Source organism: Ischnura elegans, chromosome 6 (assembly GCF_921293095.1).
Source record: "Ischnura elegans chromosome 6, ioIscEleg1.1, whole genome shotgun sequence".
In the NCBI taxonomy this organism is placed as follows: Eukaryota; Metazoa; Arthropoda; class Insecta; order Odonata; family Coenagrionidae; genus Ischnura; species Ischnura elegans.
In genome coordinates, this window is record NC_060251.1 from 57,411,609 (window position 1) to 57,699,966 (window position 288,358).

Sequence of the window (288,358 nt, forward strand, 5' to 3'; positions counted from 1 at the left end):
AGGTGATTGCATTTAACGTTTTTTACCCTGAATTAGCCTAAAAAGTGTCTCGCTACCGTAAGATACGAACTTTTTCAAGAACCGGAGACTTTATTTTCTCACATATTTGAACGTACTTAGGCGTATGTGTGGTAATCTTGTCTTTTCGTCAATTCTAATAAGAGGCTCTTAATTGTAGAAAAGTTGCTCTTGATGAATTAAGCCTTTAAATTCTTTAAGGTGCCCTTAGGACAACTAGTCATTGTAAATCAAGTATTCTATAAGTTGTAGTGATTTGACAGGAAGGACATGACATTATAAACTGAGCCATGCTGTCATAGAATAAAGATTTACGTATTCTTATTCTATGATACTGTCTCGCAGAAAAATGGAGAAAATGTCACGTTTTTATTGAAGTGTTAAACTGTTTACCGCTAGTATTGTTTGTCAAGATACTGTTTTATGACGCAATTTTTTATGTTAAAATATAAATGCATTACAGGTTTTGTCTTAAGATATCATCAGTGTCCCTCAGTATTTGTTGAAGTGTAGCAGTAGAAAATTGAAAGAAATGTTGAAATCAAAATCGGAACATGATGTGAGAGGGTATTAGTATTTCACCTATAAACTTCTTGCCAACATTATACATTTTCTATCTGTGAGTGTGAAATTATTCAAGTGTTGGAATTCATTTAAACTGCCACTCCTAATTTGTTTGTAATATTGCAAACTCTTCCTTAGGGAGTGTGTTACTTGCTTTAAACGTTTTCCCACCGTTTGGCCATTTAACTTTCCTTGAATATGGTAGGGAACGATGCAACTTTTAGAATCTCTATGGGAATTCATTCATGTCTTTCTCTTGTGTACCCTTGATGAGCCCTGTTTTATCATTTTGCCTGAGAGAGGGCACATGGGAAAGAACGTCTTCGTTTGTTAATGTCTGCTTTAAAGTATTACATTGAATGTCATTTGTCATCAACTGTCACGTATTTCACTGCGATAAAAGCAAAATTGTAAGACAGTAGAATATCCATTGTCAAATTTTGTTTTTGTAAATCAATGCTGAATAAATCCTTAATTATTTTCTGAATTGTTTTGCGTTTTATCTTGTCCTCCTTAACGATCCAATCCTTTTCCTCTATCATTGGTGTATAGCGTTTGCCGGCCTCGGTGGCGGCGGGCTCAAATCCTCGCCTGCGAACAGGAGGTCGCGGGTTCGAGTCCCGCCAGGGTAAGTTACCCCTAACCAAAGTATCGTTGTTTTTGCACGTTAAATTGTTAACATGTTAATAACGCCGTTGCAAAAGGCCGTATAGATATGTTTTAGGTGGTATGAAAATAAATAAATGTATCAATTCAGTGCGGAGGATAGGGATACTGGAAAGAAGAGCAGATGAAGGGAAGATTACTGGGAAGAATAAGAAGAAGACAATAGTGTATCGGTGGGCCCATTCTTGATTCATTATGTTATAGCAAATTATGTGCCTGCGATATGAGATGGTTGCATTAATTTCTTTGGCCTCATATCTAGCTCGATTCACGCTATTGAATCCACAGATTAGTTAGTTATCGTTAGTTATCTTGGTAAGGGTGATAGGTGCCAAAATTATGCTGGCTCCACACTGTATCTTCACTCTTTGTTAATGATTTTGTTGGGAAGGACATGGAATCTGCTACTGCTATCAGAGGCACTTAAAGTTCCAGAATCTTTATGGGAATTCATTCATGTAAAGCTTATAAAGCTTATAAGCTTATAAAGCTTATAAGCTTATAAGTCCATGTGAATAGACCTAAGCTGATTTTAGTCTTCATTTCTGCAAACCTTCGTTTTCCTCCTGACGTGAGCTCAATCATTCATCTCAGCATACAACCCACCAGATAGGCGTATAATACTTACTTATTGTTCAAAAAACTCATGATTTTTCCGATGATGAAAAACATAAGAATCACAATAAATAAAGCTAGTGAATCGAGAACACCAGACATGACTTGAATAAAAAATATCCAGCTTTAAAACATTTTCGTCGGTTAATAAATCTTTGTCTTCTTTTGAACAATATTTAAAACAATGCCTTTTAATTCTATACCTCTTCACATCCAACAACAATTGACAATCGAAAACAGAATTAAAGCCAACTGACAGCTGGAGGCTAACTGTCCCGCACATCCTCACCTATACCCTCATAAATCTCAAAAGGGTTAGGTCTATAGGTATATTTGAGTAGGGCAAGATCAATGTAAGGTTTCGCTAACCCGTATTAAAGAGACCTCTCCATGTTATTTTATGATTAAATATACACAAATATTGATACATATGACAGAGCACCACTGCATTCCGCAGCCATGACCTCGCGGAGAATTCGTTTATCTAATGTAGACCACCAATGTTAAACATTTTTTTCTTTATTATTCGCATTTCGTGGAGGGGTACTGCGCCTCCTGTCCCCACCTCATACACGTTTTTAAAACATTCGAATTTAAGACACACTTCATCCCGTTATAATAAACAAAAATATTTTTGTTGTGAATCCCCGTAATCTAGTCCACGTACGTTTTGCAAGTATAGTGAGCCCAAATCAAGACTATGGACTTTTCTTTAAAAAAATTACTCCCATCATTACCAAGTGAAAAGTGAACTTCAGAAAGTTTGGGGGTGACCGTCTCCCCTCCATCTCCGTAATAACCACAACTGATAATAAGAAATATTCTGAGTTGGAATAAGAGTTTGAAACAATCCCAAGAGGTAAAAATATTAGAAGTAATAATCATAAATGTGATAAATCAAATCCGCGAGCTGAAAGACATCGATCAAAGTTGGAAGAACTAATCAGGCTAACAAACCACGTTCGCATCAACGCGTGATGACACATTAAAGGTTAGTAATGAGGATTATCCTTAATTTGATGCTTCTATAATGGCAAAACATAATATATCCAACCATCACGCTGCACTAATTTATTCAGCCATGAGTTTGAGTCCATGAGTCTTTCTTGAGTATTCAAATTTTTGCAAGTTAACTTTATGGAACTTGCTCATCGCGAAAGAAATATATTGATAACTTAGTCATTTCCGCTCTGCTTCATATGGCACAATCTCGACCGGTTTCAACACTCCTGGGTCGAGTGGTGTAGCTAATTGATGCAATTATTATGAATGTGAAAAATGAATGCCACCGCATAACGAAGAAATATTGTAAGTTGAAAGAGACTTCGAGTGGACAAGACCCTTTGTAAATTATGGGAACTAGACAAGACCCTGTAAAACCTTAAGTAGTCGCGTCAGGTTTATATGATCAAAGAGGTGTTTTTTTTATGAATAGAACATACGTTCAGTTAAATATTTATGCAATTTGCGTCGGAAGTAATCTAATAACGTATTTTTTCTTATAATGTAATTTTTTGTCCGGATATATGTATTCATTATATAGTATAGGTACCATAATTTACCGTTTTGATCTTATGCACGTGTTTGCGTCTTAAAAAATGCCGCTCAGCGACTCGTCGCGAGTTTGTGATACAATGTAATAGTTGCGAAGATTTTTCCGATCCTACCCCCCTCTTAATCAAAGGTAGGTATAAATTATAATAATGACTCGCAGGGTGGAAAAAAGTTGTGCTGCCCCTTGATAATGGCACGGGAGTGTTGATACCGGCCGAGGTTGTATCGAATTAAGATGTGCGGAATTGAAAAAATTCCAAGCACATTATTTGGGAGTAAGAGGAGATGGGCGCCCTCTGTACGTCTAGAATACGAAAAATAAAGTAGATAGTAATAATTTAAATGGCTCTCTAATGCGAGCTGTTATTTCCCCAGCTAAACATACATTGTTTAAAGATAATTGGAGAATATCAAAAGGCCACTTGTCTAAGCACACACATAATTGCAATGATGTATTGCATCCCACCACCAATGTGCAGCTGAAAGAAGTGAACCCCTTTTCGGGGAGCGGTCAGGCAAGGTCAGTTGGCCGGCGATCGCCAAGGGCCCCGAGCTTATGAGTCCCCCACAACGCCCGTGTCTATTGTGAAGCGTATATAAAAGGCGTAATAAATAAAACCTGATGCTTTTTTTCGATAGGGTTATTCGAAAAGGTTAATTTGGAGTTTTTTGTGTTTTTCATTGTTTTTTCAAGTGTAGTTTCAATGAATTAATCCACTAAATAGAAAATAGGCCCATAATACATAAATGAATTTTGTCAGCCGAGAAATTCTCACCTTTTTACAATATAATATATTACGAAATTGCAATTTTTTATCCATTTTCATCTAGTTTAAGTAAGAGCCAGAATAGCGTCAAAATCAGTTTCCGGGTACCCAATTTCCAATTTCGGGGTAGAACCCCCGAATAAGGCCCCCGGTAAGGAGGATCCCATCATGAGCCCCTGCCAATGGCTCCAATCACTCCAGACCGCCCCTGCCCCCTCTCTCCTAAAAATACCTTGTTAGCCCCTGTCTGTAGCGTCTCACTGTTTTGAAGCCTCCGCGTGCAACCTCACTTTGAGAGCAACCCCACTACACCATAAAACCTTCTAGTGACAAATAGCATACATTTTCTCAGTGTGCGTTATTATTCATATTCCCTAGGGACTATTAAGACTTCACGAACAATCCATCGTTACTATCTCAAATATGACGCCCAAAGCCATGCTTCACCAACGGACAGCAAGAAAGGCGACAATTCTTTATCGAAACGATTTCAGCCAGATATGTACGTATTTCTTCATGATAAAATGAAAAACTCATGTTTGCACATTCTTTAGCGTTAATTTATTCCGTATCAGGTGTGAAAATGCGTGCGGACAGTTTGTTCACAGTTGCTTACGGATGGAGAGACGAGGTACCTGGCTTCTACGGTCACCTTCAGTATCTGCAGATGACTGCTGTAAGTTATACCATAACTTATTTATTTGCGATTCGACATGGTTTGATCCCTTATAGCTACCATCTACCTACAGACACAACTATTAATTAATCAGCTGAAATCATCATTTAGCAATGTAGGAAGTGGTTCAAGTAGATTTAAACAGAGCATTTTAGTAATCACCCCAGATTTTAATCCCTTCCACACTTGATTTCTCTCATCGTTTCAGCCAAAGGGCTATTATTCTTCACACCATTCATGAAGCCTGTTCTTTCCCTCTAGGTACCTTCCCTTTTCCAGCATAGCTTTCAGCATCCCATCTACCCTTAGCAATCGCTCCATCCACACCCTCTGCCTTCCCCTTTGGGTCTCCACATTCTGAGAGCTGTTGAATCTTTAAATGAATCGTTCATCAAGTCATCCAAGGTAACAACAATGATATACAGTACACAAATAACTTATATAGATACAAGATAGAGATACTTTTTGCTCTCTCATGGCAGCAAAGTACATATATCTGTTTTTAATTCATTTCACCCAAAGTCAGCTAGTCACAGTCAAACGCGGCAAAATAAGCTAGATAGCTAAGTACATACCAAATAGGTCGGTTTAAAGCACCGTAATCAATTTTTTTAAATTCATAGGCATAGTGGTGCAGCGAGGGGGGTTTTTGGGGAATAAAATCCTCCCCTCCACCACCCCCCCCCCCCCCCCCCAGAGCTAAGAAAAAATTTATAAGTTTAATCCATTTTACTTAATTGGATTGATATTACTAATAGAATAGGGTAAGGATTAATAAAATACCCCTCAGAATGCCGTAAAAATCACCATTTTGAACCATTTATCTTAAAATTCGGCAATTGATTAATCTCGCACCTATCGCTTATCCTGGTGGGTATTCCATACCCCCACACACCCCGGTATTAGTTGCACCTAAACCCCCAGCCTTAATTCCTAACTGCCCCCCTGCATAGGTATGATATCAGAAATGGGCCATTCTTGTGAAGGTGAGCCCTTCAATGCTCCTGCGAGATGAGGTGGCCAGGCCATGAAGCTAAGCAACACAACTAGCTACCGAACCCAGTGGCCATTTGAGTTTGTTGATTAAGAAATAAATACTAGGATCAGTAGCCCACCAATGGCCTAACATAAGTCTGTTTACATAGCTGGCTACCCTAGTGAAATAACCTCTATAAAAAAACCTATGCCTAATGACTAGCTAAATGGTCAGCTGTGTTGCTGGGGATCTGCACCATAGGCATTCACTGGTTGAACTTCCAAACTGCTCACATTAGGCATAATCTGTGACACACCCAAATTTGAGCCAAAATTCGGAAATATAAAATAATCCCTTACATCCTCTAAGCTTTGCCCCCAAACTTATTGTGTTTAGAATTGCTTCATTCCTTTTTCTCTCTAGTCATCTCCAGTCTAATCTAACTTTTGTTTATTTGCATTCAGGTAATAACCATACTCACATCCATCCAGTTTGAGATTAATGAGGCTGTCAAAGGAAATTTTTAAATTAATCCCACAACCTCAGGAACTGTGGAAGCCAGGGGAGCAGCTAGGAATTAAGGCTAGGGGGGTTTCAGGTGCAACTAATACTGGGGGGCTTGAGGGTATTGCATACCCGCCAGGGTGAGTGGTAGGTATGGAGGCCTTCCGCCCGAAAAAAATTAAGATAAATGGTTCAAAATGGTGATTTTTACGGTCTTCTGAGGGATATTTAATTAATCCTCACACTGCTATATAAGCAATATTAATCCAATTAAGTAAAATAGATTTAACTTAAAAATTTCTGTGAGTTCTGGGGGGGGGGTTATATCCCCCAAAACCCCCCCTCGCTGCGCCACTGGTGGAAGCAATGTATAACTGCACTGAAAATAGGCGATTCCCACTAGCAAAACGTTTAATAGGACTGGTTTCATTGGTGGATTAGAGGAGGGGAACAGGGGGCACATGCCCCCCCCCCCCTCCAGCACTTAAACGATGGACAAGATTTTTAATATAGCTATCATTACTTTCATTTTGTTTAGTGTATTACGGAGCCTCAATTATTTAATTTCATAGTAATAACTTTCATATTAAAATAAAGAGAATATTTCATAGAGTAATTGTTGTATGTTGTTTTTAATCTGAGGTATTAGAAGACTGTTTACCTGTTAGACCCTTGTGACCCCCCTTTACCCCCCAGAAAAATCCTGGATCCACCCTTGACTGGTTTTGTTTGTCACAGCATCATCAGTTTCTAAGTCAGTGGCATACATAGATCCTCATTTTGTGGTGGAGGAGCCTTGGCCCTCACCTTCCTCCAATTCACTCGGAAAAGAGCTACCAACCTTAAGGAATTGTAAACTTTAGTTTGGCACCAATGAAGAGTGTTACCTTGGTGATGATACCTATCAGGACACTTCAGAATTACCAGGGTGTACCCAGGATCAAAACTAGAGGGGGGCAAGCCGTGGTCATTCAATTGAACTTAAGTTGTAACACAGAAAAGATTAAGGAAACCAATATTTCAAGAAAATTATAACAGCGTTATTCAAATTTTTTAAATTATTTGCTGAAAAAAAATATTTTAATGAAATGTTTTATGCTTTCTTGGATTTAAAGAAAATTTGCTCAAAACTTTCGTTTTGACCTAAATTTACTTGTGCTTGTAGGGGGGGCAGCTGTGACCTGCTTGTTACACTCATGCGTTATACCTACACATCGAATTCAATTAGGTCATTTCAGCACTCCAGCTTTGCCTCTATCTCTCACGGGTGCTTGGGGTATCAGTGAGGAGTTATCAGTAAATCAAGGTAATGAATCCATAATAGGGTAGTTTCCTTCGTCAAAGAAAACGAAAGACATTGATTGCGATTCGTTACCCACCATTAGTGTATTCATAATACACTAATTATTTGGATTTAGAAATCCCATTTTAGATGAATATTAATGGTCAATTTTAACCTCATTTGAAAATGGCCAGATTGGCACCCATGCAATGCCACTCCACGTGACGTCACAGGGACCTACATGCTATACGAGTAATCAGGATTTTTACATCATCTGAGATTACCAATGCATGCATGAGCCACAGAGCTCAGGGAAATAGGTTCAGCTATTAAAATTGCCTATGGTCGGAAAGTTTCCTAGCAGCCTGCATCGTAGCAGCACTCATATCCTCACACCAAGGTGGCCTCACCGGCGGCAGCAGGGACCAGAATGACGTCACATGGGCTTTTCCCAGCATTCACACTTAGCTGACGTGTTTTCGTGCACTTGAAATTTTTTACTTTTCATTTAATCGCGAAAAATAGATATCGTCATTTAAAAATCTAGAAGCGTGAATTACGTACTCCAGGAGTAATAATCTTTCGATTTAGGCAATAAAAAAAATAGGAAACCACCCTGTTGTAAGGGAGCCAAAATTAAAGAGAGTTTACGTTATCTCATTTTAGATAAAAACACATTATGATATTTTATACTTAAACATCAATGAATAATTAGGAGTGTACACAGTATCTCTGTATGCATCTCCCAGGGACTCACACATTATACATTCAAATGTGTAATTCAGGGTACAGCACTCTTTCTTTACATTCCTCATCTTTGGGGGTTCGGAGTTTGGAGGCCTGGAATACATATGACCCTGTCTCATGTCAAATGTGTTTCTGAAGGGAGGCAGGGAAGAGGGGTCACGTCTGTGCCAGTTATAGACATTTTTCTAAGTTAAGCCAACAACATTCCTACACCCCCTCTTAAAATAACATGAGAGGTAGAAGGGATTCTCTTAGGATACATTTTAAAAGAAATACAAATGCTTTAGGAATAAGGGCCAATACTTAAAGATCAGCGTGAACTTATAATGTCCTTGCCCTTATTTATTGAATGTGATATTTATCAGCTTAAAAACCAAGTATATATAAAAATTCAGAGTACTGTTACGAATGATTCTGTAGGTGACGGAAGACTAGAGGAGTCCATTTGGGAATAACAATTACCCGAGTAGCAGGGATATGGGTATCCACTTCACTATATATACTTACTTATATAATAATATTGAAAAGTAAATTAACTGTCAACATTTAATCTCCTTGTTTGATTAGTATTGAACATTGGACTGAGCACTTAGGCATCCCTTTTGCTTGGCGTCCTACTCAACCGCTTACTTTTTACTTACTTAACAATTAAGCCGGCCCTGGGTCAGGTTGAGGGGATAGCTAGAGGAGGGGGTATATTAGATGTCAGGCATAGGTGGATTTAGGGGGGGTGGGCACAGGGTATTTGATGCATAAAAACTAATATAAAGACGCTTAAAAAATAGACAAAATTTTTTATATGGTTATCATTACGTTTGTTTTGTTTTGTGTACTATGGGGCCTCAATCATTTAATTTCATATTAATAACTTTCACATTAAAATAAAGAAAATGTTTCATATATGTTTCATCTATTTTTTAATCTCAAGTATGAAAAGATCGTTTGCCTGTCAGACCCTTGGGCCCCCCCCCCCCGGAAAAAAATCCTGGATCTGCCCAAGGTGTCAGGTTAGCAGGGGGAAGGAAGAAGGGACATTCATCAGTATGTACATATCTTAAAATGCCTATCTGTACACTTCTTCAGCCAACTCCTTATTGCTTGCCTATGTAAACCTGTGCACAGGCACACAGCGAGATATTTGCCTCAGAGGGGGCTTTGTCAATTCACACAAATTGGAAAAAAATATTTTTCATTTAAATAAGCCATAAATTTTGTTTGCATACAGCTGAAATTTATAGTCTTCATTGATTTTCATCAAAATAGCTGTAGTGATACTGGCTTGGTCTCCATAGCCTTTTGTTTCCAAAATCCACCTTGTAGGAGGGGGAGTTCAATAAGTATGTAATGCAACACTTTTTTTCACGGCCAATTTTGGTTCAAAAAACTTGGCATATCTTTTGGAACATTTTCAAACATCACCGCTTCGTCCCATGTAGTTGCATGGGCTTCTTATTGGTGACCATGCTATGCGGAACTGTTAAAATGTTGTCTGTAACAAAGGTGCGTTCCAAACTATGGACAGTGATTGAATTTCTTTTGGCGGAAAACCAGGGTATCTCACAAATTCATATGTGCTTGCCAGTAGTGTAGCGTGGGGGGGGGGGGGTTTGAAGGGGTCCCCCCCCCCAAAATATAAAAACATAGTTAAGTACTTTGCTTCATAATGGAAAACAAATTATGAAAAATAATGAAATTACAAAGGACTTCTTTGACAAATGAAGTTTTTTCGATCATTAAAATTATGTAGTTTAAAACCCTCTACTTAGTACTCTGTTATTCAAAAATTTTCCCCTCTGGTTTTGGACCCTCCTTAATGAAATTCCTAGCTGGCGCTTGCAGTACGTCTTCAGTGATCTGGCATTGCATGAAAGCACAGCGAGTCATTGGGCAATGCGTGTTTCATCATTTCCGCTACGGGTTTGATGACGAAGTTGTAGATGCAATACGACGTTGGCTCCGACATTGACCAGTGGAATGGTACCGTGCAAGCACACAGGCCCTCGCTGCAAAGTGGTGTCAAGTCGTACAATTGAATGGCGATTATGATGAAAAATAGTGTTGTGTAGCAAGGGTGTACCCAGGAACAAAAAAAAGGGGGGGGCAAGGCATGATTGTTGAAGTTGTAACATGGAAAAGGTGAATGAAACCAACATTTTACAAAAATTATAACAGCGCTTTATTAATTTTTTAAATTATTTGCTTGAAAAAAATTATTTTTATTTTAGTTACGTCTTATGCTAATATCATATTTCATGCGTTTAAAAAAAATTTGTTCAAAACTTTCTTGTCAATCCAGTCCTGATTTTTCTGAAAGAATTTTGCTTCTAGATAGGGGGCAGGTGCACCCTGGTCATGAATAACATGGTGTATTTGAATGCAGAATAAAACAATGCCTGTTTCAGAAAAAATGTGTTGCATTACTAATTGAACTGCCCTCATATTTCTTTAGTTTTAAACTTTAGGGCTCTGGTGCCAGTAGCTGATATGATTTCATTTTGAGCTAATTTAAGGTCTGAGACCCTGACTTCAGTCTTCAACTTTAAATAGTTGTGAGGAAGTTAAAAGATAAGTGCCCCAAATCAAATAGGATGAAAGGCAGGCAGTTGCCGCAAGGTAAAAATTTTAGGGAGGCTGAAGCCCCCAAAGCCTGGCTAAATGACTGCCTTTGCACATTTGATGACATCTGATTATGCTCTAACTAGGATAAAAGTTCATATTATGATCTTTTTATATCTTTGAAAATTTAACCCACAGAATAATCTTGTACAGCTGTCTTGATAAATAACTAGTATGCCAAACTCTGACCACATGAATGCAGCAGTATCAGCAAGCCTTTCATCAACTTACCTTGTAATAAAAAAAAATCAAGCCAACTTGAAGATAATTCTGCCCACTTAAACTTCAAAATTTAACTCCTCCCTTACCATCTCTTTGCTATGTAAGTTAAATAGCAAATGCAACAGAAGACTTGGCCTCACCCAAAGGCATTACAACCCCAAAAGAGCACATGCTTTCTCAATCATGCCTCTCCTGGTCTCTCCCTCAAAATTAAGAGGACACCCATTTGCTGCAGCTAAGCCATACAACTTCTTCATCATCTAGTCATCTTTTGCACAGTCACCCTCTGCTAGAATGTCCTCTCTACTACCTTATTTACAGGCATTCTTTCTGAATGACCAAGCTACCTTAGTCTGACACAATTGCCTTCACATACCAACCAAGGTTTATTCAAGTCTATATAGCTCAGCATTGGTACAGACATGCAAAACATTATTTCCATTAAAATATTCCTTGCAGGATTTTAGTGAACAAAAACTACCTGAGAAGCAACAGTGAGTGAATATCAATCTTTTCGTTATGTACTGAAGCTTTGAATTTCAAAAATGACCACTTCCTACTTGACCATTGCATAACCATTTGAGGCCATGACATCACTACAATCTCATGGTATTCAGCATACCCACTCGTGCTCATGTACTTTGCTACACTCTCCTCTGAAAGAGATAGATAAATTCACCAAGGAAACCTAGATTCTAGGGCTATACAATAAATACTTAATCTGACTATTTGGAAATCACTTTTTATTGCTTGCATTGATGGCTTACCAATGGCTTCATACAAATTTTAATTATGAGCAAAATGGCAATAATTAGAACTTTTGGTCTCACCAATAACCGGTAAATCATGTAATGCACACTGGATCATCAAATAAATTTAGCTTACCGCCGCATCTCAATATATATTCAACAATAAAAACACATATAAAATTTTTTTACAATATGTTACCATTTAGAATCTATGTCAGATGAGTGGTTAAAAAAATCTGTACAATACGGTTATATTCTGCAAAAAATGACAGAGCCAAGAAAGAAAACACATTATTACACCATTGTTACTAAACAGCACCACTCCTTAAAATATGAAAATTTTCAAAATAATAAAGATTTATACACAACAATCATCCAAATTTCACATATTCACCAAGGACTATAACTTTTATAAATATATTACAAAGCTCTCAAAAAGGCCACGATGGTGAGAATATAAAATATTCATCACAGCAGCCCACATTCATAATTATGAGAATTCTTGGAATGAAAGATGACGTCAATACAAGTAAGCCTTACTTAAAAAAAAAAGGCTCGAAGCTCACCACCAGCGTTTCATTTATGCTATGATGAGGGCTCAGGCGTTACCACAGCCTCAACACCGGATGAGCCAGGAAATCCAAGTTTACTCGACACCACAACCAGAAAATTGAAAGACAATAGAAGTGGAAATTTTAACTTGTAGTCCAACTGAACCACCTTGAACTGAAAATTAAAGAGAAAAGAAGCAAATAAATGAGAGGACCAAATGTGCAAGGCATAATAAAAAATTTTAGCTGACAAATTGAGCATAATATTTGAAATTTATATTATATCATACATTCTATGTATGTATTAATATTAAGTTGAAACCTTTGGGGGATTTTAGAGTTATCTGTCATTAAGTTAGTGAATTTTATCAGCCATTGCCTTCACAGCATCTGATACCAATCTAAAGCCCTGGTTCCCAAGAACCACATATGGCTGAATGATGCACAATGCATGGGGGCGTGATCATGGATTCAAGACAATGGTTTGCAAGGATCTGTCACACCACTGAGCAAGGTAAGAAGCTACACTGATACATAGACAATGCCCCACACAGTCGTGTTGGGCACAAGCTCCCCAGAGACAACTGTTCCATGATCACTCAGTGCATTTGAACCATACTGCTCTGCCAATGATTCTTGGGAACCAATAGTATAGACCTTTCTTAAACACAAATGGCAATGCAATCATGCCATTAAGTATCATGCAGCCACTGATGTGAAGTTTTAGGAAACCAGGGCTTTAGAGTGCAACTGCAAATGGGCCAATGTCATTCTGCCATCGGTAAATATTTTTGTATTGCTGGAATGAATATTTTAAAAAGGGATAGAGATGAAATCCATTATGTTCTGAGGCTATTTTTATCATTCCAATATCTTATTACTAAAGCACATCTAATTTATACATTAGCATGTTATCATCAGGAAAAAACTGATGCCTAGCACTCAGGCTTGAATAATTATAAATATGAAAGAGAAAAAGATACGTATGTACTATGTATAATGTATTTTATGCAATTGAGTTACTGTCAGGAAAGAATAAAACTTAGCTAGTTCCACAATAATTATTATGTATTTATTCTTTCCTGACAGTCATGAAATCAAGTAATGTCTCAAGCTATTGCAATTAAATCCATTAAACCACCCAAGTGTTGACATTACCATCACCGTTAGGCAAGGCTTAACAGATTTCCATCAAAATATCATATACATATAGACTATGTAAGTAGAGACTTCGGGCAAGATGGTGTGGAAAAGATGCACTTCAAAAAGTGTAGGTAACTTCCAAAAATAAAAATATTTACTTTGATATTACATATTACTATTTATAGCATCATCAAAACCATATATTCTCATGTATCATATGGCCTCGTATAAGACCATTTTAGGGTAGTGGATTAAAGAGAGAAATATTAATGAAAAATACTAATATGAAAATAAATACTAATCATGGAAAAATCTGCAAAAGGAAACATAAATTATTAAATGGAAAAATGACAGTGTTTATACTATTACAGCAGACTCCCGATTATCCGGCTGCGGTTTATTCGGGTTGCGGATTATCAATGCTTGATTTTCCCTCTTGCTCAATTTTTTCCGCGATCTTTATTTAAAAAATCATATGCAAAATCATCGGAATTACTGCGTTAATGCTAGGATATACTGGCCTTATTATTTCCGTTAGAATCCCCTTTGTAAAACGGAAGCGATCGCGTGATATCTACAGTGCAACCTCGATACAACGACACCCCACGGTGCACTAATAAACACTCGCTATAGCGAATTGTCGCTTTACCAGGGGTGGAGCAAATAATAGCCAATATACCTGTTGCGAACAGATATACAGGAACAGGAGTGGTGCGGCGACAGATAAACATCTATCCGATAAACGTAAGCATAAATCCAGGCGAAAGGAGATGTTTTTTTGCATCACTAAATTTCCTTACTCAAATAACGACTAACTATTCAAACAATTTATAAGCGCCGCACTGAATAAAAGTCATGCAAAGCATTGTTTCGTCAATCATTATATTTATCGAACGACAGTTTACCACATAAATTTGAGACTGAGCACTCCATTAACTTCATTTCTAACAGATCGCTAGCAATTACAGAGGTTAAGGAGTCTTGATGAAAGTCTTCCGGCGGTGAAACCCTCGCTATGGCGAGAGCCAACACTGAAAGGGTCTCGTAAAAACGAATTTTTTAACACGCTTATTATAGGGTCAATTGACGGTGCATCGGCTATCTCTCGTAATAACGGGGGTCTCGCTATAGCCCATACTCGCTTTAACGAGGTTCCACTGTACATAATAAAATATGCTATTCATTAAAGTGCAAAATATCACACATTTTAGATTGGTAAAAGGGGTGAAGTGGAAGGGTGAGACAGGTAGAGGGAGGCTTCCTAGTAAATAGGTGGATAGTTCAGGAAATGATGAATGATAAAAGATCATAAAGACTTTCCATTACCTAATATATGCCACATCTTCGTGGATTCAGTCAATTCAAAATTGCACTGGGTGGTTTTTGAATTGCCTCCATAACCAACCTATTTTATTGAGTAACAGTCTCCACATTTGACAAAAATGGTTGCCAAGTGTCAATTAAGCTTTTTCTCATACAGACTTTACTCAAGTACTTCTGTCATTAACCAATCTCAGTTGGCATATGGCAGAAGATTTTGGTGTTGTTAAAATTGATTGAGAGCGCAATATCAAGACTGGTAATTAGACATTGTTGTCATGAGCATTGACAGACAAGCCATTACAGTACATACATAAACACTATATGCCACAGTTACACTATATGAGGCTTATATATGTCACATAAACACTATATGAGGCTTAATTATATGTATCCTCACCTCTTCTCCTTGACCCAAGGAAAGGGATATCACATCCGTTTTTTGAGAACTAACCACTTGAAGCTGCCCATCCAAGGATGCTATCGTTACCCTAAAGGTAGAATAAATTAAAAGAGAATATTATTCCATAGAACAAAAAAAAAACAATATTTTACAGCAGACAAATCTTAAAAATATATGGTACATAGATGTTTCAACGCAGCAAAATTTAGTAGATATGAGAGAGGGATCGTTTACACTGTTAAACAGTAGTAAATTTTGATGGTACATCACCAGAATAGATAGAAATTGAATCCAACACCTTATAACCATAACATTAACATCTGAATGAAAATTATAATAGGATTGCAAGGAATCATTTTAAATCCCTACATATCTAATAATATGCCATATATGGTTAGCAAATCATCACAGTCAAACATTAAAATTAGTTATTGTGTACATGAATACATTAAAACAGTAAAATAGAACAATTTCCTTTAAAGTCACATCAACATAAAAATGACAATTGAAAATTAAGAATCTTACTCCCCTCTTGCAATAAGACAACTACTACGACAAAAGAAAAGGAAACCAAATATAATATTTATAGTATACATAAATTGAAAGTATTAAATGGCTATTAACTGAAAACTGCTCTTGCTAATGAATCGATGACTGTTCAATGAATACTTTTGTGCTATTATGAAATACCATTCCTATTTAATTTTTGGTGTAGATGTTAAATAATTCAACCTATCAACCAGCTCAGCAAGAAAATGATGCTAAAAAGAAATACGTTACCCACCGATGAAGTCAATAGGTCAAGCATTTAAAATTTGGGACGACAGAAGAATTGAAGATTAATCGGATCAACTATGTAAGTAATGAGACAGCATTAATAAGAGTGGGGAAAATAGGTCTTCCAAAAACCCTAAGAAGAAGAAGGAACAACTTAATCAGCAATCATACAGATACACATCATAAAGCAAGATGGATTCATGAAGACAACCTGTGTAGGGTAACAAGATACAGTGCAACCTCGATATAACGACACCCCACGGTGCACTAATAAACACTCGCTATAGCGAATTGTCGCTTTACCGGAGGTGGAGCATTTAATAGCCAATATACCTGTTGCGAACTGATATACAGGAACAGGAGTGGTGCGGCGACAGATAAACATCTATCCGATAAACGTAAGCATAAATCCAGACGAAAGGCGATGTTTTTTTGCATCACTAAATTTCCTTACTCAAACAACGACTAACTATTCAAACAATTTATAAGCGCCGCACTGAATAAAAATCATGGAATGCATTGTTTCGTCAATCATTATGCCAATGCACAACCGACGAAGCCATTTTTCTATGCACTTAATTAGTTCATTTACGTGATCATTCTATTATTTTGGTATTTTCCACTGAAAATTCAAAAATTAACTGATAAAACAGTATCGCGGTTATTTAATGCCTCAAATGTTTCCATTGGTGTATGTTTATTGTTTCTGTACGTTAAGCGGCAGTGAAGTGAAATAACGCATTACATTTGTTTCTACAGGCGAAAACGGTGGAAGGTTGTATAAAGTTCCCGCCTTGGAAGACTTTTTCTATCAAATAATGTAATATTTACATCATCTATGGTAAAAAGTTTGCTAAGCTTGAAAAATGATGTGATTAAAATTGCCGTTGTTGAAAAAAGTTTCTTTTTGGGTGTTACGCTTGCGACGTATTTGAAATAATACGCCGAGTTTACCACTACACTGCAAACGAGAGTTAGCTCTTCTGTGAGTTCTTCCAGCGGCCACCAGGGGATGCTCGGCTACCCGCGTGACAAAAGAGAGCGCCAGTACGACTCCAACCACTGACGCGAATAGTTCACCCTTGTAAATCCGCAACGGAGAATAAATGCATACATCCGGACAATTCACGCTGAGTATCTTTGCTTCGTACATCCTACATCATCGCTAAGGCGCACTACCTACCTTTAGAGGCATCATTGCAAGAAATACCTCATACTGCAAGGGTTTTGTCGGGGAGTTGTATGTAAAAAAGTTCCGTTTCGTCTATGTTATATGACGCGGGGAATACTTCTAAAGATACTTATGATCGGAGTCCTTTCTTCCACGACTTCGGGTTTACACCGGAGGCATCACCAGCAATTATGAGGGGAGATAACGCTTTGGTGCTTCGCATTAGTATAATCAACCTTCTGCACTCTTAAAATTCTCGATTCGTAATCTATCCCTGAAATATTCCGCTTTAGGCTTGGGGGTAGCCCCTTTCTCAGAAGTTCCCGCAGATTTGAATGGGCAAAACCACCCGAACAAAGCACCTTATAACTATTCATCGTCTGCATTCCTTGGGCGCTTGTTTCTTTTAATTTTGCAGAGCGAATAGGAAGATAAATTAATTTCGACACTCTCATATTACTCCTTTATTTTTATTTTCCCGCTTAGACGTGTTTGGTGTTTTTTTGGTCATGATGACTGCCATCAAATGCTTTCTATTCACGCAACTCACGGACGTGCGGGTATGCTGCCGACTGCTTTCTGCCGCCCGAGGAACAAAAGAAGATGAAGCATTCGCTAATGCTAATGCCACAATATTTTCACCAAAATTAACTACTTATTTATCGAACGACATTTTACCACATAAATTTGAGACTGAGCTCTCCATTAACTTCATTTCTAACAGATCGCTAGCAATTACAGAGGTTAAGGAGTCTTGATGAAAGTCTTCCGGCCATGAAACCCTCGCTATGGCGAGAGCCAGCACCAAAAGGGTCTCGTAAAAACGAAGTTTTTAACACGCTTATTATAGGGTCAATTGACGGTGCATCGACTATGTCTCGTTATAGCGGGAGTGTCGCTATAGCCCGTACTCGCTTTAACGAGGTTCCACTGTAGGAGGAAAAGCAAAAGACTGCCCCGAATGACTTAAATGGGACAAGTTGTTCAGGATGTAAAAGAGAACAAACAAATAAAATTTCTTAGCAGATTTGGGGGATCAGTGGACAGCTGCATCAAACCAATCTACCACCATCTCCAAACCAAACTAACATTCTACGGAAGACAACAGTACCAATCAATTTTCAATTGACTCACTGGTTTCGAAGTTAGCAGAGGTTTGCGTTGTTTACAACAACTCCGTTAATTTTTGTAGTATAAACAATTTGTTTTCGGCAAACTACTAGCAATAGATGTGGCTTCTTTATATCAAAATTGCAAGTTATAGGAACGAAAACTACGGGAATGCCAAGCGCTCAAAGTTGGGCACCTTGATTTTACGCGCAAAAAACGGGTACTTTTTCGAGAAAAAATTAAGTACAGGAAATACTATTGAGCCGAAGAATTTTTAAAGTACATGATATAACGTAGAACTAAATTCTCTTTCGTATGCTTTTTATTGCATTGAAATCGATTGCTTCATTTAGACGCTAGAGCTCCTCAAACTCGAGTATCTTGCTTTTTTTTTACAGACAGTAGGCATTTTTGACTAAAGATGATGATAGACTTCACATATATAACACAACAGTTGTTCTTATGGAAGAATCATGAAGATCAAATTTGAATGTGATCCTGGGCATACCCAGCAAGGGATAGGAGGGGGCAGCTGCCCCAGAACCAAAAATCGCAAATGCCTATAAGGAAAATAATATTTTTTCAAGCAAATAATTTTAAAAACTAATACAGAGAGCTGTTACAGTTTCCTTAAAATGTTTATTTCATTCACCTTTTCTATGCTTAAATCTTACCTACAACTTGAAAGACCATGGCTTGCCCCCCTCCCCACCCCCCCCCTAGTTTTGATCCTGGGTACGCCCTTGTGTGTGATGCCAATAGGGTGGTTTCCTATTATTCTTTATTGCCTGAATTGAAAGATTATTACTCCTGGAGTATGCATTTCATGCTTTTAGATTTTTAAATGACGATATGTATTTTTCGCGATCAAATGAAAAGTTAAAATTTTCAAGTGCGTGAAAACACGACGGCTAAGTATGAATGCTGGGAAAAGCCCTATCTAAACTAAAGAGTGCGGTGGCCTTGGGGCAAAGATATGTGCGCTGCTGCGATGCAGGTTGCTAGCAGGTAGCAGAGTACCCTGCTAGCAGGTATTTCTTGGCTTAAATAAGGATTATTAATAACTTATCAAACGAAGGAAACTTTCCGACCATAGGCAATTTAAATAGGTGATTATTAAGAGATGTTTCCCTGAGCTCTGTGCCTCATGCATGCATTGGTAATCTCAGACAATGTAAAACTCCTATCTACTCATATAGAATCTAGGTCCCTGTGACTGCCACGTGGAGTGGAATCGCATAGGCGCCAATCTGGCCTTTTTCAAATGAGGTTAAAATTGACCGTTAACATTTGTCTTAACTGAAATTTCTAAAACCAAATAATTTGTAAATTATAAATTCATTAATGTTGGGTAACGAATCGCAATTAATGCCTTTCATTTTCTTCGATGAAGGAAACTACCCTATTGTGTGAGTGATGCCGAAGTTCTAAGAAGAGTCATTTGAAAATCTTGGGTGAAAAACTGAACAATTTCATCCGCCACATCATGACAGACAATAGTCTAATGAAAATTACTGTTGAAGGACAGGAGGAGAGGAAAAACATCAGGGTATGGCCACAGATAAGATACATAGAGCAGGTAATGAAAGATGTAAAGCAGAATAATTATGTAGGTGTTGAATTATTTGACGATACAACAATTTAATGGAGAGCTGCATCAAACCTATCTAAGAATTGACTTACGATAGATAACAGGGGAATGAGCTCTACAGCTTCTGTAGATAGGTGAATCAAACAGGGTTCTCAAATGGCCGTAAAATTTGACACCACTCATCAAAAACAAAAAAACACTTAACCAGAATGCCCTCCTGTGGCATTTGATCTTAGGTTTTCCCGGCGTATCAGCTGCAGAAAAGTTTCTTGGGTTTTCCACCAGTTGATGTCTTCCATGTCTCCCGAACGTTTTGAGCAGCGACTTGCTGTCCATCCTCAGGGGATCTTCCGAATGCTGTTCTTCAAAATTTAACAAACATATATACACCCCATCCATGGTCAGTTGTAACCTGATTGGTTCATGCGTGTTGGGCTTTTCCCGCCATTTCTGTTGTATATAAGGGAGTTTACGAAATCACATGCCAGTGCGGGAAGACATATAGGAGAGAACAGTCAGACCATTGAAACTAGGATGAAGGAACATCAGAGGTTCTTATGATTGGCCCAACCAGAGAAGTCTGCAGTGGCGGAGCATAGCATCAGTTAGGACCATGCCATAAAATGGAAGGAGACGAAACTGCTCGGCTGGTCACATGGCTACTGGGACCGCCTTGTCAAGGAAGCCATTCAGATCCACATCAACCGCTACAACATCAACAGAGACACTGAGTTCCAAAACCAGCAATGCTTGGAGACCAATAATGAAATCTCTTATATACAACAAAAATGGCGGGAAAAACACAACACGTGTGAACCAATCAGGTTACACCTGACCATGGATGTATGGAGCAAGTATATATGCTTGTCAAATTTTGAAGAACGGCATTCGGAAGATCCCCTCAGGATGAACAGCAAGTTGCTGCTCAAAATGTCGGGAGACATGGAAGACATCAACCAGTGGAAAACCCAAGAAACTTTTCTGCACCCTCCTGTGGCAGTGTACCGGAATTACTGTATTTCTCCGAATATAGTCCCCCTCTGAATATAGTCTCCCCCCCCCCTAATTTTGAGGCTTCAGTTTTGGGAAAAGTTTAAAAAATGCATTTGAATATAGTCCCCCCCTTTACTTTTACCTTGGGCATTTTGGGAAAAAAAGAGGGGATTATATTCAGACATATACGGTACTTTCACGCCACGGACTACCACAGACACAAGCACACCCCGGAATGGACACCTTCGCAAGTCGCTAAGGTGACCCTGGGTTGTAACCTTGACTTATGATGATGATAGTATTCACATCTGCAACAGTAGCAAACAACCATCTTGCAAACCTGAGCCGATACAAACCAAAACCCTACAACTCACCTGATGAGAAGGTGCCGGCTTGGCTGGTGACTAAGTAAAGCTGTACAGTCTGCTCGGTGATTCCTTCTGATCTTCAGCTTCCGGTTAGTGAGGTTCATAATAACATCAAGGCCAAAGTTGAAGCCAGTCCACCTCCAGCAATGATGCCCTTCAGTCAAAATGGTGCGACCACAACGCAAGCTCTCCTCCAGGAATTCAGCTGAGCTCACCTCCTTGGGTCTTCGTGAAAAAGGGAATGGAAGCTTAAGACCAGCAACAACTTGAAGTATTGAATAAAATTCATCTTTTTGGTGCCTGAATGGAAAGTTTAAATCATTTCACTCCATAGAGCAGAGATAATTAGAAATGAGTCAAAGAAAATAAGGTTGCAATGAAAGGTGATTGTTGAGACCTAAAAATTGTACATAATTTAATCAAGACCAGGTAACACAACACTAAGGAGTTTCAAAGTTTCAGACACTTTGTTAAAATTTCACACATTTGTATTTTCCAAAAAGTTAAACAAATATGCTTTCATTCATTTGAGAATTGATTAATGCCCAAACACATTTATAACCTGTGGCACATAACAAAATATTTAATCCACGTATTTATACTAATGTGCATTATTTTATTACGTCAAATCCATTTTAAAAATGAGAAAAATTCTTTTCCTCAGATGCAATAAGCATTTGCTTGGACTTCATTTTCCAGTGGAAAACTTGTAAGCATTAAGCAATATATGAAGTGATCAAAATAAGGATTTCTAAGAAAGCTTGCCTGACATACCATCAAATGCATTTGGTTGGTAAGAAATAATTGTAGGTTTATAAATTATGAAGGCTATGTCATTAAGTGCTCTCGATTTTTAATCGCTGCCTGTAGGTTTATGGCTGATGAAGGGAACATATTGAATTTGAATTGAAGTATATATACAAATACATAACTTGAAAGGCCTCATTATATGAGATGCATGTTCCTTTGGAAACCGAGGTATGTCTTCAGTGAAAAACGGAGCATTTAAACCTACCACAGTAATCATGAGTACCCAAATGAGCCAAAACAATGGGTTGACAGATTTGAACAATCAATAATGGATGTAGATATTATGCCATTTAAGTATTTATATACACATTAGATACCATGCAAGCAAAGTGCAATGAGTTAAAAGGAATATGTAATGACTAATGAAGTTTCACAGAAGAAAAAAACAAGCATGTATCCTCATCACTGGAATTAATACTTAGGAATATGTATAGTCATACGGTAGTGTCGATTTACCTCATTTTGGTCAACATAAATTGAAATGAATAACTCCCCTGAAAAATAACACAAATACATTGCACTTGCATGAAGTGGTATGTTCCATTGAATTTTATTTTATTTAAAAAATTGGAGCTAAGTAATTCTTTAGATATACATACCCTTTATCCACACCCTGATCAATACGTAGCATTTGATACCACTGCTGCTCTATAACTGGTCCCAGCCATCGAGAAGGTATTATGTTGTCCGAATGTATCACCTCAAGGTCAATATGGTGATTGACTAAGTGAGGTAGTCTCAACTTTCCAAATGCTTTTCTATATAGTTCACCAGCACTGCTATCCAAAAATGCCTCTTGTCCTGTAATCAAAAAATCATTGATGAAAACCGAAATATAGTCTAGACTTACTTAGGTCTTATAATATGAGAGATTCCACACATAGGCATACCCGGGATCAAAACTAGGGGGAGGGGGGGGGCAGGTCAAGGTCATTCAGGTTGTAATAATTTAGCATGAAAAGGCTAATGACACCAGCCTTTTAAGAAAGTAATACATAACAGGGCTTAATTGGTTTTAAAAATTATTTGCTCGAAAAATATTATTTTTATTTTACTTACACATATTACACATCTTTTTTGGGGGGGGGGGGGGGGGGGTATAAAGAAAATGTGTCAAAAACTTTCTTTTCAATTCAGTCCTGATTTTCCAAAAAGAATTTTATGATTTTTGCTTTTGGGGGAGGGGGGAGCAGCTGCCCCTTCTGCCTCCCGCTGGGTATGTCCACGACTCCACATCAATTGAACCACAGGTAATTGCTTTCCTCACCACTGCACATTCCGTGGGGCAAAGTAGAAAAATCATTTGCCTTGACTGATATTTGAACTTGGATCTTCAGTATACATGCCTTGAGTTCCACCACTTGAACTGTCAAGACATCTTTTTCCTCTACAAATTTTTGCAAGCTTTAGAGGAAAATTGTTTAAAGGGCCTAGTGGCATTGTATCTCTGACAGCATAAACAAGCATGTCCTGAGAATGAATAATTTAATTTTGCCATTTCACAAATGAAATTTATTACCAACCAGTTTTAATGTTCCCTTAGTCATCATGTCCATTGAAACTGATCGTTAATAAATTTTAATAGAAAAATCACCAATCAAATTACTCATTTTCATGATGAATCAATTTCAATGAAGTTACACCAGATACCATCAGTTCCATCTTGTCCTCTAAACTCAACAAAGATCCCAACACTCATTTCACGAGAGATTCTTTATAATTGAAGGGATGATATGAATTTGGCACCCATGATTTCATAATGACTAAAGGTATACCTCGCCTAACACAAGAGTTATTTTCATAAAATATATCGTGTCTACATAAATTTCATGTATCGTGAGAGGTGTATCACAGATGGTATGCATACTTTACATGTTGTGCACCACTGGTTTACTTCTTTGGGCTATTTTGATGTGACTAAATGCTGCCTGTAGCCCACGATCAGTTTTTCATCTCTTTTCTAAGATTGATAAAATTATCGCCGACAAAAGCCATCAACCAATATCTATTGCCTACCTCTATCAAGTAAAAAAACTCAATACTAAAAATTGAAACAATTTTCATTAAGATAGAAATTTTGAATTATTTTAAATTATCATAAACCCATATGCTTCAATGCCATAAGTATCCAAATAGGTGATCAAAAATACCAGTGATATCACATTTTATAAAATCAATAATGTATGAATATTACGGCAAATGATGTTTCTTCCTTCTTTGCTTTTATCTTGATTATAAAGAAGTGATATGAGAGTTTTAATAGGTCTATAATTGAGTCCAAGGAGGTAGATGTTTGAATTAAATGGCTGCAATCTTACAATTGCGATTTACAGAGGTTTATAGTGCACTCACTCAAATCAAACCTCCCAACACTCAGGATCAATAGCACAGGGTTCAACAGCTATAGAAAGTGATCTCAAGAAAATAGTTGGACTGTAGGTCCTTTCAGATCAATAAACTACCAACTCACCATTCTGATAATTTTGGGGTAACTACAGGCCTGGTTACACAGCAAAATAACCAGTGACTGTCCAAATGTATGAACATGTGAATGAACACAAAAATGAACTTTTTAACCACCGAACTTGTATGAATGTATGAACATAAAATAGAACATGCTCTAATTTGGTTCATGCATCTTGACATGCATTGTTCCACTAAAGCCATTCATACATTTACACATTAGCCCATAGGTGTTAATGTACTGTGTGCTAGACCTTATGACCATGGCAGTGTCAGACAATCCACTTCACCCATTTACTCAAGGTAATGGAAGTACTTTTGGGGGACAGTCCATTATTTTTGGGGGTGCCTTAATGGTGTGCAATGCCTCTCAGCGACAATGAGCCTGAGGTCTGATATGCGTCTAGATATTCATCAATTATCGTTAAATATTGTTTGCAGAGCTGGTAAAATAAAAAATTTCATTTAGGAGCCTCCTTAAAAGTAACAATCTTTTGAATTTAGCAAGAATTGACATGGGGGTGTCGGTTGCCATTTAATGCCCACCAAGTCTTTTTCACTCTCAGAAGTCACTCTATGGACAAAGCCTAGCTAGTTAAGGCTAGATGTGATCCAATAATGATTCAAGAATAGATGGTACACTCTTTGTGATTTTTTTAGAGATACTGCATAATGAAATCAAAAGAAATGTAGAATTTATCCACGAAAATTCAAAGTTTTCCCAAGAAAGCCATATAGCAAAATATATAATAACCATATTACAAAGACAAAATAATTTTAAAAGATTTTTCAATGTGATTCCATTCCTCTACCATAATATATTTTACAGGTCGAAGAACAACAAAGGACTTACCCTTACGACTCTGAAAATACTTCTGGGCCTCTGGCAATCCATCACTAAAATTGCCTTCCCATGTAGGATGTAACTGCAGGAATAGCCAAAATTTTAACATGATGTAAACCGAGAACTCGGTCTGCATCACAAACAAATCAGGACTGCCGACCAAAAGGCTCATTAAACTCGGACTAAAAGAAAAGAGATAAATAATGAACTAACAAAATCATCATCAAAATAGCACCAATTTTCTCCACAAAAAATGTTTCTAACTCACCTGATATCACGAAGTTTCTTGGGGAAATCCATCATGTTGCTCAGTAAATTAACCTTCAGCCAATTAAGGCAAGCCTCTTTCACCAATGGAACACCATACTGACACGATGTATTGTAGTAACTAACTACCGTCTGAAAACAAGGGTACAAATGTGCATTTAATGCTTGCCCTATAATACGATGACTCACGAAATATGTAAATAGAGATACCTGAACATTGGTGGAATCCTTCATTATTTCGATACATTCAGTAATTATTCCATCCAACTGAAATAAGGTGGCGGCAGCAAGTACAGGAACAACTTCGGCAGGCTTCAACACGAACTCATCTCGATAGAGTGACCCCAATACCACGAACAAAGCTAAAATCACAGAATATGATAACTTCATCAAGAATTCGCAACTACTAGCAAATACAATTATAAACGTCAACGTTTCCTTACCGTCTAAATTGATATTTGGGTCCTCTATTTGGATGTTTACATGACTCTCCATTGACTCTTTCCAAGAGCCAGAAAACATACTATTGAAATACGGACTCTAGATAGGAAAAATTGGCAATTAGTGCAGAGTACTACCAACCAATACATCACAAAATATTTTATTTATCTAATCAATATGTTCCTTCAGACAAGCTATATGTTTTTCGGGCTTAGAAAAGGACTTACGATAACCATAATATTATCATTGAGGTTAAATGCCAGAGGAACAAATAAAAAATTCACATTAACACTCGGAGGTAGTTTGCATGATACAAGTTTTCATCCATTAGGCTAGGGAGAACAAAGTAAAACGGATTAGTATTTGCTAAGACTCACCTGAGCCAAGTAAACTTTATGCAGTTTCCATTCCTTGCCTAATGCTACTACTGTAACATCGCTGTTGATACCTTCTTTGAATAACGTCTGGTAAATATAATGAGCCGTTGTGACTAGCATCTTTCTGCAGCAGAAACGACATTTATGCATGGATTTACTTATTGAAAATTTCGTCGCCATACCAATTACAAATACGTCTAATGCTCTCAGGAAAGTACCGCAAGTAAATAATTAGTTTGCTTACCGTTTTGGCGTGTGCATTGCTTCATTTATCATTGGATCTACTTCATCGTCCGATTCCTCATCTCTCTTTCTTTTCCTACCAATAGTGCCTAAAATGCTTTTGGATAATCGTATTGGATACTCGATAGCCGGGCTGCTCCAATTACTTCCCATTGTAAAAATTTTGCATTAAGTTACCTAACTCTTATCTATGCCGCCGGGAATGCAACGTTAACATTACTCTGGAAACACACTTTGTTTGTAAACATAACCTTTGCTCGATATGCGCAGGCGCCACTGTTCCACCAATTAAAATATTCGACTTTCTACTGAATTCTTTGAAGGGGTTTGAAGGGATTTCAAACATTTGAGGTGTGCCTCCGTCATTCCTATATTTAGAACCGACCTTCAATAGATTCCTACCACATTATCCATGTTTTTAATGCCATTTATAAATACTTGATTAATAATATGCCCTTTATCTTCAGTAGGTAGGTGTTGCATGTTTTAAAAATTGAAAAAATCAAATAGCACAATGACAATTTCCTTTGCCGTAGCACGTTGACCTTTTGGCTTATACTAATAGAAGTCAATTCTTGAGTTAAAAGGGCAACTAAATTGAATCTCAACGTAAACACAGAACATATTTTATGCATGGGAAAAATGGGAAGAAAATAAAAGATACAGTAGCTTATAGGTCATATATTTACACTTATTTTGCATATTTATGAGATAAAATAATTTTTTTAAACATATACCATATTTACTTAAAATGATGAGACAGAAGTAATGAGTTGGAAGTTAAAAATATCACTTGTTCCAAGTTTGGTTATCATTTCTTTTGGATTTCCTACAACAATGCTACAAATAAAACGGAATGTTTAAAAAATATATTTTTCAAAGACACAACTTCCACTATTAATGAGAAAAATGTATTAACGAAGAGCTTTAAATCATATTATTTGGAAATTTATGTTCGCCGTTTTCAAAATTCAAGCCAAAGGAGCGGAAGGAATGCTTGCGCTTCCCCAACTTCACAAACAACTGAAGTAAATATTGCAATTTCAAAATGGCCGGCGGTATTTGCGGGAATTTTGTGTCTAAGAAAGTTAACAAAGTCCGTTGGAAACCTCGCTCAGATCTTGATGTTTCTGGTGCCGATACATTTATTTCCGGAAGCTGGGATGATTCGGTTGGTATTTAGCTTATTTTGAAAATTTTGGTATTTTCTCAATGTTGAGGAGAGACTGTTCAGTACTTGTGAATCACTACATTTTTATTCGTACTCACTTTCTGTTCGCAATCAGATTTGTTACTATTTGGCCTATAAACATAGTATTTCAGATATCGCATATAATCATGTATTATCCACAGTCATTGCTATTAAGTAATAGTCGCACATTGCCTCACAGGTGACCCGGCATTCTTTACAATTTGATGAAAGAAATCACTGTGATGCCTTTCCATTAATTTACGAAACTAGGAGAGTAATTTTCTCGCGGATTCTAATGTAGTAACTGCAGTTATAAGTACTATCGGCTATTGGAATGGTATTTAAGTGTATGCACGTTCGCAATGGAAGGTAATGACGTTATAGTGTAGGTTGACATGGAGAAGGGAGCTTGAGTTTAGCTTGGGTGCATGGTATAAATATCTATTTCTGAAGTGAGATCAGAATGTCACCTCCGGTGAAACATACTCATTTTAGGTAAGGAGGCGCGTGCCACGCATGATGTTTCTCTCTGCATCAAATGGATTAATGAAATTATGTGGCCTTGACAGATATCTCAGAGTTGAAGGAAGAAACTTCTATCCATATTAAATGGTGGCAGAAAGGAGTAAACTGGGGAAATAAATTTATGAATAACAATGTGCTAATTCTAAAAATTGACTGTATTGATGAATATGTGCATTGCTTGATGGGTCATATTGGGAGAGGGTGACTCACACTTAAGAGCTCCTTTTTGAGCTCTTAAGCCCGACTTCATCTAATATTGTGCTTTTTCTCACATTGCTATGTAATAGTGTTACCTATGCAGCCATGAAAATGCGATACTCCTTGAACTCAGAATATTTAATCATGAACTCTATTTAATGTTATCTGAAGAAGTGGTTGGGTCAAGATCAAAAATTTTTTTTTGTCTCCAGGGTCTTTATAAAAGTTAGACTTTAGATAAGCGATTGGGTGTTAAGTGTGTGCTAGTTCTTGGGCTTGGCTTCATCATTTGTATAATTTACTAGTACATATTGCAAATCCAATGAATGTGGAAAATGTTCTAGGAAACTAGCACACCTCTTCACTGCTCTGGAGAATTTTTCTCTTAATAATGGACCAGGTAGCAGCCTGCAGGAGTATGTATGGTGTAATGGTATACCTTTCTCTTTCATGTTCAGGAGAATGAATTGGCATTGTGGCAATTTTCTGCATCCAGCGATCAAGATGGGGACCTCATTAAGCTTACCTCATTGCCACATTATGGGGATGTCACAGAGCTGAAGGTATTGTTTTCACTAGTCACCCATTCGTGTTTAAATATTGCCTTAATTCTGCAAAATCAAAACTAGGTTTCCATTACTATTTTTTTTAGATTAAAGGAAATACTGTAAAAAATGACTGGCACTCATTGAAAACTTTTTATATTAATCTCTACAAGCAGTATTAGTATCCAGAGATTTTATGTAAACATTGGGAATTTTTTTGTCGCTTAATAAGTAATATATTTTAAAATTTGCATAGCCATTGGGCAACCGTCGGCAACTGGATTACCAAATTTTTAAGGGGATTGCTACCTAATCTTTTTTTAAGGAAGCTACAAATTTTTTAACATTTTATATTTTCTTTGGTGCTGTAATCTCATGCTTATTACATCATAAGCCAAATAAAACCAAATTCCGTGAATTCTCATTCTCCCTCAACACATTCAGTGCTATAGACATAAATGTAAGCATTGTTAAGGTCTGTTCACTTTATCTTTGCGGGTGAGCTGGTGTGGCTTAACCGAGTTAGGGTGAGAGGAGGGAAAGTTTATCTACACGTGACTTTCCCTCTTCCAATCAGCAGACAGTAGGCGTGGCCTAGCACTTCGGAATCTCAGTCGCTCTTAGACCTCCGTCGTGTCAACTTCATGAATCTGCTAGCTGTGTTGCCAAATTTCGCGCGTTCTCTTGGTGCTCTTCGATTCTTCCATTTAAATCCAACTTATAACTTACTGTTCCTTATTCTTCCACTTCTATCCTTTTCCATCACCTTTCCAGAAAATTTTTATTCACCTTCTGCATTCCCATTAGCACCGACTCCCTCCCTCCACCTATACCCTCTCAGTACTTTTCCGATCCCTTTATTACCAAACCTTAACCCTTTTCCTCAACTCCGTATTTACTTTTGGGTATTACAACCTATACAGTTTTGTATACCTCTGATTTAAAAGAGTAACATCCGAGTGTGTTTATTGAAGGCTCCGAAAGTGACTCCGAAAATTAAGACACTGACAGGAGGGAAGACGAGGAGGTTGATTTATTAGCAACACCACTCCAGCAATAAGTTACAAAATAAATTATTTAATAAAATACCCGTCGTGCTACTTTTCTCCATTCTTTTCGCATCCTCATCCTCACGAATTCCCTTGCAATCCCCGTTTATCAGAATGTTACGCTTATGTATGCCTTTCACCAGCGGTCTCGCATTTAGCGGACAATATCCTGGCTTCTGAGATGGGAATATCCTCACTCCCCTCTAAATAAGTAGCTATACATTGTATGCATTGTTTCGCCGCCAGGCCCAAAATATCTGTGGCCACGTATGAGTCACACCTTTTCAGTGGGACACTAGGGCGCCTGTGTACATTTGGCAACGTTAAGGTCACTCCTGCTCTCTCTCTCGGTAGTACCCCTTCCCCTTCAGCGAGGCCCCTCCCCCTTCAGCGAGGCCCTCCGATAGTGTCCGGGATCTCACGAAAGCTGACCCGCAGAGATAAAATGAACAGATAATAGGGTGCTGGAATATGTGCATTTGTCTGTTTCTAATGGCAAAATATGTATAGGAGAATCTTAATTACCCATTGTTCCATTGACCATTTATTGGTTAACGTATTACTTTCCTAACCACTTCGATAAACTCTCCCCATATCTCCCTTTCCTACTATCCTGTATATATTCAGTGCTGCCGTTGGAAAAAATAATTAGGCGATACCAAAAATTCCAACAGCTGAACATGTATGATACACCTGGCCGCGAAGGTATTTTAACTGGTGTGCTTATAACGAGTTTGGATTTTAGGGGGTACGCCGTACCGGCCCAACTACAGCACTGTATATATTACTATATTTATGGGAGAACTCCTACCTTTCCCCACCTCTGATCATGTATTGTATCAATTGAATGGGGGCGATGCGTAAAATGAGAAGATGATTCAGAAACCAAAGTAAAAATGGCTGAGAAGTCAAGTAATCACTTCAGGCTCCATTTTGTGGAAGTTGCTAACTTTCATAATGAAACTAACTTCAAACCCACTCGTTTTAATTTTCCCAAACTGACTCGGGTATCAACATAGCTGTGCCATTATCTGGATTCAATCATCCCGATCCAGGATCATGTTAGATATACACTCTTAATTTTTATTATTTCGAAATATTTGTACAGTTCATGTATTATTTCTTTTGACAAGTGAAATAGACTTTTTGATTTATGTTTTGCCTAGTACTGCAAGTATGTAGAAAATTTTGTAGTTTATGCAAGTTTCCCTTCAACCTACATTGGTATGTATTTTTTTAAGAGAAATTTCAACAGATCTGACATGACCCAGATGTTAGCACTACTGTATAGATACCTGTGTTGCTTAAGAGTGAATTTTAGACAAAGTTGGTTTCTTTATAAATGCTAATAAAATCATTGCTAATGTATTTTCTGTCTCTTATGATTACCTGTTGAGGCTTTTCTCCCACTCGGATGGATAGTAGTAGCGCTGCTGCTATGCCATCCGTATTAATGACATATTGCTCTGAAATAGTAATAATAATAATAATAATAATAAATTTATTGGTGCCAAAAGATATGCAAAAACATATATAGGACCCGTCAAAAAGGATAAACACTTACACAAGAGATTCTGAATGAACAATACATAAAAGAATGTTACACAGTTACAACAAAACAGTCTCGGTGGAATGTGTTAACAATTTACCAGGATGCATAAGAATATTTAATAATGTATTAATGACAGTGTATACTTGTTTTACTTTTGTAGTTCATCAATTCAGAAAATTTTGTGAGCTCATCATCATTTGGCAATGTGAAACTTTTCCGTTTGGCCAAAAGTGGAATGAAAACTGCATGGTCTATAATAGAAGAATTATCCTGGGATAAACTTCACCATTTTGAGTAAGTTGATTTAATCTTAGCATTTTTATAAGAAGGTTTTAACATGGTATTTTTTTTTATTGCCATTATGTACCTCCCCATGTAAATGTGCCCATTCATTAGTGCCAAAGTCTCTTCTGGCTGAGTACTTGGCTAATGAAGGTTTTTTATGGTACTTAAAGATTTTTTTTTAATAAATTATCACTATCTGCATTTAGAAGCAGCTAGTGCTGGAAGTTGTGCAAACCGCTTGCATGTCCATATAATTCCCATGGAAAACCTCGATTATTACAGTGCTTTCTTTGATATCAGGTTGAAACTTTTGGGCTTGCCCAAAATGTGCTGAAGATGGTCCTCTGATTTAGATTCTACTTAATTATTTTATGTTTATCTTTTATAACCCTATGAAGATGTATATAATTAGTATTTTGTACTTCTAACTAGCTGTTGAAACTTCCATGTCTAACAATAAGATATATCTTAATTTACTTACAAATGCACACTCAAGTGAAGGAAATGATTGTGGAGTATCTCATATCTTCAATAAGTTGTAAATGCATTAATTGAACAAAATTCTGCCTAGGATGAATAATTCCTTGTTAGTAATAGTGGTTGAACTCCTTGCTTGAATTCTGGAGGCTTGTTCAAATCCCAGTCAAGGCAAATAGATGTTTCCTCTGTAGAACTTTCATGCCTGAATGTATAGGTGATTCCATAGAGGTACACATCTTGCTTGTCCCTGGTTATTCCCTTTATTGATGCATTACATTTTTTCTATGTCCTCTATGGCAAGGTTATGCCTTCCAGAATTTTACCAACCACAGATCAAGAGGAAGTCCTGAACCATTCCTTTACTATTTTATTTGTAGATTTTATTTTTAACATTTTAATTTTTCAGTCATGCTAGTCCATGGGAAAAATGCTCATGCACAGCATTTGCATCATATGATGAAGATATTGTCACTGTTGGAGAAGATGGCAGGATGGTTCTCCTTACAGCTCATCAAAGAAAACCTGTTAGGATTATGGGTAAGCTTATGTTGATAATACATATATAAACACTAATGTGTAATTTTTGGTCTTAGTTTGGCAGTTTTCTCTTGGGAAAATTTTTAAGGAATAATAAAAATAATCAGTATTGGTGTTTAAGTTTTTTTATTTTAATAGATATGCAATACAGCATGCATATGACGTGTTAAGTAAACCATTTCCCTCTTCTTTTATTCTTTTTGTACAGAATTGACAAGTTATAGCCATGTCTTTGCATTGCCAAAGGTGATGAGTAGCCGTTTGTTGTCAGAGATGTCTGAGACTTTGAATTCTATTCTGAAAGTGGACTAATCACAAGTTTTGCATACTTTTTCCTAAAATCACTCAGACACACATGCTTTTTCTCTATTTAATTTGCTATATATGCCTTAAGAGATACATTATGTGCTTATATGTGCTGTTCAGGTGCAATATTTATCGCTAGTTCTTTTCAGGGTCTTGATAGATCATTTTTCTACTTTCAGATGGTGCTGATAGTTGTTCCTTACATTGCGTATGTTTTTTAAAGTACAACCAAGTGATCACTGGTAACTTAAGAGGACAGCTTAAAGTGTGGGATTTTGGAGTACCAAACAGTCACAAACCAGTGTCAACATTTATGCTTTCAGGTGACCAAGTAAGTATGTAATGCCATTTTGTATGTTACAACTTATGTGCATTAATTAAATTCACCTACTGAGGTTATATGTATAAGGAAACCATGCTAAGTGATGGTTTTTAGATATACATGATATTTTTGTATGGAGACAATGGAGGTTAATTTGCATTCATGAATGAAGGTTTCCATTGATTTTAGAAAAATTTTCCATGGCCTTGGCAACATACACCTCATTCTCAGCCTGTCTTTTTTGGTGATGGAGTACTGATGTAATACTCAAACTGTATCTCCAAATTTTTTGAGCTAGTCTATTAGACCTCCTTTATATTTGCCTGTTCTCAAGGATAAAATATTTTTTATCAATGGTCAGCTTTACTAAAATTTCAAGACGTTAACATAAATTTTAAGCAAGTAATCTGTCACCCAAAAAGACTGATCGAGGGAGATGTATGCGTCCTCTTAGAAATTAAAGTTTCTACTATCTTGCAAGCAATGGGGAAACCTTTCCAAATCAAATTCAAGTGGGCAAACCATCTTGGGCTGGTGGAAAGAGTGCTTCAAATTAATTCGTGAGCTAAGAAGACATTTTATGTTTGCAGGCAAATTTCTATTTTCGAAAGTGAGACAATTATCACATGTGATTTTACTGCTGAAAATTAAAAGTTTTACATCAATTTTGGATTCCTTATGCATTTCAAAATTAAATCTAACTAACTTTGAAAGCTCCTATCTCAGTTAAAAATGTTTGGCCAATGACTAAGTATGTGTCCACAAAAACTTAGTTTTATTTTTCACTAGCAGGCCACCAGGTGTTTATCAGGAAGGATAAAAACCAGAGGAGTGGGGAACTTTGATCGTGGATTTTGTGATCACATGGGAGAAAGGGTCCCATTTTTTTACTTTTTGATGCTCGTTGTAAATTTGGTGTCATACAACTTCAAAATATTGAATGCAAGAAAATATCCTCTTCAATTTATAGTGGTTTCTAATTTCAAAATAAACGTTTTAATTCTTTGTTAAATATCAAAGTTATCTGTGAAACTGCTGCATTCATCAAGGTAGGGAAAAAATCTTTTGGTGAGAGTGAAATTATTTTAGTCTTACGTACTGTTTTCAAATATTCACCTTCTGTGATTACTAAGAATGATCAAACCTAGATTTTTTAAATTTATACTGCAACCAGCCAAAGCTAAGGTTTGCCTACAGAGGCTCTATGGGCCAGCTGAACCCCGTTTACTCCTTTAAATACAACTAAGGTGGTGTGAAGTATCTCTGTGGAATTTTTCAGGAACAAAGTTCAACAGCACAATATGTATTCCTGTTCGTCCTCTGCAATTCGTATGTTACCATTTCCATTGTATTTTAATGGTCTGTATGATATTCTAATGGTCAATGATATAATTGAGTTTCCAAGATAATTGCCCCTTTTCATTGGGTCAATTTATTTTCACCATTGGCTAAATCAATTATAACTTGCATCATCAACCTCACTTCGTGCCTTCATCTTACATGTGTGCTATCATTTCAGGTAACAGCCATGTGTATCACTCAGCATCCAACTCAGAGGCATGTGGTGTTAGTTGGAGGTGAGGATGGATCTCTTACAGCCTGGGACCTAAGGCAATCCAGATTTCCGGTGACACTGCTGAATGCTCATCCTGATGCAGGTAAGGTGAGAGGGGGTAGGTGAATTAGTACCATAGATTCCTGTCACTTGGGCCTCACGATAACAGGTGCATCTCAGTGGCAAAGCACGAACGTCCAAGCTTAGTCATCTCGTGATTGGCGGGTGGCACGTTTCCATGGTCCCGTTTATGTAATTAAACCTGCATAGATGGAACAGCTCTAATCACGTTTTGGTTCATATTTCATTTGATGGTTTTTTTTTTAATCAGTTGTGCATCATTGGTTAACAGCATGTGGAAATATCATTGCTAGTGAATCAATAGTGAATTTTACTCTGTTTTGAAGTGCTGTGATCATAATGACGACTTATCACAATCCATCTCTTAACAATCGTTCTCCATCACCCAAGATATGACATGATTCCACTACGATTCAGTCACCCTGTGGCCAGTCATTGTGACCGGCATGGTGGTCAACATGTTAAAAACAATTAGGTCACTAGAGTTGAATGCCTTGGAACAGCCTCGGATATTTTAAGAGTAACAAGATTTTTTAAAGTACTTTCTCATTCCCAGCTCTTTAACTATTGTCTGTTCCAGCTATTGTAACTTTCATACGTACATAGTCATTTATTCTGATTTCAATGGAAAATGTGACAAAAAAATTTCTGAATTTCAGTGAATGAGGTTAAATTTCACCCCATGCAGCCAGAACATCTTTTTACCTGTTCAGCAAGTGGAGAGTTGTGGCATTGGAACACATCTGCCATGTCAACAGCTAGCAGTACCACACATATGGGTAGAAGTGGAACCGGTACGTTAGCAAATTATGAAAAGTTGCTTGCAGAAATAAATCTGCAAGAATTTATTTACTCTCCAGGTATTAGTTTTTTGCGCTAATCTAGTTAAAATAATGAACACATAATAAACTCTTGATGATATGAAGTCATCTGGAATGAAAAATCTGCATTTCACACTGTCAAATCGCGTTATTTCCAAGAATTTCTAATGAATCTTGCTACATATACGTGTACTTTTTTACTATCATTTGTCTTTACGGAATCATTTGAAGTATTATTGGATGTTTTCTGTATGAGTATTTCAATATTTGCTTTTTCTGTGAATTTTAATGCATAAGTTATAGGAATATATGTATCCTAGCTAATATTAAGTAATTTAATATCTCTGCATTGTTTTAATTACTGCATCATTTTGATATGCAAACCTTGCTTAGCAGATTGCTTAATTCATTTACATTTTCACATTTAAATGAATGATAAACAAAGATATCGTATTGTCCAAAAATTTTATTATAACAGCTTACTACACCTGTCTCGGTTGTAGGCAATATGATATCTTCGTTTATCATTCAATATGTTGTTCTTTTCTGATAACCCAGGCATCTTTCAGACGGCATTTTTTCGGTAGGTTTCTGTAGTTTGTAGGGCTCAATTGCATGTAATTTGATGTATTTTATCTTTCAGGTGGCTCCATTTCCGAGATAGATGGTGCTGGATGGTTGGGCGGTGAAGCATCAAAGCATCGTTTGGAGGTTTTCTCCCTAATCCCTGCAATGCACAAGCCCATCAACTCCCTTGATGTGGACCGGGACAGTTTAGTTTATGGATGTGATAATGAAGGGATTTACTTACTTACAAATATCACTTTATAGGGTCAGAATGCAAGGTGTGGATGTTAATGGTTTTCAATCTTTGTGTGTATGCTCGTGGCAATGGACATTTTTAACTTAGATTGAATATTCCTGCATTCGTCCTTTTTCATTGAAAAATAATAATGGAAAAAATGTAAGTGGGAATTCAGTCTTGTGGACTAGCATAAATAATTGGTTGAATTTTGTGATTATCTTTGTGTGCATTGAATGCATAAATTCTAGTTCAACTTTGTGAGGATCTGTAAGATATGTGTACCCCTTTGTTTTTTTTAATCCTCATCCCCATTTTCATTTTTATTATATTTTTACTGAAATATTTATATTTATTATTTGTTTGAAATACCTGCAGTCAGGGGTGCAGCTAAGAATTAAGGCTAGGGGGGGTTTTTAGGCACAACAAATACTTAGGTGTGTGGGGTATTGCATACCTGCCAGGGTAAGCGGCCGTTACTGGGGCTATCCTTCAGAAAAATTTTAAGATTAATGGTTCAATGGCAAGTTTTTCGGCTTTCTGAGGGATATTTGATTAATCCTGACACTAATACATTATCAATACTAATCCAATTAAATAAAATGGATATTTCTCTGAGCTCTGGGAGGGTTTTATCCTCCAAAAAACCCCTCCTCGCTGCGCCACTGCCTGCAGTTAGCCATTATATCTCTATATCCCTCATTAATAGAAATGCAACACCCCTTAGTTGTGCTTTGTAAATTCATCAACAAACCTTAACTGCCAGTCTTCATTGTTGACCTTGCAACCCTAAACCATAGAAAGTAAGGAATCTTTGCGTGAAAAGGAAGAAATGTTTTCAGGATGTCAGTTTTAGGTGAAGTTTTATTGCTTGGGTAATGTAAGAATTTGAGCTAAATCAGCCAAAATTTATTTTTTACTCGAGGAACTCCATTGTTTCAGGAGTGATTGGCTGTGGGAGTTAGGACAGTTAAACTCATAAATCCTGTCAATATAAGACTTAATAACAATGAATGATAGGTAAGGTATTTGATAGTATACAAGATTCCCCTTTGTTTGATCAATTGATGAATGCTGTTATTCTTATTATTAAACTCGTAGCTATTGTGTGACGTTTGTTGTGTATGTATCATTCATTTATGATATTATTATCGTTTTGCTTGCTTCTGCGATATTGAATGAGTTGGGAGCGAGATATCGAACGTAGAATATTTTGCTTTCATTCATATGAGCCAGGTCTGGGGAGCCTGAATCCCCCCCAAAATAGAAAAACAATTACTTTGCTTCATAAAATAAAACAAAATATTTAAAAATCATGAATTAACAAAAGATTTCTTTCACAAATGAAGATTTTTTTATTATTAAAAGTTTGAAAATTAGTTAAAAACCCTCTACTTAATACCCTGTTTTTCAAAAATTTTCCTCCTAATTTTGGACCCCCTCTGAACGAAATTTCTGGCTACCCCTCTGATATGAGCGTATAAGATCTAAAAGGGATTCAGTTACTGGGTTGTTGTGCCTTTGCGCGTATTTTTTTTTCTTGTGGTTGCCATACTGAAATGAGGATGCGTCTTATATGGTGTTAAATACGGTAAATGTATTCTGCCAAGCACCAGGAAGATCAAGTGATCGCCAATGTAGGTACTGATTTATGAGGATAATTTTAAATGCCTTATTTGGGAAACACCATTGATACTGAAAACATACTTATGATTTGAAAACATGAAGTGCTCTTAAAAGTTTTTATTTGGAAGGCAAAACTAAACATTTTCCAAAAAAAGGCCTACTAATATTTAGCATGCGGAATTTGGGTGGGATGTGAATTAATGAAACTATAATTTATGGTCAAAGCCTGATTTCCATAGTTTACCTATTAGAAAATAGCTTGTTATGGTGCAAGTGGATGAAATATTGAAGGAAAAATCTTTTCCTATGACCCTGAACAGCTTCTGCACTAAAGAATCATATTTGTCAACCTTAACTACCCTTAGCATTTTCCTCATTTACATTAAAAAAGGGTGTCTACCAGCAGTGCCAAATTTAGAGCCTTGAGGCCCCTCCTAGCAAACCATTAGCCCCTCCATCCTACCAAACTTCCCCCTTCCGCCCCATCATCCTGTGTTCCCAGATTACTTAGAGTGAACTTTTTAAATCTGACCCTGTAAAATGTGCATATATCATTGTGATATTTTTTACGTTTAAAAGGAAAGGTGAAAAAAAATCCCAGTAAGAACGTAAACAAGCAATTTGTCTTGAGCTGGCGAGGCCGAAAAGCGGCCGCTTTCCTTGCCTAGTCTAAATCCGGAACTGGCTACCAGTCTCTATGGTGGTTGCATGACCTGTGTGGTCAAAGAGTGGACACTTACCAGAATAGTTTCGCCATTCGACCTTGTCTTCAAAACCTGCTCCTCAAAAATAGTTAAATACCTCTTATTCTGTTCAAGTGACTGCTACTCATTCCCCAACTCCGAGTCGTCAGACCTTCGCGGTAGAATTCTTTTTTTTGAATTCAGCCCATGAGTTGTTTGGGAGCTTGAATTCTTGTATAGCGTTTTTATTTATCAGGATTTCAAGTATGTTGCATTGCACAACAGGTACTCGGTAAGCAGATACATTGCATTCAAATCTATAGAATTTTGTGTTGTCAAAATAAATTCTGTATCCAGTTTCGACACTGAATAAATTTCTTAAGAAATTTAAGCTAAAAACATGAACTTTTCCGTTAGTCTTAGACCGACATACATCGAGTAGTTTAAGTTAGCGCTCATCGGCACTTAACATTCGTCAAATGTTCCTCACTTGTTTAGTTTTCCGAAGTTCGACTGTGTTCGGCCGTTGGATAGTGATAAAGGACATGGAAATGCAGTATTTTTTAGCGATTTCTGCGGTAGTGCTTCTTTTACTAATGCCAATGGAGTTAATTATTATCTCATCATGGGAGGACGTGAAGCGCATTCTGAAGCTTTCGAATGGAATTGCACTCACCAATCCTGAGAGATCTTCCTCGGCTGTGTTGAGGTTAGTATTTACTTAAAAGCTTTTTTTCTTAAGTTTCCGTGTTTATCTTGCGTCTAAAGGTTCACAGTAACTTTAATTAGCATATGGATTTCTACTCTTCATCTTAAACTAGGCATTATTTCGCCATTTTCATGTATTTTTCCTTGGTTCTTCGGCCATCCGTAGCCATTGCATATCTGTTTCTGCTCCTCGGTTGGGTTAACGTGCACGAAATAAGCGGAAGGATTTTCAAACCTTACATTTTTTATGAACGTGTCCCAAGGAGGAATGAAAAGTCATTATGACATCATCTTGATGTCATTTTCAAGTCATGGCTTGGTAGTCACGGTGACCTCAAAATGGTCCCTTGAAATGACATCCTTCGTGACTCATGATGATGTCAATATGACCTAAAATGACTACCTATCATTTTGACCTCACTTTGACTATTTGTGACCAAATCTATTTGTTCTTCTAATGACAATTCATACTATAATTTCTGTATTTAGATTGTCATTTAGGGATAATTAAACACTTCAGATATGAAACTCAACCTTTATTAGAGTTTATTGCAACAAAAAACAGATAGATTTTACAAGAAGAAATTCCTCAGGATTTGTTTTTAATTTTCATTTTAATGTTCCTTTTCTCCCTCTTCAAATACAAATCGAGAAAAATCATCTACATTGGCCATTTCAGTTGATTCTGTTGCATTTCCTTTCCCTTCAGTTGCCTCTAGTTGCTTAAGCAATTGTCTTGAACCACCGCTAAATCTTTGCCTTCGTTTTCATTACTTTATCCTCAGGGAAATTCTTCCATCGTGGGACTGCAAACAAAGGAAAAAATAACATCAAGAAGCTGAAAGTTTCTAATTTCGATGATACATTAAATAGAAAAATTGATACTAACTGCATATAGCCTTAAGGTATTGATGTAGGGGTTGTTGAACATAATTTTTCCAAGCTCTCCATCCCAATTGATGCAGCGAGCAAATTCATTTGTACACATATATCTGGTCGCATGGGCTGAAAACTCCATCAGTATGATCAACTGCAATTTGTCTAAGATGTTAAACCTGTGAGAAAGGAAACCAAAATAAATTTTAACTTTTTCATATGGCTCAAGAAGGGAAAATAGAAGGGTTAATTTGATGGATGATGTAGAGCAGATAACAGTCAATTTACTCACAAATGATTTGAAGAGAGATGAGGTTTTCAGGAGCTCTTCAAAGTTTTTTAAATCCTTCTCGTCATCCAGAGAACTTTTGGCGTATTTGCTGCTTCAAACATCCCATCTTCTGGATTAATATAAAGCAAATTTTCATTTCCTTTTCCTCTCCTGTATGATTGCAATCTCTTGTCTCGTTTGTAAAAACAAACGTAAATAAATCAAGAAATGGCAGATAACGAACGCTTCATTGTTGATTTGAAATGAAGACGGATATTTATTATTGGCTATTGTTCACGTAGTGACGTACGCACGGGCTCTCACCGAAAATATTATTGAAAACGAGGAGAAGCTTAATTATTTCTTACGCAAATGCAGCAATCAGCGACGATGAGTTATTTAAAAAAACCGCGGCGCATTCTAGTTTAGAAATGGCGCGTCACGGACTTCCTTTGAAATATTTTGGCGAACTAGGTTCGTTCCCGGGGACTTTCTTGCGGTAAAAGCGAATAATAGACCATTTTTAAGGAACAATTATCATATATCGTCATTAAATCTCGGACGAAAATCGATAAAAATATCGAGAACAAAAAAATCATCACAAATATCATCCGATATCCATTAAAACATGACGATATCCTAAACCAATATTTGTATCGGACGATACAAATATCGCCCATAAAAATCGCCTACCGATAAAATACCACGATGTATCATTTCATAAAAAAATCTCCAGCCCGATAAAAATTTACCTTCAGATAAAATATATCACGTTATATAATTCGATGAAAAAATACCTCCTATTAAATATCGCGATATACCATACATTAGTAAGTTTTTAACGCACCGATTTATGGTCTAGCATAAACGAAGGCCAACCCTATACATATTCCAGCCATAAACATTTTCCCAAACTATAATTTCCCGATGCCAAAACATGATAATTTATCGCGCGCGACGACGCGATCGGGTGATAAATCACGATGTTTTATCGCGGCTGCGGCTTTTATAAGACAATAAATCGTAATATTTTATTCGAGCAGCAATTTTTATTGGATGATATTTCGCGATATTTTAGCAGTGGCGATTTTTTATCGGATTATCAAGCGTAGTATTTTATCAAATGGCGATTTTTATCAGGCCCGATATTTTTTATCGGATGATATATCTTTATATTTTATCGAAAGGATATTTCTACCTTATAATAGTAGTTCCGTAGTATTTTATTGGAAGACTATTTTTAACGATTCCGATATTTTTAATGGCTCAGTTAATTTATTGCACCCGATATTTTTATTGGACGATATATCGTGATATTTTATCGGTTCCGATATTCTATCAGTCCCAATACTTTTATTGGGCCCTTTTTATCGGACAATGATTTTTCGATAATGTACGAAACTCGAATTCGTATTCCTGATATAATTAATTATCGCGATATTTCACGATACATATCGCCCTGGGCAAGTGGCGCAATCACGTCTTGGGGTATCAATAGGGGAAAGGAAGGAGGGGAGAATTTTAAGGCTTTTAAATTTAGACCTAAAACCTGGCTATGCCACTGTGTTAGTGGCCTATTGGATCTAGCCATTGGCTATTGGGAGATGGGTCCCAGGAGTTCAAACCTGGGACTGAGCTTTGGGCTCCCCAAAATTAATAATTATCTGTAGAACTATCCCATGGAAAGGAACTGGCCCCCCTCCTTATCGCATGCGCGGTTGTGTGATTAAGTGTCAGGGGTGAGCTCTACCCTCACCTTTCCGAACCAACCTTCAGGTTGGAATGCAGGGAGAGCCAGTATCGTAGACAATATTTGATAATTTTTTTATATGCTCTCACTTTTAATGAAAACATCTTCAAATGAATTCAAAGTCAAAATGACGTCACTTTGACATCAGAATGACCCGCAAAAAGTCACCTTCACGGTTATGACTGAATAGTGACTTTTCGTGGGTCATTTTGAGGTCAAAGTGATGTCATTTTGACTTTTCTTCCTCCTTGGGGTGTGGTGGAAAATGGGAGAGTCTCAAGTTTTGGCGGAACCCTTGAACGCAAGAATTTTTGTTTCTGGAGTTCAACTTATCGGTACTTAAGTACATGAGGCCTTTTCACTGGATAAATTTAATTATACAGGATAAATTAAATTCACTCTTATTACCTCTTTTACGATTTTACTGTCGAATTTGTCACTTTCTTAGGTGGTTGTATATCAGGCTCTCAAACGAGTTGCTTTTTTGCCCGGTGAATTTTTATGGTCAGTGTTTTTAAACGTGAGTTCTCTAAGAATTGGCTGTGTACTCTGATGAATGAATAGGAACGACGCCGAAAATGGGGTGAGGCATGAGAAACTGCCGAGAGCCCACATAAGTTTTTAGCCATTTTCAATGGTAGCGTTCAGTCGAGACTTACCGCCAATCACGACCGAAACCAGAGAACGTTTTCCGAGGGTTGGGGAAGGTTATCATTTGGCGGAGGTAATGCATTTCGGAAGGTATTTATTTGAAGGCAGTACCCCTAAGACAGAATCTCTGAAAAACTTTTTGGGGTTCGGATAACTCCACTCGCTACGGCCACAGAATGTAATCTTAGCTGCGGCCATGCCGACCGGCCGCTCACCAAAAACACCGATATCGGCCCCTTATAATTCCTGTATCCCTGTAAGAAAATCAAATCTGGAATCGCCGATGCGTAACCACAGGGTGTTCGGAAGGAAATGTGTAAGTTCAGTGTAACCATTAACTTTTTTTTCGTAGTTTTTCGGAATAGTTTCCAATTTCCTGCATCTCTAGGCAGCCTTTGAGGGAAAGGTAAGTCAAAGTATTTTCTTATTTTGTTCCCTCGTCCTCGAATAAGAGCCCTTTATTCATGCGTAGGTATGTAAGGTGGAACAATTCCGCGCTGATGGAATTAGGGCCAGATTATACGATACCTTATCAGTTACGAGATAAAGTATTAATGAATTACATATGGCATTTGCGTAAAATGCACCATGTAACCACCCGGGATGAACAGTGTTTTCACCGGCCGTTGATCTCACCGCCCTCCCGTAGGTAACACTCGCTTTACTCAGGAGGAGAGGACGGTAAAAAAAGTACACAACGCCCTTTGATATTGGTGGAGAGCTAGCAGCCCCCCACTCCCAGAAATCTGAGGTTCACTTTTAATGGGTACTGCTGTATTTGCGATATTATTTGCGCTTTCATCCCTGGCAGCTCCGCTCTTATTTAGATTGCTGATCAAAATTTTATATGGAGAAGATGAAATTCCCACCCTCCATCTTCTTATATGGGACTAAATAGAATTTGCCGGCCTCGGTGGCGGTAGGGTAAAGTCCTCGCCTGTCAAACCGTAGGTCACGGGTTTGAATCCCGCCTGGGAAGGTGGTCCCTATCCAGGGCATGGATGTTTGTGTCGTGCTTTGTTAATTCCTCTGTTGTAAAGGCCGCTATGTTCTGTTTACGGGGAAGTTGGAAATAAATAAATTCAAATGGGAGAGGGCGGAAGGTGGCATTGCTCCCTAGCACAAGTGTTATTCTCTCCCTCACGTTTCGGGGGGTTGTTGCACCCGCGTCCTAAAGTATAATAGTACAATGAGAAATAAAGGAGTTAATGATCAGGTCATTTATTTGATTTCGTAATCACTCTTAACAATTGGGAATGGTGCATTCATCCTTGAAAAGACACCAGGTTTATTTAATGCGAAATTACCCCTGTTTTGTGCTTTCCACGTTGCGTACAACTTTTTACCTGACTGCTGTCAGTCATAAAAAGAAACTTACCTGTTGTCTCCCCTTAGTGGATATTAGTACCCGTTTCTTGCATGAAGCTGCGTTAGTCACAATTTTGAGGTTGGTTATGGTTAGTTTACACAATGCACTTTAAATGAATTCCTCCTGGTCATGAAGCACTATTCCATGTGACAAAATACATAGGTAAGTTACTCGGTGGTATGTATTTTATTCTGTCCGCGGTGGCATATTTGGCTCACCCTTCTAGCTTGAATGGTCACTTTCGAATGGGAGTGATCTTTGGACCACTTGATTGATCTTCTTCATTCGGAGATTGGTACAAGAGAGAATATAGAACATTTGCGCTGATGAAGAATTGCTATATTCTCCCTTTTTTATTTGTAAATGATGATATACTGTCCACTCAGATTGCGAGGCTTTCGAATTGCGATTCTGCAAAACGCACTGTCGATTCTTTTCATTCCCTTGCCGTCGTGATCTCTAAATTCATTTTTCGGGAATGAAAAAAAACATGACGCCATCACTGTGGGGAAAATTAATAAGTCTTATGCGTTTAGAAGTGTTGAGTAATATGCTTTTTTGAGCACCCAAAACGTTGAACGTTAATTGAGAATGGATAAACCTTCAAGAGCCATCGAGACTCTTTCTGCTTGTTCTTGCTAATCTAGGATGGGCATTTGTCTCTTTCATTATTTTATGCCCTCTTTGGGGCAGAACGATTGGGAATTCAGTCATTGCGTACACTTTCATTTTCTCACACTTACTACTTTGTTTGAACACTTTCGTCACTTCTCATTCAGTTTGTCCCGGATCTCTTCGGGCATCTTCGACAAAGTCACACACGCCGAATATATCTCGTGTCCTTCATATAGTCTTGTTTTGCAAGGACGCTAAGTTAATGCCCATGTTAATCATCACCTACAGTTTTATAGGTTTCGTGTTCGTATTAGTCGTCGAAGTTAGTGGGATGTCTTCAATTCATCACAGATCCAACCATGATTCACACGATTTAATTCGCTCACGTTGTTAGCCGTTTTAACTATGCGTCGCACAAATGAATTTTTTTCCTCAGAGGAACTATTCTCCACGCTATATTCACAACAGCATGTTTTTTTTCATCACTGCATCACGTGGCTAACTCACCGCCACTGTCACCCTTCAGGGGCTCTGTCTGCTCCGACGCGGTACATTGCCTGTTTATAGTCCTGAACGCCTTAATCCGACGGCTGGAACTAGTCACCAATGGTCCCACAGTGGATCCAACCTTCATGACCACAACCATCAACAGAATTGCCAGAGAAACAATTCCAGCGATGCGCCACGTATTAACCTCGGGTCTATCAGCACCCTGAAGCATCTCCGCTGGCCAGCGTAGTATTAATGGTTTCACGACTGCATTCGGATATTCCACCGGGTATTTGGCTTCATTGGAGCGTTTTGATCTCGTTCTGGAAGGTCCAATTGAGTACAGAACCTGTGAGAGAGGATTTATGTTAATTGATGGGATGATTTTTAGAATTAACGAAGTTCATTGATTGATGATCTATGTGCATATTTATTATTTCAAAACAGATATACATTACTCTGTTTATCAGATCTATTTCATTAATTAACGGCAAAGGAAATTATAATTTTTCATTTCCATCTGACTTGAACTTTATTAAACTAGCCCCTCATTTTTGATTTTTTAGATAATTAACTAAGATTCAAAATTAATTAATTTTTATTACTTTCAAATTCAATGTATCTTTCAGTGTATTTTTGCTTATCTTCCACTACTTTTTTATGACATTACTTTAAATACTTTATCTAAAAGTATCTCATGTTGATATTAATTAATTTTTGTTAGTTTAAGCAAAATGATTCATTAAATGCCCTCACGATATCGAATAGCGGCGAAAAGCGTGCGAAAAATGAAACAACCTGGCGGAGGACTACATAATCCATTCTAAAATGATGCCTACGAATTGATTTAAAAGTTTTTTATTTAGTTTATTTTAAAAATTGTAGATAAAATTAATGGTTGTATGGCTCTTTCATTTATTTGGAAAAGTAAGACCTCCGTAAAACAATAATAGGTAAAGGTGCAAAAGTTCACTCACCATCAAGGGGACTGCTTATTGGAAGCCCAATTCCATCCCTACGGGCTTCCTGATTGAATGAATGGTATTAAGATAAAGGCAACAGACGAAGTGAGGTACCTAGGAGTTACGATAACCTCGAACCTATTGTGGGGAACCCGTATAAGAAATATTTTGGGCATAGCTCTGAAGAAATTAGGATTCGTCAAGCGTATTGCGGGAAGATTTTCGGATGAGAAAATAAAATAAAGGTGCTATTTCACTCTCGTCCGACCGCACCTTGAATATGCAGCGAGCGTATGGGATCCGGTGCGGAAGGACTTAATCCACGAACTGAACAAAATACCAAGGAAGGCTGCGCGGTTCGTCAAAAACCGCCATGGGCGTACAGACAGCGCTACCCAGATGTTGAGCGAATTAGACTGGGAGACGCTGGAGACTCGGAGGCTGCGCGATAGGCTTAGATTACTTGAAAAATTGAGAATGGATATGTTTAAGAGCGACACGGAAAACATAACATTAGAGCAGCACTTTATTTCCAGGTCCGACAGAAGCGATAAATTATGAGAGTTTTGCCGAACGGATAGGAATTGGAATTCATTTAATCCCAGAGCAATAAAGGACTTTAATAAATGCTTGACGTAATTTAGTTAGAGTACTTCCTTTTACTTTGAAAAAGGCTACTGTACTAACCCCTGTACTAACCTGAGGCGGCTTGAGGAGTAGTATGTAGATATGGGAATTCGTTTTTCCCCCGAATCATAAAGGATTTCACAACACAGTTAGAGGCCGACTTGTGAATACACTTTTGTAATATTCGTGATTAATATGTTTTTTGTCGTTTGAAGGTGGAACTCTTTTAAATTAGCAACTTCTGTTACAGCCAGTGACATCATTACTTAAGCCGATTATCGCGAGAGGGGCACTGCAGTCAAGTATGTTCCGCATTATTTTTAAACAAATCTGAAACCCAATTACTATCAGTAAAATTAAAGGTGCAAAATTCGCTCGTTCAAAGTTCCAGTTCTCGCTATGCGGGACCATTTAAAAAATTAGTTTTTATAATTTGGGCCCCATACTCAATTCGCGGAGATTGTCACGAAATGAAACTAAATAAATACTTGCCTGTATGTACCATTGATTTCCAGATTTTATCCTGTACAGAGGATCAACCTTCATTGCGAAGCCATCCACTCCAGTGTGATTAAGAATACTTTGTAGCCCAGTAATTTCACTTGCGGGATGAACTTCCAAAGGTATTCCGTGGTAGTTTCTGTTGATATTTTGACTTCCAAATTTATCCTTAAAAAAAAAGAATATTTCTCTGTCAGCATGTTATTTATAACCAAGGCGGGTAGATTCCTAAAGTGGGTAGGAATGATAAAAAGTCATAAAAGTCATTTTTCCACTATATATAATGAAATTATATCTGCCAGTTTGAATATGAATGTAAAATATGACCATTCTGACGCGTAGCAACATGTTGTAATTATTTTAGTCACAATAAATTCAACCGATCCAGGAGTGATATAATGGAAGTTCGACTTATTGAAATGTTACAATTTCATTCTATTACTTTTATTTATTTATTTCCATACCACCGAAAACAGCTCTATAAGACCTTTTACAAATCGGGGTTATTACCATGTTAACAATTCAACGTACACAAACAACCATGCCCTGGATAGGGGTAACTTACCCAGGCGGGACTGGAATCCGCGACCTTCTGTTTGGCAGGCGAGGATTTTACCCCGCCGCAACCGAGGCCGGCCATTTAATAGTAATTTAATACTTCAATAGTTTCTACACGCTTACCATCAGTAAAAATCGATGCTCCAAATTCCTCGACGGTTGAATGCAGCCGTATTGTGGCCCTTTTCCGTATATTTCTCCGGTCGGATCGTAAACGGGGACGTAGCCATCTTTCCCGCTGCACAAGTACAGCCTCTGTATGGAAAGCTTGTAGGCACTGGACAGATCTTGGGAAGGGTGCCACATGACTACGCCGTACACTTCGTCCCCAGGAGAATACATTTCGTCAGCCGGTTGCGTGCTCTGAAAGAGGTGGTAAATCCGTGAAGTGTATACATATTTTATTATTATGTTAATAGGTAACCCTTGCCAATATTTCGCCCGTCAATTACCGTTGATTTAATTCTTGGATATTTTCAATAAATGAATTTGATAGATCACGTCATCACGAATATAAATGTCAATTAGCCATTTGTATTACATTACTATTATTATTATTTCTGATGATGTGATTTATCAAATTCGGTACTTCACGATGCTATTTCTTGCAATTTTAAATGTTATTGCTTAATTCTCCGTGAGATTTGGATCGCCGTGCTTAGTAGTGACACGAGTACTGACTTATGTACGAGAAAAAATAAAGGAAATGGACTGTAAAGCAGAGAGATTAAAATTGTCATTCTTTCCTCGTACTATTAAGGATGGCAACGGTGTCTTGATTGATAAAAAATTAAGGTCGTCAAATGCTCTATCCTGTCTAAAGCAATGGAACGCTTTAATCGCATAATGACCTCCGCTTTACTCCTAAAAGGTTTACTACTGGCTCTTCCGTTGTTATTCTCATAAAAATATTAGCTTTGCAGCAAATGAGCGAGAACAGTGCCCTATCTATTTTATCATCAAATTTATTATTTACGGTAAAATGTTCGTCAATACCTGGTAAGTGATTGACTTGCGAATTTTTAGCGGAGGTTTACATTTTGCGTGAGAGAGTGGAGAAAAATTGTCTCACGAAATTTTAACTCCGAATAGTTCATGCCAGTAGGAACCAAAATTACTAATTATGTTTAGCTCGAAAACACGCGACTCTTTAACTACATATTCATGCTCTGGACCAGTGGCGCAACGAGGGGGATAAAACCCCCCCAGAGCCCAAAGAATTTTTTAAGTTTAATCCATTTTACTTAATGGACTAGTAATACTAATGGAATAGTGTTAGGATTAATCAAACATCTCTCATAAAGCGGTAAAACTAGTCATTTTGAACCATTGATCTTAAATTTTTTCTGGAGGAGGGCCCCCACAACTCTCACTTACCCTGGTGGGTATGCAATACCCCCGCACCCCAAAGTATTAGTTGCGCCTAAAATCCCCCCTAGCCTTAATTCTTGGCTGCGCCCCTGCTCTGGACAACTCATGACTTGGAATGCTTCGCCTGCCGGAGATCACTATGTCGCTATCTAAGGCATCCGGCAACACGACAAACTCGCAACCAATGTGTACGTTTCGTTCATAGTTTCTGTAGTTTAAAAAAGTTTCGTTTTCGACCTAAACATCATCAGTAATTTTGGTTCCGGCTGACATCAGCTATCCAGGGTTAAAATTTCGTGACATAATTTTTCTCCACCCTGTAAAAGATAGATATTAAATTCAATGGGGAGGGGGTGACAGGCCGAGGTGATTCATAAATTTTTCCAACCTGCCTTAGTAAAAATAGTAATAATAACGTTAATGAAATTTTAAACTTACCTGCACGTCCATTCCGTGATCGTTTTCCCCAAAGTGCAACTCGGGCGGTCTTTTCGAGAGTAAAAATTCCGTTTCCAGGGAATACGTGATGGGTTCAGGTTTTCCTATCTGCCTGAAGTTCACGGTCATGGGGATATCCACGTGCGGTCCCACCGTGCACGAAGGCCGAGGTCCGCTCCGCGGTGCGGCCGCTGTGTCCAGGGAGCAGGGGAGCAGGCGTGCCAGATACTCTCCCGAGTAGTCCTCGAGGGCCATGTCGCTGGTCGCCCTCCAACTCTGCTCCGTGCCCTCCGCAGCTCCCCTGTCGTCCGTGTTCAGCAGCTCCAGCGTGAGGTTGATGCTGGGTCGGAGGTGTGGCGGAGGCAGCACCGTCGAGCGACGACTGGGTCTCGACTCGAGGTCCAGCAGGGCGAATCTTCCCCGGAAGAGGGTGGCGGTGGTGAAGTCTAAGGTCAGCCTCCCCGCGTCGTCCACGGCGATTCTCTTCAGCTGGAGCGTAGAGAGCCATATGGAAAAGATGACGCATTACTACTACGATAGGGACTATGATATTCAAGAGGAATTCCTTTCGCTCGATGGGGGGATTCTTCCCCCCCCCCCCCCCCCCCCCCCCCGTAGACTCTCCAACACTCTGCCAGTTCTTATAATTTTTATGGAAATTGAAAGAATAAACTTACTAAGTTTCACTGATATGTTTGAAAAAGCACGACCCGGGTCTCTTAACATAGTTGCATCGTCAGATCGACCCGGATTTCATATCATGTTTACATTGTCATATCTGACGATTTAACTATACAATGAAACCCGGGTCGTTCTTTTTCAAATAAATTATTGTACCCAACTAAGTTTTCCATAATGGAAAGGTTTCACACAGTTAAGCCTAACGTCATCAGTTATACTCACAATTTTTGTTGAACCCTATGACACAACACCGTATCTCCCCCATTGTTAAGAAGTGAAATTCGCGAAATTATGAAATTGCACGATTTGGCCAAAAATTAAAAGTGCTCCTATTGGAGTGAAATTTGGTTTCTGGACAAATCACGTGGTGTAGACTCGAAAAATGGCATTTAAAAAATATATGTATTTACCCTCAAATGCCCCAAAAAGTAGAGGCAGTTGGCAACACTATAATGGATGAAAGATTTAGTGTTTCGACAATTTTTATAAGGCTTTCAGACGATTTCAGAGGGGATCAGTTCTATGACTTTTTATCGTATCACGTCACGTCACCCCAAATATTTGTATGAATCAGTCAGTGGTTGAAAGTGAGTTGTATATTATATAGCTGCGGGAATTGCCTAGAAAAAGGAAATCAAATAAATTTATTTCAAGTTCACATTCCATTACGTGTATAGCTGATTTGAGGATGGTATTTCCCCAAACTTCTCACATTTACGTTTTTTAAACTTTGCAATTTATGCAACAGCTCACGTTGTAAATTCGCTGAAGAAGAATTTATGGTTTTAGCCCACCGAAACTCCCTACTTCATTGAAGTTTATGAATTAGCTGCCCGGAGAGGGCCATGATTTCTGGAATAAATTTGGCGAAGGATCGTGATGGAATTTCATTTACATTTCAGCGCTGTTCTTCCATTTTTGTATCCAAGAAGTCAACCTGTGATACTACGTCCGCTTTTATTATCAAAAAAAGTTTTGTAAAAAACAGAACGTACCTGTAGTCTGGCAGACATCCTTGGTTTTGTGTGTATTCCCTGCTTCCAGAGTAGAGGTGAATATTCCATCGAAAACTCCATATCTGTCTCGTGCTCTGCTGTGGTCCATTTAGATGGAGAGCTCGTAAGAACGTAGGATACGTAGAGCGGAACTTTGAACTTAATATGTCGCTTGCCTTCTTTGCTCCCCTAAAGCAAAAAAAGTAAAATGGAAAAATTTATTGGTGAAAAAATACTAACCTACACTATCAGATTCATGTGTACGTGAAATGTTTATAAATTGTATTTCTAATTTAAATTTGTTTTGAAATTCCTATTGTCAATCATTATACACTTCGACATTAATGAGCTAAATTTTGGCGTATCATAGACTAAGGCAATGCATATATTTTCCATTTTACCAATTTTTGAGCCTTTTTGGCCGTATTTTGCGATCTTTACGTCAAGTAAAGTGCACTTTGATTTTTATTACATCATTAAAATCTCAAATTTAACCAATGAAAGGTCGCAGTAAATTATTTTCTTGGGACATTTCCCTTTGTTTAACAGCTATTAAAAATTATGTTTGAAATTGCGTGCTTCACTAATTCGAGGATTCTATATTTCGCAATACTCCTTGCTTCACCATTTTTAAAACTTAGGAATATATGAATTAAAACAAATCTGGACAGAAACCCCTGATGGGAGATGACCTTCAAGACGACCAAAATAAAAGATAAAGGATGAGGTAACCATTGATATGGGGAGAATGAGAATCTGCTAGGAGGGTGCAGAAGATCTGAAGAATTGGAGGCAGACAGTTGGCGAGGTCCATTACCATCTAGTGCAAGGGTCTTCAACCCCCGGCCCTCGGGCCGCATGCGACTCGCCGTCTAGTTTCTTGCGGCTAATAGAGGCTAAAGAAAATTTTGTATCTTGAACCAAATATCAAAGAAGGCTATTCGGGCTTCCAGTTGGGTAGTCTCTCTCTATTCTGCCGACGCGAGGTCGCTACGTTCCGGAACTCGAGTCGCATCCCATCCTCAGCGCGAATAGCCTTCTTTGACTATATTCGCCGGCAAAGCATCAGATCTTACTTCATCGACACATTCGTTAAAAATAAACAATGTCAAAAATTGCATCGATTGATTTGAATTTTTAACCTATAGAGATTAATTTACTTTGAAATCATGTTTTTTATATTTTATTGATGTGGTGGTAAAGTGACGAAGAGTATTGTGGCCCTCAGGACGATGTTGAATCGATTTTTGACCCTTGCATACAAAATGCTTGAAGACCCCTCATTAAGTACATAAGTGGTCATGGTAGTAAGTAAGTAAGAGAGTATCTAGGATGGACAAGTTATTGACTCACCCTCAAGTCGGAAATCATCTTCCCACCGCACTCCTCCAGTAGTTCCGCCACCGTGAACCAAGCCTCGAAGTGCCACGTGCACGCATCCAGGTCCAGATATTCGTAAATCCGAATGGCGGGCTCATCCTGTTCCTTCAGGTCGTCGTACATCCTCCACCTACCAGACCTTGACCCTCTGTTCGCCAGGAAACTCCTGCCGGGGATCAGGTTCGAGCAAAGGTGGTGAGCCCTGTACATCGGGTCCGTCAGGAGGAGGTCGGGGTCGCTCAGGGGATGGGTCGATACGAGAGGAACCATCCCGTCCGAATGGGGAATGGACAGTTCCACTTTGAGCGTGTTCCCGTGTCCATCTCTGGAGGAGGCGTCGACGTAGCTCAGTTTGGCCGAGAAGCCGCGACCACCCCGGGTTTCGTCACCAGGATCGCAGATGTTGGGGCCGTCCACGGTCACGTACTCGCTCTTGACCGGGGTACCTCCGGGCAGCCTCGCGATGCAGAGTACCCTCGACCTTTTGGGAACGTAGAGAGGGTCCAAGAGGTTGGCCTTGGTGCTGGCGAAGGCCGTGGACTCCTCCAAAGATTCGAACGGTAGGTAGGTGTCCCTGAGTGAATCGACTGGTACGGACACCTCCCATCCGTAACGGACCTTTTCGGGGTCCAGTCCCTTGCAGAGCCCGCGAGTCGCTGCGTATGCGGGATGTCGTGGGTGGCACGGCGGGACGCAGAGCAGGGGTCGTCCTGGTCCAGGGCCCGGTCTGTCCCTCTGTGCACCGCCGTGGTGGGACCAAGACTGGGACGTGAACAGGATGACCGGACGAGTCGGGAGAACTTTGGCGTGGGCTGTCGTTGGTTGTTCCGTGGCTTCTTTTGATCGGGACCCTCGAACGCTGGTCGGCGATGGCGATGTGTGCTTTGGCGTGGTTCTGACTGCTGTTGTCACTACTTCAGTGGGTTGTCTTAGCTCTGATGGCTGGGCGTACAGTTCCGTGTTCGTGTTGGTGATTTCGATCACTATTTTTCCTCTGTCGTGAAATGTTCCATCTGTGACCTGCATGATAGACAATTATTAAATTTAAATTTACGTAGATAGTCGGGCTATCAAAATCAAAACAGACGATACAAATATACAAACTGCAACTATGATCAAATATAAAACACCAGTAGTAACTTGCTCAATTTAATTCATAATACCCCTATCGACCATGGTTTCGACAGTTTTAGGTCTTTCTCGAGGTGATGAAACAGAAAATATTACATATATGTTTCATCACCTTGAGAATTTCCAAAAGTGTCGGGACCGTGGTAGGTATTCTAGTTGTATACTAAAGTGGGGAAATTGCCATTGTTGTTTTATATTTTGTTATGTATATATCGTATTTCTACCACGTCAAACTTAAAACGATTTCATGCATGAAAAATGCAAGTACAGCCTTATGTCAACTAACATATTCAGTAAAATATCCGAAATCAGAATTTTTTTCTGTAGAAGTGTAGAAGACTTAAAGCGTTCTTTCTCTTTTCCCCTCTTGGAAAAAAATAAGTGTCAACGAAGAATTGTTCGTCGTTTTCGCCCCAAATAAATGATAGGGAAATATGGAATACTGAGTAATGATAAACAAACCGTAAGAGCCACAATGTCATCCTTGTCCTTGATCCCGCCAACTGCCGAGTAGCTCACCAATCCTTGCAGTATGTCCTTGTAAACCAGTGTATCATTCGTGGACAGTTGTTGCCCGCTACCGAGAGGTCTCCATTGAAAATCCCTTTTGCGTAACACTCCTGCAACAATATCATGAAGGGGAAATTCTTTGAATAATAATTTCATTATAAATTTCTCTTTAAGTGACAACATTTTGCGCTGGTATAGTTTCTAAATATTTTCACATTTTCCCTGTTTTTACGCGCTAGGGCCAGGGTTTAACCCTATTTCAATTTTTAAAGCTGTTTTCTAATGCTAATTACATGCTTAATTTAATCATCCCACTGCTAAACTGGAGTTTTGACCTGGCCGAGGATAAATAAAGTAGGTACCTTGAGTCGGTGGTTGCGTTATGGTGACCAAAAGACTCGCTGGATCCGTGTCTGCATCCTCGATGTGCACGATTTCCTTTCCGATTAACTTAGTTCGCCCACTTTCCACGTGCAAGGTGTTGGTGATTATTCTCGGAGGCTCGTCATTTTGTAGCTGGCGTGAAAGGGAAGAAAATTGTAAAGACGTCAGTACTTATAGACACTCATTGTAAACTATAGTTTTCCCGACGAACCACCACGTACATTCTTGCCGGCCCCTTGTGAAAGATACAGCCGTAGTTGTATCGTTCCAAATGACCTCCCCCGAAATGTTCCATTGCGCCCGTAAATTTTTCTACCTTAAGCCTCACAGGGATCTTACAATGTACGAACCATTTACGATGAATAAAAAATATTAAACCCATAACTGCAAGAATCACGCTTCTAAGGACATGCAAAAAACACTATATACATATTAACCTGTTAGTATTGATGGGAACGGTATCAGGTAATTATCGAGTATCGAGGAAATCAACTAAATATACTCTGCGTAACAAAAGATGAGATGCAAGTGGTCCTTACGTCAATGGAGATGTTGAGGCGGCTCAGTGAGGAGGACTGAACTCCGTCGGTGACTCGAAACAGAAGAACGTCCTCAATTGGTTCCACTTGCTTCGAATACGACTGCTCGTAGCTCACTTTGCCCTTTAGAAACTCTTCAACGCTGAAACTCTCCACGGGAATGTTGTGTGGGCCACCTGGAAAGTAATCATTGAAACTATCAGTAATGATCGAAATTTCATGGTTTCCCAGAGAAAGATTTAGCCTATTTCTTTAGCATAGTCAGTATCAATTAACTTAACGGTAGATGGCAGTATTTGGTGGAACTGCGTAACAAGAAATATAATCACAGATTCAATTATATTATATGGTACAAAAATGTTTCAATGGTCTTACAGATATTTAGATACTATACACTATGTCACTTTCAAAGGTTTAGAGAATGACGTAGTGCATAGTGTCGAAACCCTGTCAGACTATAAAAAAGTGGAACATATAATATTAGTACATCTAAGATTATGCTTCTCAGTCAATATATCCTCCAAAAGGGTCTCATTGGTAAATCTTTGTAATAGTTTTAATTTCTTCCCCTATTCTCTCTCTCCTGTCTTATTCTCTTTGGGGCGCTGAAATCTGAACCTGAGGTGTTTTAAGCAGAATTCCATGACGCGGTATTGGTGGCATTGCTAAAACATTATTGTCTATTTATTATTATTTATGAAAATTTTTAGCTCTTTAGTAGAAAGGTTGAATCCAATTTTCAATTCAATAAGCTATTGGCGTCTTAATTCCACACACTAAGAGTTGGGGAGCGCGTTCTTTCTCCTGGCCAGCTCTTTTTTCCAGGATTGTGTTCCGAATGCTACACCGTGGAGTCGAAACTGAGACACCTTGATCAGCAATCATTTTATCGTCAAAACGTTCTTATTAATTTGAAATATTTGACAAATGCCATCTTCATTTCAAAATTGAGTACGTTCATAGATTTTCCTAAAAATAAGATTAGAAATGGAAAGAGTCATCGACGAGACCCTTTTGAGGCAGTAATAACGTCATGCTCGAAGGAAAAAAGTAAATCAAGTGATATGATCTTGTTCTTTCCTGGCGTATGATGCTGGTGAAGTCTTCTCGGGTTTTCCACCGGGTGTGTTGAATGTAGGCCCACGTTTCAATGGCTTCCTCTGCTATCGTGTTAAGGGCACCCTGAAGACGATTGCAGAAGCAGCCATTGAAACGTCGGCCTACAATCAACACACCCGGTGGAAAACCCGAGAAGACATCACCTAAATCAAGTGAGTTCCAAGTTACCCCTGTCAACAGTAATCCGTCCGAAATATGGTTGCTTGGAGATCTCCACCATGAGGTTCTGCATGGGCGTGTCCACGTCCGTGACTGTGATCAGGGATGGGGGCAGTGTCTCCAAAGACCCCTCCCCCACCACCACCTCCCCGTTGACGGCCACGTTGGGCGGCTGGTCATCCACCGGCAGCACGGATATCTCCAGCCGCACCTTCTGCTCCCTCTCGCTGCCCCCCGTGTCGAAGTTGAAGGTCAGGCGCTCCGTGCGAGATTCTAGACCTATCTCGTCCGCCGCCCTGTACAACAGCTTGCCGTCTTCCACGTCCTGGCTGGAGAAGGCGAAGTGGGCGCCCAGAGGGAACTCGCCTTCTTCCGCGTCCGCCAGGATCATTTTGCCGTATGAGGGCATGGATGTCAGCGTGTAGAAGCCTCGGGGAATCCTGCCGTCTGCGGTGGGGGCTGGTGTCAGGAAGGAGCTCTGGATGCGGACTTGCTCCCCTGTCGAAACGGATGATGAAAAGAGACGAAATACTTCGTTAAAACTTTCGCGAGTACCGGTACTCGTCATGTTGAATAAAAATTTTGGGCTACGCATCACGCCTTGAGGAGCACGAGAGAGCGATTCGACTGGGGCAGTCAACAAAGTCCGCGGGAGCCGAAAACGCAGCTCTGGGCCACACAATCGACCTTAACGAAGCAAAAATCGTTGCCAAAGTAAAAGGTTTTAAACAGAGACTCGTCAGAGAAGCCATTGAAGTATCTAAAGAAGAGAAGAACAATTTCAACAGAGACACCGACATTAAAATTAGCCGTACTTGGCAACCCGTAATCAGGAAAAACAATCAACAACCCACTCCTCCAACCTCCCGCTTCCCTCCCCCCACCACCTGACACAGATACCTATGTATATGAATTTAAAATCCCAACTCTTCAGAATCCGTTGAGGAAGCGTTGGGGCCACCCAAGAATTATCGCGGCGACATAGCCCAAAAGTTTTCATTCAACTTCAAAGACGAAATATGTCATTTTTATACTCTACCCAGGGCCGGAATTTCCAATAGGCTAACTAAGCTTCAACCTGGGGCCTGAAGATCAAGAGCAGCTTACATTTAAATTGTTTGCAAAAATTAAAAATACGCCATTCTAAAGAAAATATCTTCCACTAAACGTATTGATATATTTCACAGTAATGGTATATTTTATTATCTCTCTCGTAATTCAAAAACTTGAAAATGGAAGATGAATAGGCCTCATAAGTGGAATAGTCTAGGACCTCTTTTCACACAAATCCGGCCCTGATTCTTCCGTAATTCAACACGGAAGTTGGTTTAACGCAGATATCACAGTAATCTTTCTGCCTTTTTGCAAAGTAAGCCCAGAATACTTGTAGCAGACTTTCTGTAAGTCTGTAAGCTTCATTCAAAAAGTCAGCCTCAGACTTATTAGCGAGTGGCTCAGCTCCACACATGACTAGCTTAACTGCTGTATTTACATAAAGTGGTAGTAATCACGAATTACACGGTGAAGATAACCATACTAACATTGCAATTTAAAAAAATCTTTTAAAATATTCTCTTATGCCATGGTTTATAAGCTAGATTGGTAAGAATTAAGAAATGAAACTCACCCTCCAAAATCACCAGTGGCTGCGGCTGCCGAGAAATAGTATTGTCAGAGGTGCTGGCGGATTGCACGTTGATAATGTAGAGGTTGGTTGCTTCTCCCCATCCATCAGTAGCCAGTATTTCGATAGCATCTGTCGAGTTGTTCAATCCATCATGTGCGTACAGCATTGAACTATCTGCCAACTCGGAAACGCCAAATTCGAACCCTGAATTAAAAATCAATTATGAATTGCTTGTGGTGGAAGTTCATCATGCTAACAATATTTCATAATTTTGCACATTTCATACAAAATGTTAAATTTTCCGGTTTCGATCTTAATCATAGAGAATGTTGGGAGCGGCGTGATAGGTTTCGAAATTGGTCGTCATATCAACGAGTTTAAAAGCGTTTAAAAACTTACTGCGATGGAATTTTGGAAATGTTCAGACTTTTCAACGAATTTTAATTTGGATTTTCCCAAATTAATTTCCATTTTCCATAATGGGTATTTCTTAATCTACACTTCTCTATAACCAATGGTATTGATGCTTTAAATTATGTATTTCTCATGTTTTTCGTGCCAATGTTCCTTCCTCGATCTCACTCGTAATAACACAAATGTTTTTATCTTCCTCACCCTTTGAATGCCATTAGGAATCATAGCGCACAGTGCCAGATACAGGGGGGAACATAAGTTGCCCAAATTTAGAAAATACATTAAAAAATGAAATTCCGTAATCTGATTTATTTTCGTAAATCATCAGGGCCACTCAACACTCCCATTCGACTGGTCTTTTTTGGTTCTCGATTTACTGAAAAACTTTTAAAAAATAGGCTATCGCTTAGATATTTTCAAGGTTTAGAAAGGAGACCCTTTTCATCATTTACGTGTGTATCAAATTTGAACGTTTCCGCTCAATATTATCCTGAGTGAATATTTTTTTCAATTTGAGATACGACAGAATGTTGGTATAAGGTCCTTTATAAATATAACCTGAAATTTTTTAAGATGATGAATTAGATTTTTATCGAGTAATATGTCACCAAAGCATTCCCTTAAAATAAACCTTCCATCGTCTTTTCCACTCCCTAACAATAGGATATACTCCTAATCTACAGTGTCGTCATAAATGAATGGTGCGGCTTTAAACATGGTTTAAATGAAAACAGAACTGTTTTCAGTTTATGTTTTTTGAATCTGTCGTCTCAAACACCTTTTTACATAATTAATAAATTTCAACATGTGCGCCCTTAGTCGCTCGACAAATGCCCAAACGATACTCAACTTCTGTCCAAACATTAGTTAACATTACATTCTGAATGACTGACATTGCTTCATTAACCTTGTTCATTAAGTGGCTAAGGTCGTGGATTTTTTTTTTGTATTTAATCGACGCTTTTGATGTACCCCCACAAGAAAAAATCCCATGGTGTGAGACATGGTGTCTTTCTATGAATTTCTGGAACCCCACCTATCTTTTATTTTATTTATTATGATAACCCTATACATTCGACAGTGGTCGAAACCGTGATGTTTTTTATACTGCGTGGAATCGAACCCAGTTTGCTTTTGTGGTGAATGAGATCATTATTTTCCAGTGGGTGATGCCGGAAACTTAGTTTTGTGCACTTACCCATGGTGATGTCTTTGGATGAGCTGCTCCCGGACCGGAACTTGAGCGAGCCGTGCATCGGAGGGTCGATGATGATGTATCTCAAATGCTTTCCCGCGCTCTCCACCTCCAGCTGCCTCTTCGTGATCTCCAGGGATCCACCCTAAATGTTTAATCTTTTGATGCATCAATTTCCAGCTTTGACGATCGAAGGAACATGCATTATTTTATCTAAAAGGTTAAACTCCAGCACATCGTACTACTAATTGATATAGATCATTCCAGTACCTTAAATGAACTCTTCCTCGTCAGGAACGAATTTAAGGGATACCAAGAGAAATTTTACCCGAAAATTTCGGGTAAAATTACTACTACCCGAAATTGTCGAAAATTTAGTAAAGCTTCTTTCTACTAAAAAGGAATTTACTTGCACCTAAAAATGCAAGTATAGAATTGTTGAAACAACTAATCAGATGCTACCTGTGGAGCATATTTCTCTATGGATCTAGAGAGTAAATAATGTTGGAGTGCTAAGAAGAGTGGGAGAAAAGAGAAGTCTTTTAAAAACCTTAAGCAGAAGACGGGACAACTTAGTTATGAGATATGATGGCCTGATGAAGACTATCGTTGAAGGACATGTGGAAGGGAGGAAGGGCAAGGGACGGCCCCGAAGGAGTTACATAGGACAGGTTGTAGAGGATATAAAAGAGAAGAAATGCGTCACTATAAAAAGGTTAGTGGATAGGAGAGAGAAATGTAGAGCTGCGTCAAACCAATCTTAGGATCGTTGATTTATTGCGGAGATGATGAAGTAAAACTTAAATGCAATGAACTGATTTTTTTTCAATAAATAATGCTCGAGTGGAACCGACTTACCAGCGAGACGTTGAACTGTGGGTTCTTCATCGAGAAGGACATTTCGCTCTCCGGCTTCGGCAGTACTTTGACGCAGAACGAATGCTCCCGTGTCAGCCTGCTCCTCTCTGGGTACTTCCAGACGGAGAAAGGGAAGCAGAAGACCGATTCGGATGGAACATCTTCGGGGTGCGGTGGGACGTAGACGAGTTTCTTGTCCACCAAATCTTCCTGGGTGAACGAGGTCACCTTGTAAAAGAGAGAGGGAGAAGAGTGAAGTTCAATCGAAAATCGATTGTATCGCTCCAACTTTCGATTTAATCGAAGTCTACTTACTTTTTTCTGTGATAAATATAAAATACAAATGGTAATTTCCCCACTTTAATGTATAACTCCACTGCCGACCATGGTTTTGTCACTCTATGTCATTTTCAAGGTATATGATCGAATGACATAAAAAAATGACACAGAGAGAAATGACTTAGGGTGATCTTGACATGACCGTGAACAAGGCACAGTGTTGAAACCATGGTTGGCAGTGGAGTTAAATATTAAAGCGTTAAAATTGCCATTTGTTGTTTATATTTTATCATGGATATATCCCATTTCCACCACGTCAAATTTTTTTTTATGCTGTTATCATTACGTTCGTTTTGTTTTGTGTATTACGGAGCCTCAATAATTTAATGTCATACTAATAACTTATATATAAAAATAAAGAGAATATTCCGTATCGTAATTGTTGTATATTGACTTTAATCTCAAGTATGATAAAATCGTTTGCCCTCGTGCCCCTTCCCCCTCCCCCCCCCCCCCAGGAAAAAATCCTGGATCCGCCCCTGGAGTGTAATGTTTATAGGGCCTCAATCATTTTATTTCATATTAATAACTTTCATGTTAAAGTGAAGAGGATATTTCGTACCGTAATTGTTGTATCTTGTTTTTAATCTCAAGTATGAGAAGATCGTTTGCCTGGTGCCCCCCAGAAAAAATCCTAGATCCGCCCCTGTCCGTTGCGTAATTTATTTGTTTTACCTGCATGACGCCAGTCGGCCTTTTCTCTGCCGAGCTTACTATCGAGTGACACGAACACTGCGTGCCACTGCGGTTTAAAATCGGTCAAATTATATCCTGTATCGATAAATTTAACTGTATTCCGCTGTATACTGCTTTCATTAACATATGTTTCTCATTATGTTACTACAGCTCATCTGTATTTGAGGGACAAAAAATCGATGGTAATGAGGAATCTGAACGTCGCGAAGCTTGTTAACGGTACCACAGTCATTGTGTTAGCCATTATTCCTCATCTTGTAAAAGTGAGAAAGCTTTGAAGGCAAGAATTGTTTTAATATTCCAAGGATTCAATCAGTAGGTCATATCACCGAAATAAAAAAACTACCCTTAAGGAACAAACGACAGACAAAAATTGCAAGAACTGACACAGTAACCAGAAAAGGTCCTACCCTTTTCTTGGGGACAGAGCCCTCCAACGAGCAAAAGCGAGTAACAATTACGGAGATATTTTTTATTATTAAAGTATTCCACCGATTAAGGTAGGCTTCCATGGAGTACTTGAGAAGCATTAAGAAGCCTTCCTTCAAGCATGTCCCTCTTCAACTCACAAGAAGGCCTTCTCCCTTTCATTCTATCGAAAAATCCTATTCTTTTCCTTCCCCTCCCTCGTTTACCCAACATTCTACCCTCTAACACAGTTTTTATCACGCCATCCCCGCTAAGTACTCCATTACGGAGATATTGCGCAAAAAAATTCGCTCAGAGATTAAATGTATGGTCACTGTGGTTAAAATTTCGCGACCAATCGGACCTTGACAAAAAAGAACTCACGTATGTACAATTCTTTTTGTGAGAGAATAGAGAAATTCAGTTGGTTTTACCTCAGCATGGTGCATCCCTACGATGATCAGCCGTCCTTCCTGAGGTGCCCTCAACTTCCGTGCGATCATGAAGACAATTTGTCTGGCCTCGGCCTCTGCCATGTTGAATGATAGGTGGTGGGTGGATATAGTTTCTGGCTGACCCGCTATGACCTTGAGAAGAAATAGTTTTTGGTGGAGATAGCCATGTAAAAATCGAAAAACTAAGATTGTCAGCATAAATCATCTTCTATTTATAATATTAAGCAATCAATTTTTTTTAATATTTAAACCAGTTTCGGAGTTTTAATATTTTAAGGTAGCCCCAGAGGCAATTACCTGTTGGTGGGATCACCTTCAGCAAAAGATTCTTAGTACTTGGAATATTTTTGAATAACAAAAAATGTCTCCCAGATGAAATTTTAATACACGAGTAATATAAAGTAAAGGTATACTATAGAATAAACATCGGAATTGAAATAAAATTATCAAGATGAAAAAAAGGAATGTGTTATGAAAATTCGTTTATGAGATATACCCTATAATATTTTTTTTCGTCGCATGCTTCATGAAGGTACCTTTATGTAATTACTTTGTTTGATTATTTTTGGCAAACAGTCGTAAATTTTTGGCCCGAAGAAAAAAAACTTCGTTTAAACAAATTGATATTAAGTTTGGATAATGCATATGAAGTATTTGTCCGTATTTTCATTTTTAGTAGGGCAACGGATCTCAAAAACGAAAATTGTAAATGGTCTTAGTGAGGGAAATGGCGCGAATAACAAGAATACATGTGTATGTCTTTTTCATGGAAATTTCAAAAATATATTCTCGTTTTTCTTAAGTGACTGACGGTCAAAAATTTAGACTTGCAATGCAATATTTCTGAAATTTTTATTTGAAAATGCGCTTTTTAAATAAGGCCTTATGGCAATACTTTTAAAAGGCCTGGTCACGCGTGACGTCAAAGCAAACGAGTTAATCTGTCAATACATGAACGATTTTGGTTGACGGGAGCAGAATATGCATGAACCAAATTGGAACAGCTTCTATTTCTGATACTGCATTGAATTAAGGTACAAGATGGTGCATTTTCGCGTTCATTAATTTATGTGTTAAGTAGTACGTGTTAATATATTGTGTTATCAGAGCGTTTGAAATATGTTGATTTATACTAGAACATCTGTGTTGCCGTAGCAAAAGGCTTGATATAATATGCGTGATAGCTTAGAAAACATGGTCAAAATAACGGGGATGCCGACTTACAAAAACTATTGGGGGGGCCCAAACCGGGGAACTTGCCCCGGGAAATTTTATAAGTAGTGAATTTTACGTAAGTTTGTAAAGCATTTTAGAAGAGTCACATGATCAGCATTACAACCCTGATAACTCGAATCTCGATATCTGGAAAATCGAAAAGCCTGACGCATTTTTTCCTCACACTCATTACGAATTTTTGTGGGGGCTTGGGCCCCTCGTTATGGGTGCTTAGGCCCCATGGAGTCGGCGCCACTGCAAAATAATAATTAAGGCTCGTCGTTCGAATAATTTTTGGGTAATAAGCAAATACCTACATGCTGTATGGTATACATGAAATCACGTTTGGGAGATGAAAATAGCGATGAGGTAGGCACCGATATCTGGGAATGGTATGACTTCAGACACATAAATAATGAATTACAACACATTCTGCAGACCATGGTTTCGCCTTTTTAGTCTCGTTGGATATCGTTTGTGACGAGAAATTTTTCGTTATTACCATATGCGAGAGTATTTCGTTTTGGATCCCATTTTGTCGCGAATCTCCTTTAACTCACTCACCGTGAGCAGGAATCCAGCTTCCGAAGTGAGCGACGAATCCTGGGGCTCGTCCGCAAGCACATCATTAGGATCCGAGAACTTGTTGCGCTCGTCCTCGGCAGTCGCGCATGTTGTCGTCCCGTTCTCGCAAGTGCACTTCTCGTTGGAACGCATCGGCGTCCACGAGCTGCCACTCTCGTGGAGTTTACCTCCGTGTTTGCACGTGCCTATTAGGAAGCAGAGGAAAAAAATCACTGTGATTAATCAGGTGGCTAGGTGGCGGCGGGGTAAAGTCCTCACCGACCAGCCAAGAGGTCGCGGGGTCGAGTCCCGCCTGGGTAGATTTCCCCTATCCAGGGCACGGTTGTTTGTGTACGTGCAATTGCTAAACTTGTTAAATACACCGATATAAAATGCCGGTATGAGCTGTACTCGGTGGTTTGGGAATAAAATAAATAATTGAAATAAATAAATTTCATAATATCTTGCGAGCCACCTCAAAGGTATTTGACTTAGAGTGATTATCATGGGCGGAGTTTTGTGCTGTGGTACCAGCAATCCTGCTAGGGGTTAAGGGGCTATGGAATACTACCCAGTGAAACGTGGAGGTTCTTTGGAAAATTGTTTAAATCAGCCTCTTAAAGCTGTATTTCTGTTTAGTACTATTTAGGACTAAAATTTATATAAAGTTTTGATGCTTCTTATTTGTACTTGAATGCTAGGGTTACGTACTTTTTTCGGATAAATTACCATGCAAGTAGGGGGGGGGGGGCAGGCTACCCCTGGACCTCCCTAAAACTCCAGTTATGGTGAGTATACACCAACATGCAACATGCTATACGATACTTTTTTCTTCGTCGTAAAAAAAGATCCAAACACATGCTAACAGGCGGCGTGAGCTCTCACCGACCTTGCATTGTTCCATGCATGCTCGCTACAACCATGCGATGACTTTGGTGTCATTAGCACAATTCTCCGCGATGTGAAAGTTCTTCATTACCATCGATTCATACCACCCCCAAATGCCCCATAAAAGGAGAGGCAGTTAACAACACCGTCATAGATAGAAAATTTATAGTTGTGGACAATTTTTCTTAGGGGTTCAGGCGATTTTAGAGGGCGTCGATTTCATGAATTTTTGTCGTATCTTGTCTTTTCTTTCACGTCATGACCCCGCCAAAGGCGCGAATTTTTACGCTGTACCGGTGAGCTTAGGCTTACCCCAACCAGCCAGTTTACAATAAACAATTAAGAATTGCGCAAACGTATCGTTGTTGGTGTATAGTGTTGTTTGTGTGAAGTAAAAACTTAAAACTAGACTTTTTTACATAATTCAATAAACCTCACTCATCAGTTTGAATAACCATTCCGGTAGTAAGTAAAATTTTTTAAAAATATTTTTTGTCGGTCAATTAAATATTTATCAACAGTTTGAACAATATTATTTTTTCTTTTTTTATTATTTCATTTTCGTATTATTTTTCTTTTTATAATAATTTTTTTATGATTTTTTTGGTATTATTTAAAGAATGAACCATAAAAACCTGATTTGAAGGAGGTAAAGAAATAGAAAATACTCATAGTAGAGTAACTTGGTGAGAAAGTGTATGTGTAGTTGGGATACTTTGGTCATGTCCCAGATATCTGTAATGAGAGTATTATTAGTGCCCTTCAGCCTGGACTTAAAGTTGAGGACTTGCTGGTCGTATCTCGTCTTGTTCACCCCAGAAATTTGTATGAATCAGTGGTCGGAAGTGGGTCTTGTAGTCTATAGACTACAAACGCTGTTGTGAATGTGATCATCTGTCACTTACCTTCCTTGGGCACGCATGTTGAGCAGCACTCTGTTAGCTTCCGGTCCAGTCTCTCTCCATGGGCGCATTTCTTTGTGGGTGAGCACTTGATGGACAAGCATCCAATTTTTCCTTGCCTGCAAACACAGCGCACGCAAGGATCTCTTTGCCAAACCCAGCCGTTCTGTGGACAAATCACGGATTTTAACTTTAATGCTGCATATTACATTGAATATTTTAGTTCGTCTCTTATACGAAAACTGTATATAAAGCCCTGAATCACACGATCATTTTCTTTTTCATTCCTTCTGAGGGACAGCTCTTTCACGGTGATCATTTTCCGCGATGGGTCCAGGGTTAGAAATCACATCCCTTTTTCCATCACTCGGCACGTCCCTTTTTCGGTCTCTGAAGCCATCGCTGGCATCGTCCTTCAGACAATCACAACGCACGGTCACTAACAGCGATTGAAACACCACGCTTGGTTATTAATTGAAATGTAGTTGTAAATACGGAAAGTGACGGAATAAGAGATGGAAAACGGCACGGTTGTGTGCTGTAACTGTGTGATTCAAAAAATTATGGGTCGAGCGATTATTCTTTTCGTCCCTGAAAACCTATCGCTGGAGCTATCATTTGAGGGACAAAAAATGATCGTGTGATTCAGGCTTAACCCTGGAAACGAGGGCTGCTACGATTTATAAATGTCTTTGGGTTCTAGTTTGGAGGTTCGTACCTTTTTGCTCGTGTATTTTTCTCGTGCCTTTTTGGAGTTTTCAGAAGTTTAAATTATTGTGACCCGTTAATGGTTTTGGCCATCGACAGACAGTACGATAGTGATTTTTTTTAAATTTCGATTGTGAACACATTATATTTTTTAGAAAGTTCGATAACGTCGATCATCACTTACATTAATATTATTAGTAGTCAATCAAATAACTGAATTTACTGTCCAATGAGGGGGTAAATGACTGAGAATGAGGAAGATTAGCAGAGGAAAGGAAAGGATTAAAGAAATCTCAACCATTTGGCTTCCACCAATATTCGGTTTCAATGCCCAAGATCGAAATAGTAGTCAATCCATTTCATTATCGAAGTTAAGTTAATTACTTTAAACTGCCAACTAGAAAAGCTTGCTGTCTGCTAATGCTTCAGTTGTAATTCCTGTACATTCGTTGTTTCAAAATTATTTTTGAATGGAAGTAAAAATTACGTAGCCGTTCCATGACAAATTTTACTTGCTGAGCATATCCTGATTCTTGATTGCATGTTACTCCTCACACTCAGTAGTTCGATAACTTACGGAATGCTACTGGTAAAAACACCCCAACCGGTATTTAAAAAAATTGGACTGGCACGCTTTGATAGTGTAAAAAAACGTGTATTTACCCGGAAAATATATTGAAAGTATACCTAATTCGTCGCTTCCCCGAAAACCGGGAGGACGAGGCGTCTAAAAGGCGAGTTTTTGTACAAACAAAGTACGGATGAGAAGCGGCAGGGGGATACACTTTTTTTAGACACTTCGTGGGTAAATAAAAATACTTGGAGGCGCGGAAGAAGGGATGATGATAAGAATTTTCTCTGCAGAGACGAAACTAAAACGACTCGCCCACCTCCTCCTCTCTAGTCCCCTCTCGCGCTTCCCCCCCCCGCCCCCCGATTTTTATCACCTTCTGAAGGAGGAGCCAGTTCTGTGTACGGCAGTAAATGCTCTTTATCTTCCCCCTTCCCGGTTTATTTCCGAGACGGCGCGCCACTCGTAAAATCTCTCCCCGAGGGCGACACGGTGCGCGTGCTGTCCTTCCTGCTCCGAAGACCCTCCTTACTGATCACTTCGCGGGGAACGGCTATCGCTCTTTTATTATGTTGGTTATTTACGCATGCAATATTCTCAGACACTCAACATCATCTCCACTCAGGTGATTTTTATGCGAAAAACCAATGGAACCGGTGTATGTACTTCATGCGCGTATGTGGCATTTTTTCATTCTGGTGTGAGAGTGCTTCCCTTCCTATTAAATTTAGCGCCGGTATTATAATGCCTGGCTCACGCTAACCATAGGATGATATAGCCCCGATCCTATTTTTGAATAAGGAATGAACTGCACCATTTCTTAAGGGAATCGGGTTGGTGTGGTGGCTAGATATGATTAGCTTACGTGTGATATTTCTAATTCTGCCGCGTGAACGGAGGAGAAATGCACAAGAATTGGCGTTAGAAAAAAAATCCCCTGGACCAGGAATCCAAACACGGACCTTTGGCTTTCCCGGCCTACCAAGGATTAGTCTACCCCGTGAGCTCGAGTTCAAATCTCGGCGGTGGCGGAAAATTTTCAGAGATTGCCCGATCCCTGCTTGAATTTTGTGTGGAGGACATTTCCAGCGCAACACTCCGTCCGTCGGATGAGACGTTAAGCCGTGGTCCCCTTGGCGCCTTTCGTTAAGAGCAGGCTAATGTCGACGCTGGGTTTCTCTCCACCCTTCCTTACCTACCCTCCTCTTACCTACTTTCCCATTACCTACCCTCCCCTCATAACGCAAATGACCTAAGCTGTCGGTCGCCTCCTCCAAATACCATACCATTATACAGCCTTCCAGTTTGCCTGGCGGTGGCTGAATGTTCTGGTTAGCTTCTGAATAAGATAACCAGGACTTTCAGCCACCTTAGTGGAATGCTGTATCAATGAGCGGGTGCTGGTTGGTTTTAGGTATTCATATTGCGTGCCAATACATACTCACTTATTAGGCTCTTCTACACAGGGGTGCAGGTAAGAATCAAGGCTAGGGAAGGTTTCGGGAGCAACTAATACCGGGGGGTCTGGGGGTATGGCATACCTGCCAGGGTAAGCGGAAGGTGTGAGGGCCCTCCGTCAGAAAAAAAAATTTAAGATAAATGGTTCAAAATGGTGAGTTTTACGGCCTTCTGAGGGATATTTTATTAATCCTTACACTATTCTATAAGTAATACTAATCCAATTAAATAAAATAGATTAAACTTAAAAAGTTGTCTGAGCTCTAGGGGACGGGGGTTATCCCCCAAACCCCCCTCATCGCTGCTCCACTGCTTCTACATTCATTCCTTATAGACCTAATCAAAATCCACGCTTTATTTTTCGAGTGATGAAAGGCTTATTTTTTTACTTTTTATTTCATTATATTCTGTTTTTGGAAAAAGTTTTTATTTTTATTTTATTTTAATTATTTTAAAGACTTATTCGTATGTAAATTTCTATGCATGTATAATTTTTCCATTTTAAGTGCGCTTTAATTCCTTGCCATTAATAAGATGCCGTTTCCCAAAATCTCGCCTGATACAATGGAGCGGGCCCATTTGGTCCACCCAGTCCCTCTTGCGTAGCCATTCGGGGAATGCCTGGAGACGAACGATTTGCACGCCCACGCAGGAACTCAAGAGGTGGCAGTGAAACGCTAACCTCAGTGATTTCCTCCATTCCAATTTCAGCCCGACCCATCCCTCACCCTCGTTTGTCGAAGCAGTGGCAGGTTTGTTAAGGCGCAAGACGTGACTACCAGACTTTAGAGGGATAAAGATGGGATTTTGAACAGGGACAGAGAAACGGAGGATAGAGGACTGGGTATTGAACGAGAAACACGATGAAGAGTAGTATTTATGCTTTCGAGTTCGTCCTGGCTACGAGGTTCCTAACCGGTCACCGTATTTTATTTTTGGCTATGTTACGGGTGAGCGGTATTTTTTAGGAACGGGGACGTTTTCCGAACAACGCAGTGCGATATTGAAAACTTGGTATCAAAATTACATTACGTATGTGATATTTCTTAGTAATTAGGAAGCAAAGTTAACTACGACTTTCTTTTGGAAAAGGTGGTAAACAATAGCCTGTTGATTTTAAAGCATTATATCAACATGTATAGAAACACACACATGAGTATGCAAAACACCTACTCCTTCAGATTTAATCACAAACACTAGAAAATTTAACAACACTTTTTTAAGTACACAATAACATAAAAATTCGTTTCTTTGTTTGTTGCTAAGATATTTTAAAATAAACAAGGTTGTTCGCTAAGCTTCTAAAAGAAAGTCGCAAAAAATGCCTTCAGGGAACCATCACTCTCGCTCGACCATTTTAGTTTCGATACGAATTACTTGTTTTAAACTTACACTATTGTATTGAGTTCTTCAAATGTAAAGCAGACCCTTGTTAACGTTGTCAGTACTTCAAGTTTGAAGATTTGATCCCAGCATTTTCTTAAATGTAAAATTTTTATTTTTGATGTACAGGCGAATGTTGACAGATCTCTATTTAACATGCCATGAAAACTACGATGCAATAACTGTAGTTGAGGACGAGTTATTATTCGAGAAAAAAGACAAAATACGACCGGTTAAGGCAGAGTGATGCGAATGCTTCTCTTGGCTTAGACAAAACAATGCGGCATTAGCGAAAATCTATTTTATGCTATGCTATCTTTAAGCCCACGAGTGGAGAAGTGCGTTTGTATTTATTCGTGTGGTTTGTCTCCTTGTGAGGCGTTGTTTTGTTTTGAACTCGCTAGTTCATAGCGTTTCTTCTCTCATCATACTTCAGGGACATGTATAACCGATACTTTAAAAAAATTTACCATCGGACTCTCCAAACTTGCAAAAAAATTTAAAAATTAGTTCCCGTTTCGTACCTTTCACGTACCTTTCACATGGACTTGTACATTATTTTCGTTCGGAGTAAACCCTTCGTGTTTCTGATGAGTTTAATCGTCACTGCTGCAGTAAAACAAGTGGCCACTATGCGACTGTTATGAGAGACATTTGTGCTACTGGCCAGACTACTCCTCCCTTCTTGAAGTTGGCGTTTCGGGCTGATAAAGATAGATGTAAAGTCACACAACCCTGTTCCTTTATTTTTTCCTCCTACCCTAAAATTAACTATGGAGGTTCTTTGGTGTGTAATTAGAAACGAATTTGGCCGATGGGGAAGCGGTCTTTCTATGAGAAAGGCCTAGATAGCATTGAAGGATGAGGCTCATTTCATTTTACTCGATCTCTTACCTGAGGCGGGGTCGTTCTACTACACAGAGATCAAGCGGCTACCGATTGGGGGAGGACCGGGTTTTTTAATTAGGTTGGATCTGCATCTACTGTCCGTTTAAAAATTTTAGTGACACGAGTTGCTGAGGTTTTGTCCTGGAAAAACGGTGAATGCACAAGGAAAAAATTATTTCAGTAGATCCAGGCATGATATATTGGAAGCTGGACTTATTGGTATAAAAGGCAGTTGCACTTTACGAAAATTATTTAATGCGAACAGCATCCTTCGACTCACAGAGCCATCATCCCCGTCAAGGGTGGAATCTAATCCGTGTTCATAGATCAAAATTGGTTTTCGTGTAGTGAGTTTTTTTTTCTTTCTAATGTATCATGGATTGTAAGTTCTAAGGCAAGTGCTGTGCCAAATGATGGCTCTGCGATCCGAAACTCGTCGTACGCATTAAATAATTGTGGAAAACAGTAAATACCTTGATTTAAAAAAATATTCATCAGAATGATTGTTCATATTACTTATTTTATATGGTTGGGTCGAATATTTTTTCGAAATTTGACCTTTTCCAGTCAAGATTGAAAAATGAGTACCGTACTGCCGTTGTGGAAGGTGTAATTTTGGTGGCGTGAAACTTCATTTTCGTCTCGTATAAGACAACGTCCTTTCGATTAGAAGGAATTATATTATTTCTTGTGTAATGACATTTTTTCGAAATAAAATGACCATTAATTTCTTAGTTATTAAACTGTAAATAGCAAAGAAGTTAATCCGGCCTCAATGTAAAACTCGGAAGAAGACCCTCCCGACCCCCAGTCTATGCCTTCTTCCCTGGGGAATCGCTGCCTCGGCATCTCACAGTTTAGTTTTTAATTATAAAAAACCAGATTGATCATCCTCTGTCTTCTGAGTTATTTTCACGTATTGTCATTACAATCCTTCTACTCTTGCTGATAGTTTTTTTCGTGACTGATCGATGTCGGAGATGAGCTTAAAAACTGGAGTGTTTAGGAGTTGAATTTTCATCCCACTTGCGCTCTTTTCCCCACTAAATTCTAGTGCTAAGCATCACTCATGCACACGTACAGTTAGCCTCGAAAGTAAGAGTGCACCTCCAGTGAGTTGTTAGAGGAACATTTAATTTAAAATTCACATATTTAATTAGGAGTATGATTTTTACAATGTCCACTATTTTAAGATTTCAAGTAATGATACTTTGCGCTTTTCCACCTGAATTTATTCCATATGTGTTTACATGTTTCACTGTCCTGCAGAATCGTCAGGACTGAGTCATGATGATGATGCTGAGTACCCATTGATGATGAATCTTGAGTCCCAATGATTCTGCAGTGCAGTGAAACATGTTAACTCCTTTGATATAAATAATAATGTGGAAGAGAGAAATTAATCTTACAATGAATTTCCTCAATATTTCAATCTCTTCCATTCATCTCAACTTCCCCTTTTTTATTGAAATAGGAATTATGTCTGACAAAATTAATACCTAATATTTTGGTATTTATATTGAAATTTTCATGGCATAGGGCGCTGTAAGCTTTTAAATTTTTTTTTTTAAACTTGTATCGATTATTCGAGTTCTAGGATAGATCGAATTTTGTATCCAGTTTCTTCAGTTTTGAATTTTGCTAGATCCCCATAATTTAATTCTTGTACGGCGGATCTTTCTAGAAAATCACAAGAAGCGGAACTGTCCATCCAACTGAACATGTTGAGTGAATTTCAAGCTCCATCAAGCGTGGAATTTAATCCGTGGTCACAGATCAAAAGCGGTTTTCGTGTTGTGAGATTTTCTTTCCAATGAATCATGGATTGAAAGAGCTAAGCCTAAAGGAATGTTAAGAGATGGGTAGAGGGTCTTACTAGATACAATCAATGAGTGTCATACGGAGGGATAGGGGAAATAAAAAAGTGTCAGCACCCATGAACAGAAAAAGATAGCTCTAAAGAGGTTTTCGGGGTTCCACGTCAACAAGTATACGCTATTTCGTAACCAGCATCTAGTAATCGACATCTGTTAAACGGACAGTTCGTAACCACGACATCTCGGAATCACAACAAATGGTAACCAGACAATTCGTCACTGACCATTTCGTAAACGCGACTGTTCGTATAACGTCGTGATGAAATCAACTCTTGAAAAATATGAGAAATATTAGTACTCAAACAACAAAGTGTGCAAAAGTAACTTAAGCTTGCGAATATCAGAATGTTTTCCATCCTCTGAACACGTTTTTGGTAATGTTTTTGACTTTATCATTGTCCTAAACGTTTATTAATTTTTTTATTTGATCCACTGAAGCCGAATTTCTGTTATTTTTACTTAATATTTGCCAGATTATTTTATACTATCAAAGTTTTTAAACAGTGGAATGTTTATTAAAATAAATTTTATTGAATGAGCTGTTAATGAATGACTTCGAGCCGCTAAAGCCGAATTTGATATTAATTTTACCATACAGTCAGTTACGTATTGTCTGGTTACCAATTGTCGCGGTGGCGAGATGTCGGTTACGAAATAGCCGTTTACGGATTGACGTGACACCGTTATGGGGCAGTAGACACAGTTGGTTAGTGATGGTAATATTTTTTATGAAAGAAGTTGTAACAAATCAGCAATTTACCATAAGGGCTATACGCAAATGAAATGACAGTTGATATTAATGTGATATTTACATAGTTGACCTCCTGAAAAGACTTGGACTTTCATTGATTCTAGAAAACCGTGAAATGCTTTGGAAAATAGTCGATCTTGAAAAATCATATTACTTTTGATTTTCAATAAGTCAAATTATAATACATGAGTTTTCACTTCTATGAGATAGCTTTACTGAATTCAATTTTTTCACAAGTTAAAAAGTAATACAACTTTGAACGTTTCTTCATTGGAGTGGTATTGATAAGCAGGAAGATCGGGTCACTGTACCATCACGACATTTCCGCTTTACTCACCGGCATGATTTTTCCGGTTATATCGTGGCAGCCACCTGAAATGAAATAAAAGAGCGATTACCCGAGATGTCCATGAGAAAGTGATGAATCATGTTTCATGTGAAAAGAAATGCATTCAGTGGAACAATCGCGATGCTCAACAACAATGGAAAGTTACTCTGACGCGACCGTTTCGAATGCTCTTTAACCGCTGACTACTAATGTCTTCCTATTTCCCCGAGTCTATTAGAAAATCGTCCCGATAGAAATGAGTAAATTGCGTAGCCTCAATCACTGTGGGAACCTTTCCAATTACTGTACCATCATGATGTGTTTTCCCGTAATAATGTCGACTTAGCGTCACGTCTTCTTGGTTCCATGCATTTCCCAAGTTGTCTGGAACCAAATGCGTGACAGCGTCCGTCGCTCCATTCAAATCTCGTTTAGATTTGCCCGGGTTGGACTTGGGTTGTTTCTTAAATACCCCTTCTTATCCAGCAAGGGCGTGGTTTCTGTCAACTTTGCCCTCATTTTGATCATCTGGACTGACAACAGCTCCCGTACCTTCAACTCGTGGCTGAGTTATGTAAATGAAAAAGCATTTTATTTAGTTATTTCTTCCCGGGGGGAAGGATTGAAGTAGCTTTAGCGGGAAAACAAGTGACGAGCAATTGCGTGGGTGGCAGGCCCATATTTCTCAAACCTTGATTATGGGGTATATCTTCGCTCGCTGCTTGTGTTGTTGTTACCAGAACTGTAATTACGATGCACGATATTTTCCTAGGAAATAAACACTCCCAGCCGATAGCTTACCACTGTTTGTAATAAGTGAATATTTAACGTTAAATGTTTGACGAGGTGTTAAATGGAACGTGGGTCTTTCAAAAATCTAGCAATTAATCTCGTCTCAAGAAAGAGGGGTTATTATTTTCATCTTTTTCATTAAATTTTTATTCAGTTTTGACAGGGGTTTTTAGTAAAAAGCACGGGTTCTCTCCAAAGTAACTCTTTGCTGTTGTTGAGCGGAGAATTTTTCTGGTGATGTGGCTGGTTGAGAATATTATGGCTTTTTGCAGTTTGATGCACGTACTTGGATTGAGGTTGAGTATTGTAAAACCATTTTTCATTTGTTTTGGCTTGATATCGGTAGCAGGTATGACAGTAGGCGCTCTATAAACTTGTTCCAATATCCAAATTCTTTTTATTTATATTGCCAACTTATTAAATTTGCTCAATTAAACTTGTTGCTAAGAAGCTTAATAGCCTCTGCTCCCCGTGCTGCATCCTTACTACAAAGCTCGCCAAGTATTTAATGCAGTTATTTTTACCCACATTTGTTAATTTCTGCGGTGGTATATCAGCATAGGGATCATAGTAGCCTAGTGAGTTGAGCCCTGGGCTACCGACAGAAGGGCCTCTGGTTTAAGTCTCAAGTGAAGCATTCGGACTCTCCCGAAGGTGTGTTGACCTAGAGAAAGGAAATGCCCCTCCTATCTTGAATGTGTGAAAAGTCACACACATGTGACTTAGTCTGGGTGAGGTCTACCCTCACCTATCCAAACAACCGTCCGTTGAATCAATGAGAGAGTGAAATTAGAGTGGATCCGCTGCATCTCATCCAATGCATCATTTCAGAGTGATGTGAGTTTTTGTGACATGTCTCTGAGTACCACCTTAAACTCTGGTCCACACGTCAGAACTGTTGCGGTAGTAGTTTTCATCAAATATTTTTTTCTCGGAAAAGAAAGGGTTGCTGCTCAGATGATGCAAACTGAAAGATGAATTCCATTGTTTGTTTTCATTAACACTGCCACCGTGGTGCAACATCTTCAATCTCTCCTCGAATACTCCCATGCACAATCCCTTCACAGTAAACGTTTTTTCAAATCTCAATAACAAAGCAAATGATAGGGAACTCTCAGCCGATGCTCGGGAAACATATATTCTCAGGTGCATCCCCATCGTGCCGTATAAGGAGACAGAGGGACCCTTCAACAACATCCCCCCGGGCTACAAATTGAGCGCGTACCCGCGTCCAAAGGGAATTGAAGGGACGTGATCCTAACTAAACTCCCTCCGGGCATTCCATTCCATATAAGGAACAGACGCTTCTCATCTCGATCTAGCCCTAGCGCTAATGGATAGCATCTCCAAAGGATGAGGGCGCAGAGTCAACTTTCCCCTTTCCAGAGACCACCTTGAAATCTCCGAGGCACAGGGTTGTTGTTGACACTGATGCAAGGACTTTTGTAGGGTCCACGGTGGTAAACACAGGTCTGGGCGCCCTATAGGATGGGATGGCTAGCGTTTTAAGCTGCGGAAATACCGAGTCTTTCGAAAGAATAGTGGGGTTTTAACGCTTTCAATTTTTTATTACACTAAAGTTACAGCCATAAATCATGCATCGAATGAAAGATCAACTCTAAATTTTTACATATAAGCCTAGAATAGCGTAGCCAGGATAATGTGGGGAAGACCTGTAGTCAGCGGGGTGGAACCCCCCTCCGGGGAAAAGTGAGCATTTTTATATCTACAAATCACATTTTATGCTATTTTGGCACTCGAAAATACACAATTTATGGGCTTTAGGGTAGCTGTTTTGCTAATTATTGGTGAAGTAGAATAAATTTGTTTTTTAGGTTAATATTTTTCGGCTAAATTAATTGTTTCGGAGGAGGAACGTGCCCCCTTGGTCCCACCTCTGGCGAAAATTGTTCAGTGTGCGCACCATTCGTCACACGACACACGTCAAGACGATATGCTAGTTCTCTCTAATCGTTGGTTAGTGTCTCTGGAGTAATGTTTGCAACAGTTATTTCAATCATGTTTCTTAATTCGGAGATGTCAGGTGGTAGTGGAGGCGCTGATGTTACTTGATCACCTATATTAAGGTGGGACGCACGTTTCACATTAACTATAGATTCCATCTTTGCAAACTGTAAAACGCAAAAAGCTTTCCGTTCATTAGTCGCCATCTTTGTTACTTGCGCTCTCTAATGGATGGCGGCGGAAATATTGGGTGCTCACTGCTCATGCACATTGTTGCCAAAAAATAAAACTGTTGGAGTTGCTCTTTCATTTTATTCATCATTTAATTTCTGTATTCTATGTTTAATAATTATTATGAAGATTTAAAATTCCGCTATTCATTTTGAAACGCCCGCTAGTTTCGAGAAGTGACTTTATCATCGGGTCCCATTAATTGAAAAGTCACATTCAAGGGGAATCTATGGAGGAGGCCCAAATCCATCCCGTTGAAGCTTATTTTGTGCTGCCATTCAAATAGGGCAATTTGATTTGAGTGTCCGATCGGAGCGATCTTTTTTTTATATTTGCAAAGGAATATTAGAGCTCGACAGGAGTAGCAATGAAAAGTTAGGTTTTTGATAGGTGACGGCATAACCAATATAAATTTTTGTTATGAATCCTAATCTTCGCTTATTTCTCCGTAAATTGCGGATAGCTCTGCCAAGGAAGGCCGAGGGGACTCGTCTCCCCCGCCCCTAAAATGAGGGTAGTAATTAAACTTTTAAGTACCTTAGTCAGAATCATGTTCATGAAAGTTGCGCGTGGACATCGCCGAGGCAAACAGTGATACCATGTCATATGTATCGTATAAGTTTAAGTGTGAAAGTGTCCATATTTAAAATTATCTAAGCTACAACCTTACATTCGGTCGCCAGATTCCTGATGAGTTTCTGCGATAGAAATTGCAGCGTTTACAATGTCGGGCGAGTTAGGATGGGAATATTTGCAGAAGCATAGAGCAAAGTGTAGGCTAAATTTATTTAGTAAATGCGGAGAAGATTTTTTCTCATGCGACGTGAACAATGTCCTTGGTTTACCGTCGTACTATGGTTGACTTGATCACGGGAAGAAAATAAATGTAATAGACTGCAAAACAGAAATATTTAAAATGACATTCTTTCCTCGTACTGTTTAGAATAGCAGCGGTGTCTCGATTAATAAAATTGATGGCGACACTCGCTAGGACGGCACATTTCTTATTTTATATTATCATTTCCATTGTTCTAGCCTTGCATGGACTTAGTGCAGGAATTACTATCCAAAGGCAAGTTTTGCTTTTGTACGAATTGTACGTTTTTTTTTGTTACCATGAGTAATAATTTTATGCCCGTTTGGTGCACATGTTGGGGTACCCTTACATGCCGCATGCCGGTGATTGATCACCCTCTGCCAACCACCATAGACTTGGCTCGCAGGGTAATATGTAGATCATACTGTACAGGGGCGCAGCTAGGAATTAAAGCTAGGAGGGATTTTAGACGCATCTAATACTGGGGTTTTTGGGGGTATGGAATACCCTCCAGGGTAAGCGAGAGGCGCGGGGGCCCTCCCCAGAAAAATTTTAGGATACATAGTGAGTTTTAAGGCTTTCTGGGGGATATTTTATAAATCCTTACTCTATTCTATAAGTAATATTAATGCAATTAAGTAAAATGGATTTAACTTAAAAATTTCTCTGAGCTCTGGGGGTGGGTTTATTTCCCAAAACCCCCCCTCGCTACGCCACTGATACTGATTGCTATTCCTGCACACTAACCGTTCGTCTGATGAGGGTGAAATGCCTCGATTTATGCTGTAACCTAACCTATCGGACGATTCGACATCACCAGCGCCGTGTGGTTCCACATTTCCCGTCCTTGCCAAACAAAAGACCCGAGCGTCACTGGTGTGGGAGGGTCCTTAAAAGGAGGACGCGAGGGTGCAGGGCAACGCGTGGATATTTCCTTAGCGAGTCGAAAACGGGGTTCGGTGTGGACCAGCAGGGAAGAATCTAAGCTACCCCAGAGAGAGAAGCACCGCATCGTCTTGCACGTCTGTAAACAGAGGGAACTCGGTCGGATGTCCTACAGCCTTTTTCTACCCATCTACGTATCGAGGTTCCGAGAAAGAGCGCTTTCACTTTTTGTATGTACTATGCAATCAAAACATGAGTAGGACAGAGGTTTGGGTTGGAAAGGGCCGGGTTGAGTTCTTCATTTTTTTCCTTTTGTCCTAGGATGCGTTCGTTGAGGGACCAGGTGCTTCCAGGCTAAATGTCTCCTTGGAGTAGAATTCGAGATTAAAATTTATAGGCATGATTTTGTTTCAAGGATATGTTGATACCAGAAAACACTTCCTGTGCGCATCACAACTAATCAATTTTCACCTCATTGAAAATAGAATATTTGCCGTATGGTTTGCGGTGTGACTTATATACGTAAATTTCTTTACAATTTAAAAAGTAAGATTTATTTGATTCGCATGGAATCAAACAATGTACAATTTCTTAAGGAAAAATAAAAGTTTCGCATAATATGAACTTTTTCGTCGCTGGGTTAGTTTTAAGATTGAACCGACATTCACACGATGGTAACCTTCGTAATTGTTGCAGTATATTCACTATGGTTGAATATCTTATCAGTGTTATGTATCTCATTTTTATCAGTTTCTACTTTTCATTAATATACAATACTATATAACGTGTCTGCTATGTGTAACATCTTATGTACCTTAATGCATGTTACTAAATTTTCCTAGTATTTCTAACTGCATGGTTTGCATGTTCTAGTTTCATGTGCCAATTTCCTTCATAATAGGGTGGTTTCCTATTATTTTTTTATTGCCTAAATCGAAAGATTATTACTCCTGGAGTACGTATTTCACGCTTTTAGATTTTTAAATGACGATATCTATTTTTCGCGATTAAATGAAAAGTGAAAATTTTCAAGCGCGCGAAAACGCGACGCTTAAGTATGAATGTCGGGAAGTCTCTCCGCGTGACGTATTTCTGGTTCCCGTTGCCGCCCTGCGAGGTGACCTTGAGGCGAGGCTTAGCGCTGATACGTCGCAGGCTGCTAGCGGGTAGCCTAGTACCCTGCTGGCTGGTAGCGCTTGGCTTAAATAAGGATTATTAATAACTTATCAAACGAGGAAAACTTTCCGACCTTAGCCAGTTTTAATAAGTGATTGTTAATACATGTTTCCCTGAGCTCTGCGCCTCATGCATGCATTGGTAACCTCAGACGATGTATAACTCCTATCTTCTCCTATAGAAACTAGGTCCATGTGACGTCACGTGGAGTGGCATCGCATGGGCGCCAATCTGGCCCTTTTCAAATGAGGATAAAAATGGACCATTGCCATTCGTCTAACCCGGTATTTCTAAAACAAAATAATTTGTATATTATGAATACACTAATGGTGGGTAACGAATCGCAATCAATGCCTTTCGTTTTCTTTGATGAAGGAAACCACCCTATTAGGATATACTAGATTATGTAGCGTACATGACGCGCATTGCATGTTAGTAGAGGTAAATTTTAATTCTCTGGTGCATGTTGGTGATGGTTCAGCCTCTGCCAAACACCTTCCTAGGGGGCTTGCACGGTAATATGCAGATGTAGATATGTAACTGATTCTACATCAGTCGCTTGAATTCAAATAATTTTCCTGAGATATTGTTTATTTCGTTCCTTCAATTCGTTGTCAGGGCAACCTGCGCGTATTTTTGAAACTTTAAGCATAGCCTATTGTTTCTTGGACTCAAAAGGTACCATTTTCCTTTTGTGTCAAAACATCAACATTCCTGAAATATTTGCCTATTACTCTCAGTTTTATATGGGTCTTTCGGAGTCTCCCTTCCTACTTCGAACGTGTGACGGCCCATCACAGGACCACCTGCAGAAAAAAGTCATCCCTTTTCTCTGAGCTCCAACTTCGGTGAGGGAACGGCCCTCATCTCGCTCATGAGAATTTGGAGAATTCCACAGCCGCCTTAAATGCGATCCTTTTTAAACACAGGTGCACATTACTTTTTGTTTCGTCAATGTGGAGCTTAATTGGCTAGTAGACCTAAATTCCTGGAATATCAGGGTTCGCTTACTATGAATTGCTCGTCATTGTCTATTCCTCTTTAAACTCAGGATGCATCACGATCTAAGGTTCGAAGCTTAGTGTCGATTGTAGCCACGGTCTTCAATTATATCCACCGGCATTAACTGTCTATGAGGTCACTTCTTGTTTATACCTACATCTACATTTTTACCTTGTAAGTCACCTATAGAGGTGCTTAGCAGGAGGTGAACCATGACCAGCATGCACCAGGATTAAAGTTTATTTTCGCTCACATCCACTACCAGTTGTAATATAGTAGAGCTCTAAATTTTCAAATTCATAATTTTTATCGTACTTTCAAATTGTTCCCCTTTTTGATTTGCACACCGATCTGAGTTTTGACAAAAATGTACTACCCTGTACTGGAATGTACTGGGTATGTTGTCACAACTGGGTAACTTTATGGAATGATGTCAAAAATCGTTGAAACCCATATCAATCCATCATATAATGTGGAATAAAACCTTGTAAGTTTCACTGTAAAGTTTTTTATTTATTCCTTACCTTTGTCTTTTTTTAAATCCATTACTTTATCTACTTTTTAATCGATTTTTTCCTTAGGGTGAGTGGCTCATTGCTGTCTAAATGTCGGAATTGTAGGTTTTAGCTAGTTGCTAACCAGTGCCGATGCCTTCTACTCTTCTTCGCCCATATTTTCAAAATTAAAATTCTCTTAACCCGGGAGTGGTCGCCGCGGGTCGCTCCGACCCGCACGCAACTATTTATATCTGTCCTGTATGTGCAAAGTAACGAACGGTCTTCACTTTCCGTGTAGCTGCTTCTCTAAAACCCTCCTACCATACCCTGTTGAGTTTCTTCAGTTTCCGCTCGTTTGTTGACCTAGTCGTGCATGTGCGGGTCACCCTGACCCGCAGCGACCATTAGCGTTGTCAAAAATTGTGGTTTGGACCTTAGGGTTGGGGTGAGTGGAGGTCGCGATGATGGATGTATGAGTTGAGGACTGGGTTAGGGGCCTTCGGTGGGGTCGGGGGGGAAGGCCCTGGTGTGACATGACTTAGTGCAAGGGCTGCACCTTCAGAGACAGAGACAAGGGGGCAGTGTTTGGCGTGACATCAACCGAGAAGCATCTATTCTGTAATGTGAACCATTTCTATTGTTAATACAGTCTACTAAGTATCTTTACGCGTCTTTCATTTCATTAAAGTTACCACCAAATATGGCCGAGATCGTGACTGTAAAAACACTACAGTTGAAGAAACTAAAGCCCTGTTGGGTTTATTGTATTACGCAGGTGTGTTGAAGGCTTCACATCTGAACGCAGAAGAGTTGTGGGAAGAAATGCGTCTATTCAAGTGTGTAATGTCTTTGAATCGATTTAGATTTTTGCTTCGAATGCTAAGATTCGATGATAAAAGAACCCGAGTGCAGAGGATGGAAGTGGACAAGTTAGCACCTTTCAGGGATGTTTTTGAATTTGTTGTAAAGGAATGTAAATCAAACTTTTCTGTTGGTGAGTACACAACAATTGACGAAATGTTGTGGGCCTTCCGTGGAAGGTGCGGTTTCAGGCAGTATATGCGGAATAAGCCTGCGAAATATGGTTTGAAGGTGTTTTCATTGGTTGACTCACGAACATTTTATGCACTCAACATGGAAGTATACCTTGGAAAACAACGCCCGGGACCTCATGAACACATAAGTCAAACACCATCTCCAGTAGAAGTCAGGCTTGTCGAACCGATAAGTGGAAGCAACAGAAACTTCACTTATGATAACTGGTTTTCTAGTACTGCCCTTTCTAATGATCTCTTGCAAAATCAAAAACTCACCACAGTTGGGACAATCAGGAAAAACAAAAAAGAGATACCTCCAGAGTTTTTGAGAACTAAGAATCGAGAAGTACACTCGTCAATTTTTGGTTTTGCCATAAACTTGACAACACTCGTATCTTATGTCCCGAATAAGAACAAGGTTGTTCTATTGACCTCCACCATGCATCACAGTAAAAGTATTGACAATGCCACAGGAGAACAAAAGAAACCAGAGATAATAACATTTTACAACGCCACAAAAGGAGGAGTTGATGTGGTTGATAAAATGTGTGGCAATTACTCTGTCGCCAGAAAGACAAATTGTTGGCCCCTCACAGCATTTTACCATATTTTAGACATCATAGGACTAAACTCTCTCATCATTTGCTCCTGAAATAACAAAGAAAGAAAACTTGTACGAAGGAAATGGCTCAAAGAGTTGGCTACGGAACTAGTGACACCTCACCTTAGAACTCGTCTTCAAGGATCTCTGTCAAAGTCAACCCGTATCAATATTTTGGACATACTAAAAGAAGACATTGTTCGCCCTCCAGTAGAAGTCCTGAACAAGAGAAAGCGGTGTGGACTTTGCGACCGTCAAGGCAACAAGTCGGCTCACAACTGTGCGTCATGCAACATCCCTGTCTGTGGCTAACACTCCAAGCCCACTTGTCTCAACTGTATCGACATGGAATAAATGGGGATTTTTTTATATTATACACATAGGAACTACACAATATTTTTACAGCTGAAAGTTTTGATGTGCTTTTATAAAAAATAAATTTGTGTATCTAATCAAGTTGTGGGTTTTGTAGGTTCACGCGTGGCCAAGATACCTCAACTATACTGACTTTGGGATGCAACTAAACCAATAACTTGACATTTGTAGTGACATAAAGTTGAGGAAGTATATATTAGTTCTTATTGGAAAAATATTATGAAGTAATAGTGGAAGTTTTCTTTTAATCTATGTGATAAACCATGGCTCATTGATATTTCGTTTTTTTTTGAAGAAAATATGTACAACATTTTCATGCTTCAATAACTTGAAAACTTTTTCTTATAACAATAAGCCATATATTAATCTTTTATTTCTTTATAACCTATGTTCAATATTAAAGAGTGAAAAATTATTGTAAGTAAGCTAGTTAGCCGTAAAATTACTAAAAAACTTGTACTATGACAAAAATCTCATTTTTTGTGATACTTTTTCTTTAATTCCGAAAAAAATATAAAAGCAATAAAATGTCTTTTTTAAACACATGGTTTGGGTTTATATACCTTGGAACTGAAATGTATAAAGCTATAAAAAAAACAAAAATGTAAATTAAGCTTTAAAACAATTTCTTTTAGTGCGGGTCAGAGTGACCCGCAGCGACCACGTAAGGCTACATGTTAGGCGCGACTACTCCCGGGTTAATGCTGAATGAAGATGTGTAGACTGCAGCGGTGGTGGCGGGGTTAAGTTCTTGCTTGTCTAACCGAAGGTCGTGGATTTGAGTCCCGCCTGGGTAGATTGCCGATATCTCGGACATGGGTGTTTGTGATTGTTCTTGGTTAATTGTTGAGTTTTCCTTGACGTAAAAGACCAAAATTGTGCTGTATTTCGAGGCAGTTGGATGATCAATGAATAAAATATATAACTAAACATCTTTATATGTTCACAGATTTTTATAAAGTTTGGATTCCGACGATAATGCGTCCTTTTCTTAATCTTTGAATACTACCCTACTTAATAAAAATCAAAAAATGTGAAAATTTTCATAGGAGCTTCATGATTTCATCATGATTCAGCATTCAGCACAAACTCCTCACTTAGTGAAATCAGAATCGATAGTTTACTTCCCGTGTGCAATAAGTCTTTTTCATAATTACGATTTATATAGCTAAAATAATTTTATTTTCGGCATTGGGGTGAAGAATGATTGAATAAATAGTCCCTAGCCCATAGAATGCGCAGACCCAGATGCCCTCCCGAAATCCTCCTCTCTAAATAACCCCCAAATGAGACGCCCTTCCCCTGGGGCCCTGGAGTCCCACAAAAACCCTCGAAATGGTCCTCCCCACCTGGGAACAGCGTGACGCTCCCTTTGCTAACCGAGTGGGCGGCAGGTGACTTACGAGAAAAGGACGCGTTTATTGCTCTCCTCCCCACCCGACAACCGAACGCATTTGGTCACGAACTGGATGGGTGGCGGAACTCTTTCGTCGGGCCGAAGGATCACGAGTGTTGTATAAACACTAGGTCTTTCTCGGAAGAGGGGTTCACGAGTGATCCACAACTTAAAATCCTCCATGATAAAATGTAAACTACGAATGGCAATTTCTACAGTTCAATATAAAACTCCAATTCCAACCATGGTTTCAACATTAGAGGGGTCATTAAAGGGGTGAAAAAATGAAAATATTGAAAACCGGCATTGTATTTCACTTTAATTGAATTTTTAATTTTTCAATTTTTTTTAATTTTCAATCACCGGGTGGGGAAAATTGTGTCATGAAATTTTAACCCTGGAAAAAAGGAATAGAAAAATTGAAAATCGACATTTTGTGTCATTTTTCTAGAAAATGACATTGAACATCGAAATTATTGTCGGTAGTGGAGTTTCGTATTAAGGTGTGGATATATCCACTTGTAGTTCATAATTTATCATGGAGATGTCGCATTTCAAAGTGAAGCCTGAAACGATTTCATACGTTTAAACCCTCTCGCATATTTCTGAATATTCCTGGAATTTCTAACAGCAGGTTTTGCATTTTCAAGCTTCATGAGCAGATTGCCTTCATAAATAGGTTAATCCCGTAGGTTACGTGCCATATGTAGCGTACGTGTACGTGGAAGTAAATTTTAATCCTCTGGTGCATGTTGGTGTTGGTTTACCCTCTGCCAAACACCCTAGTTGGCTTGCTGAGTATCATTTAGATGTAGATATGTTGAAGTTATTCATGTAGATGTAGTATTAGAGTTTTTAAGTTGATTGTGAATAAGTTAAAGTGAGAGCTGTTGATGAATTGTTTGAAAATGTCTTTGAAATAACACATATTGATGTCAATTAAATAATTGATGATGAAAGCTGACGAAATAAACATGTCCGAGTTATAGCTCTTGATAGTAGATGAATAGTAAAGATGAATGTCAAGATATTGTAAAGAATTAAAGAATAATACAAAGTAATAAAAGATACCGAGTTGAAGATAAATAAAGAGATATACATCGGTTTATGAGTAGGCGCCCATTATTTCTCCATCTTTTTCCAGCTTTCGCACGAGAAAAATTGAAACTATTTTTCCTCATGGAAATTTAGTTAACTCATTAGAGTAGGATGGAAAAATTCAAATGTCCGATTATTGTATAGTCATGAGGAGCAAGCAAGCTAGCAAAATTTCAAGTCAATCCGACAATAGATTAAAAATCAATTAAAATAATCCATCGATGAAAAAGACAGACGAAGCAATTTAGGAAAAAAGCGTGTGAATAATGTGGATATTGTATGGAATTGAGAATTAAATTCCGGAAAATACCCTGGATCAGTTAAGAAACCTCTAAACTCAATTTCAATACCGTGTGTACGGAGGTCAATGGTTAATTCTTCAGAAGAGGGCGTCCAGTTGAGCGCAGTTAACGTATCCATTACTTGAAAGTAGGAATCGACAACGAGCTCCAGAATCAGCACGCAGTACGCGTTAATTTTATTATTTACGCCCTATAAACGTTACGCTAAATTTTCTGTGGGTGCTGAATTTTATTTTTTGCTATTTGTTTCTACGAACCAGCATTCGATAGATTCATTATACAGATTTATAATTATCGCTGGGGGAATCAAATATCATGTGATATATTACGACAGTATTGCTCTATTTAGGCATGAAATATATTTTCATGGGTATGTTTCGCAATAGAGATATATCTATATGCAGTTATATTGATTAATTTCATTTTCTCCTATTCTTTTCATCGCTAATGTCCGAAATTTTCTGGATATTACAAGGCTGTAAATATGAGTTTTTATGAATCTTTATGCCTCCGTATCAAGCTTAGTTTTCGTTATATATTGGTATCTTACTTCCATGTAAAGTAAATGAAAATAACTCTTCTTTCCTTTTTCGTAGATTGTAATTCACATTTTGGGAGTGGTTTCTAACGCGCGCCGATTCAATTGTTAATTGCCGGTTAAACAGTTACATATCGATGGCTAAGTTCTAACAACACGTATCTCAAAATTTGGCCGGTCTGAATTAATGCTGTTAATAAAAAATATAATTGAAGCAAAAAACAACTCTTTGTTTAAAAATATATGCTTCTTTTTCAGTTTTATGTATTTTTGGTTTTTAATTTAAATTAAAATTATATACAATTAAAGAAAATCGTTTTTTTGCTCGTCTGAAAATTGCTTTTTTGAGATATTTGTTGCTAGAACTTAGTCATCTATGTGCACTTTAACGGAATTTCTTCAGTAACATTATTTTTACGATAGATTTCTTTTGTATATTCGAAGACGTACGCGTGTGTTGCACCAAATAATGTTGATTAGTCATACTGCTGCATTTATTATATTGAATTCCTTTTGTACAGTTTTAGCATACATTTTACAATTCGCCATCATCCTCACTGGAGAACACGTGGTGGCGTGATTAAAATCGAATAAATAATACAAATTTAATCCTGTATAACAAATTGTCAACACAACTACATTGGACCATGACTATCACAGATTCGACAAGTATCGATGCCGTCCACGTACTCTCAGTTTTTCGAATGGCAATCAAAAGACTTAAAATGAAATACAGAAGACAACGCATTCCAAGGCCTCAGAAATGAAGAGAGCTCCACTAGTAAATTAAGAAGTGATTGATAATGTTCCGAAATGCAATGAGGAAATAGCAATATTCGATTAGCAGTATTGAAATTTATTCTAAGATTGGGATAGAAGAGTTTAAGGGAAAAATGGAGTAAATTCGTGGGTGGAATGGGAAGGAGTGGGAGATGTAAATAGGCCTGGATGGGGTGAAGTTTCAAGAATAGGTGGAAGTGTTTGCCAGGTTTACCGTGGAGAGAGAGAGCGCGCATAAGAAAGGGGGCGAAGAGGGTGCGTTCGGTGAAGAGAAGTGGGTGGATGAGTACAAAGGGAACGAGTGGGCTGGATATCCGGTGGCGAGGTTAAATAAAGGAAGAAAAGGGTGGAAATTACTGCTTCAAGTGTATGAGACTGGCCGTGCTTCGAGCATTAGCATTTGTCGGAATGCAATCCACTGCCGAAAAATGAGGGGGTAGGCCACTGTCACGGGCGTGGCACATGGACAACCTGGTGGGCTATCCTGTAAAAAGAAGTCGTGATCAAGTCCATCTTTATATAATTTACTTGGCCATTCAATGTCGTGCAGAGGAGACAATGGGTTTGGATGGAGCAAGTACTGAGAGGATAGAGGATGTTAAAAACAGTGTTATAGGGAAGAATGTCAGGGAAGCGAGGGAGGGGAAGGAATAGAATAGGATTTATGTATAGAATGATACGGAGTACGCCTCCCTGTGGATTGAACTAACTTGGAATTCCTTCTTCAATCATTGAAGGGGGAAGACAAAGGCTTAATGATAACCTACCTTAAATGAGAACCTACCAATAATAATTCGCTATCTACTGTGGAACATCGGATTTTACGCACGTGACACTTGAAGGACCTTATTTTGAATGCTTGGAGATGGTGTATAATTCTGGGAGTCCCTATAGTGCCTTTTTTCAGGAATTCCTGAGTTTTGATGTTTAGCCAGTTCATAATTTACAGTCATTATATTTGGCCTCAAACATATCCCTTTGTCTCTAAGTGAGACCACGTTCCTTGGCTTTGACGAGGACGCCTGCTGATTTCTTTTTACAGTTGATCACCTAACGATCACATCCCTGCACCAAGGTATATGCTTTTAAGACCCTTCGTAGACTTAAGTTGAACTTTTCATTTCTGATTTACATGCATTAAAATTTCCAGCTGTAAGTACACTCCTCTTTATGAAGCAAAACCTCAGAGAAGAAAGACCAAACTTTAAACCAATTTTGGTTCTTATAACCAACGATGCTATAAATCCGTCTGATCTGGATAGGCGAGCCGGAAACATTCTTACTATTCTCTACGGGTTGATCCATGAATGAAAAATAAATTAAATAAAAATCCTTAATGTTTGAACTTAGAAAAGCTCTCAGTTTATGGCACTGTGAACAGAAAATGATGTCTCCTCGTGATCGCGATCCAGAAAAGTAACCCGAAACGCTGAGATCCCCTAGAATAGGGGAATTTTTTAAAGCATTGTCTGACAAGAGGGTAATTTATCGATGTTGTAAATCAAAAATTAAAAAAAAAACATTTCACCGTCGAATCACACCGCCTAGTTCAGATGTGAAAATTCGCGCAAATTTCGAACGTTAACATCGGTATTTACGACTCTTTCGAAAGAAGTCACAAATCTCGCGCTAGGATGGGCATCGCTCAACGTCGCAACGGACGCTTTTACGACTGAAGTCATTTCCGCCTCACCTATGCCAAACTGGAGCCGAGGAATTAAAACCGCATCGTTTTCAGGCTAAGAGGTAAACCGTTGTACTGGTTGCCTCTCTAGATCTTGAAGATATTCTCTGATCCTGAAATCTCGACATTCACCATCTCATTCGATCCTTTATGCCGAATTGTGCTCTCCAATCGTAATTTCTGCTTGTCGGCAGTCTTTATTGGAAAGGTGATTCGTTTTATAATTTGATTTGTGACTCTGCCATAACAACGGCGGGCATTGTACCCGTCTCGAGGAACCTAAAGCTTGCTCAGATTACATCCGTAGTTGCGTAAATCACTGACTCTCCCTTTAGACCTCGCCGTATATCAACCACCAACGTTTTGTCGCGTGACCAATTGATTTCGTTTATCGTATTCGATCTTGCTCGGTTATTTGTGGGAGCGACTGAGGTGGACGAACCGTACCGTTTGCGACGCTATGAACGCCTGCACAATATGGTTATAAAATGTGGTTAAAGAAATAAGGAAGGGGGAGGAAGTTTTATAATAATTTGGAATCAGTGTGGGAAAGCTAGTGCAAGAGAAAAATTGTTGTGGTTGGAATGTAAAAATACCTTGCATTGGAGGTAGGACATTTTATGACTTTGGCTGAGGAAGTTGCCGTAAATATATGTATACATACTACTCCACCAGCTGCTTCAATGGGCGGGTGGCGGGAGGTGTGAGGACGTCAGCCGTAAACGCGTACCAGAATAGTAAAAAAAAATGGTTGTGGGTTGGGAGAGATTTGACTAAGTTCAATCTAGCATATATTAATACCTTCTATTGTTGGGTGGTGAAAAAGTTCCCCTATACCTATCCGTTCGGCAATATATCTCTTTTCTACACGCCTTTTCTTAACTCGCTTCATCTGTTTAATCGACAAAATCTAGTAATTGATTTTTGACCCACTTCCCATTCTCGGATCGGCTTGAAATTTTGCTCACTTGATTGCTTCTGATGACAATTTAATATTCAATTATCAGGGATTTGAAATTTTGTTTCATTTTGATGTAATTAATGATCTAAATTAATGCTCTCGTTTCCACCTTTTCTGCAATTGTTCGCTTCTCTGCTCTTGCACAAAACATTAAATCCTTTCAATGAAAATTATCTCCGGTGCTTGAAATGAATGGTTTTTGGAATAAAATAATTTTAATACACCAGTTGACATAAATATCTGAAGTTCATGCATACTAGTCTCGGGTGAATGAGGCTAATAACACAACTTAGTCCCTAGAATGCATTAAAACGTTTCCAAACCAAACATTTTGTTCGCTACGGGGTAAAAACACGGCCGCTGTAAAATCTTATTTTTCTTCGAGGGATCCGCCCATTCCACGGACAAAAACGGGAGTGAGAGATTCACACATAGGCGATAGCGGTGACTATGCTCGGTCTGCAAGGCCACAACAATGCCTATTGCGAAGAATGGGACCAAAATTTACCCTCGAACGAAGACAGGAAAATCAAATCGACTACGCATTGCAGCTCGGAGTAAATCAGTAAAAAATCAATTTTAGACTTCCGCGTATGAGGCCAAGATCAAAATGGCAAAATCTAGGATCGATTGATAACTCTAATTGGCTGACTGCGACGATTAGGTTCGTTTACGCACAATATATTTTCATTTTTAATTTATGTTTTAACTAAATTTAGTACAATGGGGGAATCTTACCAAATCTACAAATATACAAATTATAATGAGCGGCCTTCACGCCAACTTTTACCCAATACGATTATGTCGATTGACTAGACTAAGCGCTATAAAAGATTCGGAAACGAATTGCCACCTAAACTGTATTTCTAAGGAGAGATACACCTAACGAAATTTATTCAAAATGAGATCGCTTAGCTTCGAGTGAATATTCCACTTTTTGCACACAGTTGCTATGTCCAGATCTGATACATGGAAGAGCACTCGAATGGATAATGGGTAACTAAAATCCAAGGTCAGCAATGAAACTCAAATATGGTATTACTATGGGATATGTGAACATTCAAACAAGGTTTCCTTACCAATATACAGGGTTTACCAGAAAAGAATGGTTCGGTTTTGAGCATGGCTTAAATGAAAACAGAATTACTTTCAGTTTATGTTTTTTTATTTATCGAATTTGTCGTCTCAAAAAGTTTTTTTTTGCATAAATTATGAATTTCAATACGTTCGCCTTTAATAATTCGCTTTCAATACGGTCGATATTACACTCCTAACGAAAGGCGCTTAGGGAGACCACGTGAGTGGGTAAGCCTGTATACAATATTTATGGTAGTCTCTCTCTCTCAGTTTCCCGCGCCCGGAACACTATGCTAGGAAAGTTTCCATTTCTCTTTTGTTTCGACTCGCTCTCTCTAGAGGAAGTGCAACCCCCAATTAGCGGTGATGCCTCGCATTTAGGTCTGCGTCTAGGAATCCCCTCTCGACCACGGTAATTTAATAAATGGATCCATTCATCATCGATCTGTGTATGCCGCGCTCCGTAATCCCCCGTGTGGTCCGGCCTATCGGTCGAACCCTGTAAATGCCCACTAATGCACGACCACCATGGCAGCGGTGACCTCCCCCTTCGAGGTCGTTTGTGGCGATAATTGTGAGTGCAGCGGTGAGCCATCCAAAGAAGGGGATGAGGGTATTACTATAGAGGTTGGATGATTCACGAGGAATTCAGGAGGAAATTCAGCGTTCGAGTTCTCTTACTCGCGATCCAGAACTCCATGTTTTGAAAATGTCACTATAGGCAATGGTAGCCAAGCTTTCGAGTAGTAGTGGCTCCTGAGTTTTAGACCCTTTTGAGTCTTTAAAAGAGACGCCAAAAACGAATAAGATGGCCTCAATTAATAACTTTTAATAAATACTCGTACAGAATACTGTTTTTCAGTCCCAAAAATCACGTTTTCAACATCAAAAATCTCAAAATTTTCCCCTTTTCCTCTGGGGCGTTTTCCATACACCCCGGAAGAGCCCCGAAATCTCCGGCAAATCCCCCCCCCTCCGATTTCAAAATTCTGGCTTCGCCTCTGCCTGAAGCTGGTGCCTATGCATTGTAATGGAATTTTTTTATCAATAAGAATTTTTTTGTTGCTATGAAGACCGTCTTAAGGCCGTCTTACGCGGGACACGTAGGTAAATGCAAAATCTGGCGTGTGCACGAAGGCGCAGTTAACGTTACGTCGTGTAGAGCGATGAATTGCTAGAACTCCTGCGAGAATGCATGGACGTGAGATGGCAAAAGAGCCTCTTTTCTAATTTCGTCAGTGTATTCGTGCAATTCCACGGCATGAAGAGATATTAATGCAATTCTATCCCGTGCTATTCTGAGTCCCGTGTAAAACTGCCGTGTAAAACTGCTCGCGCTACATGGTGCTGTATGTTTATTCTGCTCATCTACCGATTCGATCGATAGATTTTTCTTCCTCATAGGAAAATCTACTAGAATTGGTAGAATATCAATAGCGTATTGCTTGGTTTCGCTGATGGTAGGACCTGCCCGCCTTTGTGACGGTGCAGGATTCCTCGTCCCTTCCTTCCTTCCCCGTCCTTTCCCTGGAGGCGTCGTCGGGCTCTCATCGCGGCGATGCCTCCAATCCTTTGTTCCTATCTGTCCTCCCCCTCTCGAGAGGCACGGGCGTATAAGTCTCAGACTTGGTTCCCGGTCCTCGAGTTGTATCCCCGCGGGGCCCGCCCTGGGACCCCCGATCCCACTGTCTATTCTGCTCCTTCTATCCCAGGTAAAAGGTGTACCCGTGGTAGTTGAATGATCACACGTTTTCCAATTTCTCTCCTTTGAGGCGAATCTCAGCCACCGTATTCTCTCTACTGCATACCTTATTACGTTGGTTTCCTTCTTATTAATTTTTATGTTGTAATCCTAAAAAAAAACACTTTAATTACATTCAGTAAGTTCTGTAGAAAAGTAACTGAGACAGGTGAGTTGTAGTGGAATGATATCCTTATTTAATGAAAAAGAGCGATGGCAATTTTTCCGCAAATTTATTTAATAATGTACGACGAGTTTCCTTTCGCGAAATTAGTTCTGTAGAGTTTGCCCTCACGAATGTTTTCGAGTAGTTTTGAATGATATCGGAATTTGCCTCGATTTATGCGAGGTACTAATTTGAATAGTTCTGGTATGCTTTTCGGAGAAATTGCGCGTGGAGTGCCGGGTTTGTGTCGAGGAACCTGTGATGTTTAACACGTTTATTTCTTTATTTGCTTCGCCTGCTTGTCTGCTTCATCAATGGAATTTTGCGATTGATTTTTAACCCTCGTCCTGAATTTTGTTTCATAGGGCTCTAATTAATTAACCCTTTGACTGCGGGAAATATTTTTATACGTTTTGTTTTTCTGGGATGGTCAGGGAGAGTTAAGCTGCATTAGCGATCCCTACAGTGAAGGGAAGTGCACTTTGCCTCTTCCCGTGTAGCAATAAAATTTGGGGAAACTGAAGAAGGTAGTCAAGCAGTGGTATAACGTTTAAAAAGATTTTTCCGCAGTCGGCGTACAAAACATATAAAAACGTTTCCGCAGCCTATGAGGTAAAGACCTAAAGGTCATCATGGAAAATATTTTTTAAATTTATAAATAGATGGTGTTAGTTGTAAATATTTATTAAAAGTTTCTCTAGCAACTCTGGCTTAATCTATAACATGATTCACTACTATAAGAATAGATTTTATAAAATATTATCTAATATTGCTGGCTAGTCCTCACTCTTCTATCGCGCTCTTCTGCACTCTTTTATAATAAACCTAATCAGTGCCCACGCTTTCTTCTCCGAGTGATGGATAGCTTATTTTTTACCTTTTTAGTGAATATCATATTGCTTTTGGAAATAGCGTATTTTTACATTCTTTTTTATTTCATATTTTACTACTTTTTAGTGGTGAATCATGTTTACGAACGATTATGATCTATTGTTTACAGAATGTCTGCCAATAACTTCAAACTGTTTATGATAAAATATAAAAAACAACAAATAGTAATATACGCTTTTTAATTTATTACTCCACTACCCAGTGGCGTGGCCAAGAATATGCTTTGGGGGGGATGGGATGGCTTGGGGTGACGACCGCCCCCCACAATGCAATGGGATCCGTTATTGAAAAATGACCTGCCTGGATATACATTTTACATCATTCTGACACTACAAATTTAACTTTAAGCAGATGCTGTTATTAAATGCCAAAACTAAACAATAGTTTTAAATATTTTTTTTAATTTTTCCAAGGTTTTTGAGGGCATCTATCCCGTCATCCACCCCCCCCACATAGTTACGCCATTGCCACTACCAACCATGGTTTCGCCACTATGTCAGTTTTAAGGCATTATTTTTCGCATTTCCACCACGTCAAGTCTGAAACTGTTTCAAATTTTAAATTTTTTCCTCATAGAAATTTGTAAAATTAATTACAGTATAATGGAATGTAATTTCAAAAGTCTGATTATTGGATGTTGTATTGTAATTAGACCCGAGATAGGGTGAGAAATTTGAACTACATTTAATACTGTATTTTACAATTTTTTTAAAGATCGTTTTTTTATCTTTTTTATTTTTTTTACTTACGGCGGGAGGTGGGCGTGGATTCTCGGAGGCTGAGGGAAAGATTCCTCCCCCTCCTTTCACCCCTGTACCGCCGTTTTTAGAGAGTCCTTTTGTGCTCACTGGGTGGTGACCCAGGACGAGGAGAATGAGACACCGCTCCGAGGAAGAGGGTTGCTTTTAAAGTTATGGACGCCAAGAAAAGAGAGAATGGACCTCGAATGTTTTTTTTTCATTTTCGAGGGGCGGGTCTTAAGGCCGCCGTAGCTTGTGGCTCGAGTTTGCCTTCATAGGTGTGTTTGCGCACGAGATATTTGTATGTGTAGAGAGTGCATTCATGTTCCAACGTGCCCGGGGTTGAATCTACTATTGCATAAATATTTATTTTTCAATTATTCCGGCATGCGTATTCAATTCTCAGGGAGCTTGGTGGACTTGTGGGCTGGAAGTTAGATTACAAACTGGAGGGTCCTGGATCGTATCCGTCTGAAGTAGATTTTGAAGTAGGATGCGATTTATTTATTTTATTTTTTAAAGTATTCTACCGATTTAGGTAGGTTTCAAGGAAGTACTTTAGAAGCATTCTGGCAGCCTCCCCTTCTTTCATGTACTTTCCTCTTCAATGCACGATAAGGCCTACTCCCTTTCATTCTATAAAAAAAATCCTATTCTTTTCCTTCCTCTCCCTCTTTTACCTAACATTCTACCCTATTACACTGTTTTAAACATCCCCTCCACGCTTAGGGGGCCCTCACAGCTCGGCGTTGCGTTTACGCCGCGGATCGCGAGCCAATCAGATCCCGTCTTTGAAAATTGATAACGTCATGTCGTTGGCTGACGCTTCTCGCCTTTCATTTTTTTCGCTGTGGAGGGCAAAATTTGCCGGCGGGGCGGGAGCTCTCGTGGCGTCCTCGCAACGCAGAGTTGTCAAGACAACCTAAGTACTCCCTCCATCCATACACACTATCTACTTCGTATCTCACCTAGAAGCTACCTCTCCTCACCCACCATGTCCAGCACTTCGTAGTTCCTCCTCCTCTACGTCCACTTCACAATCTCAATTCTTCTTCACTAGCAGGCGATAACTCGTGTAAATGTGGGATGTTAATTGTAATCAGATGGACATTCCTTAACTTTCCGTAATAACTACCGTTATAGGTTTCGACAAATGCATTGCGATTATCGAAGCGGCTTGTGGCCGTAGCGATTATTGCTGGGATAGGTTTGGGTGGGGGAATGTAGATATTAGATGGAGTGAGGAGGTTAGATTAAATGCGACTGAATTTGGAAAAAGAAATCGTACTGCATCACGAGTAGTTGATGACGGTTAGGGCATGAACATTGAGTTTAATTTTCAGAAAGCAGTTTAAATATTGGGTGTTGCGCTCGCAGGGACATATTATGGTCGTTGTTTTGGGGAGGGGGATGATCTGTTTATTAATTTCCGTCTTGTCTAGGCAGTATGCAATACTTTGCGGCGAGCATACGTCAAATGGTGGTTTGATGAACTGGCTTATGGATAATCAGCAATTATTTTTAAAACATTGTTTGTTCAGCTGTAGGAATAAAAAGTCTTGGTGGTATTTAATACTTCTCGGCGGTCATACGTCTGAAGCCTGATATGGTGGCTTGATGATGTTGCTTTCAGATAATAAGCATATTTTTAAAAATTGTTTCTTAAACTGAGGGTGTGAAAACTTTCATTCTATAAGTTCCGGTGAAGCGGCCGCCCGTACCCCCTTGATCCGCCGCTGTGCGTCAGTAACTGGGAAAGTGAAGGATTCAAATAGCAGACAAGAAAGATGGAGAGCAAAAGGGAATGTTAAGAGTTGCAATTAATCATTCACGAGAATCAGTTTTTTATGTAAAAATATTCCTGATCGTTCCAAAAAATCGCAGATTCTATACTTTGCGTTCTGCATGGGGAACAAGAATATCAAAGCCATTCTGATTTTTTTAGGCCACAATATGTTTTGCGAAATCTTTTTTGACTCGGAATCACATTCAAGCCAACAGTGAATTGCCCTTTTTGCATGTCCGGTTTCGTCGATATATTGCAATAAAAGTAAGTCACCCTTTTCCAAAAATATTTTAATGTGGACGGCACGTTTCGGCTCACAAAGCCATCGTCTGATAAAAGGCATTGAGACACTACTGGCATTACTACTGGAACTAATGGAACTACTGGAACTGGAGCTACTATTGGAATTCTACTATACATATTACGCCAGTATCGGCTGAATCAATAAATTATGTTGTGACACGCCTGATAGTGATGCCATTTATATCGGGGATACCGGACATGCAAAAGGGCCCATGGAGACTGTCTCTGAGACATAGTCTTGTACGAGATGATGGCCCTGAGAGCCGAAACGCGTCGTAGATGTTAAAATAATGGAGAAAAAGTTCAACTAACATTTATTTCCAAACATTATTTATATTCACCGTTCTAGTTTCTATTGTCAAATTTTATTAGAGTAGTTTTCCAGCTGCAACTAGTCTTCAAAAAAAAATTATTCTCTCTTTAGAAAAAATATTTAGTTACACCATGTGACAGGGGGCCAAGAATCTTACGCCATCATATGGCTTTCCCGTCAATGCTCGAAACCAATCGTGATAGTTTCTCTTAATGGAAACGCGGGAATATTCCTAAGATATACTATCATATGAGATTGAAGAAATATATTCCAAATATACTTTTATGAGCGAGATATGAACATTAAAAATGATTATTAGCTTACAAAATCGTGGTTTATTAATTACAGGAATGCCAAAATACTGCCAAATTTGGTTATAAATTAACAAGTTATGTGGCTAATTGATACGTGGTGAAATTTATGTAATCATTTTGACCTACAAAATTAGATGTAACGTAAATTATTTGATTATAATAAGTGTAAGTTACAACCAAAAACTTTTAAATAATGAGAAGGATTGAATCAGTGAGGTCGACGTTCAAGTCTCTATTCCCCATTGCCCTGCCGCCAAGCCTCTCCTCCAACTCACAATCAGCTCTCATCACCTTTGTCCTTCTGGGAATGCTTCGAGTGGCCTCAGCCGAGCACTTAATGAAAAGGAGGAGAAGAGGGCGGTCTGTCCTCTAAGAGTGATGTTTCTAAAGGAATCCGTGCTGGGATGCCATTTTGTGATGCGAGGATGCAGGGAAGGGTGGAAGGGTGGTTTACGGGAAACGAGCCCTCTGGTGACCAACCTCGAAGGGGTTCGGGTGGGCATGATGGCTATTCGCAGTTCCAGCCAACTACACGCCAACTACCGGGCGAAAGTAGAATCACTGGTCCGGGTATACTTTTGCGCACGGCTCATTCAGAAAAGGTTCTTCTGAGAAGAAGTCGTGTCGTTTGCTTGCAATGGAGAATATTCCAATGACTTTTTCTCCAAGAAAAGGGAAATCTAACAAGAATTGCTTTGTGCCACAGTGTTCTTCCAAGGCCTGTAGGGACACCATAGTTCGATTTCACGAATTTCCAAAGCCAGGCGATGTTTTCTATCTCAGGAATGAATGGGGTGACATGGAGAAGGTCGATCGACGGAATTTGTGGACCCACCGACTGAAAATCGGGAAAAAGGTGACGAAGAGCATGCGTACGTATTCCATGCAGGGACAATGGGCATACATTAAATATATGTATTTCTTTTTATCTGCACATATTTTCTGAGAAACAGATGCAATTATGGAAAAGCATTGGTCTAACCTTAGGGGGTATAATTGGTCTTAGCTAAAGGGGCTGCTGGTATCGGGGGCAATAAGTTGTGCTTTACCCTTAGGTAAGTCTAAATCTTAAATTAGATCACTTAGGTCCTCGTATTATGGGATAAGGTGCTCTTTTTGACTAGTCTGGGGTTCTTCTACATCAGGGCTGTAATATTCATCTCGATGGCTAGGACCTGCTTCCACTACCGGTGTAGCTTCGTTCACTAAGGCATTAGAATCATCGAGGGTGCTAGTAGCTTGAGCTTTAGGGATAGGATTAGTACCAGCATGCTTCACCGGGTGAATTGTTTTTTTTAAACCCATAGTGTCGGTTTCGCAAAAATAGCAATACGTTAAATGGCAAGTGGGTTCAACTCAAACCATAGGCACTCCGAAATTTTGGGAACGATTTCCCCAGTTTAGAAAGAAAAATGAAAGAAAGAAAGATGAAAAGAAGTTTAGATAAGGGGTTGTTTTCCCCAATTTTGGGGTTACGTAAAAATGGAGGGCGATAGAAAAAAACGGAGGTCATTTTCAGATTCAGCGACCCAAAATTAGCCAGAAACACCCTAAATTGTAGCCGGGCATTTTTTTAACTATTTTTTGCAGAACAGTGTATGTAATTGTATGGTACTCTTGCCACTGACTTGATGAACACTGCCACATCCATAAACTAGTAGTAAATGATTGGCATTTTTTTGCATTATTATTTATGAATACTAAAGGTTAAATTAATGTAGCATAAAATTATTAACCACTAACAGCTACTAATGCACTAATAATGCACTTATGAATCCATTGTTTGTAATCGATTAATGAATTTTACGTTTATGCTTATTTACTATTGCCTACTATCACTCAGCATCTTTGCTATTATGCAAAAGATCTAAAGGCTGTGCTTGAGGAGGTTCTCGGGTATTGCTGCGTAGGTAACATTTTCAATCAACGTTTCACTCCTCCTACTGGGAGCTTTACTTTCATAAAAAGAGCGATGAAAGAAAGACACCCTCCTCAAGATGACGACCACAAGGGGAAGAAGCCACTTATATACGATATATGTTCCATACATCTCCGGGGTCACCGATAGAATCGCCAGAATCCTTCAAAAAGGCAATATTAAGACTCGCTTCTGCACCGTGAAGAAGATTCAAAATATCCTACCTTCACCGAAGGATAGCCATCCTCCCCTTCAATCTATGGAAGTGCATGAGGTTCCCTGCTGCTGCGGCAGAAGCTATGTGGGACAGAGCAAGCGTTCAATCTCCCAAAGGCTTAAAGAGCACGAAAGAGAGTTAAAATTACATCAGTGGGATGCATCAGCTGTCGCTGAACATTTTGCCTCCAGCCCTGGGCATAAATTAATGTTTGACTCTACACGGGTATTGGCGAAGACGGATGAATATCATCCGCGTCTTATACGTGAATCCATCGAGATAGCCAAAAGGCCTAACAACTTTAATAGGGAGGATGGATATAACCTCAGCCGTATATGGAGAGGGTTTCTGGCCCAATATAATGACCAACGGCTATCGCCCTCCGCTAAAATTCAAAATCGGGTCAACAATGGGTAACGAAACATATATATGAGCTCGGGACGAGAACGGTTTCCTCCCATTCTCTTGATAACGCTCCTTGTAGGAGGAGTGAAAATATTACCTACGCAGCAATACCCGAGAACCTCCTCAAGCATAGATAAAAGAAGCTGCGAAAATCTTCATGCGAAGATCTAAAGGCTACAACAATGCTTACCTATTTAAATACCATAGCACTGCGGCTACGTGCTTGCATTTTTCTGACTGCCCCGCTTTGCAATAACAATCAAACTTCCGGATCTTGATTTTTTCATCGGTTAGGCTAATGAGACCGTTTATTTGAAGCGGTTCCTTGGTAAAGCCACTTGTTTGAAGAACAAGAGCCATTATTTTTAATTCACAGCCATTTCTTTGGTGAAGCCCCACAGTGATAACCAAACCCGCGTTTAAAACGCACTCCCCTTCAACGATATTTCGTTGGCTGCAATTTCCACCCAAATATCGCACAATTTCTTCGTAGGTCACAAAAACTTTGCCACTCATGTTCCTTAGAATACAATTTAGTCCGAAAACGAAGAACGTTGCCGATCGGCGCAATCGAATCCACAGAAATAAGGAGAATCACGGAGATTGCAATTGAAATGTGTTGTTATTTACGAGAAGTATACCCGGACTGACGGCCATTTTGGATTATGACGTCAGCGACGACAGCGCCGCTAGTGGTGATTTGGTTTCCGATATTCCCACTCCGTGGGTCCGGATTCAAATCTCATTGGCGTCGGCAATTTTTTCAGAACGCCCCGATACCTGCTAGAGTGCATTATAGAGGGATGCTGACTCACTCTTTCACAGTTAAACTCTAAAATTTATCATTGAAAATCATTAATCAATCCTCTTTATTATTTCTACTGTATAGATCCCTTTTTCTCAACTTATACGCAACCAAACTCTACAAATGAGGTACCAAAATGCACAGAATTTATCAGAGAACATGCGACGGCATATCTTACTTCCTAAATATTACTATTGTTTCCTAAAATTGGTTTTTAAATAATAAAAAAACAAAAAATAAAAACAAAAAAACAAAAACAAAGGAAACAAAAACCGGTAAATATTCCTGACGTTAACGGCGCACAAACGGATACATTTGTTCATTTGCAACAATACCTCGCATTCAAGGAACTTTTATCAAAATGCGGCCGATTCCACATTCAAGTCTCCTGTTGATACACAAGTATGAGTCATCATGTGCGTTTAACAGAGGATAGTGTAATTACTTCCAATGTTGTGTTTAAAGAGGTCCTCTGACCTCAATTTGTACATGAACATTCCAATTAAATTTGTTCATAGGACCCTGCCTTTTTTTTCTACATTTTAAAATTAGAAACGCGCCTATCCCTCTGTGGACCTGCATTGAAAAGAACGGGGGAAGCCCTCTGGGAGCGGACGCAGGACGCTCGGTGGAAATAAATTTGGAAGTTATTCATAAACGAGTGAGTCGGCAATTCTAAAGCGAAACAAAAATCTCAAAGGGTGTCTCGGTGGTCGCGGGTTCGAGTCCCGCATGGGATGGTATGCCCTATTCAGGAAATGGGTGTTTTTGATCGTTTATTGTTAATTGCTAAAAATTCTTCGTCATAAAAAGCCGAACTTATGCTGTTTTCGGGGAAACTGGATGTAAGGGAACCCGGGGTAAGCGATTTTTAAGCGGCAATTACTACACCTAGTCCAGATTGGTGTTGCGTAACTTACAAGCAACACCAATCTGGACTAGTTGCCTAGTAGTTGTTGCCGCTTAAGATCACTTTTTCGCACTTAAAAATCGCTCACCCCGTTCCGCCCCGCCACCCCGATCCGCCCCGGGATCCCCTATAAATAAATAATTCTTAATGCATGTTAATGCAAACTTCAGGTTTTATTTGTATTAGGAGGAATAAAATTGTTATAATTTTTATACTTATGAACATTGAAAACTATTATTAACTCAGAAAATCGCGGGTTATTAATTTACAGGAGAAAGAACTCGACAAAGTTTATTTACGAATAGATGCTGGAAAATTTTCAGAGGTCGTGGTGGATGCATATATTTTTTTACTATTTTTTTCCCGGTATCGGACAAAAGTTAAAATTTTGGGTCATGCCAGAGATTTCTGGACACCTGGAGACTGGTTGGGTTTACTACCACATTTACACTTTCTTCATGGCATACCACTTCCGGAGGAAAGTGATTGCGTGAATTTTATTCAGACCCTATATCACTACTGCCACGGATTGGTCGTGAATAGTTCGTACTTAAGTACAGTATGCTCAGTTCTTTGTAGAATGAACAAAAAAGTGACCGCGCTGGGAAGAATGTATAGAAGAGCACAGTGGAATATGGAGCAGCATTAAGACCGTGCAACTTGAGGTTAATGGAGCTTAACCCATAATCCTCGAAAACCGCCACTTTGGCCTCAAAGCCACGCTTAAAAAATACATAAAAGGTGTCTGTCACACTTCCCGCTATTTTACGTCTATCGTCCACATCGCGGGAAAAAAACCCTAATTCTCCACTTAGATTATGCGTCGGTTAGGAGTTCTTCCCCCTTTTTCGTCGGTGTACTTTCTTCTTTTTATCATTCCTGGGCAACAGGCTGCCTGTGATGTTAGGGTCGGCCTTTTCCAGATACACTATACCCTGACCACCCCTTCCCCAAAACGCCCCCCTGCCGTGCCGAATCGTACCCCTCATCCTTAAAAGTTTTCACCCAAAATTCCAGCTATTTCCAAACGTTCCCTTTCTCTTTCGGAACGGGCGACCGCAGTATTCCCCCCCTTACCTATTTTCGATGCTTCTTCTTTTTTTTCCTTTTGAGTGCCCGCTTGCGGGTCACGCCCCCTTGTGTCTGGATGGGTTCTTAAGCTCACCTCCCAACCTCCCCTCTCCCAGAGCACAAAACTTAAACGTGTCATCGGTTACCTTAAAACCTCTAACTCGAAACTACCCTCCGCAGGTTTTTTTTAACGATGCAGTGGCCGAGACTCAAAATTTTTGCGTCAAAGCCCGACCGTAACTTATCCCATGGTTCAGGAGTTACTGCACAGGAGTCTCGTAAAATTAGGCAATAAGATGTTAGTTTTAGTTTCGGTTTGCCATCCTGGTTTTAGCTTTCACTCTCATTGTCTTGGTCTATATTTCATTTTCGGCGGTGGCTTATGATATTGGGTGAAGTCAATGTGACTTCCTAAATCCAAAATTCCGATTTATAGAAAATAAATAATGAAAAATTGTTAAAATAAAAAACTTCACTAAAAATTTGCTTCGCATCGTCGGACTGCTATGAACCATTACGTCACTGCTAGGCGCATAGTATTAAAATTTATTTGTCATTCCTAAATCGTCTTGATACGATCCTCAATGATTTAGTCCTTCGACGACGCGATGGTTAATTTCTGAATCGATTGTTCATATAGGAAACTTTTTGACATTCGTCCATTTCCAAAGCAATTTGCGTTTCCGACTGCCGCGGACCGGATCCATTGATGAACAATATTAAATAACGATAGTTGCATCGACGAACATAAATTACCTACAACCATCGTCTGTCATCTTTTCCGAATTAACATTTCACCTTCTGTCTTCTTTTCCGAATTAATATTTCGGTCAAGCATTTTTGGCAACGTCGTTCATCGATCGATCGATTTTAGTCACAGCAATAATGAAATAAATGAATATAATAACCACGATGATAACCTAGAGACTTGGTCAAAGATCAGTGGGAAAAATATTTTTGAAAATTTGATCTCCTGGTAAGATGTTGGAGAAATTGGAAATTTTAGTTGAATAGCGTAGGGTTTGAGTTCTAAAATAAAATAATACCACTTTTTCCCTTTAACGAAATAATAAATTTTGACTTCCGTGTGTGGGATGTTATTGGAAAAGTAACTTCGCTTATATGCATATCTGTTGTACTCATCATTCCTTAACCAATGCGGTGAAGAAGACTTTATGATTGGAGTATGGCCATAATCTTCGTTTTGGTAGAGTACAATGCCGCGGGGTGATTTTCGTCTGTTTGGTTTATTTTATGTAGGAGGAACAATATAAATCGTTTTCAATGCCTTCAATGAAAAGCTTAGAAATATTTTTTTAAATATTGCATACGTAACGTTGATATTGATTTTCTTTTCTACTCCTCGGAAATTGAAATCTACACTTCGGGCATTTAAAAAATCGAAGAATGGGTAAAATTTAATTTTAAAAAGATGTTTTTAATGCGAATATATCGCTCTCTCTATAAAAAATACAATAAAAAGCACAAACAAAATATTTTGCCCCTGACGAAATGAAGAAGACGACCGTTTCGCCGTTCTCATAGATTTCCGCGTGTTCTTCTTCACTCTTTCGACCGTATAGGGTAAACTTTCACGTTTAAACGATGTTTAATGATTCATTGGTGTAGTCGAATAAACAATGAGTGAAGTTATATATGACACGACGCTATGGAGCTTTGGCAGGATTTTATACGAATGCTTAAAGTTCAGCGTTCTACCTTATTTGCGCCGATAATAGGCACTTATTTTCTAGACACCTGTACGTCGTACGTCGTTCCAGTGGCGTAACTAGGAATATGCTTTGGGAAGGATGGAATGGCCTAGGGTGGCGACCCTCCTCCTAAGTAACTGGGGGTTGCGGGAAATTAAAAAAAAAATGACATGCCTGGAAACACATTTTACTCATTTTGACAATAAAAATTAAACTTTAAGCAGATGCAGTTATTCAATGTTAAAACCAGGCTTTAGATTTAAATATTTAAAAAAAATTCTCCGAGGCTTTGGGGGGGATCTATCCCCTCATCTTCCCCCTCCCCCCCCCCCCCCCATAGTTACGCCACTGCGTCGTTCTATACATTTAAACACCCTGGTACACAGCGTGTTAACAATGCTTGAATTTATTCGTTTTTCTCTACTGGGAAAATATCATCCCACTCGTTTCCTCGGTCCGGAACGCTTTGCTCAGTCTCCCTAATCCTCTTTTTATCCTTCTTTAAAATGCCCGAAATTCCTGAGCGCCTATTCCTTTCATTCTTCTCCCCTCCGCTGCCTTGTGAGTTTCCTCTTGGCGTTGTCTTTTTCTCCCTATACCTTTCTTTCTCCCGCCTGAATTTCCCTATATTCCTACGTCTTACTCCATTAAAGGAGACCCAAAAACATGGCGGTGAAACGTTATATCTGTTGCCGTTTCGCGCGCATTTTTTTTCGGCGGCGCCACCAGGCAGCGTTATCTCGCTCAGGGTGACTTTCGCCTTTAACCCGTTATAACCCAACGTTGCTTCTAACCAACATCAAAAATGGTTAAACTTTCAGCTCTTTTCAGGAAATTTCTAAAATACCCATTATTTTCCGTGTAAATTTTAATGACGAAATATTTAGCTGCCACGATAATTATGATGGAAGGAAAATTATTCAAGTTTTCAAGACGAAAAATCTTGGAAATCGATTTCTCCCTGAATAATCTCTGGGTTAGAAAGGGTTAACCGTAGTGGAAGGGATCTTTTTTTATTGGACAGTCGTCTCGCATGCGTCAAATGTGTGGTTTATATTATTTATTCGCTCACTTATTAATACCGTGTATTTCCTCGTGAAAAGTGGGTAGAGATTACTGATAGCGCCTCGAATGGTGATTTTGAAATTTGATTTTAATGCGTGAAGAGTGACAACAATTTTAGCGGCAGACTTGAGAATCCTCTAATGTAATATTCGTGATCTTACTACCAACTAGAATTTACTCTATCATCTTTTTCAAATATCTTGGCGATTGACCCATTCGTGCAAGCTCGGAGTATTTCGTGCGGCTTCGCGGCAGGAGGTAATACCTACGACCCTAGGGATGTGGGATGGGGAGAGAGAGGCGGGCGTTGCTATGATTTTTCATAAGATTTTGTCGGTGGATGAAAACGACTGTCACAAAGAATTCTCTTCCCACTTGGAACACTGGTAACTTACTCACGAAGCGAATGAAAGGGACTGAATTTCCAAGAACCTAAGCTCAGCCAAAATACTTGAGCCGTGAATCGAGGTATGTGTCATTTTCATAAAATTTCAAATTTTGGTCTCCTATTACTATTTTCATTATTTTGGTGTGACGGACTAGGTAAGGGAAAAATATGAGTATCATTTATTTCTATTATTTTATCACCATTGCCAATAAATGGAATGGTGAACAAGTCCATTGTACCTATAGCCACTAAATTTGGCATTCTGATAGGCTGAAGGACTGTGCCAGCGATGGTTTCAGCGACGGAAAAAGGGACGCGCCGAGTGATTCAAAAAGGGATGGGATTTCCATCCCTTTTTCACACGATAATTTTCGCGGAAAATTATCTTGTGAAACAGACATTTTTAACGCCATCGCTGGAGCTGTCCCTCCAAAGGGATGAAATCGTGCGATAAAGGCTTTAAATAAAAATGGCACCAACAAATTTACTTGTCCTTTTAATTTTTTCCACCTCTTCAGGCATTTCATGAAAAATATTTTGGTGAATACACATCGGAGGCCAGAAGAAATACATTGACGAGCTTCTTGCAGCCTTCATGGCCTCGGCACCTCCTCGACGGAACCCATCCCTTCTCAGGATCCATCTTCCTCGCTCCCTGAAACTTATACAACATTCCGAATCGTCATCAACGTATCTGCGGAAGGGCTATGGCCGTCGAGTTTTCGCTGCGAATAGTTCGACAAGTATTTCCGACAAGTAGACGACGCGACGGATTGGGGTAGGGAAAAATACGAGTCCCATTATTTCTATTATTCTATAGCAATTGATGATGAAATGGACATTGAACGAGTTCATTGTACCTCATCGACTGACAGCCAAAATATAGGTATTCTGTGCCTTATTTTATGGATATTTTATTTCAAAACCCGCAATTTTACACTGGTTCTTACGATTTCCCTTGTTTAAGCATTCGAAAATGTTGATTTTTGCTAAAAATCCTTTGTTGTAGTGGCAGAAAACTTGGATACAATGTTCATTATCCCATAAATTATATATAATGTTCCTTATGCCGTAGGAGTTATCAAAAAAGTATAACTGTATATGTGTACCAACTTCGAAAACATGAAATTATTTAAACAAAAAATGTATGCAGGCATTCTAAAAGGGTACAACTTATGCAAAAAGTATATTGTTAATGATAGCTGCCCGTTACGTATGAAAAAAGCATAAATAATTGCATTAAATTGGCATAATAATATGAGTGAACAGTAAGAGCGAGAATTCTCGTTATCGGTCCTAAACGCATGTCTCAGGAAAAACGAAGATTCTCGTATGCAACGTGTGAAATTAGATAGAAATTGCACATATGAGTGAAGTTGCTTTTATCATGTTTTTCCATCTCTTTTGGCATTTAATGAAAAAATTTCAATGAATGTATAGCGGTGGAAAGAAAAAATAAATGAATGAACTGCTGCCTTTATGACCCAAGAACCTCCTCGACGGAACCCATCCCTTCACAGGATCCATTCTCCTGAAACCTATTTAACAACCCCTGCTCCCAAATTCACGCGCCGGTCGGCGCCCAACCTTTCAACACCCTTGTTGTCGATGGGTCCAAAGTTTTAATTTTACTCGCCCCATCTCTCTCATCCCTCATTTTCTCGGGGCGAAATATGCGGCGACCAACTCAGGAAAGTTTTTTTTTTCATTGAGTTCCCCCGAGAATTCCTGGAAATACGTGTCGTTTCTCTCCTCAAGATCCTCTTTTTTAAGAGCCATCTATTCACGGTAGACATTTTTAACTTCTTCGCCAAATGTTTGTGGTACGAAATGCCTTTCGGGCAGTTTTGACGGGAAAATAATCTTGTTGGTTTTTTCTAACGATCGTGCATCAAGAGATCAATTATCCTCGGGAATTGGAAAAGGCTCTTTTTTTTTCGTTTTTCTATCGCGTCTCAGTTTAGAAGACCGATTGGACTGACTTTGGTTACTTGAACAAGATGCCCCTAGTGGAGAGCAAGGCCACCAACTTCAGGACACCTACGCCCATGGTGAGAATGCATTTAATTATCTCTTGCGCATATGAAGTACTGTGTAGCCTTATCCTGTGTAGAATGCCGTGTACTTATATCCAGCAAAGAGTAATGAGGATTATTATTTGATGAAGTTTGTATTTTATTAGAAATAATATTAATTTTCACTTCAGAATACGAATTATTTATCTCTTCATCATCAAATCATTCAAACATAATATTATGGAAATGGAAGGCGCTTTCGAATGAAAGATCATTTTGCTCATTTCAAGTACGTCGAGGTCATATCTTCGCAAATATCCTCCCTAAGGTTTTTCTAAGCTGCCGCCGGTTCTTAGCAATCTCACGCTCCATGCTCCTATCCTCATAATTTTGTCACCGTTGAACGATGTACTCACTCGATTATTCCCCGCACGGGGATCCGAATGGGGGACTCCGGACTATTTTACCTCAGAGGATTCCATCATGTCTGATATTTAAAAATTGGAGTTAGAGTGGGGTAATAAAATGGTGATTTCCCCTTTCCTTCCACATTGCAGTACTACATCAGCTAGATTAAATGTTTACACGCCTGAAGTGAAAGAAGTGCCGCTGTTTTCACTTTCACTCATATGAAGAAGAGATGCTGCCCTCTACCTTAGTTGATGGGAGGTATTATTGTTGGCGGCCTCCCGTCGCCAAGTTACGGCATTTTCACGGGCTTAGTGTATCATTTATATGGCCTATGTTACCCAATGTCCTCGGAATGCCGTCGCTTTTTGCTCACGACTCCATATTCGACAAGTAAACTCGCTTATTTAGCAGCTAATCTCTATATACATATTTAGAGGTTGACCCACCATCCGCAATCCGGAGGACGCACTCGATGGCTTAAAGCTCAGCCGCAAGGCCGTAGACATTAAGACACATATTGGAAGAAAGTTAAAAAAATAAAAATATAAATATTTTAAACATTTTATTATCTCGCAAACGTTTACCGGCATCGATAATGACTCTCGGGATTTTATTTTGCTGTGAAACGAAAAAGCAAGGTCAAAAGCGGCGTCTTAAAAATAATTTTTCCTGTTTATTTAGGTATTGAGGTAAAATTACTCATCCGAGCAAGCTCATATTGCAATTCAATGAGAATAATAAGATTTGAAAATGATATTAATTTTATTTACGATTCAACATAAAAAATCTCGAGAATAAAAAACTTCTTATTAGATTTTGATAACTGAGTGTGAGACTAATGTGCTCCCCTCTCTGGTCGAACACCCGAAACCATTAATCTAGGACGAGGGCGGCTTGAATTAATTCCCACCGCACAGTGTTAATCATCTTCCTGATTAATTGGTATTTCGGCACCCGCAACCCATGATTCTTCCTCGCATTCATCACTCTATCCACGTTGGCGCCATTGGCCATGCTGCGAAGCGTCTGCTGCATAGGTCAAACAAACCAGGGCGACCCCGTGGCACATTGAGTGGCTTATTTATCAGGGATGGCTCTTTCACGTTAAAAGTTGATGCGACATAAATATAAAAATATTAAACCTCCTCAGACCCGGTACAAAACCACCGTTATTTTTTGTCTGAATTTCATGTTTTCTGGTTAATTAGATGTTAGCAAACAACATTAGCGATTTAAGTGAAACATGCTTCAGTATGATGCTGTCATCTGTGAGGAATCACTGAGCTAGTTTCAATAAAGTCACGTCACTTAGCCAAGTGGGAAAAGATTCAATTCATTCAAAAATTCAATTCATTGTATAATTACATGGACGTTCGAATTTTTTCAGAATTTATACCGAAATTATCTCAGTACTTAAAAAAAGATGCGTTAACTAAAATAAATACAATGTTAATTGAAAAAAGCCATTATAGTGTGAATGAATGTTTGAATGAGGGCTACTTATTTTTGTAATTTCTGTAACGTATGTAATGTTTTTAATGTATATCCTTAATGTAGGTTTTTATGTATTGCTTTTATGTTTTTTTCTGTATGACTATGACGAGACACCAATTTACTTGTGGCTGGTAATGATGCTATGAACTGTAAATGTTATGTGTCGATAAATTATTATTATTATTGCTATTATTATTAAAATTAAGTTACCAGCAGTGCGTCAGCCATGTTGTGAAAGACTCCCAATGAAATTTCTTGGATATAGATATAAAGATAGCTAAATATAGGTCTAAGCATCAGAGCCTTTTCATGAGTCATGAGGAGTTCACCTTAGAACACAAGCGTCACATGCCTCATGAGTCGCTCTGTGCGGGAGGATCCAAAGCGAGTATCCATCATAATGCAGGTTACTACTCGTTTTGTATGCTCACACAGAGCTGTTCTTATTTGTGCATTGTTTGTGCACTAGAAAGTTTCGAGAGCCCGCTGCATGGGAAGTTTAATCATGGGCTCAATCGGTCCCTTTCCTTCATAGTCGCTTTTCTCTCCCTCCATCCTTTCCATCTCCTAATCTTCATCGTTTATTTTCCCTAATTACTAGACCGCCATCATAATCGTGGGAATAATCGCAGCTGTCGAGACACTTCCTCATCATGCATCAACGCGGTTTTTTTATTTTCAACAACACATTGTTGACAACGTTCCCTCGGCTCGGCGCCTAAATTGGATCACATCATGGACGTACCTCCTCCGGTTTAGATAGGCGGGGATAGTTCATTTTTTATGTCTCTGGCTAGTCTGAAACATATTTTGTAGGAACAGATTAAGGAAATCGAGGGTACAACACAGAACTCCGTTCAAGATGTGAATTTCATTAAATTTGACTTCACTTTGAGAAGCAACCACGTAAAAGTTACTGAGTAACTTGAAAAGATCGCCTATTAAGAAAATTCTACGAGCCAGTTAGGTTTTTTAAAGTGACTGTTACAATAAATATATTTGAAAAAAGATTTCATACTAATTTTAGTTACATTTTACTATTTTAATGGCTAAATTAAACTTGGCAATGCTTACATTTAACTATTCATTATCATCTACTCATTGCTATTTGAAATAAACAGTAATTTCTCAATCCTTCAAAAAATCAAACGTGGGTTTAACCAATTTTCTTTCGGTTTCATCAGCAAGTATTTGCAGCAACCTGGTGAATAGCACATATAAACTCTAATCTGAATACTTACGTTTAAGCAAACTCTACCATGGACTGCACACTGCAACCATTTCCGTTTCTTACCAGAATCCCTACGTTTGCAGGCTAAAACTGACACAGGAAGCAAACTATATATACTTTACAAACCTTACGCTTTACAAACCTTACGCTTTACAAACCTTACGCTTTACGGGTGACATATTATATATTGCTGGTTATTGATTGTTTTGGTACTATCATCGATTCAGAAGCATTCTCGGTTATCGCGAACAAAGAAACTAAGTGTTCTTAAGAGGAGACTTTTGGATTGGAAGTTCATTAGAGGAAGATCATACTCACAGGATCTCGTAATGTTAATGCTTGAGTTGGTGTTGTGCTTAAAATAGTGCCGGAATGGGTGTAAAAAGCTTCTTGCAGTTGATTAAAAGGTTATCTTTATATTGAATGGTTATGGTAAAGTAAGAGACTTAGCCGGTTGATACCGTGGTGGTACAGATTTACATGCCTACGACAGACTACGCTGATGAAGAAGTTGAAAACTCATTTACTCCATGTTATCTAATAATCGTAGATTGCTGGGTATTTTTTTTCTATCGCTGCTGCCCGTTATATCTATCCGGATAAGAAGGTGGGCAAATTAATCGCTGCAGAAAATTAGGTATTATGCATTGTACAAAATATAGTATAATTATTATACATTGCTCAGTCTAAAAGGTAACTTAGCGGGCACACCTCATAAAAATGTTTACCATGGATGTCTATTCTGTTTCTAAACTTTGTGTTAGATGGATAAAAACTTGGTTTGTACACATTTGTTATTCATTTAACATCTAATGCCTCCAACAGTCAATAGTCTATTTGCAGCAATGTATAATAATAATAATAATAAATCTAGCGTTTTCTCTATATTTTTGATCCATTGATAATTTGAGTGATCAACTGAACGAAAAATTGTCCTGACGATTTGTCAAAAATATGATCAGCCCCTGGCAGCATGGGTGGTGGAAGAAAAAACTTTTTTTTCTCTTTTCTGCCATAGAAACAGATCAAACATACCGTTTCTCTAAGTTGAACATTGGATAAAATATTCTTTTAATCGATGATGCAATCAAGTCTTTCGATGTTGATTTTGTTTTTTTCGTAATAATCGATGGAATTCCGATAATTAATGCGCACGTAATTTATATCTCGTCTTGCTTTAATGCCTCAATCGCTCTTTCCTGTCCTGCCCCTCAGCCATGCGCCTCCGGACATCAGTCTCATGTTTACTAGCATTCGATCACACCTGACGAAAGGAAGGTGGTTCTGCCTGGCATGTTTACCGAATGGCGTCCTTATAAATCAAATCGCAGTGATTGATCATTCGCTAAACCATGTGCTGCTCGACCTAAGTCGGCGCGCGTTCGCTATTTCGAAGCAGGCGATGAAGTATATTTCTTGACCTGTCTCATGATCATCTACCTAAGTGACCATACTTCATCCCTTATCAACAACTCATCTCTTCTTCTTTGTCAGAACAAGTCGAGGGTTTGGAATTTTGGTACCGTCTGAAAGATTAATTTTTATGTCATCTGATATTTCTGCTTATATATTATTATTTAAGTACTCATTTTTAATGAAATTATTTTTTCCTCTAACGACTCAGGCAATCATTGATTGAGGAAGAGTGATAAATGTGAGTTTCTTGTGAAAAATGTACTCATATATATGTTTTAAAGCTCTCGTTCCGTTATTCTGTCATCAAATATTATTTCAGCTCATATTAATTCTATTTTGTTCATTTTAATATCTTTTTATCGCATAAGGCTGACTCTAGGTTATGTATAATTTTTGAAATTCGAAATGAACTAAGGAGTTCATTTGACAGCACATATATCATACAATATTGCACATATATCATACAATATTTGGCAAACATAGTTTTGTCATGCTATCCTTTCGGCAGGATGGGTTTTTCGTATGAATTTATTTTGAAGGGGTGGTGAAGATGGATCCTCTTGGGACTAATTAATGCTACTGTAATAATTTACGTTATCGTTGACGTAGTCAACCGCAGGCTCGATTGTATGCATATACGCACAAATCCGCTGTCTTGGTGGCCTAATGGTCTTGGCCTACGACTTGTAAGGTAGAGAATAGTTGACCAAATCGGTAGATCTAGTTTAATTAAAAAGTATATTTGATGAAAATGTTTTGGAAAAAATGCCCTCTTCTTGGATTTTGATGGCTAAACTGTACTTCTCTGATTGCATTATTGGAAAATTACAGCGAGGGAAAACCATCACATAATTATCCCGAGGTGTTGCAGATACTCCAATTTTTAAATATTAGACAGGATGGAATTCTATCAGGTTAATAACCCGTCGGCAATCAAGTCCCCCATTCGGATCTCTGGGCGCAAATTACCCGAGTGGATACATCGTTCTACGGTGATAAAATTATGAGGATAAGAGCATGGAACGAGAGATTGCTTTAGGCCGTTTTACACGTGGCACGGAATAGCGCAGGTTAGAACTGCATTAATTTCTAAATTGGCGTGGAATTGCGCGAATGTATGAACCAAATTAGAACAGGGGCTATTTTGCCATCTCACGTCCACGCATTCTCGCATGTGTTTTAACAATTCACCGCTGTACACGATGCAATTTTGACTGCGCCTTCGTACAACGTTAGATTGTGCAAGTACGTGCCCAATGTAAAATGGCCTTAAGAACCTGCTGCAGGCTAGAAAACCTTAGGATGAATATGGTGAGATTGAACCTCGACGTGCTTAAAATCAGCAAAATACTCTTTGATTCAAAAGCACCTTCCATTTCCATAATCTTTGGGCGCGAATTACTAGAGAGGGTACATCGGTCTATTGTGATAAAGTTATGAGGATAGGAGCATGGAACGTGAGATCGCTTATAATCTGCGGCAGGCTAGTAAACCTGAAGGCGGGTATGCGACGATTGAACCTCGTCGTGCTTGGAACCAGCGAAATGAAGTGGCGTTCGTTGCAATTGCATGATTGGAAAAGTGGAATAGCATTAATACCGAATGGCATTAATGGTAAAAGGAGTAATAATAATAATAATATTTATTGTTCTTGGACAAATTGTCCATTACGAACATAAAATGGATATTACATACAAAAGAGATTACAAAGTAAACTTGTACAAAATATATCAAATATTTCCGAATGGAATTCAGCACAACTAACACATCAGGGCATAGAAGTGAAATCTTTAAGCAGTAGGAGTAGATCATGTTGATGACCATTTATTTTAATTATAGAGGGAAATTATCGTGATATACTGTTAAAAATCGTTATTTATTTGTTTTACGCTCTCCGAAATGTTGGTGAGACAGTATTTCTTGAAAGGAAGGCTTCCTTGAATCCTCCGAAATTCTCAAATCTGCTCCAGGTCCATAATAAATAATGGCGATAATCATTTTTTTCATCAAATTGCTCCTATCTATTATTTCTAGGCCTTTTTGAGCAGTAAGCATCTTTTCCAAGTAAGTAGCGAGTACAGGCGGTTCAGACTTCCCCGAAATGCTTGAGAACTACTCTCTTGTATGTACGCTGCGGCTGTATCCTGTGCTAAAATATATTATTTCTGGCTGTTTGACGTAAATCGACTGTTTCATGTAAAAACGGATTTTAATTTATCCATAATTAACTCTAACTTTTCCTGCTGCTTCAAGAAATTATGGTTTCGTTCATGGTAGGCTCTTTTCAATTTGCCACTTCGAGGTTTTTTTTTGTATGCGGCGTTCGAAGATTTCAACCTAGAGTTGAACCCGGTACCTTTCGATCAATGGCTCTTCCTGTAGCCCTACCGATTAAATCCCCCTCCGTAATTCGTTTCTCTCTTAATGAACCATAGCCAAATTTATTTTATCGCCACGGCCTTGGGTCTTGGATGCACGTGGCACCTGAGTTCGACGAAGACTGCGGCAACGAACAGACTGATTCCATCGATAAACACTTTTTGAGTATAAGATACAAAGTTTACCGATGATGCGTTTAAGGCATGTCGTTTTGTTGACTCCGTTGTGTCAATGCACCCATGTGTCGCCTCCGTCGCTATTGTTGTCCCAGTTAGATTTCGGGTGGGGCGCTCAGAGCGCCTGTCCCCTCGGCGACACGTGGAGCGTTACTCATCGGAAGTCATCGCCTTTGCAACGATGCTATATGCGGTGCTCTAGGAGCCTTAGATGACACTGAAATCGATAAAAGACCTTTTTCATATTTCCTTGTGTACTAGGGCATTAGTACCTACAGATGGCGTCTATAGGGTGCGTAACCAATACATAGTCTACAAGCAGGGGCGGTCTGGCCAGGTCAGCTGGTAGGTGATCGCCGAGGGCCTCTGTAATGGATGGTTTTCATGATAATACTGATACCTCTCCATCTTTGTAAAGCCTGAATCACACGATCATTTTTTCTGTCCTTCAGAACGATAGCTCCAGCGATAGCTTTTCAGGAACCAAAGAAATGATCGCTCCGCCCACACACATTCACACATTCTCATCGTCCCTTTTTTTCCATCGCTTATTCCGCCACTTTCCACATTTACAACTGCCATCCAATTAAAAGTCAAGCGTGGAGTTACAATTGCTGTTAGCGGCTATGGGATCTGGTTGGCTGAAAGACGGTGCCATCGATGGTTTTTGCGACGGAAAAAGGGACGTACCGAGTGATGGAAAAAGGGATGGGATTTCTATCCCTGGAGCCATCGCTGAAAATGATCGCGATAAACAGTCACTTTTCAGTCATCAAATAATTGTGTCAAATAGTGTCAAAACATACTTGTGAAGAAACGACCAGCTCTCAATTTATCAATAAAGGTTCCTGACTGTTACAATAATGTAATTCTTTCCATATTTAATTATATAGTTCTGGCGCTATTTAATTATAAAAGTATTTATATGCTTCAATTTTTGGTTTTGAAATGTATGTTATTTGATGGCCTCTAAGGGGGTTTGTGCAGGGACATGTTAAATATTAACTTTAATCATTATAAAGTTTACCATCGCAGTAGCCAACTCAGGAAAAAACATGCTATCGACGGAATCAGGCAATCAGACCCGTCTCATGATCTTGTATTCAGCCATTTCAATCTTGGTCACTCAAGTAGAAGCATAAAATTGATCCGGTTTATATTTACTCGGTGTTCAAAACAGCAATCTTATCCACACGTGATCACGTTTGGAAAAATAATAGGGGTTCATTTTTCCCCTATACGGATTGCGTATTATGGGGTATTAGCGTGTTTGCGGGAGATGACCCCTGGTGGGCGTGTGAACAACTAGTGGAAAATTCGAGGAAATTCCCTCTTATTCGCGCTCAAGTTTCTCTCAATTCGGTCTCGTCCATCTCCAAAATTAAATTCGTATCCTCAGCCCATTTCAACCCTTCATCCAGCCCTCTTAACTTCGCGTCGCCTTGGAGACGGTGTATTATTGTAGATGGAAGGGTTATTACGCGAAACAACTATATCGTCTTTCCTTGTCTCCGGCGCCCTGGGGGAAATTTACATGGGAACGCCCAATTTCGTGCGATTAAGGCCGTAATAAGCGTTCGGCCCAAGGTGAGAATAGAGCTTGTAGAGTGAGGAGGAAATTTAAGGGAGTGTTCGGACGAGTTGGAATCGCGAGAGCTATAGGAATAGTAACGGTGAGTGAATTAAAAGCCACACGCAGCGGAGTACAATTATTCCCTACAGGAATAGCGGCAAAATCACAGAATTATCACCGCAATGGCATGGTGACGCATTAAAATTAACCCCTAGCGGTGAAATTATGAGTCAATTGCTCTTGATGGGCTTACTATGCCAAATCGAACAAAGCTCGTCATTAGATTTTCGTAATTTTAACACTGTTTAGGGAAAAATATAAATATTTTGGAAGTGTATAATTGTTAAAACGTCCACAATTCACATAATGAGCTCATATTTCATGAAATTGCGATGCATTGGAAGGAATAAAATTATCCAATTCTAGTAGCGATTGCTGTATTATCGATGTTCGATTGTCAATTTTTATTTCACTGTTCTACGTTGATTACAGTCGACACGATATCATTTAATTACCTACCATTCCATTTAAAAAGAACCACAGAAAAAATTAGTGGAGGATTGGAGCACGATAATCAGAAGATAAATTGAAGTGGAAGGAGTTAATGGCTGCACTCACTAGGTTGACTCATTACATGACCTTATTTTTCTTGGCTAAACTGACTTAGTAAATTCGAAGATATTTTTTCTCGGACGACGTGAAACATATCCTTCGTAAAGCGTTTTACTTACTTAACGTCTTAGTTAAGATAGACGATATCACGAGAAGAAAATAAAGTAGATATATTAAAAAACAGATTTAAAATTGAATTATTTCCTCGCACTATTTAGGATAATATACTTCGATTCATAAAATTAATGGGGTCACTTGCTAGGACGACTAATTGCATTTTTTTTTCATTGTTCTAACCTAGCATGAATTTTCTATGTGAATAATTAACCGTTGGAAAATGTTGCCATTGCATTGATTTGGACCTATATTTTGTTTGTATGCGTAATATATTAATGACCATGTGGTGTGCTTGCAGGGATCCTCTTGCAATTTTCATGCCGGTTATTGATAATCCCAGCCAAACACCTCCGAAGTGGCATGCAGAGTATTATGTAGATCTAATGAGATTCTGTGGCACTGGAATAAAGATACTAGATATCTACTCAATAACCCTTAACGAACACAACACAAAGACTTTATTCCAACACCAAAATTTACAATGCGGTTCACTTCATTTTTACTTATGCTACTGCTGCTGAACTCTATTCCAGTACTGGCTTTTTTCATTGATGTTAGTTGACGATAACGTGATAGGTAAGATCCTTGGCATGAATTGGGTCTAATATGACGAATTTTATCACATGTTTCGCATCACGAATTTTATTCATCCTGATCGCGAATGATAACACTTCGGGAATACCTCTTCTTAGAGTTTTAATGTGTCGGAATACTCAAACATCTCCTTACAGCTTTCATATCCATAATATTTTGCAATTAAATCATCTCGTGAGTAGCAGATGAGAACTTTTGATGAACAAGATATTTAAAAAGTTATGATTGAAGATGTAAACAGTTAAATATCATAGTCACGTAATGGAACGTGATTTTCGTAATACCAATAATTGAATATGAAATACCTATAATTGCACTTATCGTACGTGTTATAGTATTCAATTTCTTTGATGCAAGAGCTTACGGATAACATTGCACATTAAAAAGTAAATAAAAAGAAAAATGAACCTAAACAAAATTTAAACATTCTTACCATTTCAAACAATGCAACTACAATCATTTTTACCTACCTATCTTAAAAGGAAGGATTGTTTAGGAATCCTTCAAATTCAATCGTGTATCGGCAACAAGACGGGAATTGCCGTACACAACACAAATAATCTTTTAAAAATGACATTAAGTTAAGTGCACTTGTTAACTACTCAATGGATAACAACTGACTTCCAATTTTGATAACACCGAAAATTTTATATTCAGAATATAATTTATGAGAAATTATATGTGAGAAGATAGCGGCGTGAATCTTGGAATTAAGCGACTCAATTTGAGTTTTTACTCAACTTATCAAGTGTGGAGTATAGAGTATTTGCACGTTTTTGGTGAGGCCTGTTAAAAATATCAGTTTGGTTTAATTAAGCAAAATTCCAACTCCTACAGTCGTACGACCATGGGCGAATTTGTTATTAACAAATAAACATTCCAAAATCAATGTTGCGCTTAAAACACTCCGCCGCCATGCCAGACGGCTTGTGACGTCAATCCCCATACTCAACTGACTGCAGTTCCTCCGATCATCTGCGATTGATGGAAACCTTGTTTATTGTTGTTTACGAACACTGAGGTGAATCTGACGGAACAAACCATCTGTCCTACTATAAATTAGTGGTATATTTCGTACAATAATTCTTTAAGTTCGTAGCCATGAGCGAAGATAGATTAATGGCTTGTGGGACAAAATTCCGGAATGAATATTGTTTTGTTCCGATACGTGGGAGCACCCGTGTTTCTACACCAAACAAAATTTTTGTGGATGTTCCCGATAAGCCTGAACTACGACGGAAATGGTTATTGGCAGCCCGGAGGGATCTTAAGTCGATGCCATTATTACACACAAAAGAGTTTATTATTCCATTCAGAAAGGAGAGACTAATGCGTAATACTGAAGCATATGTATGTTTGAGATCCAGTTATTCTTGTATACAAACGGCCGTGTATTCATTGATGATATACATTGCATATTTTTTCCCTTCGGATGCTTACTTTCATTATGTATGCTTGATGACTATGGAAAAACATAATTGGTAACGTCAGTATTTTAAGCACTTATACTCGAAAAGCAGATATAAACAATGTTGGAGTGGAAAAGGAAAATTTAAAGAATTTACAATGCAGTAAAGAAAATAACGTTACGGTAAATGTATAAATGGTACAAATTTGATGCATTGCAAATACCTACATGCGAGCAATTAGTAACATATGTTTACCCCTAAAATGTTATAGTTGAGGAAACACAACAACCTGCCTCCCTACATTTAAATTTTCAAATATTGACAGCATAAAAGTGCGGAAACATAGGGAAAAATAGTTTACTAGAGGTGTTAATGAATAAAAAACTATGCAAAATTACCCTTACTTGTACTTATTTATTGCTCATCATATCACAAATAGCACTACCACGCACACATTTCACGAGCTGTCTTTTTAATACTTATAATCAGTATATGCCGAATCAACTGTTTCAATGAAGAACTTGGCTCACAATAAATATAAAACACTATTATGTAACACTAATAAAGCATAATTATCGGTTTTCCAATCACTCTGCACACCACACTAAAAGAATTTGCACTCCTTAAAATTCGTAAGGATTCTTCACATCTCACTTCCCAAACATCACTAACAACTTAGAATCAGTTTACGTTATTTCACGTTAACATTGCGAAGACAATTAAATGAATAGTCTGAAACAAATTACCTACTAAACCAGTTATTGTAACATCAAAAAACTTAGAATTTCACTATCACTCCTACCGTAACCAAAATATGACCAAAACAATAACGAACAAAAGCGCAACGAATATGCGTGAAATGTAAACAATAACTAAATCTCAAAATGAATTGGCAATAGGTTAATACGTAATAAAATCAAACAGAACTTAAAAGCGAACAAACGAATGAAAATTAATACGCGTTCGATGTATCCCTAAAGCACAACTAGTCCAAATATGAAACATATCCCCTTCGCAATAGTCAGATACCTTTGATCGAAATGCATACGGTTGGTTGAACCAGCATGGAAGAAATAAATTCCTCGAAGATGTTACATTCACAACTCACTTCACTCTTTACTTCATCGTCTATATGCAATCGAGTTAGAGACTTAATTGTTGGATGAAACGCTTCACGAGTCTATTTTCTCCCAACTCGGGAGAAAATGAAGTTACAGACCTTACAAAAACGAAGATAGGCCCTAGGTATACACCGATCACGAAGGAGTCAACGTCTGTGAGGTTATTTGAAGAAGCCTTAACGAAACCAGGTTCCATTATGCAAATTTACTTGCAGAAAAATGAAGAAATATCGCGTAAAATACGTGAAATATAAGTTATTCGTCAATGCTCCCGTCTGCTTGCAACTATAATATGGGAGATGACGTCACGTAACGAATAGCCAATTACAGGTCGTTTTACCCTCCAGAATTTCGAGGCTAAAACAAAGGTTATTAAAACTTAAATAATAAATTAATAACAAAACACATGGAATTTTCATTAAACATATGAGAACTTCAAACATGTATGCACTAAATGGAAAGGGTTTCATGCTTATTCCTCACCCATGCAAACACTCTATTGTCTTAGCGATCCTTGGGACTCGAATAAGGTCTCGTAATACCAACGTGAAATCCGAGTAAATGTTGAGTCGGGGTGAAGATTTGAATAACGTTCTGGAATACGACCCTTAGCTTTCAAAGAAGTCAAGACTGTCTTCGCGGGGATACTTCGATTTCAAATACAAAGCACGTCAAACAACGAAACTTTAAACTCGTCTTGTTGGAAATTTTCTCTCGTTAAACGACCGGCGAGATGATAATAACAACGACGACAATGAAGCCGGGATATTCTCGCCCGTATACCAGAACCTGATTATCGTTGAATTGGTAACAATCCGAAATCGTTTTTGGTCGTTGACGCGAGGCATTTCACCTCGGCGTGAAATTGGGGAGGGAACGATGTTTGCCCACCATGTTACCTTTATAACGACAGCTCGGGCCGGGCCGCTTTGCGTTCTTCATTTTTTTCCCACTTCCATCCGCTTTCTCTATATCGCCTATTCATTTCCATCCCGCCCTGCAGCGGGACCGTTGGAGAGCTGGCCATGTCTCTATTAGCATTTTACGATGATCCTTCGGGGGTCGAATTTTGAGGTGTGAAGAAAGGGAGAATTTGTTTCGGAGAGGACCCATAACATAAGTGAAATTGGTAGGTTTGGTCGAGGCGCGTGTGGTATTACATGCCGTTCGTCCGTTCTCGTTCTTTTTTCCGGAGCAGGGGAATTCCTTAATAAAGAGCTAAACACATGGCGGAAGAGAATAGACACAAGGGGACGGGAGGAGCCTATTGATGGGAAACGAGAGGGACCTCAATGATGGTGGACGTAGAGTTTGGGTGATTATAAGAAAAAAGGAGACTTAGGTATTTTTCAAGACTGTAGTTTTGGTTCAAGGGAGTGGTGTTCGCTAGGGTAACCGTGCTTGATCCCCTGGGAATCGTAGAAAATGCGGTCTTTAGATCAAATCTGAAATCGCAATTCAAAAGTGGTGCGTGGAAGGGAAAAAAACCGTACTTCTGTATTTTTTAAGCCTACAGTTTTGGTTCAGAGGAGCAATCTTACCTGGAGTCACCGTGTTTGATCCCCTGGGAACCAAGAAAATGAGGCCTTTCCATCAAATTTGAAATCGCAATGCAATAGTGGCGGATGGAAGGGAAAGAAAGAGTACTTCTGTATTTTTTAAGCCTATAGTTTTGCTTCAAAGGAGCAATATTGTCTAGAGTCACCGTGTTTGATCCGCTGGGAACCAATTAAATGCGGTCTTTCAATCAAATCTGAAATCGCAATTCAATAGTGGCAGATGTAAGGAAAGAAAGTGCAATATTTCGATCCTGCCGCTGGAAGTGCGGTGAAAAAAATACTAATGGAGAGTTTGAGCTTTTTGTCTCGGTACAATGCCATAATAATTCAGGAATCTGGGTTGCGTAATGGTCTGCGCAGAGGCCCGGAAAGCCAAAGGTCCGTGTTTCGATTCCCGGTCCAAGGGAATTTTTTCTAATGGCAAATTAAGGGAAAGAAAGGTTGAGGAAATAAAAGTTACTCATTAAGCTATTATCTTATAAGCTTAGGACACTCGCGTAACATGGATGGAGTGAGCAAAATATTATGTCTTAGCTTTGTACTCTTTAGCTAGTGAATTAGTCGAAGACGGCGAATTTCCGGATGTGGAAATTATATCAGTCGCTATTCCGCAAGGGACGTTTTCCAAAGCACTGCGTAGAGCAAGCGATCACCCTATGTTATGGGTGCAACCCACCTAACGAATGATTTCTTCAATTCTTCCTTGCGCTGAATACCTGCAGTTTGATTTCAGTGATTCATAATGTTATTTGTGGATCATGAGAGATGTGCGCCTATCTATGAGCTGCATTACATGCGTTGTATCTACTGAGAAATTATTCAGCGCAGAGGATATGGTAAGATATTTGCTGGAGGCGAACGACAGCTGAGGTCATTTGCGTCATGAGGGAAGGGTATGGAAGGAAGGATGGAGAGAAACCCAGCGTCGGCATTAGCCTGCTCTTAACGAAAGGCGCCAAAGGGATCGCGGCTTAACGTCCCATCCGACGGACGGAGTGTTGCGCTTGAAATGTCCTCGATATAACATCAAGGAGGGATCGAGCAGTCTCTGAAAATTTTCTGCCACCGCCGGGACTTAAACCCGAGCTAACGGGGTGGGAAGGCAAAGGTTTCTAATTAGCATCATCCTCACCATGCCGTTATTTTTATGTTTCTTCCTCCGTGAAAGTACCTCGTGCCAAAATCACATCCGCAAGTTGTTTCATTAGGATGCGGCCATTTACGGAATTTACAATCCTCCTTGATGAGGCGACACGCTGGGCCAAGAAAACTTGCACTGCGGGTGCTAAGCCCTCTGTAATAAAACTCTTTTTAATGAATTTGATAGATGAAAGTTTTAAAAACTCGAGGAGCTATTACCGCATTAAAATCGTAATGTGGGAACCGTTACCTTCCTCAACCGTAGAATATTTTAAGTGGCCTTGTCGTGTCTTTCTTGTTAAACGAAACTGCCATTAAATGAAACCTCTGGAACAACAATTCCTATCACGGACCATGGGCATTGCCGTAGGGCGTGATACTTATAGGAGCGATGAGCCTTAATGCACGAGAGTATCACGAAATCTGGAAAATAAGTATCATGCTACTCGCGTTTTTTTTTTTCAAGATGGTTTCTAACATGCATTTCTCGAGGCCTTTTCCAACACACGTAGCATTATTGAGCGAAATTTGAAATCTTTAGTTTCAAAATTACCCAATAAATGGACTAAAACACGATTGTAAATAAATGGACTAAAACGTGATGAAAATCACCATTTAGAGGTGAGAAAAAGGTAGGGATAGCGGAAAGTATTCGTGTATTAGTCCATTCATTGAGTCATTTTGATACTAAAGATTTCAGATTTTGCTCAAAAATGCTGTGTGTTAGAAAATACCTCGATCTCTACATGTTAGATATCTTTTTGGAGAAAAATCGAGGAGTTTCATAGCTGTTTTCCTTATTTCGTAATAAGTATTCTCGTGCATTTAGACCATTGGTCGAGTTCTCCCTCCTGTATCATGCCCTAATGCAATGCCTGAGGCCCGTGATTGGAACTGTTTTCCAGAGTGGCTGGGAAAATCTAGGAATAAGAATTTTATAAAGAATGGTGATAGTTCTGAAGTTTGTGAAGCCTAGACAGAGCTTTAAAGACTTGAATACTTTTGCGCTGGCAACAGATTATTAACGAATTATCCCACGCAATAATGGAATCTTCATAATCTTTAAAAAATCGAAGTAACTTGCGTAATACACTACCCTGTTTTTGTTTCGTACTCTTCTTATTGAATGCGGCTTACAAGGTGTGAACAGAAAATAACTGAAATTTTAGTGTTTTGAAAAATATTTATTTATTCTATAGACACGGTCTCCGGGGTTACTTTGTCGAACTGTTTCATCATAAAATAAAAATACTTTGTTCTATTCCACACTTTATTTTAAATAGTACGACCCGGGTTTCTGCACATCATGCTATCATCAGGTGGCAGTAAATTTACTTTCAGTTATTTTCTAAATACACCTATGGATCTTACCTGATGATAGCATGATATGCAGAAACCCGGGTCATACTATTTAAAATAAAGTGTGGAATAGAATAAAGTACTTCTATTTTATAATTTATTTATTCATCTACATTAATGTTGTCGCCATCGAAATATTCCCCTATGTATATTATGTAATTGTGCCTTCGCTTCTTCCAATCCTCGTAGCACTTCTCAAACTCGATCTGTTGGATAGTCTGAAGCTCTGCCAACGATTTCTTTTAATGTCATCTATGCTTTTAAAACGTCATCCTTTAAAGTTCCCTTAATTTTGGAAAAAGGAAAAAGTCACACGGAGCCATATTTGGCTTGTATGGCATAGTTACAATATTGTACTTGGCCAAAAATTCACGAAAAAGCAATTAAGTGCGAGCCAAAAATCGCCAAGTTCATTAAAACATGTCTAACCTTAACGGCTGCTTCATGCAATGTAAAAAATGAACATATTTGAAAGTTTTATCAAACTTCTAAGATATACTCGTATATACTTCTGGGCGCATGATAATAAGTGAATTATAAATGAAGGAAAACACTATGCATATAACCTCAATGGAAAATAAGAGGGAAGAAGTTAAGATAAAACTGCATTTCCACCATTGTATACACAACAATAACCTAGACCTTGATATTATCTGCACTTGTCCAATACTGGATCAGGTACAAAAATATACTTACCTTGGTGCCATAATTGATGATCATTTCAAATTTCCCCTCCACATTGAAAAAATTAATAAAAAAATACGAATTGTAGCTTATCAAATATTTAAGTTAAAAGACATAGTACCTGTTAGCATAAAATTAATGATTTATTTTGCAATGGTGGAGAGTATATTAAGATATGGGATCACTGTCTGGGGAATGGCGTCAAATACTCTGTTAAATACAATTGTAAAGAACCAAAAGAGAATATTGAAGTTAATTGATACAGATGGTTTGAACTATTTTTTTAATTCTGACCTAAAATCACTGTGTACTAAATATAATATATTAACTGTGAATAAAATGCTGAATTGGCTCATTATTATAGAGAACTATTTCAAAAATGAGCACAAAATTAAATGTAATAATACACATTCTATGGACAAACGCAACAGCCCTTTGTTGAAAACTTATCTTTATAATAACATGTACGGTAAAAGGTTGCTGAAGTATGTTGTACCTCATACCTTTAATTGTATGCCAAAGGCTTTATGTAATCTCAAATCTTTGACCGACATTAAAAGAAAAGCGAAAGATTCGTTAATAAGTGATATTGTAAACTTGTAATTTCTTTATTTTAATCTGAAATGTACAAAATACGAGTACGTATGTTAAATTATCGTAGTTTTGTTTAAAAGCCGTTAAATTTGAAGTTGAAACTTTTAATATAAATGCTATGCTCTCAATGTGCCACATGTTGTATTGAATAACTGGAACCTTCTAACAAGCTATATGGTTTTGAAGGACCAAGTTTGTATATGCAAATAAAGGCAATTATTATTACAAAAAAAACAGCGTAATAAAAAATTAACTATTAGACTCTCTAAATTCGCGAGAAATTAAAAAATCTACTTTCATTTATTTTCTAAACACACTTCCCATGCAATATATGAATTTGGTTGGTGTTCACCAACCGAGGTAATTTGGGAGAAACAGATTACGAAAGAGTACGGGATCTTATATTCACTCGACGCGTCCTTAAATAATAGAAATAATTTTGTTTTATGGTTGCAGTAATACTATAGGCAATATTCTCATAAAGAACGTTTTAATTCCACGAAAAATGTTCGTATATCAACGAAGTTGACATTAAAGCGATGCTTTACTGCAGAGAAGATGCTCGCTTATGCTGAAAACGACGCCGGACGTTTATCAATTGTCAGCTTAAACGCGTCCACGACCGATGTTGGTTTGATTTACGCATTATTGAATTTCTCTGACGGTGTGGGTGAGGGAAACCAGATACTTGTTATTCTTGAAAGATAAATGGAATCTCCGAAAAGTAATCCTAGTGAACACTGTGAAGCCGCATAGCTCAGGTATAATATTTCAAGTTCCAGACCAAATTTATTGCATTTATCTTTAACGATTTCGAAATCAGACTATCTGCTTGTAAATAATAGGTATCGTCCTATCAAGAGTCAGCCGGAGAAAGTGGACCTATGTCTTCTGGAACGTTTTAATTCCCCTCTGCTTGCTTTGATAAACGTCTCACCGGAACCTTTTTGTAGTGTCACGCCCAGGTAACAAGACAAATGTGGGTTGAACCAGAAGAGATTAATCGCTAACAATGTCCCCTTACAGGCGACAGATTTATTCCTTTTGAATACCACTGAGTTGTAATCTGACTTCCTCGCCGCATTCATGGATACATTCGCAATTCTAAATTTCTATGGAATTTGGTTTCATGCACACGGGAGAAAATTGCGACGAGCCATGTAAAATGCTACTTAAGCCGACGAGTTTAATTAGTGTGTATTTAAATTGGAGTGGAAAAAATATTTGTAAATACGATTAAAAATTTCTAAACTTTTTAGTGAGAAAAATAATACAGTGTAAAGATCTAAAAAAGTCGGTTTAAGAATAAAAATTTATTTAGATATTTGTACTGTTTCAATAGGATACGAGATTTGAAAAGAATAAAAGCTTACCAACAATTATAACTTAAATTTAACAAAAAAGTATCGTTATTATTAAGTATCAGATTATTTAATATCCTTCTATTTTGTGTGTAAAGAAGGCCAGGAAAACAAGATAAGTTCTAAGCTAAGCCTAAAAATAGAAAACAATATATCAGTTGATGCTTGGTGTAACAGTGGATTTGATTTATGATAAGGAATGTATTTATGATATCTAATTTGAAATAATTTAATCTTCATACTTTTAAGGATACAGATAAATTTATTTTTAGTGTTTAATGGAAAGTAGGAAAAATGTATAATGGATGAAACAAAAAGGCGTTGGTTTGGAATGCGGATATTTGATGTAGTCCCGTGGCTGTGTATTCTTTCCAGCGCTTATCTGAAGTCAGTGACTCGTCAGGAGAGCTGAGCGTGACAAAGATTGGTGTGCCCTTTCGTGACCAAACCTTGAAACTGTTTTTTATTTCCAAGTCATACCCACGTGTTAACTCAGTATTTGAGTGGATCATCATGTGAGTAGTGCTGCAAAGAAAAGTCATTTAAGTTTGTATTTCTTTTGTTATAAAATTATATATTTAAACCCACCCTGTTGAACTTGGCTGTGCGCATTCAGGGAAAACCATTAATAGTGAATAAAACCATAATTAACGCTCTCGAAGAGTAAAACGCTTTATACGGTAATTTACAAAACTACGGAACTGTGCAAGGTTGTCTCGTTATGAGCATTTCTCTGTTAGTTAATATTAGTGCACTTCCTGGTAATAATAGCATTATTATACCCTTGTTTCATGCGCTCATCTTGTCTTGGTGGACTTTCTAGATATTGCGGTTGAATCTTGCCGGAAAATATTTTAGGATTTTTACATTTCGTACTCAGTTTACTTGCTATTTATAGGTGGTGTAGCCAATGATACTCATCTTGGAAACTTTTGCGAAGAAAAAAGAAAGAAATTTCGTTTACAATAGAGAAAATTATCTTCCTGATAGTCTTTATATTAATAATGAAGCGAGTGAATTGTATTAAGACATCTCGGGGGTTCGTTATTATGCAATGATTGAATGCAGTTAGATTATCTCGTTTCTGGACGGTTACGTAAATTGTATATGGAGTTTATAATTCACATTGTCATTTATCATTGTTGGATCGTTTGTCGGTGTTTTACGTGTCCTTAGGTTACGATTGTGACTTACCTGATGGATTTCGGTGCGTCTTCGGACTCACTTCTTGCCCGGCTGGAACTTGTCTCGTAGAGTTACGAGATAAGCTGGAGGCAGATGACAGTAGAACAAGGAAAAGGAGGAGGGTAGCCATCTTTCTGGACAATCTGAGGAGTAGAAACAGGTTCATAGTTTTGTTAGCAATTTCAATTCTTCTAGTGTCTCAAAAATTAAGTGTACTTGGAAACTAAGATTAAACTAAGTGAACTTATAACCCTTACTTTATATTTCATAAAACGATATGCATATATCACGATGAAAAAATTATGCCTCTGAGGAATAAATGACTTTTTAAATATTCAGGAAGGCGAGTGAGTAGCAGAAAGAGGCAGGATAATTTCCTTGAAAAATAATTAGGTTAAGGGAATATAATTTTTGCTAGATGAATAATTCAGGCAAATTCAGAAAGACATTATACAGGGTTATCATAAAAGAATGGTGTGATTTTGACCTTAGTTTAAATGAAAACAGAATTAATTGCTGTTAATGTTTTTTTTATTTTTCGAATCTCTTCGTCTCAAACACTGTTTTTCTTTTTATTAAATTTCAATATGTGTGCATTAAACAAGAGGGAAAACCGTCGTCGACATTAGCCTACCCCTAACAAGACACGCCAAGGTATAATGCCCTCCTCAAGGCACTCAAGCAGACATCGGGCAACCTCTGAAAAATCTCTGCCTCATATCCCTAATATCTTCCAATGAATTACTGAAACCGCACCATTCTTTTAGAATTACTCTGCTGAAGGTGTTGGTAAATTCTGCTTTCATGTTAACGTGCTATAAACGGACATCAATGATTAAAGCGATTGCAAAGCCATACTTTTTTCACTAATTTTTTATTCTTAACTATTGCCTTCCGCTCGTCTGATTGTAAAATGCAACATCTGTTTGCGTCCATAGGCATTATTAAGGTGTGTCAACATCAGAATTCATCAGGGTCCGGACTTCTAAGTTTTGTACCTGTACTTTTCGTGATTTTTATATTGCTGCGTCTTCAAAGTAATATAGTGGATTGCATCAAAAGCAACAAGTGTACAAATGTTCACCGTCTTCATATTTTTAATGTGAGGGAGTTTTTTTCCCCTCGAACGTTAGAACTGTCGTGTAACAGCCTCGGGGATTTCATGAATGTAATTAGAGTGCCCATTGAATTTAATTATGAAATTAAAATTATAAATGTTGTGTAATTAATATGCCATTAGAGTAATTTTTATTCAGAATATTAAATTTTTCAACAGTGGCTAACTAGGCATATGCTTTGGTGGGGGGTGTGGGATGGCCTAGGGTGGCGACCTCCTTTCCCCCTAAGCAACATGGCTTCCGGGAAAATTTTTGAAAAACGACATGCCCGGAAATACATTTTACATCATTTGGGAGCTTAAATTTTAACTTAAACAGATGCAGTTATTATATTTCAAAACTAGACAATAGTTTTAAATATATTTTTTTATTTGCCTGAGGCTTTGGAGGGATCTATCCCATCATCCCTCCCATAGTTCGCTGCTGGCTTGCAATATCCCACTATGTAATTTCATAGTGGAACATTCTGAAGCACCAGGCCTTATGGCTTTGAAGGGACACATTTGTATAAATGCAAATAAAGGGATTCTCTTCTCTCATGTTATTTAATAATTGTCGAGAAAATAATGCGTGTACACCCTGCGATCTTGGAATGCCTACATTTTAAGGAGAAAATTTCAATTCATAATGACTTGAGCTTCTCCGAAGGCATAAATCCTATGTGTACACCAAATGTATCGATGAATTTATGATATAATAAACGCCGTGTTACACCAACATCTTCACATGTCGTGATAATTATACATTTTCATTTTAAGACTTTGGAGTACATTTAATATCGCAGCTGCGTAAAATTTTTCCTCATTACCATTCGAAATTTGGCTCCTCAATGGCTTAAAACCATGTCCGTAATCTCGGTGGTTTCACGAATTTATATTGTACACGGGTTTTGAATTACATCAGAAGCTTTATGGGTCGTAACAAGTCTTATTGTCGGGGTCGTATCTCAGGACTAATGGGTGCTAAAGAGGTGGGTAGGAACGGTTAATCCTCGGTGTGGAATTTCGATCTTCATTTTTTTCGCGCCTAGTGACGTAAACGATTACGATCTGGAATACGAGATATTTTTCGGGGCGGTCTCGTTCAGCTTTTTCCCCCGCGCTCTTAAAGGTCACGGCGAAGATGGGGAGATGAGGGAAGCAAAGGAGCTTTGGACACATCCTCCCTGAAATGAACTAACGAGCCGTGAAAAGCGGAAGGCCGTCTTCTTCTTTTTTTAATTGACTCTTGACACAAAGGCCACACCCTATTAGCACCCAAGTGTTTCGGTCTGAAAATATAAAAAAATCGGATTATTTTTTTCTGTTCGTGTTTTCGCCCGGTGTCCCAATCCGCTGATTTTTTAATATTTTTTTCATCAAAGGATCGAAGTCGCTTCCTTTTGAGAGATTAAAATTCTCTCCTCATGTCGTCCCCGCTAACTTCAGCCATCATTTATGATATTAAGATATCGTTAATCACCTCGGCGTGTAGACGATGTCTCTTTTTTTTCGTTTCGTCTCCTTTACGGGGTAATTACCACCCTGGTCTGGATTTGTGTTCATTAATCCGAGGTCCCTCGCATTTCATCGTCACCATCAGGTTGGTTTCCATGGATTCTAAAGACCCCGATTTAAAACACAATGTCGACTTGACTGGCTGCCGAGTGAAAAAACATGTATCGTTAGAGTTATGAATAAGTCATCGTAATTGTTGCTACCTTATTGGCTGAGTAGTTTGTAGTGTAGAAAAACAACGCTTGTTCTTAATTACAGCTTGCACTGAAAATTACTCTTAAAATTTACCCAAGTACGTTGGTAGTTGACCGCTGATTCGCTATGTAATCTTCTTAGCTATTAAATATTATGTAGATAACAACAGATTCGTCCAAAATTTCAATATAATTGTGCTGCCACAATTTCGATGCATGGCCACATTTGTAATTAAGTAACCGCAGATTCGTGCCAGTGTCCTATGTATACTCTTCGGTGTATCAATCTTTCCTTTTCCTGCGAAAAAAATTAAGTACTGAGCATGGGCGATCTCGGGATAAAAACTAGGGAGGGGCAGGGCGTGGTCATTCAAGTTCTAACATGTTATCACAGAAAAGGTTAATGAAACCAAAAATTTTGAGAAAATTATAAAGGCTCTTTATTAGTTTATAAAATTATTTGCTTGAAAAAAATAATGATATTTATTCTAGTTCAGTGTCTTACACTAATGTCATTTTCTTAAAAAGAAAATTAGTTCAAAACTTTCGTTTTGCACAAATTTTATTTTCGCTTCTAGAGGTGGGCAGCTGTCCCCTCCTAACCCCCACTGGGTACCCCATTGGTACTGTGCCAGAAATTTTGAACGATGCCATTTCAAGCAATTTTATTGCACTCCAACGCTCGTTGAAGTTCCCATGGACGAAGTTCGTTTTTTTTAATATAGCATAACTGAAATAGCAATTTTATTTGGTAAAACAAATAATGGCATAGCCAGAAATTTGTCGATAGTAGAGCTAAGAGCATAGAATTCTTATTAAGCATGCATTTGGGTATTTCTGGCTTTACATAGTCCAAGAAATAAATTATTTGAGAGAATCTAAGGGTATGAACCCGCTCAGTCATACAGGCCATTAAATCTATTTAATATAAAACCAACTTCCGACCTCTGACTGAATGTCTCATAGAAATGTTTGGGCTGAAATAGACGAGATACGACTAAAAGCCATAGAATCGATCCCCTCTAAAATTATCTGATACCCTAGAAAAATTGTCGAAACAATACATTTCCTGTGTATTTTTAATCATGCTAGAGTTTTATATCACCGGAAAACTTTCCTTAAGTAATAAATGGCGGACAGAAATTGTAAGAACTGGCAGAGTGATCAGAAAAGGCCGCAGGTCTTTACCGGGGGGTCTGAACCCCCGCTCACAGCGAGCGAAAGCGAATAGAGAGGATGAGACTCCTTGATTCTCTTACAACTTTAGGCCCAAAACTTTGATGACAGTATAACCCATTAATTTTGGCATCTTATGTTCAGATTTTCAACCAATGAAAGAAGTTATGTAGGAAAAGTATAGGATATAACTTTAAGATGAGCAAGATGCGTAAATCTTAGATTCAACTTAATTAATATTGAGTTAAGTATTACTCCGATTAATAAAGGTTGTGAGGTATTTATCTAGAAATATAAACATATGTGACACTTGTACAAAAAAAAACTAGTCCAAATCGCGGCGCCGAGTCTGCTGAAGATAAGATCGTGAATCTCTCAGAATATACTCAGTACTAAGATGCATAATCGATATTCATTCTTAGTTTTACCCTCCTTAAACCTAGGAATTCAATTTTAATGCCTAGTGATCCGTTCGCACATTAAAGACCATCGGTAAGAACGGGGCAACGATAGTGCTCGTACGATGCCGTCATCGAATTTTTACGGTCGGCGCACACTTCTAAATGCATGGAAGGTTATTTTTCACTGTTTCCTCAAACAAATATTACTTTCCAAACCCCTAATTACCCAAAAACTTCAGTTAAATTCACGAACTATATCAACCTTGGAAACTCTAGCCTTCTGTCCTCCTTCCAGTGAGAAAACCTCCTAGACTAAATGAAAAACGAGGGGGGAAGGACTTGACAGAGCCGGGGATAATGGCGATCAAATTGAACGCCACCAACCAACTCTGACCGAGTATCCCACGGGAGACTTATGGCTTTGTCACACGGCGCGATTAAAAACCCGCCCTTTCCCTAATGCCCTATAGCCATCCCTCTGTCCTTTTATCTCACAGGCTGGAGCCCGTGGGAGAGAGAGAGAAGGGAAACTGTCGCTTTGGCCGGGGCCACCCACCAGGTGTCGCCCTATCAGCGCCATTTCTCATTCCCACAATCTCCCTCTCCTCTCGTTATTTCCCATCTGTATATCCGAGCGCGTTCGTCGCGTCGCCCAGGCGATTGGGGCATTTTTTTTCCCGCGCTCGCCATCCCTTTGTTTACTTTCCCGCCAAAGAGTTGCCAGACAGGCAAGAGCGACAACTATCATAGCTACAAATCGACTCCTGTAGATCGAGTGACGCTCGAGGAGAGTGAATAAGAAAGAATTTGGTCCCTATATCATCGACCTTCGAAGCCGACCCATGAGGTCATTTAGTGATACACAAAAAAATCCTTTTTGGTAGACGCGTCACTCTTGAGTGGTCTTTCATCGCGGCGAATTACTTTTTTTTAAACTTTTGCTATCGCATTGAAAATTTGAGAATCCATAATATGGGACTTTCTCCATCCTGAGCCATTTCTCAAATTTGAAAAATTTGTACGTATAGTACTTCATCAAATGTGAAATTTTTAAGAATAAAGACATTTCTCCTGGATTCAAAATGACAACTTAAAAATTAGAAAATAAGGCCTTAAATATTTACAGTGCCAATGGCATGAGTTTGAGCATTGAGGAAGCATGACTTAATCGTCGCCATGCAGGCAAATTTTGACCAAGTTCCACCCTATGCACTCAGAAAATTTCGAGGTGTTAGCTTTATTCTTAAATAAGTAATTTTAGTGAAAAAGGAGAAAATGCGATCGTCCAAGAGGAAGTAATGCGTCCTCGTAAATGACGCTAACTTACATGCAGGTGATCGTTCTTTCGACTGCACGGTATGAAAAACGTTGCCCTCGGGTATTTATGCATCCTTTAATTTATGGTAGGTATTCTGGTGGTTAAGTTAATTTCTGGTATAATTAACTGATGGAGCGAGTACTGAGTGTGTGGGGATTTTGAAAACAGTTTTAAAAGGAAGAATGTTGGGTAAACGAGGGAGTGGAAGGTAGTAGAGAGTAGGATTGATAGAATGAAAGGGATAAGGCATTGCAGTGAATTGATCAGGGTAGTCCATGAAGGCAGGGAGACTGCCAAAATACATATTAAATACTCCATGCAAACCTACATTAATCGGTAGAATACTTAAATAATAATTAGGTAATTTTTAATTGAAGATTATACGAATCACCTCGGACCTTCTCCCTTCAAGCTTCCCCTTTTGGTTCTTTTAATGACTTTATCCTTTTATTTCATTCATAGACCTTTCTATTCTCCTTCGTTCCCCACTTATCCAACATTCTTCCCTCAAACACGATTTTCAGCATTCCGTCCGCGGTCAGTACTCGTTTCATTCAAACCAGAAGCGAATAGAAGGCGGGGTTAGGGGGCACGAATCAATCCCGGAAATGAGAAAAATATTATTGTAGTAAAAATTACAATAGAAGTAAAAATGTATAGACATTGAAATGTTGATATCAATTTTCCTTTATCCAAAACTATGCTTTTTATGAATATTTAATCCATTTTTATGTTGGGGCAAAACATATTAATGGCTAAGTTCTAACAACACGTATCTCAAATTCGGCCCGTTTGAGATTGGTAATAATGCCTCCTAAACAAAGTGTAACAACATTAAAAAATAAAATACAAGCAAAAACCAACTCTTTTTTTGCAAATGAATTCTTCTTTATTAGTTTTATGAACTTTTGGTTTTTAATTTCAGTGTAAGAGCAAAATAAATTAATCGTTTTTTCGCTCTCCTGAAAAGTTGCTATTTTTGTTATACGTGTTGTTAGAACTTAGCCATCGATATTACATTAGATTTTAACACCAGTACTACCCAGTGTAGGCATGTGGCCACGAATCATTCTGAGAAAACTGTTTGATGAATGCACTGCCAAAATATTAAAAAGGATTACTTATGACGACCATAGGAGCGAAACACTTGTAAATATCTTCAAAATCGCAAGCAGACATTTTTTAGGCGGAAATTGTTTTATTATTAATCTCACTGACGTTTCCCCTTTCCAACTGTTTAAAAAATCTCGTTTTAATAAATGACGGGAAGCGCGCGATGATCGGGAGTATCTAGTACGGGAGAACCTTAAGGGCATCTGCCTACTAAATCTAAAGAGGTTGATGGGGATCACAGCGCCCTCCTTTGACTAGCATCCAATGTTTATATTCGTTTGTATCTCGGAGACGAATAAGGAGATGACGAAATATCGGCGTCTTTTTTTTCGATTGAGTCCTCTCCCGACGATCCGGAGGTGAACTCGATGATCGAGATAAGCCTGGATAATTTTTGACAAGGCATGATCGATGCCCACGTGTAATCGATATATTAAACCGGCCTTTTTGAGAGTATCGTGTGCCTGTCGCGGTTTCCTCTCGGCGATAGCGCTAGATGTCTCGGTCCGATTTGAATACCGGATGGTGCCAGTTGAGGCGACACCTGATGTCGGCATTTGTAAGGGAGACGCTTGTCTGCATTTCGATGATTCCGTATCGATCAATTCCCTAAGTGGGCTATGATTACACGTCAAACATACGTATGGCCAAGGAAGGATTCGGCGATGCGCCCCGGCGATTCGCCGAGGTTACTAGGTAATTACTTGTTCGGTTTGTAAATAAGTCCCCTTTCACTTGTGCAGTCATGGAGAAAGCATTCGATGCGACAGTGTATGCGAGGCTATAAGAACTGATACGTAGCCCGCCGGGATTAGCTGTGTGAATTGGCGCATCAAGAGCAGGCGTCTCAGAGTTGTGTGTTCGATTCCCAATGAAATTAATACGTAGGTTGCATCACTCACTCACGAACGATCGTATTGTGTCTTTTTGCGAGACGAAGTACTCGTGATGGCGAGATACTCTCAATCTCACTATCGCGAATATTTCTATATTGTATCTTGTATGTATTTCTGTGCTTACTATCTATCATCTTACAATGATAATAAATTACTAGTTTAAAAATATTTAGAAACAAAAAGGGACAAATGTCTATTCTCTTCTAGATATTCATCAGAGCACGTATATAGAGTAGGCCATATTCAAAATTTGCCTATATGTCAAATAGACCCTCGAGAAATCCTGACCGTGTTTTAAACCTGAGAAGACTCTTTCTGAAGCCTGAAACACACGATAATTTTTTCCATCTCTTTCGAGGGACAGTTACAGCGATCGCTCCGATGATGGCGGAAATATGACTATTTCCCGCGTTCTATTTTCCGAGATTGCTCGAGGAATGGAAATCACATCCCTTTTTCCATCACTCGGCACGTAATTTTTTTCCGTTCGCTGAAAGCATCGCTGGCACAGTCTTTAAGCAAATCAGATCCCTTGGCCGCCAACAGCAATTGCAACTCCACGCTTGCCTTTTAATTGAATGGCAGTTGCAAATATGGAAAGTGACGGAGTAAGCGATGGAAAAAAGGGATGATGAGAATGACCGTCTGAATCAGAAAATAATGGACAGAGCGATCCTTTCTTTCTTTGGTCCCTGAAAAGCTATCGCTGGAGCTATTATTCTGAGGGACGGAAAAATGCTTGTGTGACACAGGCTCAGCAAAGAGGGAGAGGTATCAGGATTGTAATAAAAACTCTCAATTAATACTAATAACATTAAATTAAAAATTAAAGATTAAAATTATCTCAAAGAGTTAGAAATGTCAGAATTGCTAAAAAATGATTTTATTCATTGATTAAGTATTTAATTTTCGGACATTTTGCATTGACTATATTACTACGGAGATCGGACGTTACAATTTTGAGCTCAGCTTTTGGCTACTCAGCATCCACCTTGAGCACACTAACACTCCGGGGATAGAATACCTGCAGATGTAAGGGGAAGATAATGGCTGCCATCCGCCGTTGCCATTGAACGAGACATCACTCTTTGCGTCCCTGAAAACTCATAATTTAAGCTATCATTCTGAAGGACGGAAAAATGGTCGTGCAAAATCAGGCTAATCTATAATATTTGAACTTATGTGATCTTGCTTTTCCCTTGCTTTGCTTGCTTGAGTGATTGAGGGGATAGGGTTGGTGGGGTGGCTAGAGAGTTGGCTTCCCACGCCGTGGGCTCGGGTTCAAATCCCGGCGGTGACGGAGAATTTTCAGAGACTGCCCGATTCATGCTATAATGTTGTGTGGAGGATATTTCAAGTACAACACTCCGTCCGTCGGATAGGACGTTAAGCCGTGGTCCCCTTGGTGCCTTTCGTTGAGAGCAGGCTAATGCCGACGCCGGGTTTCTCTCCACCCTTCCTCCTCTATCCTTCCCTCATGACCTAATGACCTAAGCTGTCGGTCGCCTCCTTCAAATGTCATGCCGACCGGCCTCGGTGGCGGTGGGGTAAAGTCCTGGCCTGCCAATCCGTAGGTCGCGGGTTCGAATCCCGCCTGTGTAGGTGGCCTTATCCAGGGCATGGATGTTTGCGATGCCCCATTGTTAATGTTGAAACACCCGTTGTAAAGGCCGTTCTGAGCTGTTAACGGGGAAGTGGAAAATAAATAAATACCATACCATACCTGAGTGATTGAGGCCCTTTGTTTGCAAAATGGTACCTCCTGAATCAGTAACTCTATCGGCATAAATGCCATTGGCTCATATCGTTAGAGGTGTTTTAATATTCGGCTGGATATGAAATTCCAGTCGCCACTCACCTTGAAGTCAACCCCCAAGTGCTAGGGTCCCGTAAGCCTAGAAATAATCTTTCGCTCCCGATTCTGTGAGGGCGACACCCCACTTGTGACGTGCTCAGTCCCAACAAAGAGAGATAAATAAAAGTTGGAGCACTTCGTTCCGCCGAGCCGCACTCCGTATAGTGTCGGTGGGATGTTATGTTTTCGGTGGTGGGATATTTATTTGGGTCACCCACGAGACGGGCATAGAAATCTTATGGACCGAATGATTCATTCCGGATGAATTATCGGGACCAGAGGTAGATTTTCTGGTCGGCTATTGCTTTCATGTTTATTTTTCAAATGCTTCTTTCCGTTGGATATCCTTTATATACCTTTCCCTGGGCCTGAAGTGAATTCAGAGCGTATGCCAGCAAGGTAGCTGTGCAGTAGCCGAAAGCTGAGGTCAGCACTGAAACCCTCAACTTAAGGGGTAATTATTGGGGAAAATGGATAATTTATTGTTAAAGTTTTCTACCGATCAAGGTAGGTTTCTTTACTCAATCTCACTTCTTTCCCAGTCGACATTAGGCCACCTACGGGTAACTACGAGAAATTGACGTCATCAACCGAGTGACGAATCACGAGACGTATTTTCTCCCGCTGTTGTCATAGGCATTTTAGTGATTTTACTACTTATATACTGATATATTTATGGACTTTACTGCATTAAAACCTGTTCATCATCCAACCCCATCTACTTCCTTTTTTAATAGGTCGAAGAGATATTTTTAATTACTATAAGTATTCTAACGATTAAAGTAGGTTTCCATGGAGTAATTAAGAAGAATTCTTTCAGCCTCCCCTTCCTTCATTTACTTCCATCTTCAACTCATAATAAGTCCTACTCCATATCATTCTATCTAAAAATTCTACTCTTTTCCTTCCTCTCCCTCATTTACCTAGCATTCTACCCTCTAACACTTTCTCATCATGCCCTCCCCGCTAAGCAGTCGCTCCATCCATACCTTCTGTCTCCTCCGTATCTCATCTAAACGTTGCCTCTTCTCACCCACAATTTCGTGCATTTCGTCGTTACTCCTCCTCTCCGTCCAGTTCACCTTCTACATTCTTCTCCACACCCACATCTCGAACTTCTCCAGTCTATTCTCATTCTCCTTCTACATTCTCCTCCATTCGGAATCAGCTAATCAGACCCTTCTCGTGATCTCGGTATTTGCATTTCTATCTTCGTTGAATGCAGTTGCCGAAAATCGCTCTTGCATATTTTAAATGTTTGGGAGTGAAGTATTTTTGCGTCAACTTTTTATTGGCTACCTTATTATCCTCGTTGACATCAATTTAATGTTATTTGGCGTGACTTTTTGAGATTACTCATCCAGTAATTGAAAAAAGTTAATATTTCTTTGAATTCCTCGAAACATTACCTTAGTATTTATTTTTTATATTATTATTATATTTTTATTATTAATCTGTTCGACTGAAGTTGAAGATTTGCCAAAGATGTTGTATAAGATTTTTGGACAAAATAATCGTTCTCAATTTTTTTCTCGGCAACCGTTATCCTAGCTTACATTTATTTTAATATCATTGGTAAAGGTTTTGGTAATTGTAGTATGTCAAGTGAGAAAAAGAATTGTCTCAATAATATTGGTAATTTCACTTCGAAAGCTAGGGTAGAATATTTCAATTCATTTTAAGCTTGGGTCGTGTTTTTGTTGCCTCTTCTTAATCTATCCCTTCAAGTTTTCACGTCGAAGGCGTGATATTAATGTATTGTGGAACACCTCGCAATGAATTGTGGAAACGGTTACGATTGAGATCACATTTGCCGCACGTTTAATTTATTTTTTGGGATGGATACGTATATATATTTATTCTTGCTGAGTGTGCATGACTAATGCCATCTTTTGGAAAACCGTTTTGTGTCCCATGATGTGAAAATAACAAGGGTTTTTCATCTCGGAACGCTTCCTAAACAATGCACTCCACGATCATAAATCTCTGTTTTCTAATCATTGAAGACCCTACCGACGCGTGGCTCAAGAGTACAAAAAATATCATACTCTTCTAGACGAACGGAACGGGAATCTGTAACCAAATGATAAACGGAACGTGCGCGCCGAATTCGTCGGAGGATCCCGAGGGAGGTCAAAGGCAGCCGGTATTACCGCGGAGGGAGTGTGGCAAAGGGGAGAGAATGGATGGAACGGGCAGGTGATGGGTGTGAAGAGGAACAGACTGCGGGACAGATATTCCCCGGGGGCAGTTCATTTATCATTGGCGCGTGAATGGGCCGTGAGGGGCCCCATAAAAGGCCCGCCGGTGGTTTGGTGGGTGACGGTGGTTTTTGGGCGAAAAAGGTCCGAAGACTGGCTTATTGGCTGTGGTGGTGGATCACTAATGCTTCTTTCATTTTTGTGTAGAGCCCGAGCCAAAAGTGGTGGCAAACACATTATACGTGAGTAGGGTACCGCAAGGGATGGGTTAGGTTCCATAATGTTTCCAACACATTGATGGAGAACCACTGTACCAGTGAGTGTCCTCAAACTTTTTCTTGATATAATGTCATGTGGTATGGCCTTATGTATGCTTGGCTGTATGATTTTCGAGAAATATTTATATTTTATTTAGTTCGAATTTGGTTAAATCGCGCTGTTTGGTGCAATCCAGGTTGAAATGGCGTGTTTTGAAATTGTCTTGGGTGACAGACGTACCCGGAGAACTCTCAATGCGTCTGATCTTCAAAACCATCTTAACGAATGTCTATAGTTTTTACTTCGATATTTTTAGCTTGTATTTGAAGGAATCGATGTTATTATGGTGGACAAATTGTCTAACACGCTTAAAAAAACAGGGAAAGGTTTTTTTCGGGTATTTCTATTATAATGAGGGAAGGGGTTGGTTACTTTTGTATTTCAAACTCTTTAAAAACCCAATATCGAATAATATTTTTGTGGGGCTCACTTAATATATGGTTGGAGCCCAAGTTACAATTCTTTGGTTGGTGTAAAAACATATCCTTTGAAAATCAATGTCGCAATACTTAATCTAAGTATATGAAAGTACATTTTAAAATAATGCATTGGGATTTGATTAATAGCGATTTATTATGGTAATTAAAACGGTTGAAATTTGTTTCATCTCTATTTAAGCAGTTTACCTCTGACTCTTCTTCCAATGTGGTTTTATTAATAATTAATTGTATCTTTTTAAAAATTGGAATTCTATTTAAGCAAAATCAATAACTTTGCGATAAAACCCGAAGAATGGTTTAAAAAAGTGTGAGCAAGCTCGCTCCAGACTAAGCCTCAGGTGATTGGTACTCAGGGTCCTTAGATAACTAGTCTCCCTGGTTTCTTTTTTCCAGCGAAAGTTTAACCGCCATTGCAGATGGCTTCCTCAGTTTACTTAAATGGAGCAAAGTGTAATACCTTTTGCAATGCTGGTGTCGTCAAATAATAATCGTAATGCAGAGTCGTCAACGAAAATGCATTTAAAATCCGAAGATTCAAGCATGATGGAGTGGAAGTCTTCCATATTGAAAAAATAACTTGCGGAAAATTGCAAGTATTTGTTTGAAAATGCATTTGCCTATGCACACGCGTGATAAAAAATTGTATCTTCGGCCGGAAAATCAAAGGATCTGGTTTCGAATCCCGGTCAAGGCGAATGATTTTTCCCCTATGGAATATTGCACATTTATGCATTGCGGATGACTCCGTAAAGTTATCACCGTGGCTAGTCCCCGAATACCAGAATCTATCACTCAGTTGCGGAATCCTCTGCTGGAAAGTTATATGAGAGCCGTTCCAATTATGATTTTTCTTTCAAAATGTTGGGTAGGTGTGTGTTTGACTTTGAATACCTTCAACCTCCAGATACAGCTGGTGATGGAAAAATATAGATATCGATTATAATCGATAGTTGAGTTATAAATGCCAAAGATAGAGAAAATCGAGTTCGAGCCTCGATCTTCGAGTTTCAATTAAAACTCGATTTTTCGACTTCGATCTTGACTATTTTGTTTTATTTCAGCAGCGTCATTGCCGGCCTATGATAACGTCATCCGTCCCGAGTGAAAGGCTTCTCTCTAATACTCGTAAAATTAGAAAGCAAGCCCTCTATCATGAAGAAAACATCTCGATCAGTTGATTTTTCCTAAAAAAAATGTAGTGAAGCCAGATAGTGGTTATCCCAAAACTTAAATGTGCGTGCATTTTTTAATATTTACTACTAATAATTCATGCATGTATTTTAAGTACATTTTATGGTGTTTTTTCTGAATCTCAAATGTGCATTTTGAGTGCTTTTCAAAATAATGATAAACATGTTTTTGTACAAACTATATGTAAAGAAAATAACAGTTGATTTCTTCTATTAATCGATCTTTCAGGTCAAATTTCGATTTTTGCTAAAAAATCGAGTTTTTCATTTCGATTAACAATCGATAGCTCGAAAAATCGATTTTCACCGACATTTTTCCATCACTGCAATAGTTACAGTCTGTCAATATGCTCCTGACATGTCGCAACCCTTGATTTTCATGGGCAAGGACGTCTTCGCCTATTTTCTCCCTGGATTCTCGCCCGCATAGCCCTCATCTTGGGTCCCCTTTTGCTTTCTCTCCCGATGTCTCTCCTTTCCTTCTCAAGTTCCCTTCATCTTCATTTCCTGCCTCGTCCAAGTCACACGCGACATGCCCCGTCTTTTGTTCAGGTTAACCCATCAGTCTCCTGTCACAGGGGCGACAGCGCACCAATTTCAAAATAAGTGACTGCCAATTGAAGGTCCGTCGGTGGCCCTGGCGTTGACCATTGGGAGAAAATCCGTTTTTTTCCCTTAGCTCACGCCTCTTCTACGTTTAATGGAGCTGCCGGAAATCTCTAGATATTTCGATCCCTCACTGTTCAATGGGATAATGAATGACATTTTTTTATTTGCATTAATTTTTAATCTTAAAACCATTACATTCCTTAGCCTGTGCTACGAAATCTCTTCCTCCTAGAGGATGATAATAATAAATCGACTTTTTGAGGCGATATTAGGACTAGACAGTCCCATCTTCCATTTAACCCCACGCCATACATTAAATGTTTGCAGTTTAATACATTCAGGTAATGAATGACATTTTTTATTTGTTTTCATTTTTAACCTTAAAGCCATTTCATTCCTTTCCCGGTGCTTCGAAATCTCTTCTTCATAGAGGATTATAATAACAATAATAATAAACGACTTTATTTAGCGAGATTAGGACTAGAAAGTCCCATTTTCCATTTAACACCTCGCCATACCTTTGCAGTTTAATACATTGTCAAGTTCATCTTGAAATTGAATGCAGTCAATTATGGCAAAAGAGACATAGATTTACGTTTTTAAGAAACAACAAACAAAGTTCAAAGTGAACCAGGTTACATTTACCAAGTGTAGGAAGATGTGGACAAACGTGGAAAAAACCTAAGGTTATAGACTTTCGTCCTTATCGGAAAAAAATAGAGGATAGGATAATATGAAGTAAAAATGGAGGATAAAATTGTTTCAGGCTTGACGTGGTGGAAATACGATATACCCATGATAAAATGTAAAACACCTATAGTAATTTACATATTTTAATACACAAATCCACTGCCAACCATGGTTTCGACTCTTCGACAACCTTGAAAACGACCTAAAAGTGTTGACACCATAGTAACACACACACACTATTGTATTGGGCAACTATGGGATATCCCGTTCATGTGTACAGAAATAACCTGTACGAGTACGTGGCTACAGAAAGAACAAATCGAGCTCTCTCGTATGCTGACCCTTTACCCCGGATGTTAATATTATTGGATCGAAGTTGGTTAAACCCATTAAGCCCTGAAATTCTCATTTTGTGGAGAGTTCCGAAATTTGCAGCAGGTTTAACAGCTCGCCATTTTTATCTGTATTCTTATCTTCAAACCATTCCATTCGTACTCCGACTTTTCCGAAGTGTAGTCATTAGTCGAAGAAAGCAATTCATCAGATGCTACATAAGGAGCATGGGATGCTAAGGGAGCGAGATTTGGATGTTAACAGGTGCTGAGAAGTCAAGAGTGGAAGCAATTGAAATGTGGTGCTACCTAAGAATGAAGAAGATAAAAATGAATCGATCAAGTAAGTAATGAGGAAATGTTGAAAAGAGTGGGAGAAAAGAGAGCTCTTCTTAAAACCTAAAGGTAAATACGGGACAACTTATATGGCCACATTATGAGGGATGATGACCTGATGAAAGCAATCGTAGGACAGGTAGAAGAGAGGAAGGGTAAGGGACGGCCGGCCGTACAGTAAGTTAACAGTATTATCAACACATACCATTAAAAATTCGGAATTATTAACTGAATTTCGTTGATTTGGGAACAAACACTGAAATATTTCGTAAAAATCGCGCACTCAAAATATCCTAAATTTTTATTGATTTTTGGCGAGCGATAAAAATTAAACAAAATAATTTTGGAAAAAAATAACTTCATTTTTACATGCCCAGGACATTCCAAAATTCTGATATACTATTCCCTGCGCGGAAATAAAAGTCGATATTTCGATTTTTGGTCATTTTTTTCTATTTCAGCCCACTGCGCGGCCCCGAATGAGTGAGATAGCACAAGTTATAAAGAACGTAAAAGAGAGGGAATACGTAACTATGAAAACGCTAGCGGATAGGAGAGAGGAATAGAGAGCTGCGTCAAATCAATCTTAGGATTGTTGACTATGGATGATGATGAGCCGTCATTTGGAGTAGAACAAAATAATATGCTATGTTTCTCTCTGATTTGATCTATTTATTCGACTTCATTATTAGTGCTACCATAGGGAAAATGTTTCCATCATAATGAGATCATATGTTTAGCTTAGGCAAAAAGTCTTGCGCCTTTGTTGGAATTGAACATCTCTTTTCACATGTTAGAGAAAATAAAACAATTTTTCTTTATCTGTTTACAGCCCAATTATAGCATTTGGGAACAGATTTATAAAAAATCGTGAAGATTATATTTCGTACCTATGATTACTTTTACAGCTTCTGTTACAGTACATAAAGTATAGAAGTATTTTAAAGGGAATTGCATGTCTTGTGTGTACATTGGTCGTTAATTATGCCATTTCGAAAATTGGTTATTTTCATCACCTCTGTAGAGAGTATGCGGTTTATTCGATATTTTCCCTGCAATTGCTCTCAAATAACAAATGCAAATTTTTATTCGAAAGATAAATATATATTACGATGTAAACTTAGTTTTTTGTTCTAGTATATATTTATTTTTCAAGCAATATCAAAGTTTTGTGGCGTGGGCCATTATGACAACAAGCTTGAAAACGTATTTAAAAATTTTTGCTCGGGTTTTCTTCCGTAATATCTCTTGATTAGGTGTAAAATAAGTAAGATACTCAAAAAATAATAAAAATCAGTGGGTAAGTTAGTTCGGTCTATAAAGGGTTAAGGTTGGCCCTTAATTTTCTTCGACCAGACCTTGACTCCAATGGTGGGATTTGGTCATTAATTGCTTCCTAAGACCTTATCTGAGTTTTTATGGAGCTACCTGGAGTTCGCAGCGTGTAGGCCGTTGTCCGTTACCGCTAGGAATAGTACGCCTGCGTATTTTGTCGATTTTATTTCCACTCCTCTCTTTTTCCCGGTGTTTCCGCATCCCTTCCATATTCAGAAGTGGAGAGGACTAGTCCTTTATGATGTCCGATGCCTCCTTCTCTCACTTGTTAGCGGTCCAGATGTTTTCGGTGGACTTGTTTTTTTTTGTGTCGATGAGAGACACCTGCGAATGTTCCTTAAAGGGTTTGCGTCATCTCCTTCGTCCAGCCTTCAATAAACTGTCACAACATCATTGCGATTATGATCGAAGAGTGCCTCCGTAGGATGTGGGAGGTATTTCGCACATGCCTCTCCTCTCTTTTCCTAGACCGGACTCCTACTTTTCCCCGCGGTCTATTCACCCCTCTCTATATAGTGACCCTAAATGACCACCCTATCCCATTTCCTACAAATCAATCAATCATCGACGCTTGCTTCAACTTTTTTTTGTTTTCAAATTATTTCCTTTAATTTTGGAATTCCCTACCATCAAATATCAAATCATCATCCCTGTAATAATTTATTGAAAAAGTATATAACTATTTAAAGATTCACATTTAATGTTGTTGAACTTTTATTTTATTGCTTAAAACTCTCATTGGGATTAATTATTCATTGTGGTTACCATCATTTTTTCATTAACATTATCTTAAATATGTCTATTGTTAGATTGTAGACCTTTATTATAAGCGAGTTATTTGTGTTTTTGAGTAGACTAAAATTTTATTATGCATTTTTATGCAATTATTTTGTAAAATAATGTATTTACCATTGTTTTGCAATCTTGCATTGCCTTGATAATAAGAAATTGTAATCACACCATCGCAAATTCCTCCATTCATCACATATTTATGATATAATTTTGGCTCTCACTCTTTAGTCAAGCATGTATTCTGCTTCTATATTCGTCATTGAGCTTATAACAACAGCTATAATTTAGGCTTACATTGGCTCATTTATTTAGACGACAAAGGTTATTTTTTGTGGCGATGAGAGGCACCTGAATATGTTTCCTTGCTGGTTCTTTTTTGTCTTCCCCCACGTCCACCCTTCAAAATGCTGTCACAACATTATAGCGAAGAGGACCGAAGAGTCTCTCCGTAGCACGTGGGGGTTGATTCGCCCATTACCTTCGCAGGTGCCTCCGTTTCCTCTCCTGCTTCACTAGATTTCCCTCCTTGTGACGTGTTTCCCTCGCCTGCGTTCATTCACGACCTTGTTATCCTTCATCATGTCCCTGCCCTGTCTGGATCTGGCGATGTAAATTCGGCTCACACTCTTCCGTGCTAGACTTGGGCGTCGCTCAGTATAATGAAATCGGAAAGAGCTGGCCAAAACATCTTTTTTTTTAGTACATGATGTTGAGACTTTGCACAGTTGTTGGTGATCCATCATTACTATTTGATGACGCATACCTTTTTCGCAGGTTATTCTAACAAAGTACTTGGCCTCAAATTTGAACTAATACCATAAAATCGCCAGTATTTAATTTTTTCCGACATACATCATATTCAAGCTAATTTTACACATTTTTTTGGAATGCAATGCTGCCATGAATACAGAGCGGAATTACACGGTTCTTTGTTTTGTTAATTTTTCACACTCACGATCTAATATTGGTATTTGAGACGGATAAAGAATAAAATGGCGGACTCTCGGAACTTTTGTGTATATGTAGGATTTTAAGAATATCAACGAAAAAAATAACGAAAATTTACAATAAAATTACTGCAACGCCTCTGTACTGTAAATTCGAACAATCATGGTAATAGTTACAATAGCCATCGCGGTGGGGTCGTTCACTCATTGTCAGACCCGAAATCCTAACGCCCAATTTTCCAGTAGATAACCTCATTGATGTTCTGGTTCATTTACTCGTTTAGGGAGAACCGGCCATTTTGGAATAGAATCGTTCACAAGAATATAAGCAAAGCGAATCACGCAAGATCGAGGACTGAGATTCTCCGACCCCCTGGAAAGGAATGTGTGACGTCATCAACTTATCTGCGGAAGGGTTAAGGCAGTCGACACTGAATAATTGCTCTAGTAGGTAAAGGAAATAAAACGGAAATAAAACTAATCGTCTATTTACTTTCCATGCTTTGTCACCACCGATAATTTGTAAAAAAAATGGCGAACGAGCCCTCATTCTTGAAGTGTGTGGGGTGAATTATAAAATCTCGTAGTTGAAATATTTTCGATGACTGATTCTATTCCTTTAAGAAATATGCTTAAAATGCTTCTCGGTCCATCAGTGAATGAATGATCCTTCTATCAGTGGATAATTGATCCATCGCACGTGACCCGCTTGCTGGTGAAAAATAATCCATCACAGAAAGTGTCAAGCTACTCCTCCGCTTCTGTTTTCATTTTTGCGCTTCCGTATTGGGATCTCTCCTACGCACCGAACGTCATGAGAGCTTCAAATGGAGGAACCGTGCCATAAACACAGACCCAACCTTCATTTGGATGAGATTTACCCTTCGGGCCCCTCCGGACACCTCGCCACACGATATTAATAATTTAAAATTTTATAAACCTTAAATAAATTTTACAAGGCAAGTGAGTATATGGGTAGGTTGATGGTATCACACCAAGATACTATGCACATTTTACACATAACAAAGTGCGACACATTAAAATTGACCTACATCTATATGCGTGGTGGAATACTAAGGCTAATAATAAGGCCTATAATGAAAGGGTACCTTTGTCATTTTCATATTCATTTAATGAATAAGAAGCCTTTTTGCATAGAATTTTTTTTACCAGAAAAAGATTATTTTATTACCTTTCGTCGTTTCGATGTTGGTGAAATAATGAATTTCCGTGTAAAGTACACTTTTGGAATGTACTATAAATATTATTAGGATGTTTGGTTTGTCACGCCACCGAAATTTTGAGATATTAAAAACAAAATAACGTACCATGTGGGCAACGTAACATCTTTAAAATAGTTTACGTACCACTTGCTTCCGGTGTGCGTCGAAATCTTATGTATCGCGCACTCATGGCGGTTAATTTGTATCGTATGGGCAATGTCAATATACCCACCGTCACTTGACCGAGTCTTTTCACAGATTTGGACGCGCTCTCGAACCTCTTCGAGTCTTTCTGCCCCGTAAAAACCTTTCTTCCTCAAGGATCCACTTCTTTTTCGTCTCCACCTTTTTCACGCGTCCTTCTCTTAAGCTTTTCTTCCTCTTTTATCTCGAGAGGAATAGTCCGTGCCCCACCCAATATCTCAATGTGCGTCTGTTTGACTTGAGGGCGGAGGAAGTGTTGAGTATTGGTGAGTGGAGGACTTTTCCTCCGACTAAGGGCTGCCGAAAGAATGCAACGCTCTCCTGTTGCACCGGGAATATTAACTCGGCCTTCTCTCGCCTCAAGAAACGCAGAAATTTTATTCAGACGGAAATATTCAGGTAGACAAGACGAAAAAATTGACATTGTATAATTATTTAATTTATGTCAAAATTCCGATTTTCATAAATGACGCATGACTTACGTTTAGGATCAATTGATGCTGAGTTTAGAGAAAGGAAAAATATGTTCCAATTTTATAATCAGTGAATATTAATTGTATCCAAAAAGTTACAGCAATGTATAAGTTTCCTCGGAAATTCTATTCAAATGATTTTCCTGGTGACGAAATTTTTCTTTTTGCTTTTCAGGCTTAAATTACGTGGGTTTCTGCAAAGCCTTCATTCCTCTAATTGCAACTGTACGCTCGCCAAAAGTGAAAATAGTTAATGAAATGTAAATAATCATTGCAATTCCACATAAATTTAATACTGTATGACCAAGGATTCGACGTGGCACGTCATCATTTCGAGCCACGCACAAGTTGGCGTGATGTTAAAAATAGTGTAGTTAAATGGACCAAAGGTACCCAGAAGAATTTAAATAATAACTACATTTCTACACTTAGCGTTCATTTAATTAAAAGCATAGTCACCACCAGAGGACGACGTGCCACGTTGAAACAAAGATCGTCCAGTATTAAATTTATTTGAAATTAAAAAAGTTTTTTTAAATTTTCATTATATTGATTCGATGCCATTAAGTCACGCCCGAGACAACGAATGAAAATAATAAAGTGTACGAAACGAAAGTAAAAAGACTACGTTATGTTTTAGGATTCGTGGGCAAAAATGTCCTGCCGACATGAGAATACCATTCCGCCGAGAAATCGCTGTGAGTAATTAGTGCCATGCGTTTCAGTGGGACGTTACGGCCGGAACTAAAACCAGAGGAGTCTTTTTGGCGCACCGCATTCCGAGAGGCATTTATTTTTCACGAGTGGGCGGTCTCCGGAGATATTTTTCCTGGGAGCAAATGATCACAGTCTTCGCATCCCGCCGTGTGTCCGCAAGGGGGCGAAAGTAGGGACCATTATTTCGTAGTGATAAGAGGAGAATGCATGGGAGGCGATTGATCGGTGCCCGAAAAATACCACTGTTCTAAACCGGCGAGATCAAACACTCTGGTGAACACTCTGCGTTTGTATGTGGTGGAATGATTTTTCACCCAGTGGAAAACCTTTTATCTTTTCGAAATTCATACATTAACATTAATGGAAGTCTTCAAACATAAATTAGGATGTTACATGGGCGGATGAGTAGAAGTTGGGACTCATTGACTTCCCGTACGAAGCACCGAAATAACATTTTATCTTACATTTTCGCTTTCTATAAAACAAAAATGGACTTAATACTTGCCCTTGAAGTCAGTAAAAAATGAAAAAGTAGAACAGGTGAATTAAAATAATGATAATTAAAAAAATACACTTTTTAAATTTATAATACACTTATTAAGTGGAAATAATAAATACTTTTTTATTGTTTAAAAAGCACACTTTTAATAAAAAAGTGTATTTTCGGTATATTTTATCAGCAAATTTCCTTTATTCCTTCTTGGGTCGGGTGTGAATGTATTTTACGCGTCAAATTTTCATTAAAGGTAGATGTATAGCTGATTTCTAGGGTTATTCATATCATCATCCTGAAATATGGATTTTAAACCTGCCCATGAATAGGAAGGAGGACGAGAAAAGGCTGGAGGCGTTGGAGATGTGGATCTGGGGAAGAATGGAGGAGGTGAAGTGACGGAGAGGAGGAGGAACGACGAAGTGCTGGACATGGTGGGTGAGGAGAGGCAGCCTCTAAATGGGAAACGTAAGAGACATAAGTTATGAGTCGACGGAATACATAGCGGGGAGGGGATGTTGAAAGCAGTATTAGAGGGTAGAATTTTTGGTAAATTAAGGAGAGGAAGGGAAAAATAAGATTTTAGATAGAATGAAATGGAGTAGGCATATTTGTGAAGAGAAGAGGGAAGTCCATGAAGGGAGGAAGGACTGCCATAATATTTCTCAAATACACTATGCAAAACTACCTTAATCGGTTGAATACTTAAATAACGCAAACTAACTTGGAGAAGCATGATTTTTTTCGCAATTAACCTGGACATCAAAAATTACTCACATGTCCGACTTTTCATTCATATTTGTGCGTTGTTAAAAAGTTTTCCGCTGGGAGAACAGTCTTCCCTGGGCATTCACACAATCATTGGCCGGAGTGTGTTTGATCTCGCCGGTTCCGAACTGCGGTATTTTTCCAGTCCACTATCAATCGTCTTCCCTGCATTCTCCTCTAATCTCTATGAATAATGGTTTTTATCTATTCGGACTTCATATATTACCTCTAATGGAAGTTCTCAAAGATAAATAAGGTTCGTTGTCCAGCTTGAAGTATGGAATAGTGTTATTAAACCTGCCAAGTGAGCATCAATTTTTTTTCTTCACGACCATTATAACTCCTTTGACTTTATTTCAATGCCACCCTTAAATTACATGATATTTATTAGATTTTTGATCCGCCAGCAATAAAAGGTGACAATCTCTGTGAAAATTTATTCAATACTCGTTTCGGGTACACAAGCTATGCAATGGTTAGAGAATGGTGGATTAACCGACCAGCATTAAGGAATACTTGACTAGATAGGGGCGAGATCTTTTTCGAGTGGGGTGGGAAGTATTAGAGGAAATAAGTAATAGATTATTAGAGTATTAGAAGAATATTTTAGAAGATTATACTATTGTAATTATTATATATTATTAGAAGAATATCAGGAGTATTAGCTATAGTGTGCGTATTAGTATTTGTGAGTAGGGTGGTGTTTGATCCACTCAGGATAATTCCAAGCTAGAAAAACCCGATCTATGAGGGCTTAACTACTATGTTTAAAGTGCTTAAAATTTCATGAAGATCGTGGAATTGTCTTAAACATTTCAAACAGAAGCCCCCTGGGCCTTCTTACTGTTATAGGATATTGTAAGAGGTGTCCTAAGTCTGTACCCGAGATCTCAACCCTGTACCCATGGATCAAATGCCTTTACCCGATAATGAAAGTACCCCGAGATAATTAAGGATTGTTTTCTGGCTTGGTGCATGAGATGTTGTCACTTTACTCGCTCTGCGAGCTTCTAAAATCTCTTCGTTGAAACTCCTTGGGATGTATTTTGATACTTTGCTCCAAGTACTTGGTATTATTATTTTTATTTTAGATCCACAAATCAAAATCAAGTGCAAAAACATTACAAACTTTCTCAGGCTTATGCTCGCTGGACACGCTATTGGTGCAGTACTTCGAGGGTAATAGACCACCCGACCAGCGTTCCCAGTCATGCAAAATTAGTAGAGGGTAAATTCCTTTCCCTGGGTTCTTCACACATGGAGAGATTTTCATGGGTTATCCTATGGCTTCAGGGGAAATCTGAACCCAGAACCCGTTGCGTTGATTTGATTCGAGGGCCTGTACTCAGTACACCTACACATTCCTCACTTAAGGTGGCGGGATAATCCCCAGATTTGAGCTAAAATTCGCAGACGTGTTTATTTAATGATATTTAAGTTAAAATTGAAAATAAATATACTTCTCCCAGTTAGGTTAATAGGAATTTAATGGAAGTTTAACGTGCAGTGGTATGAAGTATGATTTAAATTACCCAATAAATCAGTTTGGAACGAACAAATCGTCTTCTGGTGAAAACTAAATGCTTAAAATACGATTACACAGGATCCTAGGAAGAATTAAGGACCTTACCGATAAATCCATCGAAAAAAACACGTTATTGTGTAATTTTTACTACTGTCACGGGCATGTAGGTTTGTAACATTATAATCGCAAATTTCATCCTTTCCTTTTCCATCTTTTGTCATATTCTGTAATTTCCGTTTCTAGCAGTGGTCACTAAATATGCCTAGCTAGAACAAGTGTGATTCCTTTCGCGGAAATTTATCCTCTGAAATTCTACATCGCATTATCAATACGATAAGTGTGTCAGTGTGGGTTTCCGCAATGAGACATTTGTAAGTTTAATCGTGTTTTAAAGAAAGTAAACTGTAAGACAAAAATCTTTCGAGGCTTTTCTTCTCCGAGGTCACTGCCTCCCAAATTCTACGTATATTCTTCCCTTCTCCTTATCCTTCTCCATCCTTCCATTCAAAAAGAAGTCAATATTTTATGAACTTAGTTATTAACATGGACTCTCAGAGATCTGTGAATATCCTTTCAACCGTCTTGAAAAAATAAATTAAAACAATTTCTCTTGGAAATATTTGATTTGTGTCGATTACATGCCGTCTCCATGTAGATGGAGGAAGCTATAGTATGCGTAGGAGTAAGGCCTTTAAGGAAGCACGTAAAGGGTAACATGAGCAGAGGAGTGGGCTGACAGATTTGGACCTCAAATACCTTGGACGTCACTTGTTTGCGGGTTGCGTGCGAATAATCAATCATTCCGCTTATGGATTGATGGACAGTTAAGCATTTTTTTAATCGAGAATATGAATTTCTGAAGAGATTATATCACGAAATTTTATAAACTATTTTCCCAACATCCTTGTAATAACTCGTCCGTGATAGTTTATGATTCAACGTACTGTTAAATATTCGGACCTCGAATATATTTTGCTAGTTTGGGGATCACGTTCTAAGAATCAGTCATTCTGCTCATGAACTGATGGCCAGTTTAGCGTATTTTAATCGGGAATGTGAATTTCTGAATAGATCCATTCATAGTGTAAACTGTTTTGGCAGTATCTTTAAAATAACTCGACACTGACGGTTTTGGAAATATATTTGCTGTAATTACGAAGACAAGGTAACAGTAGGACTTTAAGAGGACGCGTCACAGATCGCTCGCGTTGTGTCTTTTACGCGACGAATTACTCGTTAAAAACCTACATTAGGATAACAAAATATGAAAGGGGTAAATGAGCTCCATGGCCTTAAAAATTAAATATAGAATAAAAAACGGCCGTATAATATCTCCCACTGCTCGTCCACCTTTCAGAATTTAATCACTGTGTTGGTATGCAGAAGGGGGGATTTCACCGCAGGGACCAAACGTATGCCTCTCAACCAGAATCTAGCCATACTCACTGACAAACACACGCATACATGCTACCAAAACTAGATCCTTTGTGTGGGCTGTTGGGACCCTAAAGCTTCTTGGTCAGCAAACCGGGATTTTTCACAGGTCTGGAGAGATTCTACTATGGATGCCTTGTCGTTGGTTGGTGTACACACACAAGCACTCGAGAAGCAGTCACACACAGATTCAATCACCTACGGATGGCTTCAACCCTCCAGCAGAAACTAGCTCAAGGTATAGCGCATTCGATGGTCAATAGAGGAATCTTCTGTATCTTTATTGTCAAAATTTTACTTCTAAGACGATACTGTGGCGAAAATCTTCAAATATAAGATAAAAGCAATTGTTCATAAAGATCTTCACACATACCATGAGCATTTAAAGACGGTTTAGTATATTTTGAATTAGCAATTAATTGCTAAGGTACACACCGGTCACTCAGGAAAGATGTATCCTTTTCACGAGAGCTGCTCATTTAAAGAAATGCATTTAAATGATGAGCGGCAGAAATAAAACGCTTTTGAGGTAAATAGAGAATCATATTTTTGAGGAAGAATTGCTATGGTGTGTAATACCATTATTTGATCTTTGGGAGAGGATACGTTCAATTTGCAACAGATATCATTGTAACACCTAGCAATAATAATTACATTCCTTAAAATTTTATGCAAATTTCATTTGAAATTCAGAGTAATTCTTGTGGCTATTTCGTCGAAATCAATCGTATTTATTCAGGGCTCTTGCCCTCCAAAAATACTGAAATGGATCATAACTAGAACAAAAATAATGGAATAAATGAAATTCATAGTCCTCAGCATTACACAGTAGAACTTTTCAAGGGCAGGGAAGGATAAAATTAGTACTTGTCCACACGACGTAAAACTCCATGTGAACTCTCGTAAAAAACCGATAGTATTTTTCTTTTCTTTTACATTTATCAATAATAATTTCAATGTTGTTTTAATGAAAATCTTACGCAATAAGTGCCATATTTAGAGTAATGATTTAATTAAAGTATATGCAGGTCATTATCCTACTTTATGAGTTGCACACTACACTATGCTACTTAGTGAGTTTAAGAATGTTGTAATTGGAGCAAAATTCGGTTAGCAAAGGGACTATGGAACTGTTTAACTCAATGAGCACAGTCAAATTTAATTTGAAGTTAATTGCGTTTAATTAATCACACTGTGTACTGTAATGTTTCTTTTGAACAGTTATAGAGATCTCTTGTGAAAGCTTCACTTAAAAATTATGAAGTGCCCGAAAGTTATTTTGTTGGAATTTTGCTGTTACAGCGGAACTTACTAAATATATAGAGTGTTTTTTTCAACTGCTGTAAAGTTGCAGCTTGTAAAGCCTAAATTTTGGCCAAGTTATGACCAAAGGTCGTAACCGAATCAGACCCCCGCGGCGAGAAAGTGAGAACGAAAATTGCCGCAAATTAGAAGGCAGCCGAGGTGTTGATATATTGTTTCTCTCGCAGCCCGAGTTAAAAAGGCGTCCGACTGGAATCAAGAGAGATTTACTGCCTGCATTCAAGTATTGCGTATAAGGTATGGTCCGATGATTTAGATTCGAAACTTGGTCGTAAAAATAAAAAAATAGCGCAAGAAGTTGAGAGTCGGTCTCTGAAGATGATCCTTGGAGTGCGGCGCTAGAAAAAAATAGGAAGGGTGCGAAGGAATGTTTCCCAAGAAGATCATTTCAATTTTAGATGGGTGTGTAGAATAAACATAGTATTATGGAACATCCACTGAGAAATAAAATATAAATTAATTATTTTATTAAAGTAGTCTATCGAATAATACGATAAATGATTCAGAAATGGAACGTAAACAATGGAATAAAATGAAATTCATCGTCGTCAGCCTTACATAGAACTTTGCAATGGCAGGTAAGGCTTAAATTAGTAGTTCTTCACACGACATAAAACTCCATGTGAACTCTTGTAAAAAAAACCGCTTACTTACGTAAAAAAACAGTCTTTAGTTCACAGTAAGGCCTACCCCCTTTCATTCTATCCAAAAATCCTATTCTCTTCATTCCTCTCCCTCGTTCACCCAAAATTCTACCCTCTAACACTGTTAACAATATCTCCTTCCCGCTAAGTACTCGCTCCATCCATACCTTCTGTCTTGAGTACTTAAGAAGCCGTGTTGTCTCTTAGTCTTCCGTGGTGTGCTTGATTCGTTGATCTCGTATTATCTTTCGGGTTTTCGCCGCGTTGTTTGTCATAGGTTGACAGCAGTTTCGCCAGGATACAACAAGGCGGTAGCGAGAAACTAGGGCTAAATAAACCTGGCGAATATGCCACTGCAATATCGGCACTGCGACCTGAAGGCGCCCGTTGGAGTCCCGGCGAAACTGTTTTCAGCCTATAACAAATAAAGCGGCGAAAATCCGAAAGGTGAAGAGATCAACGGCTGAGGAAGCATTCTGGGAGCCTCCCATGAAGGGAGGTACTTCCATCTTCAGTTCAGAGTAAGGCCTACTCCCTTTAATTCCATACAAAAAAAATCCCATTCTCTTCCTTCTCCTCCCTCGTTTGTCCAACATTCTACCCTTTAGCAATTTTCAACATTCCCTCCCCGCTAAGCACTCGCTCCATCCATGCCTTCTGTCTCCGCCGTATCTCATCTAGAAATATAAGTCAATATGGTTAATTTTTCCGAAATTTTGATTTTGTTCGAGAACAACTGCTAAGAACATGGCTTCTCTGTATTGCATTGTTACGTCGTGGAAGCATCACGATTTATTATTTTAATATTTTTAGCAATTAAATCATTGTTTGCCGTACTTTAACGGTTATGAGTCATAGCTGGTGCTGTATAATAGTCGATATTTAACCAGTATTTTCTGGAAATTAACTCTTTCCGCACCGTGACTTAGTCTAATATGGCCCAAAATAATTGGGGCATGAGCAATTACGCAAGCAATTCTGTGTTACTGCAGTCCTGCCTTAGTGAAACTACCCTTTCGAAAGGTAAACAACAATTTTTATGTCAACTTCGATAATTAATGGGCTACTAGATTCGCCGCATGGTGGTATCATGCTATTAAGATTCTGGTCTAGTAAAGCTAGACGCCATTAAATTCCTTGATAAAAAATGTGAAGCGTGAGTCATTATTTACATCCCCGGGTCTAATTAGTAAAAATCGAGACGAGTTCCTTAGCCACCCCAACCGCACTGAATTACGCCTTGTTGAATGTGACTTCTCCGGCGAAGGATCGGCGAGATGGATATTTATGAGTTGGTCATTGTGCCACTGCCTTGGGTCCTTGGTTGGCGCCGCTGGATGCCGACAAAGCACGTCCGAGAGAGACTTCAGTTTCTTGGGATCGCCCGTTGCCTGGATGGTTGTGCGGCACGAAACCGCAGTAATGACGTCGCGTCGCATCCATGAGGAGAGTCACGCACTGCCTTCCGCGTTGTTGGCTTGAAGGCAGGGATGGCAAGTGAAACGAAACGAAAATGTTTCGTTTCGATCCGGAGGGAAACGAAAATACAAGGCCTAGGTTTATTGTCGTTCCCGCACTAAATTAAAATCTCTAAGGAGTTTAGTTTCGAGCCAGGACGAAACTTTACTCCCAGGAAGGAAACTAAATTAATCGAAACTCCGATGTTCGTAGTAAAGTTTCGATCCCAGATCCGATCCCTTTCGATTTCAAAATTTGAGTTGAGGGGGATAAGAGGGAATACTTTCGACCCATTACGAGTTTAGTTTCGAGCCGGGACGAAAATTTTCTCCCAGGAACGAAACTGAATTAATCGAAACTCCGCTGCTCATAGTTAAGTTTCGAACTCAGAAGTTGAGTGGAGGGGGATAAAAGGGAATAGTTTCGACCCATTACTTTTGACATACGTGTAGATATGTTAAAACAACGAGCTTAAAAATCGAATGGCCAGTTTGCGTTCGCTGTTCTCTTTTTTGAGGTAAAAATATGAGTGTCCCATACATCTAATAGCGGTAGGTCGAACCTCTGCTTCATTCAACCATACTTCGTATTCGGTGTGTGGGTCGAAACTAAACTGTTCGAAGGTGAAGCAGGTGGTCCCTCCGGTGCGAAGCATTATCTACGTTTCGTTTCGTCCCAGAGTTTTAGTTATGTTTCGGTCCGAAGTAGTTTTGATTCCGATTTAGTTTCGACCCTGAGTTTAGCTTCCCCAGGTTTACATCAATGTCGTTTCGTTTCTACATTTCGCTCCTGGGAAAGAAACTATTGAAATTTTACTGGTTTTGTCTTTCGTTTAGTTTTTATTGCCATTCCTGCTTGAAGGGGACAACGCAGGGGAGGTCTTACTAGGAAATTCCCTCAAGTGCCACCACCAGATCTAGTTCAAATGTTGATAGGTGATTGAAAATGGATGCCCACGAGGTGTAGTTTATGTTTCAGCCGGCAGTCCATTACAAAACCAGATAATAATGATTTCTTACATAATTCCTAGGTCTTCAATGGCAGTATGAGCCGCGTTATTCGACAATTAATATTTGTATTGATATTTAAATGAAAGGTAGTAGTCACCATTATTTTATTTGCACGACGTGTTTTGGCTCACAGAGCCATGATCTGGTACAAGCCTCATTTGACTTTACGTGTCTTCCATCGCTTTAGGCTTTGCTGTTTCTCGTTTTGTATGAAGAAGATTTAGTAGTTTTATATGCTTCACTATCGTAAAATAAAACCATGAAAATAATTTTGCAGCAGATGATCGCCGAAACGCGTCTTGAGACGTGATGGTCTGATGAAGACAATCGTCGAGGGAGAAATAGATGGCTAGAACGGTGAAGGAAGACCTCGAATGAAGTGGCGCAGCGAGGGGGGGGTTTTGTGGGATAAACCCCCCCCCCCCCCCCAGAACTCAGAGAAACTTTAAAGTTTCCATTTTACTTTATTTGATTAATATACTTAAAATAGAAGAGTGTAAGGATTAATAAAATATCCCTCAGAAAGCCATAAAACTAACAATTTTGAACCATTTATCTTTAAAAATTTCTGGGGGAGGGCCCCCGCACCTCGCGCTTATCCTGGCGGGTATACCGCACATCCCACGTCTTGTGGCGCCAAAAACACCCCCTAGCCTTAATTCCTAGCTGCGCCCCTGCTCGAATGAAATGTATGGAACAGGTAAAGAAGGACGTGGAAGAGAAGAAATACGTAGGTGTGAAAAGATCAGCTGATAGGAGAATTGAGTGGAGAGCTGCTTCAAACAAATCTTAGGATTGTTGCTCAGTGATGTTCAGTACAGCTTTTACTGTTTTTGGAAAAAGGTGTTTTTTTTAATCTTTTTTTTCATTATATTTTATGTTTTCGAATTCAAACCACTGTTTGTCGAAGGTAAGGAAGGACTAGCTGATAGGAGAATTGCGCGGAGAGCTGCTCAAACCAATCTTAGGATTATTAACCAATGATGATGAGATCAGCTTTTACTGTTTTTGGAAAGAACGTGTTTTTTTAATCTTATTTTATTTTTTCGATTTCAACCCACTGTTCGAAGAGAGTCAAATGAAAGACAAAAATGTCTCTTTACAGATTCAGACCCGCTTGATGAATTCCAGCGCTAAAATATACAAATAATCCCAATCAGCACCCAAGCCTTATTCTCCGACTGATGAAAACCTTATTCTTTACTTTTTGATGCATGTTATACTGTACTGATATCTTGTAAACCAAATTCGCACCCACGCTTTATTCCCCGAGTGATGATTTTTTTTCCTTTTTGGTTAATACTGTACTGTTTTTGGAAATATCGTTTTTTTATCCATTCTCGTGTTGTACTTTTTTAATTTCAGCCCACTCCTCGTCAAAAAGATAAACAAAAATATCTCCTTATGTATTATAACCCTTTTAAAGAATCCAAACGCTAAAATACTCGTTTTAAATAAACCTAATATCCAAGACTAAAAACAATAAACCCAAGACATCCTGCGAGTGGTGAAACCTTATTTTTTACTTTTTGGTGAATACTGTACTGTTTTTTAAAAAATCGTGTTTTTATCTTATTTCATGTTGTGCTTTTTTTTTTACTTCAACCCACTCCTCGTCTCAAAGAAATACAAAAATATCTCCTTATAAATTATAACCTACTTAAAGAATTCAAACACTAAAATACTCGTTTTAAATAAACCTAATGCCCGAGACCAAATAAAAAATATCCAAGACTCATCCTACGAGTGGTGAAAACCGTATTTTTTTTACTTTGTAGTGCATTCTTATTAATAAAAATAATAAGTATAGTAATAATATTAATAAAACATGAGGGTTAATTGCCTCGGTCACCTCGCACACGTTTTGTAAAAATAGTGTTTTTTTGATCTTATTTTATTTTATATTTTCGTTTTCGACCCACTGTTCTTCGCAAGGAGAAGTAGAGTCACGCACGGCCTTCCGGGAGAAGATCTTGGCGGATGCTTGTGGCTCACCTCGTTTCTCGTGGTCTCGTAGTCTCCCCACCCCTCCAGCTTTCCTCCCTCTTTTCTTTTATACCCCACGAGCACCTCCTATAGCCAGCTCTCGTTCCCTCCCACTAAATTCTCGTTCTCGCTAACGGCTTCAGCTGTCGTGCCCCGATGGTGATCGGCAGCTTTCTGCCCGCTTAACAAAACACTCGCAGGCAGGAAATCGAGCGTCTTTTATTTTTCCTTCGGTTTTTTTTCAATCGGGGCTCAATGGCTACCTAGAGAGAGATCAAAGAAGGTGGCGAAAAGGTGTGTTTGTTCCTTTCGCGGAAGCAACCTCGAGATTGATGGGAAAATGAGGTATGACGCGAATGTGTACCTTTTGGTTTAGCTCGGAAGGGGATAATACTCTGGTCACATATCCTGAATGGAGCAGCATTTTTCATGCCTCGAACTGCAAAACTTGATGACTAATGGAGAAGTGTTTTATCAATCTACTTGCAGGACACCCGGCGTTGCACGGAAGGATATTAGTGGAGAGAGAAGTGGAAGACTTGGAATTCATGTTCACGTAGAAGGATTTATGTTTTCTCTTTTATCGTGTCAAGAGGTGTGCCTACCCCACAGGATGTCCAATCGCAGAAGTTTGACGTGACGTAACAAATAGTAATGAGAAAATGACGCAAAGGACGCGTCGGACGCCACTGAAAGTAGCACTAAAAGGTTTGGGAGTATGAGATTCCCCTATGTGCCAAATTTGGTCGCAATCCGTGCAGCCTTGTGGAAACGCATAGCGGACAAACAAACAGACGTCCTCTTTTATATATAGAGATTGCCTTAAACGCATGCTTCCTTAGTATGCATGTTCGTATGAAAAAGGATTCATGTCAATCATACGCAAAGATATCGTGCTGTTCACTTAATTTTAATTTCACAAAATCTACCTCACGAGTTTCGATTGGCTTGTAAACTTTATCAGGCAGTTTTTGATGATGATGATTGCAAGCCTATAGAAACAAGTGTAGTTGAGTTTGTGAAATGAAAATTAAGTGGACAATACTATTTTTTCTGTAAAATGTAACATGCTGTTCCACGATATCTCTCCGAAAACAGTTTACTTCAAGGCTTTATTTGCTATTGTTCTGTTAATTATTCACGTGCGTGCGATTAAAAAAAGCATTTTCCGTCGAAAAAATTCATTATGTGACTTTGAGATGCAGGATTGCCAGTCATATTTTTTTCACTTTTATCAAAATTCCCAATTTAGATTCTCCTTCATCGGAGCTCCAAAATCTTCTGTACCGCATTCAAAGTGTTTGAAGCAATTCGCAATATTGATTTTATGTTTCTTTAATCTTCTGCCGATAAACAAAGAAGTTAATGATAAATAATAAGTCTCTAAAATCTAACACTTAATTTGGAAACTGGGTTCGGTATTTAATTATAGCCGTAATGTATGACTTGGGGGAAAAATAGTCCGACCGATTAGTGTCACTTGGTTGAGCTGATGAGCAAAAACTTTTTTAAATTACTGATCTCGACTATGTTCTCGCGTGTTTATTTCATTTCGCTGCGGATTCTTTTGTTTTTTCGATTACTCAAGACCTCAAACAATGAGTTACCTTGGATGAAGTCTGGAAACGTAATCGATATTTTTTGTGCCTTTCATCTTTATTTTGAAATACCTATGTAATACTTAAAATTCCTGCCCCTGGATAGAAAGATGGGTAACTACGCTCTAAAGTCGCCTAAATTCCATGAATCTAATGCTAGGCACCTTGAGCATTCCTTTTTTCTAGGTTATAAATAATAGTGTGCTATTTGCGCCCAGATCCTCAGATGAGCCACTTTTAGCTATCCAGGGCTGACGCTAGCCATAAAGTATCCTCCTAGCGTCTTTTCGTGCTAGATATTTAGCATATTTTTTTGCGCTAATGATTCTTAAGTTATCATAAATATTACTTGGTTTTTCGAAATGTTTCCTCAAATGTGAATGAAACAGTGCCGCCTAATTAAAAAGGTGGACAGTGGAAATTTTCCTGCTTTTTGGACGAGGTATTCTGAGCTTCCTTCTGTAGCGAAAGCGGTGAAACTAAAGCTCTTGTGAGTCCGGATTCCTAATTTCTGAAAATCATACTTATTTAAGTCAATTTGCTTTCAAAAGGAATGCGGCCTCCCCGTTTAAGTCCGGAGGTCACATCCTAACGAACGAGTAGGGGTCACGAGAATTTTGGAATTTTGAAATTGTCCTCCTCTTGAATATGTGGAAGCTATCGCTTTTTCAGAATGGCGCATATATTTTTCCATGTGGCCCATCATAATTATTATTGAATGGTCTACCCGCTCTTTGGTTCGCTTTCTTGGGTAGCCATATCCTTAATATGCCATTTTCGTGGCCGTATTTTGACCCCACCACACATAACTATTCATGTCCGTCATCTATTCTCTTAAAGGCTGTTCGTATCCAATATTCTTCCATAAGTTGTAGGAACATTTTCGCTCAAACTTTTTTTTTCTATTTTTCCAAGCAATCTACTTACAGCCACTCACTTCATATGCTAACACCCTGACAGCCCGCAGTATTCCATAAGGTGCCGCTAAAATATTTTTCCTTCCTCTTACAAAAGGTTACGTGTAAATAGTATTATACCTGCGTCTTTCCGAAACTTAAAACTTTCACTTTCGATTGTTAACTCATGTGTATGTCGGGAGTCCTACATATGGTGGATTTGAGATTATCAATTATCACTCTCACTGACACAAACCACTAATATGCATCTAAAATAATACCTCGATTTTTTATGTGATGGCCAGATTTTAAAGTAGTTTTCTTCATCGTTCATCGCTTTCATTGAATCATGAGCCGTTTTTTTTATTTGAATAGAATATATGGCTCTTTAGTGAGCAATTAATGGTACAGGGTAAAGAAAGGAAGGCGATTAGGGCATTTATCAACGCACCGAATACACAAAAGCCATAACTTAAAAAATAGCAACAAAACACGGACAAGCTCTCGCTCTCCTACTCACCTGATACGTTTAAGTGAGCGAGTGGGTGCTTTTTCGTAAGTTTTATTTTTTTGTTTATTTCTCTCGTAGTGACTCGGAGGCTGTGTGCTAGGTTTAGATTGCTTGAGCATTGAGAATAGATTTTTTTAAGAGCGACACGGAGAAAATCATCTACATCAACATCTACATGCTACCTCGCAAGCCGCCTAAAATGCGTGTGGCAGGGGGTGTTAGGACACCAGCTATTTACTTATAAAAAGGAAATGCTATAACGAAATTACGACTAGCATTTATTTAAGTCCTTAATGGTTCGGGGGAAAAACGAATTCCCATACCAATCCGTTCGGCAAAACATCTTTCTTAATTCATTGCTTCCGTCGGACCAGGAAATAGAGTGAGGCTCAAATATTATGTTCTCCGTGTCGCTCTTAAAGATATTCATTCTCAATTGTTCAAGCAATCTAAGCCTAGCGCGCAGTCTCCGAGTCTCCAGCGGCTCCCAGCCTAATTCGCTTAACATCTGGGTAACGCTGTCTGTACGTCATTAGCAGTATTTGACGTTTTTGGCTCAGCCTTCCTTTGTATTTTATTCAATTCGCGGATTAAGTCTTTCTGCACCAGATCCCATACGCTCGGTTCATATTCAAGGTGAGGTCGGACGAGTGCGAAATAGCACCTTTCTTTTACTTTCTCAACCGAAAATCGTCCACAATACGATTGAAGAATCCTAAAATATATTGAGCACCACTCTGTTTCCAGGTCTTACAGAAACGATAAACTTAAGATAGATATTTTTCCGAACGTATAGGTATGGGGAATAATTTTTGCCCCAAGCAATAAAAGACATCAATAAATGCTATTCGTAATTTCGTTAGAGCTCATCATTTTTATGCGTAAACGGCTGGTGTCCCAACAACCCCGCCACACTTCTATTGAGGCGGCTTGAGGGGCAGTATGTAGATGTAGATGAAATCTTGGAATTCGGCGACTCAATTTAAGTTTTCACTCAGCTTATCAATTGTAGAGTGTAGTCTTAGCGAGCTTTCGGGACTCGAGTACGGTCTCGTTAGACCAACGTGGCAACCGAGTCAATTTTGAATCAGGTAGATTTGAGTTACGTTCTGGATTAAGCTGGGTGCCGCTAGAGATTCGTAGACTGCGCGCTACGTTTGGGCTGCTTAAGCAATTGAGAATGGATATCTTTCAAAGCAACATGGGGGCATCATATTTGAACCTCTCTATATTTCCAGGTCCGACAGAAACGATAGTTTTGAGGGCTTGTATTCAGTAGTCAATATTCACTGCCTGCCTTTCTACCCAATTCTTTCCTTATACCCAGAATCTTAACTTTCCCACTTCTTAGTATGGCCTTGGGTACCTATCTCATTCAGTCACTACATTGAACATACATTAATTGATACTTTTTATTTCATGCTGCGGCTCAGCGATTGGAACTCACCGAATCAGTTGCGATGTTCAAGTCTTGTCTCGGAAATCTCCATGCAAGAGAGGTGGCCAATTGAAAATGAATGTGAGCTTTCGGTCCGATGCACATGGCCAAGCAGCCGTAGTCCTAGGCGGTCGAAAATTAAGCACGGAAAACCGCCTTCTAATTTTCCTACCTCGTCAGATCCGATCCGAAGTGAACGGAGACAAAGGCCTCGTGATGGGACGAGACGTTTTCGCCTCACAAAGGCGTCCGTCGGCGGGCCGAAAAACCCGTCACCCTTTTCATTCTGTGGGCGCTTTGAGCGGCGCTAGCCGGACCGCCCCACTTCAAGCACACGCACAAAGGGAGCGACTTCGGATGCCGCTACCGAAAGAGTCACCGATCTCCAAAACTCTCGCTGAAATAAAAGCGAAATTCACTCTTCACCATCACTCTCTCTTCATCGGATACCTTCCACAACATCGTTTGACTATCTACCGCGCCTTTGTTGTAACTTTGAAATGGGGTTTAACTTTAAGTTGATTAAAGCGTAATTGTGACATTATTTTTGCCTCAGTATGTGAGTAAAGTATAGTACCGATTAAGGTAGGTTTCCACGGAGTACCTACTTATGAAGCTTTCTGGTAGTCTCCCCTTCCTTCATTTACATCCCTCTTCAATTCATATAATTCACGGTTAATATTCCCCTTTCATTTTATCTTAAAGTCCTATTCCATTCCTTCCTCTCCCTCGATTACCCAACATTATGCCCTCTAGTACTGTTTTCAACATACCCTCCCCGTTAAGTACCCACCCCATCTATACCTCCTGTTTCCTCCGTATCTCATCCAGAAGCCTTGTCTTCTCACCCACCATGTCCATCACTTCGTCCTCCCTCCTCTCCTCCGTCCACTTCATTTTCTCAATTCTTCTTCATACTCACATCTCGGACGCCTCCATGTTTCTCTCGTGCTGCTTTGTAATTGTTCACGTTTCCGCACTGTAAAACGCTTCACTCCAGATCAAACTCTTCACTAAACTTTTCTTTAAACTCTTTCATAACTATCCTCTCATAAGCTCCTTCCTGTTAATGAACGCCTCCTTTGCTAATGCAATCTTCTTCGTGAAGTCTTAGTGCTGTATGGGTTTTCCTCTAATGTGCTACCCAAATAATTGAATTGCCCTGCCAGCTCAAGTTTCTCCTCGTCAACTTTTGCCTTGAGCTTCGCTTTATGAGCTCGCGATGTTTGACAAAACCGAATAAATTTGATCTTTTTGTGATTGAAAAAAAATCAATTGTAATTTTCCGAGAATTATTTTTAATACGGTTCACATTTTTAAAGCATAATTCATAGTGTCCGGCGATATCTGTTGGAAATGTTTTATATCCATGAGAATAAACTAAAATGGTAAACTTACACTCAATTTTATTTACTTAAGTACCGACCCGGTTTCCACACGCAGTGTCATTATCAAGGTCTTTTTAATCACCTTGATAATGACTATACGAGTCGAAACCGGGTCGGTACTTAAGTAAATAAAATTGTGTTGAAGTTTACCATTTTAGATTATTCTCATGCACATTTTTAAAGGTATCCCGGAATTACTTCCGTCTGTATTGAACACTTGTTTCATCTCTAATTAAATTTTGGTACAATACCGTTATTTATGAGACAACCTTGCCCCTATAGCGGATGAATGCCGTATCCCTTTTCGGTCACTCGAAGGGTTGGAATGTTTCGGAACGAATCGATTTTTTGTGGAGGGTCGAATTTCGCCGAGTAAATAATTTATTTCCCTCTCCAGAGCTCCAAAACCTGTGTGGATTGACCGAAGCAATTGAAGGTCTAAGCTATTTTTAGATTAGGAATCTCGCTGGCATTAAAAATAATATGTTTTCTTGTTCGTCAATAAATATCCCAGTTAAGAAAGCTTCTCTCTTTTTTTACGAAAATTGTTGAAATCTCCTACTGATCGCTTTCATGTCCTAAATTTGAATTATTATTCAAATGCAAAATATTTGTTGTAAAATCGAGTTAATTTATGTAGGTTATTGTTGAACACATTTAATGCAAGACTCTCGACTGATTGATCTTTTTTCTTCCTCATGTATTGCTCATTTAAAACTTAATTATCGTCTTGAAAATTTTATATTGAGTATAGAAGAAAATTAATAGCATATGCCTGTTTACTAAATTTGGAAATTTTTTCGCAGTATTTTCTGAGATGTAAAAATATTAAGATAGAGGTAAATGATGGGAAAGACTTATCATACGTTCTTTGAAATTTTAGGGGAAAATCGAAAGTTATGAACAAAAATGCGTCACGAACAATGGCTAAGTGCGGCCGGTTTAGCAAAAGTGATGCGTCCTCTTAATATATCTGTAATTCTCCTTGGGTTAATATCCGTATATTTTCGACATCAGTAGCTATCGTATAATTTCACACGGTGGAGGTTTTTCAATGGAATTTTTTATGTATGCAATTAGAATTTAATTTATTATTTAATTAAATTGATTAAAATTTTATAGCTGTATATGCTCGGATTAAAGAAGAAGTCCGAATACATGGTCACATGGACATTATCCCCGGATATTGCTCTCCTATATGGTCCATCTCAGCTCCCTCTAACCTCACCTCTCTTGACAGTATAACAAGCTTCTTCGCCAGAATTGTAAGGCACAGAGTTCCCCACTTACGTGACATGTACACCAGCTCGCTCCTATCTTATCTATCAATCACTGATCTCTGCCAACAAAGGATTAAAACTTATTTACAATGTTCTAAATTCAAACATTCATTGTTCTGATTTGCTTTCTTCCATTAATTTCAGAGTGCCTTGCCGATCCACTCGTACACATTCCTTACTCCATACGCCTATCCCTAGACTATCTCTCGTCAAGCGCTCATCCAACACCGCCTTTGCTCCCTGCTCAATTCATTACCAGACAATATTCATCCGTTTTTTCTGCCCTTAAACTCCTTGTCAATCTCGCCATGTCCCATTCCTCGGCTAATAAATAAACCTCCCTCTCCACCTCCCTTTACACGTGTCTTGTGTTCTTGTTCTTTACCATCTGATGCTTGCACTCTCTGTTCTGATTTTTTACGTTAAAATTTTTGTTTGTTACTGCGTCACTATAAATTGGCAGAAATGTATGTATGTGAGAAACTCCTTGAATAAATAAATGGTGGGTGAAGAGTAGCAGCTTCTAAATGAGATACGGAAAAGACTAAGTATGGATGGAGTGAGTACTGAGCGGGGAGGGAATGTTGAAAAGAGTGCTAGAGGGTAGATTGTTGTGTAAACGGGGAAGAGGAAGGAAGCGGATAGGATTTTTTGATAGAATCAAAGGGAGTAGTCTTTTTAGTGGATTGAAGAGGTAAGTACTGTAAGGGAGGACTACCAGAATACCTCTTAAATACTACACGCAAATCTACCCTAATTAGTAGAATACTTTCGTCTAATTAAATGGACTCAGATGCTGCCTACGGCACGGAGTGTAACAAGTCTATCTTTCATCCCAAAGTATAGGTATAAAAATTTAATCCCAGAAAAAAATTCGTGCCCCTCATAGTTTTCACTAAATTATTAATATTTCATTAAATAGACTCGGATGCTGCCTACAGCGCGGAGGGTAACAAGTCCGGCTTTCATCCCAAAGTATCGGTATACATTTTTGAATCTCAGAAAAATAATTCGCGCGCCTTACAGTTTTCACTAGAATGGTCACTGAGGGGAGCGTGATAGCCAAGTGTACTTATAGTGTAGGTGTACTTATGCCGTGGCCGAAGGGTACCTGCTTCAAAATACCCACTGAAACCTTCGGTCACCCACTACTAGCAGTAAAAATCGCTGTAGTGCAAGATAGCATAAGGAAATTCACAAGCTTCCCCGCCCTAAAGATGAGAAATTCAGCCACCTCTGGGTTAGTCAGGGTTGAGCTCTACCGTCACATATCCAAACACACCTCCGGTTGTAATCTCTCTCGCATAACCAAACTAACCACCGCTTTGAGTTACTGAAAGGATGAAAATGGTTCGCTAAGATAGTTTCACTTTCTTTCCCTTATTTGCACTTCTAGTCTAAAGTCTAGTTTGGGGTGAGCTCTACCCTCGTCTATCCAAACCAACTTACACGTGGAATCACTGAATAGGTGAGAGTAATTCACTCAAATTATTTCGCTGTAGCTGCCAACTTATGTGCACTTCGAAAAAGTTTAGTTCAGAGTGAGCTTTACTCTCACTTATCCAAACCAACCTATTGATTGAATTGCCGATTTGGTGAGAGAGGTTCACTCAGATAATTCCACTGTCGCCACCACTAAATCTGCACTATTCTAAGTGTCACTCACCTTTCTTCCTGATCGTCCGAGTCCCAAAAAAGAAGTCACCGCTATTCTGCTCCCGAAACTGCCGGTCGGCGAGGAGGTCTCTTCCCCGTGCGTCAGGTATCCTTATCACCGGCACGGGAGATTTCTCCACCTCTATCCTTTTCACACGGCTCTGCGCAACTTTCTAGAGAGGGGATACACGAGAAAGAACTGAGGGGTAACGTGAAGGGAAGGATATCTTCCTATCCCTCCTACGTGTCGCGTGCGTTGTGTCTCCTCTCTCCGGAGGTCCACGGGCAACTGCCGTGCCCAGTCGCCGTACCGGACGGCCCAACAACTTTGGTGTAGGGAGAGGGGGGAGGAGGGGGTGGGGGTTGGACCATCCCAGTCAGCCCTCTTCTTCTTCTGTGGGATTTGGCGTTGTTGGTGGGTGGGGGAGAGGACTCCCATTGCCTCGTGACCCCATACCCTGTTCTCTGCCTCACCTCAAATCACGCTCGGGAAGTGATCTCTGCCACAAGTCCTCTACCGGACTTTTGCCGCGGAATCTTCTTGCCCTTTGTAATACGTGTACTTCTATAGAAAGGGTCGATAGTATTAAATATCTAGGACTTTACATTGATCAAAGATTAAGCTGGAAACAGCATATCGGTAAAAATACATCTATAATTCGGAAATTTTACTTATTTGGATATATATTAGCCCAGTGTCTGTTCTCAGAATGGTCTACTATGCCTTAATTAATTCAAGATTACAATACATTGGGTTGGGTTGGAGCATATTTGACTTATTTGCAACCACTCCTGGTATCCCAGAAAAAGGTGATAAGGGTAATGTAATGCTGAGGGCATCAAACTTAATGCATTCCCTTCCCCTATTCAAAAAAATTAACATCTTACCTTTGAGGTATTTATTCGTTATAAGACACGTAGAGTATTTTATATTAGAGGTGGTGAAAATAACTTACCAAGAGTACATAATCTCCTTTATTGTAATGCTGTTCACATACCCAGACCAAGAACACAATTATTTAAACAAAGATTCCTATTCTTGGGACCGAAAAATTTACTGTGAGTAATAGTGAGTAGTAATGAGTGACCAAAATACATAACTGACGTAAAGAATGATTAAAGATGTTGCAAAAGAGGAAAGGTGTGGTTGCTGGCTCATAACGATGTTTCACGTTTGCTTAGATGAATGAGGTATGGTAATGAATGGAATGAGATGCAATGATTGTCTTAGTTAGTGATTTCATATTTCATATGTACTTCCAGCATGGTAACATTTTTGAGTAATATGTACCAAAGCACTCTAACTGAAGAGAGAGTCAGTAACCCCAAAACGGAGTAATAATTCCAAAGGGGTACCTATGTTCGTGCAGCCATGTATTACTTAAAATTTATGTTTAAGTGGAACAATAAACATTATTATTACTTGCCTGTTTTGAGACTACGGTCGCATCGGGTTGAAGTGTTATCTGAAGTCCTGGCTTCCTATCTCAAGAGCCCGTGTTCTAATACCCGAACTCTTGATTTGGTCAGGTTAATTAGCTGAAGAAATGGGTATTTATAAGGATTCTAGTTAATGATGAGAAGCCTGGTATGGTATTTATAAATAGTCATTGGAATTAGGAATTTCGTGGCCAAACACCAGTAGAGAACTTGTGGGATATTATACTTCCCAGGTGTTATTTGATGTGAGGAAAAGAAAATAGTTTGTAAATTTAAAGATCGTAAACTTTCCCGGTGAATACAATAGATAAAAATCTTGTCGGGTTTGTCTTCTCAAGTAAGGCTGTTTAAAGCCTTAAATATCCTTACCAGGTGCCAGCCATCATTTCGCCAAGCTGAGCTGCCTACGCTGTTTTGAGTAAAAATATGAACTATAATCTCCAACTTATTATGTAATTTAACATTGAAATATATAGACTCAATGCTGAAGATAAATACTTAATAGTATTGACGTATGGTGGTTAAAAAAATTACAAAGATTTATGGATTTAACCAAACTTTAAGATGAGAATATCTCAAAACACTAGAAAGGATGAATGATCGCAGTATTTCCCGGCGTATCGAATCGTGGATGATTACTCGGGTATTCCACCGGGTCAGATTCTCCAACACCATCTCGGCCGACTTTTCGATGCTCGAGTTGTCCATCGTCATGATCTAGCGATTTGATCGTTGGATTATTCTTCCTCATAAGATAATCCCCTAAAATCGCTGGCACAGTAATGGTTTTTCCAGGTTTCGATAGTGGTAGGACCCGCCCGCCTTTGTGACGGTGCGGGATTCCTCGTCCCATCCCTTCCTTCCCTATCCCGTCCCAGGAGGCGTCGTCGGGCTCCTATCGCGGCGGCGCCTCCTTCCTTTCTCCTTCCTGTCCTCCCCCTTCTGCGGTGCAGAGGTGTTAAGCTAACGCTTCCAGACCTCGGCCCACGAGAGTAACCTAGCGAGCCCGCCCTAGGGTTTCGTATCCACTGTCCATCGTCATGCCCTGATGACGATGGACGACTCGTACATTGAAACGTCGGCTGAGATGGAGTTGGAGAACCTGACGCTGTGGAATTCCCGACTAACCTTTCATCACTATAAATGATGTTTGGTACTCTTCTAATATGACCCGACCCCTTCAATTGAAGGAATAACTTTTTTAAGGATGGATTCGATCCCGTGTCTTCAGTAGACAAGTATTTGCTTCCTGAATCTGAAGAGGTGGCAGTATATTGAATTGGCGTGAGGGGAGTGGGCGAAGGGTACAGGGGGAAGGATATGAATACCATCTCCAACTACCTTGGCTCTGGATATAAATAATAATAATATTTATTCTACTTATTCATAAATTACAAAATACTTATGTACAATAAATAAAGCAGTGAAGTAGAATCTAGGTGCCCCTTAGGTATACCTGAATAGGGGTTATCATCATTTCTTGAAGCAGAGGCTGGTGCTGATTATAAACATTAAAAAAACATAATAGGGCAAGAAAATTGATAATCAAATATATGTGTGCTATACAAGATCAGAATAGAGAAAATAAAATTCAATAGTGATAAAAATAACAATACAAATACAAAATAAACCATGAATTTAAAAAAGAATAGAGAATTCTTTTAGAAAAACTTGTCGAAATGATAACTGTTAATATGAAAATACAAAATAAAGAACAACTTAAAATTATCAAGATTACACAACAAATTCTGAGATGGTGCTCATTGTAACACGTGGAAAATACGTTGAAACCATGGTCGGTAGTCTAATTTTGTATTAACCTTTGGTCAGGCGCAATATTGGAATTTCTGAGTTCAGTCGCAATGTGCCTGACATGCACTGATGTGAAAAAACATTATTAACTCTTGGCATGGCTCAATAATAATAATAATGTGTCTTTATTTTGGCGAGGTTGAGGCTAAGAAGTTCCATCTTCCACCTAATCCCTCGATAGCGTCAATTCAAACGCATTTCAAAGCGGTAGATAAATGTTTACAATACAAAACATATACAATATAACAATAATAATAAACGTCTTTATTGGGCGAGATTGGGACTAGAGAGTCCCATCTTCCATCTAACCCCTCGTCAAACATGAAATATATGCAGTTAAATACATTGTCATCTTGCTCATGAAATTACATGCTGAGAAATTACATAAAAATAAATGGAAGTTCCATTTTCAATCAACAAATAAAATTATAAGTTAACAAAGTTACTACTGACCAAGTGTAAAAAGATGTTAGTGAACGTGGGAAAAACCTAAGGATATTGACTGTCGTCCTTATTGGAAAAACCCACTGCAGGAAAACGCCCACACAAGAAGGGGGCCCAAATATACACTATTTGTGAAATGTCAAAAAAGATAAACAAGTATAAGTGAAAATTTTGAGATAATTTATTTAAACAAGTATATGTGAAGCTCAATGGCACACCCTTAAGATTTAAATCTCCATTATTAATGTAGTTGGCAAAGTACATGATGTCTTACGTGCTATCCGTAGACCCCTTTACAACCCGTCATAAGGCCCCAGACCGATCCAGCAAGGTGCGATTAAATGTGCTCTTTAGGCTATTCAGTATTATTATATGTAATGTATTTTAGGATGTGAATTCTACAAGACCAGTGCTTTTATTTTGCTGACTTACTCATCTAATGATGCCTTTATTTTGCTTTATTGTGCCATTATTTTGCTTAAATATGGTGAATAATCCGCCACTGATATGTCGGCATAAATGCGAAAGGTAAAAGGCTGCTTAGAGTGTGTCAAAACAAAAAGCTACGTTATAATCAAGGGTATATGCCGCATATTGGCGCGGAGAATTGAAAGAAACACTTTCGATGTACCTGTCAGATCCATTGCGCCCGATGGAAGGTTAAAGTTTGGAAATCACCATTTGTAGTTTTATATCAGCGATATGTCGAACATCCACCTAGTCAAGCCCGAAACCATTTTATACACAAGTATTTGTTATTTAGTGATTTTTCCGGGTATTCTTCCGCGTTTATCCATTTTGTTGGACAATATTTCACAAACGTTCCAGTTGGCTTACTCAGGTCCTGACTCTGGACCTGAGTGTGCCAACTGCAACGTTGGCGAAATATTGTCCCACAAAATGGATAAACGCGGAAGAATACCCGGAAAAATTACTAAATATCATCATAATCTCCGCGGAAGCCTACTTGAAAACAAGTATTTGTTTCCTACATGACTCACCCGCGTGGCAAATTCGCTCCTCTTAGGAATTAGTCCGCAGCTGTCGCTTCCACCGTGTCAAATTATGGCATTAGGCTCGAACTGAATCGACAGTTGACCGATGGGTATGGAGCACGTGAAGGCTAGTTTAGGCAACGCATGTTTGGGAGGCAGTTATTTGGTCAGAACACCACGCCCGAAGGGCCCTCTTCCATCAAAACGAAATTAAATACGTGATGTTTTTGCTGGCTGACCGCAAAATTCGAAAAACTAAACGTCGAAAGCTTAGAAAGAAATTGAGACAGCTGTCCTCCGACGTGATAATACTGCGTCACGTATTTCCTTCCAAGTATCGTCTAATTAAGCCCTAATTATTCGCGATAGGTGTTTTTTGATTAAGTGTGTAGAGTGGATGCTTTGACCATGGACTGGCTGATTTAAAAAAATTGTTTGAAAACAGCGAAAATGCTGGAAAAAATACTTAATAGCCTCTAATCTTAAGCCTTGGCAGTGTTTGGGGAATGTGTCTTCCATAATTATCTAAGTGGTACAGTTCAAAATTACTCAGAACTGTGATATATTCGTGTGCTAGTGCTTCACAGAATGTGTGGAATAACATTGATGTTAAAAATTCCAAAATCTGACAGGAATACAATGAATTATTTGCTGGGATAGTTCAATTTCCATATTTTTTTGCTAATAATAGCTGATGGAGGCGATAACTGATATCAGTTTTGAATACAACAGTTTACGGAAAATTAAGCTCATTGTCAGTACAAAGAAGTCGAATTGCTAAAAGTAATTCGTTCAATTGAGAAAATACTTATTTTTCGAATGTTTATGGTTGTCGTGCGCTCTCGATTCATGCGTCTGTGCGATGTGAGATTTTTATGTAATATTTAGGAAAGGCAAGCACAAATTTGTCATTGCAATTGTATGAATGAACAACATGAAATATACATTCGGATGACGGAGAAGATAGTAATTCGGGTGTACTCCTACAAATTCACATCCCCGTTGTAAGTCCCTCACCAATTTAGAATATTTGTCGCGGGACTTAACAACGGAAGAAACTAGTTCGCTTATGCTCTGTGCGCTGAAGAAGTTCTAACAGGTCCTAACAATTCTTGTTTTCCTGTTAAGGATACTCATTGCCAAATTTGTTGCTAAGCAAATTGTTTCTCGTGTTCTAATTCTCTGATTGCTAAAAATAGAGCAATTTATAATGCTACTGGGTCTACTACGTCTGGGTCGATGCTTGAAAAAAAAAACGTGAATCGAAAGTTAGCATTTAGATTTGTATCGTATGTTTAAGTTGATGGCATTGATGTAGATAACTCGCTGTAAACACCTTTTCCCATTCCATCAGATGAAAAAAATTGGCCGCATTCGCCATTAGTTCTTGATTTTACGCTTCCTCCGCATAAATTACGATTATCAAGGACAAAGCACGCGTCTTACCCCTGTCAAATGCGCAGATTTTTTTTAGATGAGTGGTCATGATGGGACCTGCAGAGCAAGATGCCGGGCATTTGTCTGGTTCTCGTTTCTCGTGGAGCCGAGAGTTTGAAGTCAAATCAACGATTACTTGCGTATGTATTGGAGGCTGATTATAATGCGGCCTCTTTCAAAGTCTCCTGCAGGAGGATTTCCCCTGTTTTTCCCTTGTGCATACCAAAGTAGAAACCATTTTTATTACTAGCACGTTACATGTAATTTTTTGGGTTATGACTTGTATTGCGGTAAAAAATTCCTTCATTCGTTTTCAGGTTCATAAGTACCAGGTGCTAACCTAGGTAAAATATCGCTCAAATATTTCTAGAGAAGCACTTCTTTAAACAAGTGACTCTGTAAGTAGTCACGCGCACGGGTTCAAAGTTATGTACACTAAGCAAGGTGACTGTACAGAGGAGGCCCAATTCTATCCCATAGAAGGCGGACTTCTGTTGCCCCTTAAGTCGCATTTTAATAGGTTTTAAAAAGTCTCCGCGGCGCGGTGATGAGTGCAATGCGATCCACTTTTTTCCAATATTTTGCGTTAGAATGCTTGCAATTGCGGGGAATACCATTGATAAGTTATGTGTATTTGATAGATCACATCGTTATGAATTTATAAATTTCGGTTGACAGCCTTAATTATGCCTTAATTCCCCGCGAAACTCGGATCAATTTGTCCGTCAGCGACGCGAGTGGCGACTTTTGTAAACCCATTTAAATGCGCGGTGGGTGTCAGCACATTTAGAGGTCGACCTGAGGATCCTCTTTTGTAATATTCGTGACACCAAGGGTGAAGTTCGCCACGAAAAAAAAATATTTGACATAGCCGGAATGAAGTTTGCTCTGAGAAGATGGGTTGGTGGTGGCATCGTTGGTGGCGGGAATGAGTCCTCTCTTACCATACCGAATGTTGCGGGTTCGAGTCCTGCCTGGATGGATTGCCCATATACAAGACTTGGATGTGTGTGATCACCTCATTGTGCTGTTTTGAAGGGGATTGAGACAAATAAAGAGAGCCCTTGGGTATTAGGAATTCTTCAGTGCAGTGAAAATTGTCGATGCGGAAATGAAATCTATCTGTGGAAATTGGTGCAAAATATTATTTTCAATATTACAAAATAAGTTCTCTTTCATTGAGGTATTTTATAAATTAATGAAAAATTTTTAATGCTCAAGGTTTCCCCATAAGAGCAAATACAATCACATAAAACAATATCATATTAAAAGAAACCCTAGCACAATTCTATTTGCAATAAAAAGCAAACAATGCACTGAAGCAAAAGTTACCCTAAGTAAGAAATGAGAACATGAGGAAACAAACAAGGGGATGATTTTAGATGAAAAGTCTGACATTAATTATAAATAACTTCTGGTGACAATGTAAAATAAATAAATGTAATTTACTTACGTAAGTTCTCGCTGAGGTAATGATTAATAAGATTTTCTTTGAAAAAAGATGTAATAGAGGAACCTCATGTTAATGACGGTAGGGAATTCCAATTATTACAATCGTAGTTGAGAAAATTTTTGACATAAGTATTTGTCCGAGGTATTGTACGGGTTTGAAAACGAATCTGAAGAACTGCTGCGGTGTAGCAGGATTCATTCGTATTATTTAATACGTGCCGACTGGGTCTAGCAATTCCAATTATTTATTCACGAAACATTCTACTCGAATTATTTTTTTCCCGTTCGGGAAGAAAACACGTTTCAATACCACGCATGTCAGGCGTGTTCGAGTTGCGTGAAAAATTCCTTTGTTTTCAGCGGCGGAATTGGGTATAATGGGTGTAATTCATCATCTTTAAGTTTTTTTTTATTCATTTCGTTTTAATTTCAGCGCGAAGGTTTGCTTTTCTTTTCTTACTGAGACGTAAGCGTATCATTTCGTTGGAAGTCTCCGGATGAATTTCACTAGTTTTGCCGGTTGGCGCAGCGGATGGATTGGAAAGGGTCTCATTTATGTTTGGCTAGTGGAACGATGATTTGCCGAAATAAACATCTGATATGCTAAGAAAATGTTAATTATGACAGCAAAGGGATGATTGAAAACAGCTATGACGTTATGATGAATAGTTGTTAATTATCTCAATTATTGCTGTGGGTAATCTAGCTCGTTTGGCCTCGCATTTGACCAATCGCATCGCTAAGAAAAACATTTTGTAACAGAAATAATTTCTAAATAACCTGTATCGTTACCATGGTCTGGAAATTCAACAGATCTTTGTAATTTATGAAATGCCACCTCATTGTCTATAATGCCCTGTATCATCCATATTTCTTTCGTTTCATCAGTACTCAACGTAGCACTCCAGAACTCATCATCTTGGATAAAAATCTATCCAATTGCTTAGGAGAGGAGGGTTAATTAAAAAAGACAGTCACGTGAGCAGAGGCGTGACGATTTGATATAGCGCCGAGATCAGTTTTTCGCTTCCTTTCTGAGGCAGTTTTCGTTAGTTCCGTGTATGTTATTTTAATATGCAACGCAGACACTTCTCGTCATCAGCAGCAACTTACGCACTATGATTGTTATTGATGTCATGGTTAAATGATTTTTTTCTGGATAAATTTCAAATATTTTTTTAATTTCTTCCTTTTAATCGTCGGTAAAAGAAATTATCATGCACTTACTAAGCTGCCGTCGATATATTTTTATCTTTTTATTTCCTTTAAATAAGTGTTTACAGTAAAAATTCGCCATGTAATTGCGTAACGGCTGTTAAGGTATTCCGAGTAATATCATTGCTGAAACAGCTGGCTAGTAAAGCGTGACACGTGCGTAATATCTTCAAGTATCACTCGCGCTTAATACGTCTTCCAGTGTTTCTTAGATCCAACGTATCTCAAAATATGTGGCGTTCAATGGCTCAGGCATTCCTATCCACGTGTTTAGTGATAATAATGAACCCGGTCGGAACAACAGTTCCATTCCAAAGATAAAAATCTCAGCCGCCTCGATAGCTCTCAGGTTCGATGAAACGCGGTAAACGACATGAGTTGCAGTGTATCCCAAGGAATCGTTTGTCGGACTGAAATAAAACAGGCAGGGTAGAACACGTAATTCCATGGGGACTGCATAGAGGAGGCCCAATTCCATCCCATATAAGGCTCATTTATGATGCCACTTCGGTCGCATTTTAATCGGTTTTCAAAAATTTTCGCGGCGCATTGCGATTGCGATCGCATCCAATGCGATCCACATTTTTCCAACATCATGCATTATAACGTTTGCAATAGCAAGGAATAGCATTGATAAGTAATGTGTATTTGATAGATCACATCATTATGAATATAAATTTCGGTTGACACCCCTAATTTTACCTTATTTCCCCGCGAAACTCAGATCAAATTGTCCGTCAGCGACGCGAGTGGCGACTTTTGTAAACGCATTTAAATGCGCGGTGGGTGTCAACACATTTAGAGACCGACTTGAGGATCCTCTTTTGTAATATTCGTGACGTATTCTTTGGAGTAAATCAAGTGAACATGCAGCTCTTAAGTGGCCATGTTACGTAGGAGGTTTTTGCCATTTTAAATCACCTCTCCCCAAATTGTAAGATGGAAATGATATTTGCTCCTCGAATCGCAAAATTACTCTAGGCTTCAGATAGGCATTCATCTGTTCTCCGTCGAATGTTCGTTTCTGTAGCATCGATCTCTTTCGTATCGCAGTTTGAAACTTATTCACTAACTAGTATGGGGTGCTTCAGGAGGAATCAGGAATACTTCAGGTTGTGGTAGGGGAGACAATTTTAAGCATTTTTATCCATAAACATGGGGTCGCAACTCCTTAGTTAATGACCTATGACAACACAAACTATTTTTGAATGCCCTTTGCAGTTACCATGAAAACTTTTTCTTAGGTACCCAACCTTTTCAACTTTTTATTTATTACTCTGGATTTTTAAGGCATTAAATAATTTAGGTGGAACGAAAATGTACGATTATATTCGTCTGAGACGTATAATCTCAAAATGGGTGAGATTTCGCAATCGTATTGTCGTTACTTGCTCAAAGCTCTCGTTTAATTAAGCTCAAAGATGAATCTTTTGACTGAAATTTTTTCAGACAATTATAATCGCGTATGAAAATGACATACACTTCGTTTCCCGCAAGTTCCTCTTTAACTCTTAAGTAGTCGGCTGAGATAAGATTACGCACTTTGGATCATACTGTCGTCGGGTCGAGAATTTAAACCATTATAGTAATTATGCTCACATGATTTGAAATAACTCTGGGGGTCAGTAATAAGAAAGGGAAACTATTGAAAGCATTTCTTACTGTTTTTCCATAGGATTCAGTGGTTTAATGCATAGTTTTACATTTAATTAGCAAGTAATGTCTTCGTGTACCACATTTTTTCATAAACACTCGCGACGAGCGGTATTTTTCGAGACGCAAAAACTCGCGTCGGGTCAAAACGCCAAATTATGGTGCACTTGTAATGAATTTTTCCAGGCGCAAAAATGGAAAAAAGAGAAAAGTAAATGATGAGATTGCATAGGACGCAAATTGCTAAAATAGTTGTCATATTTTAATTTTTATTCATTCAATTAACCTCACGGGTCATATATACCCCACGCGACAAGTCAAGGGTTAAGTAGAATCCGTCCCTCCCCTCACCACAAAAAGTCTTACCCCATGCTTGAATGGCCACTAACCGTCATGACTTGCATCATGGTCCGACACATCGTTCTTGTACGACTGAAACAAAACAGGCCTACGCAACAAGGAACACGAATTCTCTCTGATAGAACTAGAAGGCACGGGATCTCTTTAACCGCGGGGCATTCCATTTAATATTTACACCATTGTCGGACTCTCTTTATGGGGACGGATTGATCGGCCCGGCGATTGGGAGGGCTTAAAACCCATCGTTAATTCTCTACCGTCTGAGGGCGCACGCTTGCTGCTTTTTTTCCTTTTGAATTCCTCACCGGTACCACCTCATCTGCATTTCTTATCGATGCAACCGTAGTTTTGTGTGCATCTTTTTATTTAATTTTTAAGTTTCATCCCCAGCCTCTGTTCCATCACTCTCTCCATAGCGATAGCATACTTTCCGTACAGCTCTGTATATTCTCGCCTCTTTTCCCCCTTGGATTTCTCTACCCTCCTTATCTCCACGTCGAACGACTCATTGTTGTTTGTTGTGGTGAAGCGGCCACCGATGGTGCCGTAATGATATCTGTTTGCGTTGGGCGAGTGTTTCAAGATAAGGGAGGCGGGTGATGGACCCATAGAGAGGTCACCGTGAGGGGATGGGCGCATTGAAAACGATGCATTAGATATTTTTCGAACTCGTGGCAAGTGTCGAGCGTTGTTCGCATCAAGGTAAATTCACTTCAGAGGACGCTTCACACCCACTCTAACGGTCATTTTCTAAGTAATACTGACAGCAACAATAATAATAATAATTTTTCCTCTATTACAAGCGAATTGAGGACTGGATAGACCAGTATCTTCTATATTATTTCTACTGTATAGATACCTTTTTCTCAACTTATACGCAACCAAACTCTACAAATGAGGTACCAAAATGCACGTAATTTATCAGAGAGCATGCGGCGGCATATCTTACTTCCTAAATATTGCTATTGTTTCCTAAAATTGGTTTTTAAATAATCATAAAAAAAAACAAAAAAAACAAAAACCGGAAAATATTCCTGACGCTAACGGCGCACAAACTGATACATTTGTTCATTTGCAAAAATATCTCGCATTCTTTAAATAACTTTTATCAAAATGCGGCTGATTCCACATTCAAGTCTCCTTTTGATACGTAAGTATGAGTCATCATGTGCGTTTAACAGAGGATAGTGTAATTACTTCCAATGTTGTGTTTAAAGAGGTCGTCTGACCTCAATTTGTACATTCCAATTAAATTTGTACATAAGACCCTGCCTTTTTTTCTACATTTTAAAATTAGAAACGCGCCTATCCCTCTATGGACCTGCATTGAAAAGTGCGGGGGAAGCCCGCTGGCAGCGGGCGCATCACGCTCGTTTCAATAAATTTGTTTGACAATCACATATCTCTATGCCCTGGATGATGGTGAATCTACCCAGGCGGGATTCGAAACCGCGACCTCTAGGTTGGCAATTAGAGACGTTACCATGGCGCCACCAAGACCTGCACAATAATGTGTAACTTAAGTTTGCATCATCAAGTGTTTAGAGTCAGTAGAGCGGTGTCCACGTTTACTTGTATCTCATTCATGAAAATGCGACAATCGATAAATATTGAGATTATTATTAAAGTTTTCTGCCGATTAAGGTAGTTTTCCATGGAGTACTAAAAGGGAATTCTGGCAGCCTATCTTTCCTACGTGTGCTTCTCTCTTCAATTCGCAATAAGGCTTACTCCCTCTCGTTTTATCTAAAAAATCCTATTCTTTTCCTTCCCCTCCCTCGTTTACCGATCATTCTAACCTCTAAAACCGTTTTCAACATCCCCTCCGTGGTCAGTATTTCCTCCATCCTTACTTTCTGTCTCCTTCGTATCTCATTTAAAAGCTGCCTCTCCTAACCCATCGTCCAGCACTTCGCCGTTCCTCCTCCTCTCCGTCCATTTCAACTTTTCATTCCGTCTCCACCAGCAGTCAATAACTTGTGGAAATGTGGGATGTTCATTGTAACCAGAAGAATAGAAACTGCCTCTCCTCGCCCACCATGCCTAGCACTTCATCGTTCCTCCTCTCCCTTTACTTAACCTTCTCCATTCTCCTCTTCGTGATTGAGGTAAAATTTGACAAATTTAATCTCAATGTTTACAACTATTATTTCTATTGCTTTACTCTGTCTTTGGGAAACGGCTCAGTCACTGTGTACGGGCATCTCTTTCTAACGGAAAATATCATATAGAAAATATTTAATTCCGAAAAAGTGTTATATCCATTTCCTGTGACTACCTTCAAGCTTCTATATCTACTGGAAGCCTTGTATTTATATAATTTTTGGTCATATTTAAAAAAAGTTGAATAGCTTAATTGCCTTCTCTATATCTGGTGGATGTCGGGTTGTCTGGATTGTGATAATCTTAGGTCATTCTTAGCAGTAATATTTCGCCAAAATATCCGTTTAATTCGATAGGAGTAAAAAAATCTTTTTTTATTCGACGTTTGAAAAAATTATCGCAATGAATTAAATTATTTCCACCAACTCTTATTCACACCTTGCTCTTCCCCTTCAACGGACTCGTTCAATGTTTTTTTTTGTTACCTACAATAAGCTGATGGCTTCGCAGTGATATCCGTGCACGCGGGGGGCGAAAAGGGCGTTAAAGGTTAGGTATAAGTCTATCCAGAATCGAAGAGAGTGGGGGAGGAATGCCGTATCGCAGCAAGGATGGCCATGCTGGGAGAAGGGGTTGCGGGTATTTCGGCAGCTGCATCTTTTCAGGGCGGAGCCTCACCTTTGTTTCCCTTCCTTTCCCTACAGAAGGTAGTTCGCCAAGAGAATGTGTGACTCCTGAACATTAATCACTCAGCTTTTCAACCCTATCGTTGGCTTGGATAGGTGAGGGTAAATCCCACCCCAAACTATGCCACACACGTGTAACATTCACATGTAAAATGTAGGAGATGATTTTCCTTTCCTGGGCCACATCGCGCTTGTAGGATTGCGTCGTAGCCGTAGGTTTCCATACAGGTATATATGATTTCATTGTCGTCGTTTATACCCTGCCATTGTTTGGCATCCTCGTGAAATAGGCTAAAACATTTTTAAAGGCCAACGGTCAGTTAGAACGTGTACAGAGATGAGCAGCCAGATACTCGAAAATCCGTAACGATAGTCTTGTTAGTGTAACCTACTGACCTATTAGAACAATTTGGATAGAAATCACTCTCAAACCGTAGATTGAAAAACTAGACTAAAATTATTAAGTGTGTTAATTTAAGAGCAGTTTATTTTCCGACGAAGTTAACCAAATCTTACGAACAGCGACATACTTTGGTGGATGAGAACATAAAAATTAGAGAGATAGATTGTAGAACAGATTGATGGTAATGTAGCTTACCAACTTATCTATTCTTTAATGCATGTTTCTAAAATTTCCTAGTATTTCTAGCATCATGTTTTGCATATTATAGTTTCATAGGCAGATTGTCGTCATAAATTTGATATAGATATAGTCCCAAAGCTTATTTGTTATATATTGCGTAGTATATGTTCGTGGAAGTAAATTTTAATCTTTTGGTGCATGTTGGTTGATTCACCCCCTGCCAAACGCCTCTGTAGGTGGATTGCAGAGTAATATGTAGATGTCGGTTAATGATCTTAAGTTCTCGGAGTTTAGGCCAAATAATCCAAAAGTGATTTGCCTACGTTTCAGTTTATTTCTCATCCTCAGGGCTTTAAATGAAAAAAATATTGTACAACATTGATACCTAAATTAAAGGTTACATGCATTTTTTTACAATAATACCTATAATAAAAAACATAAAAAAGGAAGATAGAATAATTTTGACATATCTACGTTATTTTCACAGGATTGTTTATTTATAGTAACTAAGTTATTACCTAATTTAGTTACCATCAATTTTCATTAATTAAATAGAAATAAATTTTACTTATATTCTCATTGTCAGTGTCTAAACCTTTAATACAGCTGTTATTGGTTTTAGATATATCAACCATTTCTTTGGATAATCTTTTTTTTTTTCAAATTAATTTCATAATCTAAAATTTCGGTGTTGTCAAAATCGAAAGTATGGCTATTGTTTATGCTGTGGTTAGCAAGGGCACATAATGTTATACTATTTTTTATTGATGATTTATGTTGGGAAATCCTGTTTTTTTAATACTGTGAGGTCTGTCCTATGTATCAATCGAGGCATGAAATTTTATGTATTACTTTTCAGATTTTTAGGGGTTTCTGATTTTATTTTTGTATAAAGAAGCTTGTTTTGAGTGTTATGATTTTTGTGTTCAATTTTATAATTTATATTATTGAATGCCTTCGTAATTGTTTCGGATAATTTACTAATATAGATGATCCCACGGTATCGGGATGTTGTTGCATTTGATGAATCTATTTTATTTAGTGAATTTTGAGTATGTGAATATATAGCATTGATTGTAAAATAAATAGAATGTTTTCTGATGTAGGTTAAATGCTGATGCGCGGATTCTGTTGCTTATGAAAGCTGATTTTGTTTCTGTTAGTATATGGTCTCCCCTTAACGAACGGTTTACTTTTGATCATGTCTTTGCTTCATCAACGGCAGCAGAGCCCTTCAGACAACAGCTGAGTAGGTATTGCATGCTGAACGCCAATGCCAAAATCTGAATCTGGACCATCGCGATAGGAAACATCCACTCTTCCCGTAGTTTTTTGACCAAATCCCTGGATTCCCTTTTGAATTAGTTAGTAAGTGAAGAGGACAACGTTTCTGCGTATTAATTCAAGTTCTAAACTCATGGGTTTTGACGCCCAAAATTATGAAAGTGATAATATATAAGTTCCAAATTTAATTAAGTTTGATTATAAATCTAGACCTGTGAGGGAATTTTCGAAAATCTAATTAAAAATGAATTTATTGGCTTCAGTCATTTATACATTCCTCCTCTGGACAAAAAAAACTTGTTTTGGCAGAAAAACTGGTTTCAACTCTGTATTATAACTCTATCTCTGTGGTACACGTAATCCCACGGTGCCTGCGTTTTCCATCCAATTTTTTCTTCCACTCTTCAATGAGCCTTAGTCATTTGTTGACTGGCTAAACAATATACTTCGTAAAGTTCACTCTCGTCGTCCCTTGCAATTTCAATGAGGAACTTTTACTGGAATCAATCCATGACAAATGGACCAGCGAATTTGCCTCGCTGAGAGATTTGGGCCATTTAAAGTTGTTCTGGAATTTTTTATTCTCAAAAACCGCTTTTCAAAGCATACATCCGTTGTCTAGTTACGGGGTGAGAAAAATGCCAACTTATCATATTCATGCGTTTACTTTTTTCCTGATATCTCAAAAACTGTTGCACTCACGTAGTTCAAAGTAACTTTGAACAATAGATTTACATCTATATGATGCCTTGCGAGCAACCTCGTTGATGAACAGCAGATGAGTGAATATTTCTTAGCCGCGGGTGACAAACATGTTAAACTTAACGCCATATTTATGGACATCAGAAAGGCCTTCGATGAAATTTTGCATCCAAAGCTTATTCAAAAGTCGGAAGCGTAAGGAATACACAATCTGACAATAGGTTGGATCAAAGATTTCTTAAACGATCGCGAACAGAAGGTTGTTTTGGAAGAAGTTATCTCGAACAGTGGCTTAAATATCGAGGGGATGTGGGGTATAGATCCCCTCCCAAAGCCTCAGAGAAAAAAAATATTATATAACTATTGCCGAGTTTTGATATGTAATAACTGCATCTAGTTAAAGTTAAATTTTAAGTACCTAAATGATGTAAAATATATATCCAGGAATGTCATTTTTCAAAAATTTTCTCGGACCTCGATTGCTTGTGGTGAGGGGTAGTCGCCCCCTGGGCCCCCTCATACCCCCCAAAGCATATTCCTAGTTACGCCACTGATCTCGGATACGATTCAAATTACCTCAGGTATACCCTAAGGAAATGTTATAGGTCCTCTTTTGTTCCTTCTTCACATTACTGACATTACCGACGCGGTAACTAGCTAAATCAGCCTCTTTGCAGAGGATGTAATTGCGCACAGATAATTTATGGCCATTGTGATAGATTAGCATTAGAAAAGACTACCTCGCTACCATAAATGAATAGTGCAATACTTGGGCGTTAGAATTGAACCTTGGGTGAATACCAATATTTATGCTAATTCGCCAATACAAAGGATCAAAGGAGAACAAGCATGTCAACGTACTAGACTTATGTATTAGGAAATACTTCTTTTCAAAAGAAGCTAAGAATTGGTTTGTGAAGTGATTTAGATTGATTTTTGTATTTTTCGCGACTGTGACCTATTTAGCCAGTATTTTCTGTATTTTTAATCTTGATTGTTATTATTTTGTGGCTGTGACCAGTTAATTTTTATTTTTTGTCCTTACACTTTTGAATTGTTAAAATTATGTATATTTTGGGCAAATATTAAACACAATAAATAAATACTAGATAGTAAACTGCACGTTATTTTCCCTTGCTACCTCTGAGATTTTTACGTCTTTATGAGGTTTAAACCCTTGCATTCATTCCTCTGTTCCTATTCTTGGCACATATTTCCGAGACGACCCGTTTTTACTGTCCAGGAAGCGTTTATGTGTCGGAATTAACACATCCGAAGGCCTACACCCTACGCCTACACGTTTTAGCAGAGCCGAGAAGATCCCTTTGTTGATCTGGGGCATTCCTACCCTTTGACAAAGGGACGGGAGCCTATTCTCCCCTGGAATTCTGCTGTGGATGGTAGCACACTCTAAAAGGACCACACATTTAGTGAGTTTGTGTACCAACCGTGTGATTCCGAGAGTCCTTTTTCGTTTCCAGTCGACCAGATTGAAAAACCTTTTAGAGACGCCCGGCGAAATATTATTGGACTTATTTATTTCCCTCCGGGAGCCCTTTTGCAGAGAAGGATTTTGGCCAAAGGTCCAGGTGAACGCGAAGTTGGCCAATACACCTTCTGCCATCAGGATATCCCGAAGCAATATATTAGCATTCAATTTCATCACCCGACAAGGTTAGCATTCTATTTACGAGAGTGGAAACGAGACTTTAAAAAAATAAACGAAAAAAACTTTTTCAAAAAATATCGTGATTTTTCGCTTGAGGTTCAAGGCTGTAGAGGTGTCTGTTCTCTCTCTCTGTTGCTAATGGAGAGGGTGGGATATCTTTCTAAATAAGCTCTTCGGTATCGAAAAGTAGTCTTTCCCCCATTCCGCGGTCCCCTCGTCCTGAAATATCATGTTTATTTTTCACTACATCATAGACAAGGTGGTCCTCCAGTTGGGTGAATGTTTTATCGCCTGTTGGCCTGAGTGTTATGCGATATCATATTCTCCGTTCGAGGCTCGCGTCACCTCTTAAAACTTCTGATATTAAACTTTTTACTGTCTGCTTTTCGTGGTAGGCTCCTCTTAAGTTCCTCGAGTGTGTTGTGAAATATTTCGGACGCCTATCTTGCTGCCCAGCGTAATTTTCATCTGTGATTTATCTCTCTCTTATTAAAATTATATTTTATTTTTACGCTAGGTACTACTTGAAAATATTTTAATTTACTACATCCAATTGCTCTTTTTCATATTTTAATGCGTGGATTTTTTAATTATCTATTACAATCAGTGGAAATAAAAACGAAATAAACTGCTTTATGTCAAATGAATACATCTCTAGGTATGTAGTGAGTCAAATTAACTCCATAAAACTATATTTTATTACGAAATGTTGCAGGGAAAAAAACATGACAATGTCATAAAAAATCTTCACGTGGGCGATAACGGCATGACCAAGTCATTCCACCCAGGCGATTAACGACGGGTATTCGATTGGCAGGCATGACCCACCGGTGAGTCATACCGCCGCTAACTTGTTAAATTAATATGACATTTAATGTCTTAGTCAGCATTTTTAAGGTGGATGCATTTTCTCTACGTATTTTGGGTGCATTACTTAGAAATATCACGAGTTCTATCTTGAAGGTCCTTGATGTGCTGTCACGTTTTGAAGAAATAATTCCTGCTGTCAAAAAATATCATTTGTCTTTCTTTCACTTCTTTCCACCAATTTCCTGGCACTTTAAATTAGGTTACAAACACAAAGTGCTTCATTTTTTGTGAAAATAAAAGCGGTGAGCCGTGCTAAATGAATGATAATTCGCACAACTTGCCCATATAGAAGCAATAAATCCCCAATCCAATCTTCCCCATTGGTCGGATGATACTTATACGGCAGTTGGTTCATTGCAGAAGTTCATCCATACCATTTTATTCTGATAAGGTCTACTAGGAAAAAAATCCCAGCGTCGTTGCCCGAAAAACTACTTTATGGGGAATGATTTCTTATTTTTTTCTCATTGCACTTCAAAACTTGCTCATTTGTATGAACTGAAATACGTTCTTAACTAAACAACGGTCAGCAAATAGTTATGGAATTGTTTTTAATGATACTTTTTACCGAGTACCTAGATTTAACTTCGATTTAAACCCGCTTTAACAAGTCTACCAATAAATCTATCACATTTTCATTACTCTATCTTGCTTATTTGAATTTTAAAACGAATGCATGTGATTTATAAAATACCTGCTACTGTAAATTTAATCCTCAAAAAAATGGTGTCTTTATTTGTGTCGTAAATATAAAGAATTTACCAATTTATTTTATGCATCCGATCTGCTCTGTGATTCCTAAATATTATGATATTTTTGAACTATTATTATTCATCGAAATATTATTCCTGTTTGCAGCATTTGTACAAGTCTCGTGAATTCTGTCACAACGTACCTCTTGGCCGTCAGAATGAAGAGGTCAGAAAACTACTACGGACGCCTAGAAATTTTTTGGGTAAGTCCTTTAAACTAATTATTGCTTGCATTATTCACGAGAATTACAATTTCTTTTCAAGGATTCGATATAAATTAAAAGATGTCATTTGATGTTAATATGGAAATCATAAATTTCCCCTGAAACAATTTGCTCCTTTTCTGTACAATTACTTATTATTATTATTTTCAATGGACTCTCAATATTCTTCTACATTTACGAAAATTTATTTTGAAAGAGAATCCTCTTTCAAAATAAATTTTTTATATCTTTCAAAAAAATAAATTTTGAAAGAGAATCCTCTTTACTCTACCAGAAGAGTATAGCAAAGAATGTCATTCGAGAGTAATGCCTTGAAATAAAATATCAATTCAGTGCAGGAAGGAATTTTGCCGATGGCTAAATGGAAAAGTTTGTTGTCATAATTTTTTGATGCGGTGTAAAAAGGGTGAGAGACGGCAAGTTGATTGGAGCATGTTTTTTATTTTTTTTCTTTCCGGTGGCATCTCATGGTTTTTATTTCCTTATACCCTTTGTTTACGATATTTCGTGTATAGTCTTGAAGGATGAGATTTTCCGTTTGTAAGCCGCTCCAATTAGTACGCAGATTCGCTGAAAATTATTTCTGAGCTGCACCTTTAAAGTCATGTTCTGAATTATATCCAGGACGCCCTAAACAGCTACCAACGCGGCTGCTTAAGTCGCATTTTCCTCATTGTGAACGGACATTAACAGCACGGCGTCCATTGTCGGTGTCAAAGATATAGAAGAAGAAAAACATTCAATTTGAAATGTTTATTGAACGCAATAATTTCTCGATTACATTCTCTTTCTCTGACACTTTGTTTTTTCATTTCATGGAAAGCATTCTGTATTTAGCGATAAACGTCGCCCTGAAGGTAATTTTCTTCAATAAATAAAAGTGAGGTTTTTTCATTAAATTTGGTTAGTTTAAGGTGAGTTGCTTGACTTTTTCAGCTATTCCAATGTCTTTTATACTAATATTACTGAGTGCGATCTTCTTACCTTAATCCGTGTAAATCAGAGAACTTAAGGTACAATCTTTAATCGATGAGCTCTGGAATTATTATTCATACATATGCTCCTTTCTCAAGATGTGTGAACATTTTAAGCTTTCCTTTCATTTTCACTCATTTCGAACTTAAATCCACCTTTAAACACAATTACCTGGCAGCTTAATTTTAATCTTACTATAAACCTTTTCCTCGCTCTATCAGGGATAACAACGGTGTCTCGATTAATAAAATTAATGGCGTCGCTCGCTAGGACGATTCATTGCATGTTTTTATTTTTCAATTGTTCTTCCCTTTCATGGATATATTATAGGAATTACTAACCGTTGGATATTTTTGCCGTTCCATGAATTTGTACGTTTTTGCTGTTATTATTCTAAGTATTTTTAAAGACCGTGTGGTGTGCATGTGGGGGTCCTTCTGCATGCTCCAGGCTGGTGATTAGTCACCACCTGCCAAATACCCTAGAGGTTGATGCGTGTACTATGAATGCGCGACATTCTTTTTATCTGTTTCATTTTCTGAAGTTCATTTGCTGTTTGTTGTACTTGCTTTTTGATTTTTTATTGTTTTGTGCTGAGTTGGCGCCTTAATTACAGAAAGGAAAACAAGGGATTGTTGTGGAAGAAACCATTTTGATATGTAAGGGATAAAGAAAGATTAAAAAATGCCAAGTGATATTGAAGACTTTCTTTTATCTAATCGCTCTGATACATTTAGGTGGCTTTCAGAGCGGAGGAGAGTCCTGGTTTCGGTATTCACTTCCATACCTCCGGTCCATTTTTAACCTTTGTCTCCTCAGAATGCAATATTTTGCTCACCTCAAGGGATCCAAGATGCGTCGTCAAGGTTTCTAGCGTGCTCGAGTATTTCCTTTTGTCCCCCGAGCCACCCATGCAGGGCTTCTTCGGCTGACATTGCTGTGGCGAACTTTTCGCCAGCACTGCCTCGGAGGGTCGGTCGGTCGGTGGTGGTCATTCCGTGCGCTGTCCCTTCTTGCGGTTTGGACTTCTGGCTCTTGGAACTTCCCCGCAGTGACCTGTCGACTCCAAACAATGCCTCCTCATCATCGCCTCAAAGAGAGAAGTCAATTCCGACGCGTCCCCCACTCACCTCATGGCTTGCTCCTGCTGCAAGAAAACAGGAATTCTCGGAAATGACCAACCAACGTTCCAGCTAGCATCCATAAACCGTGGTGCTCGTTTGGTGAGGTATTTGCTATCTATAGCGCATTCAGTATATTGCAGCGGGGGGGTTACCTCTCAGGATTATTGTGAGCCTGAGAGGTTACGAAATTTTTAGAATTTCGAGGATTTTAACAACACTTTAACCTCCTCAGACCTTAAATTGAATTTTCCACACGTAAATTGCGTTTGAATCGTTTTTCTACAGAAATATAACTGAAATATACTCATCATCATCACCGGTAAACAATGCTAAGGTTAGTTTGACGCAGCTCTCGACTCAACTTCTTTTCGACTTTCTTCTCGACTTTTAAATTGAGGAAATGAATTGCCGAATAAAAAATATAGGGTGCCATTTAAAAAAGAAATACCGCTGTTCATATCTTTGTAAATAACAAATCTACAAGGAAGACAATCATGTTAATTAATGTCCCCCTGACGGCTAATGGACATTTGCTTGACACATTTTTGAATTTACATCTGGACAAAAAGTTATTTCGGGTGGTCAAGATAAATGGGACACCCTGTATATTAATCCGCTTAAAAAACTGTTAATTCTTCTAGCAAAAATCATTTCGCAATAATTTTCGTACCGCCTATGTTACGTAAAAAAATGCAGCAGTCATTAAAAATTGTTTTATGCAAAAAGAAAATATTGCATGCATGCATGGTACTAAGGTTTAATGGGGTCATATTATTGGAATCAAGGAAAAGAGTAATCAATAAATGGTTTTCACCTTTCTTAATGCCACTAATAATGGAATAACACCAAAACTGGAATCTTTCGTAATCAAACACGCTTTAATTTCCAGGGAGAGATGAAAAACAGCTGAGTATACTCAAGAACAGAATATATAGCTTAAGATAAAAGCGCCGCTCGCCACTTAATGTCACTCTTAGAACAGGAAATGATTTTTTTTAAACAGATGTATCATATATAATACACTGGGACAGAAGAGATTGTCTCATTACTAATTTTCCAAAGAATTGAGTTTTTCAAACAAAAATTTATAAACACTTTTAGTCATTTTCCCTCATGTTAATTTTTCGTATTATGCAGTACGTTTCCATTCCTTATTAGAAAAGATCCAAAGCAGAACTTTTTTTTATCAATTCTAGCTCGATTACTCTAGCCTACTTGGGGCTAGGTAAGACAACAGTTAGGAGTTTCAAAGTGTCAGACATTTTGTCACAATTTCACACTCAGAAACAACCAGTGGCAGATCCAGGATAGGGACAAGGGGGGAGGCGTTTTGGGGCTCTCCTCTCCTGTAAATATTCGACAACTGAACGAATTTGCCATTTTATCTAGTGCACATTGTATACCCCAGGGGGAATATACCTCACCCCTAGTCGCTCTCTGTATCCGACTGATTATTACTATTATTCCGCTTAAGGTACGTTTACATGGAGAATTTAGCAAGCTACTCCTACCTGCCTTCCCACGTAAGTGGGGTGTATGCGTGGATTTTTTAGCGATATATGCTGATCTAATATTTTTCTATAGAGATATTAGATCATAAGAAAAAATTTCCGCTACCGCAGCGGTGCAACACAAAAGCGCAATCGGAAGCGCAGTGAATTGAGATGGTCAATGCTATATTTAAAAATACAACAGCCGTTGGCATAGCAACTGTATGCGAAGCTGTCGCGGGTCATTGTAGCTGTTAGTTATGTTTTTCGGGTTTGCCCCGCGTATTTGTTCAGTTTTTGCCCGAAGTTTCGTGACCGTTGCTGGTCATTTTTTTTAGGGAATATGCGAAGTTTGGACGTTCGGGGTCAGGAAATTTGGTCTATGGGTAATGTGCGGAATAAGGAGAGTTGCGGTCAAGACAACTTTGGGTACGGAAAACGGACGTTCACATCTACCGTGGCAGACAAAATGTGTGCGGAGTACGGATGAGGCGGATTTACATCGTAAGGTTGCTGGTAGTCGAGACAAGGCGTCAGAGTCCCTCCTCATCTCTTCAAAGCGAGAAGTCAATTCGGACACGTCCCCAACTCACCTTTACGGGCTGGTCAGTTACTTCACCTTCATCTCCTTCAAGACGTCACCCTTAGACACTTCGGCCTTGGTGCTCGAAAAGGAAAAACCTTCTTTCATGTCCCGTCCCACATCATTAAACTCGCCTGAAAGACTCGCATTGTTCGCAAAAGTGCATTGTGGTCAGCGCGAGACCACAGGGTTGGGGTAAAAGGAGGAGACAGGCCGCGCAAGCTCTCGGAACAACCCGTCTTATCTTGCGGTCGCACGCGAGTCCAAGGAAAATATCGAAATGCTAAAACTTAATATTTGTTACACCAAATCGGTTTGAAATCTCATTGATTTTAGTGTAAGGTGTGTTCAGAAATAACGAAAATAATAATAATCAATTACAAGATTCCATTGATGAAACGAACAAACAGACGTAGCAAGTTAAGAAAAAAACGTGAAAATACGGAAGGGCGATAATACAGATATTTGCATTGAATGAACTATGATTGCTATAAGCGGTGGGCAGTAGCCAGCACGCTAAAAAAACAATTCACCGTTTCGAGGGGGAGGGCGGCTCGAGACCTCTTGATCCCCCTCTTTGAATATGCGTCTGAATGTTCCGGAATATACTTGGGGACCATCAACATTTTTCCTTGTATTTCCTCCTTTGCATCCTTAACATAAGCAGCTGGAGTTCATTCAGTTTGCTCCCAAGCAGTCAAACCTTGTTGAAAACCGTCGCCAGAAAGGTCTATGAAATTAGAGCAGGGACGAAATTTTCGAGGTGCGTGGAGAATTTTATTTTTTTGAAAAAAGTATATTTATTTATGTGGTCACTTTTTTATGTTCTTATTTATTTGTCTGCAATGTTATAAATGTTTTCGTCTTCAAAATAGTCCCCATTAGATATTATGCACTTGTACCAGCGCTTCTTCTAATCCTCGAAACACTTCTCAAACTCGATCTTTGGGTATCCATAATTAAAACATAAATGGTAATTTCCACACTATTTAATGTAACACTTAACGACTGACCATGGTGTCGACACTTTGTGTCATTTTCAAACCTTTTTTCACCTTGAAAATGATTTTTTCACCAACAGAGAAGGATTTTTTTCACCTTGAAAATGACACAAAGTGTCGATACCATGGTCAGTCGTTAAGTGTTAAATTAAGTAGTGTGGAAATTACCATTTGTGTTTTAATCATGGATATAGCAATATTCCACAAAATTAAGCCTGAAACGATTTTATACGTTCGATCTTTGGGGTAGCCTTTAGCTCAGTCAGTTATTTCTTTTCATATTGTCTATGCTTCGACGCAGCCAACCCGAAAACCATCGAGAGAACTGTAATTACAATTGTCTAAAATCGAGTTGTAGTGAAGTTATAATTGTATCGAAAGTCGGTGGTGAAAATAGCCCATCGGACGAGTGAAAATCGCCCATTGAAGAGGTTTCGTCCTGCCTGCTTGTATCTCCTCAATTGATCTCCAGTTCGCCTCCGGGGGTCCAGTGAACGGGACAGTGGAGGCTGTAACGAATCAACCCTCCGATGGCCTGGCGAACGGGTTCCCCCTTGCATCTAAAATCTGGACGGAAGGGCATAAATTTTCCCGCCACGAGATCTTCGTCCGGGGTCTCCCGTCGTGCGTGTTTTGTTTCTTGTTTCATCGCCAGAGAAGCGGGAGAGACGACTCCAAAACCACCTCTCTCCTTCCCCATTCACCACTCTTTTTATATGCCCTTCCATTGAAATTAGCATGGGTTTTCGATCGAAAAACGTAACCAAAAATTCTTCATCTCCGTGAGTCTGACGTTTTTAAATGAAAGCTTTAAGTGCCGATGAGCTCCCAGCGTTCCTGAGGAATGACGAGATCGATAATTTTTCTCTTCGTTTTCTTTCGTCGGAATTAACGCTTCTTTTTTGTTTGCGTCTTTCCCATCTCCGGGCCCCTCTCAAACATTTGCCGAATCAAATCTCACGTCGTCTGGACTGCTTGAATTATGAGTGTCCCTCACGCGCAGTGGAGAGATCTCTTTATATTCGGGTGCCTTTGAACCGCTCCGGAGTATGAGTCGGGCACCAATCGTTGATCAAGAGGTGAGCTTCGTTTTTATCAGTCGGTCGAGTTTCCGGGCAGTTGATTAAGTGTTGTCGCCGTAATGAATATGTCTTCCGTGGACTCTGCTGGCTGAGAATGTTTTCAAGTCGCTCATTTATTTTGTTTTTTAAATCTTCCGAGTAGGGAATGCTATTCCAATACATGCGCTTACGGTTCGTTCCCGTGTAAATGGGCGTGGCATTTATTTTCAACCCTCAAATGGTCAGAGTTTACACCATGTTTGGGCCAATATAATTCTATTATCGGTTTGAATCTGTCATGAACCGTCGACGCGTAACTTTGAAGTGACCAATTTTACCTTGTGGCGAATCGATCAATTCCAATTTTTTATCTCAGTCAGCCAAGATGGCTAGCCATTCACGACTTATCATGTCTATTTTCTTGTGTAACCTGCTATATAGCTGGTTGTACAAGAAAAGGTTGGGATGTGTCGTTGGACGTTGATAGGTAACTTGGAATTTGTACCGATTACCTCTCAGTAGACCGATCAAGTCCATTTTTTTCCTTTGACTACAAGGCTATGCACACCTCATTCTGTCCATTGACTAGTGTTTTCTGCTCTTTATTCGATGAAATGAATGGCGTAGGCTGATACTTTGTGGAAATCCATTGTAGGATATGGAGAAAAATATTTTGCAGTTTTCGACATAAACACTTATTTCAACATAAGTCAACATGTTTCAATCATCAGGACATGTTTCAGTCATCAGGACTCGTCATGATGATGCCTCACTGCATTGAAGCATGTTGATTCCTTTAAAATAAAGATTTATCTGGAAAAGTGTATAGTATCGTTGCTTCATATATTACTCTTTATTCATTGTATTATTGTATTGTTTTGTATAGCTTTATATGCCTTGGTGTACGCATGTTTTGCACAGCCTTCTGTTGAAAAAAAAGACGTAAAGGCGTACCTGTATTCATTTGGTGGACTATTTCAAAAGAATCGTTTTAGCCGTGATCCAATCGCTGATTTAGGAATGAGCATCGTCATATCAGTCACCAAAATTTATGAGCATTTGATTCAGTGTTGAAACCATAACGAATATGTCGGCAAGGCTTTGGCATCTATTGCAGTAAAATATTGTGGGTAACGGGCTTCCGGGAGGTCCGGGGGGTATGGAATGCCTCTTAATGGAAGAGGGTCCGGGGAGCCCCACCCCCAGATATTAAATAAAATAAATTGTGATTTTAAAACATTTTTTACCTCTTTCGATATCAAATTTTTACGTAATTTTACATCCCATCAGGAAAAAAAACAATACATGATTGTACGAATCATGCTGTTTTCGTGTAAAATAGCGCCCTAACAAATACTTAAAAACACAATTACGCTGATAACCTCATTAAATTCTCCTTGGGACATTTCCTTAGTATCAAATACGCGTCCCCAACGTCCCATACCCTGTACCCCCGGTCATATACTGTACAAAATATTTTTCGAGTGGTTACTTCTGATCCTCCGGGGGAGGGGGGAATGCAAGTCACCTGCTACCCCTTGTGGATTCGTTCCTTTTTCAATGGGGTTGGCTATAATTGATTGCCAACAAGATTTCATGATTTTGCTATACATAATTTTGTCATCGGTTTTGATCTATAATGGATTATTTTCGGTTAACTTTGATTTGATATCAATTTTCTCGAAATTTATTGATCAATTTCATTTTTTTATTTTATTTTTTTTTCAAATTCTATTCCTGCATCACAAAAAAGCGGACGAATTTTAATGAAATTCACTGTATGAGCTTTTATAACGCTGAATTTCATCGCCTTATTTTATAATTAATATTTTGCATAGCCCTCTGCTTACTGAGCAAAATTAATCAAAGATTCTAACAGTATTGTGTGAGTAGGATACTCAAGGCCTAACTTCGTAAGCCCTGTGAAAGCTGTAGTCTATATATAATTGAGCGTGTTTGTAATTGCCACCAGGTCCTGAAAATAGTTGATTTTCTGCTAAATATATTTGATGATCAACGAAGATATCGTATTGCCCAAATATTTTAACAGCATACTACACGTGTGTCAATTGTTACACAACCATCATCAGGTAGAACGAGTACGCTGTTATAATAAAATTTGTGGGCAATACGATATCTTCGTTGATCATTACATATATTTTCCACGACATCTGTCTGCAAAAAGTTGACTTTAAAATATATTTGAATGACATGGGGGAAACTTTGTAGCCTTGTGGGTAGAGAACTTGGCTTCTGACTTGAGGGATCTAGTTTCAAATCCCGAGTGAAGCCTTAGGACACCCTCACATAAAACCTAGGAGTGCAGAGTAATCCAGGGAACTGGCCCCCCTACCATGAATGTGCGAAACTCAAACGCCATCGGCTTTCTCTGAGGTTAGTTCTACTCTCATTTATCGCAACAAAACTTCATGTTGAACCTCGGAGTGAGTGAGGATAATAACAATAATAACATGGTTTATTTTTTAGGACATTGTCGATTAAGAACACATTGGGGTTATACTTTACAAAAGAGCCCATTACACAGACAAATTACAAAATTTATAATGGGGAAATATAGGTATCTACGTCTACATAAGACCCTGCGAGCCACCTCTAGGGTGTTTGGCAGGGAGTGATCAATCATCAGTATGCAGCATGCTATAGGATTCCTGCATGCACACCGCACGGTCCAAGAAAACGTTACGCACTCTAACAAAATATACTACCACATTCATGCAAAGGCAAAACTTGCCTACTGCTCATTAAGGTCGTCTGTCAATAAAGCTAGAACACACGAAACACGCAGTTAGGTGCATGCGGATATATTACAGTGAAAATTACATTAGAATATAAGAAGTAGTATCAAAAGATGTTATACGCTTTCAAGGGTTTGTATAAATCGAAAAAATCTTTCCTTGAAAACAGACAAAGAAGAGGAATCTTTCACGTCCTTTGGTATACTATTCCATAACCGTGCCCCAACAACAGAGAAGGATTTTTCATAAGTGGTAGTTCTATATTGGGGGCTGATGAAAAAATCAGGAGCCATGCTATTCAAAATGTTGGGATTATTATTTCTGACAGAAAATTGCTTCAGGTAACTAGGCTGTTCAATTTTGAAAAGAGATAGGTATATACCAAGCAAGTATTTTCTCTTGGTTTTGGCCTTCAACCATACGAGACGGATGAAATACTCATGCATACTCTATCTCATGAGTAGCCATAGAATTGTTCATCGTCTTGTTTGACTTTCCCGTCTTGAGGACTGTAACTCGCCGTATCGGAAGAATGACTACCTATATTTTGACCATATTCTCCTGAATTTAATTTGGGTTTCCTCTTATTCCATCAACTTATTTAGACACATTTGACAAGCTGTCCGAATGACTGTCGAGCGTTCAATGTGGATGTTGAGTGAACGGGAAGAGAGAAATTTAGGTTGGTGAGTCTTGAGAGAGCTTCTGTCTTAGTCATAACTTGCATATGGTGTAACATGATAGCATTATTTTTTTTCTAATTCAGCATACTTCCCACGAGATTTTTAAACGTTCGTAGTTAATATGGAACTCGGTCGGATTATGGTCATTATTTTTGGTGGGGGCGGGTCATTACTTTCTGCGGCGCATTGGTGATATGCAATAACTCCTAGCATTAATCCTCAGGGCTGGAACTACGGGTTTTGTCAGCAGGGGCAAGGGTCAGTCTGCCACCCCTTTTCCCTGATGCCCCCTCGTGTGTCAGATGTGGCCAGCACAAGTCATGAAACTTCATCCTGAAAACAATTTCGACGTAGCTAAGCCGAAAACCATGGAGAGAACTAAAATACTGCAAAGGTTGATTGAATTCTGAGAACCGATTTCGGACACTTCCCATGTGAGACTGATATATAAGCTTTCAGGTTCACCAACCCTATGTGTGTAAATCCTCAATCCATAGCCTCGGGTCTTTTGTTGTCGTCCCTTCGGCCGTGGCTGATAGCTTCTCATCCTAACGGTCACCCCAGAGCCATTGGCTACCTTTCGTTCGCCTGTCACCATTATCTTCGGATTGCGGTCTCCTTCTTGACATCACAAATGCCTTTTCCTGTCCTCCGCCTTCCTCAACCCTTTTCTTTGGGAAGTGATGGGCGGGGAAAACTTCAAGGCTTGCCTTTTCCCGATGTTTATCTCTCCCTTGTATCTGCTCAGCAAGATAATTTCGAACAGGCGGCATTTAGGCCAAAGCAGCGTTAAGCTATTAGGTTGGATATGTTGACCTGAGTGTGGGAAAGTGCTCTTGAAAGTTATAAGTCTGAAAAGCCAATTTCATTTCGCTGTCGGCATTTCTGGTCAGCGCAGAAAGCATGAGATGTGATCCGGGTTCATTTGCCTTATTTATATATTTAATGTCGTCCTCTCATATATTCCGCGCATTCTTAATTCCGGAGGGACATACGGCGTAAATACATATATCACAAAAATTGCACCGTGTAAGCACCCACAATTGCGCAAATGCATAAATGCATGCAGAGGAAATATCCAAAAAATGCCTACCCTTTTTTTTAATTTTGTGAATCTATTTGAGTTTGGTCCCCCCACGTACTTGCGCCGGTAAGTGCATTGCACAAACTCTGCTTTATGACAATTTCTTTTCCGAAAAATGAATATAACATCTTGGAACCTGCCAGTTTTCATCTTTTTAAAATTTGAAAAAGCATTTGATGGGGTGAACTGGGTAAAGTTAATCGATATTTTTAAGAGAATAGGTGTAGATTGGAGGGATGGGCGACTGATTCGTAATCTTTATAAGGCCCAGACTGCGCAAATGAGGGTAGCGGACGGAGAAGCATGGGTGGGCAAGCATTGGCCGAGGAGTAAAGGCCGTTTTACACGGGGCACGGAATTGCGTAAGTTAGAGCTGCATTAATTTCTAAAATGGTGTGGAATTGCGCGAATGCATGAACGAAATCAGAACAGGGGCTATTTTGCCGTCTCGCATCCACGCATTCTCGCATGTGTTCTAGCAATTCACCGCTTTACACGACGCAATTTTGATTGCGCCTTCGCACGTACGTCAGATTGCGCAATTCCGTGTACCGTGTCAAACGGCCTTAAGACAAGGTTGTCCTTTATCGCCGCTGTTTTTTAACGTATACGCTGAGGAGATGGTAAGAGAAGCGTGGGATGAGTTGGAAGCTGTATTGAGAGTGAGAGGAATGTCGTTTAATCAACGCCATTCCCATAATAGGCAGTAAAGCAGGACTAAATTAAGGTACTTCGAGTATGGCAACATAATCATTTCTCGATATCGGTAATCACATGGATATCTATGCCTGGATGCAATATTTTCGTTTTCCAGGATGAAATTTTTTATACCATCGCCTTGTGATCTTTTAATACGAATACATCTCCACTCGCGATGCTTCACAAAACCGCATTACCTTGGTCTTCTTGTGATTAATCTTCATCTCATACTCGCACCACTCGTATAACATATTCACTAAAGCCTGCAGTCCCCTCGCTGACTGGCTAATGAGCGCCTGATCATCCGCGAACCTTACCGATTTAATTCAATTCAATAGGTTTCTCCTGGAGATCATTTTGCGGTGAAATAGTTCAACAATTAAACAATGCAATTGGAAATTAATTTGACACATATCAGCTGGTAAAATTAACTCAATTTATTATTGAAATGTTGAGCAGGAGTACGGTAAAGGGAAATGGTAGCTATTGCATCATAAAAATTTTCATGTCGTAGATGTAGGGAATGGCCTATCCCTATGCCTGCTACGTCGTAGCAAAATCTATCAACAGAATACATATCGTATTCCGATAAAACACTCGAGAAAAATAAAAAAACACACATGATAATAATACGCAGGAGATTAAATTACTAGGTCTACTCGATTATAGTAATTAACAGCATAATAAATACCGTCGCAGTTTTTGTATTAATGGGTCACTCTAGAACCAGAGACTTTTCTTGGAATAGTCTTGGATTGCGTAACTAATTATGTTTCTCGATGAATTTGAAAAAGATATACCACTCTTAAGTCTTATCTCACGCAAATCTAGAGCCTATTGCATTTGATGAACATATCTTGCAGTACCATATTGCGTAAATTGTTATCATTCATCGCCTAAAATAATTAAATACAGAAAAGAAATCTGCCTCCGCCGCTATTCCGTGTCGGTGCGAAGATCACTGATTCAAATTACGAGCCGGAATATAATATTAATTATCAAGGTATTTTTAACTTAAAATTTTTGAAATTTCTAGCATTGGGGAAAGGAAGAAATAATATTAGCGAATCAATCAATCAGGGTGGTTAAACGGCGGGTAATCTGCTTCAGCAGTACTTTGTAACATATGTTTGCATTATAATAACTTAGTGTGCTCCTGCTGATTAAATTGAATAAACAGGAGGAGGCCTGATCCCTAAGATTCTGTCCACTTTTAGTACACTTCTTTGTGTTGGAATTAAGCATTGGGTAATCATAGGTCTCAAGCTATTAGTAATAAATATCATCATTAAAACCATGAAAGTTTCTCTTTTGCGGACGTTAGTTACTGCGTGATTCAAAACAAGTACTACTCACATTGCTGTCTAAAACATTTTTTAAATCATTGACATCTATATATAAGCTAAAGCATGATATGAGCACAGAAAGTCTGAATTTTTCACTCCTAATATTTTTCAGTGGACTCTTTATACAGCCGATCTTATCTCCATTTTTGTGAAGTAAAAGGGATTTGATTCACAGCATTCATTTCATTAGAACTCAAAAAGTAGTGCGGCGACCGGCAAAAATTTGTTATTTTCGTAATAGTATTAAAAATTGTAACGAAAATCGTAACCCTTTTGTCGACACGGTGAATATATTTTAATATAGTAGTCTTTAGTCGATGAAGGAGCCATATTTCGAAGTTTCCGGTGAAATGAATTTTGTTTGTTTCTATGAATTACCTCATTAATGATTTGCATTAGTGGCTAGAACTAAATTTGAGTGTTACAAAAGTTGGCGGCTTAACGAGCGTTGAAGTCTCCATCGGTCGTTGAGGTTTCCCACCCGCCCGCGAGATGTCCTCCGTCGGCAGCGAGAGGCTCCCATCCTAGCCACCTGCCCACATTCCCCTACGCCCCCATGACAGCCCCTCTCCTCTGCGGGAGGCATTACGAGCGAGACCGCGAGGTTGGAAGACAAGAAGCTGTAGGAAAGCCGCCGGACTTCGGTGCACAGGCTGTAGTGTTTGGTCGCGGCAGCTGGTTTCGGCTCCGCTGCTTCAGTCTCGTTGTCTGAGCCGGGGAGTGCTCCGCGGACCGACCGGTGAAAGTTCTTACCTTCTCCCCCAAGGAGACCCATCGCGGCGAGATCTTATACAGAAGTGAAGTGAGTGGGGGGCTGTGCCCATGTGTGTGTGAGTGTGCAAGGCAGTTCGGAGGGTTCTTTTATTTCCTGGTCCGGCGGAGTGCAAGTGGATTGAGGCAAGGCTGAATGCGGAACCGTGTTTTCTACCTGGAAGGTGTGGAGTCGTAACCACGAAGGCGTGTTATGGATCCCTGAACGCCGACAAGAAGTCTGGATTTAAAAGCGACTGAAACAGAAAGTAAGTGAAGGAACTTTATGTGCTCTATGCTTGTGAAGGAAAAAACGACTTGGAAAATTTGCACCTGTACCTACTACCTTGCAAATGTGCTTGAATTCCGTTTTTGAGTCCTTAATTAAATAGTTAATGGCAAAAAATAATTAGCATGCGATCAATTGACCGAAAAAAAGAGCTTGGCATGGTGTACTTTTTTAAAATGGAAAAGCGTTCAATAAGACATTAGTATTCAAACTAGTATGACGGAATTTTGCAAAGGATAGTAAATTTTTAACTAATAACTCTGAACTCCAATGTCTACTAGGAGCATGGATGTAAATAGTTGATCATAGTTTCCGAATCAAACTTTTTTGCTCGACGGTTTTAACTCATATCGTTGATGCAAAAATGCATGAACTTCGTTTCCTCGTTTTTTAACGTATTTTTCTATCTCTAAGGAGTATAAATTGTTTCTTAAGATAGCGTAAATGAAGCAAAAGCACACACACCGTGACGTTTTGGAAGGCTTGTTGACTTCTTGTACGCGCAACAATATGCTTGCCTTGAAGCTAAACTCATTCCCCTCGGGATATATTTCGTCAAATTGTCAGTGAACTCAGCTGAGCTCGCCGGACAATTTTACAAAGTACTACAAGCAAACACCATCGTCTGTGTATTTCTAAATTTACTTTAGTAAGCAAAAAAATCGTATTTGTATACGATTTGATCAGCAGTTGGCTAGATGTCCTTTGAAAAGTCATCTTACCCAAATGAGTATTTATGCCTTCAAATAATATTTTAACAGCACTGCTACGTTATGGTTAAAGATATGACGCGAGAAACGGTCATCGACTTTCCTCCTGGTGATCTCAGGAAATAATTATTTATATTGCTCCGTAAGGTGAGTTGCGGATCTGCAGATTTATATAATTCCTTACCGCCTCTTTAAATGACCTAATATATTCCTTACCATTAATCTTCTAATGCATAAAATAAAACGGGAACTTTGTTGTATTTCGTTAATATTCTTATTATTTGATTTTTAAGAAGCCATACAGATACAACCATTACAAGAACTTAATCAACAACAACAACAATATTTTACCGTAACATGGTAACCTATATAAACATATGAGAAACATTAAACATATGAGAAATTGCACTCTCTAACACTCCTCCTCAATTTCTCATTCATCTCTACCCTTATTTTTTAATTTTATTCATTTAACACAATATACAACTTTACGTCATTAACCTTCAGTCAGACCAAGTTCTGCTCTGTGTTTTGAAAATTATGTATATGGTAACCCTTTGGTGAAAATATCTGCTACTTGACAATCAGTAGGTATATATTGAACATCTAACAACTTCTTATTGACTAATTCTCTTACAAAATTACATTTTACATCAATATGCTTCATTCTCTTTTGATCCCATTTTGACAAATAATTAATACAAGCTTGATTATCCTCATATATAACAATTGGATGTTTCACCTGAATTTTCAATTCAACTAGTAAATTATACAACCAAAGCAGTTCTGCAGTAGCTGAAGCTAGGGCATAAAACTCAGCTTCAGTAGATGAAAGTGCAACTGTGCGCTGTTTTCTTGAAGCCCAAACAACTGCATCTCCATAAACTTTGAAAACTTAGCCTGACACAGACTTTCTATCATTATGATTAGCATAGTCTGCATCAGCATATCCAACAACATTGCTAACTTGACGTGACGAAATATGAAATCCATTTGCGTCGTCAATTGTTTAATCATAAATTTTCAAGCCATTATGTATTTGGTTTTCCATTTTCGTTTCCGGTGCTTATATTCAATTTTTTTGAAGAAGTGGTTCATAATTTCCACGTTTTTCAATGTAAGTAATGTCTTTTTGGAACCATTCTTAAGCATCCATGCAATATGTATCTAAATTTCTTTTTGACGTGCCATATATCGGTTATGTTTTCTATGTATCTGATCTATCATGGCAAATAAAGCATTATTATTAAGCATCCTCAAATTTCCTAGCCTCGATCTTGGGCATCCAATTTTGATTTTCTGTCTTGCAATTGTGTGCTTGAGCGCCGAGTACAGCCAATTCAGTTCTTCGTCGGTAAGAAAACGCTGCTTTGTGCATTTCGCAATCGATTCAACCTCCAGGCGGCCCGTTTTTTGTCGGTTGAAACGGATCTCGGTGCTTCGAACCGAAGGGTGTGTTCAATTTCTACTTGGAGGAGGAAGCAAGACTCGCGAAAGGTCAAAGGTCTGAGTCGTGCATTACGCCCTCTTGCTTCTTTGTTCGCTTTCCCCTCATGTCCAATCGAATCTTTCGCTCTTGCCGAAAGAGTAATGGATTATTCGTGATTACGGTCTCACTCGAGGTACTATCTATTGCAACGTGACTTTGGAGGAGAACAAGACGATGAGATTGCTTTTGCTGGTTTAGTCATGGGTACGACCGCAGTGAGTTTCGCTATTGTGGGCAGGCTCGGAAATTTTATGGATAGTGCAAGTTACTCCTCTGAAATGATTAAACTAAAGAAAATTAAGTACCGCAGTATCACTTAGTTGATGAATTATACTTAAAGGCATGGACGCGGCTTTCAGTGATACATCAACTTATCTAATATTATTCGTACATGTTTAAATATAAACTATCCATAAATACTTACTTGTTTAGATTAAGTCAACGTTACGTTTTGTAGTGGAGTCATATCATACTTAAAGTTGCCAATGTTAATCCTATCAGGGGCTTATATAGGGGAAGCGGTCCTCCCCCCTCTGGAATGAGGATCTATATTCATTGATACGATTATTTGCGCTGCCTGGCTAATGTAATAGCTTCCCTTAGTCCATTGATGGTGAAATGCCTGCCATCCCTACTTGACGTCCAAGGGTCTTTTTTAAAAAAAACTTATAAATACCACTCCTTCAGATAAACACTCACCTTGTAGCCGAGTAAACATTGGATTTATAGCTGCAGATTCTTGCGTTTTCAGTTATCTTCTTAAGATAAACTCAATCTCAATGCGGATTGTCAACGTTGGAATGGTGCGAACATTTTCATGCTCATGAAAAATTTGTTATAAATTACTTTTTTCGATTAATACTTCCTTTTTGTTGATATTCCCTTAATATTTATAAGTGTTAAATATTAAGGTTAATAAATTCCTATCAAATACTACGAAAATGGATAGTTTTTCCCATATTTACTTGGGGAAATTAATTCAAGAACGGATTAATTTGAAGATGGATGGACACTGCATATCCGAAACTGGTCGGCCAAGACCGTAGTGAAAAAGATGTTAATTTCAGTTATTGTAAAGTTTATCAATTGCACAGTGCTGAGGTAATCATGGTAATCCCTAATAGAAACTGGAATCGCTTGAGGTGGGTGTTTTCCCTCTCGTCTGGGTCTTTGTATTCAGTCTAATCACAGACAGTGACTATAGACCTAAAGGATCACAATGTGAAAGTGTTCGGGTAATTCGTATCCCTGCGCTATTTTCTGGATCCGCCCTCTTATGCAGGGGAGCGAGTGATGTGAAACTTGGCATCACCTGCAGATGAGTTTCGATTATTAGAAAATAATGCTTGCCTGCTATCCCCAGAGAAATGCGGATATGTTTCACGTTTGTAGTGAGATCGAAAATTAAAAATACGACGAGGTGGAAGGGATCCATGATTATAACGACGAAAAATTTTGTTATATCCACCATATACCGTGGTCTTGGTCGACCAGATGTGCTGCGTCCAGTCATCTTCAAATCACCCCCCGTTCTTGCATTCATTTCCCTAATTAAATGTGTGGTAAAACTATTCATTTTCTGTAATATATGATTGTAAATTTATTTAACGGAACATTTTACCACGTATGAATACATAAGAGTATATTCACTCAAATCAAGTAGTGACCGAAAAAATAATTGATAGAGTTTGGCGATAATTTTAGTGTGTAAAAAATTAGTTTGAAGGTAAAAGTAACTCCTTTGAATCGCAAAAATAATAGCGTTTTGGACTTCCACGGATATTTCATTACCAAAATTAGCCAAATCGGTGTTGCTGTTTTCGAGTTTTAGCGAGAATAACCAACTCCAATTGATTTGTGTATACATAGATAGATGCGAAGGTGATACGATGTTCACCGGGTCAGCCAGTATTAAATAAAATCAGAGCATTGATTAGGTTACATCATGAACTTAGTTCTGTTATTTATTATTTTGCGCACCGTTTCTAGTTCTTTTCTATCGGTGAGGGAAATATGCTGAAAGTATCACTATCTGAGGAAATGATTTTGAAGTTTCTCACTACCCTGTTAGTCTATTAATCATGAGGATATGGAAGAATATGGTGTATTAAAACGTAGATTGTGTCTAGTCGACTTGTTATTGATGTTAAAATATATTTGCTCGGGCTAGTCTGCGGAATTTGGACCATTATATAATACATTTATTACCAAATGATATGCCTGTAGTCTTTTCCCCTAAGATGTTTTTGCTAAGGTGTCGTTATAAAATAAAACAGTAGGAATTTCGTAGAATATGTGTTTTGATGCACTTAAAATTCTTAATCTGGAATAATATACAAACAAAAGACAAACAACACGCCATGGGCTGTTCTTGAGGAAATCTAGTATCTGGAGCGTGAAGATTCTTGAGGAAGATCTCTTGGCATTCATATGCATCGAAGGCTTCGTTTGTGGCATTTCCGGGGTCCGGCGTCTGCCGAGGCTTTTTTCTGCTTGCTTTGATCTCTTTGTCATCCTCAGATCTCTCCTCGCCATATTTGTGTGGAAAATATGATATTCATTCCCGGAAAACACAGATTATCATTAGAGACCATAAGGAGTAAGCCAAATAAGTCGGAGTGAGGTGTTTTTAGGCGTTTGGTCATCTCTCGGTTAGTATAAGTGCTAAGAAACTGTAAACTAAGATGATATGACAACGGTATTTATGTCTTGAATTTTTTTGTTAAAAGAAATACGCGTTCCACTTACCGGCTGAAATAGATATTCCGCCAATACTGAAAAATAGTGGTTAATGTGAATGTCGAGCACTGTGTATTCATCGTACCAGGAATAGGCTTATTCGAATCAAATGAAGGGATTGGAGTAATATATAAAATTCTTTATGTTCTCTTTCGATTCCTTCGTCGGAGATAGTCAATCTCCCGACAATAATGTTTGCTACATCTACATAATACCCTGTGAGCCACCTCTAGGGTTTTTGGCAGGGGGTGATCAATCACCAGCATGCAGCACGCATTTGGACTCCCACATGCACACCACATCGTCCAAAAAACGTCCCGTATAATAACAAACTATACTACTATATGCTGTTAGAAATAATAATTGAATTTAGAAACATGCATTAAGTTTTACGTAGGTTAGTAGGCTACACTACAAGTCATGTAATCTATTTACGCGTTCTATTGCTGCCATTATAATCTCTTATTGATCGTGGAAAAAATGACATTCGGAATCTGTCTGTTCTACAATCTATCTCTCTTATTTTATTTATATGATCTCATCTTCCGTACTATGTTGGCGGGACGGGATCTACATGATCGGAGGGACACTATTTCCTTTTTACAGAGTTACTCGGAATTTTAGTGCATTAACGTTTTACTAGAAATAGCGAATCTAAAATAATTTTATTTATTTAACGGAGAAGTGATAATCAAAATTGTAGATGCTCACGTTTAATCAAAATTACTCGGAAGGGTATATTAAACTTTATTACTCAAGTGTTTTTTTTTTGCTTCCAAATGTGGATTATGGGAAGCGCTTGTGGGCGGTTTGGGGCTACGTTGAATAGCTGATCCGTGCTGTATAAACTATACGAGTCGATTGGGTGCTTGAATTCTTCAAGCGGGTAATTAGGAGGGTGGGAACATTGTTGTGTCACGTGTTGTCGAGTATTGTGTCCATAAGTGTTTAAAATATTCAAAAATTTCCCTGCCGGTTTCTGAAAGGGCAAGAAACTTAATTGTTTACTTTTAAAATTATTTGTTATTTTCAATATGATTTCATTTGACGGATAGTTCATTATTTGAATAGGCTAAGTTTAGCACTGAGACATAATTGGAATAAGGTTTTTAAAATTTCTAGACAGTGATGATTTTGTGGTTATTTTTCAACTCTTAAAGTCCAAAAGCGTTGTGATAAGCGAAACTTCAAAATGAAACGCAGATTCCTTAGATAAATATATAAAGATGTACCACTCGCAAAACATATGTCCATAATGCAGTGTGTAAAATACTAAATTGTAACGATTCCCCAAATTTCTTTGGTACTAAAAAATAGTTAATCTCAAGATATTCCAATTTGAAAAAAATAGCTTTGGTATATTTGCTATCATTATCGTATCGAATTATCAAGTATACTGACACGTGTATTGAAAATACGCAATCCTGTTCCAGTCTTCGATCATCAACCCAAAATTCCTGGTCAACTATGTACGTGGATAGAAAATCCAGTATGTAATAACGATTCGATATATTTTAAGAAAAAGCATATTCAATATTAATAGATCGTGAGACTACACGCAAAGCATATTTCCATTGGGCATTGTGAGGAAGACCAAGATGCACCCATTCACCAAATTTCATTGGTCCAACGTAAATACTAATCATGTTATGCCAATTCGCGTATTTGATACAATTATCGAATCGATCTTTCGATAAAACTGCTATCTGCACTGTAATACCCGCAATGCCGTAGATTTTAATTCCAGTTAACAGAAATCTTCTCTATATTTCCTGGTCAACTATGTCCTTGGATGTAAAATCCTATATGTTTTAGCAATTCGACATATTTTAAGAAAAAGTAGATTCGATATATATCGAACGTGAGACTAAACGCAAACAATATTTCAATTGGGCATTGTGAGGAATCCCAAGATGTACCCATTCAAAAAATGTCATTGGTGCAACGTATATACTAATCAAAATATGCTAATTTCAGCATTTGCTATAACTATCGAATCGATCTTTCGATTATACTGACATCTGCCCTGTAAAAACCGCATCGATATTGATTTTATTTCCACGCTATGGTCATCTTCTATATAATTGCTGGTCAACAATGCCCGTGGGTGTAAAATCCTAAATGTTATAGCTATTCGATATAATTTGTGAAAAAGCAGATTCGATATGTATCGAATGTGAGACAACATGCAAAACATATTTCCATTGAGCAATGTGAGGAATACCAAGATGTACCCATTCACCAATTTTCATTGGTCCAACGTGTATACTAATCCAGTTATGCCAATTTGCGTATTTGCAACAATAATCGATTCGATCTTTCGATTATACTGACATCTGTAATGTAAAATCCGCAATGACATTTTTTAATATCCAGTCTATGGTCATCTACTATATAATTCCTGGTCAAGAATGCCGATGGGTGTAAAATCCTAAATGTCATAGCTATTCGATATAATTTGTGAAAATGCAGATTCGATATGTATCGAATGTGAGACTACATGCAAAATATATTTCCATTGGGCAATGTGAGGAATACCAAGATGTACCCATTCACCAATTTTCATTGGTCCAACGTATGTACTAATCCAGTTATGCCAATTTGCGTATTTGCTACAATAATCGATTCGATCTTTCGATTATACTCACATCTGTAATGTAAAATCCGCAATGACATTTTTTTAATATCCAGTCTATGGTCATCTACTATATAATTCCTGGTCAAGAATGCCCATGGGTGTAAAATCCTATATGTTATAGCTATTCGATATAAATTGTGAAAAAGCAGATTCGATATATATCGAATGTGAGACTACATGCAAAACATATTTTCATTGGACATTGTGAGGAATAAAAAGATGTACCCATTCAACATATTTCATTGGTCAAACGGAAACACTATTGAAGTTATGCCAATTAACGTATTTGCTAGAATAATCGAATCGATTCTTCGATCATACTGACATCTGTACTTTAAAATCCGCATTGCTTTTGGTTTAACTTACAGTCTATGGGTATCTACTATATAATTCCTGGTCAAATATGTCCTTGGATGTAAAATCCTATGTGTTATAGCAATTCGATATATTTTAATAAAAATTATATTCGATATATATCGAGCGTGAGACTACATACAAAACAAATTTCCATTGGGCATGGTGAGGAATACAAAGATGTACCCATTCACCAAATTTCATTGGTCCAACGGAAACACAATTGAAGTTATGCCAATTAACGTATTTGCTATAATAATCGAATCGACTTTTCGATCATACTGACATCTGTACTTTGAAATTTGCAATGTTTTTGGTTTAATTTCCGGGATATGGGTATCTACTATGTATTTCCTTGTCTACTATGTCCTTAGATGTAAAATCCTATATGCTATAGCAATTTGATATATTTTAAGAGAAAATAGATTCGATATATATCGAGCGTGAGACTATATACAAAACATGTTTCCATTGCGCATTGTGAGGAATACCATGATGTACCAATTCACTAAATTTCATTGGTCCAACGTATACACGTATCATTTTATGCAAATTTCCGTATTTGCTATAAAAATCGAATCGTACATTCGACTATACTGCCACCTGTATTGAAAAATTCGCATCCTATTGATAACCCCTCCATGCGATGGCCATACCCTTATCCCTCTCTTCTCTACTATCCCCGCTTTCAAAATTTCGCCTATGTTCATATATTGGTGACGTATATAGGGCGATGCGTGTATTTCTTACGGGGACCTAATACAAAAAGATATAAATTCATATTGATATATCTTCGTTAGGAAACAATACTCATCTAAATAATTTATGTGTACGCATAATTCATTTCTTCCCTTACATATTTTTATAATTTTTATCCCCGTAACTATGTAAATAGGTCTGAAAAATGGCTCAATCGAATGCAACCTTTTATCGATCATAACTTCGACTGTAATAGCTCGATTCGCTTGATTTAACTTTTGTCGAAGAAAAGACATTAACAGTAGTATTATATATGACTTTCACATTCATGCCTTGATTTAGAAAAAAGTTATTAGCGATTTAAGCGTAACCAAGGAGATTGGTATCGATATAACTCGCACATGAATCGATCGAGCGAAATGGTCATCATTGCAAAAGTTGATTATTGTGATAAAAGTATTACTCTGAAAATTTCATTTCTCTAGCTTAAACGGTTGCTAAGATATTCAAGATTGCATGCTCCACAAAAAAATGGCGACAATGATTTTTCGCGTGCAGGACATTTTTCGGAATTTAATTATGAATTAACCAAGAGGGTTACGGCGAAAGTAAGCTCAAACGTGAGGGTTCGGAGAACCCTCTAACGGTTTTTCCTAAAGAGTCCAAATTTTCATATGGCACATGTCTCAAGGCTGAAATCCGAGTTTGAAAATTCGCCCATCACGACAATGTTAAATCGAAATCGTTTATTCCTCGGAATTGTTTCGACGTACGAAAATTCCAAGATAGCCAAAAAATTAACCAAAGAATTATCTAACTTTTTGGCAAAGGAAATTTTCCTACAATTATTGCAAGTTGGTCAAAAAAATTCCTAAAGTTTTCCCATAAGAAAAGCATTGAGAGCATTCAAACAGTAATAAAAAATACTAAATATCAATTCGTCGCTATGACAACCACACCAAAAAATCGACCAAAAAATCTAGTCCATGTCCATTGAATATCATGTTCCTCGGAAGTTTAAAAGTACAAAATAAAAGCGATAAAGTTGTAGTCCCATAAGGCTCCCATGTTAATTCAAGTCGATATATCTCGAAAAGTATTCGACTTTTTCAACTTTTCAGATTTTTCCTCCCGATGAATTTTTTTTTACTTTTACGTCCAATATTCCATATACCTACAAATATCACAGTTTTGGCTACTAATTTGTGTCAATCACCCAATCAATGAATTACTTTCCCACTTTAAATATGTAATTATAGGGACGTTAACAAGTATTATATTTATTTCATCAACATGATGTGGCTGCTCATCTAAAGTGAGGTAAACATCATTTAATGCACCAAGGTGATGCATTAAACCTCAGAAGTGTTCGAATTACTTACCTTTTTTAAACTTGAAACTGTTAAAATCGTAAGATAATTTAAATTTACTTGAGGTAAATATTAACAATAAGGTGTAAAGCATTGTCTTAGAAACCATGATGTTCGTTGCTTGATCGATAGTGTTAAAACTTAACAGGAGGGGTACGTGGACGGAGCCTTGAGGGACACCACATGAAACCATGATCGAAGACGAACCCGAAGAGAGGTATTTAGGATAAGTAAGGGAATTTGTGTGCTGAAAATTAGTTATTAGATTGAATAAAGATTAGTCCTATCTCAAAATCAGAATTTTGGTTCCCTGAAATGATTAACGAGTCGTATTGCGCGAATCCGCATACTCTTGCAGACGGCTGCTCGTGGGTTGTTTGTAAGCCCTTGTTCGAGAGGCAGCTGATAGCATCCTCGCGAGAACAGAGAGAGTTGGAATCCACTCCTCTCGATCTCTGCTGAACACTGCAAAACCTGTTTTCGGGCTGTTCGCCGAGGTGGGATGAGGTTGGCGACTTGGAAGCCCAGGCTGGCTCTCTGCCTCGTCCCGGCCGCTCTCTTGTGCGTCTGCGGAGGAAGGTGTCTCGGGCCTCGCGCCGTGGGGATGTGCTGGAAATAATGACTGCGGGGGAGTTGTGTGCGACGTCGAGGGGAAAAGTGGCCGAGGTCTCGGTGCGTTGATTCCCATCGGCAAAATCCTTCCTGTTTCGCCGCTCCCGGGTCGCTGGGGGAAGTGAAGGGATAAGTAATTTCTCTATTTGCGCTCGGGGATAATGACACGTGAGTCAGACATGTTGCTAACGTCGGAGCGTGTGTAGTCATTGTTCACGAGAGAATTCGAGAAGTACTCTTGGCTCACGGAATATATTCTTTAGCCATTTTACTAACGTTTTCAGGCGCTGGCAAATTTAAATTTATTATGCTCAGCAAGGAAGCTTCTAAGTGAGATAGAGTGAGTGTTCGAGAAGTTCTTTCGGCTAAAAGAATATAGCCTTTAGCCATTTAACTAATTTCATCAGGCGCTTTCAAATATACATTTATTGAACTCTATAAGGCAGTTTTCTAGCTGATGAAAAATGGAGGAGTAGGTGTGGATGGAGCGAATACTGAGCGAGGACAGGATGTTAAAAATAAAGTTAGATTGTAAAATGTTGGGTAAACAAGGGAAAGAAAGGAAAATAATAGGCTTTTCTAGATAAAATGAAAGGGTGAAGGGCTTGTTGAGAATTTATGAGGGAAGTTCATGAAGGGATGGGAGATTGCCAGAATTCGTCTTAAGTACTCCATGGAAACCAAACTCGATCGGTAGAATACTTCAATAATGATAATACTCTTTGAGTATTTAGAAAACGAATGGTGTGTTGAAGTCAAAACTCATGAATTGCATGCAATTTTTGTATGTGCAGAGGAAAAAGGAGTAGTATGCACTTCTGGTGACTGGAAATGGAAGAAAGTTGTTTTAGGAGGAGAAACGAGGCCTTCTGTACATTCCGTATATTTTGGAGATGGTGTTTGGAAATTCGCATAAATTTGGGATGAAACATTTTGTGAAATTTTTTTGGAGACTTATACCGGTTTATTTGGAGCATTTCAATAGTCCACGTTTGGGTACGCCTGCCGTTGAAAGGTTAGACGAAATCGGATATCCTTAGAATTCCATAAATATTTCATTGGTGAAGTCATGATGATGACCTAGAGACCAAGAAGAAGGTCCAAAAGATTATATTTTTTGGGCGTAGGGAATGTAAAATGACGCGGTTCGGATGTTCACTCCATCCCAAAAGTTGAATGTAACTACGTTTGTTTATTGAAAAATCCGTCCGTTACAGTACAAGACGAGGGAATTTTATTGCCTTCATTTACGTTGTTCTTTAAAGCCCAAATCCTATTCATCCATCGGGCACTTATAAAATGCTTGGGAAACCGTTTTTATCAGTTTAATTGAATAAAGAGCGACGATAATTCATTGCGTTCCATAAACAAACATATTAATAAACACGCTTTATCGTAATGTCTGTTTTTCCCGGTGAAAAATCGCAGTTTCTTGCCAAAAAAAAGCAGAAAAATCTTCCGCCGCTAAAATAAAATAGCTTAACTTATACTGTGGTTGTCACTCACTTCTTCCTGTTGAATTCCACGTGTAAATCAAAGGAGTGCACATTTCTGCGTAGTAAAAAGATTTCTCTCTTACTTCCTCTCAAAGTTATTGCGTAGTGCAAACCTTTTCCCGGCTTAGTGCGCATTAAAAATAATTTGGTCTATTCAAGCCACTAATCTACTCGGATTTGCGCAATCTTTTCATTTAATCTTATCTCAACTGTCTTTAATTTTTAAACGACAGTTAATCCTTGGCCTGGAGGTGTTGCAGTGCAAGCCTTCATTGATATACACAGGCTCTGAGATGAATGCAAAATGCAATAATAGCAAGTACTTGAATGCATTGATCCCAAGAATAGGAAGGGTCAAAATTAAGAGGTGATCCCGTTACTAAGGGCGTGCGTGAGTGAGCGTAGACGTGATGTGGTTGTATATGTTAAGTGCACGTGTCGCCACAAGAGAGATACCGGTCCTCTCTTCCGGGAAGAATACCTAGATCAACATCCACATATTAACTCGCAAGCCACCTCAAAAGGCGTGTGGTGGTATATGCTGGAACCACCGGTCATCGATAAAAAAATTAACAAAAAAAATGGACGTCGGAATATAGGACTATTGAGTTCCACCTAACATTTATTTAAGCCCTTATTGATCGGGGGAAACATTAATTCCTAAAGCTATCCGTCCGAAAAAATATTTTTCGAATTTTATCGTTCACGTTGGACCTAAACTCTTTGAAAGATATCTGTTTTGAATAGGTCGTGCAATCTAAGCCTCGCACCTAGCCTCCACCACTCTAGTAGCTCCCAGCAACCTCTTACATATACAGATAGTCTGGGCACAGAACTTGTGACATCAAGAAATTAGTCTGAATGTGGTGATTTTGGAGCACTATCGCAAATAGGAATTTCATTTGACTCTTTGTCAAATGGGATCCCTAAGTCTGTCGGGCCCTTAGAATCAACATATTCGGACTACAAGCTTGACGCCACAGGAGAGTGAGAGAGCTTCCCATATAAAAGGTTTGACTCCCAGCCTCGATGAGGAACACCTTCGCCTTACCTCAGCGTTCCTAGCGGAATAATTTTCCCATTTTCTGTGGTAGGAAAGAAAGGTTCAAGGAGTCAAGGTCAAAGCGAGTAAAAAACACGTTCTCTTCCACATCTTAAGAGCTCCTGGAAAATGATAATATCTTCCACCTTTTTCTCGCCTATGCCGTGTCGTCTCGTCATTTTCATATCCGGGGGTCCATCCTTCTTGATAGTAACCAACCAATCACTCCAAACTCTGATTTAGCGAATTATAATTGCGGTTCTCAAAACCAAAAAATCCCCCTTTTGATAATACAAAGTGCGACACATACAGCAGTATTATCGGTCACCCCAGTTTGAAGACTCATATTTCGAACACAACTTGTTCTATTGCAAAGTTATCCTCGTAAATTAAAGTGTGTTTGCATTGAATATTTCTCGGGTTTCTCACCGGGTGAGGTCCTCCATATCACCTTTCGACGTTTCGATTTATTAATACGTTTGTTTATGGAACGCAATGAATTATCGTAGATTTATGTGGAGCACATTTTGAGAATTGGTCTGTTCTAATCACTTCCACCCGTTACCCTCTCACATTGAACTTCCCTCTTCAATTCACAGTAAGGCTAGGGGACTGGGTAAGTGTGGTGATTAAATGATGAGTATAAGTTAAGGTCTAATCATTAAAATATGATAAATAAATTTTAAATAATCAGTATTCATTCTTGACTGAGTAAATTGACGAAGATGAACGATCGTATTTTGGGATTTAGTCGCCGCGAGTATCAGTTCTCGGCGGCGCGGCGGAGTGCTGCTCTATGACAGAATGACGAGTTCCTAAATACCAATGATGTATTCGCAAACGATTCAGGGTCAATCAATGGTATTGATGTTACTTATTAGATTATAAAATAGATTAATCATGAGTACGGGCTAGAACATTGACAATGTTAAGGTTTTAAACGCTAAGTTGCCTGAGGAGGATTATAAACATGGTTGATTTGCTTAACTTTGCTTAAATTAATCAAGTTTTTTCTTACAGACCTCGGGTTTTTTCAGCAAAACGGTGGTTCGAAAGTAAAACGTAACGGAGACTAAACATTACCCTGGCGTTACAAAGTTCTTGCATAAGACCAGTCTAAAAAAACTGCAGAATAAATTTAAAAACACTGCATATTGAAAGATTCATGACTGCGCATCTGAAGTAGCGGAATCCGCCGTTCCATTAAGGCGAGGGCTGAAAAAGCTGGAAAAGTTGAGCAAATATTTAACGGTCGGTGCTCCTCCATGCACGACCTACACCTTTCTTCCATTTGTAAGAAAGATAAGCTCCGAAGAGACCCGTTACATGCTCAGTTGGCCGAGAAAAAAATGACAAATATGTTCCTTAGATATTTAATTAACTTAGCTCATTTGAGGATTTTGTGGTACATTTTTGGTTCATTACTGGAGCGGAACGGTGGCTTGTATGGGTGAAGTAATGGAAGGATGAAGACGAGTTCGTGATCCACTCATTTGTCGGTGTTTCCATTGAATATACTCACGAATAATAAAATTTATTTGCCATAAAAGGCAAATGTGGATTAATATTAGTAGATGATTCCCACAAACAAAACATTTAACTCTGAGGAATTTTCAAATTTTCTGATGAAAATGTTTCCCTTAGAAGTTGAAGGAATATAACTGTGGTATTTCCACATGTGATTATTTTTTTCTGGCCATGGTTTCGTTACAGCGTAACATTTTCAGTGTCAAAAGTCGCCTTGTCCCCTTCACTCTGTACATTTTACGCTATAACGAAACCATGGTCAGAAAAAATAAATCACCATGTGGAAATACCAAAATTTTTATTCCTTAAACTCCTGCGATAAAGGATTTCCACCAAATCACACCCGCTTCTATTACCTATAGAAATGTTTAATCAACTTAGGCGCAACTTTTTGTTAATATTGAAAGAGTCATCACTCGTGTGATATGCCGAAGAATATTTTAATGCGAATTTCAGTGAAAATACATGTTTGCCCCATTGAAAATTTCTAACCGTCGATGACCTGCAAGTTTCCCGGTATGTGGAATATAGAAAATGCTGAACATCTGGTCAGGAACTTTTAAAAAATACATCCAGCGTTGATTGGTCACTTATCTATGTAGTTGCATGTTGTGCGACTCCTGCGGTTGAAGGGAGAGTAGAACCTAGGTATAACTTGAGACCTAGGGTTAGCCGTTAGGTATTGAGGTTTTGGGTGAATAGTTTGGGTTTTTTAACTTGGGTTTTTGGGTGAACATATGGCCTAAATGAAAGCCCTCACTACCTTTTATTCTCGATGTTGTCAGAGAAGTGAAAGACGAGAACACGAGAAATGAAGAAAAAGAGAGTGAGAGTTGTTGCCGATTATGACTGAGGAAGGAAAAGAGAACAGAAGTTTGCAATTTTTTACGTAAAATCCTCCGAAGAAAATAAAAAAATAAACGGAATAAATCGTAAGTTAGGGTATAGAAAATTAATTCAATCGCTGTTATATGACTAGAATTTTTTTTTTAGTTTTACCTTAACTGTTTGTTTCCAAAGCTGGAAACATGTATTCTGTCATGAGTGATTCTATTCAATAAATTGTGATAAAACAACATGGAGCGATTGGCCCATTGGACCCATTTTTTCGGGAGAAGGGTAAGAGTAATAGCAGTAAAATTTTCGTTATTGTATTCCACCCTTTCTAACCCAGAGCAACTTCTGGGAAAAATTCAATTTCAAGACTTCTCATTTTTAAAATGCGAAAAATTTCTACTTAATCATTATTATTATGGCAGCTATATATTATGCTTTTAATTTTACAATACAAAAGAACACGTAGTTTAAATCTTTCCTGAAAATTTGAAAATTTATACAATTTTGATGTCACTTAATTACAACATTGGTTTATAATGGGTTAAAAGGTGGGCTATTTAACTGAAGCGAAGATCGCGTTATTAAATGAATCTTGACTCCTTAATTTGGTGGGCAGTAAATTTCGAGCAGACCAAAAAATAAAACTGGAGAAATGAATTCACTAATTACGGCAATTACTCTCCGATCCGTATGAAAGACATGCCAATTCTTCCTGTTAAAGGAACACTTCAATCCTGCGTTTCCTTTCGCCTTGCGTGTTGACCGGTCCAGACGGAAATCATCATGCCTCACTACCCGGAATCGATTAATATTACCCGCTGCGGACGTCAAGGGGTTGGGTTCGCGGCTGACCGCACGCCAAGGAACACATACACAGCTATAAAAAGATCGGAACCGCATGCCGGAGATGCCTCTGCGATGCCCCGCCTAGATCCCGCAAGGAACCCAGCGTACATTTTCTCAGTCTCGGTGTCATTTTTTATACGGAGTGAGTAATTGGCAACTGTTCATAAAGAAAGCCACCTTCATGCTACGGGATAACGGAGCAGAATTTTATTCATTACCTATTCACATCAATAGGATCTAACGAGAAAGTTTCCAGCTTTGGAAACGTACAGTTACCGTGAAACTGAAAAGGAACTACATGCATATAATAGAAAGATAGCCTCAAAATGCATGTATTTTTAACCATTATAACCCAATTGGGCTTCTAAGTACCCTGAACAATGTTGATGAGTCTTCTTGGGAAATCAGCCGGGTCAATATGGACACTGCTGCCAACGTTTCAATGGCCTTCTCTGCCATCGTCTTCAGAGCGAAATGCCCTGCTAAAGTGCGAAAGATCCACAGAGAAAAAAATCATTCGCCTTGACCGGGATTCGAACCCGGATCCCCCGATTTCCGGTCGAGTGCTTTAGCCAGTTAAGCTAGTTTAGTATTTAGTAGTAGTTTAGTAGTTTAGACTAGTTTAAAGTATACCGGGACTTGCCGCGGTGATAACTTTTTACGGGAGTCACCCGCAATGTGCGCACGATTTGGACTGCTTGTGGCATCATATGCTCAGCAGTCCAGTAACACCTAGTCCGGTAGTGTCCGAAAATATCCACAGGGAAGAATGACGCCTCGGTAGCTTAAAAAGTTATCACCGCGGCTAGTCCCGGTACACTTTAAACTAGCCCTGCTAAAGATTGCGCTATAGGACATTGAAAGGCCATTTAAACATTGGCAGCAATGTCCATCCTGACCAGGCTGATTTCCCGAGAAGACTTCATCAACAAGATTCGCCGGGAAAGCACCAAATCATTCAACATCAAAAATGTATTATGCATTTTAATCTGAATTCAGGAAATATTTTGCCTATGTTTTCTGTTCTTCTGTAATTTTTAATGGATGCATAGATAGCTGCCACAATAATTATGGTTGAATCGAAACTTGAAGCTTGTGCGTGGTCAAATATTATCAATGGAAGACACTTTGATACTTCCAAAATATATTTTAAAAATTCCAACCGGTTTCTGCTGTTACACCATTATCAAGAATATAAAATATCAAAAATATGGTGAGGACAGTTATACATATACTATGGTTTTTAATGGAGGGGGGTGTTGGTTCAAAGCTGGGATTTGTAATTTCTGGAGGGGAAGGGGGGAAAAGTATGTCATTCGGGTTTTGGGAGGGTAATGAGTAATAAGGGGTATATGTAGTTCATTGGGAAAGGTTAAGTCGTTCACTAGGTTTCCGTTTGTTGCAATCTCCCGAATTTTTAAGGCATCCATCCCACTTCCTTCCCCGGTAAAATGGAGTATTTCTGGATCGAAACTGCTTTGGTGCCCGATGTCCAAGAGGTGCTGGGCGAAGGCTTACGTATCATCCTTGTTCTTCCAGCATCCCTTGTGTTCTTTCGTGCTTGTCTTGAAGTTTCGTCCCGTTTGGCCGTTATAGCAAGAATCTTAATTGTTACCCTTTAATATATAAATACCAGATTTTAATTTGGGTTCAATTATATCTTTATCATTTTTTATCATCTTCCCAAGGTGTTATTATTATAAAAGGCAACCTTGTATTTATTTTTAGGGATGGCTTGGGTTAAAATATTGGATAAAGAGCCGATAAAGGGTATTTTACACCATTTTGTTGAAGTGATAGGTTCGACGGGAAGCAAGGAATTTGAATAGGAGTAAGCAATATGTTTTAATTTCCTATTTAAATTCCGTGTGAAAAAATATTGCTCGTATCCGTTGTTATAACCAATTTGTCGTTTAGTATTTAATTCATGTTTAAGACAGTTTCCCGAAAGGAAATGTTAACTAGGCCATGAACCATAGCCTGAAAGGACGCGTGTTTACGGGAATAGGAATGACATAAGTTGTTGGATATTATGGCATCAGTATGGGTGGGTTTTCTGTAAATGGATAACCTGTGCCTGTTATTTTCAATGGAAATTTTCAAGTTAAAAAAAATTAAAATTGGTCCTCCTACTTCGGTGGTTAACGTAATTTTCTGGTGGAGGCCATTTAAAAAGGGATGAAAATCGGTCAAATTGTCGCTTGCTGCCCCTCCACAAACAAATTATATCTTCAAAATATCTATAATAATAATAAAACATTCTTAAGCAACACGTCCTTAGAGTTTAAAAGTTTCCTTTCCCAGCTGAAAAATAATTTTGACTGGTGCACTCCCTCTCCGCTGGTGGTTTTTTGTCTTTTTTAGTGACGAATTACTCGATTTAAACTTACGTATAGACCTTGAAGTTGTCATGGCACATAAATTACGTCTTTTTCAACTTTTGAATGTAACGAGATTGAGCTGAGAAAGAATTGAAATGAAACGTCATTCTAACGCCTTAAAAAATTAAAAAACGCCGGCTGAAAAATGGTTGGTCGGTAGATTATTTAAATTATTTACTTAGATAAGCTAAGTATTTTAATGGCTAATCAGATAATACTACTGGGGGATAGTAATGAAAAACATCTCAGTTTATTTCCTGACGACTCATGGTATCCGAGACCTGAAGCAGGAAAGCCAATTTATTTTATGAGTTAAAGAATTAAGTATTTTAAGTAATAATAGTTAAATATAAAATTATCACCTTGATATTTCATGGCACATAAATTATGCATTTTTCAACGTTTGAAAGTAACGAGATTGAGCTGAGAAAGAAATGAAGTAATACGCTATTATAACGCCTTAAAATTGGTCACAAAATGGTTGGTCGGCAGATTATTTAAATTATTAACTTCGATAACCAATTGAATTTTACGGCAAATTAAATTATTGTATTTGGGGATGGAAATGAAAAACATTATTTAAATTATTTACTTTGATAAGCTAATGATTTTAATGGCAAATCAAATAATACTACAAGGGGATAGTAATGAAAAGCATCTCCGTTTATTTGCTAACTACTCGGGGTATCCGAGATCTGAAGCAATAAAGCCAATGTAGTTTGTAATTTAAAGAAGTAATTATTGTAAGTAATAAGAGGAATATAAAGCGGATTGACGCGAACAAGCGATTACATGTAGGCATAGCCATTTCGCAAAATACACTATTGGTGCAAGGTATAAATGGAAGTCATAATGACGGAAATATCCCTTCCGAAATGATAGTGCCGATCAAAATTAGCCTAGTCTTCTCTAACCACAGAGAACTAGCCTGGCCCAATTATCCGGCAGCTTGAACAGACAAATAATCGACCATATCTCAGACCGCCTTGAATAGCGTGGGAAGGACACGTTGATTGGGATCTATTCTTTGACCCGTGGAAACACACGGAACTAACAACTTAAGAGACTACCACCTCAAGGCTATCGCGGTGCACGTAGTTAATAAGCGAGTTTATGGAGAATAAAAAATCCGAAATCAACTCAAGCAATGCATCTACAAAGGAACCCTAAATTGATACTTGCCCACGGTGGTATCAATTGAGAATCACACATTTGAGTTCTGCCGAGCCTGTTGTTATCAAATAATGAAGATTATTTTTACCGTTTTAGTTAAAATTATATATTTAATTCTAATTTGGAGATTTGTAATAAAATAATTTGCTTTTGTTGACGTTTAGACATTTATACGTGTGTTGAGTGAAAGTTTACAAGTATTACCGTCACAAATTACTATAACGATTCGAAGACATTTATTCGTGTGTCTTCTGGGCTTGAGGTTTTAAAAATATCACCAACACAAAAATAAAATAATGATAACGATTCGAGCACTTTTCCATTTCAATAAAGGTAAAATCTTCGCATTGTTTTGGCTACATGCGTACATCTGTTAAATCTTTAAAGCACTGAGGATGCACGGATAGATGTTCGACAGAGTATTAGTTTATTTTATTGGTGACCTATCTCCAAAATTAGGAAAAAGATTTATTATAGTTATTTAAGTTATTCTGGCAGTTTAGGTAGATTTACATGGGGCATCCTGCGAATGACCCCGGCTTACCTGCCATTCCCACATTGAAAACGCTCTTTTAGTCCCAGTAATGTTGGAATTACTGTACTTTATTAGGAGAAACAACATGCTGTTTTTGCGCCTTAAAATTGGTTGAAAATGAAGGTTACAAGGAGAGTATCCAACTTGATAAATGAACTGATTTATACCGCGATAAGGAAGCATGAAGAAATTTCTACAATGGTATTTCTAAATCCGCACTCCCAACTGATGACCTGTCTGCGAGCCCAAGTGAAAATATTACTACTTTATTCTAAGCCCAAATGATGGACGAAATTTTCAAATTCATACCTACTACCATTTTGAAAATTCAAATTGTGCTAGTACGACTCTGTCAAAATAATGCTCCTTGTTGAGATATAGATACCAAGAACGCTACCAATTTTGGGAATACGATATAAAATGAACGTAGAGATGGCATGAAAGTCAATTCAAGTAGTAATACAAATGGGAAAATCATGAAAAACTATGTCATTTTAGTTCCAAAATGTTGATTATAGGTATCAGATATGTTGACTCTGAAGCAATCGACCCAATTTTGTTCATGACAAAAAAGTAATATTTAAAAAAATGGTAATGATTACGTGAATTGAGGATAATTCTCCTCTATGATTATACTTAATTCTATCTTTGATTCCAGATGCCCCCTCCAGTCCTAATTATTTTTTACATGCGGATTGTTGATTTTGGGATTAGCTACAATAGTTTTTTTTTTGACTTACTGGGAAATATTCAAAGAAGGTTAACTAATCTTGTTACGGCCAGTAACATCTACCAGAATAATCATTTGTGTATTATCTATTTCCTCTATTCAGCCTTTTTTGGTGATATAATCAAAATATACTTCACTAAGTACATTCCCGCATCACCTTGGCTATTTATGTGTGCTTCTATCGTCTTTTGTATGTCGTAGTTTCCCCTTATATAAAATTAATTAATGCTTTCGCAGATGAGGAAAAGTTATGATCCTTAGTAGATGTGTGTCAAAAGGCACCTTCTTGAATTTTTACGTGAAAAGAAAGCTGTAGAACTCCGAGACATGTTGCAAAAACAATGGAGAGTTTTGAACAGGCTGTCACCGCCAATGATATCGCAAAAAATGACAAGCGATAGAGAAATCAATTTTGAGTGCCCAACTACAAAACCGCTTGGTTCGGTTCGAAGTCGCCGTGTGGGGAAAGTTGATATATGCCGTGGAATACCCCTTAATCTGCACCTTTTCAATCCTTTATTACCATGGGTTTTAACCTCTTCCTCGACTTATGAAGAATGCGGAAGAAAAATTGTTAGAAATAGTATACCGGCAGCCTAGTCTTTAAGAAGTTTTAGAAGTATCAGTGATTTTTATTTTCCACAATGGACCGAAGAATTGAAATGAGAATTTCTTCTGCAAAATTCCGTTGACAGCAAGGGCGTACCCAGGATCAAAACTAGTGGGGGAAAGCCATGGTTGTTCAAGTTGTAGGTAAGATTTAAGCATGGAAAAGGTGAATGAAATCGCTGATAAAACGCTCAATATGGGAGCAGATAATGCAATCCTTTTATTTTGACCTTTAATACCACTTCCATCTATTTTAGCCGACAGTAGCGCCATTTTCATGTAACTAACGTGATTTGACTTCCGTTTTTTAATACCTCAAAATTTAGTCCGGTTACGAGCCGAAGTTTTATGAAGTTTTATTCTTATCAGAATCCCCAAGGCATAAGGAACATCGTATTAGTTTATGGCCCAAACCACGCATATTATGTGGTACCAATTAACATTTTCCATATGTTTAGACCAAAATTTCTCGTGTAAGAATGAGGATTTTTAATTTAAAATCTCAAAAAAAACAGAACACCAAAAGCCTGATTTTTGTGTCCACCAGCCGATGCGGAATGAATAGAAGAGCACATTTGGAGTTTTTAATGGAAACGGCGTAAACTTTGCTCCTCAATCCAATCTCCGTAAATAGGACATCCAGAAAAGGTAGTGCTTCAACTATCCGCAGTGCAGCGTGGATGTGGATTTATGAAACTTGCAATTGCTTCTAGAGACGTCTGGAATTCCGGGCCGCAGTATGGGAGAGGTAAAAAGTGTGCCACGACTCCAAACATGCCATCGGCCCCAGTCACCGCCACCGCTGGACCCAGCATCGCATTCCTCCCGTGGAGATCCGGAAAGAAATCACTCGCGACGACGAAGGATAGGGAGAGACTCCGAGCAGTATTCTCGAATCGAAAAGGCATTATCATTACTTATTGATTAGGGGGCGTCTAGTAATTACGTGAGGCGTTTATAGGGATGAAAGGAGTCAAGCTAACTTTAACCGAATCTCATGTTGTAGATACTGGCAAGTATCACGTAATTTTTTTCCGAAAAAAGTGTAAAATTGCAATCTCAGTAATCTTAAATACTAGTCTTAACTAATCTTAAATAAAAACAATCAAATATATTGTTTTTTTATAAATCCAACGCAATGAACGTGTTTTCACCAAAAATACGCATTTTGAACAATCTCACGTGAGATTAGGTAGAGGGGGTCGAGCCAAATCTCGCGATATGTCACTATGGGAGGGAATGGGGGGTCCAAAAATCGCCAAAGTCACCTCACGTGATTAATGAACACCCCCTAACACTGCACTGAACCTCCAAACTATCGAATGTTGATATTCCCTGCTCACGTTGAGCCAAGAAATAGCGCATTTGGCATGAAATTACCTCTAAAAGTTGGAAAATAGCTTTCGCAGCGCTGGATTGCATTTCTCTCAATGGCTTTCCACTTAACTATGTCGAAGTTGTTTTCAGGATGACGTGTCGTAGACTATGCTGGTCACATCTTCAGTTCAGGTATGAGACTCAGGCTGCGAAATACAGACATGAAATAGAAATACGAGATTTTTTTAAAAGTTATTATGCTTTATTCAAGATGCCCGTTTCAAACCGGCCGAATTTGAGATACGTGTTGTTAGAACTTAGCCGTCGATGTGGGAAATCGTGCGACTTTATACATTTTCTCAGCGCATATAATTCGATTTAGATTGAGATTTGATGATGAATTACTTGGATCCCCGACTTACTCCCGACAATACAATATTCAAGATATTCGAAATTCTGTTCCACTGTGCTCTAATCAATTAACTAAATTTCCATTTAGAAAAAATAGTTTTAAACATTCTCAGTAGACAGCGTCAGTTATTATAAAGCATTTATAAAGCGGTATAAGCATGGATGGCGACAATAAAAAGTGAACAGAAAGTTTTTTGTGTTTTACAGTGGGCAAAAACGGAATGTAGGTTCTAGTGTAACGTGTATTTCTTATTAAGTACGGGTGTGATCCTCGAAGTGATAATAACATCCGTGCCTCCACTACCAACTGAACTTTCCGAATCGATCAATATGATTTAAGCAGCTGTTGCAACAATTAGTCGAAAGACGTAAATAAACGTTTGGGAAGAACACGCATCCATCGTATCATCTTGACTTGGACCGTTTGACGATTTGTGCTCACATTGAATACTTGTAGGCTTCTAAGTAAAACTGATAGAGTTTCTCTTTCATTTGATAGCAGTAAGTTTAGTGTAATAAATATAAGAAAGCGTTAAAACCCCGATATATTTTGAAACGCCCATAAAATAAGACGGCATTAGCTCATACGGAAGTCCTGAGGATGATTACCGAGTCTTTAATCGAAAGATCGACGGAGACGAATTTACCCGCCCGAAATGGAAGACCCAAGGAAGGTTCACGCAATTGATTCGTCGGGAGAGCACGAGATTTTTTGTTCCCAGGGAAATGCCCGCCTCGTAGACGTGACGTCAGCCACCTCCCGAAACCATCCCATGCATACATTACTGAAATCTTCCATCTCAGTCGTTCCTCCGTCACCGGCGTTCGTTGACTCCGACCAAGATCCCCACCGAATGATGATCTCTTGTGCCGGCTTCGCTTTTCCTATCCACCCTCAAAAAGACCTTCTGGACCTGCGTGCTTGGAATTCCTTTTCATTCGAGACTGGCTACAAGAGATTTAGGCCTGGTTGTGGCCCGCGGGATTGTAATAGCTTAGTGTTTAGAGCGCTTGATTTCTGATTGGATGTTCCCTGGTTCATATCCCGTGTGAATCCTTCAGACGCACCCGATGGCACGCCAAGGGGACAGCTTAGAGGAGGCCCAATTCCATCCAAATAGAAGGCTGATTTCTGTTGCCATCTCGGTCAAAATTTAATCTGGTTCCACTAATGTCCGCGGCGCGGTGATGAGTGCAATGCGATCCACTTTTTTCTGTATTTTTCATCATAATTGTTTTACTTAGGAGGAATGGCATTGAAGAGTTATGAATTTGATAGTTTACATTACCATGTATATAAATTTTGGTTAAAGCCGCTAATTATACTGGCCGCTTTACACGGGGCACGTTCTTTCACAATCTGATGTGTGAACGAAGGCGCAGTCAAAATTGCGTCGTGTAAAGCGGTGAATTGCTAGGGCTCATGCGAGAATGCGAGGACGTGAGATGGCAAAATAGCCCCTGCCCTAATTTCGTTCATGCATTCGCGCAATTCCACGCCATTTTAGAAATTCATGCAGTTCTAAGCTGCGCAATTCCGTGCCCCGTGTGAAACGGCCTTACCATTATTTGCCGGTGAAACTCGGATCAATTTGTCCGGTAGCGACGCGAGTGGCGACTTCAGTAAACCCATTTAAATGCACGGTGGGCGACGACACATTATGAGGCCGACTTGAGGATTTAATATTCGCGGGCACACCTACCCTGAATTAGTGGAAATTCCGTTGTGTCGGGCGTGACTCCATGGAATCGATTTAAGATAGTGAAAAGTAACACTTTGTAATGCCACGTAAATTTACTAAAGGACGACCTAGGTTTCAAAATTACACATCATTATCTGATGACGTCACCATCGCTAGATGATGATATTCAACGTTGAAACCTAGGTCATTACCAGGTGATGACATGCTGCGCCAAAACTTAGGTCGTCCTCAAGTCGTTTCCATTGGATTTAATAGTCGCGAAGGAGAAGTCTTGTGTTTTGAAAGAAACCAATTATAAGAAGTTCCTTTACTTTTTTTAAAATTGATGGATGGCCGGTATACACGGTACATTAACACTTACGGGTTAATGTCTAAATGTATGAACGCGATAATGAACGCCAAAATTCACCGTGTAACCTCCCAACTTGTGCGAATGCATGCACAGAAAACAAAACATGTTCTAATTTGGTTCATGCATTCGTACATGTTCCGGTCAACAAAAATCATTCACGCAAACGTACATTAACTCGTGCGTGTTAATGTATCGTGTAAACAGGCCTTCAGGCGCGACTTGGTGAAATTGCTCCATGTAAAATAAAAAACTTTGTAAATTCCAAGTATGATTTTAGTGACAATCAGTTTCGTCACTGTGCGACATCGTTAGGTACAAATACAGGATAGAGGCAGAGTATGATCTCATATTCATAGAGTAAGGAGGGGTGGAAGGAGGGCCTAGGTGGGAAGCTAGGAAGGAGGGCATGGTGTTCCTTAAGTCATACAAAATGCATTTACTTTGGGCCGTATTCTTAGTCCACCCTACATATCCGTCCCTACATAACAAAAGGCCCCTACATGCGTTTCTCAGTCGACCCTACATAAGTGGTGGGGGGTAATTCCGTCGTCATGTTCTCTGAAATGACGTAGATAATGGCGCAGCGCCAATTTTACAATAATAATAGTAATAAGTACGGAGCAAATATAAGCAATGACGTGGGAACTTACGTTGCATCATCAAGGTTCGTCATTCGCTTTCACCTTCCGTAGTTAAGTTTATTATGTGGCAAATAGTGGCATGAAAATACGTTTTCTATGGTTATACGTAAACGAAGTATTAGTTTCCCAAATGTATAACAAGTGCCAAACGTGAAAAATATTATTATATATTCGTAGAAACAAGGTGATGTATACCGCTAGATTGTTCTTACTAGTTCAGTCAATTTTATAATTTATTTAACTTGGTGGTTATAAAATGGTAGTATTATTACATTTCCGCTGTGTTACTGTACATTTTAAAATGGCTTGTGTGAAGTCGTCTCCCTTAATATCCATTGTAACGTATATTCTTTAATCGAAGTGATCAGCAGACGATATTTGGCCGCCATGTTTTTGTAGGGTGTAGGGTTGGTTCGGGTACCCTACATCAAGTAGGGCCCGTTTAGTTCCAAAAACGTCCATATGTAGGGCTTGATTTGGCGTATGTAGGGCGAGATCGGTTTATGTAGGGGCTGATGACGTATCCAGGGTCGGTTGACCCTACAGGGTCGACTAAGAATACGGCCCTATGTTTACGTTTCATACTTAATAATAACGAAGTTCCAATGTGAGACTCAGATTTGGCTACTATGCAGCCACCTTTCGCTCTCATGTACGTAGTTACTTCGATATCTTTTCCAGTAGTTTCCGATCCCACCATTTCAATAGTTTCCTTGCCATCAACCACACACACCGATGGCTAAGATCTAACAACACGTATCTCAAAAATAGCAACTTTTCAGGAGGGCAAAAAAAAACGTTTTAATTTTTAATTGTATGTAATTTTAATTGAAATTAAAAACCAAAAATACATAAAACTGACTTAGAAGCATACATTGCAAACAAAGAGTTGTTTTTTGCTTGAATTTTATTTTTTATGAACAGTATTAGCAGTATACGGGTTTCTGAAAAATGCCTCCTTAACTTCTAGTTGAATTCCTCTTGTTTATATTCATGTTAAACCTAGTTATTATTAATGTTATTTTTATTGATTCACGTGAATAAATGGTTAACTGAGTTTAGAATTGTGCTAAATCACAGTTTTATCCTAATGCTTTAGGGGGTTTGGAAAAAAGTATTGCTTGGTTGACACTATTATCATAATGAATTATCACCTTGGATTCTTGTAATAAGTCTGTTATATCAAATGGCGATTTTTTCTTTTGTTGTAAATACTATTTTTCTGAATTGGTTTTATGCTATTGGCGATCTGCACAGGATGAATTTGTCTTAAATTCCATTTATTTATTTCTTCTCTTCTATTTATGTACCAATGCTGAAAATGTTAAAATTTGTGCATATATTTTCTCATGGGCCTCAGTGCTCACGAAAATAAACGAAATTATTATTATTATTAACTCAGACCGGCCAAATTTTGAGTTACGTAATGTTAGAACTTAGCCATCGATTTAATGGTCAGCATTACGGCCTGAGTATGAGCCTGACCAAGTGGGATACAAGGAAGGAGTGACCCACCGGAAATTCAAACGTGCCTCGTAATGCTTTCCCGTCCTCGGCTGGCGTGCGTCACGCGTCTTCGTGATGGCTGTGGCCTGTTTTGCCCAACCACTTGGGGAAAATCTATTCGGGAAATATCTGCGTTGAGGGGGGTTGGGAACCCTAACGCCTTGAACACGACGAAGTATTTACCGACTTTCTCCATCAACGCGTCGCGCCGTTCATCACCACGATGTAATGGCACCAATGTGAAGCTGTATTGGGTTATTAGTAATTGAGATTATCATTGCAGGAACACTTACTGTCTTTTTTAGGTCGCCGCGTGGATGTTTACACGCTTTAGTTCACGACTTATCTACTTTCTAAATTGTTTTCAATCCTAATTTAGGTTCGTCGAGATTATTACATTCCCTACACATGATATTATTTTCATAGTAAATTATATCTATTTAATAGCTATCGTTGTAGCGGCGATGAATGAGGAAAGTATTTGTGCTATTTTTGGTAGTGGTTAAAATGTGATATTTTGTTCTATTTCAGCATAGTTATCTCCTTTCTTATCCGACGAGAATTCTTGTCATAGTAGATTCTCCATCTTGTGATCGCTTATTAATGATATTTAGGTCAATTAACGAACTTAAATCTCCAATTTTGTTTTTATGCTATGCATGAACTCTGGAAAATGTCACCCATTTTTCTTGCCTTTATTTTGAATTGTGGTCTTTTTGCGTCATTTCTGAATTTATCATCTTTTAACGAATAACCGATATCGACTTCTCTATTTACTCTGGCCGTAGTCAGTAGTAGCCGCCCATTGCGTGCAAACGAATTTTTTTGGTATGTGTATACTCCTCTCTACCGAAAAGATCCTGGCGATTATATCGCGCTTTATTTTCTCCCGTGAAGAGCCTATCATCCAAGCTAAAATTTATTTTAAATTAGAGATAATTTTGAATAATCTAATCTCACTTTTGAGTAGGGGAGACCGGGGGCAGTTGGGTGCACTTATGCCTTGTAATTTTTTTTAAATATCTATAAACGTGTTCAATAAAATTGCTATGCTAGCGCCTTTACATTTTTAGCGCCTTTAAGTTGCAATTTATTCTGGAAAATCATTTTTTTAAACAGTAAAATAAAATTTTTCCTTAAACAACACACCTGTACCAACATGCCTCATCTGTGGGGCATCTTGGTACAGAATCGGGGACACATTCGTAAACACATTTCAAGAGTCTATTTAGAATTTAAGATGAGTGAAGAATGCATATAAGATGGGATAAAGAGGTTTATTAGGCTGACTAGTTTTAAAGGCATTCAGAAATTGTCATCCTCATCTTAGTTATCATCATCATCATCATTATGGCAATTAATGCAACCATAGAACAATTTGTCTCCTGGTCGTTGAAACTTGAAATTTGTTTGGAGTCGATTTGTGTATCGTGGATATTTGATGAGATTGAGAAAAACTGACATTGCCACTGAATTCTGCACCCTAGAATTATTCACTAGATTTAAGAAAGAAAATTATGAATTTGTTTCTGTGTGTCATTACTTCTATTTGATATTGCTGTGCCATGTTTGACGCTTAGTGAAAACTCGTAGCAATTGGTTTTCCTGAGGAACTGTCAAACAAGTTATGTTGACATCGAGGAAACATTCATTATAGAGCTTGCGTCACATTTACCAATCGCCGATGAAGTTTTTTTTATTCCACAGGTAAGTATGGTTAAACGCTAAGTCACAGAATGTACATTTCAAGTTATAATACTCCCGATTACGTACCTTTTCTTTTAAAATGTGATCACCGCTAAGTGTTAGCATATTGCTTTACTTGAGCTATGATCCAATGTGACAATTCGTGCCTTGATATGGAAATTAGAAATAATATTATTTAATTTGCAAATAATTCGCTGCGTAGAAAAATTGATTGAAATTTGAGTGCTTACAAGTAGTCTTTCGTGATTACTACGTTAGATGAGCTGCACTGAGGGAAAATAATCCATTTTTGCAATTACTCTTCAAATTATTCGATGCGTTTCTATTTCGGTGAGTATTTAATTGAATGGGGATAGGAAAACGTAATAATGCGATAAGCACGATGTTGAAATAGTATTGCGATGGGTAAATGCTCAAATCAATCATTATAAATAGGCTTATATCGAAAACTTTCCTGCTCAAATAAGTAAAGGCTCGTGTTTATTTAGCTAGAGGTTTAATTCGTTGTTGCAGCACTTTAAATGGGAAGTAAGCTCTGTTGGCCTTAGAAAGCCTTTCTAATATATCTTTAGAGGAGATTAATTGCTAGTCTCCCTCAAGAATATAATCGTATCGGGACGTAATTTAGAAAGTAGATTCTTTATATTTTGATGTGGAAATTTATTCTCGTGGGACTACAGTCATTGTTAACTTGAAATTAATCCGTGAATTAATAGCGATGTCTAGTAAGATTGATTGCCGCTTTCATTTGGCAGCTGGATAGGTCTGTGGAAGCTTTAGAAACGGGAAAATATTTCCGGAAATTCAAAATCGTCTCGCATTCGAGTTTGTGGAACGCCTATATAAGACTTCCGTATCCGTCGTTGGAAAGAGAACAATCGAACGTTGATTGAAACATTTTCGTATTTGCTGAAAACTTATGAATATTCCTGTGCTAAGACAAAACATTGTAATTGAAATCAAATTAGCAAAATTAAAAAAAGGAACGTGGTTTGAAAATACTTATAATAAAATGAGAGAGACTGTAGACGAGACACCGTTTTTATAATATTTTTCCACGATCAATAAGAACGGTAGCGTTAAAACTCACAAATAGCTTAGATGACTTGCAGTGTAACCTTCTAACTTTTGTATACTTTAATTTATGTTTCAGAATTTCTTATTATTTCTAAAAGCATCTTTTGTGTGTTCTAGCTTAATTGGTATAAACCCTTAATGAGTAGTTGGCAAGTTTTGCCTTGCATGACTGTGGTAGTATAATTTGTTAGCATGCGTAACTTTTTTTGGACCGTGTGATGTGCATGTGGGAATCCTTTCGCATGATTGTGATTGATCACCCCCTGCCAAACACCATCGAGGTGAATAAAATCAACTGATTTGGGCGTTACTTGGTGGAACGATGAAATGTTCATGGTGAAACAAAACTAAGTACTGCTCCACTAATTTTTTTATTATTACGAACTATTTGTCTTGATAATGACGGTATAGACGACGAAACTAGTTGACAGCTAATATTAAATAAAGTTTCTGGAAAAGTACTTATTTTTGTTTCTCCATGATCCCCAGAGGTGGCTCCTTTGGTATCATATAGATGTAGATGTGCTTCTGTGATTGTACGCCGTAGTTGTAAAAAAAACCATGCGATGAACAATTATTACCAATGGTCAGTTTTCCGTAATGTCTATTTTATTATTATTAGCGTTGGCACAGTTGTCCTTGGACGGAGCGGCAGCGCAACCACCGCATCGCTTCAAATGTTACCTCGAGCGTGTGACTGTTGAGTGATTACATCGACTGGCATTTTAAGGGCGGGTGACGTACTATCGGGAGCAGTTACGAGTGTCCCGCGTGGCGAGGGCGAAAGTTGAGGAACGGTTGAGTTTGAGTATCGAGTTTGGAGGAGAGAAAGTTCGGCCTCTTAAGAGTGGAGCGAGCGAATTATAAAATCAGGCAAATGGATGAGCGGTTCCATCCGTCGGAGCGGGGACTTCGTCTACGCTGGCTCGAAAAAGTGGTTCGAGACATGGTTACGAAAGAGTGCGAATTATCTTCCCGGAAATGGAAACTTAATGCCATGGAAGTAACCAAGGGCATTGCATGGAGGAGGCCCAATTCCATCCCATAGATGACTGATTTATGTTGCAGCTTCAGTCGTTTATTAATCGATTTTCAAAAATGTCCGCGGCGCGGTGATGAGTGCATTGCGATTCACTTTTTTTCTCCATATTTTTTCTTTTTTCTGTTGCCACTTCGGTTGCATTTTTTATCGCTTTTCAAAAATGTCTGCGGCGCGGTGATGAGTACAATGCGATCCACTTTTTTTCAACATTTTGCGTTATGATGTTTGTAATTGCGAGGAATAGCTTCGAAAAGTCATGAGTTTCATTGATCACATCATCATGAATATGAATTTGAGTTAGCACCCGTAATTGTATCATATTCCCTCGTGAAACTCTTATCCATTTGTCCGTCAGCGACGCGAAAGGAGACTTTTGCAAACTCATTTAAACGTGCGGTTAGTGGCAAAACATTTAGTGGCCAACTTGGGAATCCTCTTTTGTAATATTCGTGGAAGTAACACTCGAGGTACTATCCGTTCAATGTGACCTCAAACAAATTTTGAATGGATATAATTGTCATTATTACTAATTTTATTTGTCATCTCAATGAGTAAATTATCTTTAAATAAATAAAAGTGCTTCGATCTTTTATTTACTTAATTATGTCTAACTTCCACCAATTGAAGCCTGAATCTGTTGAGCTTATGAGCAAATTATCATCGTCACAAGTCAACAATCCTAATGTTGGTTTGACGCAGTTCTCCATTCCGCTCTCCCATCTGGTAGCCTTTTCATTAAGAAGTTTTTCTTATCTTTTACATCTTTAATAACCTGCCCTATGTGATTGGATAACCATAATGAAAAAAATACTGTATTAACTTCAGTTCTCGCTTGAGTCGCTGCTTTTTCCAGAATTGAAGATGTCGTTTATTTCTCCGAGAGAGATTACTTATTATAAGCCTTTGTTATTCGAGATAATAGCTTCAAACCAGCCAGCGTCCTACTTCAACGAAAACGTCTTAACGTGCGCATTTTCTGCTAATATTCTGCTGAAGAAAAACCATTTTTCCAATTTTGCGCACGATACATTTGTTTTGACTGGGAGTAACTATGCGTAGCCATATAATATTGCGAAGCCTACCGTGTGAACGGTGATGAAATATATTATACTATTGCCTTGGAGTTTATAGAATCTGGATAGCGTAGTGGTCTCCGCATTGGCCGGAAAGCCAAAGGTCCGTGGTTCGATTCCCGATCGAGGGTGATTTTGCTTGTAGCAATTCATGTATATCCGTATTGACGTTGAGTTGAAGTTGTCTTGTACTGGCTGTGATGTTCAAAAAAATGTTGCTGTCAACAGTCAGATGATGAAGAATACTCTGCCTGGAGAAGCGGATGTTAGACAAAGCCTTTGACGAGTGGCTGCACGGACCTAAATATTTTTTCCTTCGCCATCCTTGGCCGCGCACCAAAAGCCCCTCATGCGTAGCCTCTTCGTGCCGATGGTGAAGTAACACCTTTCGTCTTATCAAAGAAGAAAAAACTCTTCCTTTCGCCGACTGCGGTTCCATTTTTGTCGGAAAATCTTCGTCTGTCCATCTTCCGTTGTTCAGTGAAGTGTTGCACTGGGTACTCTTGCCAAACCGCTTCATTCAAGAAGAAATCGACATCTCAGCCGATCTTAATGGGAGAGATCCAAGTCTTCATTTTCCCCGGAGAAACGGTTTTGCCGAAATTCGGGTCAAAATCGTGCGAATCCATCGTTTCCCTCGCTATATTGCCGTCCGAGGAAAAATATTTGCTGTTGCCTACAGTCCGTTTGGATCCCCAGGGAACTTGCATCGTTAGTGCCCGTCCCCTCCACGGTTGAGAGCTAGTACTCAATTTTCCCATCGTTTCCTCCGCACTTAAAATTATTTCCATTTTTTCGTGTCCATCTACATCTTCGAAGATTTACCTAAACAGATTTTCCCCTTTAATACATTGCACCGTGGTCGTAGGTATATCCCAATATTTAGCCTAACCACTGACGTCACACCGTATACATACATTTTCACCTGAGGTATCCATTCACGACATGGTTTTGAGATAGTTGTTTTGTAATTAATCAGTATCTTAAAAAGCAGGTTTTGAAAAGACAGGAATGTCATTTTTGCCAACGATTCAGCTTATTTATTCGATTCAATAATCGATTCGACTCCGCAATGTTTATTCATTGTAACCAATACAATCCAATTCATGGTAACCTATCACTTTTGATTAAATGAAATAACAATAAATTTTGCTTGAATTTTCGATGGCTGATCTTTTGTTACGACTATTTTTGGTTTTAAAATTATTTACAATTTCTGTAAATAATCTATTTAATAAATTGTGTTATGTATATAAAATATTGTCATTTTCAGAGTCGAAAGTATTGTATATTGTTTAAGCTGTGGTTTACAAGGGAGCATTGTTGTATTTTATTTTTATAGATGATTTATGCTGGAAAATTCTATCCTTCAACATAAAAAAAAATACCAGAAAAGGTGTCAAAATTCTAGTTTCGTCTTTCTTGTCAACTTACTTCTGAATTTGTTTTTTTATTATACTATTGTAAAAAAACATTTTCATGACCCTTTATTTTGTTTAAACATCAAAATTATAAGTATAAATTTTCATTTAAAGTCCTGGTGAAGGCATGAAAAGAAACAGAAACGTTAGAATTTTTGCACGTGAAAAAATTGAAATGCAAGTTGCAACCTAACCTCCAAAATACTGATTTAATATGAATTGAAAAAATCAAGGAAATGAAGAAAAATACTCATTTTATGGTTGTACTGGGTTTCGCATGTGTATCATTCATGAGGTTTGTGATGCTAGTTGACCAGGGCAAACTCTTTCTGATTCCTCTAGATTAAGTTTTTTTTAATGTTGATTTTGATGTTGCGGACAATAATCTGCCTTAGAGACGCATCAGCTGGTTACACGATTGAGGATCTATTTTCAGAGAAAATATGAACGAGAGGGATAATCGGCTTCTGCACTAGCGATCAAGATTGAAATGTGAAAATCTGAGGTCATGCGATGGTTCTGATTGACTGACTACGACGATAGCGCTCGTTTATCCGATTTTCTTTTTCTCTTTGTTTGCCTCCTTGATTAACCGGTTTCTGTAATAATGCCAGGAAGAACCAATTTCGGCCCACTGACTTTATGTAATTCACACTAATATATTCAATTAATTCAGCCGTGATCTCGAGGAAGTTCGAGCTGTTGAAATAAAAGGTAGTTGCTCTTTTCCCACGCTTGTGGGATTTTACGGGGTGTGACCTAATTCAAACCTACCGTTTAGTTGGAATACCTTCTGAATATCTAAGTGTTATTGAACATTACAAGTAAGTAAAAAGTCTCCACCGATTTTGAGAGAAGGGAAATATTCCTCGAATAGGCTCAATAAGCTTGCTTATGATATTTAATCGCTCTATGAAACGAATATTTTTGTCTTGTACATGCGATCGATATTGAGTCAGATAGTAAACATATTTATTCCTCATATTGTTAGTGAAACCTTGAAACGTTTTAATAAGCATATCTTTTTCCAGTCCCTGAAGAAGCGGGCCAAGTTCTCATGGTTTCTCATGGCTGCGCAATAAATGTGTAACGGTATGGTATTAAAACCCTCCATGAAAATCATTTAATGCACTTCCTTTCCAAACAAAACAGGTTTTCCCCCACTTTCGGTTTAGACTGAGAAAATGAAGGTTGGAGAAAGATCGTATGCAGTTACTCGAGTGTAAAAACTTGGGTAATCAGCGTTCCTGTTTGTTTGTATGTACTCCGTGCGCCTTATATAAGTGCTCGTTCGATGGAATGCCCCCAGTTTAGGATTAAATTAATAAGGTGAAGCACAAACGTGACCTCAGGTATTAGCAAATATTAGGGATCTCGTAAGGAAGTAATTCAACCGATGCATATGAAGCATGTTTCTCAATGGGAGTGAGGGTTTGATTTTGACAGCAGCAGAGGAGTCAGGAGTGGAAGCATTCGATATGTGGTGCTACCGAAGAATGATGAAGGTAAAATGGATTGACCGAGTAAGAGAAGGAAAATATTCATCGATAAGCTTGCATATAATATTCAATCGCTCTGTGAAATTAATATTTTTGCCTTGTGTATGCACGCGACTTTGAATCGTCATTAGTCAACAATCAAAAATTGCTCTTAACGCAGCTCTCCATTCCTCTCTCCTATTCACTTACCTTTTTATAGCGACGTATTTCTTCTCTTTTACATCCTTTATAACATGTCCAATGTAACTCAGTCGAGGCCGTCCCTTGCCCTTCTTCTTTTCCACTTCTCCTTCTACGATTGTTTTCATTGGGCCATCATGCCTCATAACATGACAAGTTTTCCCATCTTCTGCTCAAGGTTTTTAGGAGGCTTCTCTTTTCTCCCACTCTTCTCGGCACTTACTCATTACGTACCTATTCCGTCGATGCATTTTTATCTTCACCATTCTTCGGTAGCAACACATTTCAAATGCTGCCACTCTTAACTTTTCTGGTGCTGTCAACGTCCATGCCTCGCTTATGAAGAGCCATATGTAGCATCTGATGAATTGCTTCCTTACTTCATGCTTGTAATTCAGCTGTAAGAAGATTCTTCTTTTTGTTGAAAGCCCTCTTCGCCTGCTCTATTCTACTGACTATTTCTTTCTTGATTTGTCCATCGTCGGTAATTCGGCTATTGAATAAGATACTTAACATATTTTTGTCGGCCTCGGTGTCAGCGGGGTGAATTCTTCGCTTGCCGAAGCAAAGGTCGCGTGTTCGAGTCCCGATTGGGTAGGTTGCCCCTAGCAAGGGCATGGATGTTTTTGCACGTTAAATGGCATAAAAACCCCGATGTGAAGGCCAAATAGCGCTGTTTTTGGTAGTTAGGAAATAAGTAATATAAAAAATATTCCCCACATTTGGCGGAGACTCGTGAGATCTCAATCGGCTCTCAGCATCGGTGGATTTAAGGGGGGAGGCACGGGGGTACGTGCCCCCCCAGACGCTTGAAATATAGACAAGATTTTTGATACGTTTTTTATTATTATTATGTTCGTTTTGTTTGGTGTATTACGGAGTCCCTATCATTTAATTTCATATTAATAACTTTCATACTAAAATAAAGAGAATATTTCGTACATTAATTGTGGTACGTTTTTTTTTAATCTCAAATATGAGAAGATAGTTTGCCTGTAAGACCCTTGTGCCCCCACCCCCCACCAAAAAAAAGTCCTGCATTCGACCGTGGCTCGCAGGGAATCACATAGATGTAGTTATTAATATGGGCTCTCTAGCGTTTACCGTTCCGATCGCCTTATACTGGGTGGGCGGGTGATAACGAAGGTGAGAGGGCGGAAATGTATGGGAGGGGAGGTTAAGGGCGTCTGGGGCTTCGTGTCAGGAGGGTGGGGCCAATCGTATCGACGGAGGCGCGTTAACCGTTATAAATTCCTCCGTTGCCGGAGACGCAGGAGCCCAAGAATGGTTTCTCCGTGCGTGGAATACGCGCCTCGGGACATTATAATGACGGATAGGGAGGAGGAGTCGAGAGGAAGAGTGAATAGCAGGCCAGTGGGGACACTTTTTGGGACTTGTGTGTCAGGAACAAGTAGAGAAAAGTAATTTACAGTTGTCCTTCGCTTTCCGATTTATAAATCCGTTCCGGAAAACCCTTCATAAATGATAATGTTTGTTACGTGAGTTAACCACTTTTCAAAATGTTTGGATGCATAATAAAACATTATAAAATGTATATTTGTGTTAGTAAAATTATTGCACAGAAGGAATATTTCTAAGATAAAATTAACATAATATTTAAGCTACATGCTGATCGCAAAAGATTACAGAGGTACGGCGTAAAAGCAAAGAGATTGTAATGTGCAGTTATATAAAGTTACCAACATTTATCAAGTAAAGCAAGAAAGCATGTACGAAAGATTAAAAGAGGTAAAGCAAATTCCATCTTATGTTGATTCGACTGTATGTCTGGATGAGGAATCAGTTAGCCCAATTCCGCCCAGAAAGTTTTCTTCTTGCCATTGAGAAGATTTATAGGTACGCTGCTCCTATGGTTGTCTTTAGTAATCCATTGAAATATTTCGGTGACACCTCAACATGTATCTTCAGATTGACTCGTAGCCATATAGCTACACTAGTTGGTAACGAGATCAGAATCTAATTTTGTTCAATGTCTACGAGAGACCTTTATAGAAAGGATGAATATTTAGGGCGAGCGTTTTTTGGATGAAGTTAAGCTACAGTTATCTATAGAATACCATTTTCTATTCACTTTAATGATACTTGAATGTAATTTACTGACAGTGGACATCCAAATTGAGTTTCTGTTTCGCATCCGTCTCTTTCCGTAAATGGGGTTACTTCGACCAGCTTTGAAATCAACTGATAATTGGATTAAGTTCATGCAAGCTTCAACAACGTATTTGTTGCAATACGACAATAAAAAGGAGTGCGGTTTTTTTTATCAAGGGTCTTACATGCAAAGAATGGTAGGATGTAGCCATATGGTGGGCGGAAATAGGTTAAAAGAGAATCAGCGCATTTAAGTTACTCCATTAAAAGTATCGTTAAAAGATTATAGTATAACATCTTTTATGACAAGCAGTATGCGAAGGTAAACGAAATCGACGAAATTTCAAGTGTTAAGAAACGCGCATATGAGATCTGATTCTCAGATTGTATGTGGAATTCATCTTAAATCGTACCCATGATAATGCAAAGGGTCTATTTTACTTATAGAGAAAACTGGTTTGAAAAAATTGTCTTTCTTCTCATCTTTTCGAATTTGATCTTCAGCATCTGCAGTCAGTATCATTCGAGGCTTATATTCTTAAGCTCTTAGCTACAAGGTAGTCGCACTACCTCATAAGTGATCAATTATTTAGAACTGCCGCTATTCAATATCGATGACCATGCAGATAAGAGGCATTTCACACATTATTATTCAGTTCGCCACCCCGGTGGGTGTCAAGGAACTCTCCTCACTCATAAGGCAAACTTCCTCTTTTCAGTTACGTCGTCGGATGCGTGCTTCGAATGCCTATTTCCTGTAGTCTATGTCCACCTCTCGAAATTCTTGCCTCGCAAAGGTAAGGGTGATCATAGTTCAAGTTGAGGAGGGTAAAAGTCCACTGAGGAAGGGAAGCAAGTTTCATTTTCGTAAAGTTTAAAATGTTTTTGTACATTTTTGATATTCGTCTTTGAGCCGAAAGGCGGATGCAAAAAAAATCCCAAGTTCTCTTGTTCCTCTTGATAGTCGCGTTCAAGAAAGATTTGTTGGTTGTAATTTATTACTTATTTAGGGTCGATATCGTTTCTGAAGGGACAGGATTTTTGTACTTTAACCTAGGATTTTTCAACTCCAGTGTTGGGCTTTTGTAAAATAAGGCTGAGTGAATTGTCATATCTCGCTGTAAAAATATAAATCATTGACTTTTTAAAATAATTTATTACTTGTGTTCCGGTAAATTGAGTCATGTGTTTGTGTAGTCATAAACAAGGCGAATTAATCATACTTATATACAAATATGTAAAAATATAATGATATGTAATATTCACGAAGGGAATCAGGTTGGTGTGGTGGCTATTTCGTTGGCTTTCCGCCCCTTGTGTCCAGGTTCAAACCTTGGCGCACGTGATGCAGAAATGCGTCAAATATGGTCAAAATTACAAAACTAAAATTTAATTCTGTTTTTATTTCATTTTTGGAGTAAAATCGTATCCCAAATTTACGGGAATACCGTAATTGCGCAATCACAAAATGGGTGAGATTCCGCAAATCTATTGTTGATTCTCGTTCAAAGCTCCAGTTTAATTAAGTTCAAAATTATAAGAAAGAGTTGCAACCCAATGTTTATGGACAAAAAATGCTTAAAATTGTCTCCCCTACCACCTCCATAAGTATTGCAGATTCCACCTGAAGCACCCTGTGTAGTTGTTTATTTTTTCGAACTCTGCTATGAGCACAAGGAATTACTAACCGTTGCCAAGTTTTGTCTTTGCATAAATATGCAAGTATATTTTGCTCATATGCGTAATATTTCTATTACATCTACATCAACACCTACATAATACCCTGCGAGCCACCTCTAGGGTGTTTGGCAGGGGGTGATCAAACACCAGCATGCAGCATGCATTGGATTCCCACATACACACCACACGGTCCAAAAACGTCACGTATACTAACAAATTACACTACCACACGCTGTTAGAAATAATTATAAATTCAGAAACATGAATTAAGTTTTACATAAGTTAGTAGACTTCACTACAAGTCATCTAATCTATTAATGTGTTATAATGCTGCCGCTATAATCTCTTATTGATTGTGGAAAAAAGACATTCTGAATCTGTGTGTTCTACAGTCTATCTCTCTTATTTTATTCATATGATCTGATCTTACGTAGTATGTTGACGTCCGTAAGATATGGCTAACTTCGTTATAAAAGACAGTGCTCTTGAATTTATCTAAAAGGTTTTGATAATTGTTGGGAGCTACGAAAATTTTCATAATTATCTGGTAGTGTTGTCTTAAAATTCCGTCTTAAGCAGTACTTGTGCATTACCTAGAGCATAATTTTTTTTAATCAAATTGGGTTGGTGCATGAAATGAGGCGTACGACCAGATATAAAAGTGAAATTGAACTCCACCACAAGAATAGCATTGGGAGCGCATACCCCGCGCTTCGTGGCGACTTCAGAAGTGACGGCTTAAATAAATCCATTCAAATGCGAGGTCGGTGAAATCACATTTATTGGACGACTGAAGAAACCTTTATTGCGGTATTAGTGATATTCACTCGTGTGAGGGGGTGAGAAGCTAAGGGGTGAAAGTGATTTTTTCTAAGCAGAGTTAGGTACGGAAATCAGGTAAAGAAAACAAACGAGATCAACTGGGTATTTAGTAGTTCATTTGATTTTCCACTCGATGTCAGCGCAGAATAGAGACTCATTCGTATCCAAGGAGGTTGTAAATATCTGAAGGCGCTGTTTCCGAGTTTTTGGCGTGGTCAAAGTTCCGCCATCTTAGTTAGACAATTTTTGGACACAGTCTCCGACTGATATTTTGACGTGGCTAAGATTTGTTCTTAAAATGAACTAAATTAAGTGCCAAATGTTACTATAATCATTTGTATTTCGCCGGTGATTGTCATAGGATTTTTATCACCATTCGCGATACCTCTATTAATGTATAAACTGTGTTTCTGTTAGCCACTTTACCGGTGGGGATATCCTTGAAAATATACTTTATTACTGCATTTCTTAATTTCCGCGGTCTATAATACAAATCAATAGCTGTATAAGTGCAAGTAAATGACTATTTTACTTCTGTAAAATTTTATTTTCGGCCGAGCTGGTTGTAGAACGTAACAGTGGTGAATGATAATAATTTTTCCCTGGTAAAAGATACTCGAGTCATAAATTCGCCAAGCCTACCAACGAGGTAAGAAAGAAAAGGTTTACATTGTGCGTTCCGTAGTTTATTTTAATGTATTAACGAGTTAAGGCCAAAAATTTCACCAAATAGTTAGCATTGACCCTTAGGGATTGTGAATCTTTTGGTCAAAGTGGGCGTGGCTTGTCCTACCCAAGCACCCCCATTCCGGCCACACTTCGCTCCACACTCGAAACCAGTGGTGCCCCCTCCAGATATTTACAACCTCCTTGCTCGTATCCCTTGACCACTAAGTTTTTGTGTATTACTTCTATTAATTTTTGTACCTTACTCTGCTTAGGAAAAAAATCACTTTTACCCCATAGATATTCACCCCATCATCTATCCAACCCGCATATCCTCTTTGGTGCAAGTGACCTCATTCGACGGTCGACACGACAAATACTCGCTAATATGTGAAAGTAGGGCGATATATGGGTTTGCTTCAGTAATGTGTATTAACAAGTAAGTGTAAAGGCATCATAGAACGGTCCCTCTCTCCATCCTCATTTTAACGGAGAGAGGACTTGCTTGGTGCTTGGGTCATTGGAGAGCTTAAAGCATATATGGGAGAGGCGGAGTGAGTCATATTGTTCGGAATGCGGATTAGACGTTCGGGACACGAGAGAGATGGTAGAATATAAATTTTGGGATTTCAATCCAGCTTGGGATAACTATACTTAATATCCCTAGTTTAGGGAATTGACGTCACGTTTTTCGACTTTGGGCGAATTTCGCGAACAAAATAAAACGTGCTACGACTGATATAGCCAATGAGATAGAATTGAGGAGGCCCAATTCCATCCAACAGAAGGTAGATATCTTTTGCCAATTCGGTCGCATTTTAATCTTTTTTCAAAAATGTCCGCGGCGCGGTGATGAGTGCATTGTGATTCACTTTTTTCCAATATTTTGAATTATAATATTTTTAATTGCGAGGAATAGCATTAAAAAGTTATGCATTTGATGGATCACATCATAAAGTGTATAAATTTTGATTAACGCCCCTAATTATACCCCATTTTCCCGTGAAACTCGGATCAATTTGTCCGTCAGCGACGCGAGTGGCAACTTTTGTAAACCCATTAAAATGCGCGGTGGGTGACAACACTTTATGAGCATCCTCTATTGTAATATTCGCAGTTGTATTTCACATTAGAGGTAAGGCTCTTGAGCGCTTGGCATCAATTAGCCCTGAGAAGACTTAAGTATTCATGTCAATTTAAGCCAAGTCAAATCACTTGAGTTCCATGCAGTATCGCAACCCGGGTCCCGTGACAATTAAAATTTAAAGTGAAATTTTGCGTGTTTTGTTGTATTTCCACCCAAATATTCCATTGAAAGTTGCTGACCCAGTCGAAATGGCAACCAATATTCATCGCAGTAGTTCGCCAAGGAAACATGAAATCGTTCCTACTCTTTCACAGCTATTCCCGGAAATTGCATTGAATTGATAAAAAGGTTTCTATGAGCGAAATAAACTCACTATTGGTTCGTTTTAATGATAATGATGATAAAATTGGTCCGTAGGCATTTTGCATCTTTTTGAGGCACAAACAAATGAATGCTGTGTTGTGCACTTCAATGAAGTAAGAATACGTTATTGGCATTCAGATAGCGACGCGGTCGGCCCAAATATCTAAACATAAAGTGTTGCCTTAAAAATATAAGGATTAAATTATCCACATTATCTGTGCCCGAATTTTTATTTTATCTCCCATGAGCTCTTATTGCAGCTTTATTTTTAGATACCGTACCTATATTTTTTAACTTCGGTTTTTGACGTATTTCATAAACAACTTATCAGGAAAGTATTTATTTTGCATCTCATAGTCCTCCACCAACCCCCTGAAATCAGAGAGGCGTATTTCGAGGTGCCCACGTTTTTGTTTTTATGACGACTTTCGTTGCATGGGGTAAATGAGAATGCGAGTCACGGTATCGTAGCTGGAGGTGGTTGCGTTGGGACACGTAGTTGGGAGACGACCACAAGACCGCTATTCCATCTCAAACAATGGTTCCTGGAGGTTCGGTCGCCTCACCTGCATCGGACAAAGGCGAAAAAGACTTCCGCCTAACTTCCCTTACAGAATCCTTCCTATCCAACAATGTCGGCGTCGGGTTATTACAGCAAGGAAATTTTGCTTTTTGTTTTCCACATTTCGGCAATATTGAATGTATGTAACAGTATGTTTATGGGCCAAAATATTTCCCCAAAAAATTGGAGTGGCATCACTTTTGATTTTTGACGACATTTTAATGTTTCTATTGCTATATGTCATTATAAGGCCACGCACATGAGGCAGGGTAATATAGTAACAAATATATTTGTTTACTTTTCAACTAGAGAGTAGTATCGCGAGTATGTCCAAAGATGTGTTTTCATTAACTATGCTTGATCGCCCTGTAGAAAAGAAATTACATTTATGGAGTCGGAATGGGTTTATTTATCGATATATTCCTTCACCGCCTAAAATAACACCATTGGCGTTTTACCTCGGGGTTTTGAACTCGGCAATAAAACGTGCATAAACCCATAAACCGCGTAAAAGCATAAAGGCAATGTTTATCCATAACCTGGATACGGCCAATCCACCCAGCTGGGATTCGAACCTGAGACCTCTTGTACGGCCGGCCAGGACTTTACCCTGCCACCACCGTCTATGAAAACGCTCTTTACTTCCTTAAGGGACCGGAAGGTATATTAATTCATTCATATTCATCAGCCTATGTACAAGATCTTTACTGATAATTTTTTTTTTACTGAAGGAAGTCGTACTTCTTCTTCCTTAGGCTATAAATGCGAGTAGGTAGAACCATCGAAGCCACACACATTAGATGACAGTTCCTGAAGTAGATGGGCTAAATGGAATTTGGTGGGGCTACATCCCAGATAGGTAGGTTGGGAGTCGTGAGTGGGGGCCTTCTTATTATTTGGGGCTCGTCCTACAGTGGGCTGACAAAAGCTAGCCAAAATTAATATCTTCTATGTTTGCGCGTCCAGAACAGTGAAAATTTCATGTTGTCATACTCTTAGAGCCTGAAATCAAGATTCAACATCACATCCTCGTGGACCAATCACATACCACTTTCAAACAATACGGCGACAGTGCGCGCAAGTGCGGGACTGCATAAACTTTAAATTACAATTCATTATCGTAGTATTTAGAAGGGCTGAAGAAAAATTAACCGCTCAATTATTTTCAATTGTATCGATTCACCCAGATAATATCGATTTGAGTCAATTTGTAGTTTTGAGGAATGGGTTTCCCATAAATATACGAGTTCAGTGGAAATAACATATTAAAATTACCTGGCTGATCATCTCTGCAAGTACACGTTCTCTGTTTTAAGCCCATTTCATGATTATTCGCTTATTACTCAGTGGTTTTAATTGGCAGAGGACTTCTTCAAAAGCATAGCACGATGATGCAACGGCACTAAGATTTTCTCACGCCCGCGAGATGAGAAAAATTCTTTTCTCTCGGGGTTGAAAATTTTTTCTTTGTCGGAAGATCGGACGTGCGTCATTGCGGAAGTGCGTGGCTCTGGGTGCGTTTTACTGTGGGAAACTTCCCCATTTATTCGGCCTTATTAGTGCCGTCCTCTTCCGCCTTTGTCGCGCTACGGTCGTGACGTGAGAACGAATGGCACGAATAGGTGCACGAAATTCTATGAAAGAAGGCGATGTATGTGAAACGTATTTCCCCTGTCATGAGCGACCTCCAATACCTGCAAAGTTGCAATTTATTTTCTTCTCAAACTACTCACAGCTCATATTAGCCATTTTACATCGGGGTATTCAACAAATTTAACTAGGAAACGTACACGAACAACCATGCGCTGGATGGGGGAAACCTACCCAGGCGGGACTCGAACCCGCGACCTCTTGTTTGGCAGGCGAGGACGTTACCCCGCCGCCACAGAGGCCAGCCTCTAGTAAATTTGTACTCTAGTGAATTACCAATTCACTAGAGTAAAAATGTTCAAAGACAATCAAGTCCGAATACCGCTTAAAGTTAGAAATCTAAGAATTCGGTTTTTTTATTGATTTGACAGTCGCGGCGCTTTTACATGTTCTAAGGCCGTTTTACATTGGGCACGTAAATGCACAATCTGACGTGTGCACGAAGGCGCAGTCAAATTGCGTCGTGGAAAGTGGTGAATTGAAGCGCATGTGAGAATGCATGGACGTGAGATGGCAAAATAGTCCCTGCTCTTATTCCGTGCGTGCACTCGAGCAATTCCACGCCGTGATGAGAAATTAATGTAGTTATAATCTGCGGAATTACGTGCCCCGTGTAAAACGGCCCTTAAAAAATTCGCCTCTTGCGTCGCTGACGGCTTACGATCCGGATATCAAGGGGAAATGATTAGGGCCGTTAACCGCAATTTATGTTCGAGATGAGAGAGTCTAATGCATTACAAGAATGCATTATTTTACTGTGCTATTCCCCGTTGTTCCCAAGTACTCTATTACCTATATCTTCTATCTATCCATATTTATAAGGAGGATATGTGTTTGTCTGTCCGCTATGTATTTCCGTACGACTGTACGAATTGCAACCAACGTTTCTATGTTAATTCTTCTCGTGTTCCCAAAGCCAGTTATGTTACTTCTGATTGTGCCCGACGCGTCCTTTGCGTCGTTTTCTCATTAGAGTTTATTACGTCACGTCATACAACTTCTGCGATTGACATTCACCGACCGTTGACCGGTAATTGACCGTTCACCGGTTCAACGGGTGGCCTGCTAGTTGATAATATATGGATCGCTCTTCACTCAATACCGCGCTACGGGCATTTTTCATAACCAGTTAAAATTCCCCCAAAGTGGCAACAAAAATCATGCTTCTTTGGGACGGATTGGGGTCTTTTTTATGAAGTCCCGTTGACTTGGAGATTCAAAAGTAGCAAAGCGGATCTAGGATTTCTTTCTGGGGGGGCACAAGCAAGGCCGTATCCAGGATTTTGTTCTGGGGGGGGGGGCACAAGGATACCCCGTAATACAAAATGAACGCAATGATAATGGGACCGAAATAAGAATCTTGTATATTTTTTAAGGGTCTGGGGGGGGGGGGGGGCACGTGCCCCCTTGTCCCCCCCCCCTAGATCCGCCTACGAACCAAAGTATTCGTGGCGCGAAGGATCCCGTGATCATCTTCCTGTGGGCCAGAGAGTCGGTGACCTGTTCGTGTGTAATGGAATTGTCCTCGCCTCTGAGGCGCGTGTAACGGTGACAGTGGAGTTTTCGCGAGGATTTCCCTCGCCCGCTACTCGGGATGGTCGTGCGTGGGAAGGAAAAGGCCCAGCCAATGGTAGAATGGAACTAATGCAGTTTTCATTCGTGAGTGGCCATTTACGAAGGAGAGGAAATTACTTACGGTCCGGAGGTAATTTATCGCCGCAGGTTTTTATATAAAATCCGAGCACACTTTTTCATGGTGATGAATAGAATATTTTTTTACGTGTAAATGTTCGTGCTCTTTGCTAGATTAAACTTTAAACGCGTTATCTTTTTCAGGAGAGCTGGTTTTCGTATTAATGTTCCTTTTAGGATGCAGGGATGTAGAAGTTTATATATCCCGTGAATATTTCAAATAATTTCATCCATCGATCATTTAACGAGGTTCATAATCACTTACTGGTGCCTATTTTGGCATACTCAACCTTTCTTTGTCCATAGTTTTTCGTGCACGATTTCTCTCTATTACTCCGACTCACAATGCGCATAGAATTAAACTAATTATATTACTGTATTGGCTGCGCAATGGTCGTGAATCAACCCAGCACTGAACAGGTTTTCTTGGAAAAACTCCAGGAAATTGATCAATGATGGAATCAGATTATCTGAACATTAACCATGTAAGTTTTTGAGCAATGTAGCATGGAAATTCCTGCAAATCATCGAATATAATCCACTACAATACAAGGATTATTGTTGCTATGAATTCAAATGTTGTGAAAACCATACGAAACCGCGGTATTGAAAGCCAAGGGCACACGAAAATAAAAAAAGCTGGATAAAATCAACAGATTTAGGCGTTACTTGGTGGAACGATGAGATATTCATGGTTAAATAAAAAAAACACAGTACTATTCCACAACCTTATATTTGCAGTCTACTAGTTTCAACGTTACAACGTCACGTTAATGACGTTGTAACGTTGAAACTAGTAGACTGCAAATATAAGGTTGTGGAATAGTACTGTGTTTTTTTATTTAACCATGAAAAAAAGCTGGCTTATTATGTGTTACCATGCTCGCAGCAAGTCCTTCCTCAACCCCTCGTTGTACCGATAAGGGTCGTTTACTGCCCAACCAAGGAGAGTAATTCACACTGGGCCCTGATAAGCGGAAATACTCTTGAGGCGTTAGGGAATTGGGCCCAAAGTTGTCACCCCGTCTTAAGTACGCTTTTCTGGAGAAGTTCAGCCTGTTACCGCACGGTGGTGGTTCATGTTTTATACTGCGTTTATACTAATGTAATAAGGTGCTAACATCAGCTTTTTTCATGCTTATAGTTTGAAGAGACTGTCGGGGACTGGTAAAGGTGAAGACTAGTGAATACATGTATGAGAAACGGACATCGGGATCTCGAGTTCTAGTCCTAGTTTAACAGCTGGGTATTTCCGACGAATATCATTTCGGTCTCGTCGTCAGAGCATGTCGTCGTGTTCGCTGGTAACCCAGGATAAGGAATTGACCTCGCTGCCTTCAGTAAGGGAATTTCACAATCTTGTGCAAGCAGTGTTTGAAATTTACCTTTAATCTTCCGGTTGTAACGCTTTTTGAATAAATCTCTAACGAATTTTACCCTTGCAATCGAAATCATCTCCGTAGGTGTTATATTTCGAAAGTTGATTTTTTTCGGATGATATTCAAATGGGCCCAGTTAGATTTTATCCGAAGATCTTCAGCCGCTGTTTCACAGCTCTAAATACCTGAAGTGTACCATGGGTAGCCTAAGGTCTTGCATCCATTATCTAATTGAATATTAGATAATGATTTATAGGAAAGGAAATAGCCTTTCATAATTTCTTTAAGCACATTGGCAGAGAATTTTAAGACCCTTATTTTCGTATTTTTAATTCGATACTGTTAACTCAATGCATTAGTTGTTATATTTTGGGCCTTAGTATTTTTATTACTGGTGACGAAAATCTAGAAAAATGTGAAAAATTGGTTTGCTGATATTTTTAATCCGTTCCCTTGATCATGAGGAAATGACGAGGTAAAAAACTGCAGGCAAATTTACATTCTAGTGGGAATGACACGTCTGCGAAAAAATTAGTGGTTTGTGTCGTCGGGGTTACCTCGCTTTTGGTTACTTAGCAACCACCTTCAGAACGTTTAAATATGTTTCCTCTGCGGTAGTGATTACTTTCTCTTTTCATGGCTCTTATGAATGTGTCTTGAATGCATTCTTTTCCAAACTAGGCTGATATTTGCTTGGAGGAACAATACAGAAGTGGGTCGGTTCTTAACCCGAGTTCTTAACCGTTCTAACTGGATGATACACTACTAGAAAGAACATACCAAGAATCGTGGTAGCTGCATGAACAGAAATGTGACAATGGAACGCAGTTGCTGATATGTTCCCTTTGTCCTCGATATTTACAGTTATCACTTGACCCGCCAAAATTTCTGACACCGTTGCTCAGGTTCGTGGGAAAGACTTTTGAGACAGAAATATTAAATTTGTCTTCTTATCTGTAGATGCTTACCGTTGATAAGAGAGTCAACTACAGCTATTGGCCCATGGCCAACAGGGTCGCATCGATACACTTCGTAAACATACTTCGTCTGTTTGTCTGTTTCACCGATGAAATCTTGTAATTGATTTTTTTTACCCACTCGCCATTGTCGAATCGGATCGAAATTTCGCACATTTTCTTGCTTTTGATGACGGTACAATATTCAATAATCAATCATTTTAAATCTTCTTCCATTGTGTTCTAATTTATTAACTACATTTACAAATGGAAAAATATTTTTTAACTTTCTAAATTTATGGGATTAGTTATAATTTTTTTGGCAGAAACTTTTTAATCGCCATGAAGACAATCCTCGGAAGAAACCACGCGTAAAAAAAAGTACGGTCTAGCGGGGTTGATGCGTTCAATGAAGTGCAATATTGCCTTGACAAATAGGATGATCGTGATGAAATTATTGAAAATCAGTTGTTACATGTTTACTTGTTTTTTAGGCAGTGGTGGCCAGTGGCACCGACTCCATGGGGCCTGAGGGGGGCCGAGCCCCCTCAAATTCTTTATGTGGGGGAGGAAAAGAAGTGTCAGGCTTGTCGATTTTCCCTGGGGTGTTGAGTTATCGAGAGTCGAGTTTTGAGGTTTCTAACGTTGATCATATAACTTCTAAAATGCATTTTAAAAAACTGTAAAAACTCACTATTTATAAAATTTCCCGGGGAAAGACACCAGTAGGGGACTCCCCAATATTTTTTATAAGTCGGCAGCCCTGGTGGTGGCAGTGATCATTACGAAAGTATGTTTGACGAAAATAGATAACGGGTATTTCTTACAGGAAAACTTAAGGTTTTTGCATCTAAAAACTGGTATTACAGCTTCAAACGCAAAAAAGGCTAGAGTAAGCTCGGGTTTATCTATCAGGGTTGTTGGTAGAATGCTGTGAGTATGGAATTAAAATCTCAGCTCATCTATGCATCTATATTTCTTTTTTGTAATTATCTGTGGTATGGAGCCGGTTAGGTTATATTGTGACCACTTTACGGAGTAACCTTTGGGGTCGACTTACTGCTATGCGCTGGCTCGTTTCTCATAAAGATTTAAATGGGAAACTTGGGGAAGGTAAGTGGAATCTAATCGTGTAACTGTAAATTTGAAAATACCTCCGACTGGATTGTCTGGGCACCCTACAAGCTAGACGTTTACTCTGCACGTTTTAGAGGCCGTTTACAATCGTTTCAATCTATCTATCGGGATCTATTATCGTTTCAATTTGCCATGTTAGTTTATGCTGTAATACAAACTCGAAAAAAAAGAGGCTTGTGGCGTCGAAAAGGTTAAAGAAATTTTGTTATAATAATTGCATTTTTCAAATATATATTCCTCACAAAGATTAAATACAAGTTCCGTCAAAAATAAACTTTTCTTAAAACTGTTTAATAGGTACTATATAGGCTAGTTATCCTTATATGAGACTTAGGGTAGTTCTCATTACTTTTGGTTAGATTGACAACAAATGTGAAAACTATTGCTGGTCTATATTTTAAGGTTTTTCTTAACCCCTAATGTACAAACTTTGATCATATTGCAACGTAGAAATACTCGTATACATATGTATTCTAAATGTATATCAACCCTGTTTTTTAAGTAAATGTGTATGCTCTGGTTCTTTCCTCCCTATCCTTTCTCCTGTCAGGAATAGTGGAAATAATTCGCCCATTCCTCAAAATCACGCAAAAGGTTATTTTTGACAAAATGCTTGAAAGCTATGAATACCGACAGAATCCGTTGTCCTTGATCTTCTGGAAAATTTCCAATCGTCACTCTATTTCGAAACTTGCGGTTCCTGATGAAAATTTTCATAGATTTCAAAATTTTTAACGGGCCATTGTTCTGTGAAAATGTCTAGTGTCCTTCACCTTTCCCAATTGGAAAGTCCTTGAAAGATTGCACTCACTGGATGAGGAGTGATAAATCAATCATTGCAACATCAAGTGTCAAATCTCAGTAGGTATATAAATATGACGCTACGGTTGGCTGAAATAGATGTTAAAACTGTTTACCTAAAAGTGCAAGGATTTAATCATCCAGTCTCAGTGTCATAATTTAACTTTTTAACATCACTGAGATATAAAATAACTTATTGCTAAAATTATCGAGCTGCTGTATTCATCAAATTCGATAGAAGCAAAAATTGCCAAATTCTTTAAGCAAAATCACTACTGTATTGAAACGAAAGCATTCAACAAATTTTCTTTAAACCCACGAAAAATGATACGTATTGGTATAAGATATGTAACTAAATTAAAACTATTTTTTAAAGGAAATAATATCATAAGCTAATGTCACAACTTGGCTTGAAATGACCCAGGGTACACCCAAGGCTTTATGTATGAAAGTAACCCGAGATAGCAATCGTGTGATATAGATCACGGATTGGTTTTGATTCAAAGCTTTTTTGGTGACTTATAGTACATATTCGTTATTGTTTTTAATTCTCCGAAATATGTTGTCGTCACTGTATTTAGAGACTGCGGTAGCCTAGTTGAATCCAATATTCCCAAGCTCAAATCCTCGGTTTGGCAGTAGGACACACCGTAAACAAAATCTTCTGAAATAAGGTTGAAAATTGCAAATTACAATCTTTCAATCGTAAGTCATCGACCAACGGCAACAAATATGTAGGTTTTCCGTGCTTTGTTATCTGGAATTTTGCATTTGAAAATCGGAATTTTTGTGGTCATATGCGCCATGAGGGAAGGGTATGGAATGAAGATTGGAGAGAAACCCGAGGTCAGAATTAGCCTGCTCTTAACGAAAAGCGGGGATCAGGCATTAAATAGTTGACTAATGCCAGAATATGTATATAATTTTGATGAATCGAATACAATTTGATGCTCGTGAAATTTTAAAATAAAACATTAGCCAAATCTCGTTATTGGAAATAAAAAAATAAAACTTTGTAAGGTTCGCTATTGTATTAATGTGGGCACGGCCCGGATTTCGTAACGTAGTTACATCTTGCACCTGAAGTTGTAACTACGTTACGAATACCGGGTCGTGCCCATATGAATATGATAGTGAACCTTAGAAAGTTTTATTCCTTTATTTCCAATGTGGAGAGGTTTCACAAAGTCAAGCCTGAAGTTATCTGTTACAAATCTCGTTAGTTACATGAACGAAATTCGTTACGCTCGACTCAAACAGACGAAAAAACTGTTTACTTAAATTATTATTATTAAAATATTTAGTTACAAGTCGACCATGAAGTCGGGTGGTAACATGGATTTAGGAAGTGCATTAAGACACAATAATACATTAAGACCCAAAATACAAAACAAAATACTAAGTAGAAAAAAAATTTAAAAAGCCCTCAAAATACCATTTTTCCCACTCACAATACAAGTCCTCAAAGCACCAAATTTTTCGCCAAATATTTCACACAATGAATGTCCACATAGCACCAAATCAGCAAAAAAAAACAATACATGTCTACATTTTCATTCCCCTCAAAATCCATTTTTACACAATAATAAACTAAGGCCAAAGTAAAAAAGACAAGAAACACCAAATTTAAAAAATATACAATTATAAGCCCTCAAAATTCAATTTTATTTATCCTATTGATAAATATAGTGGCGTGAGTTGGAAAGGGCTCAATAAAAATTTTCTCCGGCAAGCTATTCCATTCCTCTATCCCCCGATGTAGGGAGGAAAATTTTAGTTTATTTGACAGCTGCCTTGGGGCCTTAATCTTATAATTATGATCCCTCCTCCCCAGATAACTTGGTCCTTTTAACCGCTTCGTTAGGTCCCTCCACGCAGGATCACCATGTGAGTATGCAATTATCCTCATTTTTGTTGGCTTAATTTAACCCCTTGCGCTGAAATGCCGAGTCTACCACGTCATTAACTTCCGATGCCAAATCGCGCAATAAACGAATGTAGCTCATCATCAGATTTTTAGTACTAGTAGGGGATCAATAAAAATATTATGAAATTTGAACAATGTTAAAACATCCATTATGTACAATAAGAACTCATATTTCATGAAATATGATGCATTGGAAGAAATAAAATGATTTTATACGAGTAGCGATGGCTGTGTTCTCGATGTCCTAACGGGAAGAGGATACGTCCGTGAACAATATGAAACGATTATCACTTTTTATTTCACTGTTATACGTTGATTACAAATTACAAAATATAATTTCATTATCTACCATTATTTTAAGAGGAATCACAGAAAAAATAAGTGGAGGATAGGAGCACGATATTCAGCGAATGAGTTCAACTGGAAGGGGTTAACTTTTTATGCCGGCATCGGTGGCGGTGGGGTAAAGTCCTCAAATTCCTCGCCTGCCAAACCGTAGGTCGCGGGTTCGAATCCTGCTTGGGCAGGTGGTCCCTATCCAGGGCATGGATGTTTTTATCGTGCATTGTTAATTCCTCCGTTGTGAAAATCCTCTATGTGCTGTTTATTACGGGGAATTTGAAAATAAATAAATAAAATAAATTAACCTCGATGTATATCGCCTGTGATGGCGAAAGATTTTTAATTACATATCCGAAAGTATTTGTTTTGAATCGTGCGGTTGCGATCGCTTTAAATGAGTTTTAAGTTGATTTCATCTTCCCATATGTTCTTTTAAAATTCAGTGAAAGCATTTTCTCCCCGATACCAGTTCGCCTCTGTTGCTCGGCTTCGCGAGGCACAGCGCCGGCATTTCTTTCGGTCCCGCCCTTGAGAGAGGTGACTGCAAGGGATGAAGTTAGCATGGTGGGCGAGCTGGTCCAATCTGAAAGTGAAAGAGGTCAAGCGATCTAAAAAGAACAGTCTTGGCCATTCTGCCGTTATAGCTGCAGTGAGCCCAGGACCGTTGCCTCGTCGCAGACGAATCCTTTCATTCCAGGGGACTTGTTAGAGGAGGTCCAATTCCATCCCATTGTAGGCTGATATCTGTTGCAACATCGTTCGCATTTTAATTTGTTTTCAAAAATGTCCGCTACGCGGTGATTAGTGCAATGGGATCCACTTTTTTACAATATTTTGCGTTATAATGTTTGTAATTGCCAGAAATAGCTTCGAAGAGTTATGAATTTTATTGATCACATTAGCATGTGTATAAATCTCGGTCAACATCCCTAATTATACCTTATTTCCCCGTGAAACTCGGATCAATTTGTCCGTCAGCGACACAAGTGGTTACTCTTGTAAACCCATTTAAATGCGTGGGTGACAACACATTTAGCGGCCGTCTTGTAGAATGAGAGCTCTTCTGTAATGAGCACGAATATTGCAGAAGATCCTTTTCTGTAATATTCGTGCTTTCATTCATACTTACTTACTCCCTTGGCCGTTTATACCCTAAAGTGTATTTCACCTCGCCAACTGTTTGCTTCCATATCTTCCTATCATCTGCATCCTCCTCGCTGACTCCCATTCTCCCCATGTAAATTAACACATCATCCTTTCACACTGGGCAAAAAGCTCACATGGAGCGCCAATACGACAGCGGTGGTTCAAAAGGCAAAAAGTGCGTTTGCAGCTATTTTTCCCCTCTTAAAAAGTCCTCGCCTAGGACTGCGCACGAAAAAGATTTTATACACGGCCACTCCTCACGTATGGTTACCCTGCCTGGGGATCCATATAGCAAACACACACACTATCTCATAGTCTTATAAAATAAAACACTAAGGACAATCACGGGCGCCCCCTGGTTCGTCCGCAATACATACACGAAAACCTAAAAATAAAAACGATGGCACAATGCCTTAACTATATTGCAAAATCATTCCAACATTCACTCAACAAAACCCAAAACAGTCTACTGACACCGCTTTGGAGTTACACAGACAATCTACACTTCATATATTCAAGATCAAAAACCGCAATTACACGCCCAATACAGTGAAACAAAAAACATAGCCACATAAAACAATAACGCCACACATAAAATAAAAAGCCAAAACGTCGATTACCAGCAACGGCTGAACATCGAAAACATAACTGATAGCAGTTACCATATTTATCGTAGCGTAGTGTAGCATATTTTTCTTGATTACCATACTAGAAGTTTATATGGGGTATTTACTGGAAAACTGGTTTCGTAAATCCTTAAAAACCCTCCAATTGTAATAATATGTTTTATCATGCCATTGCCGTTCGGAAGCTCAAATGCCGTAGCCAGAGGCCGATGAGACGCTATCGATTTCGAGTAATATAAACCTAAAACGAGCCCACATTATCGGTGTTTATTGCTCAACGAAAATCCTATCCGGCGTAATGATACAAGTAATCCGTGTTGGTAGTGGTCTCTCGAAGACCTTTTCCACTCCTGCATAAATCATGAAAGAGCGCATAATTTGATTGCCCTAACATGCAAATACGTGCCATGTAGCCAAATTCCTTCCAGAATTTCCTGCTTCTTGCCTCTCCACGCTTCAAAATTGATTTCGGCGAAGCGCAGTGGGATATCGACTCGGTCTATGACATCTCCTGAGAATCCCCTGATACCAGTTGCATTGAAAATTTTTCATATTTGTATTTATGGTATGAAAGTACTGTAAATATTTATTAGTAGCATTTAAGTACTGTATATTTATTGTACATACGAATTATTTATTAAATGTAAGTATCCGTTAAGGCATTTACGCCGAAGATGTATACATTAGTCGTCTACGTTAGTGTAATACGTTGTTTCGGGCGTGACTTCATGCAGTCATCTTTTCATAATGAAATGCAACAAACTTTAAAATTCCTCATAAATATTATACCGTACGACCTAGGTTTCGACGTGGCTCGTCATCATCTGGTACATTTGCATCGGAAACACAGAATACATTTTTTTAGCTTAAATTTATGTCGAATTATAAAGTTTTTTTTTGCATTTCATTTTGCCTACGTTACTGCCATTGCAGATACCTAATTTTTACCGCTCGTAGTTTTTGGTACGTATACGATTGCAAATTACCCCATTATTTATGGTCGTTTTTTATTCCACTTGTCTTCATTGCCGGTGGATGAATACGCTGATTGCTATTAAGGAATCACTTTTGTTGCGTTTATTGCACTATTTCTTTTTGTGTATAGAACTCGTCACCTCACGGAGAACTCAACATTAAGCTGTATCCTTGAGGGTGGGATGTAAAAGTTTATTTCTGTCTTAGTGAGGGGTTATAAACTGACGATATCTGGGCCAGACAATTCACGTCACATTACGTCATTGAATCCAATATATGCGATTTCGGGCAGCTTATTGGGATCAGCTCAAGCTTTTCCGTTTTCTTTTGAGCTTCTGAAATGCATTTTTATTCATGATCTTATTCAGTACTTCAGTGCTTGGGTTTTTATTGGTGTCGCCTAATGGAAATGACTCCCATTTATTCGTTTCTTGAAGCAATAACGACAATAAACCAAAGGGGAATTGACCATGGAACCCCTACCCCAATCATTTGGTTTTGGGATGGAAGTAAGGGGTCATTTTTAGTAAATAAATTCGAAAAGTGCTTTTTTATCGTTAATCAATGATGAGTATGATTTCATATAATGAAATTTATCTTTAATAAAAAGCGAAATATACATTTCATGAGTTATATACGTGAGAGGTGTACAAGGACGTGATTTTAATGTATTAAATGCATTTAACTATCCGGGGATATATTATTAACGGCATGAGAGCCGTTTTACACGGGTAAGGTCATTGCACAATCTGGCGTATGTACGAAGGTGCAATCGAAAAAGCGGGGAATTTCTAAAACAAACGCTGTAATGCGTGGATGCGTGACGGAAAAATAGCCCCTGCTCTAATTCCTAGCTTGCATTCTCGCAATTGGTTCAGCAACATGTTTTCAGTGCTAACCTGCGCAATGACGAGCCCCGTACAAAACGGCTTTAATAATTGGTCCGCAAAAACTTTTAAAATTATAATACCTTATTTTTGAGAATTAATATTCATATGACTGTGATCCATGAAAGAATACCTTGAAGTAAACCGTGCGATTCTAAATGACATTTGTGGTGAGCTGTTTATATTTTATCGTCATGCGATCGTTCTTTCCCCGAATGAACCCCCTGATATCAGTTCCGAATCGGAATGAAATATGTATCCACGTATCCTTTCGACCATCACTACAACTGTCATGAGGGCTAGTTTTTTATGTTCAGAAGTTCTCAAGCCACCAATTAGACGCCTTTACACGTACCATTGATTTCATGGTGCTTTCACCGGAGCTCCTTCAATTTTATCCTCATTAATGTTTTTCCGACACGATTTCTTTCTTAATTGTCTTTAGTTGGAGTGCATTACATTCCCGCACGGATATTTAGGCTTCATTAGGAACAAATAATCGTAAATTCGCTCCGGTTCGTGGTCTTAAACTTATCATTGGGATTCACATTAATTGTTAGGCATGGGAAAAATTCTCCGAAATCGACCCATAGACTTTTGTCTTTCCGAACCGCAGAGAGGAGCACACGCTATCCAGGAACCTCATTTTTCTCGTAATTTTCTTTTCTGAATATCCAAAGCAGTGACGTCATGGCAAAATTAGAAGTGGGGGAACGCACTTTCCTCAACTTTTTTAGAAGTTAAATATTTCTCTGTGCGTTTTTTTATTGCAAGTTATTATTTACATTTTATTATTTTTTTGTTTTGGCTACGATTATTAGAAATTTTAGGTTTATCAGAAATTTTGAAGCAACAAAATTGATAAAAGTGTTATTTGACAATTATGTCTTTTGTTAACCAGTGCCGGAACGGCGTACCGGCGCGTTCCGGCACCATGACACCACTGATCCAAAGGTCCGTGGTTCGATCCCCGGTCCATTGATACATAGATATGGATAGGGACCATTGAATAGTGATATGTTGGTTGAGGTGGTTGGTGGTTGGTTGGTGTTGGTCCAAGATTTGTGTGAAACATCATAAAGTATTTATTTGATTGTGTACCTCGATAAAAGCGAAAAAATATGGTTCACCGAGACAATTTTACATTCATTCCATCTTGTTTAGCTTATAATAATATAAATACGCTGTAATTCAGTATTTTATGGACGTAATTATTAGCATTGACGTTTAGTGACGAATTATTACCGATTTAGCCACCGACGATAGGTAAGTGGAATAATTGAAACAAATATTATCAATTTTATATGCATATTATGATATTTATAACCCAAAGATATTTAGTACATAATTATAATTCAGTTGAACATATTATCATGTTACATCTGTTTTACTTATTGAATGTGTTTCCTTCCCTAGAAACACAACTTGAACAAAAGGCTGTAAACTTTTCAATCAGCAAAAAAGCGATATTTTCGTAAACGCTACCAAATCGTTGCCTATAGTATTAAGCAATTCAGGATTAATTATCAAACAGAAACAATACGAAACAATTATTATAATCAGTGGCTTAATGGTAAAATTATTAAAGCCAAAATGAAGTTCTAGCCCTTATTCTAACTACACGAGATTTCATTCGACCTGGAGATAACCATGGATAAGGGCTGAAACGTCTCCCATCAGATTATAAATATGAAATATGTCTATCAATAGACACAAAAAAAATCTGACAGGCTATAACAATGTCGTCCGTGTTTTTGAAAATTCACCGTCACGCTACTATTTACACCAGATGTTTGAGGATGACGAGAATGGTATTATTCATTTAAATGACAACTTCTTAGAAAAAATATTATTCTTTGTCTTCGCACGCCTCATATTCAAGGGCATGTTGTATTTACTCTGAGGTTACCGCCCGTGATGGTCCTTGTTCGCCTCCACACTCCCATTTATTCCTCTTCTTACGCTTCTGAGGTCGCTGGTTTTTAATTACCGAGTGTGTTGCATACTTGGATAAGTTTTCTCATTCCGAACCGGTTGAGGACATCTCAAGGTCGCCCGTGGGAATACGATCCCTTTGCGAGCAAGGGCGAGATGTTTCTCGAAATCGTTCGTGTGGATCGCAATTCCATCGTCGGAAAAATTAAATCGTTAGATGGGCACCGTGTTGGCCGATTTTACTTTGAGTCAATGATGGCGTTTGTTTCCGAAATCCTCCTGATTTTTCGAAAAACTTTTGAACTTCATGGCGCTGGTGTTAGTTGCTTATAATACCGTAGGTTAAGAACATTTCGGATCTGAGACCAATATATCAGTCCACAGCATTTAATAGGTAGGAGAGGATCAATTCTCCTGGACTAGTTGTCTCCTAAGGAGATGTATAGCAGGAAGTCGCTACAAGGGAAACAAAAAAACAAGCCTGAAGCCCCAAGAGGGTCCCCACCCCCTCCCTGGTTACGTGCCTGAGATGGGGTGTGAAATATTTTACATAAGATCATATGCCATGTTCGAGAAGTCAGATCGAACCGTTTTGGCCATTACTGTCGGAGCAGAAATTATGCGCACTCAAATTTGGTAACGAAGAAGTAAATAACGTGAATGCACTCGAAAAATCTCACAAAACCATAATTTTCTTTCTTTAATTATACATCGTTATGGGGGAAAATAGGCTGCAGTTACGCATTTTTTTAATATCTTTTACCACGGTTATATCGAAGAAAATACTCGTTCTTGAGGTTATTCGAGCAAAGCACAAACTTCGATTACCCATAGCTCGCAAATAAGTACTGCGGTTGCAATCAAAGTTGAGCAATTAAATATTAGATATACATCTTATTTACAGGTTCTCCAAGTTTCAAATAGGTATCCAGTACTGAAAAAGGTCAAGGTGTTGAATATGAGAAGAGAGGCCAGCGAGGTTAAGTGACTCGACGAAAGGGTTGGAGATTAGCAACCCTTCCGAGGGTGGGCTACACCTAACTCGGACCTACCTGAGGCATGGCCCCAGATAATGCACCCTAACCATTTATTTAATAAGATTGTTGATCTCCAAGTGTATTAATCAGCCTTGTTTACCTTCTAGGTTGACCCGTGGTCATGGGGACCGCGAATCCGAAGACGGGCGAGCCCCGGGTGACCCGCGGGTCTTCTCCCGGTCGGACATTCCTCAGCCATGTCCTTCTGTTGGTGTTGGTGGTGTTGGGGTCCTCCGGGTGTGGCGCGCAGGGCATCAACCGTGCCCCCCAGCTGGACCCTGGCGGTGACATGGCCCGCTTCGCCCTATCCGAGAACACACCAGTGGGCAGCTTCGTGTACACCCTCAAGGGCTCCGACCCTGAGGGCTCCCGCCTGAGGTACTCCATCAGCGGACCACAGTTGACCGTGGACCCTACCAGCGGCGTCGTCGTCCTCGTCCGGCCCCTCGACAGAGAGACCGAGGACATCCTCGAGGTCGTGGTCAGCGTTACTGGTGAGTCTTATTTCCCATAAGAGATAGGTTACCTATTGCGCGATCAAAAGCGAAAACTTTTCGCTAATTTTGTCGCAAAAAAATTTTATCTCGCGTTCATACTTTCGAACTCAAAAGCAAGTTAAGAGGGCAAACTGCGCAATGCCTGAGCTATACTCTTCATAACACCTGTTCACAGGGGTTCCGACTTGCAAAAAATATTGGGGGGGGGGCCCAAACCGAGGATCTTGTCCCAGGAAATTTTATAAGTAGTTAGTTTAAAGTTTTTTAAGCATTTTAGAAGAATCATATGATCAACATTAGAACCCTGATAACTCGAATCTCGATATCTGGACACTCCGGGAAAAATCTACAAGCCTGACACATTTTTTCCTCACGCCCATAAGGAATTTTTGAGGGGGCTCGGGCCCCCTCAGGCCCCATGGAGTCGGCGCCACTGCCTGTTCAGCTGAAATTCTGAATTCATGGTTTTGCTCATATATATCTCCTTTCCAAGCCGTCCACACCTCTCCTAACCCCAGGGATTCGTCGTGCTTTATGTGCTCATCTGCTCATCGCATAAAGAAGACCCCCATTCCTCCCATAATAAAAGCACTTCTTAGGGGAAAGGGTAAAATAGTCGGTAACTGGTAGGCCAGACCTCTGAAGCGCAACCCCGAGATATCAGGATACTTTGATTCAGCTGCCTCTATTAACAATTGATTATTATTGTTGATTAGTGTTTTTAGGTGTAGGTCATTAAGAACTAAATGCAAAATTTTTGGCCATCGTTTTGGTATATTTTTATTTGATTGCTTTTTGATTCAAGATTCATTGCAAAAAAGCCCTGATGAAGGTATGAAAATATACCGAAACGTCGACCAAAAATTTTTCATTTAATTCTTGAAGACGTAAACTCCCAGTCACTAATCAACATTAAAAATTGAGTCGAGTGGAAGAAAAGAGTTCAATGTTGTTATTATTATTAATTTACAAGTCATTATTACGTATTATCATATTACATTGATTGCTGAGTAATCCTCGGATTTTATACTTTTATATATTCACCCCGTAGACCAACCTGTCGGAGGATCAGAAGCCAACACGGTATCGGTGCGCCGCGAGGTGGCCATCTTGGACGCCAATGACAACCCGCCAATATTCCACAATCGGCCGTACTCGCTGGCCATCCCGGAGACGACCGAGGTGGGCAAGATCATCACGCTGCCGGGCACCATCTCCATCACGGATGCTGACGGTGGGGTCAATGCGGACATAACCCTTTCCTGCAGCCCGGATGCACAAGACCCCGAGGCGTGCGAGACGTTCGATGTGTGGGCCGAGAAGGTCCTCGAGGGCCAGTTCACGGGCGTCCTCCGACTGAGGGCCCCGCTTGATTTTGAGAGGCGCCGAGGGTACTCGCTCTCCTTGATCGCCTCAGACGGAGCCAGGAATCCCAGAGACCGCCTGAATTCCACCTCAAGGGTTGCCATTGAGATACTCGACGTCCAGGACCAACCGCCCATGTTCCTGGACGAGCCGTTTTCCGCCAGCGTGTCTGAAGGGAGTCCTGAGGTGAGCCAAAGTAGATAGAGCTCGTCTCGCTCTCAAGGTTTGCCCAATAAAGTATGCCACTGTGTTATTAAAAAATATCCGGATTGCTGAATCAATGGGGTTGAAGAATCACATTTACCAGTTAGGTAGAATTATTAGTGCCTTGAGCCAGCCCGATGTTCACCCTGCCTGCCGCTTGCCAACAGCAGACAAGATAATGACAGTTGAGGTTTGAATGTTCAACTCTAGTCGAGGTCTGACATTCCAATGGCTTTAAATCACAGCACCTATATTTTTGGCGGATGAAAAGCCATTTGAATCCATTGGCTGCTTCTACAAATTTATGTATTGACCATCAAATGTAGGGTATGAGAAAAGACAACAAGGGTTCTGGGATCTATAACCCTTCTGAAATGAAGTCATTATTCTCATGTTTATTAAACATATAATCATCACAAATAAAATGGGCCTTTTTCATTTGAAACTGTATGAAAAATTAGTTGCTGTCCATTTACAGGGCACATCTGTGCTGACGGTGAGAGCTCGTGATGGTGACCATGGGAACCCACGCCCTGTTAAGCTATCTCTTTCCAATGACCATAAGGGTTACTTCAGGCTGGAACCTGTTCCTCAGAATGCAGATTCTGAGGGATCTGAAAGACTAACATCCACTGCAATCCTTGTCACAAACAACACAATGCTGGACCGTGAAGATCCAGACATTGTGCAGAGTGGAGGAATTTACACCTTCCAAGTCGTAGTAAGTATCCAGTTACCATCAAATGCTCGTATGGCAATGTGAATACTCTGGTATAAAAAATAACCCATGTTACTGAGGAGTCCAACCAAGATCTTTATCAAAGAAAGCTCTTTGGAACTATAATAAGAATTGGACACTATGTACTGATAACAATTTTATCCTCTTCTCTTATACAAATCCTCACAGCTACAGCTATTGAAATTATGTACAATGAAAATGATTTTTAAAGTTTGATAACTTAAATTATTTGCACAGCTTTCATTTGTAACTTGAACTGAAACAACGTGTAATGGAACATGATTTTAGTGACCACTTTTATTCATTTATTTGCCAATTTTTTTACTTTATTCATTCATATTTTCTCACAGAGTCAAAAAAAGAGCTGGTTTTTTGGCCTTTGTGAAAGAATTAATATTTAAAAGCAAAAGAGGCTTAAATTGTAACCAAGCCCTGAGGCAAATGTTGATTTCTACATGTGGTTCAATCAGTTAATTATGTAGCTTTGAAGCAGGTGAAAATCAAAACTTACTATTTAGGGTATTATAACTACATTTTTCTGACCATTATCGAGAGGACCATCACCCTATCTCTCCCACTCCCTTTGGTTGCACCCTTTAGAACCAATCTCATACCTCTCCCCTTATCCTTGTAGGCAGCAGAGATGGATGGCGATGATGCGACCGACTCCAAAACAGTCTCCACGGTGACCATAGTAGTGCGTGATGTGGACGACAAACTACCTGCCTTCAACGGCCCTGCTTTCCGTGTCCAACTCTCCGAGGACGCTGCCAGGGACTCAACACTACCATCCCTCCTGCTCAATGCTGCCGATGCAGATGCCAGTGTTGAGAATGCTCGCTTCATCCTCCGCCTCAGCAACGTCCCAGATGGTGGTGATGCAGCCTCCATCTTCACGGTTCACCCAACTGGACCAGTTTCGGGCCGAACACCAGTGGTGGTGCGCGTTTCCGACCCATCAAAGCTGGATTACGACTCCCCCAACTCTAGGAAGGAGTTTGTGTTTGACGTTGAGGCTATCCCGCTGGTAAACGGGTCTGATCATCCCGCAGAGGGGGCCGTCCCTGCCGACAGATCAAGAGTCACAGTGTCCCTCGTCGATGCCAATGACAATGCTCCGCATTTCAACACGGAGTCGATGAAGCTGAAGGTCAAGGAGGATGCCCCACCGGGCACCATGATCTCGGATATCTCTGCCACTGATGCGGACAGTGGCGCTTTCGGTAACATCTCGTATTCGCTGGGAGGGTTTGGTTCCGAGAGGTTCTGGACTCATCCTGTTGGGGGTGGTCTTTTTGTTGGGGAGTGCGGTGGAAGGTTTGCCACTCTCACGTCCTCCAGTAATCCCGTTTGCTTCGACTTCGAGTCTCAAATGTGGTATTCGCTGACACTCTCAGCTGAGGATGGGGGTGGTAGGGTGTCGACGGTGAATTTGCTGGTGGAACTGGAGGATGTGAATGATAATGCACCTGTGTTTGAGAAAAAGGAATACAGGAGGACAGTGAGGGAGGGCGCCACCTCATTTGATCCCCAGCTTTTTGTGAAGGTATGCCTATTCTTAACTTAAAATTTACATTCCTAATGATATTGAATTCATAATTTATCACTGCTATTCCCTGTGTATTTTTGTTTTTTGAGAGTTGAGTGAGCAAATTTGGTATGAAATAAATGGGTTGCTCTGCTTTCACCTCCTCACTATGGATATTTTAGAAAACTGGTTAGGAAAGATAACTAAGTTGCAGCATAAAACAAACTTCTAGAGGACTGAGGCCTCCTTTGTCTAGTCCCCTTGATTACTCCAGGCAAAAATACCTAATATTTCTCATCCAGTTCTGGTCAAATTTTTAAAAATTAAATTTGTCTATGGACAATTTGTACTATTTCTGCCTCTGAAATAGGTCAATATTTGAAATTTGTGATAATGAAGAGGTTAGAGAAGGAATTATTTAAAATTTACCTCTGCCACTATTTTTCATGCAAATAAACTTGGTAAAGCATAACTTGGTATAAAGTAATCAATCAGGATATCATCATGAAAATGAAAGAATGTGCTCTCCTTATAACAATTGCAGTGTACAAAGCTGAATATGAAAAGTAATTTTTAAAATTTTAAAGCTGGCTACAAAAATTAATAACTGCCCCAACAGTTAGTATTTTCATAGCATATGTATTTTTTTGTCCTTTTGATATATTTCATCAGTATTGGTTTTACCAGATGAAAGTTACAAAACTAACGTTTTCCTCATTTCAAATTCAGTTCTCATGAATCTAGATGCTTCATCAGATCTATAGTAACATGTCCCTTGTACGCTTTTAATGCTATGCTATTACTTTTCTCACTACATATTTGTATTGTGCCAAATTACTCTTAACCCTTCATTTGATTATGCTCTCAGGCTTTTATTATCAGCATCTCTTGCAAATTTCAACTTAAATGATGAATTATCCTCCAAGCATGAGTTATAGCTCTTGATCAAATCACGTTGAACTCGTGTGTTTTTTTTAAACATCAAAGGCAACTGATCGAGATGGACCATCCCAGGGCGGGGGAGAAGTCAGGTATGAAATCCTTGGAGGAACTGGTGGCCCACTGTCTGTCGATCCCGACACTGGCGAAGTTCGCCTCACCAGGCCAGCTCTGTCATCTGAAACTCCTGGGAGCAGGGGAGAGTTTGAAGCCATAGTGCGCGCAACAGACAAGGGAAACCCACCTCTCTATGCAGATACTCGACTTTTCATCAGAGTTGGGGTGGCTGGAAATCAAAGACCCATGTTTAAGGGAGGTATGTACCACACCACTGTTGGCTGTGAAAACATTCAAAATTCTTTGCAAGAATAACCTGCTCAAAGTTATTTTTTTTAATGTTGAAAATTTTCAGCCAGAGTCACTTAATGAAAATGAATATTGAAATCACTGAATTTCCTTTGCTACTGAGTTTCGTGAAAGAAATCACTGTTTAGTGGGTATATTGTTTTATTGTTTGAACTCATTAAATTATGTATGTATATGGTTCTCTTGCACATCAGTATTAAGTTCTTTGAGGACTTCAAACTTAATCATTGACCGAATACATTTCATAGGTATTTCCGTATGTGTTAGAAATAAAAACTCTACTTATGCTCCCCTGGGTCATTTTTTTCATTACTGTCATTTATTATGGAAGAACAATGCATAGAAGATGACTTTTGTTACATTTTCCGTGCAATTATCTTTTACTCCCATGGGAGAAATAGATTTACTGTGTATGCTCAATTACAAAAATTAGATTAGACATCTGTTTGATGTCTAAAAAAAGTGAAATGACCAGAAAATTTGTTTAGTATGCTTCAGATAAAGGGTAAACTGGCCATTCTTTGTAGTTGTAGACAAAAAATGTGTATATGTACGTAGTTACTTTTACAATGCATGACTATTAGCCATGGGTAGAGTTTTGGGGGACCAGGGGGTCTGGTTCTCCTTTGCTTAAATGATAATTTGTCTGAAAAAAAATTAAAAACCTTTCGAAATTCCAAAGCATTTTAGTCTTAGGTATTACTTAAAATGCTTTTTTTATAGGCTAATTTAAACAAATTTTCTGGGAATCTCCCATTTCATGAGGGGTTTCCATAACCCCAAAACCTCAGCAGAGTTGCTAACCTCCCCAATATAAAACTCTAAACTCTGCTAATAGCCATTATTTTCTAATATCTTTTGCCCTTTTATCACTGATGAAACCATGAGTTACGAGTTCTTTCATCTTTTTACAGTAAGTGTGAAACAAGAGTCGGCCATTTTGCAGGCAACTGTGAAGGAAAATGCTCCACCTGGAACTCATGTAATCACCCTGTCAGCAACTGATCCTGATGGAGCTGATTCACAACTGATGTATGCAATTGCCGGAGGAGCTAGGGACAATTTTGTGGTGGATCGTGCCAGTGGTGAGGTCACTGTTGCCCGAGAAGCCAACCTCCGCTTAGAAAGACTAGGTGAGAGAGATTTCTATTTTATGATCAGGTCAGATGTTCAAAGCTCATATTCAGTGGGTTTTCATCAAATGTCTGTTATTGTTACTGAAATCAAGGATGTAGCAAATTGGGAAGAGGGTGATTGGTTTTAAATCTCCACCCAAAATGTTGAGAAGTAAATAAGTAGTGTAAAAATTTGTCTTTAATACTCAACCGATTTGCCTTGCCTAAGAAACATAGCAAGCAGCACAGTGATATATATGTAGGAATTGAAGCCTTTATATAAAAATGTAAGTATCAAATTTTCTGTTCCCACACATGATTGTGAGTGAAATATGAGAACTGAGAGAAGTATCAAATTACTGATTTTACGTCATTCTCAGCAGTGGCCTGGCCAGGAATTTTGTACGGAGGGAGGGGGTGGCGAATCCTGGGGGAAAATTTTTTTGAAAAACAGGTTTTTGTAATGGGTTTTAAACTTATTTTAATACTTTTTATCATCGAAAAAACTTCATTGTTGAAGAAAATTTTTTTTAATTCATGATTTTTCAATATTTTGGTTTCTTTTACGAAAGAAAGCAATTGTGTTTTTATATTATTGGGGGGGGGGGTCTGGACCCCTCTGACCCACCCCTTGGCTGTGCCACTGGTTCTAAGCCATCAATAATATTTTTGCATGTTTTCTGGACGTTATTCAGAGAATGGTGGTGTGGCTGGTCTGCCCGAGTATGGAGTGATAGTGACGGCCATTGATTCGGGAACTCCCGCCAGAGAGACTGGCACTGCAACTCTAGTGATCAAGGTGGAAGATGTCAACGATCAACCCCCTCGGTTCCCTCCAGCCTCCACCACTGAGTCCTATGTCCGCCAAGTCTCGGAGAGGGCAGCTCCAGGAGCCTTCTTGATACGTCTGCATGCTGATGATCCAGACTCTGATGCCCTGCTCAAGTATTCCTTGGTGCAACCAAAATCTGCCACTGACCATGCTGGCCTGCCATCAGTATCCTCTAAAGCATTTGACCTTGATACAGCTTTCAGGTAAGGAAACTGATATGGGTATCCATTTAGTTGTTTAATGATAGTATAATGAATGATAATATAATACCAATGAAAGACTAATAATGCTGACTGAAGTATTCCATCTGTTGACACTCAGACCTGATCTGAAGATGTGGCCAGCATAGGCTACGAAAAGCCATCTTGAAAACAATTTCGCAGCTAACCCGAAAACCATGGGGAGAACTACTATTTTGTGCATTTTCTCAATAGAACTATCATGAGGAGGGGTGTAATACTTTCTCTTAATATATTCTTTGATGTTGTTTAGTTTTCAATTTCAAACTATTGTTGTATACTAATGCTACTAAATTTATAGTTTCTTTTTTTGTAAGATGCCATCAATATATTTGAACCACAAAAAATTTACTGGACTTTAAAAATTTATGTGATCAATGCACTTGCTCAATTGATTCTTAATTACATTGTGTCTCAGCTTTATGTTTTTTTAACTTGCAGAATAAACAGTACAACTGGGGAATTGTTTGTGGCCGGTCCATTGTCGCACCAAGCCGCAGCAGTCATCACCTTAACTGTGGAAGCGAGAGATGTAAATGCCATGGAACAAGTGGAGAAACAAATTGATCGAGGTATTACATATATGAAACAACCTTTCCTGACCCACGCTCTTTCCTAAATTTTCTAATTCAGTGTTGAACTTGAATTTGGTTATTCATTCGCCATTTTTTGTAGTCAGTTTTAATATCGTTTGAAAATTAAGGAAATCCAATTTTTTTTCTTTTTTTGATTCATTGCTTCTAGAGCTATTCTTGAAAAGCATTGTACTGAATTCTTTCACTCACTCACTCCCAGGGTCACTTATGTTCTAGTTGACATCTACCTGTACCAACAATTTCCCTCCATCTCTTTCTGTCCGTTGCCTCCTCTTCTGAAGTTCCAGCCTTCTCCAAATCAGATTTTAGTTGGTCCAACCATCTCTTTCTTGGTCTTCCTCTCTATCTTCGTCCATCTATGTTTGCTTTAAGAACTTCATCTTACTTCCATCTTATTTTCTCACTACAAGGCCAAGCCATCTTGTTCTTCCGCCCATAATTTCACCATTGATATCATTTCTCCTAAAGAGTCCTCTTATTTCCTTGTTGAATTTTCTTCTCCACCTCCCTTGTTCATGAATGGGTCCATAAACCTTAAATAAAACCTTATTTTCAAATATTATCAATGATTTCTCCTCTTTCTTGTTTAATATCCACATCTCTGATTAGTATTGGACAGATTAATGTATTCTAATATTTGTTGCATGGGATAGGGATTTTGAAGATTACAGCCTATGGCTTGAATGTAGGCATCTGTTTGTTATTCTTAGTCTGAATTCTTTCACTGAATTTCAATTCAGGGTCTGTGTTAACAACCCCAATGCAATATTATACTAATAAATTCAAATCACTATGATTTTGAATTATACTATCAAGTGTATGATCTTAGGTTTTCCCGGCGTATCAGTTGCAGAAAAGTTTCTCGGGTTTTCCACCGGTTGATGTCGTCCATGTCTCCCGACGTTTCGATCCGACGTCCATGTCTCCCGACGTTTCCGAATTCGGAAGATCCCCTGAGGATGATCAGCAAGTCGCGGATCGAAACATCGAGAGACATGGACGACATCAACGGGTGGAAAATCCGAGACTCTTTTCTATACTATCAAGTGCATTAAATGTTTTGCTGGGAATTTCATCCATTGCCATTCTGTTTTCTTTTTACCCAAAGTTATGATTGTGTATGATGTCACCAGGAGCAGATTTAGGGGGGGGAATCACAGGAGTCATGACCCCCCGAATTTTATTTCAAATAATTTTTAAATTTCTATTAGTTTTTGTATCCTTGTTCTGGAGTAAAGGTATTCAATATGAAAATGTGTGGCTACAAGTCCCAAACATGAGAGAAGTTTGAGTTGTATTAATCATAGAGTGTAGCATTCCCTACTGTAATAACACCCTCTCTCCTGAGTGGTATTCCATCCTCCCCGAACCCGAGTCATGACCCCCTCCCTCACCAAATTTGATGCTGAATTCGCCTCTGGAAGTCACTTTTAATGGAGCTTTCATTTCTTTCTATCTTTTCAGTTGAAGTAACCATATATGTGGAAGCATATTCAGATGACCTGCCAGTGTTCTCAGTTGTTTCCCTGACCCCTGGAGTTAGTGGCTCTGCCCTCGTGGGTGAGCAGAGAAACCAGGTAGCAAATGAGACTGGTGATGCAAACAAGAATGGAACAACCGCCACTATTCAAGTGTTTGTACCTGAGGAAAGGGAAGTTGGGTCACTGTTGCTGCAGATAGGAGCCTATGATCCCATCCTCAGCCAGCCGGTCAATATCTTGGAAAAAGTCTCGAGCTCTGACCCAGAGGATTATGTATCTGTCTCGTCACCATCTGGACAAATAAAACTGAATCGACCAATTGACTATGAGCAAATGGAAGAAAAAGTAAGTGCAGTATCTTAAAGTAACCAGGTAGTGAACGAAAGAACTCTCAATTTTGACAGTATCTTAATGAACAGCATCAGGGTTAATTCATGATTAAATGTTGCATCATTAATTTGAGAAGAAGAATTTTTTTATTTTGGTCTCATTTTTATAAATTCATTCCTATTTTGGTCAAAACTTTAGAGTTTAATATCCTGGAGTTCTAATGTTTAGCCCTAAAATTTTACCTGTTTTGGTGTTGATATAGTGTATTATTTGGCTCATATTAGTTCTTAAGAAATGAATTCATTACATTGTAAAGGGTCTTCATATGTACTAACTATAGTTTAAACATATGTGTGCTTCCTTTTGGGTGACAAAAGAATGTTCTCATAAATGTTCTCTATTTGATTTCTTTTCAAATTATATATAACGTAAGGGGATCCTGGGTTTCTTCTCGGCCTCTTCATTTAATGTAAAAATAATAATCTCCTAATGAATTAATGTATCTTTAATGTTTTGTGTGGTAAAGACACTTCTAATCTTCTAACGAAAGCCCTCTCCATTGGATTTAACAATTCATGTTACTTTTCCTATCTAAGGTAATCAAGCTGAGGGTACGAGCAATTGCTGATGATGGAGTACGCTCAAGTGAAGCTCTTGTTCTCATTAACATTGAGGATATAAATGACAACAATCCTGAGTTTTCGCAAGAGGTGAGTTAATGTTTATCTTGGTTCAAAATTGTTAATGACATAATATTATTCATCATTCGCTATCATCTTAGTTTTACTGTGGAAGCCTTAGTTTAGAGATTACTTAGTTAAGGCTGCAGTCCTGTGGAGGTGCTGGAAATATCCTCTTCCTATCCTGCTAGCCCTTTTGGATGCGTGAACCCTTTTACTCCCGTAGCCCATTTTGAGTGGGATATTCAAAGACCGTTTTCAGAAAGTTTAAAAATATTACACGTCTCTAAGTGCATGTATCAGAAACTGAATTTTATTTAATACTGTAACGTCAGATGTTTTTTTTGTTCCAAATCCTCTTTATTTTCATGAAGAGTCTGCCATTTGTGTGCACCACGCCTCACGGCTGTAACTCGCCGTTCGCAAATAAAGTTATATTTGTTGTGTACGACTGCGTATGACTAAAGTGTGTTTACCCCCTTCAGTATTGGTGACCCCGACGTGATTTTAGTGAGCAAAAAGAATATTTTGTGTTTGCATATGTGAACGCCATCCGCGCTGGCTCCCAAAATGGATGACTCGAGTGTTACACAGCAGTGAATGGTGTTGTCCATGCTTGACAGTGGTGGTAGAGTGACTGTCGTTCAGCACTCCATGGAGGTGGAGTCTGGCGGCTGTCATAAAGATAAACAGTTGACAGGTGAAATACGTCTCTCCTCAAGCCGCCACAGTTTCTTTTATGCCTCACTCCTTCGAGCAACTTTCCCTTTTTCTCTTTCCACTACTATCTCCCCTCCCTTCCCATCAACAACTCCATAACAACATCAGGTATCAAATGTTACATCTCCATTTTTCACAATGTTTAAGATGTATATGATGCTAAAAGCAATAGAAGAATTATTGGGTGGAATATTTTATTTTGAAGAAGGAAAAAATAACTGTTTAATTATTACTGTAGTGAAATTTTGGGCCAAAAAATGGGAATTTTTGGCTCATCCAACGCGGGCTGATGTATTGATATATTGGCCTGGTGGTGTTAAAAGGGTCAAATAAACAAAGGACCCTAAGTAGTAATTAATATTTAGTCATCTATGGTTATCCAGTACTTAATTTTTAAAAACTTAGGTGCCGAAATGCATACCCACACATTTAATCCACTCACCATATTCAAATATAAGCTGTCATCCCCACTGTAGCTTACGATTTTTTAAACTTGCAAGTAACTTGGCAATGAGGAATCTTGTTTTACCAAAAAAAAAAAACTATGGCTTTTTTGACGTTAACCCAGTTTTCCCTGAGAGGTGCCAGAATGCCGTTGCGGTGCGTTCTAGCCGAAATTAAGCACTGTGGTTATATATGATATTTTTAATGAGTGCTTAATTTTTTGTTTCTGAAATCTGTTTTAAAAGGATTCATGTCTGTTTACACTTTATTTCTCAATAGGTATATAAGGCTCACATCCCAGAGTCAGCTAGATACCCTGAGCAAGTTGTGACAGTATCAGCCATGGACAAAGATTCTGTCTCAACATGGGGCACTGTAACCTACTCTGTATCTGGTGATGGAGCCAACCTCTTCACTGTGGATAATACCACTGGGGTTATAAGAGTCGCAAAAGGAGCTACATTGGACCATGAAACCAAACCCCAAGTTGATCTCCTTGTGACAGCAACAGATAGTGGACAAAAGAACTCTCAATCAGTTCGTGGACTTCAACGTAAAGCCACTGCCATTGTAAGTTGGGATTATTGGTTGTTAACTTACCACATTGAGATATATACATCCATCACTAGTAATCTTCCCTGGGAAATCTCCATAAAGAATACCTTTTGGTGTGGAGAAACAAATTTAGGTGATCTTATAATGTTACTATATTATTCTCATATAATGGCAAAGATTTAAATTTTTATTGGGCAGAAAATCAATTCAGAGAATGGCCAAGAGACCAAAATCCCCATTAATATTTGTTATTTTATGCTGTAACCATTATGTATGTGCAGTGGTGTAGCCAAGGGGGGATCCAGATACCCCTCCCAAAATATAAAAACACAATTATTTTCCTTTATAAAGTAAAACAAAATATTGAAAAAACATGAATTTACAAAATATTTCTTTAACAAATGACGTTTTTTCTATTATGAAAAGTGTTGAAATTAGTTAAAAACCCTCAACTTAGTTCCCTGTTTTTCAAAAATTCCCCTCCCTCCCCCCAGTTTTGAACCCCCCAGAATGAAATTCCTGGCTACGCCACTGTGTATGAGCATTTACATTTTTAAATTGTAGCCAAATATTTTTATTTAAAAATAATTGATTATTAGAGAGCTTCATTTTGAAACAATTACTCAAGCCTCTATTTTAAATCTGTTTATTTTTTTCCGCTCACTCACTCAGTGATTTAACCAGTACATTGGGTAAGTGAGGGTAGATCTCACCCTGCACTCTTCCACAGGTGTGCGTAGTTCTCACATTCAGAGTAGCAAGGCCAGTTCTTTTCCCTGGCACCTCTGAACAGTTCACCTGATTTTTAAGATAAATGTGTATTATTAATTAATTGATTAAATGTTTATTATAAATTGTTCATTAAATAATTAATTTTTACTGCTATGGACATGGTGGGATACAGATGAAAAAAGGTCCTAGGCTATTCCACTTATTAGGCGCTTTCATCTCCCATTTTTAACTCTTTTAGTGCGGCGCGGCGATATATCGGCTTATACCGCTCGGCTGAAAAGTGTGGCGCGCCGATATATTGGCTTTTAAGTTATTGTTGTTAAATTTGAGGACATTGAAATAAAAAAACTTATACATCAGTAAACGTATAAAAATGTTGTGATTATTGTCAAATTTAATCTCATTATTTAAAAAAAAATCGCTTAAAGATATTTAAAAAATTAACCATATAATGTTTATTTTTCCTAGTTGCTACATTATATTAAAATACCCTCCGCATTTTTCGACTGTACCCCGGGAAGACGGATAGCACTAAAAGGGTTAAGTTTGTAAATAACATAGTAAATAATGAAATTACAGATAATAAATTTAACACTAGAACTGCCGATGGAGTCATTTTGACTCCTTGCGATTTTTTTTAAAAACATTTACTATTTTATTTAGAGAACATTTTCAATCGAAAAGCCTAATTTTGTGTCAAAAATGAATAAAAGTCACGGAATTTCAGGTCAGAATTCGCAAGTGTTTAGTCGGGGCAGAGAAATAAAAACAGCGAGGAGTCAAAATGACTCCATGCCGGTAGTTCTAGTGTTAAAAAGTCAACCAAATAGAGTAAATGGAGGCCCCTCTTGATCTGGACGCCTAAGGCTGAAGCCTTTAGTTAGCCTGTAGAAAAATCCGGCCCTGCGGCTCTGGAAATATTGAAGCTCTGCTCTTTTGCAAACAAATTTATGGAAGATAAACCGAACTCACTTTTAACTTTCTGGCAATTAGAGCTAACTAATTGCAATATAAAATTTTGTGTGCGTCCAGTTTCAATTTTTCTTGAATCCTGAACTTTCTCTCTTTGATTGGTTGCAGGTCACAATTGAGATCATGGATGTAAATGACAATCCACCTCAGTTTGTCGGTGGTACCCATCCATTGTCTGAATCACTCTCTCATAATGACCCCCTGCTGCATTTAAAAGTGGAAGAGGAAGTTGTTTTGTTCTCAGCTGTTGTGCCAGAAAATGTCCCAGTGGGATTTGTCGTTGCTTCCTTGCGTGCAACAGATCCAGACAAGGGGCCTGGAGGAATTGTGAATTATGACATTGCCAATGAGGGAGAGGCAAAAGGTATAAATGATCAATGATTTCAAAGCTTTTCATTATTAGTACGATAGTAATGATGGAAGTGTTAAGGTAATTGAAATTATGAAGGATGGGTTCCACTTTTCCATCTTCTCTGATTCTGTTTTGGCTCCTGGTAGTGGTTATTACTCCCAGCTCTTGGTTCCAGTTCAGAATCAAGTGTTTCATTTTCATTTCCAAACTCTCTTAGTGATACCTGCTTGGAGTAGTGCTTGCGAGAAATTCTAAGGGTACCTAGATAAAGTGTGACAACTTTGAAAAAAAAATTCTGTGATGTCTATTTTTGGTATATCATTTTTTTTTAATTACAGAATTATCTGAGAAAAAAAGAATTGACTGAAAGTCTTCACTGTTTAATTAGATTTTGGCTGCATCAACAGCCCTCAAAAGTCAAACTTTAATCATTTTTTTAGATTCATGGGATTGAAAATTTCTTATTTTAAGGTCTATTGGAGTAGTCCTAATCTCCATTTAAACTATTTCAACTGGGTCTTTACCCAAAATTTTATATGATTTTTCTGCTGAGACTGCATTGCAACATATTTTTATCATTTGTTGCTAAGTTACGTAATGTTTTCTTTATGGCCAGTTCAAAGCAGAGTAGTGTCAACTAAATTCCTCTTATAACCTCTATCATCCCTTTATTTTTATAGGATTGTTTGAGGTGAGCAAGAGTACAGGGGATGTGAGAACAATTAGAGCGCTGACTGGGAAAGGCCGAACTGAACCATATTCCATCATCGTGCGTGCATCTGACAGAGGTGCTTCACCCTTGTACTCGGATGCGGTCCTCTCAGTGCTGGTCGGAGATGTAGCCTCGAATGATGGCGTGCCTCAATTCATCCGCCCCACCCAATCTGAAGTGGCCAGAATCCCTGAGGTAAATTTCATGAAGTAAATGTAAAAGCTGTGGGGCACGGTTTTACTGAGGTTATGGTTGGGGAAGCTGAAACAGTAACCGATACAGAAAAAACTCAAAGGGGGATTTTCTCTATTTTTTTTAGATATTTTGAGTCACCTTTACTTTTATCGTATGAAAAATAACCAAGGGCATGCAAAATTGAACATACCGTATTTGTCTGAATATAGTCCCCCCCTTTTTTCCAAAAATGCTCATTGTAAAAGTAAAGGGGGGACTATATTCAAACCCATTTTTTTTTTTTTTTCCTGAAACTCAAGCCTCAAAATTAGGGGGGGGGGACTATATTCAGAGGGGGACTATATTCGGAGAAATACAGTAGTTTTATTTAAATTAATTATATGCACATGCAAGACAATGCTATCATATGATATGAAAAAGTTAAAATTGTGGTTCTGCGATATATTAGACAACGCGGGCAGCCTTGCAAGGGAGAGGCACGCACCCCCTGCACCTCCCATATGCATCCGCCACTGAGCTGAAATGGATAATCTAGAAAACATTATTCATTCACATTTGTACATAATTTTACTCCTCTGTTTCAATGCTGAGTGATTATTGGCTAATAAAAAACTTAATTTAGCGATTGAGGAGTTCCAGGTTTAAATCCCGAGTGAAGCCTTTGAACATGCTTGAACAGAAATCCTCCAAGTCTGAGGTAAAACTGTGAAAGAACCTGGCCCCCATACTCTGAATGCATTAAAAAATCTAGGACTTCCCAACAAGATCTACTCCCTTGTATTTTAAATAGGAAAATACAAGGGAGTAGTATAAATAGAAATAGTAGAAATAATGTTTTAAGTGCATTTTGAAGTTATATTCAGTATTTATTATGTAATGCAGCTATTCTCAGTACCAAGATAATTGTGTACAACTATTACATAAGCATAATAACAAAATCACTCATTTTTTCACAAACCATTTTCTCACCTCTTCGTCAAATGTATCTAAGCACCGCACAACCCCTACATTACTTTCCAATGCATTGTGTAAAACTAATCACTTCAAGATGGCTCTCCCCTTAACAATTCATTATTTATCTTTCATCACCATTGCATCGTCTCAAACAAAGAAATAAAAGAAATAAAAATAAAAACGAACATGCTCACAAATAAAAAAAAACAAACAACAAATGAACTTAAAAACAGAAAATAAATCCTTTAAAAAATACAGTGCACTCCTGATTATCCGGGCTAATGATGGGGAGGGACGGCACGAATAATCGGAAAACACGGATAACCAAAACTTTCACTTAAATGTCTTACAATGCTCATAATTTACCTAAAACATACAATACATTATTATTTATGCAGTTATTCTGTTATTTTAGAGTTCTTCCCGGATTCAATGAGAGCTTTATAAAGAATTCTTAAGAATTCTTTGCCAATTAGCGATCTTTTAAGCAGAGCGCAGTCGCTCACTGTGAGGCTTGTAAAACAGGAACATGGTGCTCCCGTGAATGCAGCTAGCGCGCAATCGCTTCCATTTTACGAAGGATTCTAACAGAAATAACAAGCCCGGTTCATCCTAGCATTAACACACTCAATGCTGAGAAAATTTATGATAACACACCGCCACGCGGAAAAAATATTTTGCAATAATATCAGATATTATGTCTTCCTTAATCGTATACAATCGTACATAGTTCAAAATTATTAAAATTTGCACTATTAATAAAGAAAATATTAAATATTATAATAAAATTATAATTATTATATTATAATTAAAAGAAGGCAAAAAATCTGTTGCAAGCAAACGGCTTGTATCCAGTCACAGGAGAAGACACACTGAGACGCTGGGCACAATAGGGTAGTTTCCTTCATCAAAGAAACCGAAAGGCATTGATTGCGATTTGTTACCCACCATTACTGTATTCATAATATACAAATTATTTCGTTTTAGAAATACCGGTTTAGACGAATGGCAATGGTCCATTTTTATCCTCATTTGAAAAGGGCCAGATTGGCGCCCATGCGATGCCACTCCACATGACGTCACAGGGACCTAGTTTCTACACGAGAGGATAGGAGTTATACATCGTCTGAGGTTACCAATGCATGCATGAGGCACAGAGCTCAGGGAAACATCTCGTAATAATCACACATTAAAACTGGCTTAGGTCGGAAAGTTTTCTTCGTTTGATAAGGTATTAATTAACCTTTTTTAAGCCAAGCGCTACCATCCAGCAAGGTACTCAGCTACCCGCTAGCATCCTGCGTCCTATCAGCGCTCAGAGCCTCGATCAAGGTCACCTCACAAGGCGGGAGGGGGAACCAGAAATACGTCACACGGAGAGATTTCCTTACCCGTCGCGTTTTCGCGCGCTTGAAAATTTTCACTTTTCATTTAATCGTGAAAAATAGATATCGTCATTTAAAAATCTAAAAGCGTGAAATACGTACTCCAGGAGTAATAATCTTCCGATATAGGCAATAAAAAAATAATAGGAAACCACCCTATTGCAGGGTCTAGTAGAAGACGCGGAGGCAGATGGTGGGCCGAGAAACCTAACGGGACCGATGCCTTGTATTCAAGGCATCCGCGTCCTAGGCTAGCGCTGGATGCCTTGAATTCAAGGCATCCGCATTGAGTGTGTTAATGCAGTAATTCGGATGATTTTGCGTCCGATTTCATTTTTTTATAAAGATCGCGGAAAAAATTGAGCGAGTGTAAAAATCATGCACGGATAACCCGCAGCTGAATAATCGGGAGTCTGCTGTGCAGTGTTTTGTAACCCCAATTTTCTCACGTAAGGAATATGAAAATAATACTCACCTCTTGTGGCATGTATATGAATATCAGTATTTGTGTTTATTAATTTGATCAAGTATAAAGTGTTTTTCATACTTTCTGTTAGTATGTTTATAACCCTCTCAGCTCTGTTTCTAATGTTTTGTACATATAGTGAAATGATTATCTTGAGAATTCCCAAGAACCTGGAAAATTTTCAATCATGTATGTATGTTGGTATCTCATATTCAATCATGTATGTATGCTGGTATCTCATATTGACTTTAGCCTTGCAGATGTATAATTTGCCAATGGTGAAATAATTTATTATTTATTATTATTATTATTATTATTATTTTAACTGTTTAATTGGATCCCAGTAATTTATTTATCTTCAAATTTTAAATCTCATCAGAATTTTATGTGCTGAGAAAAAAATTGAAGTGCATGTGTATGATTTTCCATGCATTTACATATTATGAGCAAAATTCTCTAGATTCTCCTCAAGATGGATATATGTATCTGCTATTTCTTTGCTTTACTGGGAGAGGAGGTATCATCCTCCCATTTATTTGAGTTCTCCAGTCAACTGTGCTGGTGTATCTAAATTATAGGTGTAGTTTTCCCTATGCACTTAAACTATTTTTTGGAATTTTCAAGTTTAAAACTTACGTGTGCCTTTTTTCCAGAATTCTCCAATTGGTTCTCCAGTTTTTAAAGTGAAGGCATCTGATCCTGATGATCCAAACACTCCAAATGGGAGAATATATTACAGATTTCTTGATGAAGGCAAAACAGGGAGTGATGCCATGACCTTCTCCATCAGTGAGTACCGTTTTATGTTTCTTTCAATTATTATTCCTGTATTATTATGAGGAAATGGGGCATCAACCACCTTCAAACTTCCCGTACGATATAAATTATTGCTCCCGAGTACCATGTCTCAAGGCCTCCCAAATGAATTTGGACCTTTCAACGGAATTTACTGTATTCTGGCTTAATTTTCAAGCTCATTATGAGTTGATCTTATTATTAAATATAGACTTTTGACTTAATTCTTGTAAATTTCAATTGCAGATAGAGATACTGGTCTCATTACCACAAGAAAGCAAGTTGATCGTGAGAGGAAGGATCGCTACACTCTGATATTGGAGGCATCGGACGGAGGAGAGCCACCGCAGCAAGCCTCTAAAGTCTTGGATGTGATTGTTGAAGATGTTGATGACCACAAACCAATCTTCAAAAGAGCTCTGGTACGTTGAATTTAGTTGACTCTTCAAGAGTGACTTTGAATTAAAGCATCTGACCCCCGAGAGTGTGTAATTCAATGGCTGAGTCCAGCCAGTTTCATCCTCTGGTACGAACGATGAACCATTTGCATCAAGTGCTTTCATAGTGTATTCTCATAGTTCATTTTCAAATATATGGGCATGTGTACTTCCATTTTGTATTCATATGATATATGATACTACATGTGGCTAATTTTGGCCTTTCCTATTCTCTGATTGGTATTTTTAAAGAAGTATTTTCAAGGTTAAAAACTTAAGTAACATCTGCACTAAGTATTTGACATTTCTCAATTTAAATCACCATGTGATCTAAAAATACCTCCAACTACAGTCCAGCCACCGAGAGTAGTCCAATAACAGGTACAAGGGGTAGGGGGCAAGGTTGCCAGGTAAGAAAGAGAAACGCCCACCTCACATGCATAAAAAGGCTTCCCTTAAGAAAGGAGCCAGAAGGGATGAGGAGTGTTAAGGACACAAAGGAAGAATCTCTTGATTTGGTAATTCAAAGAGAGGGCTTGTTTTGGTGGTTCAGGCTTGTACCAGTGCTTCATATGCATGTTTAGGGATGTGCGAGAAGTACTTTTTGGTCTTGAGACGAGTATCGAGTCGAGTTGAAAACTACTCGTGAGTATCGAGTCGAGTAGGGCAATTCCTAAACCAGACAATACAGCAATGCAAGTTCCAACATATTTTCATTTTTCCAATCCCCTTGTGAATTTTCTATTCTGAATGCTTAGCTTGATCTAAAGAGGAAAAGATAATGAGGAACCTTTGTTGTTATTGTGACACGATTCGGAAATGAATGAAAATTAATGTGTCTTAAATAGTTCCATACCCAGACGGCACAGAATCCTCCGTATCTAATTCGTATGCAGATAGTATCCATTGACTACCGCTCCATCGCTTTTTGTCAATGGATACTATCTGCATACGAATTAGATACGGAGGATTCTATGCCGTCTGGGTAAGCACATTTGAAATGAATTTACCTCTAGTACTATGTCGTCAATTTAATTAATGAATGTATCCAAACTACTCAGAAGAGCCCTCAGTGAAGGACTTAGTACGAAGCGAATGAACTATAACTAAGCGTTAGTTTCGTAGACCAAGCAATTTTTTTTCTTTCTTTCTTACAATGTGTAATAAAACCATAGCAACTCTTTTTTTGTCAGTGCAAGAAGGAAACTAAATGCAACAAAGAAATAAACAGAAAATTACATAATACTCAAATAGCTAAAAACATGGCACCACTTGTGAACTCAAATACCGGAAAAAACCAGCATTGCCCGTACAATCCTAAACATTTTTACATATTCTCTTGGCGTTTGAGTAAAGAAAGTATGGTAGGGTATAAAAGTATCGCACAAGAAAATGCCCACGATGCATCGGTCCACTCCAATAACACCGCCAGGTCAGAAGACAGTCGGCTGCCGTGAATGACAAAAAGTTATTCGGTGCCCACGCTGACCACTATAGTGGTTGACTGCTACATGTACTTAGGCTGAAACTCTTAGGCTAAGGCATTAGAAAAACTCATCGACTTTAAAAACGATATCATTGCATGAGTTTCATGATTGTGTCTCCTGTCGGCAGATTTCTGAACTTACTGGCCTCGACAGTAATGTAACTGAAACTACTCGACTTGACTCGACATTTGTTTCACTACTCGAAGTACTCGAGTCGAGTACCAACTACTCCCTATGCATGTGACAATGTTGTATGACTAGGCGAGGGTGTGAGGTGCTTTTGGGGACAGTGATTCGTTGCAAATCGTGCTGGCGCATGGCTCTCCACTCCTCCTTCAGAACTGTCATTGGGCAACTCTTGCCAGCTGGACTATAGAGTAATGCTGGAGGCAAAGAGTCGACTAATGCACATGCTGTGTTGTACACACTTGAGGTGTTCAAGTCTTAATTGAAAACATCGAAATATATTCATAGAACATGTATAAATAAACTCTGCCATTATTCTACTATTTACAAATCATCATCCTCTTCTCTAAGCCTCCAAAAATCAAGGATTTGAAATTTCGTAACTGGTTTTTCACCACGTTTTCATCATTGCTTGTTGTGTTTTACTCTGCCTAGCCAACACAGATAATCCCATTTAATTTTTTTGTATCTGGTAATACTTATGTAACTGTTACTTCTCATTATGAAGAAGGAAAATTCAAACAGTGATCGTCACTATACTTTATTTTCTCTTCTGCATTGGATTAGAGTCAAATATTAAATTCACAATATCTTGTGGATAAACATAATTTTTTCTGACATTCATTTTTTTCAGTATGAAGAACCAATAGTCTTTCGTATTAGAGAAGAAATTGAAGAGGGCACTGTGATTGGAAGTGTTGCTGCTATCGATGAAGACATAGGAAACAATGCCAAAATAGATTATCGTATTATATGTAAGTCATCTTGTTCACCTTTATCTCTCATGGCTAGAATAACAACATTTTTGAAATTGATGCTATGTATCAACAATTATTCCATTTTCTTCAATTACTTTCTAGTACGATTAGTTACCCCCTTAATTAAAAAAAAAAAGTTTGAGTCAACATTAATGGAAATGAATGATTGCTTCCAAGAACTATGTTGAAACAAAGTTGCAACATATTTTATGCTCTCTGGCATTCTGGAAACACCTTCGTTCATTCATTCCACACATTTTAATGTACCAATTTACAATGAAATTGTAATTGCAAAAATGAAAAGTTCTGTAGATATATATTGTATGCATGCTTCATTTCTATATTATGAAATAATTGTGCTTGAGGTGTACTGCTAGAATAGAATTACTTTTACCTGATTACTTTACCCTCATTTTATGTAGAAGTCTCATGATCTTTTGTCATCCTCCTTCTCGTCCATTTTGATGCATATGTATCTTGAGACTCTTGGATGAGCTGCATTTTTGGTTACCTATAACGGTAGGTATTACTTTTTTCATATTTTTTCAGATGGAAATGAGCAAGGGTTGTTCAAGATTTCTCGAGCTGAGAATAATACAGGAGTCGTAAGCACGGCAGGGCGTATTGACCGAGAGGAGTCAAGTGTTCACAACCTTGTTATCAAATGCTTTCCTGCCTCTGAGTCTTTGGAGTATCCTCACAAGCCTTACAACTACCAGGTATGCAATGAGGACACGATCAGTGCACACTAATGGGGCAGCCCAGGCCAATACATACTGAATATTTTCATTTGTGACAAGCCATTGTGTAAGCTGCACCGAATATGAGCCTGCACCTGGGGACCGAAATTTTGTGTAGAAATTTTTTTTGAAGAAAAATTATAAAGGTGTGCATGGTTCAGGCATGGAAATGCAATACACTCCCGATTGTCCAGGCTAATGACGGGGAGAGACGGCACGAATAATTGGAAAACACGGATAATCCAAACTTTCACTTTAATGTCTTGCAATTCATAATTAACGTAAAACAAACAATATATTATTATTTATGCAGTTATTCTGTTATTTAAGAGAGCTTCCCGGACTCATTGAGAGATTTCTTTGCCAGTTCGCGATCTTTTTAGTGGCAATAACATGGTTGTACTTGTATTAATAATGCTCTATGTGAGGCCTGGTTTTGAAAACCACACATCCGTGGTTGTGTGATCACGGATACAGAAAATTGGTTTGCACGAATGCTTCAAAACCACTGCTCGACGTCGGAAACTACACTGTCAGGCACCACGCCATGTAGTCGCATCTGGCAGAAGTAGCCTGAGTTACAACTACTGCACAACGTGTATCCGTGATCAAGGAGCACGGTCGCACACTGCAAGGCTTGGAAAAAAAGAACACGGTGCTCCCGTGAATACAGCTAGCGCGTAATTGCTTGCGTTTTACTTAGGGTATTCTAACGGAAATAATAAGCCTGGAGTATCCTAGCATTAATGCCATTCTGATGATTTTGCGTCAGATTTTTTTAAATATAAAGATCATGGAAAAAATTGAGCGAGATTGAAAATCATGCACGGATAATCCACCACCCAGATAAACTATAAATAGCCGGATAATCGGGAGTCTGCTGTATGCAGGAAAAAGTGAAATAAATCAGTTCTATTTATGAGAAGAAAATAACCGATATTTCAGGCTATAAATTTGTACTTACAAAGGAAGAAGCTTGGATAATTTCCCTTTTTCTTAGAAGTGTGTTGAAGAATTAGTGTTAGTCCTTTTGATGAAAGAAGTGTGTATACTTAAATTGTCATATTAGGGTGATGTATAACATCATCAGGATTTTTTGTGTAGTGTTCCCATCAAGGGTCATTATAATTACACAAAATGGAATATTTTTTGAAATACCCTTTAAAAAATGCTACTATAATATTTTTAAATTAAATGCTTCTAATACTTTCCCCTTCTAAAAATTCCAAGTCCTATCTTGCTACCTTAGGTGTTGTGTTCAAATCCTACCTGGATGGGTTTTTCACCTATGTCTTTGTGCAACTGGTTACATGGTAGAAGTGACTGTAGCTCCAATTTCACCATTATATATGATGGTGACATTAATGAAATGGATAAAGTTATTATCTTTTGAATTGAGTGTATGAGTCATGAAATCTTCTCTCTTTATTTTAAGGATCCATCAGAAATCCAAGTGAAAGTAATTGTGAGTGATATTGATGACAATCGTCCTGTGTTCGTCAAGGGAAATATGACTGTAGGTAAGTGACTGGTAACTCAGAGTTATCCTAGCAAAATTATTCTCATATTTTGATGATATCAACTTCTTAATTCTTCTATCTCCATTTCATCTGTGCTTTGTGCTTAAATTATTATCCTCTGCTAAAACAGAGCTTAGTACCTGATTTTAATGTCTCCTCTTTGACCAGGCTTGCTTTCATTAATTGAGCATTAAGTCATAACAAATTAGGAAGTATACATATGGAAAGATATGTTTAGACCAGTGTTGCAGCGAGGGGGGGGGGGGTTTGGGGGATAAAACCCCCCCAGAGCTCAGAGAAATTTGTTTTATAAAAATATTTTAATGTGAAAAATTTTGCAATTAATATTAGGGGGACGGATTACTTACAAAAAAAACATCAAACACAGCCATAAAACTCACCATTTTGAATCATTTATCTTTAAAAAATTTCTGGGGGATGGCTCCCGCACCTCCCGCTTACCCTGGCGGGTATCCCATAACTCCCTGATCCTTCAGTATTAGTTGCACCTAAACCGCCACCCCCCCCTAGGCTTAATTCCTTGCTGCACCCCCGGTTTAGACAGTTTCTTTTTTTTTATGGACACCTAAAAACCTGCATGTTTCCAGAAATAGTGAATTAAATTCACCCTTGTATATTCTTGTTTAAATTTTGGAGTTAATATTTGCTTTTTGTGGTTTTTCTTCAGGAGTACGCCTAAATGTGCCTGTGGACACTCCTGTGGTGAGATTGGAAGCCAAGGATGTCGATGCAGATTCTGGCCCAATCAACTTCAATTTAACCTCTGCAACATTTTCCACTCTTTCCGGATTACCTTCTCCATACATCATTGATGGACAATCTACGAACA

At 38.7% G+C, this 288,358-nt stretch overlaps 5 protein-coding genes and 1 long non-coding RNA gene across 11 annotated transcripts in view; 3 read left to right on the top strand and 3 right to left on the bottom strand.

The window, feature by feature from the left end:
• LOC124160746 overlaps nt 1–1,069 on the top strand; it is a 526,295-nt gene extending 525,226 nt beyond the window's left edge. For all 5 annotated transcript variants that reach the window (XM_046536753.1, XM_046536748.1, XM_046536750.1 and 2 more), the window contains exon 6: nt 1–1,069. This exon is cut by the window's left edge and continues 1,538 nt beyond it. The gene's annotated coding sequence lies outside the window, so the exon portion shown is untranslated.
• A 10,864-nt stretch (nt 1,070–11,933) lies between these two features.
• LOC124160747 (protein germ cell-less) lies at nt 11,934–27,131 on the bottom strand. 2 transcript variants are annotated; one of them, XM_046536754.1, is made up of 10 exons: nt 26,830–27,131; nt 26,586–26,709; nt 26,211–26,307; nt 25,978–26,129; nt 25,769–25,899; nt 25,510–25,682; nt 22,793–22,994; nt 21,390–21,683; nt 15,371–15,461; nt 11,934–12,682 (listed from the first exon to the last, which is right to left on the bottom strand). In XM_046536754.1, the coding sequence occupies exons 1-10, from the start codon at nt 26,979–26,981 to the stop codon at nt 12,542–12,544; spliced, it is 1,557 nt and encodes a 518-aa protein (XP_046392710.1). In that variant the 5' UTR covers nt 26,982–27,131; the 3' UTR covers nt 11,934–12,541. The 2 variants fall into 2 exon arrangements, with proteins under 2 accessions (XP_046392710.1, XP_046392711.1); XM_046536755.1 differs by having other exon boundaries at nt 21,390–21,608; nt 26,830–27,123.
• Nucleotides 27,132–27,849: 718 nt separating this feature from the next.
• On the top strand, nt 27,850–37,423 carry LOC124160774 (nucleoporin Nup43). Its single transcript, XM_046536808.1, has 8 exons — nt 27,850–27,999; nt 29,202–29,306; nt 32,050–32,183; nt 33,061–33,191; nt 33,677–33,828; nt 35,339–35,477; nt 36,115–36,249; nt 36,920–37,423. Exons 1-8 carry the CDS (start codon nt 27,877–27,879, stop codon nt 37,105–37,107), a joined length of 1,107 nt encoding a protein of 368 aa, XP_046392764.1. The 5' UTR covers nt 27,850–27,876; the 3' UTR covers nt 37,108–37,423.
• Nucleotides 37,424–46,117: 8,694 nt separating this feature from the next.
• LOC124161373 (extracellular matrix organizing protein FRAS1-like) lies at nt 46,118–170,428 on the bottom strand. Its single transcript, XM_046537687.1, has 19 exons — nt 170,178–170,428; nt 129,395–129,528; nt 75,006–75,040; nt 67,036–67,198; nt 65,243–65,448; nt 63,443–63,595; nt 61,566–61,793; nt 60,711–60,852; nt 59,099–59,302; nt 57,481–57,969; nt 56,194–56,369; nt 55,633–55,786; nt 55,223–55,380; nt 53,603–54,649; nt 52,250–52,438; nt 50,574–51,062; nt 48,888–49,127; nt 48,198–48,374; nt 46,118–46,465 (listed from the first exon to the last, which is right to left on the bottom strand). The coding sequence occupies exons 2-19, from the start codon at nt 129,513–129,515 to the stop codon at nt 46,118–46,120; spliced, it is 4,719 nt and encodes a 1,572-aa protein (XP_046393643.1). The 5' UTR covers nt 129,516–129,528; nt 170,178–170,428.
• On the bottom strand, nt 83,238–84,404 carry LOC124160272. Its single transcript, XR_006865133.1, has 2 exons — nt 84,123–84,404; nt 83,238–84,046 (listed from the first exon to the last, which is right to left on the bottom strand). It is a non-coding gene; the product is annotated as an uncharacterized LOC124160272 (long non-coding RNA).
• A 32,820-nt stretch (nt 170,429–203,248) lies between the features above and the next one.
• LOC124160751 (cadherin-23-like) overlaps nt 203,249–288,358 on the top strand; it is a 92,359-nt gene continuing 7,249 nt past the window's right edge. The window contains exons 1-20 of the mRNA XM_046536763.1: nt 203,249–203,669; nt 263,295–263,681; nt 264,736–265,235; nt 265,732–265,974; nt 266,627–267,538; nt 268,508–268,775; nt 269,740–269,958; nt 270,636–270,975; nt 271,453–271,583; nt 273,072–273,433; nt 274,015–274,128; nt 275,542–275,832; nt 277,630–277,885; nt 278,554–278,780; nt 282,239–282,374; nt 282,627–282,802; nt 285,125–285,245; nt 285,798–285,967; nt 287,424–287,508; nt 288,197–288,358. The exon at nt 288,197–288,358 is cut by the window's right edge and continues 194 nt beyond it. Coding sequence (XP_046392719.1) covers nt 263,309–263,681; nt 264,736–265,235; nt 265,732–265,974; nt 266,627–267,538; nt 268,508–268,775; nt 269,740–269,958; nt 270,636–270,975; nt 271,453–271,583; nt 273,072–273,433; nt 274,015–274,128; nt 275,542–275,832; nt 277,630–277,885; nt 278,554–278,780; nt 282,239–282,374; nt 282,627–282,802; nt 285,125–285,245; nt 285,798–285,967; nt 287,424–287,508; nt 288,197–288,358 — 5,086 coding nt within the window. The 5' untranslated portion in view covers nt 203,249–203,669; nt 263,295–263,308. The remainder of the gene's footprint in view (nt 203,670–263,294; nt 263,682–264,735; nt 265,236–265,731; nt 265,975–266,626; nt 267,539–268,507; nt 268,776–269,739; nt 269,959–270,635; nt 270,976–271,452; nt 271,584–273,071; nt 273,434–274,014; nt 274,129–275,541; nt 275,833–277,629; nt 277,886–278,553; nt 278,781–282,238; nt 282,375–282,626; nt 282,803–285,124; nt 285,246–285,797; nt 285,968–287,423; nt 287,509–288,196) is intronic.

Coding starts and splice junctions, on each gene's coding strand:
- LOC124161373 (XM_046537687.1), bottom strand. CDS start 129,515: ATGGCTACCCTCCTCCTTTTCCTTGTTCTACTGTCATCTGCCTCCAGC. Junction 67,199..75,005: donor TAACCGGAAAAATCATGCCG/GTGAGTAAAGCG, acceptor ATTTGTCCACAG/AACGGCTGGGTTTGGCAAAG. Junction 65,449..67,035: donor AACATGCGTGCCCAAGGAAG/GTAAGTGACAGA, acceptor GCTTCCTAATAG/GCACGTGCAAACACGGAGGT.
- LOC124160747 (XM_046536754.1), bottom strand. CDS start 26,981: ATGGGAAGTAATTGGAGCAGCCCGGCTATCGAGTATCCAATACGATTA. Junction 25,683..25,768: donor AAGAAACTTCGTGATATCAG/GTGAGTTAGAAA, acceptor CTTTTCTTTTAG/TCCGAGTTTAATGAGCCTTT. Junction 22,995..25,509: donor GTATTTTCAGAGTCGTAAGG/GTAAGTCCTTTG, acceptor TTTTGATTACAG/GACAAGAGGCATTTTTGGAT.
- LOC124160774 (XM_046536808.1), top strand. CDS start 27,877: ATGGCCGGCGGTATTTGCGGGAATTTTGTGTCTAAGAAAGTTAACAAA. Junction 29,307..32,049: donor GGGATGTCACAGAGCTGAAG/GTATTGTTTTCA, acceptor TTACTTTTGTAG/TTCATCAATTCAGAAAATTT. Junction 36,250..36,919: donor TATGGGTAGAAGTGGAACCG/GTACGTTAGCAA, acceptor TTTATCTTTCAG/GTGGCTCCATTTCCGAGATA.